Below are 282,920 nucleotides of genomic sequence, written 5' to 3' on the forward strand. Positions count from 1 at the left end.
AGTGCGTTAGTACCTGCTTCACAGGATTATGGTGTTGATGAAAGAAACATCCACATCTGGAAGGATTTGTATGGGTTTATTGAAGCCAGTTTCCAGGAAGCAGAACCTCAACGGGTTGAGAAAATGCTCCGGAGAAGGGCAGTTTCGCACTTTATTTTATTATACATGAACATCAAAGGGGAAGATGTAAGGGATACATGAAATTCATTGTTGATAGATTAGCGAGGTGGAAGAAAGCAAAGCTGGGAAATCTCTGGGATTGGATAAATAGACAGCCTACTGCTTTTACACACGTTTGTACCGGATAGTTAACAGTTAACATGATAATTGTAACGAGAGGCTCTGGGGTCTCCTGCTCTGGTGGGAGAATTATGCCCTGAGGGGTTTTGTGAAAAGGAAATTGCCCTGACATTTTAAAAGTATGTTATTGGTAGATGCAAAAAAAAACAAAAACAAAAAAACACACAAAAACTCACAATATGCTCAGTTAAGGTAAAGATTGACCTTTTGTCAAGGAAGATACTGGCCCTAGCTGGTTTGGCTCAATGGATAGAGCATCCTCCTGGGGACTGAAGGGTGCAGGGTTTGATCCCCGTCAAGGGCACATGGTTGGGTTGTGGGTTCGATCCCCAGTAGGGGGCGTGCAAGAGGCAGCCGATCAGTGATTCTCATCATTGATGTCTCTTTGTCCCTCTCCCTTCCGCTCTGAAATCAATAAAAATATATATATATATTTTAAAAAGGAAGATACTGGCCTAGGACATGATTACAGCCATGACTCACTTTTAGTTAGGAATTTCAAATTTCAGACCATCCTTTGTGGTTACTGTAGGTGTCTGAGTTTGTAAGGCCTGCGGCCTCCCCTGAGCCTGTCAGCTTTAGTGTGTGGCTCCTTTTTCATCCGCAGTGGTGAGAAATACATGAGTAAAATGCATGGGAAGGGCCACTTGTATTTAGTAAGCATTAGTAAGTTTTATGTTTTACTCACGGTGATCATTAGTTCTGTTCACTTAGTGTGCTTCACAAACATTAAATAGCACCCACCAAGAGGGATAGCTCTACATCCAAATAGTAATTGAATGGCAACCCGCCTTCTAGGGAGCATTTATGGGTTAGCACTGTTCCCTTTACACCCGCTTGCTGAGACGCCCTTTTATAGGCAGGATTCAAAATGCAGGTTCTTTACAAGCTGTGTTCACTTGTTTGTATATGCTTTCAATATAGAATGTGCGCCCTAACCGGTTTGGCTCAGTGGATAGAGCATCAGCCTGCAGACTGAAGGGTCCCAGGTTCGATTCAGGTCAAGGGCATGTACCTTTGTTGCGGGCACATCTCCAGTGGGGGGGTTGTGTAGGAGGCAGCTGATCGATGTTTCTAACTCTCTATTCCCTCTCCCTTCTTCTCTGTAAAAAATCAATAAAATATATTTTTTTTAAAAAAGAATCTGTAATAAGTGATACTAGTACATGTTTAAAATCCAAATATTAGAAAATGGTGAGATGTAACTCTCCCTTCTGTTACCGGAGAGGGGGCCTGGTCCTGAGCGTGTCTGCCAAGGCCAGCCAGTAGTGTGTATTCTTGACTTTGCGTAGGAAAGATTTCATAGGACGAGTCCCGGGGACAGTGAAACAAGGAAGGGCTTAGCATAGAAGAAGTAGCAGGAGAGTCTAGCTTGGGCCGCCTTAGCTCACTGGGAAGTCAGGGAAAAGGGGTCTTGGAGACAGGTTCAGGGGGTTAGCCCGGGCAAGCTGAGCTGTTGCTGCCCATTGCTCCCTTGGTTGCAAAACTTGTGGGGTCCCTTAGAGTTTAGGAGATGCACACCTGCAGGGGAAGCACAGGGGAAGGGAATAGCACAGGCAAACTGATTACCTTTATCACCTTAGCTAACACCTCCATCACATCACATAATTGCCATTTCTTTTTTTGTGATGAGGACATTTAAGATCTCAGCAACTTTCAAGTATATAATACAGTCTTATTAACTAATCACCATGATATATATTAGATCTCCAGAACTTAATCATAACTGGAAGTTTTTACCCTTTGACCGATATTTCTCAATTTTCCCCACTCCTCAGCCCCTGGAAACCACCATTCCATTCTCTCTTTCTATGAGTTTGACATTTTTAGATTTTATATAGAAGTGATATACAGTATTTATCCTTCTCTGTCCACATTGTCTTAATTTGCTTTGTAGTAAGTTTTGAAATCAGGAAGTGTGAGTCCTACTTTATTCTTTCTCAAGATTATTCTGGCTCTTCCAGATCCCTTGTATTTTCATATGAATTTTAGGATCATCTTGTTAATTTCTGGGGGCAAGTGGGAGTATATGTGATTTTGACAGGGATTACATGGTATCTGTAGATCAATTTGGGGAGTAGTGTCATCTTAACTATATTAAGTCTTCTGGCCCATGAACATGGGATGTCTTTCCATTTTTTTTAGGTCTTTAATTTCCTTCAACGATGTTTTGTAGTTTTTAGTGTACAAGTCTCACACTGCTTTTGTTGCTCATTTTGTTTTCATCTTTGGACTTTGTTTATAGTAATTTTTGACATGCAGAAAATTTTCATTTTTATGTAATCAAATATCAGTTTTAGTTTTAAAATAGATAAAATATTTGGGGTTTTCTTAGATAAAGTATTTGAATAGATTTCCCCCCAATGAGATAGAAACATGGTTAAATGAGCATGTGAAACATTAGTGAGATGCTCCTTCAACATACTATAATCAAATGGCTATGAGAAGACAGTAACATGTATTGATTGGCCAGGAAGTGGAGAAACAGGAGCTCTAATATGTTGCCTGTGTAAATGTAAAATGATACAGCCAGTTTGGCAATTTCTTACAACATTAAACAGAAACTTATCATATGATCCAGCAATTCCACTTCTAGGTATCTACCCAAGAGAAATGAAGTCATTTGTCTTCACAAAGACTTGCATGTTTATTTTCTCAGCAGCAGTGTTCATAATTGTAAAAAATTGGAAACAATCCAAATATCTGTCAGCTGGTGAATGGATAAACAAAATGATATATCTATACCATGGACTACTACTATTCAGCAATATAAAGGAATGAAGTATGGATGCATGCTACAGTGTGGTGGAATCTTGAAAACATTATATTTAGTGAAAGAAGCCAGACTTTAAAAAGCCACATATTCTATGATTCTTCTAACTGAAATGTTTAAAAAAGGTAAATCTATAGAGTCAGCAGATTAGTGATTTCCTGGGGGTGGGAATCATTACTGCAAACGGCACAAGGGATCTTTTCGGGGAGTGTTCTAAGACTGGATTGTAGTGAAGGGTGTCCAATCTATAAATTTCATAAATATCACTGAATTCTACACTTAAATGGGTGAACTTTATGGTATGTAAAATATACCTCAATAAAGAGGTATTTTTGCCTTAGCTGGTTTGGCTCAGTGGATAGAGCTTCAGACTAAAGGGTTCTGGCTTCGATTCCAGTCAAGGGCACATGCCCTGGTTGTGGGCTTGATCCCCAGTGTCAGGCTGGCCCTGGGCAGCTGGGGGGCTGAGGAGACTGGGCGCCGCCATCTTATGGCTGTGGGCGCCACCATCTTGGAGGGCGTGACAGTCAATTGGCATATTCCCGCCTTGTTGGCTGTGGGCGCTGCCATCTTTGAGGGCAGGGCCGTCAATTAGGATATTCCTTCCTTATTGGCTGTGGGTGCCGCCATCATTGCAATGGTGTGAGGGTCAATTAGCATATTCCCTCTTTATTAGATAGGATACCAATGCCATAACTATCCATTTCAAATTAAAATTCTCATTGGTAAATGCATATAGTGATAATTTAGATTAAAAGCTATTTCCTTATTTGTGCCAAAAGAAAGTGATGAAAATTTGTAGAAAACCTTCTACCTGATACAGTGGATCTGTTTATTTACTGACTTTCCAAAGACATTTGTTCCTGGGATGTGTAAGTTCTTAATTAGATTTGGTCTAGGTGTTCTTGACAACTCCCTGTGTAGTGCCATTCACACTCTTTTCTTGCAGTTGGAAGTACAAAGCAATCATTTCTATAACAATTTCTGTCAAATATTTTTCAAATATTTGTGAAAGACTTAGATTCCCATTCTGAAGGAAAGAATCATTCTGTCTTTGCATAACTTTAGTATTTTTTCTTGTTTTATTTATAGACTGCCAAGATCTCCACATAAGGCAGAGGGAATCTTTGTGAAACACTGGGCAGGAGGATGCCGAACGTCTGCATTGTTATACTGTGGAGTTCAAACTTCAGAAGACTTTGGGTTAAGCAGTAACATTTACTCTGTAAATGATTATGTCTTCGCTTGTCCTCTATGACTATCACAAACTAATGAAACACCTTTTTAGGTCTTATGAATTTAGGTCACACTGTTTTCCGGATGCTCTGGCAGCTGAAACAGGTAAGATTGGACTGGGTGTTGTGTGGAACAGTGGAAGGGAAAGAACTAACCTTTTCCATTCTCCAGTCCTTGCTTAAGTTAAATATCTGTGCATGTACAGATTAGGTTAACTAATCTAGGTTGTTTATAAAACAGGATTGAACCTAAAGAAATGCTTTAATTATTACATTTGGTTTTTAAAACTATATAGAGATCTCCACTTTTATTTCGTTTGAGGGTTTATTTATTTTAAATATATTTTTATTTCAGAGAGGAGTGAAGAGGGAGAGAGAGATAGAAACATCAATGATGAGAGAGAATCATTGATCAGCTGCCTCCTGCATGCCCCCTACTGGGATCAAACCTGCAACCCACCCATGTGCCCTGGACTGGAATCGAACCCAGAACTTTTCAGTCCTCAGGCCAATGCTCTATCCACTCAGCCAAACCGGCTAGGGCTGTTTGAGGGTTTAAATTGATGTGTGTTTGAGGGTACAATTTGAAAATAGTGGATAGCTTCTTTTTTTAGTAAGAGAACATTTACTTGGTAAATCACAGAGGTAGAAGAAGTAATTCCTAGAAGAAATGAGCTTAGGAAGCAAGTTATAGAGGTAAAGGATGAAGTAAAGGATGGGCCCTTGGAGCTTGAGAGTGAGGAAGCTAATGGTAACCTGTCTGGGGCAGGGAGGAAGTGGGGGAAAGGAAGGGGGAGGGTAGAGGGAAAGAAAAAGGCCCTGGTGTATTCCAAGGAAGGAGAGCACCTGGATAGCTTCTTTATGTTTCACTTTCTGTATTAAATATCATAAGTGATTTTAACTCTGTGTGTGTGTATGTATACTCATGCTGATGGGCTTATTGCTTTTTCTAGGGGCCTATGAAAAATGGAACCAAACTCTCTGAGGACTAAAGTCCCATCTTTCTTATCTGATTTGGGGAAGGCCACATTGAGGGGAATAAGAAAGTGTCCCCGATGCGGCACATACAATGGAACCCGGGGACTGAGCTGTAAAAACAAGACATGTGGAACCATATTCCGCTATGGTGCACGGAAGCAGCCGAGTGTTGAAGCTGTCAAAATCATAACAGGCTCTGACCTGCAGGTCTACTCAGTGCGGCAAAGAGACCGGGGCCCCGACTACAGATGCTTTGTAGAGCTAGGTGTTTCAGAGACGACAATCCAAACGGTAGATGGGACGATCATCACTCAGCTGAGCTCTGGACGATGTTATGTCCCCTCCTGCCTGAAAGCTGCCACCCAGGGTGTTGTGGAAAACCAGTGCCAGCACATCAAGTTGGCAATAAACTGTCAGGCAGAGGCCACCCCTCTGACTCTAAAGAGCTCCGTTCTGAATGCAATGCAGGCCTCCTCAGAAACCAAGCAAACCATCTGGCAGTTGGCCACAGAGCCCACAGGTCCGCTCGTACAGAGAATTACTAAAAACATTTTGGTGGTGAAATGCAAGGCGAGCCAGAAGCATAGTTTGGGGTACTTGCATACGTCCTTTGTGCAGAAAATCAGTGCCAAAAGCTTGCCTGAACGCCGTTTCTTCTGTTCCTGCCAGACTCTGAAGTCGCACAAGTCGAATGCCTCCAAGGATGAGGCAGCACAGAGATGCATTCATTTCTTTGCTTGCATCTGTGCCTTTGCCAGTGATGAGACATTGGCTCAGGAATTCTCAGACTTCCTAAATTTTGATTCCAGCGGTAGGTGGTATGGTGACACACTCTGTTTTTCTAAAATGACAATGAAAGTGTTCCACTAATGGCATTTGGAGATGGTCCTAGCGACCTTCAGAAGCAGTTGCTAGATAATTCAAATGAAAAGCATTCCTTCTTTTAATCCCAGTCATCACTTGCATAAAGGTTGTTTGGTTGGTTGAAATTAATGATCAAGGGACTTGAACATTTTCATTGAGACAATGAATCTAGTAAAATCAGCTTTGCTTTGATTTTTTTTACTCTTCCACAGATACCCTATTTAATAAAAACATAGAACAAAAAATTCCCTTTTATTTTGGCTTGTTTGCTGTTTTAATGTCTTTGAAGATGGAGAAAACAAGTACCTGGTTCAAAAGAAAACCTTTAAAGTTTCTAAATCAAGTCTTTTGTTGTTGTTAACATATTTTTATTGATTATTTTTTTAAGAGAGGAAGTGAGAGAGAGAAACATTACTGTGAGAAGATACATCTATTGGTTGCCTCCTGTGCTCCCTGACCAGGGATCAAACCAGCTACCTTCCTGTGCATGGGACGACGCTCCAACCAACTGAACCACCCCGGCCAGCGCTCTCTTCTTTTTTTTTTTTTTTTTTTTTTAATATATTTTATTGATTCTTTTACAGAGAGGAAGGGAGAGGGATAGAGAGTTAGAAACATCGATGAGAGAGAAACATCAATCAGCTGCCTCCTGCACACCCCCAACTGGGGATGTGCCGGCAACCAAGGTACATGCCCTTGAGTGGAATTGAACCTGGGACCCTTCAGTCCACAGGCAGACGCTCTATCCATTGAGCCAAACCGGTTAGGGCTCTTTTCATTTCTTTTTTTTAAAAAATATATTTTATTGATTTTTTACAGAGAGGAAGGGAGAGAGAGAGTTAGAAACATTGATGGGAGAGAAACATAGATCAGCCGCCTCCTGCACATCTCCCACTGGGGATGTGCCCGCAGCCCAGGTACATGCCCTTGACCGGAATCGAACCTGGGAACCCTCAGTCCGCAGGCCAGTGCTCTATCCACTGAGCCAAACCGGTTTCGGCCTCTTTTCATTTCTTAATAATCTTTAGTTGGTAGCAGCTCCCAACTTTTTAGGTTTATATTTCTCTGTAAAGCCTCCAATCAAGTTAATGTTCTATGAATAAAATCATGTTTTGGGTTGCCCTTTAAAAGAACTTGTTTTTTATCGCAGGTCCACAATCTGTTTTTTAAATATATCGGGGTGACATTGGTTAATAACATTGTATAAGTTTCAGATATACAATTTTATAATACATCATCTGTATTTTGCATTGTGTGCTCACCACCCTTAGAGTTGTCTCCCAAATATAGGGTGTTCACCCAAAATGTATACACCTTTAATGGCTGTTAGCTCAATTGACGTTTATTTCTTTTCAGATTTAACCTATTGGAATTAATAATTATTCAAAGTGTATACATTTTTTGGGACACCCTGTATTTGACTCCATTTACCCTCTTCATCCTCCTCTTACCCCTTTACCTTCTGTTAACCTTCAAACTGTTGTCTGTGTCTATGAATTTGTTTTTGTTTGTTTGTTGCTTTTTGTTTTATATTCCACATATGAGTGAAATCATATGCTTTTTGTCCTTTTCCATCTTACTTATTTTGTTAACACGATATTCTCAAGATCCGTCCATGGTGTTGCAAATGTCAGTACTTTAATCGTTCTTATGGCTGAGTAGTATTCCGTTGTACATATGTACTGTGTCATCTTTATCCAATCATCCATTGAAGGACACTTATGTTGTTTCATGTCTTGGCTACCATGAATAATGCTGCAATGAACATATGGGTACATATATCTTTATGAATAACTGTTTTTAAATTATTTGGGTAGGTACCCAGAAGAAGGCTTGATGGGTCAGATGGTAGCTCTATTAATTTCTTGAGGAATCTATATACTGTTTTCCACTGTGACTGTGTCAATTTTCATTCTCACCAGCAGTGTATGAGGGTTCCTTTTTCTCCACATGCTCTCCAATACTTGTTATTTCTTGTCTTATTGATAACAGCCATTCGAACAGGTGTGAGGTGACATGTCATCATTTTGATTTGCACTTCAAAGGAACTTTTTTAATGTAGGCAATCACTCCATTGTTTGGGGATTTGGATTTTTATAAGTTAATTTTTCTCTAAGTAGAGACCCATACTTCCTCCTGGGTAGTATTAATAATTCAGAAATATGTTATATTTTAGGTCTTAAAGAGATTATTGTGCCCCAGTTGGACTGCCATTCAGAATCCACAGTATCAGCTTGTGAGTCTACTCCATCGAAGGCAAAGAAGAGGAAAAAGGATGAAGTATCTGGTAAGAAGCTATTTGGTTTGTTTATAGGATGGTTTTATCTTTAGAGATTGTTTTATGTGTTTCACTGGATTTCAGCAATGATAAGAATCAGTTTTTATGTGTTTCTTTTCCTGAAAAAATTATACCGTCCAGTGATAATTCTTTGTCCAGTCAAGCTAAGAGTTGGTTTTACTGATTAAATAAAAGATCAAACCAAATTCAGCTCTTATTATTGAATATGTTCATCCCTTAAACATTCAGACTAGTCTTAAACCTTAAACTGCCTTTGGACAGTGTTATAAGGTTTTCATCCATAGAATGTTTTTAAAAACTTGTGACAATAATTCATTATCTTTTCTACATTAACATAGGAATATAGTTTGTTACTTGCAAATAACAAGTAATAATACCACTGTCAGTTAAGGACCCTTACAAATCAATATGAAACTGCTGAAGTACCCTAGTAGATAAGTGTCAAAAGACATAGACTTTAAATAAAGAGAAAAATTTACCTGGTCCACAAATGTGGACAAAACTCCAAATGTGAACAGAGAAATGCAAAAATTTTAGAAATACAAAAGTTAAAATAAGATACTTTTTGCTACCAAATTAACAAAGATTTTTAAAATTATGAGACCACAGGTAAAAGAGGTGAAGTTCAGGCTCTCTGGCATGGCTAGTGCAGTGTAAATTGCCATGATTATCTGTTAAGAACCTGAAAAATACTACTACTCATAGGGATAATTGCTAAAGGTGGGTCAGGTGATTATGCACAGGAGTTTTAGTGCTGGGAAGTTGGAGAAAGGTAGAGAAACAAAGTGACATGATCACTTTCATGCTGTAAGGTAATTCTGACAGCAGTGTGTAGCAGAGATTGTTAAATATTTACTTATTGGTCTTTCCCAGGAAATCTTGAAATTCAAACAGTAAAGTTCTTTCCCTTTGATACATAGCCCACTTCTAAATAATCATTTTTAAGGAAATAATCCTTGGTACAGGAAAAGCATTTTATCCAGAAATGTTGATTTTATCGTTATCTATATATATAAAAGCCTAAGTGACCGTTAGGAACGGGGTGACCGCTGGTTGCTATGACACCCACTGACCACCAGGTGGCAGACACTCAACGCAGGAGCTTCCCCCTGGTGGTCAGTGTGCTCCCACAGCCAACCTCCCGCATCTGGCTAAACTCCTGCGGTCCCTCCCCTCCAGCTGGCCTTGTCGAGACTGGGCCAGACTGCCCCGATCGGCCCGATTGCCGGCCAGGCCGAGGGACCCCACCCATGCAGGCCTCTAGTTTATAATATTAAAAAATTAGAAACAGCCGAAACCGGTTTGGCTCGGTGGATAGAGCGTCGGCCTGCGGACTGAAAGGTCCCAGGTTCGATTCCGGTCAAGGGCATGTACCTGGGTTGCGGGCACATCCCCGGTGGGGGATGTGCAGGAGGCAGCTGGTCGATGTTTCTCTCTCATCGATGTTTCTGACTCTCTATCTCTCTCCCGTCCTCTCTGTAAAAAATCAATAAAATATATATAAAAAAAAATTAGAAACAATTAAGCCCACTACTGGGGATCGTTAAACTAACCATGATAAAACCACTTGCTAGAATATCAGGCAACCACTAAAAATGATTACATAGAATTTGGAGACATTTTTAGGTCACTCAGGTAGCCAGACAAAGTACAGAATGCTCAAACTTGACTTTCAGATAAACAATGAAAAAAATTTTAATATAATTATCTCCCATGCAAAATTGGGGCATACTTATGTTAAAAATTCATTTATTTGAATTATTTTTTAAAAATATTTTATTGATTTTTTTTACAGAGAGGAAGGGAGAGAGATAGAGAGTTAGAAACATCTATGAGAGAGAAACATCAATCAGCTGGCTCATGCACACTCCCTACTGGGGATGTGCCCACAACCAAGGTATATGCCCTTGACCGGAATCGAACCTGGGACCCTTGAGTCTGCAGGCTGACGCTCTATCCACTGAGCCAAACCGGTTAGGGCTATTTGAAATTTTATTTATTTATTTTTTGGCTAAATCTAGCAGTCCTGGTAAAATCACAGCTACATAAAATCACAAAAACCAGCAAAATAATCTATTCATAGGGAAAAGAAAGGAAGATAGTTCACCAGAAAATCAATAGTAATTGTCTAAGAGGTAGAAACAATGGGTGAAATTTTTTTTCTCTTTCACTTCTGGTTTTCCCCACTTTCCTAGATTTTCAGAAATTTAAAATATTATATATAAAGGCTAATCCTAAGTTAGAAATTATCAAAGCTAACTTAGAAATTATTGAAGACTTTTTATGTTTTACACTCTTTAGAAATGAACATAGAATCTATTTATATTCTATAGGCATGTTATTAAACACTGTAATGATTTATGGTTTAGGTGCACAGACGAACAGTTCACTGTTGCCTCAGGATGCACTGAGCAGTAATCTAAGGAAAAGTGGCCTGAAAAAGCCTGTGGTTGCTTCTTCATTAAAAAGGCAGGGTAAGTTTCCCTGTCCCAGAATAAGCTAAAAAGGTGGGAAAGCATCTGAAAGAAGGTAAAAGCAATAAATCCAAAGAAACATTGCATGGTGTCCCCAAAGGAATGTTAAGATAAACACTAGTAGGCACTAAGACTGAAGTCTGTCCTGTCCCACGGGTCTCAAATCTGGCTCAAAACCAAATTGTAGTCCAGCCAGTGCTGCTCAATGGTTAAGCATCAAACTATGAACCAAGATACAGATTGATTGTTGGTCAGGGCACATGCCTGGTTTGGGGGCTTCATCCCTAATAAGGGGCGTGCAGGAGGCAGCCAGTCATTGATTCTTTCTCATCATTGATGTTTCTGTCTCTCTCTCCCTCTCTGAAATCAATAAAAATAAATGAAAAAACAACAACAAATTGTATTGTTTAAGTAACAAATCCAACAAAAATTACTGACATGTTTTGGTAGAGGTATTTTGTAAGATTTTTCCCTCTTGCTTATTAGCCACATACACTTAGTATGGAGATTTAAAGTAGTTGTTGTTGGGTTTGTTTTTTTTTTTTTTTTTTAAATATATTTTATTGATTTTTTACAGAGAGGAAGGGAGAGAGACAGAGAGTTAGAAACATCGATGAGAGAGAAACATCGATCAGCTGCCTCCGGCATACCCCCTGCTGGGGATGTGCCTGCAACCAAGGTACATGCCCTTGACCGGAATCGAACCTGGGACCCTTCAGTCCGCAGGCTGATGCTCTATCCACCGAGCCAAACCGGCTAGGGCGTTTTTTTTTTGTTTTTGTTTTTAAATGTTTATTGATTTCAGAGAGGAAGGGAGAGGGAGAGAGAGAGATAGAAACATCAATAATAAGAGAGAATCATTGATCGACTGCCTCCTGCACGCCTCCTACTGGGGACTGAGCCCTCAACCTAGGCATTTGCCCCTGACCAGAATCAAACCTGGGGCCCTTCAGTCAGCAGGCTGACGCTCTATCCACTGAGCCAAACCAGCTAGGGCAGCCAAAGTTGAAGAAGAAACATGTTTATAGTTATTCAGTGATAAATATTTATTGAAAAAAAAAATAATATAGTCTATTCTCTACAGTTAGTGAAATTTGAAAACATACCTAAAAACAATAGCATAGCTATTGTTCTGAATTTATGAAGACAGAATAACTAAATTTGAACATAACACATATTTATATATACACATATATATCTTTTCTAATGAGAATAATTAAGCTCAGCTATTTGGGGAATCAACTGTTTATAAACTTCTACTTATACATTTTATAAAAATAGTTCAATTTTGGTAGTATTTTTTGAATACTTGCTAAGATATTGTTGGCCATGTAATATGACTGGGTGATTAAAAACTAGATATCATCCCTGCCCTCATACTCTGATTTTGAAGACCAATACATAAAGATAATATAAGACCAATAATTAAGAACTTACACATCCCAGGAACAAATGTCTTTGGAAGGTCAGTAAATAAACAGATCAACTGTATGAGGTAGAAGGTTTTCTACAAATTTCCATCACTTCCTTTTGGCACAAAGAAGAAAGGAAATAGCTTTTAATCTAAATTATCACTATATGCATTTACCAATGAGAATTTTAATTTCAAATGGATAGTAGTTATGGCATTGAAATATCTCTATAAAAGAAGCTATACTTTAGAAATGTGAAGACATTTCAGGAGAAGAAATAGAATAGAATAGAATATTTCTGTGCATATGGACATGCTAATCAGAAAAATGACTAATTTATAGATCTCTAAAAGCCATTATACAAGGCCATTCTTCACTTTGCAGTTTAGTGTTGAAAGGCTGCAAACTTTCTGTGGTTACTAATCTTGACCCTATTAGTATCTCAGAGCTTTTCATTTCTTTTTTCCTAAATGGATTCTTTGAAAAAAAAAAAAAATCTAGAATCTTCTATTTTAATTTCTTTGAATTTCAGCTTCTTGTCCTTTTTTATCTGTGCAAACACTTTAACTTTTTCAAACTTCAATTAACTGTTTCTTTTGTAAGAAAAAATAAGTTACTAAGGCATTGTTTTTTGTTTTTACCAGCCTGTAGTCAGCTGTTAGATGAGGCACAAGTGACCTTATCCTTCCAAGACTGGCTGGCCAGTGTCACAGAACGCATCCATCAAACCATGCACTATCAATTTGATGGTAAGTATTGGTCACCCAGCTGGGGCTGTTGCTGAAAGTAGGATCAATTAAAGTAATTGTGCTAGAGTTCTCTGTTGTCTTTTTGTTTGTTTTGTTTTTTAAATATTTTTATTGATTTTAGAGAGAGGAAGGGAGAAGATAGATAGAAAAATCAGTGATGAGAGAGAATCATTGATCAGCTGCCCCCTGCATGCCCCCTACTGGGGATCAAGCCTGCAACTGGGGCACATGCCCTAATCGGGAATCAAATCTTGACCTCATAGTTCAAGGGTCAACACTCAACCACTGAGCCACACTGGCTGGGCTAGAGTTCCCTGTGTTGTTGTTTTTTGTTTGTTTGTTTGTTTGTTTGTTTGTTTGTTTTAATATATTTTTATTGATTTCAGAGAGAAAGGGAGAGGGAGAGAGAAATGTCAATGATGAGAGAGAATCATTGATCAACTGCCTCCTGCATGCCCCTTACTTGGGATTGAGCCTGCAACCTGGGAATATGCCCTTGTCTGGAATCGAACCTGGGACCCTTCAGTCTGCAGGCCAGTGCTCTAGCCACTGAGCCAAACTGGCTAGGGTGAGTTCTCTGTTCTGATAGAAAAAATAACTGGGCTTGACTCCCAAATACACTGGGCCACAAAAAGTAGAAATCTAAGTGAAAGAAGGAAATACTTACATAATTTAAATGCAGTATCAGCAAAATGAATTTAGAAATGGAAGAGGAAAACAGCAAATAATAAGTAAAGGTGGATAGCTTTGATCTTGGGGGTATGATCTTTGATGGTGTTAGCTTGACCTTTGTTCCAAAAAGGCATCTGAACTGTCCTTAAGGAGTCTTTCTGGCCCTAGCTGGTTTGGCTCAATGGATAAAGCATTGGCCTGTGGACTGAAGGGTCCTGGGTTCAATTCCAGTCAAGGGTACATGCCTGGGTTGTGGGCTCGATCCCCAGTAGGGGGCGTGCAGGAGGCAGCTGATCAATGATTCTCTCTCATCATTGATGTTTCTATCTCTCCCTCTCCCTTCCTCTCTGAAATCAATAAAAATATATTTTTTTAAAAAAGAGTCTTTCTGTAAGAGATATTCTTTTTTTTTTAAACATTTTATTGATTTCTTACAGAGAGGAAGGGAGAGGGATAGAGAGCCAGAAACATCCATGAGAGAGAAACATGGATCAGCTGCTTCCTGCACACCCCCCACTGGGGATGTGCCCGCAACCAAGGTACATGCCCTTGACCGGAATCAAACCCGGGACCCTTGAGTCCGCAGGCCGAAGCTTTATCCACTGAGCTAAACCGGTACTGGCTGTAAGAGATATTCTTTAAGTTGTTTGTTTATCCACGTGGTTCTGGATGTTTTCCCTCTGCTGGGGCTAGGTAGCCCCTTGGACACAGTTTTTTAAGAAAGACTCAGAACTCTTTCAACCCCTCCTTTGAACACTCTATGACCTAGTGTCTTGTAAGCTTCTTTAAAGGTTTGTTAAGTATTTTCAGACATTTTTCCTGCCTTTAGATCATATTCAGAGAGCAAGACTGGTGTTTATTGGATAAATAGTCTCCTAATTTTGTGGTCTCTGGCATTCCGGGTCCTGAACATCTGAGAGAGGGCATGTAGTTACTCTGTTTAGACATGAATGCACATACAAGTGCCTGGAGATAGCAGGAGTAAATCAAGTTTGCCTTCTCATCTCAGCCTCATTGTTCTCATCTCTTCTTATTTCATATACCTTTCAAGGAAAAGTTTGTTGTGGTGGTGGTTACAAAATTGGGGATTTGAAAAGTTATCCTTGGTGGTATTGATGACAAGGATCTGCTATATTTTTTTATGATTTCAAGGGATCAACAGTAGGGAAGGTGACAATGCTTGACTCATAAAGGCCAACCAAAGCCTTATTTTTGCCATTTTATAAAGAAATCTCTTTATGCCGAAACCGGTTTGGCTCAGTGGATAGAGCGTCGGCTTGCGGACTGAAAGGTCGCAGGTTCGATTCCGGTCAAGGGCATGTACTTGGGTTGCGGGCACATCCCCAGTAGGAGATGTGCAGGAGGCAGCTGATCGATGTTTCTCTCTCATCGATGTTTCTAACGCTATCTCTCTCCCTTCCTCTCTGTAAAAAATCAATAAAATATATTAAAAAAAAAAAAAAGAAATCTCTTTATAAAGTGAAATTTTTTTTTAAAATATATTTTATTGATTTTTTACAGAGAGGAAGGAAGAGAGATAGTTAGAAACATCGATGAGAGAGAGAAACATCGATCAGCTGCCTCCTGCACATCTCCTACTGGGGATGTGCCCACAACCAAGGTACATGCCCTTGACCGGAATCGAACCTGGGACCTTTCAGTCTGCAGGCTGACACTCTATCCACTGAGCCAAACTGGTTTCGGCTATAAAGTGAAATTTTTAATTATTACTGTCCTTCAATTCCATTTCTTCCACTTCTCTCTACACATCAGAAGGTCACTAAGTTTTTTTTTCCTTTGTTGCACTTTATATGAGTTTCTTCTTTTTTTTTAACTTTTTTTTAAAAAATAATTTTTATTGCTTGAAGTATTACAAAGAGTATTACATATGTCTCCTTTTTCCCCCCCTTGACATTCCCCTGGCCCCTACCCCCTAGTGTCTTGTGTCCACCGGTTTTTTTTTTTAACTTTGAAATAGTTTTATTGGCTCATAAAGCCTGTGCATGTAAAAAAATATCCCAACACTATGTAGTATTTAAATCACAATTACATTTTTTTACCAATCAAAACTACGCAGAATATACATTAAAAAAAAAAAATCCTACAGAACTGCCTGGCCAGTGTGGCTCAGTGGTTGAGTGTCGACCCTGAACCAAAAGGTCCCCTGTTCGATTCCTAGTCAGGGCACATGCCTGGATTGCAGGCTCAATCTCCAGTAGGGGGTGTGCAGGAGGCAGCCAATTGATGTCTCTCATCGATGGTTTTATCTCTATCCTTCTCCCTTCCTTTCTCTCTAAAATCAATAAAAACATAGTTATTAAAAAAATCCTACAGAACTGAACTCTGAAGTGACATTATGATTTAAATACTATGACAACATAGATAATTCCTTATAACATTAATTCATTGACCAAAGCTGCCAGATACTTTCATAAGCCTAGCCATTGCAGAGTGCAAATGAACACAGTTTCAACATTACACTTTTTTTTTAAGTCTTTTTTATATATATATATATATTTTATTGATTTTTTTTTACATATAGGGAGAGGGATGGAGTTAGAAACATCATGAGAGAGAAACATTGATCATCTGCCTCCCACACACTCCCCAGTGGGTATGTGCCCCCAACCAAGGTACATGCCCTTGACCGGAATCGAACCTGGGATCCTTGAGTCCACCGGCCGACGCTCTATCCACTGAGCCAAACCGGTTAGGGCTTAACATTACACTTTTAGTTGAAGTAACTGTGCCTCCAACTAGGAGCTCTCAAATTTCTGGCATAAAAATTTGATCTATTTTAACTGAATGAGTTTCTTCTTATTTCCTAAAGGCAAACCAGAGCCACTGGTGTTCCACATTCCTCAGTCTTTTTTTGATGCCCTACAACAGAGAATATCTATTGGAAGTACCAAAAAACGGCTTCCCAACTCCACCACAGGTATGGGATTTTTTCTTCAACAATAGCCACAGATGTCTTGTCCTTAGGGAATTATGTTTGAAAAAACCGTATGGAGTTTTCAGGATTAGGACTTCTAGCTGCATGCTGAGAGCATGAAGCCTTAGCCAGTCAGCTCTTGGAATAATGATCACACTTTTCAGTGCAACCCCATATTTATTCCAGTGCAAGTTAATGGAACAATTCAGAAAGCGGCAGACTTGGTAAAAGAACAATGAAGTGCAGTAAATGTGCCCACCAAGAAGTTTGATATTTTCTAGATATGAATCAATTTCAACAAAAGCATTGCAGGCTCCGATCACTATTGGGCTGGCTTCTTGGAAGCATATTACAGTATGTATCAAAACTAAAACTTGCCCAGCCGGTGTGGCTCTATGGTTGAGTGTTGACCTATGAACCAGGTCATGGTTTGATACCCAGTCAGGGCACATCCTTAGGTTGCAGGCTCAATCCCCAGTAGGGGGTGTGCAGGAGGTAGCAGATCAATGATTCTCTTATCATTGATTTTTTTTCTCTCTCTCCCTTTCCCTTCTTCTCGGAAATAAAAATATATATTTAAAAACACACACACACAAAAACACCTAAAACTTATTTTTTTGTGATTCCTAGTTTTTGATGAAGATTTTAGAGTTATTCTTAGGCTTGGAACACTATCATTACATTATTCTGGTACTTATTTCTTGGTTTTACATAACATCTTTCTATTAGATATCTCAACATACTTATTGGGTTGCAAAAGGAAATAAGGGAGAGAAGGGAGGAAGAAAGAATTACTCAGTAATGACAGCTAGAAATCAATGCTATTTCTTCAACAAGTTGTTATTTGATGAGCCTGGCCAGTGTTGTTCAGTGGTTGTGTCAACCTATGAACCAAGAGGTCATGGTTTGATCCCTGGTCAGGGCACATGCCTGGGTTGTTAGGCTTGATCCCTAGTAGGGGGCATGCAGGAAGCAGCTAATCAATTATTTGCTCTCATCATTGATGTTTCTATCTCTCTCTTCCTCTCCTTCCTCTCTGAAATCAGTAAAAATATATATTTTTTAAAATTGTTACTTGATGATTTAATAGGGACTGTGGGACTGTTTGAAGTTTAATTCTGTATTTGAATAATGCAAGCTGTGAATCACTGTTTAGAGCCATGAAAATCTTTGTCTTCACGCTTGTCTTCCTGTCTTTTCAAGCAAGGTTGATTCTTTCTTCCATTTTAAACTTTAGGCCTAATACATTAATTTTAACTCATCCCTTAGCTAGTTTTGCAGACTTTCAGTGGAACCCCTTTATATTCCTGCAGGTAGGGCAATGGATTGGCAATCATGTGAGCAGGCTTAGACTCCATGTAATTAAAATTTTAAGGACTGTAATTTGACCTCTGATGATATATCTAAATCTGTAGGAGGTGTAAGAAATTGTTTTGTAATGGAGTTCTGTGCATGTAGCTTTACCAAACAAAAAAACAAGTTTCTAAGGTAACAGAAATAAGTAGCATCTCAAAGAAGCATCAGAGACTTCATATAGCAGAAATTTTTATCACTTGGTTGGTCACATTTATGTCAAACCCTATTATATATTTGCCTCTAGAACTTCTTTTTGGAATTTGCTGAGATTCCATAAGGAAAGAATAATACTGCACTGAAATCTCTAGAAACTGGGTAACAATAGGGAAAGAGAATGTTATGTTTGGGTAGGCTAATTTTGTTCCCTTTTTACATTGAAGCTTTTGTTCGAAAAGATGCCCTGCCACTGGGAACCTTTTCCAAGTATACCTGGCATATCACTAATATCCTGCAAGTTAAACAAATCTTAGATACCCCTGAGGTAAGAGTTTATTTCTACAATAGTGGGAGGGCAGAGAGGAGAAGAGAGGGAAGCAAGTTTGGGAAGTATGTTTATACCAATTCCTTGAGTTACAGACACCAAAGAGAATTCTGTTTTTCATATTAAGAAATTATTCAATGTAACATAGAAACCCACAACAGAAACCTGTTCATGTTGACCAGTGTCACCCCAATAAATTTAATAAATAAAAGATTAAAAAAAGAGATTATTCAGAAATATTCATGGCTTTATAGTGCTGACTCTTAATTTTAATGGGTATTCCCTAGAGCTTGAAAAGGTATCTTAAATTGGAGTATTCTTTTTCTTTGCCTTTGGGATCAGAAAGCAGGAATGATTTTTCCTATATATTAAATAACCATCTATGGTGAGCCCTAAATTAACTAAAAAATCTGTAAATAATTTGAGATGATACACCATTTGTGAAATTAATGGGCCTAGCACAATTAATTGCTCCTCCCCAAATTGTAATTTAGTTCTCATTAGAGAAATGACCCTGAGTTTGTGTTCTTTTTCACAAGGGAAAGATGAGATATTTTAAAACATTTTTGTCCAGCAGACTCTGAAAATTTGAGGGTTTTCCCTTCTTACAATAATGGAATATTATAGAAAATTCAGGATAATGTGATTTGATGTGTTAAGAGAAGCTTAATTTCAAGACATTGTTATGTTCAGAAGAAGAATAAATTGCTTGGTAGCTGTTATGTTCAGAAGAATAAAGGCCTATGTTAGCACTAAAGACATTTGAGGAACTTCCTTAAATGCAAGATATTCAGAGGCAGCTTCTATCTTGGAATAAGTGGTGTTTAGGGAGGCAGTGTGCAACCCAAAGCAAAGTCAAGTGAGGGAAAAGAGCTAATGATCATTGAGCTTCTATCTGTTGGGCGTTATTTACCTGTATCACCTCATTCATGTATTTTGCAGATGAGAAACAGGCTATGAGATGCTCACCCTGCTGTTTAGTGGCAAAGACAAAATTCAGTTCAAGTTCTGTCTGGCTCAGTCCCAAGGATGGTGTGAAGCACACAGGATGGTGAGGTCAGCTGTAGGTGCTATCAATAGAGTTTTTAGGAGAATGTTCTAGCAGATAAGTAGGGGAAGGGAAAAAAAAACAAATTTAGAGCAAGTCTATGCCAGTAGTGGTCATGTAGACATGAAGATGTTGGGGTTCAAATTAAAGTTACAGAGAAAAAAGGAAAGCCAAGATATGAATGGTATAAGGAAAACAAAGGCAGATTTGTTGACAGAATTTAGTTAAAAATACAAGGGGAAGTTTTAATTAATTTGGATGTGCTTAATGAGGAACAGTGAATACATAAACAATCTATTCTCATCCAAATATTTGTCTATTTTGAAAGTTTTTCTTTCTCACCTTTCTTGGTATTGTCTCCATGTCCAGATGCCCTTGGAAATTACCCGAAGTTTTATCCAGAACCGGGATGGGACGTATGAGCTGTTTAAATGCCCTAAAGTGGAAGTAGAGAGCATAGCAGAAACCTACGGTCGTATAGAAAAACAACCAGTGCTACGACCCTTGGAACTAAAAACTTTTCTCAAAGTTGGTAAGTGATTGGTGGTTTCAATAGTGCATCTTCCTGTGAAAGTCAACTATGTGCAACACATTGCCCTAGATTTTGGATCTTGACCTTAAATAAAGAAGGCACATTTATTCATCTTGTAAAGGTAATCATGAGATAGGGTATTTTGATTCATTTGAGCCAGGGCTCTAAAAATAAAATTATAGAAGTAATAAGTATTCATTATAGAGAAATCATAGATTTTATAAAGAAGAAAAATAACCACCTGTAATCGCACCCACCAAAAACAGCAACCTTTCCAGACTCTTTTTTATACATGAAGAGTTTCCAGACTCTTTTCTGTACATGAAGAGTTCCTAAAACATGGGATCATACCTCTTTTCCCTTAAAAATACAGTGTCCCCCCCAAAATGTATACACACTTGGAATAATTATTAATTCCAATCAGCTAAATCTGAAAAGAAAGAAACATAGATCTATCAGCTGTTAAAGTGTGTATACATTTTTGGGACACCCTGTATATATGTAGGAATATAGTCACAAGAATTTGACAAAATAATTATAATGTCTAAATTTCTCCTAAAAGAATAAGTACACAATTAGGTAAATGAAAGAGGCCTGCTTGATAGATAGTAATACTAAGGTAATTTAAATTATGGCTGGCATTCATTCATTCATTCTTCATTCAACAAGTCTTTATTTTTTATTTTTTTAAAATATATTTTATTGATTTTTTACAGAGAGGAAGGCAGAGAGATAGAGAGCTAGAAACATCGATGAGAGAGAAACATCGATCAGCTGCCTCCTGCACATCCCCCACTGGGGATGTGCCCACAACCAAGGTACATGCCCTTGACCGGAATCGAACCTGGGACCCTTGAGTCCGCAGGCTGACGCTCTATCCACTGAGCCAAACCGGTTTCGGCAACAACAAGTCTTTATTGAGTGCCTACTATGAACCAGGCACTATGCTATCTTGGGGTACAGTGATGAACAAAAGTGACATAGTTTACTGTCCTGGAAAAGATGATAGTCTAATCAGTGGAAAGAGAGGTGAGTATTAGATGGCTAGAAGTGTAGGCTCTGAAGTCCAAAACTGCCTGGAGTTAAAGTCAGGTCCACCTACTAGTTGTGTAACTAAGCAGAAAGACTTCATCTATCCTTACCTCAGTTTATTCATCTGTAAATAGGAATCACAGAATCTGTCTCTTAGTGAGTTGCTGAGCATTAAATTAATGCATTGTAAATCACTTAAGATAATACCTGGCACAGTAGGTGCTCATTAAGTGCTACTTGTTATAGTTGTTATTATTAAATTACTAGAGGCCCGATGCATGAAATTCGTGCAAGAGTAGGCCTTCCTCTTCCGGCTGCTGGCACCAGCTTCCCTCTAGCACCCAGAACCTGGGCTTCCCTCTGGCCGTCAGCAGGCACCTGGGACCCGGGCTTCACTCGCAGCCCCAGCTTCGTCCAGAAGGATGTCCAGTCTAATTAGCATATTACGCTTTTATTATTATAGATTATACAAATATGATAGTATTTGTATAGTACTATAAAAACATTTTTTAAAATATATTTTTATTGATTTCAGAAAGAGGAAGAGGAAGAGAGAAAGAGAGATAGAAGCATGAATGATGAGAGAGAATCATTGATCGGCTGTGGAGATCGAGCCCACAACCCAGGCATGTGCCCTTGACCGGAATCGAACCCGGGACCCTTCAGTCCACAGGTTGACGCTCTATCCACTGAGCCAAACCGGTTAGGGCTATAAAAAAATTTTTTTTAATATATTTTATTGATTTTTTACAGAGAGGAAGGGAGAGGGACAGAGAACCAGAAACACCGATCAGCTGCCTCCTGCACACCCCCCACTGGGTATGTGCCCGCAACCAAGGTACATGCCCCTGACCGGAATCGAACCTGGGACCCTTGAGTCCACAGGCCGATGCTCCATCCACTGAGCCAAACCAGTCAGGGCTATAAAAATGTTTTTATTTAATATAATACAAAAATAAATTATTTTATTAAAAATAGACAAAGAGCCCTAACTGGTTCGGCTCAGTGGATAGAGCGTCGGCCTGCAGACTCAAGGGTCCCAGGTTCAATTCTGGTCAAGGGCATGTACCTTGGTTGCGGGCACATACCCAGTAGGGAGTGTGCAGGAGGCAGCTGATCGATGTTTCTCTCTCATCGATGTTTCTAATTCTCTCTGTAAAAAATCAATAAAATATATTTTAAAAAAATAGACAAAGAGCTTGGCTAGTGTGGTTCAGTGGTTGAGCGTCAACCTGTGAACCAGTTCGATTCCCGGTCAGGGCACATGCCCAGTTTGTGGGCTTGATCCCCGGTGTGGGGCGTGCAGGAGGCAGCTAATCAATGATTCTTTTTCATCATTGATGTTTCTGTCTTTCTCTCGCTGTCTCTCCCTTCCTCTCTGAAATCAATAAAAATATATATTTTTAAAAATAGACAAAGAGCCCATAATTATCACTAATCAACTATATGAATTTGAGCTAGTAGAGATGTTACTTATTTAATATAAAGTCTTACATAGCTTTAAAATGAATCATGTAATTAAGTCTTTTTTAAAAATATTTTTTTATTTTCTTTTAAGGTATCAACCTTAAAGTCAGATATTTCTCCAGCAAAATGGGTTTATTTGGAAACAGCAAAGTATTGCAGTTCAGGACCTGCAAACCATGTGCAAGTCCAGAGAACAAAACGGAGGTTCTTTTATAGAGGAAAGGGGTCTGTTTAAAGGAGATTGTTATAAACAGTGAGTTCATTGGAGAAAATGGGTAGTTCAAAGTGTAATACATTAAAAAATATATATATTTTTTTAATGTATTTTTAATGTATCTTATTGATTTTCTACAGAGAGGAAGGAAGAGGGATAGAGAGTTAGAAACATCGATCAGCTGCCTCCTGCATGCCCCCCACTGGGGATGTGCCCGCAGCCAAGGTACATGCCCTTGACTGGAATTGAACCTGGGACCCTTGATTCTGCAGGCCGATGCTCTATCCACTGAGCCAAACCGGTTAGGGCTATATATATTTTTTAATTGATTTTCAGAGAGGAAAGGAGAGGGAGAGATAGAAACATCAGTGATGAGAGAGAATTACTGATCGGCTGCCTCCTGCTGGCCCCACACGTGTTGAGCCCACCTGGATATATGCCCTGACTGGGAATCCAACTGTGACCTCCTGGTTCATAGGTTGACTCTCAACCACTGAGCTACGCTGGTTGGGCTTTTTTAAAATTTGATTTTAGAGTAAGGGAGAGAGTTGCCCCTTGTACACACCCCAACCAGGAATTGAACTCACCACCTTTTGGTGTATGGGACAATGCTCCAACTAAACCACCCTGCCAGGATATTTTTTACTAGTCTCCCTTTTAATTTCATCCAGCTGTCCTTTCCTCTCAGTCTGGGCTCGCCTTATGATTCTTTTGGCCCTTTTTCTTATGTCTCGGTCTTATTTTATTCAAGGATGCCACACAGTTCCCTGAAATTTTCTTTTGAATAGATACAGTAATTCCTCTTACTTTCCCTTGATTCTTGTTGTTTTCCTTGTTATTTTTTCTCATACAGCTTTTTTTAAAGCTAATTTTTCTTTTCCTTTTTTATTTCCGAACAGAGTGAGATCTGTCTAGACCAGCCGTGGGCAAACTACGGCCCGCGGGCCGGATCCGGCCCGTTTGAAATGAATAAAACTAAAAAAAAAAGACCGTACCCTTTTATGTAATGATGTTTACTTTGAATTTATATTAGTTCACACAAACACTCCATCCATGCTTTTGTTCCGGCCCCCCGGTCCGGTTTAAGATCCCATTGTGGCCCTCGAGTCAAAAAGTTTGCCCACCCCTGGTAGAGTCAAAATTTGGAATCGTACTAATCAGTGTTCCTTTCTTGGTCTTTCTTTGTCTTCAGGCAACACTTCCCCAGATCAAAAGGAGCCAACCCCTTTCATCATTGAGTGGATCCCAGATATCCTTCCCCAGTCCAAGATTGGCGAGCTGCGGATCAAGTTTGAGTATGGTCACCACCGGAATGGGCATGTGGCAGAGTACCAAGACCAACGTCCCCCCCTGGACCAGCCCTTGGAACTGGCCCCTCTGACCACCATCACTTTCCCTTGAGGCAAAACAATGGAGTCTTTTGCTGCTGAATTTGCACGTCCCCATCCCTTGACAAGTTTAAATACCAGTTAGGTCCTTCGTGAACTGCTTTTAACTAAGATGGAATTTCTTAATACATCCAAGTGGATTCTGTTGAAGAAAAACTCTGTAAATGGCCTTTTTGGTGCTGCTGTGTATAGTCCTCATTATAGATGGGGTGGTATTTCTGGCTAGTGTGTTTAAAGGAACAAAAAGAAAACTAGCTCATTTTTCTTCTTAAAGGATTCACCTTTATAGTTTGTCTCAACCTTTGAAGTAGTTAGTAACACTCCACCTTACATTAACAATGTTGAAACGTTAATAACATCCTGGTTCGGAAGAATGTTAGGGACCATTCTGGCAGAGCTCCCGCCATGCCCTTTTATTCTGTTACCAAATAAAGCACAGTGTCATTAGTTTTTCTAAATTATACCTCATGTTGGCCTGATTTTAAAATTATGAACCTTTGGGATGAATTTAGATTACAGTGAAATAGGAAAAAGATGTCCAGATATCAAGGGAATATTGACAAGTCAAACTAATGCTTGTATTTATTTCCTTCTTTCTTCTTGAAAAAGTGTAACAACTGGTAAAATTCATTTCCTACTTCTGAGTTCATTGACCACAGAATGGAGACATGAAAGACACAGGTGGAAGCCTGTTTCCAAGGAGAAGAGGGAATGAACATTTCCTATATAACTACTATGTGCCAGGTACTTTTATTTGCATTCCTGCCGAAGTACTTTTCTCATTTAGTCTTCATTATCCTTTGAGTTTTAGGTATTTACCCCTTCTTTTATAAAATTAAAGGAACAGCCTCTCTGAGGTTAAGTATCTTGCTTGAAACGGCATTAAAAATAATGTTTCGTTTTACTCCAAAGTACATATTATTTCCACAATTTATCACATTCCTTTGTATCTATTCCTTATAATTCATTGACCTTGGGAAAACAAGAAAAATCCATAGGAAGTAGTCTCTTGGTTTTCTTTTGATTTCAAATAACAAAAACCCAACTCTCATCAGTTTAGGCAAAAATAGGAATGACTGACTAGTTCATAGACACTAAAATAGGGCCGGACAACCAACTGGGGTATAGGTAGGCTTCTGAGCCAGGCTCCATCTGACCCAGCTTTGTCCCTACTGGAGCTTCTGGTAGAATTCTGTCTCCTGACATGCCTGAAAGTCTGGCTTTAATGTTAGAGCAGGACTGACTGCTCTACTCTCCCTGATCCAAAGGGCAAAACCACCCAAGAAATGGAGCTGGCCTGATTTTGAGGGGTGGTGGGAGGTAGCTTTTTTTTTGTAATCCTCACCCTGGGATTTTTTTTTTTCTATTGATTTTTAGAGAGAGTGGAAGGGATGGTGGGGGGGGGGGGGGGAGAGAGAGAGAGAGAGAGAGAGAGAGAGAGAGAGAAGCATCAATGTGAGGGAGGCACATCACTTGGTTGCCTCTGGAACACGGGATCAAACCTGCAACCCAGGTACATGCCCTTGACCAGGAATTGAACCCATGACCCTTCGGTGCACAGGCCAGCACTCTAACCACTGACCCACCCTGGCCAGGGTGGGAGGTGAGAATTTTTGGTAAAGCGGGTAGCTGTGCCCCTAAAAGAGGGGGATAGGTAGGCAAATTAACTGTTGTCTAGCTTGTATGACTGAGGACCAGGCTTATGTGGAGAGCTCCCAAGTGTTTCAAACAGTAGGGTAAATCCTTGAGAATCCAGGGAAGTCCACAAAGAACTTAGAACTTGGACTGGGCTTTAAGGAGAGGAAAGGTGGATAGGTGTGTGGAGAAGAGGAGAAATTAAAAACTAGGTTAGGCAGAAAGGCTGCCTGAAAAGCAAGAACACTCAAAGAAATATGGTGGTTGGCCCATTCTGAGAACTCTTTCAACATAACTTTGAGGACATTGATCACAGCCTTTTGACCAAGATTGCAAACTGTGTATATGATAGACGTGAATGACAGGCAAATGCCTGGGTCTAGCAATACTTGACTGACTCAGGAGAACCACAGAGGACATAAATTACATGGCTGAGGCAAATTATCCACCCAAAGAGGCCCCCATTCAAGTGCTAAGGTCTTCACTCAGGATCACCTCAGCCCATCAATATCTGGAATAGGGTTCAGTTACACTGACCACTTTTTCTAACTTGACACCCTTTCTATCAGGAGTACCAGTAGGACCTCTGCACCCACTCTGTCTAGGTACCTCTGGGACACTACCAGCATTGACCTTCCTTCAGATTCACCCATACTCTGTCAGAACAGTGCTCTTCAAACCTTGCAGCCAACTGCTTTCCCATCCATCCACACTCGCATCTATACCATCCATTTGCCCACCTCTTTTTAAAAATATATATATTTTATTGATTTTTTACAGAGAGGAAGGGGGAGGGATAGGGAGTTAGAAACATCAAGATGAGAAACATCAATCAGCTGCCTCCTGCACACCCCTCACTGGGAATACTCCCGCAACCAAGATACATGCCCTTGACTGGAATCGAACCTGGGACCCTTCAGTTCACAGGCCGACGCTCTATCCACTGAGGCAAACCGGTTAGGGCTGCACACCTCTTTCATAGTCATTGGAATCTGCCATCTCTACAGACTGCCCATCTGCTGCCTTTCAACACTGCAGCCACCATTTATATTCTGGAGTGAATAGCTCAAAATCTTCCATGTCTGCACAGCCACCTGTCTATTGCACAGCCTGATCATACTCAGACTGAGTGTATTATTGGGTCTGAGAGGGATGCTGCCTTAACTGCTCCTCCAGGCAACATTGGGCCTCTAACATTGTGGGCATAATGACAACAACTTGCTACTCCACCCAGAACGTTTTGGTTCTAACCTGTCATGTCCCTGTGTCTTATCAGAACTGCTTGCTAGTATTTAGAGGAATGATAGGCAGGAGACCTCCAGAAAATCTGACTCCAAAAACTACAGGCTTGCCACCTGGCTCTCTCAAGGTATCGGATGTCATTAGCCCTGTAGCCTTCTGGGCCCAGCAATTCCCAGTCACATAAGTCCACCCCATCTTTCACTGATTTCTATGTCTGCCAATAACCTGCCCTTTCCTCTAGCCTACATGTACATACATATACATGCACACACATCACACACACAACCCCTGCCCTGGCTATTTAACAGATTGCAAACTGTGTATATGATAGGAGAACCCAGCACTGTTCTGTCAGTGCCAGGTTCCATGTCAGAAAGAGCCCAGAACTTTCCTCCACTAGAACCCAGGGAAAGACCTCTCTGCTAAAAGTGAGGAAATGGGCAGGGGCTGTCCTCCTCTAGTCCTTTGAGTGAACCAGACCCTCTCAATCATAAGACACAGACACACACACACACACACACAGAACAGCTCTTGTGTTTGGTGAATTTTCCCAAAATGGACCTGCGTACTCCAACCTATTTCTCTTTTTTTCTCCCAGATTCTGATCTCCTGGTTTTCCTCCTTTGCATCTTGTGGTAGTTTCTGATACTCCTAATTTGATATTCTTGTTAAATCTTCTTCCAGACTTTGTTTCCTGTCTGCCTGCCTTCCCATCCTCCAGATCTGATTACCATCCCACCTGCCTCACCAAGGGAATAGAATGACTTGTTTTACAACAATGCTTTAATGTGCATAGGAATCACCCAGGAATTTAGTGAGATTACATATTCTGATTCAAAAGTTCTAGAGTGGGGTCCAAGATTCTCTGTATCATCAAGCTGGATGCAGAAAGTGCTGAACTGTAGAGATGCTGCTAGACTACAGACTGCACTTTGAGTAGAAAGACTTGCCCTAACCGGTTTGGCTCAGTAGATAGAGCGTCGGCCTTCGGACCGAAAGGTCTCAGGTTTGATTCCAGTCAAGGGCATGCACCTTGGTTGTGGGCACATCCCCAGTGGGTGGTGTGCAGGAGGCAGCTGATGGATGTTTCTCTCTCATCCTGATGTTTCTAGCTCTCTATCCCTCTCCCTTCCTCTCTGTAAAAACTCAATAAAATACATTTTTTTAAAAAAGACTTAATGCCTGACCACCTTTCATTGCCACTAATGGGGACAGGGCTGGAGGTCAATGGCCCCAAATAGTTGCTGCTAGCTAGCACATGGCTATATGTTTCAAGGCAGTGTTAGTGTGAGCTGCTTTGTGGCATGCTCCCACAAAGTTGCTCCTCCTGATGGAGGCACTAGTCTTGCTCCTCCAATCTAGTTCTAACTCCACAGCCCCAGAGGTAGACAGTGGGTATATAACCATATAACTTCCCTGTGGTTTTTCTGCCTTCTTCCCAGCACACGTTTTCCATTTGTCCTTCCTAGGAACACACCATCCTAAAATTTCAGATTTGAAGCCCTGGGTTCAAACCCCCACTATGCCACCTGATTAACCCTCTGAGCCCTGGATCATGTGCATAGTGAACAGGACACTGATTGAAAAACGCTCATTAAATAAGTAACCATTACACTTTCGCCTATTATTTGCACTCCTTTCTCTCTATCGTGTTTTTCTAACTTAGCCTTTAGGCTCTAATGGTGCTTTGTCCATCCTTGAGAATTATTTTAAAAAATATATTTTTATTGATTTCAGGGAGGAATGGAGAGGGAGATGGGAACATCAATGATAAGAATGAATCATTGATTGGCTGCCTCAACCCATAACTGGAATCAAACTTCAGTCTGCAAGCCAGCTCTCTATCCATTGAGCCAAACCAGGTAGGGCAATCCTTGAGAATATTTTTGTACTTAATACCACTGTTATACAGTAAGATCACAATTTTGTTTAACGCAAAAGAAAAAAAGTAAATATGAAGGGAGAGGTGCTGGTATTCATTTTCTTCATCTCCCAAATTTCCTATAATGAACACTTACTTTAGTAAATTCGAAAAATGGCAAGGTTACAACCACAAAAGAAGGGGCATACAAATCGAGCTTCCGTACGCTACTGAAAGGAGGAAAAACGGACGGGACCGCCGCGGCTCGGAGGTGGTCACGCGGCTCTCGCCCCGCGCCTCCGCGAGATGACGTCAGTCACGTCCTCTCGCGTGCGCCGCCGCTCCCGGCCAGCGTGACCGCTCTTCCTCCACCAGGCGGCGCCGCTGGACGTTCTGTGGTCGAGGCTTCGGCGCAGCCGCACCGGTTCCCCCGACACGTCCCCACCTTCGCGTCTTTTCTGGAGAGCGCGGGAAGGCGAGTGCTAGAGTGGTGACGACACTGGGGTTCCCCGCACGGCTCGCGGGGCGGGGCCGGGTACGTGGCGCACGCGGGGAGGAGAAAGGAGGGGGCAGTGTGGCGCGCAGGACCCCGCTGGGCCTGGCCGGGCTGCGCCCGCTCCTCGGCCCGCCTCGTGACCCACCGTGGGGCCGAGCCCGGGCCCAGCTGTGGGAAGGTGCTGACGAGGCGGTTCTCGGCGGGGAGGGGCGCCGGCAGCGAGGCTATCGGCTCTCCCGAGGTCCTTTGCCGGCCGGGCCGCCCCCAGGCTCGCCTTTAGACCCGCTTTGGGCCCGGGCACCGACTTCTGGCGCCCTCGGCGACCGCGCCCTCACGCGGGTGGGACCAGCTCTGGAGTGTAACTCGCAGGCCCTCGGGGACAGCGGCGTGGCCTCGGCGCACGTGAGGCCGAGGCCACGCCGCGCCCGCCCCATTTTCCAGGCCGCGCGGCCCGCCGGGCGGAGTCGCCGCGCTCCGGGCCCAAGCCCCGCCCTGCCGCGGCTGACGTCATCCTCCCGCCGCCCTAGCGGTGGCCGGGCGCTCCGCCGGTCGCTGCCGAGTGGGGAAAAGCAAGCACGTGGCGCTGGGCGGAAGCCGGGTTTGACCCCCGGGCCCACCGCTTACTGTCTTCCTCGAGCGGCCAGCCAGTATTTCTGAGCTCCGGTTTTCTCCTTTAAAATACAGAGAGTAGCGTTCACTTCACGGGTTGATTAGTCCGTGCTTAGCACACGGTAGGGGGTCTGTAAAAAACACAAAAATTACTTTTCCACTTTTTCCTGCTAGGTCCTTAGAGCCGGTTTGCAGTAGCGTTCATCCCTGAGTAATCCTTAAAACAAATGACTTCGTGTGGTTCCAGGTAGTGGTTGTTAATCGAATTTTCCACCACCAGCTCAGTGGCTTTGGAAGAAAAGGTGGCAGATGGCTCATCCATGACCTGATGGGTTGAACCTGGGCCTGCTCCGAGTTTAGGGAGGGGTTATGCCTGGAATTCGCTCTGGGCCCCCGCACCTGTGACACTAACGGTACATTTCTGGCTGGGAGCCCCGTCCAGGGCACACTCTGCCGTGGGGCACCCTTCCGTTGCCTATCCTCTTGCTGCCCTTTCCCAGAATCTTGCACCTCAGATTACATTGCTATGGCCAAGTCGTATTTCCTGGGGAGAAGCTAGCCGCCAGCTGCTAGATGAAGTTGGTCTAACAGAGTAAACAGAAGGCTATCTCCTGGTAGGAAAAACGTTCATGTATGCATTACAAAGTGCTTATTTAGAGGTGTCAAGGCCAGTATTAGGTATTTCACTCAAGTTATCTCATTTGATTCCCACATCTAGTCCTGTGAGCTAGGTGGAATTATCTCTCTCTACAGAGGAGGACATTGTGGTTCAGCAGGTAAAATAACAGCCTCAGCAAGGATACGGTAGTGCTCTTGGAGGCCATAGTAAAGTTCGAGTCCACCTAGTCAGCCCTTCCCAAGAGTAGTAGATGCTGAGGACCATCCTAGAGGCTATAAGTGAAGGCTTCCCTCATGTTCCCATGCTTTGGCCACTCCTGACATTTTTATCAAGGCAAAACTAGGTTAAGTGACACATCCAGGGCAGCATTTAAAGCTCAAGAAGCACTGCCTGTAAGAAAGAGCTATCACCATAAGAAACATCCAAACCTGCAGAGAGTTTTTATGAGTTTGTTTGAGTCAAATTGATGACATGTGCTGGGGAGCAAGATCTCAGATGCTCCAAAGAATAATAGTTTTGCACCTCTTTTATGCATTTAAAATTAAAGAGGGCATATTAGCATAACCAATGGACACAGACACTGGGGTGGTGGGGGCTTGCCTGGGATGGGAATGGCTGGGGGTGGGGGTCAACTGGGGAAAAGACATATGTAAAACTTTAGACAATAAGAAAATATATACATATATTCATATATAAATATATATGAATAAAAATGACTATAAAAACAACAACAAATTAAAGAGAATGTAAGGAAGACTGTGAGCATGGGAGAAAGCAAAACGCATTGGATTAGAATATTATGTGCTTTCTTAAGGGTGGTTATGTCTTGAGGAGTATTACTTATGGCATCTCAAAGGTGTGTTAATCTAGATGTATAAGAACACTGGGCAAGGCTTGCTTAAAAAGCTTTCACTAAAGAAGCCATAGGCTGGGGCATGACTACCCACCATGACCTGCCCAGTTAGGAATTTATGGCTTATTACAGCATCCGTTTTTCATCCACGGGTAGAAGAAGGGGGAGCAGAGGCAGGAACCCAGTTTTGCCAAGGTAATACTACCCTTGTATTAATGTTAACCTTCCTGTGAGATTACCGTGGAAAACTAAAGGATGGTGCCACAGGGAGGAAGGGTAAGATTTGCCAAATAGATACGATTTTAGTAGGTAGAGATGTCAGAGGTGGAGAAGAAATACCCCCTGCCACTACAGTGAAGTTCCCCTCTAGAGATGATGTAAAATATATGGTCATCTGATCTCTTAGCTGTTAAGCCAAAGGAAAAACGTTATAGCAAGAGAGAAGTGGTAGGCCCCAGAGAAAAGGAAGGAAAAATCAACTGTTCAGTCAACAATTTTTTTATTCAATATATATTGAGTATATACTATATGCCAGGCACTGAGCTGGGTCCTGAGGATACAGTAATGAACAAAACAAAAGCCCTATCTTCAAAAGTTTACATTTTGGTGAGGAGAGAAAGACTAAGAAAGGAAAGAAGGATGGAGGGAGGAAAAACTATATAGTATGTCAAATATGCTCTGGAGATAAGGTAAAACGAGGGGGTGGGAAGTAGAGAGGATATGCTCAGGTGTTTTTTTCTCCCATTTTTAAGTGAATTATGTGCAAGTTAATATAAAGGTAAAATTATACACAGTCTTTGATCATTTTCTGTGAGTCGGAGCGATGACCAGGTTGTGACCCAGGAGATACAGTTTTTCTGTGAATATAGTTTTCCACTGCCTGGGGAAAAATAAGCCAAAATCTCTGGAGCATTTTCTTCTGAAAGCCAGAAAAGCCAGGTGTGATGATAGAGGAAAAAGGAATTGTATCCTAGGCTCCTAAATATAAACACTATGGTTCAAAGACAATAAGTGTTGATCTGGTGAGATGTGATAGAGCTAAGCAAAAAAGAGGAAAGCAAAAGTAGAACCTGCCCCAGCCAGTTTGCCTGAGTGGATAGAGCATAGGCCTACGGACTGAAGGGTCCCGGGTTTGGTTCCGGTCAAGGGCGCATGCCCAAGTTGTGGACCGATCCCCAGTAATGGGCATGCAGGAGGCAGCTGATAAATGATTCTCTCTCATCATTGATGTTTCTGTCTCTCCCTCTCACTTCCTTTCTGAAATCAATATGTGTGTGTGTGTGTGTGTGTGTGTATGTATATATATATATATATATATATATATATATATATATATATTTTTTTTTTTTTTTTTTAAGTGGAACCTTCTCAGCTCCTTTTCCTGATCAGGGTCTAGGAAGGCAGGCTTTGAGACAGGGTGGGGCTTCCTGTAGAATCTGAGGAGACCACATGTTTTCCTCAGGAGGTTCCCTATTCATAGATACATGAGGAGACTGGAAATAGTGAAGTTGAGGGAGGGATTTCAACTTGCCCACCTTATCCTCCACAGCATTATTTTCTGAACCAAGAGTCTCAGAACAATGTTTATCATACTCCTTGGTGCCAGAGATGAAATTGGGACACAAAAATATTAACATTCTGAACACATTTTGATGGCTTATGAGTGTATTAGGACAGAATGGTATAAGCAAGTAGAAGTTTGAGGTTGAAGAGAGAAAGATCAAATGTGGGACAGTATTAATACTAGTGTTAACAGATAACACCCATTGGAACAAGGCCGAGAAATGTACAACAGCTGCAGAAGTCTGCACTGACCTACAAGGTGGAGTCCATGATCACCTATATTCTCTTTGAAGCTGGGGAAATGAGAATGGGGCTTGTAGCTGAAATTGGCTCAGTGAGTTACAATTCCTGGCTTCACTTGCCACCTTCCTGTTCCTCTGTTAATAAGATGAGGGAATTCCTAATAGAAAGGGAAAGGGGGACTTGTGTTCTTGGCTATTTCTGATGCTCTATAGCTCTGTCCTTGGGCAAGTCTCTGTACCTCTTGGAGTTCTGGCTTTTTCTTCTGCATAAGAAGGACTTGAATTAATCTCTGTCGGTCTCTCAGACATTCTGCAAAGCAAGAAAGATGGGGGCCCCTTTACCAACCCAGCCTGTTTGTGTGGAAGAAAGTTGGTCACCTACAGGTAGTTAGGTGTCATCCTTTTTTGAATTGTGTTTTCCTTTTTGCTTCCTCTGCACAGAAGAAGCAGTGGGAATAAGCATAGGAAAAATTCTATGGGGACCTGAGAAGTGGCATCTCGCCCAGCTTTATAGTCTGAGTCTATGATTTAGAAGAATCTGCAGGTTAACCAGTGTTTTAAAACATTTTTTTTTATTATTGATTGATTTTAGAGAGATAGAGGAAGGGAGAGAGAGAAAAAAAATCATCAATTTATTGTTCCACTTATTTATGGTTGATTCTTGTATGTGCCCTTACCAGGGATCGAACCCGCAACCTTGGTGTATTAGGATAATGCTCTAACTAACTGTGCTACCTGGCCAGGACAGCCAATACTTTCTATATGTGGTCAACAGTGCACTTGAAAAATCATAAAAGTAACCATACACTTTGATCTAAAAATGGCAGCCCCCTCTCTCTCAGACAGTACAATGTGCTAGTCCTATAGTCACCCACTTCTCTAAACCTACACTGGCACTACCTTAGTTTAGCCCAGTGATGGCGAACCTATGACAGGCGAACTCATTTTTTTGGTTGATTTTTCTTTGTTAAATGGCAATTAAATATATAAAATGTCAAAAATACAAATCTTTGTTTTACTATGGTTGCAAATATCAAAAAATTTCTATATGTGACACAGCACCAGAGTTAAGTTAGGGTTTTTCAAAATGCTGACACGCTGAGCTCAAAAGGTTCGCCATCACTGGTTTAGCCCATCTTCATCTCTCACCTAGATCATTGCAGGTGCCTACCTGGTTTTCCTGCCTCCATTTTTTTTTTCTTTTAATTAAATCTTTATTGTTCAGATTATTACATTTGTTCCTCTTTCTCCCCCCCCCCAATAACTCCCCTCCTCCCAGTTCCCGCCCCACCCTCCACCCTCACTCCCCACCCACTGTCCTCATCCATAGGTGCACGATTTTTGTCCAGTCTCTTCCCACATCTCCCACATCCCTCTCCCCCCCAAGAATAGTCAGTCCATCCCCTTTCTATGTCCCTGATTCTATTATAATCAACAGTTCATTCTGTTCATCAGATTATTTATTCACTTGATTCTTAGATTCACTTGTTGATAGATGCATATTTGTTGTTCATAATTTGTATCTTTACCTTTTTCTTCCTCTTCCTCTTCTTAAAGGATACCTTTCAGCATTTCATATAATCCTGGTTTGGTGGTGATGAACTCCTTTAGCTTTTCCTTATCTGTGAAGCACTTTATCTGACCTTCAATTCTGAATGATAGCTTTGCTGGATAAAGTAATCTTGGTTGTAGGTTCTTGGTATTCATCACTTTGAATATTTCTTGCCACTCCCTTCTGGCCTGCAAAGTTTCTGTTGAGAAATCAGCTGACAGTCGTATGGGTATTCCCTTGTAGGTAACTGAGTTTCTTTCTCTTGCTGTTTTTAAGATTCTCTCTTTATCTTTTGCTCTTGGCATTTTAATTATGATGTGTCTTGGTGTGGTCCTCTTTGGATTCCTTTTGTTTGGGGTTCTCCGCGCTTCTTGGACCTGTAAGTCCATTTCTTTCACCAGGTGGGGGAAGTTTTCTGTCATTATTTCTTCAAATAGGTTTTCAATATCTTGTTCTCTCTCATCTTCTGGCACCCCTATAATTCTGATGTTGGTACACTTGAAGCTGTCCCAGAGGCTCCTTATGCTATCCTCGCATTTTTAGATTCTTTTTTCATTTTGCTTTTCCGGTTGGGTGTTTTTTGCTTCCTCGTATTTCAAATCATTGACTTGATTCTTGCGCCCCTCTGGTCTGCTGTTGGGAGTCTGTATAGTATTCTTTATTTCAGTCAGTGTATGCTTAATTTCTAGTTGGTTCTTTATCACAACATCGAGGGTCTCATTAGATTTCTTGTAGATCTCATTAAGTTTATCGGCAGCTTCTAAACAGTTCTTGAGAGACCTTAAAAGTGTGGTTCTGAACTCTATATCTTCCATTGACAATTTTGTCCTGTTTCTTTGTCTCCGCATTTTGTTATGCTTCCTTGGTGCACCCCCTAGTGGTCTTTGTGCGCGGTCTTATAGTTAAACCTTGATTGCTGTAGCTATTACCAGGGAGGGTTTGACCTCCAGGCCAAGTGGCTATGAGAATCAGCTGTGTCAGCAGTGAGAGAACTTCTGTCCTCTAGGGAGGTGCTAATCTAGCCTTTGCCTGAGGCTATCGGCAAATGCCTCTGTGCAGGGCTTGGGCGGGGCGGGTCGCACAGGATCAACAGGGTGGGGTGGGCCAGAGAGAGCAGTTATGGCGACTCTCAGTCCTGTCCCCAGGGGCTCTGCCTCTCTGAGTCCCAGCACCCGCTGCAAACCTCGGAGAGAAAGCTGCACTCGCTCTGACCGAAGCCAGACAGTCCCGCTTCTCCCGTTTGAGTCTGGGTCCCTAAAGACTCGCCCGGATCTGGAGCTCAGAGTCTGCGACTCCCTCCCGATTGAAAACGCCAACCGCGCCCTCCGCTGCCAGCCCGCTCCGCGCACTCCGCACCTCAGAATTTGACTTCAGCACTGCGCCTCCTCTGAGTGTCCGTATGCGTTTCTCTTTCCTCCTAGTTGTAGGACCTCCACTCAGCCAGCGTTCCTGTGGTTCTGGGTGATGTCCCTTCCGTTTTCTGGTTTCACTTTTGAAGTAGTTGTTCAAAGCAGCAAACTCCGGCATTAACCTATGCCGCCATCTTGGTTCTCCCCCATTTTCACCCTTTTCAAGTCTTCCCCCAATATGCCTGTCTTTTTTGCAGACCTGGTTACCTTACTCCCTTGCTTCAAAACCTTCAGTGGCTCCTCATTGTCTTCAACTAATGTGTATCCATCACTAAGTCCCATGAAAGACAAAACAGACATAGGGCCCTGCCTTTACCTTAGCATGACAATAAGGGCCTGATCACCTGGTTCTAATTTCCACCCCATCCTCTTTCACCCTTTATTCTCCATCCACACTGAGCCATGTGAAGCTCTGCTGAGCCATATTCTCTCTCTCTTCTCTGTACCTTCACACATGTTGGTTGCACTGCCTGAACATTATTTCCTTTCACACTTCCCCTTGATAATGCTTCCTTACTCTTCAGGTATTCAACCCAGGCATCACAGTGTCTGGTTATTCTTCCCAAACTTTCTGTGTGCCACCATGCTTGAAACAAATAGGACATACAATAGTAAGAGCTGTTCCACTATGTGCAAACACTCATCATAGTGCCTTACTGTAACGGTTGGTTTTCTTGGCTCTGCACCATTAGGCTGTGAACTTCTCAAAGACCGGAAATTTTTGAATTCCCACACCTAGCATATTGCTTGAAACCTCAGGGGGTGTTCTATGAATATTTGTTGAATGAGTAAATGAATAAGTTAATGAATGGATGAGTGCTCTGTCTGATCCTGAGCTTGACATGGCAAGCCTGGCGAACAGGGCCCTGACCTACACCCTTGTTTTAATGGATCCTTTTTCATCCTGTGGTTCCCCCAGGGAGACAGCATATACTCTTCAGTGTATAGTCTCATACTTTTTTTTTTTAATATATATTATATTGATTTTTTTACAGAGAGGAAGGGAGAGGGATAGAGAGTTAGAAACATCGATGAGCAAGAAACATGGATCAGCCGCCTTCTGCACACCTCCTACTGGGGATGTGCCCTCAACCAAGGCACATGCCCTTGACCGGAATCGAACCTGGGACCTTTCGGTCCACAGGCCGATGCTCTATCCACTGAGCCAAACCGGTTATGGCATAGTCTCATACTGTTTTACTGAACTGAACTGTCTATGCTGTACAACAGTATTTGGCAAAGCCCATGGGCATTGGGGAACTCATGCAATCTTCAGAGTCACAAGCAAAATGGGGCTTGCCACTGTATGCAGTAATGCTTGTGCCGAGTTTGTCACATCCTTATGACAAATTTGGTCCAAGGCTGTTTAAGACAAGGCCCTTTGTGCTCAGAATCTGTGCATGGAGCCTTCACCAGGCCCATAGGTTCCAATGTTTCTCTTCACCTAGAAAAAAAAAGTGACCTGTCATTAATGGGAATGGGTAATTTTCATGCCATCTTTTGAACTCTCCTTTGCAAGCTGATGGATTCCTGAGATTTTCAAGGGCATGCTCTGGCAGTTTCCCATCTGTCATTTATATTAGTGACAGAACTGTGTTTTAAGCCAGGATGTCCTGAGAGGAAACCTGAGTAACATAACACCTTCTTCCTGCTGATGTGTTTTGTGTGGATATGTGGAAGCCACCGTGGTGCAATAGCTTCTTGCTGCTTTTTACAGTCTGTGATGTTCATTATCCTCATCCTGGTTGGGGTTTTCCTTTGAGAATAAGCCAGTACAGAATGAATCCTGTAGTATTATTCCTGGTGACACTGTACACATGTAATAGAGAATGGACATGCAGTCTCCATGCAGCCTTCTGCTCTGTGTTCCCAGCAAATTTAACAACACCTGATGGTTGTGTTCTAGCCCAGCATTCTCGGGGGAGGTATATAGCACAGTGTTAGACACCTGAATCCCTGCCAAGCTCATCACTGCTGAGAGAGACTTGCTTTTAGACTCACATATGATTTGCACAAAACCTTTCATTGAACACACTTGGCACACATCTTAAATTTCCTGCACATTAGCCAAGGAGTTCTAACTAATGAGAGCTGAAAGCTATGACACTGTTATTAACACCCTGAAAGGTTAGTGAATCTTATGTGGATTACGTTATCTAGAGTTTGAACCATGGCTATAATGTTTGCAATATAAAAATTATTCCCGAAACCTTAAAAAAAGGATGAAAGCCATCCCTATAAATCATATTTCTGACACAGCTAATCATGAAAATGTTCATAATTTAGTGATGTAGTTGATACCTTGCAAATAGATTTAAAGAACAAAATGAGTCCAGAGACATTTATGAGCTGAAGGTATCCTAATAGGATTGTTAGGGGTTGGGAGCAGGATCTGGGTCTCATGTTTGTTTCAGTACCCAGCACAGGGCCTCAGATGGCCATGGATACATAATAGGTGTCTATTAACAGTCACTGAATTACTAAATGGAAATTTACTGGGGCTTTCTGTGCTGCTGGACTTCACACATAAATAGACCTGCTTTGTGGAATTCTTAGCCAGAGCAGATATTTTATGAGAGCTGTCAGTCCCAAGTTGATTGGATGGACAAAGTGAAACCACGGGATTGTGTTTTAAAACCAAATACTCTGCTAAATTGTACAACTGGGATGTCCTACTTTGGGTAGGAAGTTGAAAAAAAAATTACCTCTAACTTGAGGTTTGTAGTCTTAGGAAAATACAGATTTTTTTTTTTTTAAAGACACTCTAATGAACCCAGCAGGCGAGCTGGCAGGAAGTCGGACTGCGGTCCTTGCCTGAGAGGATGACACAGGCCAAAAGAGAAAAATAAATAGAAGGCAGCCAGAGCTAGTACAGCATTTTGCAAAGTTTTGCCGAGCTTTCCAGGTTTTTCTGAAAAAAGGAAGAAAAGAAAGAGGGGCAGGAAGAGGATAGGTTAACAGCTGGCTTCAGAAACGCTGACAAGTGGATTTGCCTATTGCCTTTGTTTTTCTAAGTCAAGGATAAGGGAAGAGGGTGTGCTAGGCCTGGAGCTGCTCCCTGGCAGAGCAGACCTCCTGGCCTGTGTGCTGCCTTGGTTAGAACCACCTAAGGCAGTGGTTCTCAACCTTCCTAATGCCACGACCCTTTAATACAGTTCCTCATGTTGTGGTGACCCCCAACCATAAAATTATTTTGTTGCTACTTCATAACTGTAATTTTGCTACTGTTATGGATCGTAATGTAAATATCTGATATGCAGGATATATTTTCATTGTTACAAATTGAACATAATTAAAGCATAGTGATTAATCACAAAAACAATATGTACTTATATATGTGTTTTCCGATGGTCTTAGGCGACCCCTGTGAAAGGGTCGTTCGACCCCCAAAAGGGGTCGAGACCCACAGGTTGAGAACTGCTGGCCTAAGGAGTCCAGAGGCCTGCTACCCTGTGTGACTCCTTGAAATGGGGACACAAACTGCCCTCCAGAGATGTCTTGGAAGAGTGGAAAGATCAGGAGTTTTGTTTCATTTTACTTTATTTTGCCTTTTAAATGTTTATGTGTATTTAAATAGGTAATTCATTTGCATGGCTTAAAACTAAAAAATACATTAAAGATATATAGGGAAAAGTCTTTCTGCTTCTCCTGTGCCCCATCCGCCTATTTCCTCTACCCCAAATAGATAACCCTGTTATTAGGTTTTGGTTTATCCTTCTAAAACAAATATATACTCTTCCTTACTTCATTTTAACATAAATGGTATGATGCTATACATAACTTCTGAACCTTGTTGGGTTTTTTTTCCACTAACAATTTATCTTGGAAACAAAATAGAAAGCATTCTCATTTTTATTTTTAAGGTGCAGAGTTTTACAGTGTAGGTATGTACTGTAACTTAACTGGTTACCACTGAGGGACATTTAGGTTATTTCCAGTCTTTAGTATTACAAATAAGGGCATGGACTTTAAAGACAAATGTGCCTCCCTAACTGGTTTGACTCAGTGGATAGAGCGTCAGCTCCAGACTGAAAGATCCTGGGTTCAATTCCAGTTGGGGGCACATGCCTGGGTTGCGGGCTCGGTCCCTAATAGGGGGTGTGAAGGAGGCAGCCAATCGATGATTCTCTCTCATCGTTGATGTTTCCATCTCTCTCTCCCACTCTCCCCTCCTTTCTGAAATCAATAAAAATATATTTTAAAAAAAGAAAGACAGATGTGCCTTCAAAACCTAGTCCTGATGTTTATTAGACGATTGACTTGGGGGCCTTCATTGCCTCATTAGAAAAACAGGGATTATTTTATGTTTTTATTACCTGTCCCATAACATTTCTATGAAAGATTATGTGGACGGAAGGGTCCATATGCTAACCTGACAAGGTCAGGGAAGGTCTGCATGGCGGTCTTGCAAACTCAGAGACCTAAAGTAACCACAAAGGATGGTCTGAAATTACACTAACTAAAAGCAGTTATGGTGGGTAGTTACATCCTAGGCCAGTATCTTCACTGACAAGGTCAACCTTTACCTTAACTGAGCCTATCTGTCTTTTTGCATCTATGATAACATATCTTTGAAATGTCTGGGTAACTTGTAACTTCCCTTTTTTCATACCCTTTGGGGCACAACCTAATGTGCCTAAGCACCAGGACAGATACCACAAATTCCTTCATTGTTATTGTTAACATGTTAATTGTTGACGTAACTATCCCCCACCTATGTATGTGTCTCACATTTTACTTTTGATCCGATCCCAGAGGTTTCCCCGCTTTGCTTTCTCCCACCTCTCTAATCTATCGCCAGTGGATTTCATGTAACCCACCTACGTCCCCTCCTTTGATTGCAATATATAAAAATAGATGGAGCCCTGACTGGTTTGGCTCAGTGGATAGAGCATCGGCCTGCAGACTGAAGGGTCCCAGGTTCGATTCTGGTCAAGGGCATGTACCTTGGTTGCAGGCACATCCCCAGTAGAGGGTGTGCAGGAGGCAGCTGGTCGATGTTTCTCTCTCATTGATGTTTCTAGCTCTCTACCCCTCTCCCTTCCTTTCTGTAAAAAATCAATAAAATATATTAAAAAAAAATAGATGGAAAAAAACGCCATTCTCTGGAGCAGTGGTTCTCAACCTTCCTAATGCCACGACCCTTTAATACAGTTCCTCATGTTGTGGTGACCCCCAATTTCATTGTTACAAATTGAACCTAATTAAAGCATAGTGATTAATCACAAAAACAGTATGTAATTATATATGTGTTTTCTGATGGTCTTAGCCGACCCCTGTGAAAGGGTCTTTTGACCCCCAAAGAGGTCCCGACCTACAGGTTGAGAACCGCTGCTCTGGAGCATTACCCCAATCCATTGAGATACTGCTGTCCAGCAATTGTCGACAGTTTGGCTCAAATAAATTTACAAAAATTCTTTACAGGTTTGAATGTTTTTACGTTAACATTACAATAATGTAATATGTAAAATACTTAAGAAATACAAGGTCTCAGTGAAAACAATATACCTTGCAATTGGGCATAGTAGAATTTATCCTTTTAAAAATTTTTATGTATTGATTTTAGAGGAAGAGAAGGAGAGAAAAATATTGATTTGTTGTCCAACTTATTTATGCATTCATTGGTTAATTAAAAAAACCTTTTTTTTATTGATTTCAGAGAGGGAGAGAGCGATAGAAACATTAATGACGAGAGAGAGAATCATTGATTGACTGCTTCCTGCATGCCCCTGCTGGGGATCAAGTCTGCAACCTGGGCATGTGCCCTAACCTGGAATTGAACTGTAACCTCCTGGTTCTTAGGTCGATGCTCAACCACTGAGCCATGCCAGCCAGGCAAATACATTTTATTTTTTAAGAAGAAATAAATGTTTAATATTTTTAAAAATTCAGATTAGCAAAAAAGTATAGATTGCCTGTAGTTTTTACCACTCAAAAAAATTACTGCTGGGGGTAGAAGGATTGAGCAAAAAAAAAAAAGAAAAAAAGAACTAAAAAAAAAAAAAATCCAAAAGCTACTGCTAACTTTTGACCTGTGTCTTTCTAGTTATTACTCTAACCAAATGTACATTTAACATAAAATTCTTAGTAAAATGGTACTATACATGGTATTATGTAACCTGCTCTCTTCAGCTGACAGTGTATTGCGTTCATCTCTTCATGCCATAAAATATTTTTCTCGTTGTTTTAAATGACTTCATAGTATTTCATCTTACAGATATAAAATAATTTATCAACAGTTCTCTCTGGGTAGACATTTTTATACATAAATATTTAATCTCTCTGGAATTAATTTTGATACATGGCATGAGGTAAGTAAATAACCTAAATCTTGTTACAAGTGGTTAGTTGTCCAACATCCATTATTGAATAAACCGTCCTTATCCCACCAGTTAGAAATTTTACATTAACCATATTCTAAACCCTTATATATGCATAAATAGATTTGATTTTAAATTTTTATTCTGTGGACTAGCTTCTTTATTCTTTTTGTTGTTAATTCTTACCTGTGGATATTTTTTCCATTGATTTTTAGAAAGAGTGGAAGGGAAGGGGGGCGGGGGAGAGAGAGGAGAGAGAAATCAATGTGAGACACATCAATCAGTTGCCTCCTGTGTACATGCCAACTGGTGCCAGTGATTGATCTGTAACCCAGAAATATACCCTTGATTGGGAATCGAACCCAAGACCTTCAGTGCACGGACTGATACTCTAACCACTTAGAAACACCAGCCAGGGCCTGGCTTCTCTATTTTTATACAGTGATCACAATTTGGTTTTCTATCCTCACCTGAGGATATGTTTTTTTAGAGAGAGAGAGAGAGAGAGACATCAATATAAGAGAAACATCGATCCTTGGGGTAGATAGTGTTAGAATTAAGTTAAATTGTAGGACACCCAGTCAATGTCTCCTGAGAATTAGAAAATTGCTCAGTGGTTTTGAGAACACACACACACACACACACACACACACACACACACACACACTGAAATAATATTTAGTTTTTCCAGGCAAATCAGAATGTTTTTCTAGTTAATCCTTTTAGGTTTTTAGGTAAAGTTTGGTAGTTTTGTTCACAACGGCTCTGCATGTTTCTCATATAAGAGTTTTAAAATTTATTTTACCATTATATATTTTAAATAAATTTTACCTTATTTATTTTATTTTTATTTTTAATCCTCACCTGAATATATATCCTTTCCATTGATTTTTTTAGACAGTGAGGGAGAGAGAGAGCGAAACATTGATGTGAGAGAGACACATTGATTGGTTGCCTCCTGCATATGCCCTGCCCTGACCAGGGCCAGAAATAGAGCCTGCATTTAAGGTATGTGCCCTTGAGTGGGAATCGAACCCGTAACCCTTTGGTGTTCTGGCTGGTGCTCAGTGAGAAACATCCATCTGTTGCCTTCTGCACATGGCCTGACCAGGGATCAAACCCACCTGGAGGTAGGTACCCTGACCAAGAATTGAACCCATCATCTTTTGGTGTAGTGACAGTGCTCCAACCACCTGAGCCACACCCACCCCGGCTACCATTATATTTTTTAGCTATATATTATTGGCATATAGAAAAATATTTTTCTTTTTTAATTTTTTAAATTGATTTCAGAGAGGAAGGGAGAGGTAGAGAGAGATAGAAACATCAATGATGAGGGAGAATCATTGATCAGTTGCCTCCTGCATGCCCCACACTGGGGATTGAGCCCGCAACCCAGGCATATGCCCTTGACTGGAATCAAACCCGGGACCCTTCAGTCCGCAGGTTAACGCTCTATCCATTGAGCCAAACCAGCTAGGGCAATCTTTTTATTTTCTAACTAGGGGCCCAGTGCACAAATTCGTGCACCTTGAAAGGAACTGTGTGCCAAGAGGCTGCGGTGAACACAGGGGTGGGTCTCAGCTCATCCTCCACGCCCTCACCCAGCCCCTCCTGCCACGGCCCCCAGTCCCTTGTCCGCTGGCAGCCCCGCTCCCACAACTGCTGCTCCCACGCTGGCGGTGCCGGCTCTGCTTCCACCCACTGCTGGCGTCAGCCCCAATTGCTTCACGCCATCAGCCTGAGGGGCGATTAGGGCCGACAGCCGCTGCTCGCACCCGCTGACGGTGCCAAGTGATCAGGACTGGCGTCGGATGCCGGCTGTGGGTGCCAGCAGGGCCATTGCTGGCAGCGGGTGCGAGAGGCAGCTGCCGGCCCCGATCGCCCCTCAGGAGCAGGGGGAGGTAGAGAAGCCCTCAGGGACGATCAGGGCTGGCAGCCACTGTTCACACCTGCTGATGGTGCTGAGCAATTGGGGCCGGCGCTGGGCACCAGCAGTGGGTGTGAGCAGGACCGGCACTGGCAGTAGGTGCAAGCGCTGGACTGCGGCATGTGGGAGCAAAGAATTTTCAGCAACCACCAGAAGCTTGCCCCAATGATAGCGACCAGTGCCCCGCCTTGGTCTGGTGCCCCCACTCACCTGCTCCACTATCCTGCCGCTGCCTGCCATGTTCTATGCTCTGCTGCCGAAGCCTGCCATGTTCACGTACTCCCCTTGGTGGTCAGCACACATCATAGCGACCGGTTGTTCGGCCTATTTGAATATTAGTCTTTTATTATATAAGACCATTTTATAATTGTGATATGCATAATTATGAATTTGCCTATACTAGTGGTTTTCAGAAAATTTTCTTGTGTTTTTAGGTGAAGTAGCATATCATCTACAAATAATGATACTTTTGTCTTTCAAATATCTAGAGCTCTTATTTCTATTTCTTGTCTTACTTTAGTGGCTAGAATTTCTAGAACAATGTTTAAAAATAGTGCCCATTCGTTCCTTGCTCTAGACTTGACTTTAAAGGAATAACTCTAGAATTACTCCATTAAGTATAATCAGGCTATTGGTTTGCAAACTTTTTTCTTCTTTTTCTCCATCACCATTTATTCCCTCTATGCCCTCTTCCACGCCCCCACCCCACCAATCACCACGCTGTTGTTCATGTCCATGAGTTCTTTCTCTCTTTTTTTTCTTTTTTGCTTAATTCCCCCAATTCCTTAACACCCTCCCCCACCACTGGTTTGCAATTTTAAAAAAAAATGTTTTTGTTGGTTTCAGAGAGGAAGGGAGAGGGAGAGAGAGAGACAGAGACAGAGAGAGAGAGAGAGAGAAACATCCATGATGAGAGAGAATCATCAGTTGACCACCTCCTGTACATTCCCTACTGGGGATCAAGCCTGCAACCCGGACATGTGCCCTGACCTGGAATCGAACCATGACCTCCTGGCTCATGGGTTGACGCTCAGCCATTTAGCAACACTGGCTGAACTTGTTTGCAAACTTTTCTAACAAGATTTTATCATTTTTCTAATAATAAAAAAGTTTCCTATGAATTGCTTTTGCTTCTAGATTTGAAATTAGACCAGTGCTACAAAAAAGAAAAAGTAGTCGCAGTGCACTCAGAGGTACCGGATCTGTCTCTTGCTTCAACAGTGTTTGGACAGAACAGACCCAGGGACTCCCCTTCTTCCAGCCTCCAGCCACTTTCCTGCGTCTCATTCAGTCACCGCCTTCAGAACCACCTCCAGGACACTGGTTTTTTCCTACCTTAATTCCTTATTGCTAAACAACCATGAGCTCCCAAATTCATCAGAATTATTCCACCGAAGTGGAGGCTGCGGTCAATCGCCTGGCCAACCTGCATCTGCAGGCCTCCTACACCTACCTCTCTCTGGGCTACTATTTCGACCGTGATGATGTGGCTCTGGAGCGTGTGGGCCACTTCTTCCTCGAGTTGGCAGAGAAGAAGCGCGAGGGTGCTGAGCATCTCTTTAAGTTGCAAAACAAGCGTGGCGGCCGCATTCTCTTCCCGGATGTGAAGAAACCTTCCCAAGCTGTCTGGGGCAAAACTCAGAATGCCATGGAAGCCGCCCTGGCCTTAGAGAAGAACCTGAACCAGGCCCTTTTGGAGCTGCATGCCCTGGGTTCTACCTGTGCAGACCCTCATCTCTGCGACTTCCTGGAGAACCACTTCCTGGATGAGGAGGTGAAACTGATCAAGAAGATGGGCGACCACCTGACTGACATCCGCAGGCTGGCTGCCCCCCAGGCTGGGCTGGGCGAGTATCTCTTCGAAAGGCTCACCCTCAAGCACGACTAGGAGCCTTTGGAGCCCAGAGGCCTTAGAGGCCTCTCTGCATCCCCCTGTTGTCTTTGGCTTTTACTTGAGCCTCTTCCTGAAACTACTAGCCATTGTTTTAACCCAGGGGTCCTCAAACTGTGGCCCGTGGGCCACATGCAAATACAAATATTGTATTTGTTCCCGTTTTGTTTTTTTACTTCAAAATAAGATATGTTCAGTGTGCATAGGAATTTGTTCATAGTTTTTTTTTAAACTATAGTCCGGCCCTCCAACGGTCTGAGGGACAGTGAACTGGCCCCCTGTTTAAAAAGTTTGAGGACCGCTGTTTTAACCACTCCGGAGCCCTCTCCAATGCATTGGACCAAATGAAACAATAAAGTTTTTTGCAGCAAAAAAAAAAAAGTAGTGAAATCTCTTTTTCCTGCTTTGTTTTGCCTTGCTTACTAGATTGTTACTTCTAATACTTAGACCCAAGCAAGAGAATCACCTACTCTGGAAGCTATACTTTAGAGGACCCCACATATCACAAACACATAAGATAATAAATTATTTAAAGAACTCATGAAGCCCTGACCGGTGTGACTCAGTTGGTTGGGCATCAAAATTTTGCTGGTTCAATTCCTGGTCAGAGCAAATGCCTGGGTTTTGGATTCAATGCCTGATAGGGGCATGTAGGAGGTGGCTGATTGAGGTTTCACTCACACATTGATGTTTCTCTCTTCTCTCCTCCTCTCTCTCAAAATCAATAAAAATAATAAAAATATATATTTTAAAAAATGGAATTAAAAAAATACCTCATGGAAATCTTTGTCATTCAGGACCTGATATTCAGTGCCCACTCAGTCCCACTCATAACATCTATTTTTTAAAAAATATATTTTTTATTGATTTCAGAGAGGAAGAGAGGGAGAGAGAGAGAAACATCAATGATGAGAGAGAATCATCTGTTGGATACCTCCTGCACACCCCCTACTGGGGATCAAACCCGCAATCCCAGCATGTGCCCTTGACTGGAATCAAACCCGGGACCTTTCAGTCCTCAGACAGATACTCTATCCACTGAGCCAAACCAGCTAGGGCATAACATCTATTCTTTTTTTTTTTAACATTTTTTTTTAATATATTTTATTGATTTTTTACAGAGAGGAAGGGAGAGAAATAGAGAGTTAGAAACATCGATGAGAGAGAAACATCGATCAGCCGCCTCCTGCACATCTCCTACTGGGGATGTGCCCGCAACCCAGGTACATGCCCTTGACCGGAATCGAACCTGGGACCTTTCAGTCCACAGGCCGACGCTCTATCCACTGAGCCCAACCGGTTTCGGCAACATCTATTTTTATGACAAACTTTCTTCAGGTTCCAGTAACCAGGGCCTCTCATTCTAAGATCTTGCTCTTTCTACTCTATTTTGTTGCTACTCTACATAAGATTCTCTCCTAGAGTATGGAAGATGCAGTGGGAAATCAGCTTCTCTTGTCCTCAAGTTTACAATTCACCAGGAGAGGTAAGACAAACCAGGATATGTCGGTCTCAGAGAGGTATATATTGAGGGCTGTGGTTCCTTTAGAGAAGAAGAAAAAATTCCCAACTATTGGGGAGAAGAGAAGGCTTCACGGAATAGGAAAGGTTTGGGTTGGGCTTTGATTTGGATCAGGGAAAATAGGAGTTAGAGAGGCATGTTAGGCAGAGCAAACAGCCTGAGCAAAGAAGGAGAACATAGTGGTTCAATTTGACACTCAGGGCCTCAGGAAAACTAGAAAATGTGGGAAAGGACAGGGCTGTTTTAATGAGGTCTTGGATGTCAGGTTTTGGATTCTGCATTTTATTCTGGTGAAAATGGTGAACCCCTGAAGACTTTTCAGCCAAGAAAAAGACATGCAGGGAGCTCTGGATTAAAAAGAGGGAAAGGCTGAATCATGGAAACCAGACAGGGAACTAGTTAGTTCAGGAGATACTCGGCCAGGGTGGTGGTAGGGATGGAAATGACACATCTGTGGGACACAGCACGGCTGTAGAATTGATTGAAGTTGACCATTGATTGGCTGTGGAAGGGCAGAGGCATGAGTAAGGAGTCCAAAAACCCCCAAACATTTTTACCCTGGATACTTGGGAAAGGAGTGTTTCATCGGTATAAGCACTGAAGTCAGAAGGGTAAGGTGATGAGGAGGAGTGAGGCAGGTTGGGGTGGGGGTGATGGAATGTTGGAAAATTTCTTTTTTGGACCTTATGAATTGAGTTATTGCAACATCTAGGTAGAAATAACTGGTCAATTGGAAAATCAGTTTTGAAGGTTGGGAGAGAGTTTTAGATTGGGGGTAGGATTTAAGGGACTGTTGTAACTGGTGATACTGGTATTATGGGAATGAAGACATGAAGGACAAAAGAAGACCAAAAGAAAAAGCCTTAGGAGATGTCACCTTTGAGAACTGAGAGGGAGAAGTAGAAGGGGAGTAGCCAGGTAATGGGGAGATCCTTTGTGAGTGACAAACCTGAAGGCAGGGACCAGGTGTCTTACGCTCGTGTTCCCTGAATCCAATACTGTGCCTGTTGTACTACAGGCGCTCAGTGAATGTTTGCTGATTGAATAAACGAATGAATCATAACAGAGAAAATCTATCCAAAAAGGAAAAGGATTTTCAGAGGAAGGTGGTTAATAACATAAATGCTGCTGACAAGAAAAGGGCAATGTTGATAAATAAGAGGCCCTGAGCTTTCTCACTCTTCTTTTTCACGAAGCTCCAGAGATCACAGGAACATGGTCCAGGTCAGGCAGAGGCTGACTGCAGCCCTCAAGTAGGAGGGAACTCTCCAGGGCAGAGGTGGGCTCTCAAGACATTGGGCAGCTGCTGTTGAGAGGACACCAAACGAGGCTGGTACTTTCCGGCCCCACTCCAACCCTCCTTTTCTGTATTATGTAGTGCCAGTGTGTGGGTACTGGGCCCCTCCCTCTGAGTCAGGAAAGAATCATTTCTAATTCTTTGTCTGACTAAAGTGAGGGACCTGTTTTGGTTTCTTGTAATGCTGGACTGCCAGCGAGTTGAGGAAGTAGGAAACACCCTCTTGTAAAATCTGGCCTTATATGGAGTGGGGCAGGTTGACCTCTGAACTTTAAATGAAGGCACCCTCAAGGCTGGCTTCATATGGTAAATATCCTTTTCTGAATGTACAGAAGGCTGGGGGTTTTCCCTCCTAAGGCAGGGGCCTGGAATTGACCCTGATGATGAAAGGCATTTTGTGATGCAATAAAACAGGGTGTGAAGGAAGCGAGGGGAAAAGGGTGAGGCCCAACCTCTCCTCCCCTCCCTAACTAACCACACCATCACTCCCATTTGGGCCCCTGAACCGTTAAGGGTACATGACTTTCTAGAAGCGTATGCAGGAAGACAGAATGGAGTCACCATAGCAAGACAAACTGGCTACCCATGGAAATCCCCATGGTATCAACTCGCCTCAGAGCTTAGTCCGACTGGCACTTAGCCTTACCTCAAGACCCGATTTATTTTTTATTTTTTAATTTTTTTAAAAATATATTTTATTGATTTTTTACAGAGAGGAGGGGAGAGGGATAGAGAGTCAGAAACATCAGTGAGAGAGAAACATCGATTCAGCTGCCTCCTGCACACCCCCCACTGGGGATGTGCCTGCAACCAAGGTACATGCCCTTGGCCGGAATCGAACCTGGGACCTTTCAGTCCGCAGGCCGACGCTCTATCCACTGAGCCAAACCGGTTAGGGCAAGACCCGATTTATTAACTCACAAAGAGTAGATCAGCTCTCTGGAGTCTCAATCATTAATACAGTTCTCAGGCACTGATGTGCATACAGGGATAATATTTTGATCTCCTAACCAATGTTTTTTTCTTCTCAGTTTCCTGTTACCCAGTAACCCTCCCTCCCCTTGAGATGGCTGCACCTTGAGGCATTTTTTTTTGTCCTAAGGCACTGCTGTAGAGCAGAATGCAGCCAATAGAAGACTGAGGACTAAGTTGAGTCTGATTTAGTCTGTTCTCCACCATTAGATCACATTTTCCCAGACTAGGAAATGCATGCTGTCTCAGGGCACAGTCCTGGGCACTTGTGAGGGCTTGCACTTACCCCTTGAGTATTTCCATGCCTGAGAGCACAAAAACAGTAGCAAATAAAAACAACCACGACAGGTTGAGAGAGCAACTTCAGAAAAGAACAAACTTCTTTCCTTCTTTTATGAAAATGGGCCATACATTTTCATTTCACACTAGGCCACACAAATTATGTAGCCGACCCTACTGGCAGATAGAACATTCCAGAAGGAGCTAGCCAGAAGTCTTAAGAATATTCTACGGGTGCCCTAGCCAGTTTGGCTCAGTGGATGGAGCGTTTGGCTTGGCTCATAGGCTGAAGGGTCCTGGGTTCAATTCAGGTCAATGGCAGGTATCTGGGTTGCAGGCTTAATCCCCCACATTTGAGAGTCAACCAATCGATGTGTCTCTCACATCGATTTTTCCCTGTCTCTCCCCTTCTCTTCCACTCTCTAAAAATCAATGGAAAAATATCCTCAGGTAAGGATTTAAAAAAGAGTATTTGGGGGAATTGTGGCTTATGTGAGAATATAAGTTAGCTCTGCCTAAATTTGGAACAATTTTGGGCTATTTCAAGTCATGTGAAATGTCAACCCTAGTGGGAAAGAACTATTAGCATAGCAAATGTGAAATGACCACACATGTGACAAAGGAAAAAAATCAAACTTGTTAGAAAATGTTTATTGGCTGTTCACCTTCGTTTGGAAGAGGAAAAAGGTGGATAGAAAAGGCTGACTAGCCCAGCTGGCGTGGCTCAGTGGTTAAGCAGTGACCTGTGAACCAGAAGGTCACGGTTCGATTCCTTGGTTTCAGGCTTGATCCCCAGTTGGGGGTGTGCAGCCAATCAATGATTCTCCCATCAATTGACGTTTCTGTCTCTCCCTCTCTTCTCTCTGAGATCAATATATATATTTAAAGAAGCCTGATAATTTAAAAAAGAAAGAAAAGGTGTCTTGTTTCTCCTTGAAGCAAGTACTCTTGTTTATCCCAATAATCTGGGATCAGATCTAACTATCAAATCAGAAAAATTTGATTTGAAAGGAGAGTTGATCTCACAGCTTCTTCAATATTGGGTGCCACCAAATTCTGGTTGTTGCCAATTTGTTACTCAACAATGGTACTTATAAAATCCCAGGAGAGTGGAACTCATTTCAAAGGGACTTACTTTTTTTTTTTTAATCATTTCCGCCATGACTGGGTAGTTTGTTTAGTTGTTAAGGCATTCCTGATACATTAAGGTTGCAGTTCGATGCCTGGTCAGGGCACATACAAGAATCAACCAATGCCTGCAAGTGTGGTTCAGTGGTTGAGTATCATCAACCTATGAACCAGGAGGTCATGGTTCAATTCCCGGTCAGGGCACATACCTGGGTTGTGAGCTCGATCCCCAGTGGGGTGTGTGCAGGAGGCAGCCGATCCATCTCTCATCATTGATGTTTCTCTCTCTCTCCATCTACCTTCCTCTCTGAAATCAATAAAAATACAATTTTATTTTTTAAAAAATACATATGTTTATTGATTTCAGAGAGGAAGAGAGAGGGAGAGATAGAAACATCAGTGAAGAGAATCATTGATTGGCTGCCCCCTGCACGCCCCCTACTGGAGTTCAAGCCCAAAACCCAGGCATGTGCCCTTGGCCAAAATCGAACCTGGGACCCTTCAGTCCACAGGCGAATGCTCTATCCACTGAGCCAAACCAGCTAGGGTTAAAAATACATTTTTTTTTTTTAAAAAAAAAGAACCAACCAACGAATGCTCAAGTGGAACAACAAAAATTGATGTTTCTCTCCTTCCCCCCATCTCTTTCCCTCCTTCCCTCTCTCCCCCTTCCTATCCCTCTCTCAAAACAATTAAATATTTTAAAAATCACTTCCGATGTGTCTCCTGTTTTGAATTTCCCATTCATATTTCTCATTTGCAAGCACTTGCTACATATTGAAAATAACATTTTGTTTGTCAGATGTGTTCCAAACAGGTTTTTCCAGTTTGTCCATCCATTGTCTTTTAACTCCGTCCCTCTGGAATGTCTCCAAGCCACATCATCGGATGATAATTCACTAAGTAATCACAATTTACCACTAATAATCAACATTTACTGAACATGTTCTAAGTGCTTCGTGTGCCATTAATCCTCACAATCACCCTATAGATTGAGTACTGTTAGTTCTGTTTTAAAGATGAAACAGATAAAAGGGTAATTTGCCTAGTCACCCAACATAGTAAGGGATGCAATATGATCCCAGACCTGTCTGACACCCAAGCCCCAGGTTCCAAGTCTGTGCTGTCCAATACAGTGGAAAGGTAACTATTAAACACTTGAAATGTGTGGCCAGCCTAGTTTAGAAGACCAAATATGAAAGAAAAGACTAGGAGATATATAAAATTATTAATTTCAATTACGTACTAAAATATTTTTAATACATTGACCTAAGTAAAATATTTTACTGTTTCTTTTTTTTTTTTTTTAATATATTTTTATTGATTTTTTACAGAGAGGAAGAGAGAGAGATAGAGAGTTAGAAACATCGATGAGAGAGAAACATCGATCAGCTGCCTCCTGCACATCTCCCACTGGGGATATGCCCGCAGCCCAGGTACATGCCCTTGACCGGAATCGAACCTGGGACCCTTCAGTCCGCAGGCCGACGCTCTATCCACTGAGCCAAACCGGTTTCGGCACTGTTTCTTTTTTTGAATGTGGCTACTAGAAAATTTAAAATAGTGATCAAGCCCTAGCTGGTTTGGGTCAGTGGATAGAGCGTCAGCCTGCGGACTGAAAGGTCCCGGGTTTGATTCTGATCAAGGGCAGGTACCTTGGTTGCAGGCTCTGGCCCAGGCCCTGGTCCCGGCCCATGCAGGAGGCAACCAATGGAGGTTTTTCTCTTACATCGATATTTCTGTCTTTCCCTCTCTCTTCCACTATCTCAAAATCAATGGAAAAATATCCTCAGGTGAGGATTAAAAAAAATAGTAAATTATATTTCTATTGACAGGACAGTTCTAACCACTTTCCTACACTGCCATCCTTCACTTAGGCCAGTGATGGCGAACCTTTTGAGCTCGGCGTGTCAGCATTTTGAAAAACCCTAAATTAACTCTGGTGCTGTGCCACATATAGAAATTTTTTGATATTTGCAACCATAGTAAAACAAAGATTTATATTTTTGGTATTTATTTTATAAATTTAAATGCCATTTAACAAAGAAAAATCAACCAAAAAAATGAGTTCGCATGTCACCTCTGACACGCGTGTCATAGGTTTGCCATCACTGACTTAGGCGAAGACAGTCTTCATGGCCCCTTGAGTGTTTTCCAATTATATCACACTGTTGGCTTCTAAATTTGTTATGAAACTAAAACCTCCCAGGTTTTAAAAAATTTTTTTTATTTTTAGGTGAATTAAAATCATCCTAGGACCTCACTTCTTTTTTTTTACCAATACAAAAGTTTAACAAAAGTTCAATGTGAAAATGGACAGGACTCGATTTTTATATTGTAGTAAAACAGGTGCTGTGGAGAGGGGACATGGTGAATGCAGCCATTCTTTATACTCATACCAAGGCCTCTAACATGGTGATACTATTTCCTCCTATTACAACCACTAGATGCCTGATGCATGAAATTCATGCAAGAGTAGGCCTTCACAGCCCCAGCTGCAATGGCGGGTCCTCACAGCTCCAGCTTCGTCGGTCATTCAGCTGTTTGGCTATTCCGTTGATTTGCATATCATGCTTTTATTATTATAGGTTCCAATATTCTATTGCCCACCAGTTGCTATCTCCACACTTCATTGATGTGTCACAAGATTCATAAAGGGATCAAATCTCCACAGTATTCCTTGGACATGTCTGCCACCATTTAATTTCAATGATAACTTATTGTTCGTAAATTTTTTTAACTTGGCAGGGTGAGTTTAGCTCATGGTCTAAACGAGCTCAAAGATGGCTCCAAACGGAATTTGTGGCCTCTTATGCTCAGGACCTCACTTTCTTGAATATTCTCAGTCCCCTCCACTCTTTCTCATATATGACGAGGTTTTGTCACCTTGTCATTAACCCCATCTGGATATTCTCCAGGGTATGGCTTGTCCCCCTCAATCCCTCAGTGTGGGAACACAGCCATTGCAGATAACACAGAAAAGTGATGCCCCCAAATTCATTGAGCCAGAGCGTAGAACGATGGTTACCAGAAGTCCAGGCAGAATTATTATTTAATGGGTACAAAGTTTCAGTTTGGAATGATGGAAAAGTTCTGGAGCTGGATAGTGGCCATGGTTGAATGTACTTATGCCACTTTAACTGTACACTTAAAACTGATAAATTTTATGTACATTTAGCAACTTTGTAAAAAGGAGTGAGGTTATAAAACATATTGCAACATAGATGAACCTTGAAGACATTATGCCAAGCAAAATAAGCCTGACACAAAAGGACAAATATTATATGATTCCACTCCCAGGAGATAACTAGAATGTGTAAATTCGTAGACGGGAAGTAGGTCACAGGTTACCAGGGCTGAGGGGAGGGGTCGTAAAGAAAAGGAGGGCGGGCAGAGAGCAATGGTTGGGTTGGATTAGAGCCTTTTAGCACCCGGGACAGATCAGGGCAGTCGGTCTCCGGGAGGTGCGTGCTTGGCCCCAGCGCCCTCCGCCCCAGCGCAGGGGCTTTGTCTGGGCGGAATGCGACGCGGAACAACTGGGTCGGAGATGGTGGCGGGGCCCAGGATCCGGGCCAAGTCCCTCCGCCTCCTCGCTCTGGCCTGTCCCTCAGCTCCGCGCGCCCCGCGCCTGCCCTTTGAGGCGCGGGCGGCGCATTGCGCCCTCCCCCATCGCGCCATCCTCCTTGAACAAAGAGCTCCGAGAAACCCCGCGCGGCGCGCTGCACACGCCCGCGCTGCCGCCCCCGGACTGGAAATAACCGGCCGCGGCGTGGCTGCGGGGTGGCCCCGCCGGCCCGTGCCCGGGGTCCTTCTTGTCTCAGGGTCTTTATCGCCGAGTCTGGGGTCCTGGGTGTTTGGGGTTTTGTTTTGCACTTGGTCCTTTTACTCTGTAAGTATTAAAGATTTTCTCCCTTTTTCTCTTCTTTATCTTCCACTATCCCAATTTTCCCCGTGCCCACGCAATATTAGACACACACACACACACGCGCGCGCGCGCGCGCGCAGTGTTTCCATTTGTTTTCCCAAGTGGCATCGTATAACATACGCCACCCCACATCTTGCTTTTCTAATACATCGTGGACACGCCCAGTCCCAGCTGGGATCCACTCTTTTGAGGGCTGACGATTAATCCACGGCATGAAGACATCTCAGCTCACTTAAGGGTTCTGTCGATTATGCCCTTCCCTTTGTTTCCTGTGCTTTGCCACCATTAACGGTGCCGCCAGGAATATACAGCCCCCAAACCTGGAGCAGTTCCTGTTTTCACCAGGAATGTCCGAGAACTCGTTCTCCTCAGGCCCACGAGCCTTTTGCGGGTCCGACGGGTGTAAATACCGGGGGATGGGCGCCTGCTTTCCACCCAGATGGAACCCACCGGCGCTGCCGTCTCCCTCCTGCCTTCCTCCTCACCATTTCCACCCTGCTGCTACAGAAGACTAGCTTTTTCTCCTCCCTGGCAAGGCTAAGTTCCTGGGGCCCCAGAGCTCTCTCCTCCCACCCCCCACTTCACCCCCGCCCTCTTTTCACCTAACTGCTCCCCCTCACATGTTCCATTTCATCTTCTAAAGCTGCTCACATCTCCCCATCCTAAGGAAAAAAGAATCTGCTACCCCTTTCTTTGTCCTATTGCTTTCCTTCCATTTACTACACAACATGAAAATCATCTTCGAATTATATTGCTGTTAGATGCTATACCCATGGCTCATAATCCAAAGGTACAACATAAACGGGAGAGGTAGCAGGACGTTGTCTGCTCATCACCCATTCTCCTCCCACAAGGCCGAGACTGCTACCACTTTCCTTGTATTTTTCCAGAAGAATGATAGCAATGTATATCTATGTCACAAACAGTAGCAGAAGGTGCACATTGCTCTGGAATGTTGCATTACTTCTTGGAAGTTTGTCTGCTCTGCCTGGCTCCTCACGAGTTTCCCACCCATTCTCCCCTCTGCTCTTCTCACACACTGAAGCTGCTTTCGCTCAGGTCTGCTCCCTTCCTTGAGGCTGTCTCCCCTATCTGATCAAGTGCTGACAGTGCCTCTTTTGCAATATTTATTTCTCCAATTCTTCCTCTTTGTTCCTCTCACTCCACCTTCTTTGGGCCTCCTTTGTCACCTTGCCAAGCCACTGCAGTAGCCTCCTGGCTGTCCCCTCACAAGATCTGGTGGTGATTCCTCAGTTTGCCCCTGGTTGTTGATCCAGTTCCCCACAGCAAATACTCTCCCAAGGAAATGGCCCCTTACTTTTAGGAACTGATAGATTATTGCATGGAAGGAGCCCTGGCCTGGGTGACCAGAGGCCAGGGTAGAATCCAGACCTGCCTGCTCCTTGCCTGGTACTGCCTTCCTCAAATCGTTCCACATCTCTGGTTTCCTTGCCAGATGACTTCCAAGGCCTTCTGGCTCTAGCCTCTGTGAGGATCAATTACAGTTTCACTGCTCCCCCATCTCCACTCCCCGTGCTGGCCCTTTCCTCAGTCAGCCATACTTTCCATTTCTCTCTCACTGTGCCTCTGAGGAGGTCCGATCCTACTCGTTTTTGAAGAGCTGACTTTTAGTTGTGGTTTTCCTCAAAAAGTCTTCCGTGGTTTCCCCAAATGAGAGGAACTGCCTTGTCCTTGCAAGGCATACCCCATAGCACTTTCTCTCCCGTGCTCTAACGGCACTGACCACTCTGCCTTGTGGAGCTGTTCCATACCTGTCCTTCTACCACTGTCCACCTCTCCTCCATCTTCTCTAGCATAGTACTTTCTATAGTACCTGGTAGAGGATATGGCTGTGGGAGTCCCAAGACCTGGACCCCCATTCCCAGCTCTGACATTAAATAATTGTGTTACCTTGAACATGTCATATAGCCTGTTTGAGCCTCAATTTCCCCAAATGTAAAATAAGAATAATAACCTATTTCATGGTGCTGCTGTGTTGATTAGGTAAGATAATATATGACAAAGTGCTTTGTGAACTTTAAAGCTCTCTACAGATGTAGGTAATAATAGTATAGATAAATATTTCTCTGATGCTGGTAAGAGTGATTGCCTTTCCAAAGCAGAATTTAAAAAGAAGGTGGGGAAAATTGTGGAAAATGAGTTTTTTTCTCTAGGGTCTAGTCTTAAAATTTGGGGACTGCATTCTAGTTATCCCTTTTAGATTAATTACCAGGTGGCATTAAATATAATAGTAAAAGTTAGAAATAACCTAATGTTAGATTATGGTTGATGGGAATAACATGTGGTCATTAAAATTATATTTTTTAAAAGATGAAATAAAATAAAATAAAATAAAATAAAATTATATTTTTTGAAGAATATTTAATGTCATGGGAAACAACATAAAAGTTTAAAAAGCATACTAGATCGAGTATGTGGAAGGAAGGTATAGGAGGGGAAGAGGCTTTCCCCACCACTTTCATAGTTTCTTATGAGGCCTCCAAATGAGGCACCTAGTGCCAGAGAACTTGGAATACATTCCAGAGCCTGAGTCCTCCACAAATAGCTCATTCCTTGCCTCCAGGAGTAAAGGATTCAGAACAGATGGACCTGGAGCCTTGTGCCTCAGGGGCGGCCATGCCCTGTCCCAGATCAGGGATAGCCTTTGGCCTGCCTCTGTGTCCCTGTGGCCTGACATACCAGAGTCCTCTCTGCGCTGTTTCTCCTGGCTGTACTGGGAGAAACATAACCTCTATCAAGGGACAAATAGAACTTGTCAGGGCCTGCTTTGACATTGTCCAGAGAGGGTTTACAGGAAAGGCCCACTCTAGCCAAAAAGCAGAATGCAAGTACAAACACTGGAGAACTAAGCTCCAAAAAGAGGGGCCATGGGCTACAAGAGTGAGCAAAAATGAGCCATCACCGCTGGTTGGGAAGCTCAATGGACTCCAGAGAGAAAGTAGCATTTATGCTGGCCATGGAAGGACAGTAGGAATTAGGCAAGTGGAGATATGATCATTAAAGCAAAGCTGTATGCTTATTATCTTACCCACATTTTATACTCTTGGTGGGGGAAGGAGGTGTTTTGTTTAAAGTATCCTTTCCCCCCTTAATTGCAACTTTTATTGTAGAAAATGTGGAAAATAAAAGTCTCCTATAACATTACCAACCTAGAGCAGTGATTCCCAACCCTGGTTGCACATTAGAATCTCCTGGGGAGCTTTTAAGAAATACCATGAACTATCTGTAGAGAGTCTGATTCCTTTGGGATGAGGTGGGGGATCCCAATGTCCACACTCACAGACACACAAACACACACATAAACCCACATGTCCACCCCATCCATGAGCAAACCTTGCCAGTCTATCTTCAGAATATATCCAGGACCTGAACACTGCCTACCATCTCCTGTGCTGTCATCCAAGCCACTGCCTCCTGCCTGGATTATTGATACATCCTCCTGACTAGTTTCTATCTTCAGCTCCCACCTGTCCCCCACGTCTGTTCTCTACATTGCCTTCTCCAGAGCGGTCCTTTAAAAGCATAAGTCAGGTCCCTTCTCTATCGAAAACTCTCCTATGGCTCCACTTCCCACTCAGAGTAAAAGGCAAATTCTTAGAACGGCTACAATGTCCTACATGACCTGACATGGCTACTTCACTGACTTTATCTTCTCATACCACCGACCCCCTTTGCTGTCTGTACTCCAGCCACACTGCCTGTTTGCTGTTTTTCAAATACAAGAATGTTGCTGCCCCAGGGCCTTTGTACTTGCAGCTCTCTCTGCCTAAATTCCTTTGGGAGTTCTCACCTTTCCTTCAGGTCTCTGACAGATGTCAGCCCATCAGAGGGGTCTTCTCTGACCACCCTAAATAAACCTGCAAAGATCCCCTTCTCCCACACTTCCAACGTCTTTTTATCTGCTTTACTTTTTGCTAGGACACTTTTGATCACCACACCTATATCTTTTTTGTTAATCCCAGGCCCCAGACTTAAAGTCTGATAAAGTGTCTCATGAAAACAGCTTTTTCTGCTTCTGTTTCAAACCTCTCTCTCCACTGATATTCATCAGTCCCATTTTCTGCCTTTCCTAGCTCCCAAGACTGCCTTCTCCAAACTCTTCCATCCTCCTGCCTCTTCCTATCAGCTCAGGAAAATGAATTTCCAGACGAGTCATCAGGCTGCCAGTCCCATACATAAGCCAAACTCTAGGCCCAGGCCCGGCTTTGCTAGGGAACTCTGCTATAACTATGCATGTGCTTATTTACTTGTTTATTTATTTTTAACTTTTTACACAAAGATCATAACATTTCTATTGTTGGACAGTTAGGGTGTTTTCCAAGTTTTTACTATTGTAGGCAAGCTTGGACACACCCATGATTACTTCCTTCAGATAACTTATTTGAAGAGGAATTCGTGAGTCAAAGGGTACACGACTTTCAAGGCTTCTGGTGTATAGTGCCAATTTTTCCTTCAGTTTATCTAATTATAGTGCCACCAGCTGTATGTGATTCCTTTTATATTCTTACATCCTTGACAAAACTGGTCTTTAAAAAATATTGGGAGGTAAAAAAAATTTTTTTTGTATTAATTTAATTATTGGTGAAGTGGGACATCTTTTCACCTCTTTCCGTTTTTTCTGAATGATTTACCTCTGCTCTTTTTTCTTCTATTGGGATATTAGACTTTTTATTCTCCTGGGTTTTGTTTGTTTGTTTGTTAATTCTCACCCAAGGTTATTTTTCCATTGATTTTTAGAGAGAGTGGAAGGGGAGGGGGAGAGACAGAGAGAGAGAAACATTGATGTAAGAGAGACACATTGATTGATTGCCTCCCCCATACATCCCAACCAGGGCAAGGGATTGAGCCTGCAACTGAGGTACATGCCCTTGACCAGAATCAAACCCAGGACCCTTAAATCTGTGGGCCGACACTCTATCCATTGAGCCAAACCGACTAGGGCTATTCTCTTAGTTTATAATCAAATTCTGTTTTACACTTTTTAACATAGAAAATTTAGAAATATTTACAAAGTCAAACTTCTAAATCTTTTTTTTTGCTGCTTTTGACTTGGTTTCTTACTTCTAAGCAACAAGTTTTATTTTTATTTATTAATTTTTTAATCCTCATCTGATATGTTTTTATTGATTTTTAGAGAAATAGGGAGGAGAGAGAGAGAGAGAGAGAGAGAAACATTTATGTGAGAGAGAAATATCGATCACTTGGTTGCCTCCTGTATGTTTCCTGACTGGGGATTGAACCTGCAACCTAGGTATGTGCGCTGAGTAGGAATCGAACCTGCAACCTTTAGGTGCATGGGGCGACGCTCCAACCAACTAAGCCACTTGGCCAGGGCTAGATGGCAAGTTTTAAACAGCGCCCATGGTATTCCCTGACAGCTGAGATCTAGTATTAACTGGAGAGGATTATAAACCTAGACTTCCCAGTTCTCAATCTACCTAGCCATGGCTTTCAAACTTTTGTTTTTTACTGTGACTTTAAGTAAAATATACATTTTACATTGCAAACCGCTGCCCACAAAAATATTTATTTAAAAAAATCTTTTAAAATCTTTTACGAAACATTACTTACCCTAACTGCATGTGATATAGTCTGATATTTCCAGTTTGACTAATTCTAATCTATTTCATTTTAAAAAAGAAAAAAGTGTTGGCCTTGACCTGGTAAATTGACTTTAACTCATCAATGGAGATTCAGAGTTTGAAAAGCACAAATTAGAACCATGAAGAGACTGATTTTCTCTCTTCCCAAATCTTACCCACTTCCATGCCACTTTCACTCAACTCTCACTCCAAGGAGATGATGGTGAGGCCAGGAAATCACCAATTTATAGAGATTACTGAAGACCGGTGACAAACACTAAGGCAGAACTAAACTGTGATTGACACCTAACAGTCAAAAGCAAAATCTCTGGCCCTGACCGGTTTGGCTCAGTGGATAGAGCGTCGGCCTGCGGACTGAAGGGTCCTGGGTTCGATTCCGGTCAAGGGCATGTACCTTGGTTGTGGGCACATCCCCAGTGGGCGGGGGGGGGGGGGGGTGCAGTAGGCAGCTGATCGATGTTTCTCTCATCGATGTTTCTAACTCTCTATCCCTTTCCCTTCCTCTCTGTAAAAAATCAATAAAATATATTAAAATAAATAAATAAATAAATAAAAGCAAAATCTCTGGTTTTGGATTTCAAGCCTGAGGTTTGGAATGAGATTCATTATACTTTCATGGTCCTGAAATCCTGACCCAAACTACATATATTCACTTTAATGTAGTCCTATAAAACTCCTCTTGTCTACTGTGTAATCCGGGATTTGGCAACAAATGGTCAACAGGATCTGCTCCAGCTCAGCTGTTCATGCAATTAGAGTCCAAGAAAAAGGTAACATTATTTTTGGGGCAGAGAAACTAATCTGATACATTCTGTAAAGTTATGTTTACACTGGCATGGAGAAGCCAGCTTCTCCTTTAAGGCAGAGGAGAATCATCAGTTAACATACTCTGAAAGAAGGCTGATAACATAAAGGGAAAAAGAAGGGATGAGTCCATTAGAAAGTCCTTATGAGAGATATCAGCCTAGTATTGGGTCAGAAGAACTCAAGTCAAGTCCTCATTCTCTCTGGGATTTCCTAGTATTCTGTTCTAGGTGAAGTCAGAATTCTTCTGTGCCTCATTTTTCTAATCCATAAATGGTTATAATAATAGCAGATTATAGAGAAATGCAATTGAAATAGCAGTAAGGTGCTATGCAGTGGTGGTTACTGTTGCTGTTGATTCACATATAGGCCTCCTGACTTTGAAAGGCTGGCTGAACTACTGGCCATTTAATTTGGTTAGTGATTTGTGTCTATAGCTGAACTCCAGTTAAAGCTAATGGTTCTAATAGCCTTAAATGAGTTTTGGAATTTAGGCCAGGCACCTCTGGTTATTGCTTGTTAGGGGTGGCTGTGCCCAGGCAGATTTTTATACAATGAGCCAAACACACATCTAAATGGAGTCACATAGCCGAAACCGGTTTGGCTCAGTGGATAGAGCGTTGGCCTGCGGACTGAAGGGTCCCGGGTTCGATTCCGGTCAAGGGCATGTACCTGGGTTGCGGGCACATCCCCAGTAGGAGATGTGCAGGAGGCAGCTGGTCGATGTTTCTCTCTCATTGATGTTTCTAACTCTCTATCTCTCTCCCTTCCTCTCTGTAAAAAATCAATAAAATATATTTAAAAAATATATAAATAAATAAATAAATGGAGTCACATACATGGTGAACAATTTTTAAAAAAATATATATATTTTTTCGCCGAAACCGGTTTGGCTCAGTGGATAGAGCGTCGGCCTGCGGACTGAAAGGTCCTGGGTTCGATTCCGGTCAAGGGCATGTGCCTGGGTTGCGTGCACATCCCCAGTAGGAGATGTGCAGGAGGCGGCTGATCGATGTTTCTCTCCCATCGATGTTTCTAACTCTCTATCTCTCTCTCCCTTCCTCCTTGTAAAAAATCAATAAAATATAAGAAAAAAAAATATATATATATATATTTTTATTGATTTCAGAGAGGAAAGGAGAGGGAAAGAGAGATAGAAACATCAATGATGAGAGAGAATCATTGATCAGCTGCCTCTTGCACACCCTCGACCGGGGATTGTGCCTACAACCTAGGCATGTGCCCTGACCAGGCATCGAACCGTGACTTCCGGGTTCATAGGTTGACACTCAACTACTGAGCCAGCTGGACCAATTTCTTTTCTTTTTTAAGACAGTACTTGAGGGTTTCTGGAGAGTGAGCACATTCTGCCAAGCTCCAGAGTAGTCACCCTGGTGCAGTTAAGTTGAATTTTAACTGCACCAAGGGGTCCCCTGAGTTTAAAAATTGCAGATATGTTGCCAAAGTTTGCAACCCCAAATAATGATGAAACTATGAATGGAACAGTATGCAAAGCTGAGGCTGAATTTATAGCTCAGAATACATACAGGGGCTTCTCGGGGTGACAGGGCACTCCTGTTCCCTTCTTCCCTCCGCCAGACAATTTCCTTCTGGGGCACACCTGGGGGTCTGCCTGGCTCACAGGGATTCCCCCTTTTTCTGAGAAGAACTGATAACCCAGGTTGAGGCCCAGTGGCCATGTCCGGGGTCCAGGATTCCATATCTCTGGGCAGAGCTGACTGATAGGGCTATGGACACCTAATCCAGGCAGGCAAACCAGATTCTCTCTCCTGGGAATTTGAAACCTGAACGGAGAGTCTCTGAGCCTGGTCACATGAGCCACTACATTATAAAGAGAAGGTCCCCAGGCTGCCTGATTCGGCCTGTCTCGCCCTGTTTGTTACTCTTCCTTCGGCTCTCTGAGCCAGTCTTCTTCTAGGAATGTCCCAGAATTGCTTTGGAAGAACTAAAAAACAACAACAACAATGAAACAAACCAAAAACCAAACCAAGCCAAGAGAGAAAACCATTTATAAATATTATAGCGTCCAAGAAGTGGCAGCATGCTGAAGCTGAAGAGAGAGCACGGGCTTTTTTCAAAACTCCACACCTAGGGTAGTTTTGAATCTGGCCAGCTGTATAAATTTAGGCACGTTCCCTTTTCTGAGCTTTAATTTCCTGTACTCTGTAATGGAGATCTCCTGTGTCATAAAATGGGTTCTTTATTTAGTCAAGCGACATTTATTTTGGTCACTGAGAGCCTGTTTATGCTTATTTCCTAGTCCCAGGCTACATAACAGATAACTGAAGCTTCTGGAAATTAGTGATATTAAGGCACTTTAAGTATCAATCATTACAACTGAACATTTTATTAAACCAGGAACCCGCTCTTTCTCCATCTTTTTTTGGTTTTATTTTATTTATTTATTTTTTGTTAATCCTCGCACAAGGATATTTTCCCATTGATTTTTGGGGAGAGTGGGAGAGAGAGGGAAAGACAGAGAGAAACATTGATGTGAGAGAAACACATCGACTGGTTGCCTCCTGCACAAGCCCTGATCATGGCCTGGGCTGGAGAGGAGCCTGCAACCAAGGTATGTGCCCTTGACTAGAACCAAGCCTGGGATCCTTTGGTCCACAGGCCGACGCTCTATCCACTGAGCCAAACCGGCTAGGGTATCTTTTGAAGAATAGTTCTAGCCCTAGCTGGTTTGGCTCAGTGGGTAGAGCGTCGGCCTGTGGATTGAAGGGTCCTGGTTTGATTCAGTTAAGGGCACGAACCTTGCTTGCAGGAGTGTGCAGGAGCATGCAGGAGGCAACCAATCAATGTGTCTCTCTCACATCAGTGTTTCTCTCTGTCTCCCCCTCCCTCCCACTCTCTCTAAAAATCAATGGAAAACTAACCTCAGGAGAGGAGTAACAACAACAAAGAAGGAATAGTTTTAATACTTTTCCTCCTCAAAGATGGTTGTAACTACATTCAAAGCAGTCTTAAAAAATTGTGGTGAAATATACATAACATAAAAATTACCACCTTACCATTTCTTTATCTTAACCATTTAAAAAAACTTATTGATTGATTTTAGGGAGAGAGAGAGATTGATTGATTGATTTGTTGTTCCACTTATTTATGCATTTATTGGTTGCTTCTTATATATACCCTGATTGGGGATCAAACCCCGAACCTTGGCATATTGGGCCGACACTCTAACCACTGGACATAACCGGTCAGGGCTTAACTATTTTTAGGTGTACAGTTCAGTGGCCTGAAGTACACTTACATTGTTGTGCAACCATAGAATCCTCTTGTTTTTAATGTGATTTAAAATATTTAATTGCATTTTAATTTAATTTGTATGGTTTACTAAAAATTGACTAAACTATTAATGGTTTACTAAAACAAACAAAAATTGTTTAAACCCTTTGTCAGACCACTTTTCTCTATTTTTCTGGACTGGGAACTGCAGTGACTGTTAGTATGAACTGGGTCAAGTTCTAAGCACTTTTGAGCTCTGCTCCTGGGAATAGTTCTCAGAAGTTAGGGATGGGCTGAAGGGAATTTGGGAATTGTCCTGTCCAAGGGCCTTAATTTACGTGGATTTCTATTCAGGCATCAACCCTTAATGAGGAACTAGAGTGGGTACTAGAGGATGGATGCAGCCAGAGTGGCCAGGCCACTGTCTTTCCCGGTGGACCTCATGGCTGTCCAGAGGGGGACACGACACAGGATGGTAGGGCAGTGGGTTCAGTGGGCTGGGGAGCAGGAGAAAGGTGCAGATTTGCAGAAGAGGAGGTAAAAAATGTAGCCTGGGACCAGATTTTGAAGGGTTTCAAATGACACGGAGAAGAGTTTACATTTTATTTTTCTTCTGGTAATGGAGTCCGTGGGGTGGGAGTGGAACTGAAGTCTGATCTTACACCAGGGAGTAACACTGTCGTTAGATGTGCATTTCAGAGTGAGCACCGGCAGCAGTGTAGGCGGGAGGGGCACAAAACAGGACTGGGGTGGGCGTCAGTGAGAGGCCTGTTGCACTTCGTGGCTTGCAAACATGAACCATCTTTAAAAAAATATCACACATGAGAAAGCCAAGTCCACAGCCCAGCCTCAGGTTCTTTCTAAGAGGCTGAGATATGAAGGATTTTCCAAAACTTTGCATATCAGAATTTGTTGATGTTTCCTTTCAAATAAGCCCCCCTCCCTCCTTGCCTGCCTTCTTTTCCTCATTCCATTGCCAGTTTCCCCAAGGCCTTGCTGGAGGAAGGTCTCTTCTCTAAGAATATTACTGTGTATAAGAGTGAAACTTGTTAGAAAAATGTGAAGCATTTCTAACGATGCCACCTCCACACCAGCAGCAGGCTTTGCAATGCTATCTTTGTGCCTTCAGATAGAGAGATCAAAGTGTCTCCAAGATCTGATTCCCTCGGCTGATTTACATAAGGAGGAGAGGGGGTGGGGAGAATAGGATAGGCATGATAGGATACAGATGGAAGTTTCTGTGTCAAAGGTGAAGTCGTCTCAAGAGAAGGACAGGGAGAGAGGGGGGGGGGGGAGAGAGAGAGAGAGAAAGAGAGAGAGAGAGAGAGAGAGAGAGAGAGAGAGAGAGAGAGAGAGAGAGAGAAAGGTCTCCGTTAAGGCTGTAGCATTAACTCACTAGCAAGGGAACCAGCCCTATTCTCTGGCTGTGGGATCAGACACAAAATCTAGGGCAGAGTGACCTCAATCTAGAACGGCGATTTTCAACCCCTTTCATCTTCTGGTACACATAAGCTAGTTACAAAAATTCTGCAGCACACTAAAATATACATTTTTTGCTGACCTGACCAAAAAAAAAAAAAAGGTATAATTTTGATTCGTTTACACTGGATGGCTATTGTGTTGGCTGTTGTCATTTACTTGACAATCTAAGGGAGAGAGGTCAGTAACCCTGACTAAATAGTCAGGTATTACATGTTTTAAAAATTCATGCGGCAAACTGGTTGAAAATCGCTGATCTACAACCCTGAAATGCCTCTGCTGGAAGCTGCCTGTGGGCCTATCTGGGCTAACCCGCCCTTTTAACAGATGGGGGAAATGGCATCTCAGAAGTGGCAGACAAGTGCTCTTGGCTTTTTTAACAGGTTGAATTATGTTTGACATATAATGTGTACATGTAAGGTGTACAGAATGTTAATTTGATACCTAAATATTGTCATTGTAGTGACAGTTAGCACCTCTATCATGATAAATAATTATCCTTTCTTTTTCATGGTTGGAATTATTAAGGTCTACTCTTTTAGTAAGTTTGATGATTATAATACAGTATTGTTGTCTGTATTCACTAAACTGTGCATTAAATCTCTAGGGCTAAAAAAATACATCATTCAATTAACCAATCAAATCTGTGGGCCTTATTTACTCTTTGTTGTAAGTGCTCTTGGCTTTCTGTCCAGTGTACTTTTCATAATCTTCTCCTGCTTTCATCCACTCAGTATGTGTGCATGTGGTTATGGGTTTATAATAAAAAAAAAATTGAGAGATGAATAAAATTGAACAGAATGTGACCTAAAGTGGCTGTATTTTAAAAATGTACCGATTCAGCCCTGGCGTGGCTCAGTGGATAGAGCATCAGTCAGCCATGGACTGAAGAGTCCCAGGTTCGCTTCTGGGCAAGGACACGTATCTCGGTTGCAGCTCGATGCTGATCCCCAACCAGGTGCGTGCGGGAGGCAACCAATCCATGTGTCTCTTTCACATCGGTGTTTTTCTTGCTCCGTCTGTTCCCCTCCCTTCCACTTTCTCTAATAATCAATGGAAATATATCCTCAGGTGAGGATTAAAAACAAACAAACAAGCAAATAAAAATGTACCCATTCAGAAAGAGCCTGAGTCGAAGTGCTCAGCCATTAGGTAGAGCTGGGGCTTGGGGGATCCAGTCTCCATACGGATCAGTTAACTTTTTACTCCAGTGATTCTCATCCATAGCTGAATATTAGAGCCACCTGGGCAGCCTTTAAAAATCCTAAAGCTCAGGCCCAAACCAGACTAATTACATCAGAATCTGGGGGTGGGGGCCCAGGAAGCAGGATTTTTCAAAGCTTCCTAGTCATGACACTGGCAGCCAAGGTGCTCGTTCCCAGGGTCATGTGTTGAGCCTCTTACGATGACCAACATGTCAAAATCGTTTGCAATCTTTGAAAAAGAAATTGGGGCCCTAGTCGATTTGGCTCCGTGGATAGAGAGTTGGCCTGTGGACTGAAGGGTCTCAGGTTCGATACTGGGGTTGTGGCCTCAATCCCCAGTGAGGGGCATGCAGGAGGCAGCCAGTCAATGATTCTCTCCCACCATTGATGTTTCTATCTCTCCCTCTCCCTTCTTCTCTCTGAAATCAATAAAAATATATATATATATATATATATATTTTTAAAAGAAAGAAATTGGGAAAGAGAATGTAGATCGATTGCTTGTGTTTCAATCACATAGAAAACATTTAAAGTGTACGTGTTCCTGAGGGTGGGTTTTTGACTTGGGTATTCTCTGCCATGTGACAGCTCCTTTGTTGTGTCAGGGCATGTGTGGTGATCCACCTCAATTACACCTCAAGGTCTTTGCTGCCAGGGAGGCAGTTTAGCCAATTGGTTAATAATGGGTTTCCGGAATCCAACTCACTTTCTTACCCAGGGCAAGTTACTAAATCAGTGCAAAGTACCTGGCAAGTCGTCAACCTTGTAAAAACTGGAGCTGCCATTATTATTATTATTATTATTATTATTATTATTTATGACTTTGTCCCTTCATGCTTCCTTGACCAAAGTACGTATTCATTTCATTGGTTGATGGGCATAAGGCAGCACTGTCCAACAGAAATGTGGAAGCCACAGATGTCCTTTCACATTTTCTAGTAGTCATATATTTTTTTTTAATATATTTTATTGATTTTTTACAGAGAGGAAGGGAGAGAGACAGAGAGTCAGAAACATCGATGAGAGAGAAACATCGATCAGCTGCCTCCTGCACATCTCCCACTGGGGATGTGCCCACAACCCAGGTACATGCCCTTGACCGGAATCGAACCTAGGACCCTTCAGTCCACAGGCCCACGCTCTATCCACTGAGCCAAACCGGTTTCAGCTAGTAGTCATATTTTAAAAAGTAAAAAGAAACAGGTGGACAGCGCTAGCTGGTTTGGTTCAGTGGATAGAGTGTTGGTCTGCAGACTGAAAGGTCTAAGGTTTGATTCTGGTCAAGGGCATGTAGGGGGTGTGCAGGAGGCAACTGATCGATGTTTCTCTCTCATCAATGTTTCTAACTCCTATCTCTCTCCCTTTCTCTCTGTAAAAAACCAATAAAATATTTAAAAAAAATAGAAGCATCTCTTTTAAAAAAAAACCCCAAACAGGTGGACATATCATTTCAACATGTAGTCAGTGTAAAAGAAGTATTAATACATTATTCATGAGCTATTTTACACTTTTTTCCTGTACTATCTTTGAAATCTGCTGTTTATTTTACATCTTAATTCAGAGCAGCCATTCATATGCTCAACAGCCACATGAGGCAAGTAACTGGGTTGGATAGTACAAGTTTAATGTTTCCTTCATGTCCCCAAACCTGTACATTGTAAATTTACATTAAATGTGTTCCTCTGGGTGGGTCCTATCTCCCAACCCGACTTCAGGACATTCATGCTCTGCCCAGGCCTTCTCTTGTTCCAACCTGAACCCTTTTTGAAAAAAGAGGCCAGTTTTTATTTTTTATTTTCATTTTATTTTATTTTTTTATATTATATTGATTTTTTACAGAGAGGGAGGGGGATAGAGAGTTAGAAACATCGATGAGAGAGAAACATCGATCAGCTGCCTCTTGCACACCCCACACTGGGGATGTGCCCGCAACCAAGGTACATGCCCTTGACTGGAATCGAACCTGGGACCTTTCAGTCCACAGGCCGATGCTCTATCCACTGAGCCAAACCAGTCAGGGCAAGAGGCCAGTTTTTAGCCTAATATTGTAAACCCCGATTCTCGTGTGAACATCCCACGCCTTTGCAAGATCTGTCAGCCTCATTCTTGCTTCAGCTTGCCTGCTTATGGCAGGAAATTTGTGGCCGTGAGAGGAAAGCTACATTTTTTGCCATAATTTTTGCAGAAATATTTGGTTGGCCCAAAAGGCAGCCTGCCCGCCCAAGGCATTGTGGGAAGTTCACAGGAGCCAGGTACCTGCAACTCTTCCCACCCAGGCCCTGCCCTACGGGGGTGGCAGCCCCCTCGCCCCCCTTCTAAGCCAAGCAGCATGAGTCATCATGGTCACTTGTTAAACCTCCCTCCAGTCTCAGCAGCTTTTGTTTTTTAGTTGAATTGGCAGCTTGAAACACACACACACACACACACACACACACACACACACACACACTCTGAACCAGGCTGCGGGCTTGGTTCATAAGCAGGAAAGCAGATTGTTTGCCATAATTACTATAATATTCCCAAACCTGGCCCTTCACTGCCATTCCGAGGGTCACTGGGTCTCTCTGTCAGGGAAGTTCTTTGTGGTTTAACTTAAGGTAGAAGGTTGGAGAGGAGTTCAGTCCCTGATGAAAGGGCAGAACAAGGCAGGGAGTCATCCTTCTGTGACTGGGGGGATGGCCACAGCCCCCACAGGACTCCTTGTTTCAGCCTAGAGTTGGAGATTCAGACTCCATATGCACAAATTTACTTTTTGACCCCAACAATTCCCATGGTTGCACATTAGTGTAACCAGGAATGTTTTAAAATTTCTAATGCCCAGCCAAAAACCAGACCAATGAAATCAGAATCTCCTGAGGCCTTACTCTGTGACCAGGTGTACTTATGATTTCCCTTTTCAGCCGGGACCCTATCTCTGTACAGCAGCACTTCATTCCTCCCCAGTCAGCAGGCCCAAGAGCAGTGGTTCCACACCAACACCCATCTCTGGGCTCCCACACTCCCTCCTCTGTCAGTTGAAAAAGGACGGAGGTGGGAAGTTATTTTCTCCTGAGGCACCAATCCTCACTCATCTTAACATACTTCCTTTCTGCTACGGGGAATGCGTGATCCAGGATAACAGGGTCCCCACCAAGACAGCTGGGTTATATTTTCCCTATGTCTTTCTAAAAATTTTAATTAATTAATGTTTTATTTATTGTTTTGAGAGAGAGAGAGAGAGAGGGAGAGAGAAGTGTTGTTTCACTTATTTACCCATTCCTTAGTTGATTCTTACATGTGCCCTGACTGGGGACTGAAACTGTACCCGCAATCTTGGCATATTGGGATGACACTCTAACCATCTGAGCTACCCAGCCAGGGTCCCTCTGTCTCTTAAACTTTTAGTCTGTTTCACTGTCTCTTTCCTTTCAGTTTATAAATATCCTGTGTCACTATAATAGTGTCCCCCCTTATAAGCAGTTTGACTTTCCACGGGTTTCAGTTACCCATGGTCAAATGTTGTCCGAAAATATTAAGTGGAAAATTCCAGAAAGAAATAATTCATAAGGTTTAATTGTTCGCTGTTCTGAGTAGTGTGATGAAATCTCATGCTTCATCCTACCCGGGACATGAATTATCCCTTTGTCCAGCATATATGCTATTCTCCAGTTGGTCAATTAGTAGCCTCTCAGTTATCAGATCAGTTGTCATGGTATCACAGTGCTTATGTTCAAGTAACCCTTATTTTACCTAATCATGGCCCCAAAGTATAAGAGTAGTGCTGCTGGCAATTCAGATAAGCCAAAGAGAAACTGTGAAGTGCTTCCTTTAAGTGAAAAGGTGGATATAGTTCAATGAGATATTTTGAGAGAACCACATTCACATAACTTATTACCCTATGTTGTTATCATTGTTCTATTCAATTCGATAAGTCTTATAAGAAGAGCCGAAACCAGTTTGGCTCAGTGGATGGAGCGTCGGCCTGCGGACTGAGAGGTCCCAGGTTCGATTCCGGTCAAAGGCATGTACCTGGGTTGCGGGCATATCCCCAGTGGGAGATGTGCAGGAGGCAGCTGATCGATGTTTCTCTCTCATCGATGTTTCTAACTCTCTATCCCTCTCCCTTCCTCTCTGTAAAAAATCAATAAAATATACTAAAAAAAAAAAGTCTTATAAGAAGAATAAGAACAATATATGCTAGAAAAAGGTAATTATTATTTACAGATAGTAATTCCAGAGAATCACTTGAAAAACAAAGCTAATCAAATAATTTAGCAAGGTTGCCTGTGATAAATCAACTAGAGGCCCGATGCACGAAATTTGTGCAAGAGTAGGCCTTGCTTCCCACAGCCGCCGGCACCGGCTTCCCTCCGGCACCCGGGACCTGGGCTTCCCTCGCAGCCCCAGCTTCGTCCGGAAGGACATCCAGTCTAATTAGCATATTATGCTTTTATTATTATTGATGACACACTAAGACAATAGCATTGCTTTATGCCTTTATTCTTTTACTCATTTAAAAACTTTATTGAGAACCTAAAATGTGGAGGCACTGTTTCTTAAGCTCTATGGTTATAGTTATGAACAAAAGAAGTTTGGTCTTTGCTCCCATGAAGCTTTCATTCTAATAATAAGAATTTAGATGTTATACTGAAAAAAATTCGACTTATAATAGCCATCAAAAATATAAGATATCTAGGAATAAATTTAACCAGTAATGTAAATGACCTATCAGAATAAAACTATTCAGAGACATAAAGGGGATCTTTAAAAATGGAAAGAAGTACTATATACCTAAATTGGAAAATCTAATATGAATTTTTAATTCATTAATTTTGGAGGTACTTCGATGCAATAAATTTAGTCAGAAGTTTAAATGAGAGAAAATAGTCAAGAAAGTGTTGAAAAGAGTGTAAGGCTTGTGCTACCAGATATTACCATTTCATACATAGTCATAATAACCAAATAGGGAGGAGAGCTGCTATAAGAAGAGGCAGGCATATTGATAAAACAGAAAGGAAAGTCTAGAATAAAAAAGAATGTATTGTCTAATAAAGGCCTCTCACATTGATAGGGACAATGATGGCGGTGGCTGCCTGAAGTTATAGGAGGGCTTGGAGGCTGAGTCTAGGCTTAGCCAGGAGTTCTGAGTTTGATTAGAAATGTCTTCCAGGGGCCCAGGAGGAGGAGAGTACACTTAGGCCACATATTTGTCATTCCTGGATTATTCAATAAATATCATTGGGACAACTATACAGCATTTTTTTGGGGAAAAAATTGTTAGCTTTTCCCATCATAGATAGCAAAATAAATTTCAGATCCCTTAGATTTAGATGTAAAAAATGAAAACATAAAATACTAGAAGAAAAAAGAGGATTTTATTTTATTTTATAAATGTGGTGGTGAGGGAAGACTTCCAAAGTATGATACTAAAGGCAGAAACCAGAAAGTTAAAGATTGATAGATTTAGCTATTTAATCATTAGAAAATACTGCAGAGCAGAAGTTAAAAGGAAACTGATACACTAAGAAAAAGTTCAGTATATATAATGAAGGGTTAATATTTTGCTACCTGATGTGCTCCTCAATCAATAAGAAAAATATGAACGCCCCAATAAAAAAGGTAAAAAAGTTATTAATAGGTAATTCACCAAGGGAGGAATGCAAACAGCTGAAAAACATTTTTTTTTCTCACTATTAAGCTAAGGAATGAAAATTTACACAATGCTATGCTATTTATTTATTTTTTTACATCTGCCAGACTGGCAAAGAAAAGCCTCTAGTGTGGTTAAGAACGTGGGAAACAATATTGAGAAAATTCCAGCTAATGGGGCCTGCTCTCACCTTGGACACAAAATCCACTCTGTAATGGTTTCTAGTTACCTTTTCCAGAGAAGTCGAGCTATAAGAAGGTAGTATGTACCGGAGAGGCCTGCAAAAGCTGCTAACGTAGAAGATCGCTGTAGCTAAGCTGTAATTCTGTAAATTTGTGGTTAGCTAGAATATCCTGTCAGGCTGTTAAGTTCTAGTTTCCTTTTCTTGATTTAAACCCTCTCTTCCTGAGAAATGGGTCATGAATGCTTAGGCTATTGTCCCCTAATAAAGCTTTAACTTCTTGGATACCCAAATCCCTTGCTAAAATTTTGTGTATAAGCTGGCCTCACCCCAGGGTACTGATCAGACAGCCCCCTGCTGGGCACCACAGTGTTGGCAGGAGGCCAGAATGCCCACCCAAATGGGTCTCCAGGCTTCTGAGCAGGTAAGACCCACCTACTCTGCCACACAAACAATAAAACCCACATTTGTCACCCTGTTCTGGGTGAGCAGGAGTTTTCTTCCCAACAACATTTGGTTGGGAAGTGTCCTAGAATGATGACAGTAAAGATCATTATGGCTCAGATGTGATTTTATTTTCAGTTTCTAATACCCAAATAATCAATAGGATAAAAATGGTAAGATTTTGCTCTAGCCCAAGCATGTCAAACTTGTGGCCTGAGGGCCGAATACCTCTTTTATTTGGTCTGTGTTAGTCTTTGAATTTGACATGCTTGCCTCGCCGGTTTGGCTCAGTGGGTAGAGCAGTGGCTCTCAACCTATGGGTCTTGACCCCTTTGGGGGTCGAACGACCCTTTCACAGGGGTCGCCTAAAACCAACGGAAAACAAATATATAATTACATATTGTTTTTGTGATTAATCACTATGCTTTAATTATGTTCAATTTGTAACAATGAAAATATATCCTGTATATCAGATATTTATATTACGATTCATAACAGTAGCAAAATTACAGTTATGAAGTAGCAACGAAAATAATTTTATGGTTGGGGGTCACCACAACATGAGGAACTGTATTAAAGGGTCGCGGCATGAGGCAGGTTGAGAACCACTGGGGTAAAGTGTTGGCCTGCAGCCTGAAGGGTCCCAAGGTTTGATTCCCGTTAAGGGCATATACCTCAGTTGTAGGCTCTTCTCAGGTCCAGGTCCTGGTCGGGGAGCGTTCAGGAGGCAACCAATCAATGTGTTTCTCTCACATCGATTTTTCTCTGTCTTTCCCTCTCCCATTCTCTCTAAAAAATCAATGGAGCCCTAGGCAGTTTGGTTCAGTGGCTAGAACATTAGCCTGCGGACTGAAGGGTCCCAGGTTTGATTCCCGGTCAAGGACACATACCCTGGTTTCGGGCTCAATCCCCAAACCAGGGAGGGGGTGTGTGTGTACAGCAGGCAGTGGGTCAATAATTCTCTCTCATCATTGATGTTTCTATCTCTCTCTCCCTCTCCTTTTCTCTCTGAAATTAATAAAAATATAAAAAAGGTAAGATTTTATTAATACTATGAAAGTGCTAATCAGATGTCTCCTGATGCCTTCCTAGGCCAAGCAGGAACATTCACACACTGCTGGTGGGAAATTAAATTAGAGGACAATTTACATATTTGAATGTGGGTTAGGGGAAAGGAAAGGACGAAACCATTAAAAATACTGATAGGTTTGCCTGTATAAAAACAATAATAATAAAAACCTCTTGTAGTCTAGCTGGTGTGGCTCAAGTATTGAATGTCGACCCAGGAACCAAGAGGTCACTGGTTCGATTCCCAGGCAGGACACAAGTCCGGGCTGCAGGCTTGATCTCCAGTGGGGGTGAGTGCAGGAGGCAGCCGATTAATGATTGTCCTCTCCAATCAGTGTTTCTATCTATCTCCCTTCCTCTCTAAAAATCAATTTTAAAAATTAAGAAAATTTTTAAATCTGAAAAATTAATTAAAAAAACAAAACAAAAAAACGCCTCGTGTACATAAAAAATATATGCAACATTCATGACAAAGCGCTAATACCCTGAGTATAAAACGTACTCTTACAATCATTAAGATGCCCATCCCAGGAAGAAAATGTGCAAATGATACAAAGAGGCAATTCATAAAAGAAAAATATAAATTACAAAAATCATGAAAAAGGTTCCATAGTATTAGAAATTATAGAATGCAAATTAAAATCACAGAGAGCCTGCTTTTTGCTGAACAAATTAGCAAATGTTAAAAAGAGTATATCATGCCCAGTGTTGAAGAAAATGCAGGGAAAAGGGCACAGTGGCGATAGTGTCGTTTGGTAAAATCTTTCTATTGAGCAGCATTTCTCAAAGAGTGGTCAGAGACCCACCCCTAGGATTTCTTGAGGCCGGTTTGAGAGGGCAAAACTATTTTCATGATTATACTAAGATGTTTGCCCTTTTCATTCTCATTCTCTCACTAGCTAGGGCACAGTTTTCCAGAGACTAGATGATGTGTAGTCTCACAGCAGATTGATGCAGAAACAGAGATGAAACTCCAGCATATTCTATTAAGCCAGACATTAAAGAGCTTTGCAAAAATAAATAAATAAAAACAACAAACAAAAAACTGCCAATTTTCTCACTAAATATTTTTTGTTTTGGAAAATTGTTGTTTTTAATAAAAATATATTACTTAGCCCTAGCTGGTTTGGCTCAGTGGATAGAGCATTGGCCTGTGGACTGAAGGGTCCCGGGTTCAATTTTGGTCAAGGGCACATGCCCTGGTTGCCGGTTCGATCCCCTCTAGGGGGTGTGCAGGAGGCAGCCGATCAAAGATTCTCTCTTATCATTGATGTTTCTCTCTCTCTCCCTCTCTGACATCAATAAAAAAAATATTTTTAAAAATATATATATTTCTTATGTTAGCAGTTAATGGTTTCATTGGTCATTTTAAATAAATTAATATATAAATATTTAAAATTCCTCTATGCTTTAATTCTAAGATAGTTAAAATGAATATAAATTACCCACACAAACAAAAGCCGTTTAAAACCTCAATAATTTTTAAGAGTGTTAAGGGAAAGTTTGAAGACCGCTGCTTGCAAGCTAAGTAATAATATGCATCTAAAGCCTTGAAAACGGAGCTAGCCTTTAATCCAGCCTTTCTTCTTTTTAATAATTTGTCCTAAGAAAATAATCAGAAATGTATCTCAAGATATTTTTGTAAATATTTCACCACTGTATGATTTAAGACAGCAAAATATAAAAACAACTTCAATGTCTGTAAATAGGAGATTGGTTAAATAAATTATATCAGTGGAATGGAGTACATACAGCCAATAAAAAATACTACTGCAAAATATTATTTATTATAGTGAAAATGTTCACGATTTATTAAGTTAAAAAATAGGATATAATGAAAAAATAGTTTTTTCAATAAATGGTGATGGGACAACTGGATATCTACATGCAAAAGAATGAATTTGGAGCCCTACTCAGACCAAATACACAAGAATTAACTCAAGAATTAATGCACTTGCTCTGACTGGGCCTGGGACAAAGCCTGCAATGGAGAAAGGACAGTCTAACCTGGCTGGGAGTTGTATGTCCTGGGGACTTGGGAGTCAACCTTGGACCTGGCAGTCAACCTTGGAATAAGGTCCATTCTCATTCAAGAACTGCCTAATATCATGGAAAGATTAACAATTGTGTTGCCCAAACAATGGAGTCCCACCCAGCCCTCATTGCCTACTTCCCCATGCCTGTAATTCCTACTTCCCCATGTAATCTTTGTCCTACCCAGTATAAGCAGCTGGCTTTTGGGGGGTGTAGAGCAGATTTTTGTGGATGACCTGTTGCTTTCCCATACTGCCAGCAGTTTTGGAATAAATGCTCATATATGATTTTTTTAAAAAAAGGAATTAACTCAAATACCTAAATCCAAGGTCATGAAGATTTATACTTGTTTTAAGAGTTTTTTTTTTTTAAGAGTTTTATAGTGTAAGACATAGAACCATAAAACGCTTAGAAAGGGAAACATTAGTAATGGATTAATCAATGGTTTCTTAAATATGACACCAAAAGCACAACAATAAAAGAAAAAATAGGTAAACTTTATCAAAATTAAAAACTTTTGTGCTTCAAAGGGCACTATTAAGAAAGTTAAGAGGCAACCCACGGAATAGCAGACAATATTTACAGTCATCTATCAGGTAAGATTCTGAATATATAAAGAACTCTTACAAATAAATAATAAAAAGACAAATAACCCAATGTTTAAAATCAGCAAAATATTGGAGTAGACATTCCTCCAAATAAAATACTCAATAAAGAAAACTCAAATCGTTAGGGAAATGCAAATCAAAATCACAATGAGGTACCACTTCATGCCCACTTGGGTGACTGCAAAAAAAAAAAAAAAAAAAAAAAGGAAACTGACAAGCCTGGGCAAGAATGTGGAAAAATTGGAATCCTCATACACTGCTGGTAGGAATGTAAAATGGTGCAGCCACTGGGAAAACAATTTGGTAGTTTCTCAAAAAGTTAAGCATAGAGCAATCATATGACCCAGCAGTTCCACTTCTAGGTATATACCCAAGAAACCATAGGTTGACATAAAAAACTTCAAAACAGCATTGTCCATAATTCCCCAAAGTGGAAATAACCCACTGTCCATCTACTGGTGAATGGATAAACAAAAGGTGGTAGAATTATACAATGGAATATATTCAGCCATGAAAAGAAATAAAGTAGTGATACATGCTACAAAATAGATGAATCTTGAAAACACTATGCTAAGTGAATGAAACCAGACACAAAAGGTCACAGCCTATGCAAGTCTATTTATATGAAATGTCAGAATAAGCAAATCATAGAGTCAGAAGTAGTTTATTGGTTGCCAGGGACTGGGGTAATGGTGAGTAGTGAGGAGTGACTAGTAATGGGTGTGGGTTCCTTTTTGAGGTGATGAAAATGTCTGGCATAAGATAGTGGTGATGATTGCACAACGTTGTGATTATACCAAAACCCACTAAATTCTACACTCTAAAATGATGAATTTTAACCCTGGCCGGTGTGGCTCAGTTGGTTGAGTGTCTTTTCATGAACCTAGAGGTTGCCAGTTCAATTCCTGGTTAGGGCACATGCCTGGGTTGTGAGCTCAAACCCCAGTGGGGTTGATATTTCTGTCATTGATGTTTCTCTCTCTCTCTCTCCCTCTTCCTTCCCCTCTCTCTCAAATCAATAAAAACATACCTTTATATATAAAAGCCTAATATGATAAGCGTCGACCGCTTGACCAGTCGCTATGATGCACACTGACCACCAGGAGGCAGCTGCTCCGACCAGTAGGTTAGCTTGCTGCTGAGGTCCAGCCGATTGGGACTGGGCGAGATGGGCCGGACATGCCCTGGAGCCAACTTCCTGCGATCCCTCCCCGGCCTCTAAAATATTTCTCCTAATTAATTTCATGTCAATGTGCACAATTCGTGCACCGGGCCTCTAGTTAAAAAAATAAAATAAAATGGTGAATTTTATGGTGTATGAATGAATCTCAATTTAATAAAAAGAAAACTAGCACACAAATTAATGTGTAGAGTATGATCCCATAAAAAATATAATACATATATGCTACTTTAAAGGAGTCTTATATTTAACAAATAATGGAGAATGTTAACAGCCATCTGGATTTTCATGTATTACATATTCATGTATGTTTCATAAAATATGTATCACCATCTTACTTGAAAAATTGGGCAGTAAAAGTTATTCAAGACAAAAGTAAAGTGAAGACTATCTGTCCGTTTAGACTCTCCCAGGAGCAGTTTCTCTGGCTTAGTGAGACAGTCCAGTGAGTAAGAGGAACAGTGTGGGGACCATAACGCTTACGTTCAAATGCTGGCTGGGTAACCTTGGACAAGTCACCTCATTGCTGGGTGCTTTAGTTTTCTCACCTGGAAAGTGGCATCACAATAACATCTATCTCATAGGGTTCTATAGATGCAGTGAGTTAATTCATTTAAAGTTCTGGGAACAGTGGTTGGCACATAGTAAGAATTTGATAAATGTTAGCCAGTCCTGAGGATGTTGCTTTGGACCTGCGCAGGTTCCAGGTTCCAGGCTGGGAAATGATTACAACTAACCTCACTAAGGTCCGATCAGGAGCCAGTGGGAGAAGGTTATTTTTTTTTTAAGCATGAGTTTAATTATATATATTTTTATTTAACTTTTTAAAAAATTGATTTTCAGAGGGAGAAGGAGAGAGAGAGAAACAGAGAGAGAGAGAGAGAGAGAGAGAGAGAGAGAGAGAGAGAGAGAGAGAGAGACATCTATTGGTCCCTTACGCACCCTGACCAGGGATCAAACCACCACCTTTTGAAGTACAGGGTGACGCGTCAACCCCCTGAGCCACACCGAACAGGGCAGGAGAAGGTCTTTTGAGCAAGCCCTGAAAATGCTTTCTGAAGTGGAGGCGAACTAACAAATGAAAGTCCAGGTTTTCATTCACATGGAGGCAGGTGTAAGAAGGTGTGTCTGTATCTCCTCATAGCGGGTCCCTGCTTAGGGATAACTAATTTGATGTCTTCCACCAGCTCAGTGACTAACTGGGTAGGGTTTGCTGTCACTGAAGTACAGCTGCCGCAGCTCCCTACCCAGGTGTACTCAGCCTGGCGGCAGATGTCTGGAGTCCTGGAAGGAGAAGTGGGGCAGCTACAGTCACCCTCTCTCTACTTCAGTAGACACAGGTCCACCGGACATTCGGGGGTCAGAGCCCTCTCACAGAGTCCCATCGTTAGGGCCTGAGAGCAGGGGAAGGAGAGGGAGGAGGCTTGGGTCTGCTCGGGGGCTAACTCTGCTTCCGTGTAACTCCCTGGCATGCCTCCTTTGCTTTCCCCCCTCCTGCCCTCTCCTCTTCCCCATGGATTGAAAGGTGGCAGCACCTTCAAAAATGTTCAGAGCAACATTCTTTGACAGTTCCTTTCTTTTTGCTTCCTCCTCAATCAAGCCCTCGTGAGTAGTTACCCAAAATGCCAAGCTGGGGCTTGTTGCTGCTGGTTTTTTAACTTCCGTTTCTCTCTCTTAGAGTGTTTATGAAAGATCTATGTGTCAGAAGCCAGCCTTGTGGCAGGAGGCAGAAGCAGGGATGGGCACCCACAAAGGCAGCATTATTTCCAATGGCAGCCAGAGAACTGTGGGTATTATCTTATCCCCTCTCCTCGGATGGAGGACTAAGACCCAGATAGGGGGAGCGGCTTCTCCACGGTCACCCCAGAAGTTGATGTCAGAGGTAGACTCCTGAGCCTCCTGCTCCTCAGCAGTGTCATTTTCCCTGCTGAATGTTGGTGCTCAAGAGCAGGAGCCCCAGGACCCCAGGCAGGTAACGAAGAAGAGGGCAGCCAGTCTCAGAATGACCAAGGAACGATTATTTCCCAAGGGCAAGAATTGCCAAACAGAATGACTTTGGGAATCAGCAGTTCTCAACCTGTGGGTCGCGACCCCTTTGGGGGTCGAACGACCCTTTCACAGGGGTCGCCTAAATACCTCCTGCATATCAGATATTTACATTACGATTCGTAACAGTAGCAACATTACAGTTATGAAGTAGCAACGAAAATAATTTTATGGTTGGGGGTCACCACAACATGAGGAACTGTATTAAAGGGTCGCGGCATTAGGAAGGTTGAGAACCACTGCTACAACTCATTCTGTATGGGAGGCCTTGTACTGCGGAGGCTGCTGGGAACAGATCCTGAAGGTATCTGTGAGCTGTGCTGAGAAGTGTGCCTTTTCTTTTGTAGACCATGGGTAGAGGTGGGACTTGATGGCCTTTAAGCGGTGGAGTGATGTGGTCAGATTGGAATTTTAGGAAGGCCCCACAGGTGCCCAGGCCAGGCTAGGTGGCCAGAGACTTGGCAGCAGAGCCTTCTCTGGTTGTGACTGCCTATTTATATGTCTGGCTGAGTGCTGTCTCATTGGCAGGAGGGACAGGCCCGGAGATGCTGGACAGTATGTGGCTCACTACTACGTGGGGCAGCCAAGAGTAGCAGGGGATGAGGTGGATTCGACTCACGGACCTCAAGCTCTGGGCAAACAGTTTACTCTCCAGGTGACAGAGAGTAAGTAGCCATTCTAGAGGCGAACCTAAGATTCATTGCCCAAGCTGCTCCCTGGGGTAGGGCCTGTGGTGGTGGAATATGAGTGAAGCGAGGGGCCTGGGGATTGGGGTGGGCGATAAAACTCCTGTGGCTACGGCACAACAGGTGCTTGCTAATGTTTAGAGAAATTATTATACACTCCTGACTGGCAGTGGCTGTGGCCTAACAGCTGGTGATAGGAATGGGGCTGAAACACAGCAACTCTTTGGATTAAGGATTTCCAGTCCTTAATCCAAAAGAGGACAGGATATACTCAAGCTGCCCCGAAGAGAGAGGAGAGGAATCCTGTGGGGACAAAGTGAATTACCTTCTAATAGTTAAATTGGCCTGGCATCTGATATTTACTGCTCCAAGTCCCTCTTCTATCCAGTCCTTTCTTTTTTTCTTTTTTTTTTTAAGTATTTTTTATTGATTTTTTACAGAGAGGAAGGGAGAGAGATAGAGAGTCAGAAACATCGATGAGAGAGAAACATTGATCAGCCGCCTCCTGCACACTCCCCACTGGGGATGTGCCCGCAACCCAGGTACATGCCCTTGACCGGAATCGAACCTGGGACCCTTCAGTCCGCAGGCCGACGCTCTATCCACTGAGCCAAACCGGTTTCGGCCAGTCCTTTCTTAACTCCAGCTTTTTTCAGCCTGCTATTGATTCCCTATGATCTACCTTTAGCGAGGTTCCTTTAAAAATAAAAAATAAACGCCCCCAAACCCCATTTCTCCAATTCTTCCCCTTCAAGTTGTCTATTTCTTTCTTTCCTTTGCACCACCAAGTTTTGAGCCAGCTACACTCCTGTCTCCACTGCCTCACCCCAGTGCCTTCTGTCTTGGTACAATTTGGCTTCCCCATCACTCTTCTGAAATTCTACTCCCCAAGGATACCTATGACATTGAAATTGTTTTCCCCAGTATTCCCTTCAAATGGTCTGTAAAATGACCAGAGGGAAAGGGTAAAAAGAACTATTAGAAATTAGATTTCAATTTGTTTGTGTTTTTAAAAATATGTATGTATATATAAAATATATTTTTATTGACTTTAGAGAGGGAGAGGGAGAGATGGAAACATCAATGATGAGAATCATCGATCAGCTGTCTCCTGCATCCTCCCCCTGCACTGGGGACTGAGTCCGAAACCTGGGCATGTGGCCTGACCAGGAATCAAACCGTGACCCCCTGGTTCATAGGTTGACGCTCAACACTGAGCCGTGCCAGCTGGACTTCAATTTGTTTTTTACCTTAACTACTTACACTTAAGTTTTTGTGTTTTTCTGATATATTTTCATTTAATGTTTGTATATGGTTTATAAATAAGCATGACTAGTATACATATATATAATTTATAAGTACTCAAAATATGTACTAAGGATATATGCTGAAGACCTGTTACTGAAGGGGTACATTTTAAGAAAATGTTTGGAGATCACTGGGTTTTAGGATAAAGCTCAAACCCTTTATTTTGGCACTCAAGGCTGTTTATAATTTAGCCTCAAGATTTAATGGCTTCCTCCACCGCCTCTCCCTCCATTTACCACCTACCATACTCTAACTACAATGAGCTGCTATATATCTTCCAATTATACCAAAGCATCAAGTTAGAGTTCATTTTGTACATAGATGTTCAATCAAATCCGTTAAACCCAGCCAGTTTCAGGGACTCCTCACAAATGACTTGCCTTGGTGTTTGAGGGGTCAGCCTAGTGATCCATTCCTTCCTTACCTTATGCAAACTTAATTTGTGTTTATTATTTTCAGGAGACACTTAACCCATTTCTGGGTCCTCAGTAGGCACTCCTTTACCTGTCTTGGCCCCTCAGCCCAACTGTCGTAGCTGATTTAGTATACACTGCTTTGTTCCCTACCTTTTAATCTTTCTTCTGTGCCCAAATATGTTGTGGGCAGAAGTGGGCTTTTTGCAATCTAAAGCATATGTAAGTTTACTGTGCTGTGAGTGCTCTTTTGCTTTAAATACATGCTCTTATTTTCTTTTTCCTACAAGCCCAGATGAGTACGTTTACCACCATTTTATACTGAGGTGGAATAATTTGCCCAAGGCCACAAGAAGCAGAACTCAAAATTTGAACTCAGGTTTAACTCCAGAATGTGGGCTTCTTTCAGTGGCTGTGTGCCGGACCCCAGAGAGGATGTGCAGTATATGGGAGACCCCAATCTTACCTCCAGGGACTCTCAGAACCAGGTCTGTACCTCAGGAAAAAAGGAGCCGATGCCCTGTAGAGAATAAGTCTCAACAAATACTTATCATGGATAAAGTTCTCCTCCCATCAGAATTATTCTTCCTGTTAGTGATGTCCCACAGTGCCTGGGGTGTGAGCTACAATTTGGCACTTAATCGTCTACTGTCTTGTCGTGTTGTTTCTAGCGTATCTTTGCCTAATGATCATTTTTCTTCTCTCATCAGGCCCAGCCGGGTCCCACCGGTAGATGTGGGTATGAGCCTTCACAGCAGGATTTTCCTAATTCACTGGTGAAGAGAACCAGTGGCTCTCAAATCTAAGAACCTTTTGGAGTTTTAAAAATGCAGCCTAAATTTGGGGCAGGAACCAAGAATCCACATGTTTAACACCGAGGTCATTCTTAGGACTTAGCCAATGGCTCAGTCTACATTCCTGCCTTCGAGACTGCCCCATTTGGGCAGGATTATTTCCTGGTACCATGATTTCTCTAAATATTGCACACAGCTGAAGAATTAGGAGCTAGGCCTCTTTTGTTTCTGGATACGCCACTTGGCAGGTGTAATAACATCCTCTGACAGGCTGCTTGCCACAGGTGCCTGCTTGCCACGTGTGCCCCACTGGTACCATCCCCCATTCATTCAGTCCTGCGGCCCAGCCAAGACCCTTCTATCCCTACCGCCAACCACCCTCTAGCAAATGCCCTTCCAAACCCTCAAACCCACCCTTGCCCCCTTCCCTTCCCTCCCATCCCTTCCCCCCACCGCAGCCTCTCCCTTCCTCCCCAGCCCCCCCTCTCCGGGTCCCCTGGGGCTCCTCCCACCTCAGAACATTTTTTTGTTCCTGGCTAAGAGTTTTCCAGTGAGATTGGGGGTGGGGATGGGGGCTGGTTAGGCCAGGACACAGGGCCATTCAGAGGTCCTAACGAGTGGGCATGCTTTTCCATCCGAGAAAGCACGTTTTCTATCAGAGAAATGGGCAGAGGCCTCTCTGGAACTTGGGTGGAGGGAGGGATGTTACCCTCCGAGCGAGACCCTATGTCTCTGCAAATACCCGAAAGCAGGCCCAACCTGCAGTGTTCCTTTGTTGGGAGGAGAGGAAATGGAATCTTACCAATGAGACGCAAAGGGCTTGAGAGAATACCGCGGACGGGCCCACGTTTCTCCCTGCAAAGGCCTAACACTAAAAGGGAAGGGAAAAAAATGCACCGACAAAGAGTTTAAGATCGCAGTTCCCAGCTTTTTCAAATAGGAAGCATTTTTTTTTAACCAATCCACTTTTTAATTTTTAAATTCTTGACATTACAGAACTAAACTGAAATTTCTTAACATTCCACTCTTACATTTCTTTTTGACAAACAGAAATAAAATTCATGAGCCAAAAACCCAAAAACAAAACTAAAAACAGGGAAAAGCTTATAAAACTAAATATGGATCCCAGCATTAACAGCTGAACAGAGAATGTGATTTTTAAATTCTTAGCGGATGATAAAGTTGTGTAGAAACTGAACACTTACAAATTATTTAAAACCTGGAATCACTGACCAGAAATTACACATTTGGATCATGGGAAAAACAGCAGAAAGAGGTTATGAGTGGACCTACACCGTTCTAGCTGCACCCCATGCCCTTCTCAGAGGAAAGCCTGGCATTGATTAGATACTGGGCCAGACTAATACTGGCAGCAGAACCAGTGATAGTAACCTGCCTACCAGAGGAGCCTTCCACTGGGTTGGCAATTTTGATCTGGGCCCCGGACATCTGGCGGATCTCATTAATGTTGGCGCCCTGGCGCCCGATGATGCAGCCAATTAAGTTATTTGGAATGGTGAGTTCATGGGTGGTTTGAGTAGATGCATCCAAACTTGCCCAATAGCCTTTCACCTCCGGAGAGCTGGAGTCAATTCCGGCGAATCCGGTCCCGCCGTGCATCATGGCAAAGTGGGACTGCTGTCTTGCCACCTGGTTCAGCTTGGCCAGATCGAGCGGAGAAATGGTGTGTTGTCCTTGAATCGAGTAGGCGTCTAGCGGTGGTCCCTCCAGGTCGTGGGTGGCGTGCGGGTAGCCCGCCGCGTCGCTGCACCGGTCTTGGCCGCCCGCGCAGATGACCGGAGAGCTGGCCGGCATGGGCTGGTACGGAATGGTCATGACTCTCCCTTGCGGAGACTGGGAGAGCGTCTCCAGCATGACCAGGCAGATCTGCTTGACACACTCGGTGACGGACTGCGGCACGCCCGCGATGGTGATGGCCCGCTCGGTGGAGTTGGGCAGCATATCCCCCGCCACCTGGACCTGGGCCCCGGTGCTCTCGCGGATCTCTTTGATCTTACAGCCGCCTTTCCCAATCAGGGAGCCGCACTGGGTGGCCGGCACCACCAGCCGCAGGGTGACCGGGGGCCGGCTGGCCGCCGTGCTGTTGGTCATGGAGCTGTTGATATCTTCCTCCAGCTTATCGATGATCATAGCGAAGGCCTTAAAGATGGCATTGGTGGGGCCGGTCAGAGTGATGATTCTCTCCGGGCAATTCCCCTCCGAGATGTTGATCCGCGCGCCACTCTCCTCGCGGATCCTCTTAACCGACTCCCCTTTCTTCCCGATGATGCTGCCCACTTCCTTTCCGTGCATAAGCAGCCGAATGGTGAGAGTCACATTTAGTCCACTTTCAGTCACACCGGCATCCATGGCGAGCGGCGGGCGGCGTTCGGGGGAGTTGGGCTCGTTACGTGGTCAAGTCTTTGGTGGCTGGCGCGGGGGGAGGGGAGGTGTAGGCCCAAAACTGCCGGCGCGAGGCGAGCGAGGGCCGCGGGAGCGAGCGGGCGCGGGCGGGAGGCCGCGGCGTCGTCGCAGGGGCGAGCGGCGGCGGCGGAGGGGGCGAGCGGGGCCGGGAGCGGCGGGCAGGCGGGTGGGCGAGGGCGCGGCGGTGGCGACTCCGGCGGCAGCCTCGGCGGTCTGGGCGGGGCGGGAAGCCCGCTTTCAACCTCGCGTACCCTCTGACCCCGGAAGTGCTTGCTGCGCAGGACCCCTTGAAAAAAAAATGAGGACCCGTCATTTTTAGGTCACAAGATTGCGCCAACCTGCAGATGGTAGTTTTACAAAAATCCTTTAACAACCTAGCCTTGACTATAAAGCTCCGATGGGCAGACACTCTGAGTCCGGCAAATTTTTAAAACAAAATATTTATTTTGTTAACCCTGGTGGCACCGGCAGAGGTTTGGAAATGTTAGTGTTGTGGATGGGGGCGACACATTATTTTGCCGCCCTGCAAAACGCGTTTGGGCCAGGAGGAACGAGGGCAGGCTTGGCGGTGACTGCAGGCGGCAGCGGGGACGCCGCGGATTTAAAACGGGCGCGTGAGGCGCCCACGGCGCGTGCGCGAGGGTGTGGGGGGGACGGGAGGGGCCGCGCGGCCTTCCGGGGGGGAGGGGAGGCGAGGCGAGGCTTGGGGCGGGCGCGCGGGCGGGCACGTGGGACTCCTTCGTCCCCGGCGTCTGGGCGCCGGGCGCCAGCCGCCACCCCGGCTTAGGCCGCGGCCGTGTGGCCGGTGAGGAGAAAGACCGAAACCCACCCCCGGCCGCCGCCCAAGTTGCGGCGCTGTTCGTGGTTTCTGGGAAGTGCTAGAAACGTGGCCCTGAAAGCATGGCGTCCATTTACATAATGCTTTGTTTGCATTTTGCAAGTTCTTTCGGTTAAGCCCGCAGAAACCCCACCTCCCGCCCCGGTGGCGCTTTAGTTGTGGCAGCCCCCTCAGCTGTTTAAGACAATGGTGTGCCTCTTGGGGGTGCCGAGCAGTGCTTTGGGGGCGCTCCTGCGGCTTTCCCCGCACGGCTTAGGCTCCCGCTGCGGCCAGGCCGCCCTTGCCCCGCTTGGTGCAGCCGCCGCGCCCCGCGCTTTCCGGGGGCGGCCCCCGCCGGGCCGCCATCTTGGGCGGCTTTTCCTGCCGCAGGCGCTGCAGCACGTTCCTTCCGCCGAAGCAAGGCGGCTGTGGCTGCGGGGCGCCCGTCATGGTTTCGGCCCCTGGCCCTTCCCTTCAGCCAAGCCAGGCAGGAAAGGCTGTGGGCGCAAAGTGCCTCAGGGTCCCTCAGGGAAGGCGGCTAACGGCTGACTCTCTGCCCCCCCGCCCTCCACCCCCACGGGGGTGGCCGCCATTTTTCCTCCACACAAAATGGCCGCACGTGGTCCGGATTCGTCGCCAACGAGAAATTGGGGTTCGCGCGAAAGCTCTCGAACGCGCCCCCGTCGCCCTCCTCCCACCCTCCGCGCCTGTGGTGGCGCCTGCCCCGCTCCGCGAGCCCTCTGCCCCCCCCCCCCCGACGCCCCCACAGGGTGGTCCACACCGGGGCGGGCGGGGCGGGGGGCGACCTTTAATGCCGTTCTCTCGTTATTTGGAACCGGGGATTGGAACTAAAATGTAGGCATGAAACCGAGGCTGCCGCTCAGTTTAAATTCAGTCGCAGTGGGGGCTGGGCCCCTGGGTCACGGGAGCCCCAGTAACAAAGCATTGGGGGTCGCCGCCTTAGGGAGCGGGGCGGGCACGGCTGCCCCCCGGCCCCCGCCGCCGAGGGGAGGCCGGGGAATGGCCCCGTCGGTGCGTGAAGCACCGTGTCCCCGGGGCGGCCGGGCGGCCGGTGGTTTTCCCGCCGGCGAGTCGGACAGTGACCCTCAGTTGCCCCTGGTGGTCACGCTTAGTGCAAGGACAGGCATTTACTGTGCCTGGGCCCGAGCTCGGTCCGTGCGGGGCATTTTACTGCCAACATCTCCTTTACCCTGACCCTCCGAGGTAGGTGGTGTGATCCTTCTCTCTCTCTTTTAGCAGATGAATTCCCGTAGGCACAGGGAGATGACGTGGCTAACTCAAGGTCACAGTGTCAAGGATGGAGCCCAGACCACCTTGTTTCCTTACGGGTGAGCACATCTCCACGTGTTTCTGTACATTAGAATTTCAGAATTTAAGCTCGAGTTGAACGTCCAGGTGGGCTTGTCGTTTAAAGGGATCCCCGCAGGTGACCTTTTGGTGGGGAGTTGCCCCCCCTGTTTGCACGCGTTTGGGGGTTCCCGTGGTTCCGGGTTGTTTCGGACGAGGTGCCGGGGGAGGACGCGAGGGGGTGACTCAGCCGCACGGAGGGAGGCTCGGCAGCCGTGAGTCCGGCCTCACCCGGGCCTCCGGGGAGCAGCGGTTTCTGTCTGACTCACGCGCTTCCTTCGGCTCCAGGGGCTGTGACTCCGCCTTCCCCACCCCAGCCAGGTACAGACAGACAGTGGCACACCGGCGCCAGGCCCCGTGGCTCCGCAAATATTGACAGAGCGTGACAGTTAGGGACAGTGCCGTCGGCGGCGCCCCGTGCAGGGTCGTGAATAACCTGTGGGCCGGCCACACCTGTGCCCCAGCCGGCTCCGCGCGTGGGCGCCGGCACGGAGCGCAGGGCCTCTGCTTCCTCCCACGCAGCCGCCGCCAGCCTCGGAGTGCGGGGCGCGCTCCCCCGGCCCCGGCACAGCCCCGCAGACAGACCCCGGCCGGCAGGTGCGTCGCGGCGGCAGCAGGGGAGTAGCGCCCAGGCTCGCTGTGCCCGTGGAAGCTCCATGGGGTGTGAATTCAGAGCTCCCCACTTTCAGAAGCACACCGCTGTGAGGAATACGTTTTACATAATCACAGACACCTAGGTACCATGTATGTAACAGAAACAGCATTTTTGTAAAATGGTACGTATCCTTTACGACATGCAATATATCCGGGTAATTTTTTAAAAGTATGTTTTACTGATGTTTAGAGAGAGAGGAAGGGAGAGAGACATCATTTATCGGCTGCCTCCTGCATGCCCCGTACTGGGATCAAGCCCCTCAACCCGGGCATGTGTCCTGACTGGAGTCTGAACCACTGAGCCACACTGCCTGGTGATTTTTGTTGGTTTTGTTAACCCTCACCAGAGGATATTTTTTCCATTGCATTTTCAGAGGGAGGGAGAGAGGGAGAAGGAAAGGGAGAGAGAGACATCCGTGTGAGAGACACATTGACTCCAATCAGGGTAGGGAGCCAACCCCAACCCCTCGGTGCTCAGGCTGATGCTCCAACCACTGAGCACACTGGTCAGGGCTACTCTGGTGATTTTTATTTTGCCTTTATGTTAAAATAGGGGTACATGCTAGTAGCCCTCACCTGTTTGGCTCAGTGGATAGAATGTCAGCTTGCGGACTGAAGGGTCCCGGGTTCAGTTCCAATCAAGGGCATGTACCTCGGTTGCAGGCTCCTCCCCAGCCCGGGCCCTGGTCAGGGCAAGTGCAGGAGACAACCAATCAACGTGTTTCTCTCACATCAGTATTTCTTTCTGTCTTTCCCTCTCCCATTCTCTCTAAAAAATCAGTGGAAAAATATCCTCGGGTGAGGATTAAAAATAAAAAAATAGGGGCACATCAAAACTAAAGTGATGGAAAACCCGTTATTAGGTGTTACCGGTATGATTAATGTACATATGTAATTCCCACAAAACCTCCTGAGTTCAATGTAATAAATAGCTTGTGGGCCCAGCAACAAATGGGTGCCTACGCAGGGTTCCATCCTGAGGTGGGAGTGATGTTACTTCCTTTTCACAGAGGTACAGAGAGCTGAAGGATTTCGTCCAAGAAGGTCACATAGCTAGTAAAGCAAGGATTTCAAGCTAGGCAATCTGGGCCCAGAGCTGAATCCGTAACTCCCATACTGTTCTCTATAGCGGGCCTTATCTTGTAGGGCAGTGATGGCGAACCTTTTGAGCTCGGCGTGTCAGCATTCTGAAAAACCCTAACTTAACTCTGGTGCCGTGTCACATACAGAAATTTTTTGATATTTGCAACCATAGTAAAACAAAGATTTATATTTTTTGACATTTATTTTATATATTTAAATGCCATTTAACAAAGAAAAATCAACCAAAAAAATGAGTTCACGTGTCACCTCTGACACGCGTGTCATAGGTTCGCCATCACTGTTGTAGGGAGATAGTTGATTAGGGAATTAAAAATATTAGTAAATGTTAAAAGCTTAAGAGACAACAAAAGGACTAAAATACATATAATCAAGAATTAATCATGATTCATCTGCCACCTGTTTATTTTCCCTAAAGAAAATTTTATCCATTGGGTCTTTATTCACAAGACTGCCTATCTTAAGTCTTTTATGCTTGAAATATTCTCTGAATTTCTTACCTTCAGGACTCTATCTACCTCCTCACTTTACTAGTTCTTAATCTGCCCACTTCCTCCAGAGTCTTATACCTCCTCCCAAGAATAGCCTACATTTGGCTGTTTATTAAGTTGTAATATGTTTTGGTATTGATAATGTGTTGTACGGGCCACAGGTACCTCTGGTGATCCTGAGATCTGGCAAAAAGGGCGCTGGACTATTCACTTCTTCAGACACCACCCATTTTACAGATGAAGCCACTGAGATAATGGAGCAACTGACTAGTCACCACCCCACCTCTGGAGCCTCACACAGGACTCTTCTCCTCCCACTTGAGTGACTGCAGGTTGGTTAAGGGGTTTAATGAGGCTGGGCAGGTGAATCAGGCTTAGACTCTGGAAATTGAACCACAGGATTTATACTCCATTCAGAGGAAGGATTTTTGCTTCCTCTTACCTCACATTGACTTCTTATTACACAAAACCTTTCAAAGTGATATCACATTATTTATTTAATCATCACACTCAATGTTTCCAGAAAGATATTGTTCTACCTATTTTATGGAAGATCCATTTCTGGATCAGAGTAGTGAAGTGACCTGCTCAAGTTTACACAGCTTAGTAGGACCTGAGCTGAGCCTCTTGACTCCTAGTTGTGGATTGTTCCTTTCCTTCGCTTCTCATGTTTGTGACACTGACTTTGATACATGGAATACCTCTATTTTAAACTCGGAAAACTTTCCATTCAGTCTTTATTTTTCTGTTTCAGAATATCCAATCCACTTATGTTAGGTTTCTGACTCCTTTGGTTTAAGAGAATCTCTTTCTTCTTATTTTCTAATGTTTACATTTATGGGTTTGGGGAGTGGTGGGCATGATTCCTACTCAGTAAGACTCTTGGATACCCAGGAGGCAGGGATTACATTTTTTTCCTGAACTACCTGGCCCAGTAAGTATACTGCAGCTTTTTCAGTTTGCCCTACCAACACACCAGCATTTTTTTTTAAAAAAACATGGTTACATGGTTTCTTTTTCTCTTCCCTTTTCACACTTAGCTTTCCATTTCTCTTTTATTTAAAATTATCGTAAGTTAAGAGTCCTTTTCTCTCATTACTTTCAGAGTGCAGCCTAGAAACGTCATTCCCACTTTGTGTGGATAGTAACAATTTGACTTTATTTGCTGGTGACCCTGCATTGCTGTTATAGGGTCGGTACTTGTTTCCTCAGAAACAGAAGAGATATGTTGGTGTGCCTTACAGAAGTGATGAGGAGATACAGCAACATCCTGGCCTAAGTTCTCCCAGTTGGGCAAAGCAATGCCCATGGATTCTCTAGGGTCACTCTAAAATAAGGCATGGAGAAGGGAGTACAGAAAAAAGTTAAAGGGAAAATGAGAACAGATAATTAGCAAATGCTAAGTATCAAAAGTGAGAAAGGAAAGGTAGGTAAGAAAAGGAAAGAGAAAATAAGAGGGCAGAAAAGAGGAGAATACAGGATTGGTGGAAGGGAGGTGACAAGAACAATCCAGAGATCCATTAGCCCCTCCTGTATTGTAGGAAGCATAGGCTGCTGTCTTGAACCAGGAAGAGCAGCTGGTATAATAACTCCTTCTTGAGCTGATCTTGAGCAGGAAATCTCTTTTAATTTTTTATTTCCAGTATCAGGTGGGGAAAATATTTTTGTTTTTGTTATCAGCTGAGGATGTGATTAGGTGCCAGTAATTTTAATGTCAGCATCAGTTCAATTAGTTTATTAAGGAAAAATGTGCTACAAAATCAACATAAGGTATTCCAGGTCAAATTTCATTTTATTCATTCAATAAACACTGATCGTTTGATATATCCCAAACACTAAGGATATTCAAATGAATGAGATCCTGTCCTGTCCTTGCCTTCAAGATGTTTATGGTCTGGAGAGGGAGATAGACTAGTCAGTAGATTTACAGTTCAAAGTGTTAAAGTGTTAGGATATGAGTAAGCAGAGGGTGCTCTGGGCTCAGCGAGGAACCTTGATGCAGTTTTGGGGGGGACCCAGGGATCTAGGCTGCCTAGAGAAGTTAACATTCAGGCTGAGTCCCAAGTTGGCAAATTGCAAGGTGGAGGGCAGGGAAGGGTATTACAGGCAGAGTTCCTTCAGAAGTTACAGCCATTTTAGGAAGGCATGAACGATGTTTGCATGATCCAGTTATTGGTGATGATTGTTCTGCTTCAGAAATGTAGATTATTGAGACTTTACTTGGTAGAGCACAGAGTTAAAGTCCTTATTTTGTAGCAGTAATTCTTTTTTAAGATTAAGACACCAGAAATTTTATTTCCTGTCTTAGTGTAAGGACAAAATGTAAATCACAGCTTTTGAGTTAGCAAATGATTGTTAACCTTCTGTTCAGTAAAAGAAAGAAGGTGAGGGCACAACATATCTCTTTCTCATCCAAGTTTTGAATTTGATTGTGTTCTGCTTTGTTTTTAAAGGAGTATGTGGAAATTTAGGGTCTTGGCTAGGATGTTTGAATTAAGGAACAGGGAAATGAGTTGAAGAGTAATTGCTACTTTGTGGCAGAACAAAATAAATACTTTTAAATAGCTGAATTATCTGATTTCGCCTCCTGAGCACAAGCAAGATATAGTTGGGGACCTTGTTTCAGAGAGACAATTACTTGAACCAGACAAAGCATTTGTTCAACATTAGTCACTGTAAAATATGTTGTGTCCAGATTAAGAGCATTGATTTTTTTTTTTTTTTATGAGACACGGATATATCTGCATTAAACAGAAACCTTATGTGTATTCATAGGCTAATACTGGGATTTTCCTTGGATTAAAAGATAAGTGATATTGTGTAGTAGGGAAGAACATGCTTAGAAAATAACACATAGATCGTTCAGTAATCATTTCTCAGTTGTCTTCTTTCTTGACCTCTGAGTAGCATTTGACACTCCCTCCTTGCACACTAGTTTCACTTGGCTTCCAGGATGCAACTCAGTGGTTCTCCTCCTACCTTACCATCCATCCTTCGTCCTTTTCAACCTCCTTCTCCACCCCCCACCCTTCACTCTTCAGCCTCCAATGATGGAGTACTCAGATCAGTCCTTGGATTCCTTCTCTGTCTATGCTCATTTCCTAGGTGCTTTATTTCAAGACTAAATACCATTTATACCCTGACAATTCTCAAGTGTATGTTACTAGCTTGAATGTCTTCCCCTGAACTCAAGGCTTTTATATCCTAGTGCCTACTGGATACCTCCACTTGGGTATCTGATAGCTTCTTGAACTTAACATATTTAAAAAATGGACTCTGGAACTTCTCCTCTAAAACCTCTATCTCTGGCAATTCATCCCCATCTCAGTTTCAGTTGTATTGAATGTATGGTGACCTCTCCCTTGACTGGTTTTTTTCTCTTACTCTCTTCATCCAGTACACCAGCAGGTCCTGTCAGCTGTACTTTGAAAATAATACATTCAGCAATTGAACACTTCACACTACTTCCTCTGCTACTATTAGAATAGTTTCTAAATCAGCCGTGGGCAAACTACGGCCTGCGGGCCGGATACAGCCCGTTTGAAATGAATAAAACTAAAAAAAAAAGAAAAGACTGTACCCTTTTATGTAATGATGTTTACTTTGAATTTATATTAGTTCACACAAACACTCCATCCATGCTTTTGTTCCGCCCTCCAGTCCAGTTTAAGAACCCATTGTGGCCCTTGAGTGAAAAAGTTTGCCCACCCCTGTTCTAAATGTTCTTCCTCCTTTGCTCTTTTTAAAAATACATTCTAATTGATTTTTTTAGAGAGAGAAGAAAGGAGAAGAAGAGAGAGAGAGAGAGAGAGAGAGAGAGAGAAACATCGATGAGAGAGAGACATCATCGATCGACTGCCTCCTGCTTGCCCTCCACAGGAGATTGAGCCCACATAGAGGGATAAGGAGAGGAAGATCTGTATGAATAAGATGGTGTTCCTGCCCTCACGTTTCTTTCTTTTTAAAAAAATGTTTTATTGATTTTTTAGAGAGAGAGAAAAAGGGAGAGAGAGAGAGAAGCGTCCATGTGTGAGAGAAACATCAATCAACTGCCTCCGGCCCCTCCTTCCCCCTATTGGGGATCAAGTCCGAAACTTGGGCAGGTGCCCTAACTGGGAATCTAACCAGTGACCTTTTGGTGCATGGACAATCCTCAACCAACAGACACACTGGCCAGGGCTGCCCTCAAGTTTCTTAGTCTAAAAAATGATTATTTTGACCAAAACAGTACTGTGTTTTCTAGCAGGATAAAGTGATACATCATTTTGGAATTGGGGAGGTAAGGACTGGTGTGCAAGAGTATGAATATTTTCAGAGACAAAGTCCTGCTTTGTCAGACTTAATAATTTGCTGAAACTGAAAGAAAAAAATGTGCTAAATTTTCATTGGAAATATTTGGTCTGTATTCACCTTTCATAAAATGTACAGCAGAAAAAGTAAATTTACATATACAAGTTAAGCTAAAAGTTTTCGAAAAATAAGGTTAGGTATAAGTTTTAAATCAGTTGAAATAAAATACAATAAATGCAAAAAAAAAATAATGGCACTGCCTCTTGGAGGGCAGTATTGATGATAACTACCTGGCATTACTGGCTTTTGGGTTATAGTTTGTGTTTGGTTTTGCCTTGTTAATAGCAAGAGTTTCTTAAAAACCCCATTATCAGTCTTAGTTATTTTTAGGTACCTCCTAAGAACCTTCTGTCATAGCCACCTCCTCTCAGGATAAGTGCAAGAGTTTACTATCTTTACCTCTTCCATATCTGAAAATTCTTTTCCGGAATTCCTGACTATCCACTTATTAGCCGTTTGGTCTTGAGCCTCAGTTTCTGCTCTTGTCAAATAGAGATAATGTGAGGATTAAATGACTAAATAACATGGGTTTGAGACTAGGAGAATGAAAAGAGAAGATTGTAAAGGACAGATAATTTTTTTTAAGCAAGTACTGTATATTTCTGCTTTATTTTGAAAGAATAATTTTTTTTTTAAATATATTTTATTGATTTTTTACAGAGAGGAAGGGAGAGAGATAGAGAGCTAGAAACATCGATGAGAGAGAAACATCGATCAGCTGCCTCCTGCACATCTCCTATTGGGGATATGCCCGCAACCCAGGTACATGCCCTTGACCGGAATCGAACCTGGGACCTTTCAGTCCGCAGGCCGACGCTCTATCCACTGAGCCAAACCGGTTTCGGCTGAAAGAATAATTTTAATAAGCATGTTTCTTTTCTAATGAGAACAGTGAAGCTTTTCTTTTTGAAAACAAAGACTAATATATTGCTTTATAGAATAGTTGTTTATAGAAAATATTTCTCTCTACTCAGATGCTTATCCCTATATTGCATGAGAGAAATGAAATGCTAGAACCCCACTCCTTGCTGCCCAGTGAGTTGGTATCTAGAAAGGAAAACAACCATTTTCCTTTATTTATTTATTTTTAAAAATATATTTCATTGATATTTTACAGAGAGGAAGGCAGAGGAATAGAGAGCCAGAAACATCGATGAGAGAGAAACATCGATCAGCTGCCCCCTGCACACCCCCCACTGGGGATGTGCCTGCAACCAAGGTACATGCCCTTGACCGGAATGGAACCCGGGACCCTTGATTCCGAAGGCAGACACTCCATCCATTGAGCCAAACTGGCCAGGGCTTTTTTTTTAGTTGGAGACCGTAGAATTTGAGAGAGGTTCAAAGAAGTCTATGATGATGATAATAGCAATAATAGTAATGGCTAACCTTGATGAAACAGGCACTGTGCTAAGCACATTTTGTGGATTGTCTTATTTTAACAGCATAACAACTATATCAGGCTGGTGCTATGAGAGGTAGAACAGTGTTAGGAGTAAGGAACATAGACTTCGAGGTCAGACGTCTTGCAATGACTCTTCAGCTTTTTTTTTTTAATCCTCACGCAAGGATATTTTCCATTGATTTTTAGAGAAAGTGGAAGAGAGAGGGAAAGACATAGAGAAATATTGATTTGAGAGAAGCACATCAATTGGTTGCCTCCTGCACGAGTCCTGACCAGGGCCCAGGCCAGGGAGGAACCTGCAACTGAGGTACATGCCCTTGACCGGAATTGAACCCAGGCCCTTTGGTCCGAAGGCCAATGCTCTATCCACGGAGCCAAGCTTTGCCAGCAACTAGCCATGTGGCTTTGGATAAGAAAAGAAAAATACTTTATTTTCCTCATCTGTATCTGTAAAATGAGGGTATTAATAGTACTTCATAAAATTGTTGTAATGATTAAAATAATGTAAGCCATATAAAGTGCTTAGTATAGTGCTTGGCACATAGAAAATGCTCACCAAATGTCAGCTGTTATCATAATTAAAATAATTGTTATCCTCGTTTAACAGATGGAGAAACAAAGCTTAGAGAGAGGTAAGATTTTTTTGCCTAAGTGACACAGTAAATAAATGATGGGATTTGCTCCGAGGCAGCCAGACTTCAGAACTCTTTCTTAACAATTACACTACACCACCTTCATGGGTTTAGGGCAGTGGTTTTCAACCTTCTGGCTCTTTAAATACAGTTCCTCATGTTGTGACCCAACCATAAAATTATTTTCGTTGCTACTTCGTAACTGTAATGTTGCTACTGTTATGAATCGTAATGTAAATATCTGATACGCAGGATGGTCTTAGGCGACCCCTGTGAAAGGGTCGTTCGACCGCCAAAGGGGTCGCGACCCACAGGTTGAGAACCTCTGGTTTAGGGGAAGAGACTGGATAAGAACTGCATTTTGTCCAACCTGAGGTAAACATAGATGTAAAAGCTAGGCTTGGGTTTGGACCTCACTAATCTTTATTTGTTATCTTAAGCATCTTATCACCATAGCATGTGCTTGGTTATTCTTTGAGTTGATTCTTACCTAGATCCCAAAAAAACGAATGAGTGGTGGGTTGATGGTCTTCTCCATAACTAACCCATAGGGTGTTTCCTGGCCAGAAAACAGCTGAATAAACACCTATGCCCTTCCCAGGGCTCTTTGGATTAGAGGTAGAAGCTTGTCTGGTTTCTCTAGTTAGTATGATTTGTTTCTCTTCTTAATAAACCTGGTAATGATGAAAAGTAGAGCAGTGTACACGTTGAACACTTTCTATATGCCACGCATTTTACATGGATTATCTCATCAAATCCTTAAAATAATGCTATAAAATAGTTGCTCTTATCCCTATTTTATAGAAACAGAGAGAGGTTAGGAAACTGGCATAAAATTACACAGTAAGTGGTACAGCTGGGATCTGAATAAGCAGTCTGGCTCCAGTATCCATGCTTTTAACCTCTACACTCTACTCGTATTCCTCCCTTACCTGTGTAAAGTATGGGCCTGGTGGCTTAGTAGGACCAGTTGTTTTTCCCATTGAAAAAATGGGAAGATTTTGAGTGTTGGGCCTGTGACCTTCCTCCTCATTATTATTTTTATTGATTTTACAGAGAGGAAGGGAGAAGGAGAAAGAGAGAGAGACATCCATTAGCTCCTGGTCGCCCTCCACTGGGGATTGAGCCCACAACCTGGGCACGTGTCCTGACCTGGAATTGAACCAGGGACCTTTTGGTGCATGGGATGATATTCAATCAACTGACCCACACTGGCCAGGGTGATCTTGTCTATTTATTTATTTATTATTTTTTTATCTTTTTACAAACCCTTGTGTCGAGGGGGGTGATCTTGTCTTGACCCTATCACCAACTTGCCTGGTCCAGAACTTCACTTTTCTCAGCCATATTGTCCACATTCATTAAGCAGATGTGTCGCTCTGAACCATCTCTGAGACAGATCCCTCCTACCTCTGATGTTCTCTGATTGATCATATGAAATGAGGAGAGTAATAGTAGCTCAGCTTCTTGACTTTGAAGCAGTGGTATTTGTGAGGTTTTAGGGAGTCTGCTTTGTGCAGGGAAGATGCCAGAGTTCTAGGCAGAGAGTGAGCTGCCTTCCTGAAGAAGGTAGGTCTGATCTCTTTTTTGATGATGGTTGCCAAGGGAACATTGCCTCTGGCCAGCAACAGTCAGGAATGCTTTGGTTGAGGATTGGGTATAGATAACTAAAACAAGCAGCACATTTAGGTTTCACTTTCCAAACTACCCCCTACCTCACCAGCCCACTTTCCTTTTCAAGATGCTAGTTTTATATACTTTCTATGTGATAGGCACTTTTTTAAAGTACTTTACAAAGTATTATGTTACTTAATCGTCATAGTTATATTATGAGATTGGTACTTGTATATTTATAGATAATGAAAGTGAAGCAAATAGAGTTAATACTTTGTATTTACTCAAGTGGAAAGTGGTATCAAATCCACTAAGTTATAATGTCGGGTTGGAGCTAGGAAAAAAAAAAGCAGAGAGAGGACTCTATTTATTAGTGGGTTTTGTTTGATTGTATTGTTTTGTTTTTGTTCTATTTAGAATGATAGACCCTTGGAGTTGGAAAGGGCCTGTGCAGTAATACAGTCAAGCTCCTTGTCTCCAGATTGCCATCCAGTTAGTTACAGGAATGCTTTCTGTCATTCCCTGACAGATGACCATCCAAATTCCTTTTGAATACTTCCATTGCTGAGGAACTCATCACTTCTTGAGGAGTCCCATTATATTGTTGTATAGCTCTCATTGGTAGGAAATTATTTCTTGTTTTGAATTGTAATCTAATTAGATAACTTATCTGTTTTAGGCCTGTCCCCTGGAACCATACAGAAGAAATACAATCTACCACATGCCAGTCTTGTGAATGTTGGAAGACATTCTTCGTATTTATAAAGCATATTTACAATTTTCTTTTTAAAAATTTTGTTTAATCCTCACCCTAGGATATTATTTATTTATTTATTTTTAAATATATTTTACTGATTTTTTTTACAGAGAGGAAGGGAGCGAGATAGAGAGTTAGAAACATCGATGAGAGAGAAGCATCAATCAGCTGGCTTCTGCACACTCTCTATTGGGAATGTGCCCGCAACCAAGGTACATGCCCTTGACTGGAATCGACCCTGGGACCTTTCAGTCCGCCAGCTGATGCTCTATCCATTGAGCAAATCGGTTAGGGCCCTAGGATATTTTTTGAGAGGTTTTTTTGTTTTTGTTTTTGTTTTGTTTTTTTTGGAGAGAGAGAGAGTGGAAGGGAGGGGCAGAGAGAGAAACATCTATGAGAGAGACACATCAATTGGTTGCCTCCCTCAGGCACCCTGACCAGGGAGCGAACCTGTAACCCAGTATGTGCCCTTGACCAGGAATCGAACCCATGACCCTTCAGTCCCCAGATCAGTACTCTAACCACTGAGAAAAACAGGCCAGGACTGCAGTTTTCTTGTAGCATCTAAACTTGCATTCAATTCAGATTGGTCGGCACAGAAGCAATCTCTATCTCTTACTTTTGTAAGTATAGTCTTACAATAAAATTTATGCTTCTTGTGATTAGTTAGGCACAAAGTGTGGGTCCTTCCCACATTTTGGGGCAATGAATGGATAACGAGCTGACTCTATACAATTGTATATGAGTCTGGAGGTAGTCTCCTACTCTTGTAATCTCTAGGATATCAGGTTGTTGCCCTGTACACAGTCAGAGCTCACAAAATGGCTGGTGGTTTATCCAGGCACTTGATGAAACTGCATTTACTTCATCAAACCACTAGGTGATGAACGACTCACAAACCCAGACTGCCAGGGCCGGTTGTGTACAGGGCAGTTTTTGCCTGTACTTCCAAAGGCCATCAGAAGTCATCTGGTACAACCTCATGAAAATATATTTTTGAGGGGTGGGGAAACACATCTGTGTATACTTTGTCTTTTCCAGCTTTGTTCCAATTTTAAATATTTATTTGACTAGGATACTTCTTTGAGTGATTTTCTTAGAAAAGAGACATGGGTGATACTTCTAGGTCATTATATATCCAGTTTTGTTTTGTTTTTTTAACCTTCAGGTATATAAATTATGTCTTTTCTGGATTTAGCATTCTTGAATAGTACTAGTCTCTACAAAGTCTGTATGCAGTTTTTTACTGTCTTCAGTTTCTAGTGATACAAATGAAAAGTCCTATGCCAATAGGATACTTTTTTCTTTATAAGTAATAACCTGTTCTCTCTTTTTGGAAGTTTGTGAATTTTTCTTCGTGCTTTATGTTTCGCCATGATATCCTTAGGTGTGTATCTTTTTAAAATAACTCTTGCTTGCCACTTGGTGAAACTTTTAGACTTAAAGACTTAAGTCTTTTCTTAGTTCAAATAAGCTTTATTGCTTTCCTTCCATCTGTTTCTAATTCCTTATTTTATAGTTGAGGAAACTGAGCCCAAGGTCACTAAATTAGTTAAAATGAACCTCAAGCAAATAGCCTCCTTTGTGAGTTAGACTTTCATTGTATTGGATATTGCTCTAATGAGAGGGCCATTATGAACAACTTGGAAATTTTTTAGTGAGAGAGGAATTTTGCCAAAGGAAGAAGAAATGATTAAATTAATTATAATTAAAATGTGGTCCATTTGAAGGACTGCAAAATTCCCCAGTTCCCTAGTATCTCAGTTATTGGAGCTACCCCAAAGCTCTAAAACTTAATAAAGCCAGGAAGTTGATTGAACACTTGGAGAATTAGATATTTAGTTACCAGAAGTTAGATAATCATGGCCATGCCTTATTGCATATATTGGAAAACATAAAAATGGCATCTGAAGGCTTGAAGACAGATACCATAAACTGTGTCTTATCCGTGGTCTGGTTTCTGTTTTGAGTTCCTGCCTGGGATCCTGTTTTACTGGGAATCACCTATTCCTGGCTCTCTTGATCTTTGGATTTCCCCAGCCCTTCAGTCCCTTTCAGTTTTGAAATGAAACCTACCCCAGAGGGTGAGGTCGGGTACCTGAGAGGACTTTGACAGCTCACACCAGGTTGTTTTCTTTCTAGAGTGTCTGGTATGGGAATGCGTGAGACATAAGGCTCAGCAGGCTGTGATATAGACTAATTGGTGATGAATCAGCCTTGCGTAAGACCTAGGCAGTATCGTTTCTTTGGGTAACCAGGAAAACACGTAGACCAAATACATTATCTTTGATCCTCAGAAAGTTGAAAGTTAAGAGCACAATCTCTAGAGATCTGCCAGGATCTGTCTCTGCCTTTGGTTTACAAAGGAAAGGCTTTATTCACTATTTTTTCTCATTTGTAGAACCTCTGTCCTTTTTAGGAGATAGCCAAGTTCCTGGCTGCTCCAGCTTTTAAACTTATACTGTGCCTCCTGAAATTACTGCTCTGCTATGAGCTGACTCTTCTAGATATCCCTAGACACATATCTCCACATACTCTGCTCCTGACCCTTTCACAGAATGTAGCTTCTCTTCCATTTACTGTAAACCTGGTTTCCACCATATTACAGTACTTCACTTAGAATTTTTGTAAGTGCAATAGGTTCTTTCTTCAACTTACCCCATACTACTTCCCCCCGATTTTGCCTGACTGGCCCCTACCCCCAATCCCCTGCACTGCAGAGCTGCTTTCAGACTTTCAAATACCTTTTCTTCTTTGACACTTGTGCTGGCCAGCGATGCTACTTGATCCCTGTCCTTCATGCTGGCATCTATACTCATTCTCCCATGTTTGTGTAGGATTTTGGTGTCTGACCTCTCCGGGGCTCTGGCTAGGCTAGGGGATTAGTGGCCAGGCTTAAGGAATCAGAATAGAGCATGGAATTACGGGGCTTGGTATTAATGTTACAGATGTGGGCAGGTGGAAAGCCAGAACATCAGAACATCAAGGCCAGTGTGGGGATGAAGGGGACAGAAAATTGAGTATCTGAAGCAAAGGATGTCCTTTGTAGGCTCCCTATTCTGCTTATTAAAAAAAAATTAAGTAGTTTTTTTTTAGAACAATTTGGTTCACAGCAAAGTTGGGAAAACAGTACAAATTCCCATTATTTTTTTGAAAAATTGCTATTTAATTTTACAAAGAACAGATCTTTAAAAACTCAGAATATTATAGATATTTTGAATATTCCTGCTCCCACATTTTAATTATTTCTATTCCTCAGAGCTAACCTGATGGTTAGGAGTGTACCTTTTTTTTTTTTTTTAAATATTTTATTGATTTTTTTTACAGAGAGGAAGGAAGAGGGATAGAGAGCTATAGAAACATCGATGAGAGAGAAACATCGATCAGCTGCCTCCTGCACACCCCCCACTGGGGACGTGCCCGCAACCAAGGTACATGCTCTTGACCAGAATCGAACCTGGAACCCTTCAGTCCGCAGGCCGACGCTCTATCCACTGAGCCAAACCAGTTAGGGCTAGGAGTGTACCTTTTTCTGTATGTTTGTATACATAGGTATGAGCCAGAAAAAATTTGAAGTATTATTTTTGTGTTTTATTTATTTATACAAATAGGGTTACATTTTATGTATTGTGGTATTTCTGTCTTTGATTCAGTAGTATGCCTTGATAGTATTCCATGTTGGTACATAAAGATACTTATTCTGCCCTGGCCAGTTGCTCAGTGGTTAGAGCACCAGCCCATGGACCAAAGGGTCAAGGGTTTAATTTCGGACCAAAGGCACATACCTTGGTTGCAGATTCCCCAGATCTGGAAGGGGCACATGCGGAAGGCAACCAATCGATATTTCTCTCTCTCCCCTTCCTCCCTCCCTTCCACTTTCCCACCCTCTTTAGAAATCAATGGAAAAAATATTCTCGGGCAAGGATTAAAAAAAAAGATACTTACTCTTTTGGCTACTGTATAGTATTTCATAGAATAAATATACTGTATTTTATTTAGCTATTTTACTATCAAGGGACATTAAGGTTCTTCCATTTTTTTGTTGTTATGAATGATTGTTGTTGTGTTTTCAGTGTCAGCATTCTGTTCCGAGGCCTTTTTCCCCCTTTTTCTCATATTCTCCCTAGGTGATCCCAATCTCTCTGATGGCTTCAGTTTCCATCCACACATGGATGATACCCAAATCTCTCTCCAACTACTAATGGACAACTCCACTGGATTGTTTTGCAGACTTGATAAAATGCAGTCTCCTGCTCTTCCCCACTTGCTTCTCATCGAGTGTCCTGTCACATGGTAAACAGCACCACTGACACACAGCTGTTAGGCCCCAGAGCCTCGTAGTAATTTTTAAGCCCTCCCTCCCCTTTCCACAGTTGACAACAAGCTTATCACTAGGACTTGTCCTCCCCAAATATCGAAAAATATCAGTGTGAGAGAAACAAGTTGATTGGTTGTCTCCTGCATGCACCCTGACCAGGACCTGGGCCGGGGAGAATCTTGTAATCGAGATACGTGCCCTTGACCAGAATCGAACCCGGGACCCTTTGGTCCACAGGCTGACACTCTGTCCACTGAGCCAAACCAGCTAGGGCCTCCCCAAGATTTCTTGAGTTCTTCATTCTTTTACTTATGTCTCTCACCTTTGCTTTCCCTCCACCCCCCACTGCAACAGTAACTGGCTCCAGGCTCACTTTGCTCAAGTGTCTAGGAGATCCCGGGACCTTCTTGAATGCTTTCTTTCCTTCTTCATTGTTACTACTCTGTATCTTAGTTTCCTTATTTGTAAAATAGAGTATCTGTGAATATCTGCTTAGGGATGGATTGGCAACTAGTAAGTGCTCTGTGAATGTTAGCTGTTATCATCATCATAGTTGGCTCCTCATTCTCCTCCCGTCTCCTCCCTCTTTTTCCTCCTCTCCCCAACCCCTCCTTGTCTTCTTAGTCTTAATTTTAGTTGTCATTGGCTTCGTTGTTGTTACTGTTGTTGTTCTTCTACTCCTCTTCCTCTTCCTACTCCTCCCCACACAGTCTCCAGTCCTGATTTTATCATCTCCCACTTCCATTCCATTCTCCTCACTGCAGGCAGACTAAGCTTTATAAAATGTAAGCCCTAGCCAGGCCGGCATGGCTCAGTGGGTGAGCGTTGACCTATGAACCAGCGCGTCACAGTTTAAATCCCAGTTAAAGCACATGCCCAGGTCTCGGGCTTAATCCCCAGTGTGGGGCATGCAGGAGGCAGCCAATCAGTGATTCTCTCATCATTGATGTTTCTATCTCTCCCTCTCCTTTCCTCTCTCTGAAATCAATAAAAATATATTTAAGAATCCTATCTAATAAAAGAGAAACATGGTAATTAGCCGTACATCCACTACCCTTCCCATTGGCTAATCAGCGAGATATGCAAATTAACTGCCAGCCAAGATGGCAGCCGGCAGCCAGGCAGCTTGAAACTAACATGAGGCTTGCTTGCTTCAGTGACAGAGGAAACCAACGTTCCGTGCCTGCCTTGCAGGCCTCTGAGCTTGCAGTTTGAAACATAGTTACAAATATAGAAGCTAAACAAAACCCCAGAAACCTGCTTTCAGCGAGCCGGGATCTCAGAGCTGGAGTTGATACAGTGTTTCGATTATAGAACACAAACAAACCAGATACCTGCTTTCAGCAGCAGAGGCCTCAGAGCTGGAGTCAGAGCTAAAGCTGGCCCAGAATAAAAAAGAAAAAAAGAAAAAAAGGAGCAGTTGGGAGCTTCAGTCACCCGCCAGCCTGAAAACAGCCCTCAGCCCCTCACCCAGACTGGCCAGGCACCCCAGTGGGGACCCCCACCCTGAAGGGTGTGTAACCAGCTGCAAACAGCCATCATCCCCATCACCCAGGCTGGCCAGGCACCCCAGTGGGGACCCCCACCATGATCCAGGACACCCTTCAGGGCAAACCAGCCGGCCCCACCCATGCACCAGGCCTCTATCCTATATAGTAAAAGGGTAATATGCCTCCCAGCACTGGGATCAGCGTGATGGGGCAGCGCCCAAACCCCCTGATTGCCCTGCGGCTCTGTGTGTGACATGGGCCGGGGCCACAACCTCCCTATCCGCCCTGCTCTGTTCATGACGGGAAGGCGCCCCAACCCCCTGATTGGCCCTGCTCTGTGCGTGACGGAGGGTGGCGCCGCAACCTTCCCATCAACCCTGCCTTGAGTGTGACGGGGCGGTGCCCCAACCCCCCAATCAGCCCTACCCTGAGCGTGACTGAGGGTGGCATCACAACCTCCCAATCCGCCCTGCTCTGTGCATGACGGGGCGGCGCCCCAACTCCCCAATCGGCCCTGCTCTGAGCCCGACCAGGGGATGCACCTAGAGATTGGGCCTGCCCTCTGCCACCCGGGAGCAGGCCTAAGCCAGCAGGTTGTTATCTCCCGAGGGGTCCCAGTCTGTGAGAGGGCACAGGCTGGGCTGAGGGACCCCCCCCCTCCCTCCCGAGTGCACAAATTTTTGTGCACCGGGCCTCTAGTATCCTATATAATAAAAGAAAAATATGTAAATTGACCGTCCCTGTGCTACACTCACCAGCCACTCAGGAGTGAGTATGCAGATTAACCCAACAAAGATTGGTTAATTTCATACACAGGCGTCAGGCGGAGAGCAGAGCTGCATGTTGGGGGACATGGCTCCCTTGGTTGCTTCCCCAAGCTGCCGGGCAGAGAGCAGAGCATTAGAGCCGGAGGCTTGGGGGGGGACGTGGCTCCCTTGGTCACTCCCAGCGACCAAGGGAGCCACGCCCCCCCCAAGCCGCTGGGCGGAGAGCAGAATGGGAGAGCCGGTGGAGAGTGGAGCGGCTTGGGGAACTTGGCTCCCCAAGCTGCCAGATGGAGAGCAGAGAGGGAGAGCTGGCGGCCTGGAGGACTTGGCAGAGTGGGAGGCCGTGGGATGGAGACAGCGCAGGAGCATGGGGAGCACCAGGAATGCTGGGAATCGTAGTTCTGGTGGCAGACGGATCTCCTAGACACTAGAGAAGCGGTTCTCAACCTGTGGGTCACAGCCCCTTTGGCGGTTGAACGACCCTTTCACGGGTTGCCTAAGACCATCCTGCATATCAGATATTTACATGACGATTCATAACAGTAGCAACATTACAGTTACGAAGTAGCAACGGAAATAATTTTATGGTTGGGTCACAACATGAGGAACTGTATTTAAAGGGCCAGAAAGTTGAGAACCACTGCACAAGAACAGAGTGAGCCTGGAGCAAGTTACTGTTGCCGTGGGGGATGGAGGGAAAGCAAAGGTGAGAGACATAAGTAAAATCACAGTGTCTAGGAAAAATTAAAGGGAAGATACCGTAAAACTTCCAGGAAATCTCCACCAATGAAGCAAAGAAAAAAAAATGCCTCTATTATTCTGTGAGCAACAAACCAAACTGGGTTGGGCGGGGTCTTAGACAATTCGCTCATATGATTGCAAAGACAGACAGAAACTCCTGGATTGGAGAGGGCTCCCCTAAGGGCTCCCAGATTGGAGAGGGTGCAGGTCGGGCTGAGGGACCCACCCCCCATGCACGAATCTTCATGTACCGGGCCCCTAGTGTGACAATAAAATGTAAGCCTTAGCCTGTTTTGGTCAGTGGATAGAGAGTCAGCCCTTGGACTGAAGGGTCACAGGTTCTATTTGTGAGGATTAACCAAAAAAAAAAAAAAAAAAAAAGAATAGTGATCTAACTCTCCTGTTTAAAAAATCTTCAATGATCTTTCTGTTGGGCTTTTGCATGTACTATTACCCCCACCTAGAATGCTTTTTCCCTTGATCTTCAAATTACTGATTTCTTTTTACTGAGATACCCATTTGTTTGTTTTTTTGTTAATCCTCACCTGAGGATATTTTCCCCATTGATTTTTAAGAGAATGGAAGCATGGGAGGGAGAAGAGAGAGAGAGAGAGAGAGAGAGAGAGAGAGAGAGAGAGAGAGAGAGAGAGAGAGAAAGAAACATTGATGTGAAAGGCATCGATTGGTTGCCTTCCAAATATGCCCCAATTGCATGTGGCTCAACCGGGGCCAGGGGTACAAGTTGCAAACCAGGTACATGCTCTTGACTAGAAATTGAACCTGAGACCCTTCGGATAGGTGGGCCAGTGCTCTAACAACTGAGCAGCACTGGCCGGAGCTGAGATACTTGTTTTTAAATGTCATCTCAGAGAGGCCTTACCCTGACCATCTAATGATTCTAAAGTAGCTACCCATATACTTTCAATAACATCACCTCTTTTAATCTCTTGTGTTGCACTTAGTAATATGATATTTTTTGGTTTATTCACACATTTGTTTATAGTCTCCTCCAGTTAGAATGTAAACTCTCTGAGGATAGTGCTTGGCACATTGTAGGAACTCAGATAATACTTGAATGATGAAACAGCGCCATATGTCTTACGAGGCCCTTCTTGGTCTTTCCAGCATCATCTGCCTCTTAGTACACCCTCTACTTTGGCCTCCCCAGCCTATCCCATTTCTTCAGATGTGCATTCTTGCTGCAAGGCCTTTGCATATACTGTTCCCCCTCCCTAGGATACTCTTTCTCAAATGCCTTGCCACTGCCTGAGTATCTCCTATTTATTCAAGTTTTAGCTTAGGTGTAGTTTCACCTTATTAGCCTTCTTAATCTTACAGTTTTTCAAGTATTGCCTTTAATTATCATTCATATTGTAATTATTTGCTTGTCTTCTTAACTAGACTGTAGTTTCTGTCAGATAAAGGCCCATGTCTTGCCCACCATGTACTCTTAGTACTAGCTGCTGTGGACTGGAAGAATCCCTTGAGGTGGGGGTGGTGGGTAGGAGGGATGAAATACCAGGGGTATCACCTGCGGGGCAACAAATGTATCTTAGAATGTCAAGCCATTTGGCCCTGGCTTATTATCTGAACCATCTAATATTCTTGAGAGGAACCATCTAATATACTCGTCTCTCTGTGAGACATATTCATAAAATCAGAGTAAGCCTGGCAGGGAACTTGTCCATGAGGGGGGCATGAATGAAGAGGACAGAGGTTGAGGATTTGGGTACTCCTAGTGGCTCATTGCTGGAGTAAAATCCTAAGCGAGGAAGGAAGCAAAAAGGCCTTAGGGATAAGGTGAGGCAAAGATGAAACAGGAAGCTGAATCATTAGGTAAGAAACGTAAACAATCAGGATAGTGGGTGGAGTGTAAGAAGGGACAGAACAAGCAAGTCAGGATTAGGACTGTAAATAATCTTGGGGGTTGCTCAAATCATCTTTAGCATTCTTAGCTCTTTAGTGTGGAAACAACTTTTGTGTTACAAGAAGCATTAGGTAGTTAGGCCTACAAGGGTTTGAGCTGAATTGCATATTACTTAGTATTTTATGTGCTATATACAATCAAATCCTACCTTAATTTTCTCCAGAAATTCTAGGTTAACTTTTTCCCTACTTCAGTTTCTGCTCCCAAGAGCCAACCTTCACTCCTTTTAAATATACTTGGTGCAAATAACTCATCTTTGAAAAAAGATTCCTGTATAGAAGCCTGTAGCAATCCTGGTATTCCCATCAGGCAGGGTGAGCAATCCTTCAGGCTATCCTCTCACCAAACCAGGCATAGGAGCTGGCGTCAGCAGCCTCAGGAATTCAGGGCTCTCTGCCTAGCCCCGTGGTTGGCAAACCGCGACTCGTGAGCCACATGCGGCTCTTTGGCCCCTTCAGTGTGGCTCTTCCACAAAATACCACGTGCGGGCGCGCACGTACAGTGCGATTGAAACTTCGTGGCCCATGCGCATGTAGGAGATAGATAGTACGTATTGCCTTTGATTTACAGATGACAAGCGAGAGACTCTGAGAGATGGATTAACTTGGAAATGGCAGAACTGAGATTTGAATCTCGATATGTCTGTAGAGTCCTCACTCATTCTACTTCATTGCACTGTCTCTAAAGAAACAAATAGCTCATATCTTTGGGAATTCCTCGTGATAATGACGAAGTCAACATACAGCCTACCAGAAATGAGCCAGGGTGAAACACTATTAAATTAAAACCAAAGCAAATTTCAGTCATCATTCATTGTTGCTTGGAGGATAAAGAATGAGATTTTAACATTTTTGTTGAGAGGAAAAATATGCAAAATTGGTATACAAAGCCTTTAATACATTTTGCTTAAAAATACATCAGTAAGATACGAATTGAGTAAATTATGGCAGATATTATCATATTATGCTCTGTGAAAAAGAATTAGATGGACACACACACATACACACACACACATACACACACACACACATACACACACAACAGTAGTCTTGTGGCTCCGTGGTTGAGCGTCGACCTATGAACCAGGAGGTCATGGTTCCATTCCCGGTCAGGGCACATGCCCCTGTTGTGGGCTCGATCCCCAGTGTGGGGTGTGCAAGAGGCAGCCAATCAGTGATTATCTCTCATCATTGATGTTTCTTTCTCACTCTCCCTTCCTCTCTGAATTCAATAAAAATATATTAAAAAAAAAAAAAGAACAGTAGTCTCTAAGATCTTTCATTAACAGAAAACTAAAGGTACAGAATAGTGTTTGTGGCCTGTTAGCTTTAGTATTTGTATGAAAAAGGGTGGACTATATATACTTATACCCAGACTACTTCCAGAGTTTTGTGTGTTTTTTTTTTAAAAAATATATATTTTATTGATTTTTTACAGAGAGGAAGGGAGAGGGACAGAGAGTTAGAAACATCGATGAGAGAGAAACATCGATCAGCTGCCTCCTGCACACCTCCCACTGGGGATGTGCCTGCAACCAAGGTACATGCCCTTGACCGGAACCGAACCTGGGACCTCTCAGTCTGCAGGCCGACACTCTATCCACTGAGCCAAACCGGTCGGGGCCAGAGTTTGTTTTTTAATATCTTTGTGTTGCTGAAGTTTTTTTTTTTACCCATATGTGCATTGCATTTTTAAAAAACTGTAGTAAAAAACATAACAAAATTTACCATCTTAGCCATTTTTAAGTGTACCATTCATACAGTAGTGTACAATATGTGCACATGTTGTGCACAGATTACCAGAATTGAAACTCATTTTTTTTCTTTTTAGAATAAAAGTCTTTATCTTTGGGCATTCATAGAAGTATAATTCCAAATCTCAAATAATAATTACCATTTGTGTATAGAATTTTCTTTGTGAGTATGTGGTTGTTCTTGTTATAGTTCAGTTATTGGTAAATCAGTGTAAAGGCATTCAGACATTTGAAAGAAGTTTGATGCACTTTCTGTTTCCTCAGTCGCATTCCCCACAATCGGATGCAATTCCTTTTCATAAAACTGATACTATCACCACTGGGCTACTTTTTGATAAATCCATTGAACTGTTTTGACTCTTTCTTATCTCTCTTTCAGTTCTTAGCACTCCTGTCTATTCCTTTCTTTTATTTATTTATTTTTTACTAGAGGCCTGGTGCACAACATTCATGCACTGCGGGGGAGGGTTGGGGTCCCTCAGCCAGGCTTGCACCCTCTTGCAGTCCGGGAGCCCTCAGGGGATGTCCAACTGATGGCTTAGGCCCAGACATCCTTAGTGCTGCCACAGAAGCGGGAGAGGCTCCCGCCACCACTGCTGCACTCACCATCCATGAGCCTGGCTTCTGGCTGAGTGGAGCTCCCCCTGTGGGAGCACACTGACCACCAGGGGGCAGTTCCTGCATTGAGCGTCTGCCCCTTGATGGTCAGTGTGTGTCATAGTGACCAGTCATTCCACTGTTTGGTCAATTTGCATATTAACCTTATATTATATAGGACATTATATAGGATTGTTGACAGTATTACAGATGTCCCCTATTTCTCTCTCCCTTGCCCCTTTCCATCCAACCCCCACCCCACACCAGCCCTTTACCACATTATTGTCTATGTCCATGGGTTATGTATATATGTTTTTTGGTTAATCTCTTCCCACCTGCAAAACTGAAACTCTTATACCCATTAAATACTTTCTCATTTTCCCCTCCCCCTGGCTCCTGGTAACTACCATTCTACTTTCTCTTTCTATGAATTTGACTACTATAGATACCTCATAAAAGTGGAATCATGTAGTATTGGTCTTCTTGTGACTAGCTTATTTCACTTAGCAGAATGTCCTTGAGATGGTTCACTCTTGTACCATGACAGGATTTTCTTCCTTTTTAAGGCTAAATAATACTCCGTTTTAGATATATACTACATTTTATCTCTTCATCTGTCAATATATTGTCTTTTATAAACTTTTAAAAAATACTTTGTTTTACCCTTTAAATATGATCATAAACATCATGTGTGTGTGTGGCAACAGGGAGAATGGTTGTGGTGTTATTAAATTGTATCTTTCTAAACTTCATAGCAAAAAGAAGGATCCCTTTTGTCTAGTGAATGATCCTCAACTTTATGTTTTGGATTTTTGTATTTAAGATTTTTTTCTTTAAGTGAAACACATCTTTTATTAGGAATGCAACAACAAAGGGGAAGATTGTGTTTGAAATTAAAGATATCTGTGTACGTCAGGATACACCACCATTTGTCTTACTTCATCCACTCCTTTGTGTTACTAGCATCTCTGTGCTTCTTGTTCTGTGCACTAGAAATTTTGGGGCCCCCTTTTTATAACATGTTTTCTGTGTGTTGATTTTGTCTTTCCAAATGGAATAAATTATTTTTTAAAAATATAGTTTTACTAGAGGCCCAGTGCACGAATTTGTGCATAGGGGGGTGCCTGTCGGGAGGAGGAGACAGCAGGAGGTTGGCTGACCGGCTCCTCCCCGATCAGAGCCTGATCAGGACCGGGCTGGCTGGGGGGAGGGGCTGAGGGCAATTAGCCAGTGGGCCCCGCCCCTGATAGGGGTGGTGAGGGCAGATTGGGTGTCAGCAGCTGGGGGAGGGGTCGTGTCAGGTTGGCTGGCCAGCCCCACCCCTGATTGGTGTGTGTGGGGACAGTAGAGGACAGAGCTGGCTGGGGGGAGGGGCCGATCGGGGGCCAGCGGCCTGGAGGAGGGACCATGGGTGGTTGGCTGGCCAGCCCTGTCCCTGATTGGAAGCGGGGGGGGGGGGGGGGGGTGATCGGGGGTGTTACTGGTTGTGGGGAGCAGCTGCAGGCCAGTTGGGGTGGTGGGGGCCCACTGGGGTCAGGGTTGGCCAGGGGGGTTGGCCGGCCACCCTGCCCTCAATCAGGGCGGGAGAGGCCGATCAGGGGCAGGGCCAGCTGCAGGGAGGGGCTGCAGGAGGTTGGCAGGCCGGCCCCATCCCCTGATCAGGCCGGTTTGCTGGCCGCAATGGGCGTCATAGCAACCGGTCGTTCGAGTCATTACAGCATTCCGGTCGTTGGCTTTTTATATATATAAATCGATTTTAGAGAGGAAGGGAGAGGGAGAGAGAGATAAAAACATCAATGATGATAGAAAATCATTGATCAGCTGTCTCCTGCACGACCCCCATTGGGGATCGAGCCCGAAACCCAGACATGTACCCTTGACCAGAATCGAACCTGGGACCCTTTAGTTCACAGGCCAACACTCTGTCCACTGAGCCAAACCAGCCAGGGCTGGAATAAATTCTTTAAAGCAGGAGACGTCTTATGTTACATCCTCTAGTCAGGAGCATAATAGAAGTTACTCAGAAACTACATATTCAAGGAAGATTGACTTATCTTGTACTCTTCACTAGTAAAAAATGTTTACATTTGCAGACAAGTGTGTTGGGGAGAGAGAGAGAGAGAGAGAGAGAGAGAGAGAGAGAGTGTGTGTGTGTGTGTGTGTGATAGAGTGTGTGTGTGAGAGAGAGGGAGATGTTTCTTGGTGAAAGCCCAGGAAAGAGAGCAGAAGCTGGCCTGGGGTCTTTAAGGCTGTGGACTGATAAGGCTGTGGTCCTGAGACTTCTGTGTTGCGGTCCTCAGGAGAATCTCAGATTTCTGCCCTCTTCCTAATCTCCAGCCTGGATTTTCAACTGTCAGCAGGGCAGCTGGATCTGCATGTGCCTTATGCTTCTTAAATGTAGTAGCACATAGTAGGAATGTTTGATAAAAGTGATTTTTCATTTAGCTGATAGTATATGAAAGCATTTAACACAGGTCCTGACATATAGTAGGTACCCAGGAGGTGACAGAAGAGAGTATGTGAGAAATATTTTCAAAGTTAAATCTTTCTCTAGGACCCTTACCTCTATTCCTGTGCATCCACTCCTACCCTCTTGCTAAAGAGATAGGGGATAGCAACATGGATTCCACCTTTGGGAAGCTTCCAGTTCCTTGTTTGTGGCTTTATTCTCGGGCGAGAAAAATAATCTCCCCTAAAACCTCACCCTAGACTGAAAATGTTCCAAACAAACTAGCCTGTCTTGTCACCTTAGGCAACTTTTTTTTAAAAAATTTTTTTTTTATTATTTCAGAGAGGGAGATAAGGGGCTGCCTCTTGCACACCCCACACGAGAATGAGTCCACCACCAGGGCATGTTCCCTGACCGGGAATCAAACCATGACCTCCTGGTTCATAGGTTGATGCTCAATCACTGAGCCATTCTGGCTGGTCCCAGCACCTGTCTATATAGACAACATTCTTAGTAGGGACCTAGCCTTGAGAATCTTAGTGGAGAAGTGTATGAATCTCTAGGGTAGTTGTGGCAAGGTGGTGGGTTTATGGAGTTGGGCATGAGTTTAACTTAGCCAAGATAGCTTGTTAGGTGCAAGTATGGAGAAAGGGATACGGTAGAGAGAGAAAAGGGCTCAGCTCTGTGTCATTTTCTGCTCATAGGGAGATACAGGCACTTGTGCCAAGCACAGAGCTCTGGCCTGCTGTGTCTGTCACCTCCTGTGAATGTCACCTCCTGGCTGCTCTGCAAGGCATTTGAGGTTAAGTAGATGAAATAGGGACTCTGAATTAGATAGCCTTGTTTTAAGTGTTACCGGTTTGCCGGTTAGAAGTGTGCCTCTCAGGATCTGTTTCCCTTGTGCCAAAATTAGTGGAATCCCATCCAGATCTTGGAGGGTTTCTCTCCATCCTTCTTATGCCACCTCACCTTACCTTGATCTTAAGCTTTTATCCCTTTCATCCTATCACTGGTCTGGCTTCTGGGAAGAGGAGGGAAAAGGGTGAGGAAAGATAGGAAGAGTTGAGTAACTGGTGGAGGGTATGTGGATTTGCTATCCTTACATGCTTTCTGGAACAAAGTGTAGGTGGGAGGAGGATGAGTGAGTGGGTGGGAGAACAAACAGATGTCACCTGTACCACTTGTTTGTCCCTCAGCCTGGACCCTTGCTTGGTATTCTCAATCTCCGGTGTTATTCCTCTCTCCCATTTAAAGTATCAGCATATATACCCATGTAATTTCATACCAATGGAATCATACCTTAGAGCTGTTTTTTTCTTTAATACTGTTTTGTAATCCTTTTTTTTTTTTTTACCTCCCCCCTATTTTATTGAAATATAATTGATATATAACATGGTGTAAGTTCAAGGTATACAATGTGATGATTTTATATACATACTAGTATATATTGTTAAACGATTACCACATTCATCACCACACATAGTTACCTATTTTTTGTGTGTGGTGAGGACTTTTTTTCATTTGATTGTATGTTATGGACATCTTTTCATGTTAACCAGTACTAGTATAGAGTAAGTGGTTGAATTATATTTCAATGTGCCGCTATACCATAATATATTTTGTTCTCTAATATTTAATCTATTTATCTCACATATTACCAATGGGGCCTTTCCTGACCATACCCTTTCTTAAAATTGTAACAAACCTCCTTCCTTTCCTAGCTCCTTTATTTTTTTTTATAGTATTTAGTACCACTTGATATACATTTAAAAATATTTGTTTATTGTCTAACATGCTCCAACCATTAGAATGTAAGCTTCATGAAGACAGGGATTTCCACCCCCCCCCCTTTTTTTTTTCTTCTACTGTATACCTAGTGCTTAGAATCATTCCTGGTCACTATTGGTGCTCAATAAATATTTGTTGAATGAATGAATTTGTTGGACTTTTTGTGTAACTATTAAGTTTTAATTTGCAATATTTTTGTTACTGTGTACATTCTGTGATAAATACCCTGGTATATAAATTTAGCACACTTATCTATCTCCTTAGGATAAATTCCAAGAAATGGAATGTCTGACTTAAAGGATTATGCACATTTAAATTGTCAATTCATGGAGCCAAATTACCCTTAAGAATGTTAACTTCTATCAACAGTGCATGAGATTGCCAATTTCTCCACATTATGAGTGACACTGGGTTGTGTGTCTTTCGTATTCCCCGTCTCATAGGTGAGGCATGGTCTTGTCACTGTAACATAATAGCTGAGAATGTGACTCTGGAGTCAGCCTCCTGGGGTGTGAATTCTGACTCAGCCACTTACTGTGTGTCCTTGGGTAAGTCATTTAACTTCTCTTCCCTCAGTGTTGTCTTGGGTAAAGTGGGTATAATGATAGTATTGATTTCATGGGGGAGTAAATCAATTCAAGTAAAATGAGTTGAAAGAGTAATTGAGATGTAGCACACAATAAGTATAATTTAATTTACTTTTTTTGAATATTAAAGATAGAACATCTTTTCAGAAGTATCTTTTCAGATGTATTTTGGACATTTATATTGTTTCTTTGAATCACGTATTCATGTCCTTCGCACATTTTCCCCAGTCATATTTTTCTAATAATTTGTAAGAAAGTGTTGACTATTATGTATGGTGCAGAATTGTTCCCAGTTTGTCATTTGTCTTTTTATCTTTGTATATGCAGGTTTTTTCCTGCCTGCAAGTTTTACAATTTTAGGTAATCAAAAGAATCTTTTCCTTTATAGTTTTCTCTGCTACTAGGCCAATCTTTTTTTAAAAAACGTATTTTTATTGATTTCAGAGAGGAAGAGAGAGGGAGAGAGAAATAGAAACATCAATGGTGAGAGAGAATCATTGATCTTCTGCCTCCTGCATGCCACCTCTGCCCCCCTCCTAGGGATCGAGCACACAACCTGGGTATGTGCACTGACCGGAGGTCAAACTGTGACCTCCTGGTTCATAAGTCAATGCTCAACTACTGAGCCACACCAGCTGAGCTACTAGACCAATCTTTAGAAAAGTCATGTTTTAACAGACTGACAGCTGTCAGAGGGAGGGGGTATTGAGGGGTGGGGGGGAAAGCTGGGTGAGGTAGGTGAAGGGATTAAGCAAAAACAAACAAAACCCAAAACAAAAAAACAACTCATGACACAGACAAAAGTATGGTGGTTACCCAAGGGAAAAGGGAGTGGGGAGAGGTAGAAGAGGGTAAAGGGGAGGATAAATGATGATGGAATGAGACTAGACTTTGGGTAGTGAACATATAACACAATATACAGATGATGTATTATAGAATTGTATACCTGAAACATATATAATTTTATTAACCAATGTCATCCCAATAAATTGAATAAAAGATATAAATAAAAAAGGCATGTTTTGTTAGCTCAAAATTATAAAAATAGTAACCCATTCTCTTAGAGTACTTTGTGTATATGTGTATTTTTAAATCTTTAAATCTTTAAACCACCTGAAATTTATTTTCATATGAAGACAGCTATTGTGATCTGGCTCCTTCTTTTTATTTTATTTTTTAAAAAATATTTTTATTTCAGAAAGGAAGGGAGAAGGAGAGAGAAATAGAAACATCAGCGATGAGAAAGAATCATTGATTGGCTGCCTCTCCTGCACACCCCCTACTGGGAGTCAAGCCTGCAACCCGAGCATGTGCCCTTGATCGGAATTGAACCCAGGACCCTTCAGTCTGCAGGCCGACGCTCTATCCACTGAGCCAAACCAGCTAGGGCTGGCTCTTTCTTTTTAGTTGGATTGTTTCCCAAACCCATTTATTGAAGAAGAATCATCAAGAGTAGGAGCAAGAATGAGGAAGGGCTCTCCTTCAGGAGAATCTGTTCTCCCCTCCTTTAATTTGAAAGTAGGATATCCTAGAGATAGCAAATCTCCATTTCAAACTCAGTCAATAGTCAATAATCATTCTGTTGCTAAGCTGTGGAATGAATATGCTGTGTAAAGCAGTTTGGGATCAGAACTAACAACTTGACTCTAAGTGATGAGACTGCTCTGCTCATTGGTGCAATTCTCCACTGGCTCTGGAGGCTCCTCCTAAGTGGATCCTAATTTGGGGACTGATTTGAAGGGGCATTGTTAGTTTGCAATAATAAGTTATGTGTTGTTCGAGAAACAACGTGACTATAGCAGATATTTCCTCACTGCAGCCTGGGGGTATTGTTGGGGTATTGATAGGAAGTATTGAATAGTAGTAAACTCACTGTGTTTTAGGTCTGCCCTTACTAGCTCTTTTGGAACTCTAGTCCCATCCCGTTGCTTGCTTCTGACTCAAGATAGAGGGAGGATGATTCTTGTAGAGCATCCACATATCCCATGGCAGCAGCTACTCTCTGCCAGAGATAATAAAGAAGGGCAGCTAACTCTTACATGGCATATATTATGTTCTAGGAACTGTTCTAAGCTATACACACACACACACACACACACACACACATATTCTTCATGAAGTAGATCCTCTGTACTGGTTTGAATAGTGTCCACTCAGAACCTGTGAATGTCATGTATTTGGAAATAGAGTCTTTCTAGATGTAATCAAGCTAAGATGAAGTCATATTGGGTTAGGGTGGGTCCTAATCCAATGACTGGTGTTCTTATAAGAAGAGGGAGACATACCAGAGGGAAGATGGCCAGATGAAGATGGAGGCAGAGATTGAAGTTATGCTGCCACAAACCAGGAATGGCAAAGATAACTAACAACCATCAGAAGCTGGAAGAGGCAAGGAAGGATTCTTCCCTACAGCCTTCTGAGGGAGCACAGCCCTGCTGACACCTTAATTTTTGACTTTTAGCCTTCAAAACTGTGAGAGAATAAATTTCTGTTGTTTAAAGCCACCCAGTTTCTAGACTTTTTTACAGCAGCCCTAAGAAACCAGTATACACTCTTATTATCGTCTTCATTTTCAGGTAAGGAAATGGAGGCCCAGAATGGTAAAATATTTGGAGATCTCTCAAGGCCACTGCTCTGTTGGCTGGGCACTTACCCTGAAGCTCCTGCTGTTGCTGTTGTCAGCTCTCCACTTTCACCACAGCCGTCAGCTTCTGGTAGTGCTGGGGCTGAGCTGCTGGAATGGCTCCTTTCTGTCACAGCAGGCCCAGCCTTTTCCCCATCCTTGTCCACTTCACATCCTGAAGCAGAAACTCTTCTCATGAGGTTTCTGGCTATAGCCTGATCATTTCACCAGGTCTCTTACTGACTCCAACCCTTCAGGCTTTACTTTTCATTTCCATGCATTGTTGGAGAAGTGTGGGTGACATTTGAGGGGAGGGTCACCCAGCTCCTGGCAATTGAATTATGCTTCTCATTTCTGGCCCGCTTATGCTTCCAAGAATTTGTCAGTAGACAATTCAAGTCTTTATTTTTCTTTGGAGCTTTTAAGATCTCACACATAGCTCATATGGCACATATCACAGTTCATGGCTGTGAGCAGAAAAGGAGCTGCTTCCTGGTAGCACTGTCTGTGGCTGCCCCGGTCACCTGCTCTTGATGAACACAAATCACCACAGTGCCTCTCTCCCCTGCCACTGGGAATGGTGGGGATAAGGACATTATTTGACCCAGCTCTTCAGTGTATCTCCTTGTCAGCCCATGGTCTCTTTTGCTGGCATCCCAGGAGAGATTTCCTCCTCCTGCATCCTGTTGCTGGCTCTGGAATTGCGTCTATTTTCCACTATAGACCTTTTGCTTTGGATCCTGCTCTTATTGTCAGCTCCTCTCACTAGACTGAACTTTGGGAACTCGGGAACCGTATATTTTTTTTAAAAAATATGTTTTTATTTCAGAGAGGAAGGGAGAGGGAGGGAGAGATAGAAACATCAACGATGAGAGAGAATCATTGATCGGCTGCCTCTTGCATGCCTCACACTGGGGATCGAGCCCACATCCTGGGCATAAGCCTTGACTGGGAATTGAACTGTGACTTTCCTGGTTCATAGATTGATACTCAACCACTGAGCCATGCTGGCCAGTCAAAACCATATCTTTTGTTTGCTGCTATAGCCCAGTACTGAGCAAAGACCTGGCACTTACTAGCTAATCCCTCAGGAAATGTTCATTGAATAAAGAAATGAATGTTGACCTTGAAGCTTTGGAATCCTAGTTTTTCTTGCTTCTTGTTAAAGCCAAGGATCAGATTAAGAACTTTAGAGGCAGCCCTAACCGGTTTGGCTCAGTGGATAGAGCATCGGCCTGCGGACTAAAAGGTCCCAGGTTCGATTCTGCTCAAGGGCATGTACCTTGGTTGCAGGCACATCCCCAGTAGGCAGCTGATCAATGTTTCGCTTATTGATGTTTCTAACTCTTCTATCTCTCTCCCTTCCTCTCTGTAAAAAGTCAATAAAATATATTTTAAAAAAACACAAAACTTTAGAGGCCTACACAATAGAGCAATTATCATGTCCCTCATACTTCAGCCTCATATATATTTTAAGAACAGTATTAAAATAAAAGTATAAAGAAAATCCAGCAAAATTACCATGGTGACTGCTTGGATAAATATTAAATAATTTAAAACATTTGTTGTTATTGTCTCTGCTTTGCTAGTTCCCTAAGCACATGCTGTTGGATAATCCTGCCCTGACCAGCCCCTCCCTCACCTTGAACTTCACTTTTCTCTTTACGCCATCTGCTGAAGCTGCCAGCTAGCCCCTTTCACCCCACAGTGGTGTCTGGCTCCTGAGACCCCAGCCTGGGTTTGTGCCCTGGACTCCCTGGGGGTTTGCCAGAAAATCAAGTAGAGCACTGCTAAGGAGAACTCCCATGCTGTCTTGGAATTATAGTCAGCATAGCACATTGTGTTACTTAGGCCATTGTAGTCATAATCTGCTTCCTGATCCTATATGTGGAAAGCTTAGGAATTTTCTTACAGTCTTCTTTCCTGGATTACTGAGAGAGAAGTCAAAACACAGGTTCACTCTGCCTCCTGTATTAAGCTGGGTCTTGCTGGGATCATTCAGAGAAGTAAGGTGTGATTCTGGAAGTGGAGCCCAGACTTCCTACAGGCTGTTCCAAGGTTATGACCATAGTCAAATCCAGTTGCTGCTTGATTCTAAGGAGTTTAAAATAGTATTGGAAACCTCCTAGGAAAAAAATCACCACCGTAACGTCTTGGCTAAGGAAGTGGTGTTTGCTGGCCAGAGTAGAAGGGGTAGCCAAGCCTTGCAAGTTCTATTCTGGACCTGTTGATTTGAGGTGTGACATTCAGCATTTTGAGATTATGTCCTGGAACTCTGATGGTGTCTCATCTCAGCATAGAGAGTGATATGGGCTGTGTTTGCAGGGAGAGAGGCCAATAATAATGTCCTCTAGGAGAGCCTCACTATTTGATGTCCCTTTGTTTGAATTTCCAGGCTCTTTAAATACAGCTCCTCCCCCCCCCCCCCCACACTTAATATAGGAACCCAGCAACATTATCCACATTTTACTTGAACTTATTTAATCAGAATTGCTTTCCTTTTTAGCAGTGTGATTAGATCAGCTCCTCTAAGGGATGGAAACGTTGATAGGGTTTAGGAAAGGAAGGAAAGGTTTACGCAGGGCACATGCCTTGGCCTTGGACAGCCAGGGAGTAACATGAGGGCTCCAGGTACATGATGTGCTAGATGAGGAAGAACAAACTCACATCCCTGGAGAGCCAGGCACGTAATTAGATGCTTTTCATATATTTTCTTATTTAGTTACCATAATGCAAACCAATAAACTATCATTTTTGCACGGGCAAGCTGAAAGTCATAGAACTTATGTAACTTACCCAAGGTCAGACAGTGAATAAAAGGCTGAGCTAGGATTGATTTCTCCTCAGGTCTGTCCACTTCCAAAGCCCATGCTGTTATCACAGCTCTTGTCTCTCTGACAAGATTTAGCAAAAGAGGGTGGGCAAAAAAAGAGAAGATGGGGAGATGCCATCTTTCTGTGCTCACAGTTTTGCTTGTTGAGACCTGTTTAGCCAGAGCGTCCTGTTTATAGAAAACTAGGTTCTATATATAGAGATGCTACAACAACATATGTGGGAAAGATACCAATTGGCTGTAGGGGAGGATTAAAAAAAGCCTTTGTTCTTTACCTCTAGGTCTCATTGCAGTGTAACCCACAAGTGTCAAAACACCACTGGCAACACTGGTTTAGTGTGTAAGAGGCCCTGTCCTATTCAAATAAAATCTGTTGGTCTATCCCAAGCAGTAAGTAAGTCATGACGGGGCAGAGGTGAGGGTGTGGTGTGCCCTTACTGCATTTCCTGGAGCTGGTGGCACCTGTTATGTGACTATTGCAGTGAATTATTACTGAGTAAACAAGAGGTGTCTCTCTCTTGCTTTTCTAAGGGAGACCAGATGGCAGTGGGTGTTGGCCAAGATCCAGGGGATCCTGGCCTCTGCGCTGGCAGAATAGACAGCTTGAGAGGTCAGGTGATGGAATAAGAAGAGACAGAGCTAGTCTATCAACTGATGTAATCTTAGGGGACCTAGAATGTGTCCTGCCCCTCAAAGACTTGCCTCAGCGATTTGCTATTGTTTGGAGTTCCACAGTGAAACTTTCCCCCTAGATTTAAGTCTTTGAGACCCTACTAAAAATGAGACTCCAGGAAGGGGTTTGATTGTGAAGCATCCTGGTCATCTAAGTGGAAGTGTGATTCAGCTTATGAGATTAATTTCTGAGAACTAGATTAAGGCAAGGGACTGAGGGGAGAGGACACTGCTCCTAGTCATAGGGACAGGAGGGAGACACCACTGAGTTGGATATAAAGGCCCTGCAAAGAGAAGTTGGGTCCCTAAAGAAACATTTTGTTTCCTTCACAATTTTGTCTGAGAGAAAACTAGCAGCTGAGGGTGGTGGGGATGGAGGCTCTTGACCATAAGAAATGGCGTGGGGCAGAGATTTCCTACCTGTATGCTGGGTATGCAGGCACATTATTGTCTGGAGAGCAGCTGATAGGCAAAATGTAACAAGGAGTGCAGGACCTTTGGGTCTGTGGTTTGCTGTTATGTCCTCAGACAAGACTGTCACAGGTCTTAGGAAGCAAGAGGAAGCTTCACAGAAATGATGTAAAGTGGTGGCGCAAAAGAGGCCGCTGATGACAACATCGGCAGGGTACTTCCTCAGTGACCACTGGTCACAGACAACTTGTGGTCTTGATTTCCCAATGAGTTGTGCTGAGCCAGGGCTTTATGGGAAGGCAAAATAAGCCATGTCAAAAGCAATGACAAAGCACTTGGGTGTACGTGCACGTTCCCTTGATCACTAATTAGCTTTATGGAGCCAAAATAGCTAATCCAGAGGCTGCCAGCATAGCACCTGTGATTCAGATCTACAACTTTTTGGCCTGAGTTACTTCAAAGTGAGAGAGCCTTCCTAATTGACTGTGCATCTTCATGATCTGAATTTTCACATTTTTTCCTCCCCCAGGGGATCTCTGACAGAGGCAACCCAAACCTCTGCCTTTCCCAGCTCCTCACAGATGGATTCATGGATGTCCTTCACTCTTAGGCTTCAACTTTACTCTGTTTACTTTCCTACCCTAAGTCAAGAGCATTTTATTTTTTTTAAAATATATTTTATTGATTTTTTACAGAGAGGAAGAGAGAGGGATAGAGAGTTAGAAACATCGATGAGAGAGAAGCATCGATCAGCTGCCTCCTGCACACCTCCTACTGGGGATGTGCCCGCAACCAAGGTACATGCCTTTGAGCAGAATTGAACCTGGGACCTCTCAGTCTGCAGGCCGACACTCTATCCACTGAGCCAAACCGGTTAGGGTGAGAGCATTTTCTTTTTCTTTTTTTTAATTTTTATTGATTTCAGAGAGGAAGGGAGAGGGAGAGAGAGAGATAGAAACATCAATGATGACAGAGAAGCATTGATTGGCTGCCTTCTGCACGCCCCCTACTGGGGATGAAACCCAGGATCCTTTATTCCACAGGCTGACCCTCTATCCCCTGAGCCAAACCAGCTAGGGCAAGAGCATTTTCTTTTGATCAGACTTTTGGTTTCATTCAGACCACTGGCGTTCTTACTCATTTCTTCTGGCATATTTTCCTAGAGAGCTGTCCTAGAAATGATCTCTATCACTCACCTCCTAAAGTTTGACAAGGTTTGGACTTCCATCCTTACTGGAATGAGTACAATGCTGTGGAGGTTTCTGGAGGTACCACACACCATCCTTTTCCCCCCCAACCACTGTAGCCCATACACAAGATCAAATGATGTAGCTGGATCTGCTGATCACCAAGATTTTGGAGCCAGTACCTCCAATAGGGAGGGACTCCTGGTCATGTGTACTATGCCCTAAATGACAATCTGCCTCCCCTCCATGTCACCTATATTTTGGCTTTTTATTAAGAGTATCAAGCTCTGTCCAATTGCTTTACTCAAACCCCCTCGCCATGTCAGGACTCCACCCCTTTGTCAATTCCTCACCAGGGGCTGTGGCCTTTGCTTTGCAGCCTCCTTAGGCCAGTTCTCTTCTCTGATACTAGAGCCTTTTTTTTTTTTTTAAATATATTTTATTGATTTTTTACAGAGAGGAAGGGAGAGAGATAGAGAGTTAGAAACATAGATGAGAGAGAAACATCGATCAGCTGCCTCCTGCACACCTCCTACTGGGGATGTGCCCACAACTCAGGTACATGCCCTTGACCGGAATCGAACCTAGGACCCTTCTGTCCGCAGGCCGACGCTCTAACCACTGAGCCAAACCGGTTTCGGCTAGAGCCTTTTCTTACATCTAGATTTTGGTAGGTAGAGTCCTGTTCACCCACAAATCTCCCAGTGTTGACCACTCTGAATTCTGCTTGCTACTTTTTGGCTAATTGGATGTCATACTGATAAGTCCAGCTGCATTTCTGGAACAAGGTTCTTAGCTTAGGCCTCTATCCTGAATTTCATGCTAGCTCTCCAGCTGCCTCTGCCTCAAAAAAGAGCTTTTAATATGCATTTATAAAGCTCCAGAAGGAGATAGAGAATATGACATTTCCCAAATTTATTTGTTTAGAGAGCCAGTCCTGGCTAGTGTTTGAGCATCAGCCTATGAACCAGGAGGTCACTGTTCCATTGCTGGTCCGGGTATGTGCCCGGGTTGAAGGCTTGATCCCCAATAGGGGGCATGCAGAAGTCATCCAATGTTTTTCTATTTCTCTCTCTCTCTTCCTCTCTTTCGAAAACGAATTAAAAAATACATTTAATTAGAGAACCATTTTATTTTCTGAAGGAGTATTTATTAAAATCTCACAGAATATGGAGTTTGGTGGAGCACAGTTTTGGAAAGTGTGAACCTTTTCCCCAAAGGAATGGATGGCAAATGGAGGAATTCCAGGTGAAGGTAATGTGACTATCAGTGAAAAAGATTCTGTGGGGTTGGAAATTTCTCCTTGTGTTCTTCATGGAACAAATCCACTGAACCACCTACTATTTACCAGTCTCTGCTGGAGTCACACCAGTGTTTGACTGTTTACTGTGTGTCTGCACAAGGCCAGTTCTGACCTGGAGTGGAGCCTAAGGTGAGGAGGAAGTAGATATTCTACATTCTTTTTCCCACATTTGGATCCACTTCCCCTTTCCTCCCGCTGAAACAGGAAGTGGTGAATGGGGTGATGCCATTATGGCCACAGACATCATTGGCTTCTGGGTCCAAGGAAGGAGGGCTTTTTGAGGCTTCTTTCCCCGTGTTTGGCCTCTTCCAGGATTTCTCACGCACTCCTCCTGCTCCAGGACTGTCTATCTCAGCCTCAGTCTCAAGTCTCACTGCTCGCTCAGGATTTTGACTTTACACATAGGGATCTCTGCCAAGTGGAATGGAGCTCATTCTTATGGAAAAACTGTGACGCTCTGTATTTTCTACTTTTCCTCCTCTTCTATAGCTCACATAGGAAGTCCAGATTATAATAATTTTTTCAACCTTTCAATGAGATAAACCCATGTTCTGTGGGCAGGATGATCTTGCAGGTGGAGATCAATTTGGTAGGGAGGGTGATCAAGTGTCAGGAACTCAAACTGGCATAGGTGGTAACCAAAGAGGAAATCAGTCACTTCCTTTGTGTGTGATTCTCAACCAGTACAGACTGGAAGAAACTACTTGAAGCAGATAGAAATCTTTTAAGTCTTGTGACTAAGAAATTACTAGGTCTCTTTGAGACCCTGATGTATATGTCTTTACTGTCATTAGTGAGATCTTTGGTCAGCCAGTCTTGACTCAGTTGGCTGAGCTAATCATAAACAAAATAGATGGAAAGACTCAGCTTTTTTTTTTTAAAAAAATATATATATATTTATTAATTTCAGAGGGGAAGGGAGGGAGAGGGAGAGAGAGATAGAAACATCAATGATGAGAGAGAATCATTGGTCGGCTGCCTCCTGCACGCCCCCTACTGGAGATTAAGACCAGAGCCTGGATATGTGCTCTTGACTGCAATCGAACCCTTCAGTCTGCAGGCTGATGCTCTATCCACTGAGCCAAACCAGCTTGGGCAAGACTCAGCTTTTAGGTATGCCCTTAGGTATGATGTTCTTTGAACATCCAACAAGTAGTATTCTCTACTCGTAAGCTCCATCCTAAGAGACTTGGCCTATGGCACTTGTCCATTTCTGCCCCTTCTTCTGAAAGTCTTAACTGTGACGATCAGGGAGTGAGCATTTAGAGATCTTAAATAGAGCCAGTCAGTTATTTGGTCAGGCTGTAGGTATTTATAAGTATTAGTTGGCCTATAACTGCAAAAGGCTTGTTTTCTCTGACTAGTCTTTGCCTAACAGGCTCCCTACATAAAGACATTCCTTAAGATTCTGTTCCTAGCTCTCTTCTCTCCTCCCTCTACTATCCCGGGGTGATGTCATTTATGCTTATGGTTTTAGCTACCACTGATATGTCAGAAACTCTTAAATCTCTATCTCCAACTTAAATTTCTCTTCTTTTTTTTTTTAAAAATATATTTTACTGATTTTTTACAGAGAGGAAGGGAGAGAGATAGAGAGTTAGAAACATCGATGAGAAAGAAACATCGATCAGCTGCCTCCTGCACATCTCCTACTGGGGATGTGCCCACAACCCAGGTACATGCCCTTGACCAGAATCGAACCTGGGACCTTTCAGTCCGCAGGCCGACGCTCTATCCACTGAGCCAAACCGGTTTCGGCAAATTTCTCTTCTGAGTTCCCGAATCACAATTGCCAAACACTATTGATGTTATAACCTGGATGGCTCTTGTTCCATATGACCCTCAGGCAGTTTTAAATCAACATATCCCAAACCAAATTATATTCTTTATCAACCCATTCTCTTCTCCCTATTCCCCTATTCCTTCCTATTCTTATTCCTCTTCCTTTGTTTCTGGGCTTAGTAAATTTGTTTCTTTTTCTTTTTTAAATTTTTTTCCTGCCCTAGCCAGTTTGGCTCAGTGGATAGAGCGTTGGCCTGCGGACTCAAGGATCCGGGGTTTGATTCTGGTCAAGGGCATGTACCTTGCCTGCAGGCACATCCCCGGTGGGAGTCGTGCAGGAGGCAGCTGATCGATGTTTCTCTCTTGTCAATGTTTCTGACTCTCTATCCTTTCCCTTCCTCTCTGTAAAAAAATCAATAAAGTATATTAAAAAAAAATTTTCCCCCCTACATTTATTAAAGCTGGGGGGAAGTGAAACAAAGAAGGGCTTAGAATAGAAGAAGCAACAGTGGAGAGCCTAGGCAGGGCTGCTTTGACTCACTGAAAAGTTAGAGAAAAGGGGATCTTGGAGACAGGTGCAGTGAGTTAGCTTGGGATGAACTGGTGCTATCCTTTGCAACCCTGGTTTCAATGAGTTTAGAATTTAGGGGATGCATGCCTGTGGAGGAAGAAGAGGGAGAAGGGAAAGGTGCAAGCATGCTCCAGGGAGGGAGAGCATGCCTGTAAAGTTGTTTCTGTATCACTATCTTATACTGTTCCCCAACCATAAATTTAATAGGCTCTCAGTATAATGAAAATGTTTAGAATATGGGTGGGTGATTTCCTTCCTTCTTTTCTCCTTTTCTCCCTTCCTCCCGTTCTTCTTTCTTTCCAGGTTGTGGTTCTTGTCTGCAAGGAATCTATAGTTGAATTCAATAGAAAAGTTAACAGATAGTAAAAAACAAAGAACAATGAAAGGTTAACTGAGGTTAAGATTCTAAGTAAAATGGAAGTCTGGGAAGGAAGCATCTGAGGGCTAAAACCTCGGGAGTAAGCATCATGGAAGAGATGTTGACCAAGAACAACCTAGGTGGGTTAGGGATCAAAAGACCCCTTGGAAGCATTCAGAGTGGAGAAGGGATGGGCCATATGACCCTCAGCTTGTTTCTTGTGCAAGCAGAGTAATTGTCACCTTCCCCACTGGCTGCTTCTGTAAGTCATCTCAGAGCCTCATGGAATTTGGTTCCTTTAAAAAGGTTCTAAATGAGGCAGAAACCCTAAAACAAGAGGATAAATAATCTACCATCTTAAGGAAATAATTAGCTGAAAGTCATCTAGCACAAAATACACCCCACCTAGTAAAATACCCACAAAAATCTACAGGGATCCTCTCCTTAGATTATCATTATGGATCCTCAGCAGGAGTACTTCAGTACAAGGGTATTAAAGGATTTGTGGAACCTCTGATGTGTTATTTTACATTACCTTCCCTCTTTTGAAAGCATTTCTTGTTTTAGGTAGCATTTATTTCTTCTTACCCCAGAAATGATTTCGCTTTGAAGGATCAGTGGAGGGAAGGTCTGATGATGTTCCAAGGGCAATGATGTGAATATAGGCAACAACCTACATAGAACTATTATGATCAATGAAAAAACTAGTCCAACTAGAAAGAATTCTTGTTGGGGAGCAGAGCTCAGAATAGATTAGAAAGCCCAGAAACAGACTTGGGTTTCAGTGGGAAAGGATAGTGTTTAGGACAAATACCTAACCATTAAAAAAAAAATTCTGTCACCTTCTAGCAAAATAAATTCTAGATGGATTAAATATTTTTACATAAAAACTAAAGTAATAAGTATACTAGAAAATAGTTTCTAGGGCACCAACGACAGAAACTATAAAGGAAAAAGTGTAATAGATTATCTAAAAAAATTGCAACAGACACCATAAACAAAATAAAAAGCAGATGACAAACTGGTTACAATTGATTTGAGAGTGAGAGTGAGAGTGAGAGCGAGAGCGAGAGCGAGAGAGAGATTTGTTGCTACTTATTTTTTAAATTGATTTGAGAGAGAGAAACACTGATTTGTTGTTCCACTTACTTTGCATTTATTAGTTGCCTCTTGTATGGGCCCTGAACAGGGGTCAAACATGAAACCTTGGCGTACTTAAAGATGCTCTACCAACTAAGTTCCTTGGCCAGGGCACAAAGAGTTTTCAACATGTCTTTAAGTTGAAATGTCTTTAAGTTGAAATGTCTCCAACATGTCTTTAAGCCACTTACAAATCAATAGGAAAAACACAAAAAGGAAATAGGCCAAAGTCATCTACACTAATAAAAGAGAAAAATGGTAATTGGCGTACGGCGATACCGTTTTCATTGGCTAATCAGGGCTATATGCAAATTAACTGCCAACTAAGATTGGCAGTTAACTGCCAACAAGATGGCGGCTAATTTGCATATGTAGGCACAATGCAGGGAGGCGAAAGGGAAAGCAGGAAGAAGCCCCCTGCCACTGACAGTGATCTGAAACCCAGGGGGGAGCTAAGAGCTGGGGGGCAGGGCAAAGGCAGCCCTGGGGCCGCCTTTGCCCTGCCCCCCAGCCATGATTGGAGAATCAGGCGCCTTTGCCGCCCTGGCCAGTGATAGCAGGAAGTAGGGGTGGAGCCAGCGATGGGAGCTGGGCACGGTCGAAGCTGGCAGTCCCAGGAGCTAGGGGTCCCTTGCCTGGGCCTAAAGTGAAGCCCACGATCGCGGCGCCCCCCGCTGCCACTGCAGGTCCCCGCTGCCTGGGCCGGACGCCTAGGCCAGAGGCGTTAGGCCTGGGCAGGGGCGGAGCCTGCAACCACGGGGAGCTGGGGGTCCCCTGCCCAGGCCTGACACCTCTGCCGGAGGCCTCAGGCCTGGTCAAGGGGCCGATCCGGTGATTGGTGATTGGAGGGTGATGAGGGTCAACTCCTCTGGCTGAGGCATCAGGCCTGGGTGGGGGGCAGAGCCGGGGATTGGGGGGATATGATGGTCCCCTTGCCCAGGCCTGAAGCCTGAGTCAGAGGCGTCAGGCTTGGGCGGGGGGTGGAGCAAGCGATCAGAGGGAGATGGGGGTTCCCTGCCCAGGCATGATTCCTGGGCCAGAGGCCTCAGGCCTGGGCGGGGGCCAGAGCCAGTGATCGGGGGGAGATGGGGGTCCTCTGTCCAAGCCTGACACCTCTGGCAGAGGCGTCAGGCCTGGGCAAGGGGCCGATCAGGCGATCGGAGGGTGATGGGGGTCAACGCCTGAGGGCTCCCAGTATGTGAGAGGGGGCAGGCTGGGCTGAGGGACACTCCCCCCCCCCCCACACCCAGTGCACGAAATTCGTGCACCGGGCCCCTAGTAGAAGAATAAATACAAATGACCAATAAAGCTTATAGAAAAAGGCTGTTTTAACCCAGCTGGTGTGGTACAGTGGTTGAGCATTGACCCATGAACCAGGAGATCATGGTTCAATTCCCAGTCAGGGCCCAGGTTTTCAGGCTTGATTCCCAGTAGGGGGAGTGTGGAGGGCAGCCAATTGATGATTCTCTTTCATCATTGATGTTTCTATTCCTCTCTCCCTCTCCTTTCCTCTCTCTGAAATCAATAAAAACATATTTAAAAAAAATAAAAGGGGCTTATAAACAAAAACCAAAAACACACAAAAAAAGAAAAAAGCTGTTTCACTTATAATCCAGAAGAGGCAAACAGAAATGAGGTATCATGTTTCAACTGTTAGACTGACACATATTAAACAAAATATTTATTGCTGCTGAGGGCTTGAGGAAACAGGAACTCATACTGTGTTGCTAGGGATATAAATGAATACAGTTTCTCTGAAGTTCAGTTTGGCATTATGTATCAAATTTAAAGTGCATACACTGTTAAACCAGCAATTTTACTTCTAGGTATTTATCCCAAGGGCAAGTATACAGAGATATATGTGTGAGGATATTTGTTACTATATGTTACTATAGAGTTTCTAATAATCAAAATGGCCATTGATAGGGTCAAATAAATTGTGGTATGTCTATACAATGATAAATGAAATAGATCTATAATTATTAACTCAGAAAGATGGCTATAGTATATACATGAGAAAAATAGCATATGAACCTGTTTCACTTGAAATATTTATTTAAAAATTCATGCAACACATTGGTAACAGAAATTATCTTTTCTGATTCAGAAAAGAAAAAGCCACTTAAAAAAATAAGAAATAGATTCTGACTTGACTGTGGTTGGTGGTGGGTAAATTAAAACCAGATTGGTGGACTAGGTAATGAATAGTGGTGATAAAAGCAGTGTTTATGGAAGGATTTATGGTGTGAATGTATGACATGAATGAAGTGAAAAATGCAATTAGATAAATAAGATAGTGGCAGTCTAGGTCTGAAATAATGAGGCATAAACTGGAGTAGGCAGTGGGATGATAAGGACAAGGATCATTCTGAAGGAAACACTGATTTGATAGTTTCAGTCAGGAGGAAGATAAAGAAGAAAGAGTAGCAAGTCACTGATAATACCATGGTGTCTGTCTACCCCAGCGGTTCTCAACCTGTGGGTCGCGACCCCTTTGGGGGTCAAACGACCCTTTCACAGGGATCACCGAAGACCATCAGAAAACACATATATCATTACATTTTTTTTGTGATTAATCACTATGCTTTAATTATGTTCAATTTGTAACAATGAAATTGGGGGTCACCACAACATGAGGAACTGTATTAAAGGGTCGCGGCATTAGGAAGGTTGAGAACCACTGGTCTACCCTGTGAATTTGGAAAGTTATTTGTCATGACAGAAATGGAGGTAACTGGAAGAGAGAACCACTCTTCTAGAAGGGGAGACAAATTTGTTTCTTGGAGTTGAATTTGAAGGGCCAGATGTATATCCAAATGGAAATGTTTTGTAGGCTGGAGATTCCTATTTAGAGGAAAAGTTATTTCTAAACTAGAGGCAATAGGTGGGAGTGGGGACTCTTTAGATTTGACACCTTTAGATACTTGAGGAAGGGGTGATCATGTATCTTGGTTCTCTCTTTCCTGTTAGCAGTCCCGACGGATTCTGGAGAGGAGTGTGTGGCAGTGGTCTCAATTGGAACCTGAGTAGAGAGCTTAAGAAGAGGTAGGAGTGGGCAGTACTCATAATAAAACAACAGCCACAGCATTATTTAAGAAGCACTCTACCATTTACAAAGGCCATTATATACAGCGACTTAGCTTACACAGTCCTGAATGCTGTGTGCTATTATTTTGCTTCTTTTATATGGACACTGAGACACAATTAGAGAGTAGAATTCAAACTCAAACTCAGATATTCAGGCTTCAAATTCTATTTCTCAGTTCTTCACTCTCCATCTCTTAGAGATGAATTTTCCAAGGAGGGAAAGAATAGAGCAAAAGCTGCAGCCTGGAGCTAAGGGTATCCACAGTAAGCGGTGGGAGGAAGAAGAGGGGAAGACACCATATTACTCATAGTCACTGCCTTGTCCCCTGCCCCTTGTAGGCCCTGACATTCCTCTAAACTAGAGAATGTTGGATTTCTGTTGAATTCAAGGGGAAAAATGTCTGAATCTGTCCATAAATAGCTTGAGGTATTTCGGAAATAAGGTTGCCAGTTTGGTTACAGCAGAGTTAGTGTGGTGGCTTAGTGGTTTATTGAATTCTGGCTTCATTCTTTTGAAAGTAATACAGTAAAAACATATTACTTTGAGCCAGGAGGGAAGGGCTTGTCTGAATTAATTACATGAAAATAATTTTTTTACAAAGTCATTAGGTTTGTTTACTTTTGGGATCACATAGTAAATCACTTGTGTATGTGCCAGCTGGTAGAGTTCCTAAGAGGACCTGCTTTAATGAGTAAAATAACTAAAGTCTTAAGTCACTTCAGTTTTCCAGCTGACAACCATATTTATGGGTTTAAATTATTTGCTAACCCATTCTGATAGCATAATCACAAAAAGTAGTTATTTCCTGTCAGAAGTTCTGAATTAACGGGGGCCACTTTAAAGAGGTTCTTAGGCAATCGCTAGACTAATATCCTCTGAGAGTCCTGCAAGACATCCTTACAGCCCAGTGCTTGGAGCAGGGTGTGCAGTCAGAAAGCCGTGGTTGAGTGAGTGAGTGAGTGAGTGAGTGAGTGAGTGAGTGAGTGAAGGACCAAAGAACTCTTTCTCCCTAAGGCATATTGAGCTGTAAGGAAGTCTTCCCACAGTCTCACACTGCAGCTTAGTGGGATGGTTTTGAGGACAAGTCTTTCCTTCGGATTTTGTGGTGGGAAGGGAGGAAATGGAAGCACCATGGGAAGTTTCTGCTCTGTGAGCTGGTGACTCCACAGAGAAGGGACGCTGTCCAAACCAGTAAGCTGGTGTCTGTTGAGTCCCAGTCACATGATCTTTCCTTCTAATGAGATCAGGCTGCTGAGAAAGTCTCTGAAGCAAGTGAGGAGGCCTCTAGAGGTATGAGATTTCTTATGGCAACCTGGATATTACCCAGAGAGGACAGCTACTTTCCAAGTTCTCTGGGGACCTCTCCAAGACCCTTCCTCCTCACTGCCTGGATTCTAAATCAGGAGCCTCTTGGGCTCATTGCTAGCTTTTGCTTACCCAGCCTGGCCCTGCCCTTTGTCTGTGTGCCATTGGTGATTTTTCGCCCTGCTAGAAATTACACCCTCTGTGAGGGTAAAGCAAACTGGGAGGTTCTGGATCTGGCTCCAGAGAGACTGGGGCTGTCACCTGGCCCTGCCCTATGTTTCCTGACGTGCATTCCCTGCCACTCTTTTACTCTTAGCACAGTCCTCCAAGCCCATAATTCTACTTGTGTAAGGACTAAGGACTGGCTTCTTCAGAGGGATTGTGGGAGCAAGAATGTCAGTGCTTTGGAAGAAGCTCCTGATGTGTCTCCATGTCCTGCTTGAGGAGAATTATTGGTCTCAGAGAGATATTTAGCAGTTATATTGGGAGTGATAGGGGGACTTGGACATTCTTCATATCACAAAAGGATTTGCCACTGAGTTTTTTAAAGCATTGAACCTGCTTTTTAAGATAAAATTTTATTTTCATGCTGTAAGTAATGTGCAGTTATTCACATCAGAAAAAAACTTTTGAGACTTTCTAGGCAGACACCTTGTTTTAGAAATGAGTAAACTTTGGAATGGTCCAGCAAGGACAAAGTCATGCCTGTGTTGAGGAGCTGACCCTCAAATGATGTGAAAGGAGTTGAAGCAGAGGGAGCAGACTGCATGAGAGGAAGTCTCAGTGCTCCTGGAGGAGCATTTCTTGGGGTATTTCTCAGGTGAAGGAGGAGACAAATGCATTCCTCCCCCCAAAGCCCTGCTCATATCCCTTCGATTGGGTAAATTCTGCCTCACTGACTTTTTTTAAAAATCCTCACCCAAGGATGGATGGAAATATATATATATTTATGTCTTTTAGAGGAAGGGAGAGAGAGAAAGACAGACATCTGTCAGATGTGAGAAACATTCATTTGTCCACACACACCCTGACCAGGGATTGAGCCCACAACCTAGGTATGTGCCCTGATGGGAATTGAACCCACAATCCTTTGGTGTACGGGACTGTTCCAACCAATGGAGCACCATCCAGGACTGCCTCACTGACTCTTACCTTAGTCCTTTCAGACTGAACCCCAAACAACACAGTAATACCTCAGTGTTTGAGATTTTGCAAGGCATGTGTAAATAAGTAAAACCCTAAATACAGGATGTAACTGACTTAATGCAACTTTATTAATTTCAATATATATAAAAAGACTAATATTAAGTTAGCATAATGTTAGTGGAGGCTCTTCAGGGGGCCTGATTTAATTAGTCAATTAGATTGATTAGTAATTAGAATTATATAATCTATAATTGGTGCTTGTAAAGTCCATTCATTTATCAAATATTTATTAACTGCAGTTCTATGATAACTTGAGATAAAGTGACAGAGTATGACAAGTATAGACTAACTGTGGGAACTTAGAGGAGAGATTGTTTTGATTTTAATTTTTTTGATTCTTTATTTTCCCCCCATCACCATTTATCTCCCCTGTACCCTGTTTCACCTCCACCTCCCTCTTCCCCCTTGAGGAGAGATTGTTTTTAGCTTTTGGATCTAGAGAATCAGGGAAGCTGTATCTAAACAGCTTTCTTCCTTTTTTTAAAAAAAAATTTTTTTTATTGATTTCAGAGAAGGGAGAGGGAAGGAGGGAGGGAGAGAAACATCAATGATGAGAGACAATCATTGATTGGCTGCCTCCTGCATGCCACCTACTGGGGATTGAGACCACAACCTGGGCAGGAATCGAACTCTGACTTTCTGGTTCATGGATCGACACTCAGTCACTGAGCCATGCTAGCCGGGCCAGCTTTCACTGTTTTAAAGAACACTTTAAACAATCTTCCTTATACCCTATTCAGAGGTAATGTTGACACAAAGGAAATCTATTATTCCTATTATTAAAAATTATTCTTATTATTAAAACTCGGAATTAATAGCAACACAATGTATTTTCTTTCACTATGCTTCTTTGCTAATCTCTAAAGCAATTTTCCAAAGAGCAGACCTTTGGTAAATAAGACCAGTCCACTCTCTCCTATGAGACAGTACCTCTGCAGCTAGCAGATGGAAGGAGGGTGTGGACTCAGTCAGGAAGGCCACGTTTCCGAGAAGCTTTTCTGTGAAATGAGGAGAGTTAGTGAAGGGGAGACACGGGATCTAGAAGCATATCCCTGTGCTATGGAGAACGAACTAGTAAAGAGGATGAAGTTGGAGATTGAAAGAAAGAGAAAAATTGTTGAGCAAGGCGCTGGTGGAGCAGGTTACTATATCCTGAGCACTATTACAGAGATTACACTTAAACTGAACTAGGACTAGGCTATTACCACTACCACTATTTACTGCTTTTCTACCTTCTGCTGCCACTCTTGAACACTTTTAAGTCTCATTTGATAGGGGGAGGGCTATGATAGGGCAGAGGAATTTGGTAAGATTCTGGGGAAACAGAAAGTTGGAGTTTCCTTCAGTTGGGTTTTGTTTTCTCTAGGCAGAAGTTGAGGTCATCGGCTAGAGCAGGTGGGGTATTGGGGACAGTGGCAGTTTTAAAAACTGTTGCGCGAATGGTAGTGATCAGGGTATGTGGGAGGATAACTGAACAGTGCTGCAGACCCAACTAATCATTGAAGACAATGAATTTCTAGAGGAGTCAGCCCTCATGATAGTGCTTGCTTTAGCAGCACTCAGCAACTTAGGGGTTAAAGCAGAGGACAATAGGAATGGTGTTTTGTGGGGCAAATGGTTGACTTGGAGTGAAGGGAGCATAAGAATTGGTAGCAGAGTGGTTGTCATCCAGTTGGCTAGAGAGAAGTGAATGCAAGAAAGGACTGATAAACAGCAATATAATGGGCAGCTGGTTTCAAGGAACTGGAAATCTCAATGCTGTTGAATAACAGAAGCTGTAGAAATAAAGACAAGGAGAGGTAGAAATATAGAAGGTCATGACCAGGCAAGGAGTCTGACTTAGAATGGAAAGGCAGACTCTGATCAAAAGCCAAAGCCCCTGATGACCAAACGGTCAGTAGTTGACAACAGTGAGGAGAAGTGTAGTTATTTGGTGCAAACCTCAACAAAAGAAGGATTTAAAAAAAAAAAAAAAAGATTGTAGGAATAATGGCTTTGCAGCAGCATTGGGACAGATTGTTTCTCCTTTTGGTACCACTGGGTACTGACTGATGAATGATTTTATGGCCGAATCTTCATTGCCCAGAAGTCAATTTCCTCAAGGAGTGCCAGGTTTTGGCAGGGGGAAGGAGGCCGGAATCATCTTTCAGTTCTGCGTTCAGCACGGCCTCCTAAACACCGTGGGGTTTTTAATAGTTGGGGGAGGGGTGGAGGCGGGGGTTCTGACCAAGTGGGAGGGCTGCCGCCAAGTCCTGGCCTTTGGCAGAGTTTGCAGGGACCAGGGACGAAGTACTCTTGTGGGCAGAATCTCACTTGGCCACTAGGGTTTTTTGAATTGTTCAGTGTCGGGTTGGGCCAGTGCCATCTTCTGTGAGAGGCTTGTGGGAAATTTTGTAAAGGTTACTTGCTTAAAAGTCTAGGAGTCGGTTGATTCTTGAGCTTTTCTATTCCTGTGGGGTCTGGAATTTATTTTTTCCTCCATCCATGATGGCAGTAAATAATGCCCTAAAGCCCACATAGTTTGAAAGAGTCTGGAAATACTCAGACTATTGTTTATAAAGATGTTTTTGGATTTGCAATGGTTCAGGATTCCTTTGACATTGTTAGTACATGACTCTAAACATTTAAGAAAGGAGCCTCCAAATAGCTGAAAACAAACAAATAAAATCTTCAGAATTCTTGTTGCCCCTTCTTAACTTGATCTATTTACACTCTTGCCTTGGCTTTAAAACCAGGTGTGAACAGCTCAGAAAATGATTGCCTAAATAGCCATTCCCTTCAGGAACCTAAGCAAGGTTGTGTCACCCCAGAAGAAGAGGCTGTGTGGTTCAGAGCTCAGGGTGCACTGTTCCCATGGCAGTACTTTCTAAGTTATGATTGGTTTTGCCTCATGAAAATGAGAAACTTCTATCTGGCTAAAGTTATCCCAACACACTGTGAGAAAAATTTTGCAATATATGTAAAAGACGTCCTATATAACAAAGAGCTAATATGCAAATGATTGTCACACCCTCACGCCATCACACCTTAACAGCTCAGACACTCAACACTGGGGAGAGAGGAATGGGGACCAGCCAGGCACAAATGAGCTCGCGAGAGAGGAATGGGGACCAGCCAGGCTGTGGCCCAGGAGAGGGACAAGCTGTACACCCTGCAGTCCTGAGCGCCAGCGGCTGGGACAGTGGCCTGGGAGAGGGACAAGCCGCCTGCCCTGTGGTCCTGGGAGCCTGCAGCTGCAGCCTGGGCGAAGCCGCCCACTCACGGTCCCCTGTGGCTGTGGCTGGCCTGAGTGAAGCCGACCCAGGTCCTGGGTGCCTGCGGCTGGCCAGAGGGAGGGAAGCCTGGGTCCTGGGTGCCTGCAACTGGCCGGAGGAGGGAATCTTGGGTCCTGGGTGCAAGGCGAGGCAGAGGCGGTTAGGGGCTTTCAGGCCAGCAGGGGAGCAGTTAGGGGCAATGAGGCAGGCAGGCAGAGGGGTTAGGTGCGATCAGGCAGGCATGCAGGTGAGCGGTTAGGAGCCAGCAGTCCCGGATTGCGAGAGGCGGTCGGACATCCCCTGAGGGGTCCTGGATTGGAGAGGATGCAGGCTGGGCTGAGGGACTCCCCCCACCCCCGTGCACAAATTTTGTGCACCAGGCCTCTAGTATATTATAATTTTTAAAGGCTTCCTATAAGTCAATAAGGGAAAGACAACAAACCCAATAGAAAATGAGCAAACAATACAAATAGGCAGAGCAAATTGGAATTTCACCTAAAGAAATGCTTATCCTAGAGCACAGAGTTCTCTGAACAAGAATGTTCATTGTTTTGGTAAATATCCCTGGGAAGGGGATTGTGAAATACTATGTGGCCATGAAAACATTGAAATAGGTTTCTGTATCATTGAAAAAAATAAGTGCAGAGCAATATAATAGACTGTTCCCATTTATTTTTTAAGCACATTCCTATTTATTTGATTTGCAATGTATTCATTCTGTTATAAATTTTATTAGAGGGTTCATTTACGTTAAAAATATTTAAGACTGTATTCTAATTATGATATTAATGAATGAAAAGTCAACTTACGTCTTTTGTTTAGTAAGATAAAAGGTATATTCTCCCTCCTCACCCTCTTAACTCTCTTTATTTGTTTAACTCTGTATTATAATTTGTAACTTCTGATAAGGATTTAGGGGCATTTTACTATCCTTCCCTCCCCAGGAACTAAAAGGACTTCTGAGTCAGACTACTGGGCCTTGTACCTGCTGTAGTACTTTTTGGTGTGATGAACAAAGGAATTCAAAGCTCAGAATTCTTCTTTCCCTTTTCATTGTTATTTACAGCCTTGTGGAGCCTCTGTGCCTCCTGCCTCTGATGCAGTGAGGGGGGCAGTGTCTTCCTCTGTTTGCTCCTTCTCCTTAGAAACCAAAGGAAGTTTTACTAGAGTGGCTCCGGAAGGCAAGGCTTAGAGCTGGCCTAGGCCTTGGGAGGAAACATGCTCCTTGCATTTATCCTTTCCTTTCCTTTGGAGAAGCCTCTCAGCTGCTTTAAGCTTTAAGCTTTGTCTCAGGTCAGGCCCCCACCAACCTAGATGAAAAGAGTCCTTGAAGCTAACACCTTAGTTTTGCCTATTTCACTGGGGTTTGAGGCTTTAGAACTCTAGCCTGGAAACAGGAGGACATAAACCCCTTTGTCTTTGAAAGACAGGTAATGCCTTTGGGACAGAAGCATTGCTTTCCTTAGACACATTCTCAGTGTCAGTGGGCCCCAGTATGGGTATATGTGAATTGTTTTGGACTTGTAACACAGGCTTTTCTCTGAGCTGGACAGTTTACATTGAGTGGTGTAATACAGCAACCTCATTTTATTGTACTTCTCTTTGTTGCGCTTAGCAGATAATTTCATTTTCATCAACATGGAGGCAACAAAAAGATAATGACTCACTAAAGGCTCAGATGATGTTTAGCATTTTTAGCAATAAAGTATTTTTTTTAAAAAAATTGATTTCGGAGAGAGGAAGGGAGAGGGAGAGAGAGATAGAAACATTGATGAGAGAGAAACATTTATTGGCTGCCTCCTGTACATCCCCTACTGGGGATCAAACCTACAACCCGGGTATGTGCTCTTACCAGGAATTGAACTGGCGACCTCCTGATGCATGGGATGATGCTCAATCAAATGAGCCACACTGGCTGGGCAATACAGTCTTTTTTAATTAAGGTATGTACATTGCTTATTTTTTTATTGAGGCACAATTGACTTATAACATTATATTAGTTTCAGGTGTACATAATAATGATTTAATATTTGTGTATATTGCAAAACAATCGCCACAATAAGCCTAGTTAACATTTGTCACTGTATATAGTTACAAAAATGTTTTCTCTTGTAATGAGAACTTTTAAGACTTACAATCATACTAACTTTTAAATATGCAATACAATATTATTAACTATAGTCACCATGCTGTACATTACATCCCCATGAGTTACTTATTTTATAACTGGAATTTTATATCTTTTGATCACCTTTATCCATTTTGTCTACTCCCTACCCCTATTTTTGGTAACCAATCTGTTCTTTGCATCTAAGAGATTAGTTTTTGTTTTGTTTTCAGATCCCACATAAAAGTGAAGTCATACATCATTTGTCATTTTTTCTTTGTTGGTATTTTTCTTTTGTCTTTTTTTTGTTTGTTTTTTTCTTTTTTTTGTTTTTGTTTGGGCAGCATTTATCTTTTTCTGTCCTACTTATGTGGCTTAACATAATGCACTCATGGTCTTTCAGTGTTGTCACAATGACTGAATAATATTTTATGGCTGAATAATATTTTATATCTATTATATTATATCTATTACATTATATCTATTATATTATACTAGAGGCCCGGTGCATGGATTCGTGCACTGGTGGGGTCCCTTGGCCTGGCCTGTGGGATTCAAGCCGAAACCGACTCTCCTACGACCCCTGAGGGATCCTGGATTGTGAAAGTGTGGTTCTCAGGTGATGCACCCCAGAATCGGGCTCCCTCCTCTCTGTTTCCGGGTGCGTCACCTGAGAAGCGCAGCTGCCAAGTTACTGCAGCTTGGCAGCTCCTGCATTGAGCACTGCCCCCTGGTGGTCAGTGCACATCATAGCTACCGGTCGAACGGTCGCTTAGGCTTTTATATATATGTATATAGATATCGATTACATTATACATCTATATTTCTATCTATATCTGTATCTCTCAAATTTTCTTTGTCCACTCATCTAATGATGGACACTTAGGTTGCTTCTATATCTTGGCTATTGTAAATAATGTTGCAATAAACAAGGGGGTGCAAATATCTTTTCAAGTCAGTATTTGTGCTTTCTTGGAATAAATACCCAGAAGTGGAGTTGCTGGATCCATTCATTCTTTTTTTTTTCAGTTACAGTTTGCATTCAGCATTATTTTGTATGTTTCAGGTGTACAGCATAGTGGTTAGGCAATCATTACTTTATAAAGTGTTCCCCCCAATGTTTCAGGTATACACCTGGCACTATACATAGTTATTACAATATTGTTGACTATGTACATTGTTTTCTAGACATAATATTATTGCACACTTAGACTACAGTTTAGTTTAAACATAACTTTTATATACACTACAAAGCCCCCAAATTCGTGTTATCTTGCTTTATTGTGATATTCATTTTATTGTAGTGGTCTGGAACGGAACCTGCAATATCTCTGAGGTATGCGTGTAGAAACTTACTTAAAATCAAAACTGACTATAGCTAAGTCTGTTCTATAGAGAAGTGGAATAATTCATATTTGCAGAGGAAAGAATCATTCCATTTGCATCATCACCTCCCATACACATATAGTTAATGGTGGTAGTGAGAGAGGGAAAATTCAAAACCTCTTTTTGTTCCTCAGTCTAGTCTGGGATTGAACCTGGAGTGGATGGTTCATAATGGGGCTGACTCCAGCTCTGATGGCATTGGAGTTCAGAGGAAGGGGGATGGAGAGCTAAGTTACTCTGAGTAATATAAGGGGAGCTTAATTTCCTGATGGAAGGAGAGACCCCTTCTAAATATGAGAAATATCTGGAAGGGTGAAGGTGCCCAGCAGCATGGAATATAAAACCCCTCTGTTTCTTCATAACTTTAGGATCATCTGATGAACAATGTTTTGAGTGAGTTTGTATATTTGTATTTTTTCCTTTTTGGTAAAGCATGGGACAGTTCGAACAGAGGTAAGAGACCAGCCTTAGAAGGTGAAATGTGAATGAGATCCCAAGTCCAGAAGGAACTGGAATCAGAGCCAAAAGGGATTGTTAAGAGCATTAGCTGCTGGGAATTTGTAGAAATTGTGGGACAGTGATTTGGACTTTACGTAAATTTGGAATGGTGGATCCAGGCAGCTTCTACAACATGCCCAAGGACAGGTGGTTCCAATTGTATATCATTGCTATAGTGCTGTGTACCATATAGAATGTTTAAGTGATTTCCCCTGCTCCCCTTCTCAGGATCCTTCTTATGGACATCTATTTATTGGGTGCTTTATGAACTATCCTAATATTCCTGTATGTGCCCAATGAAAGCCATTTTCAGTTCAGACTCCAGAAGGAAAGTAAAATTTTCCAACAAAGGACTTGTCATTCCCTATAATTTGCACAGACCCTGTGGATGCTTGCCAAAGAGCCAAAGAACTGCAGCCTCTTTTAGCCAGTGCTGAGTAGGGCACATCATTTTGGAGTGAAGGGAGGTGGGAAAAGTCTTCCACAAAGCCTTAGGACTTGAAGACTATTCTAAGCAAGTATTTAAGCAAATATTAAGACTCTGGTGAGTGCTCTAAAGCAAGAAGCCAACGTCCCCGAGCAGCTGGAGTGGGACTAGGGCAAATCCAGACAGTGCCACACTGTACAGCACTCTTGCCCATTCCTTAGGGAGGAAGAATCTATTGGATAGTCTGAACATCCACCGTAATTCCCAAGTTTGAGGACAGTGGGGATCAGTGGCTTTGACTGTTCGGCATGGGTTCTCCCTTTATAGGTCTGAGTACCGTAGTTTTCCTTCCCCATTCTCAGACTGGATTCAAGTTCATCCCTTGGCTCTTGATGGAGGACACATGACTATGCCAATCAGAGAACAGCAGTTGGAATGGGCATGGTCTCAAATCCAGACCAATCAGCACTCTGGACTTTCGTTGGAACTATTAACAGGTAAATTCTCATTTCTTTTCCTACTGGGTTGCCAAGCCTGTAGTATGTACATAACTCTGAGGCTGCTGGTAATCATCTTGCCACCCCAGGTGGAGTGCTGAGACCAACACATGAAAGCTGAGCTGTGAGATGGAGAGAGATGAAGACTAGATGACATCTTTTGAGCACCTGGATCTAACCATTCCTTAAGCTAATCTAATGCCGGCATTTCATTTTACATGGGCCCCAGCTTTCCTTTTTTTCTTTTCTCTCTTTTGAAACTTTGATGTAGATTTTTGTAACCTGCAGCCAGTATAGTCTTAACTTATGGTATGAATTGTATATAATTCTCATTATAAATTGTGATCTGGCCTTTAATTTTTTCTTCTATTTTTTTTAACTTTTATGTATAAAGAGATAGCATTCTGTCAGAAGGTAGATGTCTTAGTCCAATTTAATGAAGCCTATGTCCTTCACTTGATGGAAACACTGGCGGCACATGTTGAGGCCGTATTTCGGATCAGACTGTGGCCGTTTGAGCAGTCGTGGCAAGAACGAGAACCCTGGCTGAATTTCTTCAGGTGGCTCCAGTAGAGTTGCTCTCTCTGTAGCAACGACACAAAAGGAAAGGTGATCTGGCCTTTTTCAACAGATCCTTTTGTCTTAAAGTGCTGAATTGTCCATTTGCTATATGAATCAAATGAGACTGTACATATAAAGAACCTAGCATTATCCTCTGTACATGGGCGGGGGGGGGGGGGCAGTAAATATTAACTACAGGGAGCAAGGCAAGAGGGAGGATGGGGAAGTGAAAGAAGAGGGGGTGCTGAAAAAAGAACCCTGAAGTGCCTAGGGTAATCTTCTAAGAAACCTCAGGCCCTATCAGGCCTCCTGTTCTACATATCCCTAGTGCCCTGTGTTTTTCCCTCGTAACCCTTCAGCATGTAGGGTTTATAGTGATATGTTTATGTAATATTTTGATTGTCTCCCTCACTGACCTGGCAGTTCTACCAGGGCAGTGATTTTGCTCACTGTTATATCCCCTGCAGAGTCCAGTGTGTGGCATTCAGCAAACATTTATTGAATGAATCATCACATATAGTTAAGTTACCCAAATTGGACTCACCCTCCTTGATTATTTTTTTTAATATATTTTATTGATTTTTTACAGAGAGGAAGGGAGAGAGATAGAGAGTTAGAAACATCGATGAGAGAGAAACATTGATCAGCTGCCTCCTGCACATCTCCTACTGGGGATGTGCCCGCAACCCAGGTACATGCCCTTGACCGGAATCGAACCCGGGACCTTTCAGTCCACAGGCCGATGCTCTATCCACTGAGCCAAACCGGTTTCGGCCCTCCTTGATTATTTATTGGGGATAGGATTGTGGCAGAATTGGCAAAGTCAGGGAAAGCTGTTTCTATCCCTTCTGTATCTCCTATACTACCCACACCTCCCATACACATACAGAAAACTTTGTCTTAATGAGATCATTTTGATTTGGTTGTGAAACCCTTACCAAACCTATAGTTCTTATATTTTTTATTGAAATACTTTATTGAAGAATTAAATAGTGTGGATGTTGGCCTAATATGTGGAAAGCCCTGTAGAGGAGTGGGTCAGGTCTCTGTGATTAACAAGCAGTCTTCCTTGCTCCTTTGTCTTTATTAAATCATCTATTTAACTGCAATAGTTTCCTTTCACTCAGGCTTGTTTAGGAATGTATTGGAGGCTATAGGACAGTGGTTCTCAACCTTCTGGCCCTTTAAATACAGTTCCTCATGTTGTGACCCAACCATAAAATTATTTTTGTTGCAACTGCATAACTGTAATATTGCTACTGTTATGAATCGTAATGAAAATATCTGATATGCAGGATGGTCTTAGGCGACCCCTGTGAAAGGGTCGTTTGACCACCAAAGGGGTCACGACACACAGGTTGAGAACCGCTGCTATAGGAAGACCTGGGAAGTTGATGAGGGAAAGATCCTGGATGCTAGAGACTACTCTAAAGCAAGAGATAAAAGCAGTAAAAGGTAGCCCCTGGGAGGGGGTGGTAACCTGAAGCTCACTCCAGGAACCCGGAGTCTGGGTCCAGAGAAAACTCTCAGTGCACCATCCACCCCCTGCCTTGCCATTCAAAGCTTCCTCCCAGCCGAGGCTGCAGCTCATCCCCTCCCCCAGCCGGCTTTCCTTGAGGTGGGGAGAGTGTTTCCCAGGGCCCATGTGACTTACACTGGCAAGTGACGATTACAGGCGGTTTACCAGTCAGTAAAACTGCCAAAGGCTTTGTGCTGTAATAATCTTTTTCCTGTTTAAAACTCTGGGGATTTTCTACTGTTGCCAGTAGTTTTTCAAGTCAGCAATTACGGTATAGATTATGTAATCGCTGGGTATTAAAAATAGAAAACACCAGAGTTTGCATCTATTTTAACCAAATCAAAACAGAGCAGAGGGAGAGGAAAGGAGGCGAGGGAGGGACCAGCGGAGGAGGGAAAAATATTACGTGACAAAAAGCAGTGAGATTGCATCATGTGACTGGGACAATCCAGCCCACAATTTACTCTGCCCTTTTCCTGCCATTCTTGGCCAAAGGGACTGCATTCCCGTCCTCCAGGGAGGGGACCCTGAGGAGATTTCTGAGGACTCAAGATCCTTGTGGATATTCCCCAGCTCAGCCTTGAGGTGTTTACCTGCCTCTGACAAGCAAAATGACTAAGGGAGAGGGTATTGAATTTGACCTACTCTCTGCTTGTGTCTTGATTTCCATGGTCTTGGTGCTCAGCTTGTTTCTTTTGTTGAAGAAGTAGAGTCAAAGGGTGTTTTATGGGCTAGTCTTTAGCATCCCAAATCTCTGTCAGTTCCTTGCCAAAGCCACCCCAAATATCCTATATAATAAAAGTGTAGTATGCAAATTGTCCCCTGGTAGTCCTGGAGTTTGACCAGGGGTCAGGACTGGCTGGGGGAAGGAAGGGAGTACCGGGCTGGCAGCCGCTAGGGACCCTACCTGTGCACGAATTTTGTGTACTGGGCCTCTAATTCAATATAATTGAAAACCATGTATGCACTATGAAAACACAGCTTTAATATAGATACTTCCAACCCTCCCACTTTCTTACTCCTGCCCTCTGCCCACTGGGTTGTCACCTCTGAGCTCCTCATCTAGGAATTCCAGGCTACCACTGGTTTGTTTTTGTGTGATTTTTTCAATAATCCCGCACCCCCACCCTGAGTTAAATGATCTTTGCGTTTTTTTAGAGACCTAGTGAGTAATGTTACAGACCCTCTAAAGGTGAAATTTTGAGTGTCAGGTTGGTCTGGAATAGGAGTGATATTTTTGGAAGGAGGATTTTAAAAAATTTTATTGATTTTTAGAGAGATAGACAGAGGGGGGGGGCAAAGGGAGAGAAAGAGAGAGAAACATAAATGTGAGAGAGAAACATTGATTGACTACATGGTATACACACCAAACTATACCTGGGCATGTGCCCTGACTGTGAATCGAACCTGCCACCCTTTGGTATACAGGACAACACTCCAACCAACTGAGCCACACTGGCCAGGGCTTGGAAGGAGGATTTCTAAGAGCCTGACAGATCACATCAAAATATACCAGGCTTCCTATTATGTCACCTTCCCTTCCTGGATACAGAGGATCCCAGAGAGGAAGGATTTGAATTAATCACTTATAGTCCTGAGTCTACATAGAGCCCATGCTAAAAGCACCCAACTTTGTAAGGTCTCAGGTGGCAGGGAGTGGTGAGTTCTTCAAAGAAGCTCATTGTTTCCAAAAATTGAACCCAAATGGGTTCAGAGGGGTTAGGGAGAGAGACCTGAAAGATCTAAATCATCAATATAATCAGTTGCAGGCAATAGTAGAAAGTTTTCTCCTCATTATTACTTCCATCCACTCCCAAACCTACCCTATCACACTTCATTCTCAGCCTTCATCTGTATTGGGGTGAAAAGAGTGACAGCAGCTCAGAGTAATACTGGTCCCAGCTCTTTCCTGCTTCACCCAGCACTGCCCAAACTAGTGGAAGTTCAGTGAAAGGAAGAAAGCTCTAATTTTGGGATTTTATTTTATTTATTTTATTTATTTTTTATTGCTTAAAGTATTACAAAGGGTATTACATACATATGTGTCCATTTTATCCCCCCGCCCTAGACAGTCCCCCAGCCTCCCCTATCCCCCCAGTGTCTTATGTCCATTGGTTATGCTTATATGCATGCATACAAGTCCTTTAGTTGATCTCTTACCCCCCTACCTCCTGCCCCCCAACCCTCCCGGCCTTCCCGCTGCAGTTTGACAATCTGTTTGAGGCAGCTCTGCCTCTGTATCTATTATTGTTCAAAAGTTTATAATGGTCTCTATTATCCATGAATGAGTGAGATCATGTGGTATGTTTCCTTCATTGACTGGCTTATTTCACTTAGCATAATGCTCTCCAGTTCCATCCATGACGTTGCAAATGGTAAGAGTTCCTTCCTTTTTAGAGCAGCATAGTATTCCATCGTGTAGATGTACCACAGTTTTCTAATCCATTCATCTACTGATGGACACTTAGGCTGTTTCCAGATCTTAGCTATGGTGAATTGTGCTGCTATGAACATAGGGGTGCATATATCTTTTCTGATTGGTGTTTCTGGTTTCTTGGGATATATTCCTAGAAGTGGGATCACAGGGTCAAATGGGAGTTCCATTTTCAGTTTTTTGAGGAAACTCCATACTGTCTTCCATAGTGGCTGCACCAGTCTGCATTCCCACCAGCAGTGCACAAGTGTTCCTTTTTCTCCACATCCTCTCCAGCACTTGTCGTTTGTTGATTTGTTGATGATAGCCAGTCTGTCAGGTGTGAGATGGTACCTCATTGTTGTTTTGATTTGCATTTCTCAGATGATTAGTGACTTTGAGCATGTTTTCATATGTCTATTGGCTTTCTGAATGTCCTCTTTTGAAAGGTGTCTATTTAGGTCCTTTGCCCATTTTTGGATTGGATTGTTTATCTTCCTTTTGTTAAGTTGTATGAGTTCCCTATAGATTTTGGAGATTAGGCCCTTATCAGATATGACATTGGCAAATATGTTTTCCCACACAGTGGGTTTTCTCGTTGTTTTGTTGATGGTTTCTTTTGCTGTGCAGAAGCTTTTTATTTTGATGTAGTCCCATTTGTTCATTTTCTCTTTAGTTTCAAGTGCCCTAGGAGCTGTATCAGTGAAGAAATTACTTCGGCATATGTCTGAGATTTTGTTGCCTTTGGATTCTTCTAGAATTTTTATGGTTTCCTGTCGTACACTTAAGTCCTTTATCCATTTTGAGTTTATTTTTGTGTATGGTGTAAGTTGGTGGTCTAGTTTCATTTTCTTGCATATATCTGTCCAATTTTCCCAACACCATTTATTGAAGAGACTATCTTGGTTCCATTGTATGTTCTTGCCTCCTTTGTCAAATATTAATTGAGCATATTGGTTCGGGCCGATTTCTGGGCTCTCTATTCTATTCCATTGATCTATATGCCTATTCTTGTGCCAGTACCAGGCAGTTTTGAGAACAGTGGCTTTGTAATACAACTTGATATCTGGTATTGAGATCCCACCTACTTTGTTCTTTTTCAGGATTGCTGCAGCTATTCGGGGTCTTTTTTTATTCCAGATGAATTTTTGGAGAGTTCGTTCTAGATCTCTGAAGTATGCCGTTGGTATTTTAATGGGAAGTGCGTTGAATTTATAGATTGCTTTGGGTAGTATGGACATTTTAATGATGTTGATTCTACCAATCCATGAACACGGTATGTTCTTCCATCTGTTTATGTCTTCCTCTATATCTTTTTTCAACGTCCTGTAGTTTTCTGAGTAGAGGTCTTTTACCTCTTTAGTTAAGATTATTCCTAGGTAGCTAGGATGGTACAATATCCGCAAATCAATAAACGTGATACATCACATAAACAAATTGAAAGAAAAAAACCACATGGTCATATCAATTGATGCAGAAAAAGCATTTGACAAAATTCAACACCCATTTTTGATAAAAACTCTCAGCAAGGTGGGAGTAGAAGGATCATACCTCAACATAATAAAAGCCATATATGACAGGCCCACAGCCAACATCATACTCAATGGACAAAAACTTACACCATTTCCCCTAAGAACAGGAACAAGACAGGGATGCCCCCTCTCACCACTCCTGTTCAACATAGTACTGGAAGTGTTAGCCATTGCAATTCGGCAAGAAGAAGAAATAAAAGGCATCCAAATTGGAAAAGAGGAAGTAAAACTGTCCTTATTTGCAGACGACATGATATTATACATACAAAACCCTAGAGACTCCATCAAAAAGCTACTAGACTTAATACATGAATTTGGCAATGTAGCAGGATACAAAATTAACCCCAAGAAATCTGAGGCATTTCTATACACCAATAGTGAACTTTCAGAAAGAGAGATTATAAAAACAATCCCGTTTACCATCGCACCAAAAATTTTGGGATTTTAGATATCATTTCACTAGATAGGGGGAATCTGGGAACCTTCCTTAGGGCTTTAAATCATCGTGCCAGCCTAAGTTGGGAAGTGTCATGACATCAAACCTCTTTCTTACTCTTGGAGGTTTTTAGTTCTCTGATGCTGGGTTTCTAGCCACATTCTCACCATTGACAAGTGTCCTGGCCTTTATTGTCGTCACTGTTATTGCAGCATCAGTTTTATTGTTTTCTGGACAAGCTGGATACTTTAGACCAGGTAATCAGCAGAACTGGAAGTCACTGTGAGTATCTGCCCTCCACATCCCATCCCCCCTGAGGCTTTGGACAAGGTAGAGTCCACAGAAGTACCGTCTTAGGGGCTGCTAGGGGCTACAGTCAATCCAGGACTAAAGTCATTAGCAGCAAGGTCCACAAAGGAACTATTTCTACCTAAACTCAACTCTCTTGGGGCTTCCTTCCCACTCTTACCTCCCCACCCCCACAATGGATAAGACCATAAGAAGACATCGCAGCTTGACCACAGCAATGTTGGGTACATTGGTCATCCCCATCCTTTTCCTGAAGATCACCCTATCATTAAAAATAATTACAGATTTTTAACCTCCCAACACATGTTCACCCACGTGCACACACACACGTATCTTTTAGTGGTGGTGCTTCTAGTGTCTGTTGCTTGAGATAATACTGGTGGTCACAAGCTGGTATGGACAGGATAACACATTTAAATAGGTTTAATTTTTATTCATTGAACTGCATTGACAAATTTGAGACACATTTGTGCTTATATATGTGGGACATTCATTTGCACCACAGACAGTGCAAGGTATAAATGATAGATCTCTTGCGTGAACTCCAGTACCAGGGCACAGAGCTAGACAACTATCTCCCTTTACTGCACACATCACCAGACCCCTCTGACCGCATTTGACATCAGACTCAGAAATGAGTTTGGAGACTGGGCCAAGATAGGCTGAGTGGTTAGGACTTAAGACTCCACCTATTTGTTGTAAACCCTCTGGCTAAAGTACCAGGCAGTGGGAGTGCAGAGAGGGTGGGATGTGGGGAGAGAGAGTATGGCACCTGATATGACTCCAACCAAACCTACTCTTTATCTTCCAACAGAAGATGAGGGAGAGGAGGCAGGGAGAGGGAAGAAAGGGAAGAAGGATAGAGGGAGAACTGAGGAAGAGAGGTAAGAGAGGAGGGGATTGTAGGCTGAGCCTTGGGGCTGGGCAGAGCCAGATTGAGGGGGGTGTCTGTTCCCATTTGGGACTGACAGGCCAGGCAGAACCTCAGGTTTGAGGTCAAATCTTAGGGAAGCAAGTAGGGTTGTCCTGGCAGCCTGATAGAGCCTGGGTGTAATCTGACTCATAGCCACTAGGGTTGCTGAACAGGGGACAGTGCCAGGCTCTCTGTACTCTCAGCATCATCTTTCCTTCCAGCCAGACAGGCCCAGGCTCCAAAGACCCAAAGGCAACTGAGGAACGAACTCACCAGCACTTACTTCCCTTAGCAGTTTGCACTTTAAGAGGACACTCCAGAATATTACTTCTACTACCACTCTAAGTATTCTAAAACGATTACTTCTTCTCTAGTCAGTTTTAGTAATTTTGAATTTTTCTAAAAAAATTTTAAAATGTAAGAAAAGTTTTAAAAATTATTAGTGGAAAAATTTTATAGTCTCTTATTTTTATATCTCTACTGTATTTTATTTTTATTCCCTCTTTCATGCCCAGTATCACTTATTTAATGCTTCATGTCTTTTCATGATTAGTTTTGTTAGAAGTCAGTTTTCTTTTTGAAGAACCAGCTTTTGTATATTCATCTCTATTGTTTCTTTGTATTCTATTTCATTAACTTTTAATTTTTTTAAAACTAGTTTTGTAACTGAAAAATACTACAAAGGGTCACTTTGTCTTACAAACTATTATGAAAAGACCAGATACCCAAAAGGATGGACAAAGCATTAAAAAATGAAATCGATGTGGCTTATAAACATAAGAAAAGACTTACTTGCAAATAAAGCAATGCATCTTTAGTGGTGGACCTCTAGGCTTGCTCAGGGAAGAGAGGTATTTTAGCTGAGTATCCAGGGGAGGGAACCCTGGATTAAAACCCCAGGCTGCTGATTCCAATCTGATTTTTATTTACTGGTATTAGGCAAGGCACAAACCTGTTTCCTCCCCATAAATCGTAACTGATAAAAAATGTCTCCACCTGCCTTATTTCATTGGCTATTGTGTCCAATTAGATATGGAATGTAAAGAAGATAAGACCTGAATGCCCATTCAGCCCTCTGTCCCTAGTCTTTCTTCTCCTACAGGTGGCAGTAGAGGGGATTGTGGATGAACCCAGCCTTGCCTGGTAGGACCACTTACCAGGCCTTGGCCCTTAAATTAGGAACATTATTTTGAAGGCAAGAAAAGAGTCTTATTCTCTCTTTAGTTCACTGTGCCTGCTGTCTTATCTCTTCTTCAGCTAAGTTTATTTATGTGGTCTGTAGCTATAGATATTACAAATATGGAAATAAAAGAAACAGATTTTAAAAGTATTTAATTAGAAAAGAGTCATATTGTTTTACAGTTTTGCAAATCTCTTTAATGACTAGCTTAAGAGAAGATAGCTAGATTCTCATATCTGCTTCTGTATTCAGATATTGCAATATGTTTCTTTGGTTGGAGTAGATGAACAAAATCTAGCTTCATACAGATTTGTGGTTGGAAAAAGTAGGAGTATTTTAATAGCCTTTTCAGATCATTGATGGCTATCATTAATATGCCACCAAAATTGGACAAAGCCAGTTTCTGAAAGATTAGTTTGCAGTGTGGAATCTGAAGCCACATCAATGAACTAACTCCTCATACTCAGCTATATTAAACTCTCTTGGTCTGTCTTATACCTTGAGTAGGTCTTTTTTTTTTTTTTTTTTTTTTTAAATATATTTTATTGATTTTTTACAGAGAGGAAGGGAGAGAGATAGAGAGTTAGAAACATCGATGAGAGAGAAACATCGATCAGCTGCCTCCTGCACATCTCCCACTGGGGATATGCCCGCAACCAAGGTACATGCCCTTGACCGGAATCGAACCTGGGACCTTTCAGTCCGCAGACCGACGCTCTATCCACTGAGCCAAACCGGTTTTGGCGAGTAGGTCTTTTATTCATGTCTGATTTTATAACATTATGCATTGGTTATTTGGAAAACAATGACTCAGTGAGTTATGCAGACCTTTCAAAGTGGACACATTTCATTCCACAATATCAGATTTTATTTATTTATTTATTTTGGCCCTGAGTGTGGGTTTCTTTTTCCTGTTTATTAAGTTCTTTCCATTTGTCATTATTATATGTTCATCTCAGATTTGTTAATATCACCACTGATTTAATCAGCAAAGTCTTTAGGTATTGGGAAGCAGTCAAGCTCCTGGTGTGGATATGTTTTCTTTTTCTTTTTTTAATATATATATTTTTTATTAATTTATTTTTTATTTTTGTTGATTTCAGAGAGGAAGGGAGAGGGAGAGAGATAGAAAGATCAATGATGAGAGTATATCACTGATCAGCTGCCTCTTGTACGCCCCCTACTGGGGATCAAGCCCAAAACCTGGGCATGTGCCTTGACCAGGAATTGAACTGTGACTTCCTGGTTCATAGGTCGGTGTTCAATCACTGAGCCACACTGGCCGGCGATACAAGTTTTCTAAAATTCTAGTTTTCACTTGACAGCTCAAATTTTATCATTGGCAAAAATTACTACCAGTTGTTTTACTTAATGTGACAAGCTCACTTCATTCATTTTCAAGAAAATGTCTTCCAAATACCTAACTCTGAATAATCAGTTTGTCAGTTGTTCTTTCTAACAAAAATGATGTTCCACAACAAAAGCAGGCAGTTCAGCTTTCAGTGCAGTCAATCAAGTAAATGCATCCATTACTTCAGCATGCAGCGGAAGTGCTTTATGTACAGATGTTAACAAGATCTATACTCAAGGGTAATGTTTTAATTAATAATTATTACTCCATCACGGACATTCTTATATGGAGCTGGACTTGTTGTTAAGCCTTAAGTGCATGGGTGGTGAAGAATATGACTTCGTTGATTTGTGTTAAGGCCCCCGCAGTTTTACCCACTGTTGCTTTTGCATTATCAGTGCAAATGTCAACACAGTGAATACTGCAAAAAAAATCTTGGTATTGTTATAAAAATGTTCCTCATCTCTTGAATACCCTGGAAAGGTCTTGGAGACCCCCAGGAGTCCAGCAAACATAATTTGAGAGCCACTGATCACTGTGACCATGGGTAATAATAGCTCGTGGCCTTAAACACCTCAGTTAGCCTCCCTGGGCCTTAATTTTCTCAAGTTTAAGGAGAGCCTGGATGGGCTCTTAGTTTGTCTGCACTATAGAGCCATGTTTGCTACTCTTTGAAGCTACTTCTACCCTAGCAGCTGTAGTACTCTTCTTTTCTCCCTCCCTCCCTTATATCTCCTTTCCCTTCGTAGCTCCTCTCAGCCCACCTCCTACAGGTGGGCGTCCTCCTTGTTGTTTCACCTCCTCTACTCCCTTGGTGATCTTATCCCTTCCTTGGCCTTTAGCCATCCCCTACAGGATGACAGCTCCCAAATCTTCACGTTCAGATCAGATATCTGTCCCAGGTATCTGATCCAATTCTATGATTCCACCTGCCCCTCAGATTTCTCCATTTTTGTGTCCCTACCTGTATGTCTAAACTGATTTAATCATCTTCCCCCACACATTTCCTCCTCCAGACTAGCCAGTTGTGGTTAATCCATCATCCACCCAACTACTTATGCCAAAAGCCCAGGATCCCTCCGTCCCTTCACTCATCTAACCACCCAGGCCTATCATTTTTGCCTCCTAAATATTTTCCCAGTCTCTCCCTGCTTTCCAGCTCCGTCACCACTACCTCAGATCAGGCCCTCATCATTACTTACCCAGACCATTACAAGTGGCTCCTCCTTGGTCCCCTTTCCCCTTTCCAACCTATACTGTATAGCTCAGGCTAGAAACTACAAGAGTTATCTTCTCACAGTTGTTTTTCCCCCCACTAAATAAATACATATTGGCCCAGCAGGCATGGCTTAGTGGTTGAGCGTTGACCTATGAACCAGGAAGTCATGGTTCGATTCTTGGTCAGGCACATGCCTGGGTTGTGGGCTCGATCCCCAGCGTGGGGCATGTGGGAGGCAGCTGCTCAATGATTCTCTCTCACCATTGGTGTTTCTACCTCTTTCTCTCTCTCTCTGAAATAAAAATATATTAAAAAATACATATTGAGAGCTTATCATGTCAGACAGTGTGCAGGGTGCTGGGGATATAGCAAAGAACAAATAGCCAGTCCCTGGCCTCCAGCATTCACAGCATACAAAGGGAGAGAAAAAGTACAGGCCACAGGTAATCAAGACAGTGTGATAGGAGCGCTTGAGAACCCCTAGAAACCCTAGCTAAGAGGAGCTGAGCCTGAGGGGTGGTCAGGGAACACTTCCTGGAGGAAGCAACACTGTGAAACTGCTCACTGGGTAGGAATTAGCTAGAAGTGGTGGGAGTGTGTGGTGTGAAAAGCTTTCCTGGTAAGTTGATTATCTCATTTCCCCGCTTAAAGCCCTCTTCTGGGCTTCACCACTGCCTGTAGGATAAAGGCCAGGCCCATACTATGGAAAAATACTGTTGTGGCCTTATCTCCCATTCCCCTGTATTCAGCCTGAGCTGCTTTCAGTTTCCCCAAACTTCGCTCACTCCCTCACAGCTCCAGGCCTTTGTATACGTGGTTCCTCATCTCCTCCACCCTTCCCACCCACTGGATTACCAGGCAGCTGACTCAGGAGACCTTCCCTGACCCTCCCATGTAGACTTTGTGGCTCCCTGTCCTGTACTCCCCACCTGTGCATACACTTGGACTCCTGTGCACTCTGACATCATTAGCGCTCATTCACATGTGCCTCTGACTTTGGCTTCTACTTCCAATGCAGGTCCTGCCTAGTTCCCACACCCTCACCCCATGAGCATTTTGGGCGTCCTCAGAGTGTGTGTCTCCCATGTGCTGGTGGATAAGGCTAGCTAGACAGTTACCACCCCCAAACCTCCAGCTATCTTTTCCCCTTCTCTGCTCTGTAACCTCCCTTTGCCCCTGCCACACCCCATGGCAATATCAGCTCTGCTGGACATTGCCACACCCATTAGGCACCCCACACCTACTGGGAACCACTGACACTCCTGTTGGCGTGAGACCAGCCGTTCTACTGTAAGAGCAAGGCTATGGGGCTGATGCTATCCTCATTGCCTTATACAGCCATAGTATATGGCCCCACAGATATGTCTGAATCATAAATACCACTCTACCTCAGAATTATCTCCTTTCCACTGAGCAAAGTTTTGTCTCTGGGGTAGTTCATGGTATCAGTCTCCTTCTCTTAGAAAGTGTTCTTTCCTAACAGGCCTCTTAGCCCCTCATGCAAATATACTTCCCAAGGTTCTGCCCACCAGAGGACCAGATAGGTGTGACCTGCATCAGCCTTCATCTCTAGCCTGGAGGCAAAAGGTATATGGGTATTTATTTTTTAAAGTAGATTATATAGGGTGTCCCAAAATTCACACAAGAAGTAATTTTGATAGAAAACACAGGTTTATAATTAAAAATTGTAACTTCTTTATTGATTCATAAAGTATACAGTATAGGGTTATGTATGGAATAGCACATCAGGTAAATGGCCTTCGCGGCTTTGCTGGTACATACACAAAGCCGTGGTCTTCATTGGTCTTCATTGTCCCTGCTCCTGGGCCATAATTGGTACTTGGTAATGCTTATCAAAATTGAAGGGATTGAAATCAAAGGGCAACAGATATTAGAATCTGATTCAATAAACCAAGTAAAATTAGGCTTTTATTTTTGTTGTTGTTAATGCTCACGCAAAATTCAAATCTTGCGTGAATTTTGGGACACCCTATATAAGCAATATTGATTACAGCTTCATCACTTAAAAATTCAAACAGTTAAAAATCCCCTTGCATCCCTCCCCTTATCCTAAAGCTTACCCTGCTGGTAGGCACTATTAAATATTTGGTAGAAATGTCCAGACTTTTGCTCTGCATTTACACACATATGTGTGGCTGGCATAATATTTGAGAAATTAATCTCCACCCCCTCCCTAGATTTCCCCCTTTCCACTCTCAAGATTATGGAACTCATTTCCTCCTGAGCTAGCTCCCCAGATTAGAAAATGGAATCCACTTTGTCTTTGGCTTTGTGTGCCCAAAGTTTACTCACTTAAGGGAAACTTCGGGATTTGAGGAATAGCTCATCAAAGACAAAGGATTCTCTTGCAGAGACTGGATGTCTTGACTAGAAACAAGATGGAAGAAGGAGTTCACCTGGAGTGGAAAGACCCCCAACCCTTTGAAGCCCTCCTCACCCAGACTGCCTGGGGGCAGGAAAGACAGGGGAGGAAGATCTGTGGCCTCTATCCTGACTTTTATCAGCTTACCTGGGCAGGCAGGAGTAAGACCCCAGGGAATGGTGGCTACGTGGTTGGGCAAGCTGTGGAGAGACATGTGATCTTGTCCAAGATTCCTGGCTGCCCACACGTGGCACAAAGCAGCAGAGGCTACTAGACCTGGCTTCAGCCAACTTCACAGCCACTTCCTCTGTCCTGTGCCTGGCACTTCTCAGTGTTCTGGAAGACTTGTACACACCTGGAATTAAGTTTCCTGTTGGCAGGATGGAAGCTTAACATAAACATTGAGTTGACTTATAGAAACTAACATTTAGTTTCTTGCATACCTAAATTTGTGAACTGCGGTTTGTACTGTTCATGCTTGCCACGTTTGAAAAACAATTCATGATATATTTAAAAAATGTTCCCATAGCTGTAGATACAGATTTATGTTATTCTTTTTTTTAAAAAAATATATTTTATTGATTTTTTACAGAGAAGAAGGGAGAGGGGTAGAGAGTTAGAAACATCCATGAGAGAGAAACATCGATCAGCCGCCTCCTGCACACCCCCCACTGGGGATGTGCCCGCAACCCAGGCACATGCCCTTGACCAGAATCGAACCTGGGACCTTTCAGTCCGCAGGCCGACGCTCTCTCCACTGAGCCAAACCGGTCAGGGCGATTTATGTTATTCTTAAAATGTTTTAAAATACATGCTCATAGTAGGAAATTCTAATAGTACTAAAGGAGAAGGCAAAAGTTTTCAGTCTATTCCCACTTTCTAGATGTAACTATTGCTAACAGCTCCTTGAGAGTTCTAGAAATTTGTTATTCACATAAAGACATGTATCTATTCTACATAGCTCTTTTTATATACAAATACTCTCCAGCTATATATACTTATCTGCAACCTATTTGCTTCTTTAACAATTTGACCTTATTATTAAATAAATTGCATTATTTAAAGTAGATATAGTCCTACTTCATTTCTTTCAGTGGTGCTCAGTATTCCATAGAATAGATGTGTCACATGTATTTAACTAGGTGATTGGCCCAGATTTTTAGCTATTATCAATTAAGGGCACAATGAACATAATAATAGCTAGCATTTATTGGCCACAGACATCTTTCTTTGCATATAGTCAGTCACAGAAGCCTTGTAACAGCACAATGAGATAGACCCTATTATTGCCCCTGCTTCATAAATGAAAGAACTAAGTCAGAAAGAGGTCAGTAACTCTCACAATCACATATCTGATAGGTGGTAGATCTGAGATTTGAACCAGGCAGTCAGGTCCCAACCCTGCACTCTAAGAGTAGTATACCACCCGGTGCACCTGTGCTAATGTCTCTATATAGAATACATTTGTAGCACTGTACTTGCTGGGTCAAAATAAGTGTGTGTTAAATTTTAATGTGAAATGGTCTGAAGATTCTTTCATGAAAAGAGCAATGTTTCTTTTAGTGCAGAGCCCACTTGTTTCCTGAGAAGAGAGGGGCTGCTGCTCCTGTGTCCAGAGGCCTCACTAGTAAGGGCCTGTTCTCTGCCATGGCCAGGCCTTCATCTCTGAATTCAGCCTGGCCTTCTCACCCTCTGGGCTGGGCTGGGCTCCCAGAAGTCATGTCCTCTAACCAAGGCCACAGCCACAGGCTCCTGGAGAATTCAGCTCTGGCCCCCTTTTCTCTCTGTACTCTCTTGGTCTCTCAAGGTGAGGGTATCTCCTAACTAGAGGGCTGCCTTGGCCCCAGTTTCCTATTCCATCTGCAAGAAGAGAAAATGGCAGCCACCTGGAGAAACAGAATTGGCTACTCTTTACTTCCATACCTGCAGCTCCTATATCTAACCACAAGGGGCCCAGTGTGGGACCTCCAGGCCTAGATTCACATCAGACCTGGAGGTGGGCCGTCAGAGTGTGTGACATGGCTTCTCCATAGGACTCTATCAGTGGTTCTGAAATCGAGGCAATTTTGTCTCTCTTCCCCCACACCAGCTGGGAACATTTAGCAGTGCTTAAAGATATTTTTGGTTGTCACAACTTCATGGGGGTTTGCTACTGGCATCTACTGGGTAAAGAGAGGCCAAGAATACTGCTAAGCATCCTATATTGTACAGGACAGCTGCTCACAACAGAGTTATCCAGCCCAAAATGTCAGTAGTCCTGAGATTGAAAGACCCTGGGCTACAGTGGGCAGACTGCCCGGCAAGTGGCTGTCACTGTGACTTCCTCTGTTTTTGTTAACAGTGGCAAACACATCCTGGTCACCTAGAGTTTGCCACTGTTTGGAGTGCTTTACATCCTTTAACTCATGTAATCCTCACGAATCTATAAGGCAGGTTCCACTATTATCACCCCATTTACAGATGGGGAAGCTGAAGCATGGAGCTCTAAAGTACCTAGTCCCAGGTTCCTGCGGTGGCACTCTAGGCTTGGCTTCCATGGAACCTCTCACATGTGCTCATGGTGAGTGCTCCAGGACTTCTCTCCTCTCTCTGCTTCTTCTAGAACCTTGGAAGCACCAGGGATTGTTTATGTCTGTACAAGGAGAGAGAAAAAAGTAGTTGATTGGTTTTCTTGCCCTAATTCTGACTTCATTTCCGATACCTTTTGTATTTTTTTCTCCAAAGGGCTTAATTGAAGTAAACACTGACTGCAGAGATTATGGACAACCATGACAATTTACTTATTAAATTTGCATGGAATAATTCTGTCACTCCTACAGTGGTTTCTCAGAGCCCTTTTAGTCTCTGGGCCTTCAGACTGAGATGCTTTTGAGTAGTTAGTTTTGCTTAGACACGAAAGCAAACTTTATCATCCAGGAGGACAAGGAGGAGCTGGTGAGTCAATCTTGGGACCAGGGACACAGGTTGTCTGCCTGCAGTTTGGATGAGGGGGGTGCATCTCTAAAGGAGGTCTCCAACAGCCAAGATGGGAAGTTGTAAATGGGGTGAGGGTGGTAAAAGAAGTGGGAAGGGATCTGTTGGATCAAAGCCAACTTCACCCCAGAGGAAATACTTACTGGCTCATTAATTATAGGATGCCATAGGATTGGCTTTGCCTCTGGTTGTGGGCGCAATAACCCATGCTTTAAACAGTCCATCACTCAACAGTAATTAGCACAGGACCAGACTGACAGGTGGCCCACAACACACAGTCTCAAACCTGACCTGGAACTGGGCTTGGATGCCACACCTGTGGAGCCAACCAACCCATGTTTTGGCAGCCAACAGGGGTACGGGCACAGAAGGGGCGCATTCTTTCTTGGGACATTTGCTGCGACTTTGCTATGTACTAGGCACTGAGAGGAACACAAAAGAAATGTAAGACACAGGCCATACCCACAGTGTAGAGAATTGAGGAAATAAGGTTAAGTTTAAAAAGTTAAAGAGCAGCACATGAAATATCATATATGTCACATATAAGGGATTTGGATGCTCAGAGCAAATAGGAGTTCTGGACAGGGATTCTCCACCAGGTGGATGGATGGAGGTGGTGGGGTTCTGTATCACACCTCCATGTTGTAAAAGAAGTAGGAAACACAAAGAAGAACAAAGAAAAAAATTAAAATCATACTAACTCTTGTCAGATACATAATGTTATTATTTTGGTTATCTCCTTTAAGATATTTTTTCCCGTGCATACATATGAATATATACACATATACACATTTTGTTACATAAGTGGATTCATGTGACTTACATTTTTATACTTAGCAATAAATAAATTTCTTAGGATCTTTTGTATTTTATTGTGTACTTACTCTGATTTACCAGTAACTAATCCCTTGTTATTGCCCCTATAGGTTACTAACAGTTGTGGCCTACATAATACTCTATCATACTCTGTGCACATCTGTATTTCTCCACATCTGTACGTTTATTCCTAGGACATAGTTTTTAAGTAGGATTACTAGACTAAAGTATATGCATGCACACTTTGAACTGCTTTGATATGTATCAACCATTTGCCTTCCAGAAAGGATATATCAATGCAGGCTCTTCCCACCTGTCCTATGAGAGTATCCCTTTCACTACATCCTTCCCAACTCCAGGTATTTTTTTTTTTAAATTGCAAATTTGATAAGCAAAAACAGTATTTCATTGTGTTGTTTTATTTTGTTTTCATTTTTTATTATTACTACACTAGTGGCCCAGTGCACAGATTCATGCACATTGAAGGGAAATTAATTAGAAGAAATATTTTAATATCACTATTCCCCCTTTCTCTATAATAGAAGTGTCAGAGATGAAATAAAATTAATAAAATGTATATGAAAATAACATATAAATTGATTAATAAACAACATGGTATAACATGGTATAATAACAACAAAGACATGATATAACAACAAAAACAACATTGTTAAAAACAATGACTGATAAATTGATTAAACTTATTCTAATATCTCCCTGTATACCACATTAAGAGTAAAAAAACTTTCAGAGTGCTTGACTAATTTGCCTTGTGATGAAGTATTTACAACTTTAACGTCACACGCTCTTCAAACTCAAGAGAAAGCAACATATAACTGACCATGTCCGAAAACGGATTCAGGTAGGAATATTCCTACTCTGTCTAGAGTTTGTCCTTGTGATTTATTAATAGTCATCGCAAATGCTGGCATCACGGGAAACTGTCTTTGAATTAATTTAAGTGGAAGACCAGTGTCAGACTGGAACAGTTGTGCCAATAATTGGTCTTCGGACATATTCTGTCGACGCAGCCACTTTCAGCTTCAGAATGTCAACAAAAACAACCAAATTCATGATCGACAATGACAGATCAAAACATGCATGTGATTGGCACCAGTGAGAGCTTTATATGTATTGCGCATGCACAAGTCAATGTTTATTTTTAGATTGCCAGTGTGTGTCATATGTACCAGATGGTCGGTCACTTAGCCTTTTATATATATAGATTATATATATATGTGTGTATATATATATATATATATATATATATATATATATATATATTTACAGGCTAATTAGTCATTGGTGATTCTCTTTTGACAAATTGTTTGATTATGTGCTTTATCTCTTTTCCTATCAGAAAGTATATTCCTGCCCAGCTGGCATGGCTCAGTGGTTGAGTCGACCTATAAACCAGGAGTAAACCAGGAGGTCACGGTTCAATTCCTGGTCAGGGCATATGCCCAGGTTTTGGGCTTGATCCCCAGTGTGGGGTGTGCAGGAGGCAGCCAATCAATGATTCTCTCTTACCATTGATGTTTCTATCTCTTTCTCCCTCTCCTTTCCGCTCTGAAATCAATTTTTAAAAAAAGAAAGTATAGCTGAAACCGGTTTGGCTCAGTGGATAGAGCGGACTGAAAGGACCCAGGTTCGATTCCGGTCAAGGGCATGTACCTGGGTTGCGGGCACATCCCCAGTAGGAGATGTGCAGGAGGCAGCTGATCGATGTTTCTCTCTCATCGATGTTTCTAACTCTCTATCTCTCTCCCTTCCTCTCTGTAAAAGATCAATAAAATATAAAAAAATAAAATAAAATAAGAAAGTATATTTCTTTTTCATTTCATTTGTGCAATGTTTTATTATTATTTAGTGTGGTTTATTCTTTTTGTCTTATTGATTATAAGAGTACTTGATATACAGGGTATTAACTCTATGTCTTTCTTTTTTCTTTAATCCTCAACCAAGGGTATTTTTTCCATTGATCTTTAGAGAGAGAGAGTGGAAGGGAGGGAGGAAGGAAGGGAGAAAGAGACAGAGAAACATCAGTATGAAGGAGACACATCGACTGGTTGCCTCTCGCAAGTGCCACGACCAGGGCTGGGGATTGAACCTGCAACCAAGGTATGTGCCGTTGACCTGGAGTCGAACCCATGATCCTTCAGTCCGCGGGCTGACACTCTAATCATTGAGCAAACTGGCCAGAGCTGTCTATTCTTTACTTTCGGTTATTTATTTATTTATTTATTTATTTATTGTTAATCCTCGCCCGAGGATATTTTTCCATTGATTTTTTTTTTTTTTTTTTTTTTTTGAGGAGAGCTGACTGATACCTTTATTGCTTTAGGGGGAGGGGTGCTTAGGAGCTCTTGGTGGGGCGGCCGCTTCCTCTTCACCATCACGGGCCTCTGGCTGCCCTGGATGGCGCTGGCCCTGCGGATGGCGGCCATGCGCAGATCCAGGCGGTACTTGTTCTTGCGGATCATGTGCTGGATGCTGCTCAGAGTGGCCCGCGCGTTCTTGTTGATGGTGGTGCGCACAGAGGAGGTGGCCGGCTTTTGCTGGCCGGATCTCCACTTCATGATGACCACTGCACCTTTGCCATTGGGCCGGCTCCACACCCACCGTCTTGCGGTGAATCAGCCCGTTGTAGTGAAAGGAGTTTTGGGCATTCAGGTTATTGGGTTCGGTGCTGTACGTCTGCTTGTTCCTCTTGATCAGGAAGCTGGAGCAGTTCCGCACGATTATCCATTGCAGGTGGGCAGACATGGCAGCAGCTCTTCACGCTGCTTCATTGATTTTTTGGGGGGGGGCGGGGGCTTGGGGGGCGGGGTGAGTAGAAGAGAGAGGGAAAGACCAGAGAGAAACATTGATGTGAGAGAAACACATTGATTGGTTGCCTCCTGCATGAGCCCTGACCAGGGCCTATGCTGGGGAGGAGCCTGCAACCAAGGTACGTGCCCTTGACCGGAATCGAACCTGGGACCCTTTGGTCTGCAGGCTCTATCCATTGAGCCAAACCGGGTAGGGCTGTATTTCTTTCTTTTTTAAATATATGTTTATTGATTTCAGAGAGGAAGGGGGGGGGGGAGAGAGAGAGAGAGAAATAGCAACATCAATGATGAGAGGAAATCATTGATTGGCTGCCTCCTGCACACCCCCTAATGGAGATCGAGCCCGCAACCCCGGCATGTGCCCTTGTCTGGAATCGAACCTGGGACCCTTCAGTCCCCAGGCCGACACTCTGTCCACTGAACCAAACCAGCTAGGGCAGGGCTGTATTTCTTATATTACAAATACTTTGTCCTAGATTGTCGTTTGCCATTTAGTTTTTGTTTACTATTTAAGCATTCATAAATCTAAGATGTCCATGTAGTCAAGGTACTCCATACAGGCTTTCCAAACCACTGGGCTGGAGGTGGCTGTGACTGGAAGCAGGGAGGCCCCTGCGGCCCCTGGGCTGGCACAGCGGTGGCAAGACAAGACCTGCAGTCAGGGCCAGGCTGGAAAGGATCCAGCTGGGCAGATTCTAGCCAGAGTGGGGAGGTGATCAAAATGTGACTTGGGTGGGGAAGTGAAGAAGGAGGGGGAGTGGGATGCTGACATGAATGACAAGAGTGAGCAGGTGGAGGGTGAGCCAGAATCTGGAATACAGGAAGCGGGCAGGGGGCAGAGATTGTTATAATTCCCTTTGAGGTTGTTGACCGAGGCCCCTGCTGGAGAGAACTTGTTGGTATTTGGATCTCTAAGCCTGGCCTGGTTTCTGTCTTGTGTCAGCTCAGAAAGGCTTTTTCTGCTACAGAATTATATATGCACGTAAATTCTCTCATAATACTTTAATGTTTTTGTTTTTTGTTGTTTTACATTTAACTTTTAATCTAGACAGAATTTGTGGTATTTTGGTGAATTGTGACAGTTAAGGATTTAACTTATTTTTTCTAAAGTCACTTATGATTAAAATATCTATCTTAAATACTACCTGTATCTTACAGTTCGCTTCCATGTATATCTGGGTCTGCTTTCGGTCTCTGCGGTCTGTTCCAGTGAATTGTTTGTTCCATCTGTTTTGATCACATTTTCTTTAAATATATCTCAATAGGTGCTTGGATAAGGTATATATTTCATCATGCTTTTTTTTTTCTCTCTCAGAATTTTCTTTGGTCTTTTAGGATAGGCTTCAGAATCATTATGCCAAGCCCTGCTCCCTTGGACTGCACAGTGGGAGCTGGAAACAGTTGACCCCAGTTTGGCTTGTTTAAAATCATAAGTACAAACATTCCAGAAGCTGGATTTGGTGGGGCTGGACTGTCCTCTTGGTATAGACATCACACGGACTGTTCAGGGAGAAGCCCCTCACTGCCATTGACCTCCACTTGGGGCAGCCCCAGACTCTGGCCCAGAGAGTCCTGTGGACCCCCAGAGCCCCTTTGTCCATACTGCTATGGCCACCATAGCTTCCAGCCATGTCCCCCCCGTAGCCAAGCCAGGCTTTACTGGATTTTCCTGTCCATCTTGCAAGGTCCCTGCCTCCAGCCAGTGTTTTCTCTAAGCCTGTTCTCCTCTAAGGAATTCCTATGGGTTCGATCTGGGGGTCTTTTCCTAATCTGTTCTTAAGTGTGTTATTCCAGAAAGAATTCTTCATAATTGCCAGCATCATGATAGCTTTTGTGCATGCATGTTTTCCCTATTTCACATTTGTTACGTTCTTTCTTATTCAAGTGATGTTTTCAGGATCGTTTTTATTGAGTAGTAATAAACATATAGTAAACTCACAGATCCCAATCACCTATCTCAGTGAATTTTTCCATATGTGTACACTGTGTAATGACCACCCTGATCAAGGTATTTCTTTTCCAGTTAAGAAGCTGTTGGTGGGAGGTTGGGTAGAGAGGGAAATCATGAGTATGCCCCCAGGATGCCTTATTTTTTCTAGAATTATCTTTAAAGGATGTTAAAGAGTGAGCCAAATGTCAAGTCTGTACAGTGATGTGGGGAACAAAATGGTTAAAAGTAGTGGGTCATGTTCCAATCCTCCCCCTTTATTAGCCATGGGACTTTTGTGCCTCAGTTTTAACAACTGTAAAATGGGAGTAAATAGATGATAGCTCCTACCTCACAGGGTTGTCATGAAGATTACATGAGGCAGTACATGTAAGTACACAAAAAATTTTAATTGTTGTTTTTGTTGTTATTAATCAAGAGGAGGCGGCGGCAGTGATTCTTAAAGAAGGGTATGCATCAGAATCACCTGGGGCACTTTCGCAAAATACACCAGCTCAACCTGGCCAGATGTACTGAGTCAGAATCTAGATTTTAAACTCCTCTCATTCTGTTGCTTATTCATGGTTAAGAGCCACTGGTCTGGAGGTGGCTATGAATGGAAGCAGGACAGCCAGTGGTTGGCTCCTGTGGTACTGAGGGCTAGAGGGGATCAAGCAGGGCCGATTCAAGGCAGAGTGGAGAGGTGGCCAAGATATGGTGGCTTTGAGTGGTGGAGCAAGGAAGCAGCAGGGGGGCAGGGGGGTGGAGTCTGGGGTGACTCACAGGGTGCTGACTGAATAATAGAGTGAGCCGGGGGAGGATGAGCCAGAATAGGGAATAAAGGAAGGGGGAGAGCAGCGGACCAGAGATTGTTATAATTCCCTTTGGGATTGTTGAGTGGAGGCTCCTGGTGGAAATCCGTTAGTATCGGAATCTCTAGGCCTGGGTCTGTGGTGTTTTTCAGGGAATCACTGGTATGAAGGAGATAAAGCCATGGGCCTGGTCATTGAGTGAACATAGAGGACAGAAGAGGGCCAAGTTCGCAAGCATCCACTTGTGAACCTTCATTCACTTCTTATTCTCTCTCTAGAAATAGAAAAGTGCTTCTTTTTCATGTAATAACCCCCTTGCTGAAGACTGTGGGGGAATGAACTCAGTCTTCTCACTTAAAGATGAATATTGACTGTGGGTCACTGCCTTTCCTCATAGGTCTCAAAGTTTTCCACATCTTCTGATGGAGGAGCGTAGTCCTGATCCATCAGTATCCTCAGATGGGGCATTCAGTTGGGGGCAGGGTCCTATTTTCTGGCATCCCTTTACCCCCCAAGCTCTGGTGGTTGGCTTCTTAGACTATGACTCTCTTCAGGCCCTGGAGATCCTACTCTTTGGTAAGAATTTCACTATCTCTTCCAGAAACATTTGCACTTAGAACTAGAGGTGTGATAGGACTGATGGAAGGTGTTGCCTTCCTGAGGGAAGGTGAACCTGGAATGGGTTATTCATTTGCTCACTCTAGAACATCCCTGTCCAGTAAACCTTTCTGCATTGCTGGAAATGTTTTTCTGGGCTATACAATACCATATATTGGAGGAAGTGGGGTTTGCAGGCACTGCAGCCACTCAAGTGGCTATTGAGTATTTGAAATGTGGATAGTGTAATTGAGGAACTAGATTTTTTATTTTTTGTTAATCCTGACCTGAGGATATTTTCCCATTGCTTTATGATTAGTATTATTTAGAATGTCCTTTCTTTAATCGGAGCAAGGCAATCATGGTTAACAGAGCATGACTAATATTTCTTATAACTATACCTAGCCCCCAACATTCTATTTTTGCCCCTAACATTTCCCTACTGCTATTTCTGTCATCTCATATCTATGAGATTAATTTTAGGTGAAAAGTCTCATCCTGCTGGACTCCATTTGCTTCTGGCTTGAAAGTAGTTCCCAGGGATGGAATACATTGACTGCAGGATTTTCCATTGCTTTTTAAGAGACAGTGGAAGGGAGAGAGGGAGAGGGGAGGGCGGGGGGAGAGAGAGAAACATCAGTGTGAGAGAGACACATCAATTGGTTGCCTCATGAACACCTACCAGGGCCAGGAATTGAACCTGTTTCCCAGGTATGTGCCCTTGATCAGGAATTGAACCTGTGATCCTTACATGCACAGGCTGACACTTTAACCATTTAGCAACACTGGCCAAGGTTAGATTTTTTATTTTAATTAATTAAAAGTTATATTTAAATCGACAAAAGAAAAGCAGATACTATTAGGTTGCATTTACTGGATCAATAAAATATAGGGACACTGGGTCTGATACCCCACTTGCTGCTCCACTATCAATACTCCACAGAGGTACCTTTGAAAATGGGTCTTTGAAATCAAATGGGCTTTCCTTCTCTCACCTCTCTAGCCTTGGCCCTTGTTTTGCCTCCCCAAGGAGGCAGGTATCTACAGCTGCCCTCACCCGCTTCTCCCGACCCTTGTTTGCCCCACTCCTCCTTTCAAGGACAAGACAGTGCCTGTGCCTTTCCTTATGCCCTGCCACTCTCTCTCCCTATTTGTTATTCTGCTCATGCCACAGCAAACCCCACTTCCTCCAAGAAGGCTTCCCAGACTCCTGCACCTTCCAGGTGAGGCAGTCCTAGGGCCCTGAACAGATTCCATTGGCTGCCCAGTTGCTGGTGGAGGTGGCAGGGATGGATCTTAGGAGGATATAGCCGTAGGATGTATGTGTGTCAGCTCACTGCCCCTTAGACTTCCTTCTCCAGCTACATCTCCACTCCCTGGGAGAAAGAAATCTCATGTCCCAACTACCACAGACGTACATACTGATACATAACACCGAAGCAAGTGTTTTGTAAAAACGGTACTTGGCTACTTTCCATCCTGTTCCATTTATTTCTTCTAAAGAAAAATACTGGTTGTGACCCATTAAACTGATTTCACAGCTCAGTAATGCAGCACAATGCACTGGGCGGAAAACGCAGATCATTGCTGCTCAGAACAGCTCCAAACACTGGCCAAGTGGCCCTGTCCAGACGCCACCCTCTGGGCTCCTCGAAGAGCTGGCAGATGACGGCTCTGGAAGCCGCGTGCTCCTGATGGCGGTCCACCTGGTGACGCTCTGCTCTCTCCTTGGAGTCTCCTTTCAGGGCCCCGGGTGGTTGTGCCATCAAGTGGCCATGGTGACAGATGCTGTCTCATGCTGTGGGAGGGGGTGGGAAGTCTCTACTCCAGATACCCGAGAGAAAGAGGTCAGGTCCGTGTCAGGTGCCACAGGACTGAGTATCTCAGCCCTCTTGATGAGGCTCCTCATGGAAGCAAAGCTCCCAGGCCCAGTGGGGGCTCACCAGTGGCATCCCCTGTGGGGCTACAACCAGCAGGAAGAGCAAGACATGGAGCTCCTGCCTGCAGCACCACAGTAGAGACATCTGACCAGCCAGATGATGGGGGACAAATACATCTAGGGAGCATTCTAGGAGGGAGTAAGTCTTGGAGTCCCCTTTCCCTTTGGACTTTAGTCCTGAACTGGGAGTTACTGAAAACAGAACCCACTGAAATCACTACATCAAAACCCCTGCATGTAAACCAGGTGTTTTACCCCTCTGTCGGCGTTTATTTTTTAGCATGCAATCCTAACAAGACTGGCTCTCAACACACTGCAGAAGAAAAGAAATGGCCTGGAAGGGTGGTGGCGGTAGGTAGTTTTTAGAGACAGGCTTGTAGATAACAGGAATGTGAAGGCCATGGAGAGGACAGAGAAACGGTATAAGAAAGGAGCACAGTCACATTATTGTCTAGTTCCATGGGGAATGCCCGTAACAACACCAGTGGAAAAGGATTTTTTTTAAGGTGTTAGGGACCTATGTGCCACATTGTGACAAGATTTCCCTTTAAATTGGCCAAACAGTGTTTTGGCAATTGAAGTTTCACTTTTCAGAAAAAGTAATTCGTGAGAATTTCAGTGATTTGGTATAAATTCAGTGCTATTGATCTGCTCCTGATTAGGGCTAGTCATACCCCTCATGGGTGTAAGGCATGCTGTGATCTCAGGTAATGGAGCAAGATCTCCCCACCCCCTCCACCCTCATGCTCTAGTCAGCCTCACAGGGTAAAACCCATCCATTATTGTTGGAGTCTTTTGTTCACCAATGTGAACTTGGGAATAAATTCTTTCCAGTCGGAAAGCTTGCTGACAGTGGCTCCCTGATGCACTGATAGGTGTGGAGAGGGGACTCTGAGCTGGACACTCCAGGCCTGGGTGGGGTGGCCTAAATGACCAGAGGGCATACAAAGCCACTGAGTATTTGGGCTGGGGTGGGTTTTCAGGGAGCAGTGTGTGTGGGGGGTGCGCTTGGAGGATGAATTCCCCCTCTTCACTTCTTTGCTGGGGCAGCCCCCTCACTGAGGCAGGGCCTGGTCCGCTTGCCTTTGGTAGCCAGTCTTTCCCTGGCGCCCTGGCCACCTGATCTCCAGATCTGCTTCTGTGAGTTACGTCAGGTGACCGCAGGGGTGTTCCAGTCAGGGACCTTAGAGAAAAGTCAGATATTTCTGAGACAAAGATGATTTATTCTACACCATCTGTGAAAGCGAGCGTTAAGTAGAAGGCAGTGGGGTTGGAGATGTGTCACACCACTAGGAGGTTTCTGTCTTAACAATAGATTATTATGTAGTACAGCAATTTTCAACCCTTTTCAGCTCATGGCACATATAAACTAATTACTAAAATTATGTGGCACACCAAAAAATGTTTTATTTTTTGCTGATCCTACAAAAAAAGGTATAATTTTGATTCATTCACACCGGATGACTATTGTGTTAGCTGTTGTCACTTTTTTATTTGCCAATCTAAGGGAAAAGAGGTCAGTGCCCCTGAGTAAATAGTCAGTTATTGCATGTTTTAAAAATTCTTGCAGCACACCGGTTGAAAATCACTGATACAGAATGCATGCATAGTGCATTACACGTCCTTCTATTGATACTTGAAAATGCTGTTTTGATTATAAAATGATGAAACTGTTTCTCCTAATGGGGGAGAATAGTAATATTAAACTAAAGCATAATATTAAAAGTCTGTGTCAAAACTTCAGAGGTTTGCAAAGCCATTCCAAGGCCAGAAATGGAGCAGGGCCTGGTTAATTGGTGGTTCTAAGAAGCCGACCAATGGAATTCTTTTCTTCAGTAGGAATATAGTAATGTGAGGGGTAGAAAAAGCCACCCAACCTTAAGCATTCTGACTAGTGGAGGTTAGATTCTGATGATAGGGTCACAAATGATTTTAATGGGTCCAAGTGTAAAAAGGATCAAAGTGTAAAAAGAAGAAGACAGATGACTTACATGATACCTAGTGTGCAATCCACTCGTGTTAGAATGTCCAGAAGGAATGAAGTCCAGAAGTGAGCAGTGATTGTAGAGAAGCCTGGCCAGCATAGAGGCTGCTTGTTTGCTTCATTATTAACGTCTGTTTTGAGTAAGGGGATGAGCAGGGCGAAGACAGGCTCTCTGCTAGGGGAAGGTGTGGAGTGTTAATGCCAGAGAGAGAGAAACGTTCCCAATTCCCATTTGTTTCCAACTCTGTCTCCCTTGAGAATAGTCCTCAAATGGGAGAAAATAACACAGATCATATGGGGTGAAATGAAGCTCCCAAAAGTAAGGAATATGTTAGTGGAACCCCAAACCCTTTCTGGGGCAAAGTCCACCTTTCACATTCCCCACCTGTCTCATTCATCCAGGTTGACTACCACCCCTGAATTAGCATTTCTGGGGAGAGGTGTGGTCTAACCAGAGACACATCCATTTACTAGTCCTAGATTTATTTATTTATTTATTTATTTTTATATTTTATTGATCTTTTACAGAGAGGAAGGGAGAGGGATAGAGAGTTAGAAACATCGATGAGAGAGAAACATCGATCAGCTGCCTCCTGCACATTCCTTAATGGGTATGTGCCCGCAACCAAGGTACATGCCCTCGACTGGAATCGAACCTGGGACCCTTGAGTCCGCAGGCCAACGCTCTATCCACTGAGCCAAACCGGTCAGGGCATTAGTCCTAGATTTAAACACTGATGAGGAAACTGAAACTTGTCCTGTTTAGTAGTTAAAAAAAATGACAACTCTAGGCTACGGATGACACAGCCCTGGGAGGGACAAGTGAAATGGCTTTGGGGTGACAAAGTCAGGATTCAAACCAGTCTTGTTAGTGCGGAAAAAGAAGGGAATTTTACAAGGGAAAATGTAACATTTTATATTTGGATTTAACAAATTACTCATCCAGGTACATACAGATGGCTTTGGAGGAGCCCTAGGAGACTGGTTTTCCACAGACCAGCCTGTGGACCCAGGACAAAGGAGGCAATGCAGCCCTTCTCCACTCCCCACTCCTTAGCCCACATGGATGTCCAGTGTGGGGCCGGGGTCTTGGAGACTAACCAAGTTGGAAACATTGAGGGCAGGCCACCAGGAGAGGGTCTGTGGATAGAGGAGTGGGTGATGAGGCAGGGGCCTTCAGCTGGGGGCAGAGAGGTGAATCCAGATACCTGAAGAGCCACCTGAGGGTGAAGGGGGGGGGGGCAATTATGTATTTCCACAGGGCAGGCCACCTGAGAGGAGGCCTGGATTCCATCTGCAAAAGATGCCCTGGGTCTTCCCTGTCAGTGGAAGTTTTGAACAATCTTGGGACATCTCAGAGGGCACTGCAGAGCCTGCTAAGAAAGTGGCCTGAGGATGCTAAAGTCCCTTCCCTCGACATCCCTTTGCCCCATAAGGAGTCAGCACTTTGTAGCAGCAGTAAAAGGGTTCAAATCCTGCTTCTGTCACTTTGTATGTGACCTTGGCAAGTTACTCTCTACACCTTAATCTCTTCATTAAAAATAAGGGTCATTAGATTCCACAAAATAAACTGTTGAACAAAATAGATCCAAAGACATATAAGCATGGAACAGTCAAATTTCAGAGGGAGGGTAGGGGTGGGTGGGAAGAGAGAACCCAAAGAACTTGTATGCATATATGCATAGTCCATGGACAGAGACAACGGTGTGGTGGAGGCCTAGGGTAGGGGATGAGGGGGGGCTAAAAGGGGTCAGTGGGGGAGGGAAGAGGGGACATATGTAATACTTTCAACAATAAAAATTCAAGAAATAATAAGTATCATGGCAGTAGCACACACCTGCTGGGGCGTTCATGAGGTTTAGAAGAATTAAAGCAAGGCATGTAAAGTGGCGCCATGCTGTGGTAAGGGTCATGTACCAGACAGCTGCTGTGATTGTCCCCGTCCCTGCCATTGTCACCACCACCACCACTGATTTATCACACAGGTACTGAGCTCTGTGTGCTGGGACAGTAGAGAGGAGTAGGTTGGATCCCTGCCTTTAAGAAGACACAGCCCAGGGTGGAAAGTGGAGAGCTGTCACATGTGGAGAAGGGGCTTGGGGAAGGTTCCTGGGGGTGATGACCTGGGACCTCCTTCCTTGGAAACCAGCTCCTGAAACCGTGACTGGGCTCCACAGCATTTTCAGGCATCTCAGGGCTGCTGTCTTGGTCCCATGCTCTCTGGCTGTTTGCTGTGGGGGTGGCTGTGCACGAGGTGCCTCTTGTGTACCCCAAGAAAATGCTAGGATTGGCCAGTCCAGCTGGGCAGGTTTGAGGGTGCAGGGCCCTGCCTCGGGGCCTCCCAAGCACAGGTGGGACCCACATTCCTTAGCTTTAGGGCCCAAACCCTAAAGCTTCCTGTGCACACCCTTTCTATGCCTGGCACTGTGCTGGGCGTCTTCCGGTGGTGTCATGTACATCATATCTTGGGAGGTGTCAGGTCATCCCATTTTACAGCTAAGTAAACAGGCTGGGACGTTAAGTGTCTCAGAAAGAGCAGAGCTGGAACTTGAAGCCAAGGTTTCCCAGGCCAAAATCAGGTGCTGTTTCCACACCCCACCCTGTTCAAGACCAGAGGTGACTCAGCTGAGAACCCTGCCCTCAGGAAGAGATGGAGCCAGAGATCTAATATCTGACCACCCCAGCCCCGGGCAAGGGCCAGAAGGGCTCTGAGAGTCCTACCCTTCCAGGCCGGTCTGCTGCTCCTCAAACCCCTGTCTACTCACAAGACCTTCCTCACAAAGCCAGTACTGCTTGCCAGTACTCAGGGGACCTTTCCTACAAAGTGGTCCCTGCTTGCTCACTCTTTGTGGAAACATCTCTCACCCAGTGGTCATTCTAGAGAAGGAAGGCAGTGGGTTAGAAAAAAATGTTTTTAAGCAACGGTGCCACTTCCCACCCTCCCCCCCAAAAACACACTATTATTTTAGAACAGTTTTAGGTTCACGGCAGAATTAAGGGGAATGTACAGAGATTTCCCATATACCCCTTGACCCCAGACATACAGAGCCTTCCCCATCATCAATATCTTCTACCAGATCGGCATCTTTGCTACGATTGATGGATCTCTGAGGTGACCTTTTCCCCAAAACTTTATCTGAACATGCTTAACATTGAAGACAGTTACAAGGGGAAGTGTTCTGTGTGAAGAGAGGCTGGGGGAACTTATTTCTTGACCCCTCCTACCGCCCCACCCAGATTCTGCAGAACCAGACGTGGTTTATGACCCCTGCTCTGTGGTGTGGAGAGTTAACCCTACTCTTTGTCAATGAGCTCTTCACCAGGTCTCTGCTGCTAGAACATAAGGTCCAAGTAGCAAGTTTAAAAAAACATATGGTAAAATATAATAACATAAAATTTACTATTTTAACCATTTTTAAGTGTACAATTCAGTGGCATTAAGCACGTTCACATTGTTCTGCACTCATCACCACCATCTATTTCCAGAACTTTTTCATCCCAAACTGAATCTCTATACTCATTAAACAGTAACTACCCCGCCCTCTGCCCCTCAGTTCCTGGCAACCACCATGCTACTCCGTCTCTATGGATTTGTCTATTCCAGGAACCTCATATAAGTGGAATCAACCAATACCTGTCCTTTTGTGTTAGGCTTATTTCACTTAGCATAATGTCTTCAAGGTTCATCTATGTGGTAGCCTGTGTCAGAATTTCCTTTTTGAGGTTGAATAATATTCCATTGTATGTATACGTTGCATTTGTTTACCCACTCATCTGTTGCTGGACAATTGAGTTGCTCCCACCTTTTGGCTATTGTGAATAATGCTGCTATGAACATTGCTGTACAAATATCTGTTCTAGTTCCTTCTTTCAATTCTCTTGGGTATATACCCAGAAGTGGAATTGCTGGTATATGATAATTCTATGTCTAATATAGATATATAATTGAGGAGAGAGAGAGAGAGAGAGAGAGAGAGAGAGAGAGAGAGAGAGAAAGAAAGAGAGAGAGGAACATTGATGTGAGAGAGAAACATCAATTGGTTACCTTCTACATGTGCCCCAAACGGGGATCAAACCTGTAACTTGGGTATATGTCCTGACCAGGAATCGAACCTGTAACCTTCTGGCATATGAGATGATGCTCCAGCCAACTGAGCCACACTGGCCATGGCTATGTTTAATTTTTTGAGAAACCTTCATACTGTCTTCCACAGTGGTTGTACCATTTTACATTCCCACCAGCAATGCACAAGGGTTTCAGTATCTACATATCCTCGCCATTGTGGCAGGGTGTTTTTAAATCTCTTATTCGTGTTGTATCTTGAGAGACTAGGACAGTGCCCACTCCTCACATAGTAGATACTCAATAAATATTTGTTGGGTTGAATGAATGGGAGGCCTTGGTCTCTAGGCAGATGTACCTGAAACTGGCACCCAGTCAACAGATTCATCCCTTTCTAGTCCCTGCTCAGTTCTAAAAGAACCGCCCTTTTGATGGGGTATGTCACTTAGAGTAACTAAGGAGTGGCACTCAAGAGGCAGTGGTGCACTGTGGAGGTCAGGGAACCCACGTGCTACCTAGATTGGGCCTATTTTTCAAACTTTGGGTCTCTACCTATTTGTGGCTTGTGTATACAATTTTTAGTGGTTAAAATTAGCATTTATGAAAAATGAAATAATAAAAATACCAGTGTGTACCACATAGAAAAAAAGAAAAGTATCATATTGTGAAACTTTTTTTTGTATATTTGGGTGTGTGTGTGTAATGAATCACAAAGCATTTGAAAAACATTGTTGTATAAGGTCTGCCTAAAGAATTCCCCATGGCAGGGGGTTAACTACCTTACAAGGAAGCCCACACTTACTGAGTAGAAACCCATCAGCATGTAAGATCTTTGCTTTGAGGCCCTGTGTGCCAAGACCTGTAATAGGCATTGAGATAAAGAGGAATAAAGGGTGCCTCGAGGAGTTTAATGGTGAACAAGAAAGAGGACAGGCAGGTGGGGAGAGGAGGAACAGGGTACGCTGCCTGGGGGAGTCCAGGAAGGATGTTGAAATGAGTCTTGAAGGATAAATAGGAGTTTGCCGTTCTTTATTGAGAGAAAAGCTTATAGGAAAGTATGGGGATCAGAAAGCAGATTATGTTAAAAAAAAAAATAGGGAGGCCAGGGGATTGTCAAGGGCGGGGGGGGGGGGGGAGGAGACATATGTAATACTCTTTGTAATACTTTAAGCAATAAAAAAAAAAGAATTTAATACTAAAAAAAAATAAAATAAAAAAATAAAATAAAATAAAAAAAGGACATCTGTGCCTAATAAATACACCTCATGCACAAACCAGTGCCAAGAGGCAATGTTAGAAAGTGTAAGAATGTTAATGTTTGTGAGATTGGCAACTGACTTTTGTTTTTTATCTTATTATTTTCTGTGCTGGTGGCGATACAAAAAATATATTACATTTATAATTTAAAAAAAAAATAGCAAGGAGCCTGGTCTGGCTGGAGTCCAGGGTTCTTAAGGAAGGCAGAGTGGGGGTGGCCAACTTGAGGGACCAGAGGCAGGAAAACAGGTGAAGGTCAAATTGTGAAACGTCTTTGTGCCTAGAGCTTAGATTTTCACCCTACAGCCAGAGGGGTGTCATTTAAATATTAGAAAACAAATACATGTCAGGATGTGTGCTGGTCTCTGGGGAACTGGGGTGCATGAAACAGAGACCTTGCCTTGAGAAGCAGACCCCTCCAGTGTGGAGAGTGAGCAGGAAATTAGAGACACACAGTTGTAGAAAGTGGGGTGAGTGGTGTGACAGAAAAAACAGGGTCCAGTGAGAGAGGGTGGAAAGGAGTTCCTAGTTTAGACCATTCTGGGAGAAATGATGTTTAAGTTGGAGCTTGCTGGCAAGAGTCTTCTCAACAGAGGAGACGCACAGGCAAAGGTCAGGAGGTGGAAGACCTGAAGCCAGTGGCAGCTGGGAGAGGGAGGCTGGAGTGGCAGAGCCAGCCTGTGGAGGGGCTGGGGAGTGGGTGGGGGCGAGCCTAGAGTAAGGATTTGGGGTTTTCTGCCACAGGCAGTGAGGAGTCATTGGAGAGTTTTGTGTGTTTTTTAAATCCTCACCTGAGGACATTTCCCCATTGATTGTTTTAGAGAGAGTGGAAGGGAGGGAGGGATGAGGAGAGAAAGAAAGAGAAACATTGATGTGAGAGAGACACTTCGATTGGTTTCCTCTCTCAGGCACTCCCACTGGGGCCAGGGAAGTACATTCAGAGCCATGATCAGTCAGGAGTCCCAGAGGAATAGGAAGGAAAGGACAATATGAAGGTAGTGAAAGGCCATCCTTGTTTTCTATGGATTCCAGAGCTTGGCTCTTTGGAGAAGAGATAGGAGATGCCCAGAGGATGAGACACCCGGGGGAACATTGGCATGTTCTGCCTCCTGGGCTGTGAGGGAAGGCTGGAAGAACTGGCAGGATGACGGGGTGGGGTGGGGGGTCGGAGTGTCTTTTTCTCCTGGGCTCCTTTTCCTGGTGCCTTCTCACTTAGGCTGGACTTCTGGTCAGATGCCTGTTCCCACCTCTGCACCTTTGTTCAGGCTGTTCCCTCATCCTGGAACACCATTCCTGCTCCTTTCCCTTTCTTCCTAACCCAAGTAGCCCATCCCTCAAGGCCCAAAGGCGAGCCCACAACATCTGCAGGGCTTTCCTCACCATTCTAACTGCCCTTCCCTGCCAAGCCCAGCCCTGTGCCATCTGCGCTGGCAGGGGAGGGAAGAATGGTGTCACACAGCATGCGCTGTGGTGCTGCACAGACAGGGCTCCTCTTCAGCTCCAGCTGGGCCAGGACGAGAGTCTTCCCCACTGAGTGAGCTCACAGTCATCTCCCACTCTCCTGGCTTCCAGTGAGAGGCACACATGGTTGGGTCCCCATCAGTGGTCCCAGTCAGCATGAGACCAGCAGTGAGGTTCTGATGTCCCATATGGCTCTGGGCTGGGGACATAGGGGCCTGAGTTAAAGGACCTTTTAGGTGTCCCCATAGGACTTGCTGATTGGGAGGGCTTCACTTACCTCAGGGGACAGCCTCTAGCAAGCAGATTCTGTCCCAGGCACACTAGTTTCTGCCTAGGGTGTGAGGGGGTGCCACTGCTGCCTTCTCACCCGCTGGGCAACTGGGCTGCTCAGGAGGATCAGTCACCACTGATGGCTACACTGCCCCACTTCTAATGATCCCAGCCACATGAGGAGTTACCCACGTGGGAAGCAGCCCAGGGCAGAGCCTTCTGCCGGAATCTTTTGATTGGGATTCATATTAGACACCCTGTTTGTACTCCCCAGGGAAGGTATCTGCATACTGGACTTCTGTGTCCCATTCAACAGTCAGGCAGGCCTCCAGTCAGGCCTCCCCTGGCCCCAGTCTGCAGGTCTTGTGTTGGATGACTGCTTCCTTCTCTGCCATGTGCCCCAGGGCTTCCCACAGTTCATTTATCACATGCCATAAAGTTTGCATTTTAAGTTTAGCCATCCCACATTTCCCCTCCAAACCTGATGAAAATCCCACCATCATGATTGTACGATGCTGAGGCATATGAGCAGAAACAATTGTACCTACAGGTTTTATTTCTCCTTGGCTCCTGGTTAATGTTACTCTCTGAGCCATGCCCAGGCCTGGGTTCCATGTCGGCCTGACTTCCTGCACCTCCCCTGCCACAGCCTTGTGACACAGGTCTAATTGCTTCATTGTCTTCTCCCCTACTGGCTTTAGCTCTCAGAGGATACCACCTGTATCTTTTTATCTCTGAACCTGAAGACAGTGCACCATAAGTATTCGCTGAGTGTACAAATATATGAATTTTAAACTTCCTAAAGGTGAAGACTGGGTCTTTCCCTTCCTTACCAATTCCGCATTTCAGCCCAGCCTAGTGCCGGTGGATTGGCCAATTGATGGAATGCTGGAGAGTCACCTGGAAAAGTTTACCAGGTCAAACTGGATTTTGATCTTCAAGGAAACAAACCCAAGGTTTGACTCTCCCCAATACCTGGTGTCTGCCAGTGAGAGGCCAGACCCTATCACACGTGAGCCATCAGCCTGAGCAGTGGGAAGATGGTGCAGTGCTGTGGGAAGAAGAATATTAACTTGGTAAAAAAATAAGAAAGGGGCTTTGCATGGACCAGTGGTGATCAAGTGCCATGAACTGAAGAGTTTGGATAATCAGTTCTCTGCTCCAAGGTTCAAATCCAAAAGGAAGAGGGAGGGAAGGAAAGAAGGAAGGAAGGGCGAAGAGAGAGCCTAGACTTGGAAGCTAGATCAAACTGGACCTGAATCCCCTTTCCATCTTCTTTAATTGTAGAACTATAGACATGGTATTAATCTCTCTTAGTAGTCCCAGTTTCTGCATCTGTGGGAATAGAATTAGATTAATGTATGTGATGGGCCCCACATTGTTCTTGGCACATGGTAGACACTCAGTAAATAATGGGGATTATTAGATGGCATCATGTTGTGCATGCCTTATCAGTTTGGCTGTAGCTAACATAAGCCAAAAAGAAAGCTAATTGTTAGAAGAATCCTGCCCACAGACTTAAGTAAAGGTTGACTCTGAGACCTCAGGAAGGCCAGGAAAGTTGAGCCTGGGGTTTCAGGAACAGGAAGGCTGCCTTTGGGCAGAAGCAGGCCAGCCTCCTTGTGTGATCTCCAGATGGAGTCTCATTGGCTGGGTTGGATTCAGGGCTGACAGTCTCACCAGGAATTTAGGGAAATGGAGTTCTGCCTCAGAAGGTGTCTGAAAACCCTTCCCAAGTGACCTTTTGATGAACTTTTATTCATTAGCATTCTATCACGGCCAGGGGTGGAGATTTAACATTAAAATGAGACATGAGATGTTTGGCTAGGCATGTTCCAAGCATGCTTGGGAACTGCACATACTCCTTTGGAAGTCTGAGAACTCCACCCTTTTCTTGAAAATCTATGCCCCTGAACCTACCAACGCACTCCAAACCCCAACTTTCCTACCTCCCCAGAATCGGGCAGAAGGGATCTCTAAAGCATAATCTTGTCCTTTTCCATTCCTTGGCCAAAGAATAAAGTTTCTGATCTGCTTTACCGAACAGTTTCATTCTATTGGTGTTAGCAACATTGGGCAGAAGGACCACAGTTTCAGGTCTCGGACTCGCAGGGGTCAGTGACATTCCCAGTGCCAGTGTCCACTCTGAAAGGTACCTTTCCTTTCCCGTTGCTGTAATTAAAGCTTAGCTCCTGTGTCTCTTTCCCTTTCAGCCAGCTCTGTGTTAGCAGGCTCAATCAATTAATTCCCACCTAGGTGGTAAGTGTAAAATTCCAGGAAACTTGTATTTTGTAAAGGGGAGATGTAATGGGACAGGGTGTCTCTTTCAGAGGGTAACTCTAAAGATTAGTTCTTCATTGTGGGCCTCCAGGCAGTGTAGCTCTAATATGGGAGGGAGGAAGGGAGGGAAGGAAGAAAGGAAGGAAGGAAGGGAGGAAGGAAGGAAAGAAGGAAGGAAGAAATGAACAAATGAATGAACTGGTGAGGAAGGAAGGAACTGACTGGGGAGAGATTTCCAGTCACGGTCACCTTCTCAGGATTCCGACCACCACATAAACAGATGGCCACCTGCTCTGCCTACATGGGCCTGGCTAGGGGGACAGCTGGGTTCAACTAGCCTGAGCATCATTTACAAGTAAGGAAAACATTTTTTTAAAAAAGAAAATTATGAGTAGAAGTGAAATGTGGCATTTGGATAGGGGAATTTTTTTCTTTCTCTTTCTCTTTCTTTAAAATTGAGATAATAATCCACAAACCACAAAATTCATCCTTTAAAGTGTATAATTTTGCCCTGGCTGGTTTGCTAAGTGATTAGAGCATCGGCCCACAAAGGGTCACAGTTTCTATTCCCAGTCAAGGGCACGCACCTAGGTTGCAGATTTGATCCACAGCCCAGGTCTGAGCTCGTACGGGAGGCAACCAATCGATGTGTGTCTCTCACATCAATGATTTTCTCTTTCACTCTTTTTCTCTCTCAAAAATAGAACAAAATATCATTGGGTGAGGATTAACAACTAAAAAGTGTGCAATTTGGTGATTTTTAGTATATTCACAAGTTTGTGCAACCATCATCACTGTCTAATTCCAGAACATTTTCATCACTCCAAAAAGAAGCTCTGGACCATTCACAGTCACTCCCTACCCCCCAGATGCTGGCAACCACTAATCCTGTCTCTATGTATTTGCTCATTCTGGACATTTCATATGAATAAAATCACACAATAAGTGGCCTTTGTGTCTGGCATCTTTCACTTAAAGTTCTCAGAGTCTATCCCTGTTGAAGCATGTGTCAGTACTTCATTCCTATTTATTGCTGAACAGTATTCCATTGTGTGGGTAGACCACATCTTGTGTATCACAATGGACATGTGAGTTGTTTCCACTTTTTTGCTATCTATAATAATAAAAGCGTAATATGCTAATTAGACCAGCTGTCCTTCGGGGAAGCCCGGGTCCCAGGTGCCAGAGGGAAGCCGGTGCTGGCAGCCAGGGGAAGGAAGGCCTATTCTTCATGAATTTTGTGCATTGGGCCTCTAGTTATAAATAATATTGCCATGACCATTCATGTACAAGTTTTTTGTGTGGACATATGTTTTCAGTTCTCTTGATTATATATATACCTAGTAGTGAAATTGCCAGGTCATACGATAATTCTGTGTTTAAATTTTTGAGGAACTGCCATGGGTTGGGGATTTCTGATACCTTTTTTTTTCCTGATTATAAGTAATATGTTCATTGTAGAAAATTTATAACATATATAAATATATTCAGAAGAAAATAAAATTCACTCTATATGACCCATTAATAAGTACTTTTAATATATTGGCATAGTTCCTTCTTGCTTGAGTGCATCATTTTAATTTTTTTGAGCTTAAAATGTATATAGTTTTGTGTCCTAGTTCTTTCACATTACTATTTATTGTAAGCATTTTTTTGTGTTAATAAATATTATTATAATGTGATCCTTTCTGACCACATTCTATCATCGTTGGATTCATTGTAACTTATTCAGCCAACCTATTGTTCTTAGACATGTAGAGAATTTCCACATTTTTATGCTTATCATAAGTGGTGTAATATTCTTGTACATAAATGTCCATCTACATCTCTGATAAGTTTTGAGATAAATTCTTAGAAGTGAAATTCTGGGTAAAAGAACGTCAATATTTTAAAAATTGACCCTTTTGTTTTGAAAGAACTTTAGATTTATAGAGATAGTACAGAGAGTTCCTGTATATCTAGCTAGTATCTCACCTAACCAGAATGTAGCTGTCAAAAATACTAAGTTAACATTCTTATGCCACTACTGATGACACTCCAGGCTTTATTTGACTTTCATCAGTTTCATTACTAATGTCCCTTTTTCATTCCAGGATCCATTCCAAGACATCATGTTGTATTTTGGTTGTGAATGCTTTTAAGGCTCTTTGATGTATGTGTGTGTGTAAAAGTTATATTATTTTATATGCCCACTAATACTATAGTGGAAAAAAGTCTTTGCCAACCTAATAGGCATAACAGCAATAACAATAACGAGTTTAGTGGGCATTTCTTCATTGCTACTGGGTTTACCAATTGTTTCATCTGTTTGTTGGCCAGTTGTAGTTTTTTAAAAATTTTTCCCAATCAGCTATAGGGGTTCTGTCAGTGTCTAGGCCTTTAGCTTCCATTCAAGCTGACATACAGTCAGTGTCAGGCGAGCACCCAGGGAGCTGGACTGAGGCCTGCGGGCTGTGGAACCTGGTGGCAGTGGGCTCAGCTAGCCGGCTCCGTGCAGAGTGGGCAGTGACGTGTGTAAAGAGCACTGTTAGGAGTCAGGAGACTTGGGTGTCATCCTAGTTCTCTTATTACCTATGTGAACTTCAGCAAGTTAGTCCATTTTCTGAGTTCTAGTTTTTCTTCTGGTTAGCAGGCGGAGTCTCAAAGATGGAAAGGACCATTTGTGAAGGTACTTTGAAAGCACCATACATCATAGGGAACAATGTGGCAAAGGGAACTGAGAAGTGCCTTATGTGGACATATGAATATCAATCCACCATCCCCAGAGGGCAAGAAATGCTTCTGAGATCAACTCAGTTCCAACCCTGAGCTCCCATCTTGCCTGATGGGGAGGAAATTCCATTGTGGTGATTATAGGCTCCCTCTTGGTAAGGGTCACCCAGAATCCAGGAGGCTTATGGGGCTGCCCAGAAAAGGAGCATTCTGTGGGCTGTCTACTCTCATGGTCCCAGGTGCCCTGCAAGGCTTAGACTCTGCCCTCAGGCTGTGCTTGAGGTCTTTGTACCCACCTCCAAGGCTTGTCCCTTCCTGGAGGTGCAGAATGTGGGTCTCCATCCTTTTCCTGCTCCCCAGTTCCCCTGGCCCCTCTCCCTATCATTTCTTCCCTCCCACGGTGCCTTCAAGACCCTCCCCTCAGAGTCTCCTAGGAGCCCAGGCTCAGGAAACAGACTGAGGAGAGAAGGGCCTGGGGTGGCTTCTGTCTGGTCCTGATACTCAAAGAGGACAGATCCACGACCCTGGCTTGGGAAGGGAAAGGAAAACGCAACCATCTAAATACAAATAATATCTGAGAAAATAATATGGCCACACCAAGGAGAAACAGGAAGATATGTCCTCTTGTCCAGATACTGTCACAAACCTGCATTGCGGCCTCAGGCACGTCACCCACTGTCTCCCAGCCCGTTTCCTCAGCTGTGCAATGAGGGGGTGGGTGCTGTAACCTGTACAGTAGCTGTGGGCACTCACAGTCCTCCAATTAACTCGCCACTTCCTGAGAAGGCTAAGGCTTCTTTTATTTTGGAGTTCCTGTCCTTTTCCAGTCATGTGACCTGACCAGGAAGACTGATTGTTACTGAGGCTGTTGCTGGTTTAATCCGTGAGAGTGTTTTTGTAGCTCCGTGTAACATCACGGTAACGATGAGCTAGCTACGGGCTTGGCTAAGTGCTCTCCATGCATTATCTCATTTAATCTGCAAAGCTGCCTGTTGGGTTGGCCCTGTTGTTTCATTTTATGGAAGAGGAAACAGGCCAGATAGCTTCCCGCAGCCACACGGTCGGTGACGGACAGAGCTGGCCTGACTCAGAGGCTGAGCTGCTCAGCCTTCTGGACTGTGTCCCCGCAGGGTTCGGAGGGACTCAGAGGGCAAATATTCCAGGACAAGTATGTGACCATCTTCAAAACTCTTCCTGCAGACTCCCAGGCCCCTGAGTCCTGAAGAGATGGAGAAGGGAGTATTGGGAGGAACATGAGAACCCCTGGGGATGAGGTTCTCTGCGGGCAAGAGCAAGCATTTCTCCGGGTTCTGAAGTTGCTGCCAGGCCCGAGGTCCGGCACCTCACCGCGTGCCTGCCCTGCAGCGGGCTGTCCTCGCTCCAAAGGCAGGACAGGCATGTGGCCAGTCGGGTTCATGCAGAGGTGGTCCAGGACGGAGTGCCTCGGCCTGCCTGCTGGTTGGGAAGTGGTGTCTGGGTTTGCACCCAATCTCTGGGCAGACAGATGCCACTGTCGCCGTGCACCACCCAAGGGCAGGGACCTGTATCTGGGGCTCACCACCTGGAGGCAGATCCCAGACGGCCTGGGATGGTGCAGCTCAGAGTGACACCGACCAGCCTCCCCCTCAGTAATTCTGTCACATCAGTCCCCCCTGCCCCATTCTTACTCCTGCTTCTAATTTCCACCCGTTTCCCCTTCACCCCAGGGGCTAAAAATTGACTTGGGGAAAGAGAAAATTCCAAGACTGTGACCTCTCAAGATGCATTTTATACAACCTTCCTGATGAACTCATTGGGAAATGGCAGCTTGTTTAACCAAATCTAAGCCAGGTTTGGAGTTATACTGACAAAAATCCTGTTAGGCCATTTCTTCCCATTCGTACTCAGTAAGCCCTGTCTCGGCAGGACCGGGGCAGGCCCTCTGCGCACAGTGGGAATCTCAGACAGAAGTTGTGAAGGCCACCCTTCATTTCACACACGGGCAGGACAGCCCAGCGATGCTAAGGGGTTCACCCAAGGTCACGGTGACCTGGGGCCCCTGTGGGTTTGGAACTTGAAGTTCGCCTTTCAGCCCTACGCTCTTTCGACAGCATCTTACACAACTTACTGTATGGTCTGAGGAGCAGGAATGACACCTCTGAAACGATTACAGAACCCGTGGAGGGAGCAGAGTTTCCCTAGTGGTGATTTCCTGCCCACAGTGGGCTTGCTGCCAGGGTCTCTGTGTTGTTTTCTTATATGGGCTTGCCTGCGGTTGTAATTTTCTTTTGAGACATTGGAAAATCCCATAATGAAAAAAATGATTAGGTGAAATTGAATTCTTACATTGTTATCCAGTTTGTGCTACGTCTCTGTGTGTGTGTGTGTGTGTGTGTGTCGTGCTGGGCCAGCAGGGAGAAGGGGTCTGCCATGGTGTCCACTGGTGGGGTGAGGTGGGGTCTCTTAGTGAAACAAAAGAGGCTGATAAAGGGTTTTCTAACCCAGAAGCTTACAGGTTTTGAAAGCTCCTGACTCAGTGTCCATGTCATTCATTCACTCAAGTAATTCTGGAGAGCATTCAACAATAATGATTAAAATCACCTCTGGGCAAGGGCCCATGCCAGGTTCCAGGAAGGACGTGTTTCATATGCAGGAACAATAGGAGAGTCTCCAGGGGGTCCCATGGCCTGCCTGAGAGCTTCCACTCAACCGCAGGGCTCAGAGGTTGACTCATGACTGGTTCCAGGTCCCCCGGGATTGGGTCGGGGTGAAGGCTGCCCATCCACGTTGCTGCCTCACCAAGATCAGATTGGAGTGAGTGCGGCGCTGTGGGGCTGGGCCTGGCCTCCAAGGAAAATGGCCTCCGCAGCCCCTCTGTGAAGCCTGCGGTGAGAGCAGGGCTGGGGGGATCATGGGTGTCCACCCTCCCTGACTTATACCCAACTTCTTGTCAGAGAAGATGAAAACAACAGGATCCACCATCCAGAAATAAAACCAGATTTGAATCTCATGAGAGATCAGAATATGGACGCCCAGAGACCTTGGCGAAGCAGGGCACAGGCTGCTGGGGTTGCCCAGCCTGGGTCGGGCCCCAGGCCACACAGTGGCAGAGAAGGCACTGGGTGGGCAGAGCTGCAGTCGGGCCACATTTCTCACTCCTCCGTCTTTGAGCTGTGAGTCGGACAGATTTTATCTTGCCTGTTTTGACCCTAATGAAGCAACAGCGGAGTGTGGGGAGAGAAGAGAGAGCAGCAAGCAAGCTGGTTCTTCTTTTGGCCCATTTAGCAACTTCCTGTAGCTTTTGAGCAAGGACAGGTATTTCCCCTTGTGCCCTGAGGTGTGCAGTCTCCAGCATATGCCTGTGGCCCAAGGCCGTCTGGAAATGGACTCAGGCTCAGCCCCAAAGCAAGTGCATTAACCATAGGGAAAGGAAGGGGACATGAAATAGGCAGTCTCGCCATTCCTTTATGCTCCTCTGACTCGTCATTCAGTCAGTAACCTTTGGCACCCACTCGGCGCCCGCACAATGAGGGGCGTTCTGGCTCGTGTCTCCTTCACTCCACTCCTTTCCCCTTATCACTCAGCAAGGCCCACATTTTACTGATGAAAACGTGGAATCACAGGGACAAAACCATGGATTTGGCCTCTGTCTCTAATCTGATAGCAAAGTCTCTTGGCAAAATCAAATGTATCTGCTACAATCTTTTCCTCAAGTGATTGTGGGTGTTTCCAAATTTACCAATTCGCTAAAGGATGGGTGAGGTGCCAGGCCCGTGCCCGAGGACCAGCTCTGTCCCCAGGAGCTCTGGGGGCTCAGACACAGGGGTGCAGGGCAGCTAGCTGACAGGGGATGTGGCAGGGATGTCACCAGCCCATGACCCCATATCCTGGGAACAGCCTGGCCTCATGGCTCCGTGCCCCCGTGACCACCTAACCTTGTCAATCCCCAGAACGGTTCTACCAGAATCCTCACTTTCTGATCCCAGCCTTCTCCTTTCCAGAGTTTTCTTCCACAACTCCCACCACCCCTACCCTCCACCTGGAGGTTCCCCTCACTCTCCCCTCCAGCCTGTCCTCACCTCCCTCTCCTGAAGGCCCAGACCCTTTCCCTCACATCAGACATGTCTGCCCAAACCTGCCAACCCCTCTCTCCTCTGTCCTGCCACTGCCCCTGACTAGGCTTGGTCATCCCAGCTCTGGGTCCCACCAACCTCCTGCCGCCCTCATCTCCCCGGTGGGAGGATTGGAGCTGCTACACACTCTAGGCCTCCGCTCACAGCCAAACCTCAGCCAGCCAGCCGCAGCCTCTCTGCTTCCCTAGGATTCTTCCAGCCTCCTCTGTTGTCATCTACCCATTTATGCCATCTCTCCACCACACTGAGGGCAACAACCCAAATCCCGCTTCTCTGGGAAATCAGAGGTGACCAGATGGGGAGCACCCCGCTGTGGAGGGAGTGCTGCTCAGTCCCCCCTGCCAGAGGGAGCCGGAGAGGTTGGGGGGCATGTGCCCGTCAGCTGCAGCCAGCAGTGAGCACGGCAGGGGTGTGAGGGCTCGGCCACTGCTGCCCCAAGTCAGAGGCTCTGCCTGCCTGCCCTCCGCCTGCTCTGCACCTGAAGGCATCTCTGCCTCTTCCTGCCCCCCACCCCCAGGTATGGCCGCCCCCCTAGAACTCCTGTTCTTCTAACTCCATTTGGCACCTGCTTCCCACAGTCCACCTTCCTGGCTGGTCAGTCTGAATACTTGTCTGCCTCTTTCCACCCTTGCATCCCGGCTCATCTCCACAAAGGCAGTTCTTCCACCGCCCAGAGGCTAATATTTCAGTGGGGCTGGGGGTCCACTCCCTTCCTGGTCTCCCTAGGGACCCCACAGTCCTGGTAGCCATCATCCCAGTTTCCCAACCTCCTCCTTCCCTTCGCTGCCCTGCACTGTTCCTCGCCAGCCACGCTTCCTTCACCCAGTGCCACCAGGGCCACCAGTGCCCCCCAAGTTGCTAAAATCCTCGGGTACTTCTCGATCTTGGCCACACTTGGTCTGTGCGAAGCACCCTCTCCTCCCTGAGCACTCTCCTCTCCTGTCCTCTGGGTCCCTGTGCTACTCTCTGCTCCTTCCTCCCTCGCTACTTCTGCCTCCTCATCCTGCTGGCCCCTTCTGTGCCACTGCTTCCCAGGCTCGTGTGGGACCCTCATCTGCTCTCCATGAGGGAGAGGATTCCCAGGTGCTGACTTGCTGGTGCCTTCCAAATTCCAAATCAGCTCTCAGGAGCTGGTGTGATCACACATCCTGAAGTCCAGGTGCCAATAGACAGCTGCTGAGGGGCCCTTTCCACCAGCTGTACCTCCACCAGCATGTCTGGGGATGAACTCATGGTTCCCCACAAAGCCACGCCTTGGGCTTTCCACTCCAGAGAATGCCACCCTCCTCCTCCGAGTCACCCCGGCCAGAAACTGGGCAGCCCCCTAGTGCTCCCTTCCAGGGGGTCACCGGCACCGCTGATTCTCCACCCCGTCCCTCCTGAACTGGGTGCTCCTTCCCCGGCGCTGCCGCTAGAGGTGGCCTTTAGCGGTTCTTGCTTGCACTGCCATTTCACCTCTCAGCCCCTCGTTTTGATTCTCGTCAGGTTTCTCTCCATTATCTCTCAAACTGAGCTTTCTGAAAGGCCGTGGCTCTGGCGCAGGAAGACTTCTGTTGCTCCCATCGCCTTTACCACTCCAGCATCACCATTTCAGCTTCTTCCACGTACCAGTTGAGACGCCGTGGATTTGGTCTGGCCTTCCTCTGGACCTTGAGGACTAGCAAACAGAATCACCTGCAGCTCCCAGCAGGCACTCTCATGCCTCAGGGCCTTTGCATCTGCTTCCCTCTGCCTGGAACACTCTCCCCCACCCCTCCCCTGGCTAACTCCTACCCATCTAGCAAAGATCAGATCAAGAGCTACAAGCCCCAGGAGCCTGAGTAAGGGTGCCCCCTCTGCTCTTCTCCAGCACCCCGCAGAGCTCTGTCTACCAGGGGGCTGGTTGCCCTAGCTCTGTTTCCCCTGTTCGAGCTTTCTGAGAGCCAAGCTCCTTTCTGCATCCCAGCATCTAGTACAGACCCTGGCACATAGTTGGCACTAAAATATTAGTAATGAAGTAATGCATGAATGATCAAATGAATGGATTCTGCTTGGGGTTGGGGTGCTCACTAGGGTGCTAACCTTTGAGGTGCGTCCAAAAGAAGGGCTGAGAATTGTGAAGCAGGAATTTGAATGGAGAAGGGCATTCCAAGACAGGGACTGGCATGGAGGGATGGAAGTTTGGGAGAGTGGGATATGTTAAGGAAACTGTAGCTAGTTCTGCCATTGGGGCAGAGATTGAGTGAGCCACGGATGACTCTGGAGAAAGGGGACAGGGGACAATGACTGTTGGGCTCTGGGGAGACTGGCTTTTCCCAGTGTACAACAGGGTAGGACGTGAGTGCTTTAGAGGCCGTGAGGAAGGCTGTGGGGGGCCCGGGGAGGACGTGCAGGGGTGTGATCCTGAGCAGGCCAGGGTCAGAGAGCAGGGGCAGAGTTGCGAGGGGTTCAGATGGAAGTGACCTGATGCCAGAGAGGTGTGAAGGTGGCAGGATAGTGATGCCATGTGGTCTGGCTGGGGTTGCTGAGTGGATGGTGAAGTCCTTCGTTCTCCAAGATGGCAGCCTTGGAGAGGAGCAGGTTTGAGAGCAAGAAAATGAGTTTAGTTTTGCTTATAAGACCTGAAAAGAACATTGGAAGAGGCCATCAGGTTTGGAGAGCTTTTCGAAGGCCCCATTCAAAACACAGCTGGGGGTGAGGGGATGGATCCAGGTGTGCGATCACACCAGCTCCTGAGAGCTGATTGTGAAATTTTAGGAACTTTACAAGGCAGTAGTTAAACCAGCTATTATTTTAAAATTAAATTATATAGCATTACAATTAGATCAATTATATTGGAAACAAAGATAAATACTCAAAACTTCCTAAGAATTTTACATTTTATTATTTATGCTTGTAAGATTATTTACATTTATTATGTCGGTGGAAATACTATATAATGTGTTACTATGCTGTCCTTCCCAACTTGCATTCAATGACATCATATTAATAGCTTGAAATTGGTCAGGTGGAAATATTTACAGCATAGAAGTTTGCAAACTCCACAAATCAGGGTTTGATTTATTGTTTGTTGACTGTCTAGACTTAACAAAGTTATAGAGAAAATGTATAATGCACATTAAACTTAAATGTATATTGTGCCTGTAGCCACTACATGGTAAATTGTACAGAAAAATTGAGCCAAGTTCTTCCAGTGTCCAAAAACTATGCTCTCATTCAGTGAAGATGTGCTCACATCACTGAGAAACAAGTGAAGTTCCAACATGTATCTTCATTGTGTCACTTTTTTCTTACTAGTTGCCACAAATAAAACTATCAACCAGCATTTACATAGGAACTACTCTCATCTGTCAATTATAGTTATAGGTTGGATATGGATTCAGCAGGTCGCTAAAAATCAATGAAAGCATTTGTAAGACTCAATTTGCTCTGTGCAATTTACAGTAAAGAGTGCTGTATATTTTATTATTATTTGTAAATTGCTAAACATTCTTCATGTCAATAGAATTCATTGCACACTCATTTATGTACTATTTTCTCCGCCACGTAGGATGCCAGCCAAACATCTTCTGAGAGTGAGAGGCAGAGAAGAAGCAAAGAGCTGAGGTGGGTGAGGCACAAAGAGAAGGGGCCCGTGAGGACAAGGCGACCCTGAGACAGGAGACGACAGCAGCATCATAACCATGGCATCTGGAAGGTGGGGTGCCAACCCCGTTCTGGCCCTGGGCCAAGCCCTGAGGTACGGACTTGCTTTATTAATCTGCTGGGACAATCCTGGGAGGAAGCCGAGGCTTGGAGAGGTTAAGTCCTTTATCCACTGCCCACAGCCAGTTAGTGGCTGAGTCAGGATGCGAACTCAGGCAGCCGGCCCTCTTGGCAAGGCGGGAGCCTGCACAGCAGCCCCTTGTCCTCAGTAAAGCCCCTTCCACTGTGGACACTGGAATTGCTCCAGGACAGAGGCAGGGAGGGCAGGTGTGGCACATGTCAAGGACTTGGGGGCACCAAAAGGACTGGCAAAGCCGCCTCGTGCCTCTGGCCCCTCCCTGGTGTCCACCTCCCAGCACGTTCCTGCCGCCACTCCACAGGGCCTACTGCCGCTAGTAATACAAATCAGGGCTTGCATTTAAAACATACCTTTATTCTTTTATTTTCTAGTAATTCATTTTTATTATGTTTTTTAAAAGTCAAATACATGACAGATTGGAAATTTACAAAATTGGCGCTTCCCCTCAGAACATTTGAGACGTGCGTTCTGGTCCCCCCTCTGTCACGCTGCTCCCGCTGGAGGCCTCACTGAGCCCCGCGGGCTGCAGCAGAGGCCTCAGGTGGGTGGAACAGGCTGTGGGCTGGGAGCTAATTCAGTGTCATCACCAGCATGAAATAAAGAAAAAGGAGTGGAGAGAGACAGAAAATGTCAGAGTACATTGCATGTAATAAATACACTTTGTTTCAGCTATCTGTAAAAATAAGTATATGTAAAATATTAAATATATAATAGATAATGTGTTAATGTTAAATATGTGATATAGAATGGTGATATAACAGACTAATAATATAGACTATATGAATATATTATGGAGAGCACATATATTTATAGATAGGTATATGTGTCTAATATATTATAATGCATATGTATACTGGAGTATGATGAGAAATATCTTTCTTACTGTAATCACAGTAAAGAAAAACTTAATTGCCACTAGTGTGAGGAAGGCTAGTCTGGCCAAGTGAGTGGCTTGTGAAAAGGCAAAAAAAAAAAGCCTGTCATGTTTGGGGAAATATGGGCCACTTGGCGTCAGTGGACCATGAGCTAGGGAGGAGGCCTCAAGTGCCATCTTGAGAGTCAGGATTTGCTTTTGGGCTGAGGAGCCACGAAGGAATGTTGGGCAGAGTGGCATGAGGAGACTTACATCCCAGGACTCTGGCCGCCCCGGGGAGAGCGGATTAATGCAGAGGGCACAGAGGCAGGGAGGCCTGCAGGGTGACTGTTGTAAGAGCTGGGCCTGAACAGGCAGTGGGGAATCAGGGGGAGGGTGGGAGGCAGAGAGACACAGGAGCCAACAGGACGTGGCCACCCATTAATCATCGGATGCGGCAGTGAGGGGAGGGAGGTCAGGGTGACTCCAGGGGTGCTGACGGGGGAACGGTTAGAGGGTGGCGCCTTTTGCCCAGATGAAGAACGTAGGAGGCAGAGAGGGGCCATGGGGAGGAGATACTGCTTTCAGCTGAAGCCGCACTTGTAGGTGGACATGGCAGTGGGCAGCTGGAACAGAGGAGCGGGGCTGGGCCAGGGAGACAGATGAGAGAAAGCCCATGAAAGGCTGAGGGAAGTGGTCTTTCTATTTTTTAACTTTAAAAAATTGTATTTTTCAGCTACAGTGTCCATGCATTATTATTTTGTGTTATTTCAGGTGTACAGCATAGTGGTTAGACAGTCACATACTTTACAGACGACCCCTGCCCCCATCCCCGTCCCCCGATATTTCCAGGACCCACCTGGCACCATACGTAAGTGTTACATCATTAACTACATTCCCTGTGCTGTACTTTATATCCCCGTGACTATTTCATATATCGATTTATGCTTCTTAATCCCTTCACAAGATCCAGAAACTTGGGTCACAGGAGCCAAGGGGGCAGAGAAGACCTAGGAGGAAACACAGCGATGCAGATGCTTCAGAAAATCTAATTCCTGAAGGGGCCATGGGATGTGGCCGTGGGAGGACACAGGTGCCCTGGGCAAGGGCGCGTGGAGGGTGTGTGGCAGGAGCCGGGGCTTTGGCAGTGAGCGGAGATGTCACACTGAGGCGGAGAGAGCGGGGCTCACGTAGACCATATGGTGCCTTTGTGCGAGTTAGAAAGGGACACGCCTTCCTCCAGGCAGATCAAACCCTCTTGCCAGCACTCGGGCTCGGTGAGAGGGGTGCAGGCTGGATTTCAGCCCCCACGGGCCCCACAGTGGAGCACCCATGTGTGCCATGGCCCCGCAAATGTACACCAGCCCTTCTAGAAAACTGGCCGGAAAAAGGAGCAAGTAGTCATTGACCGAGCGGGGATGCTGGACCATGCGAAGGGGTTAGTTTTTAAGCTGTGAGAGATTGGTGCATGCTGACTGGTGTGAGAGAGGGGAGCCCATGAAGAAAAAGAGGGTACGGGTCAGGGAGACCTGCAATGGGAAGCTGGGTGGCAGCCCAGGCAGGAGGGGCGGTCCATGGTGCGCTGTGTGCAGGGTCAGGGCTGGTCCTGCGGCCATGGTTGAGGGTTGGGTGCCCACCTGGAGCCCGGGGCCAGTGTGCAGGCCGGGGCTGCAGCTGAGTTCGCTGAGAGTGTCTGTGACGGGGCGAGGGAGCGGACGCCGAGCAGGGACATGAGACATGGCTGAGGCGGCCTGTCCTGATATGTGGATGAGTCTAGAGCAGTTCTGGGCTCTGGAGAGTCACATGCAGCAGGCCTCGAGCTGGGCAGGCCAGGCAGGGTCTTGGCACAGAGTTTTGTTTACTTATTATTTTACTTTTTGCTGTGGAAAAATTTCAAACACACCCAAGAGCTGTGGGAAATGCAAATGGACATCCCTCTTATACCTATCATTTAGCTTCAATGATTATGTTATTTAATGACACCCCCTTTAAGTACCTGTTTACTATTTTATTTATCTATTTTAAGTACCTTTTTAAAAACTTAAAAATTTTTTTTAACAGTCTTCATTTTTTAGATCAGTTTTAGGTTCAGAGCAAAATTGAGCGGAAGATACAGTGATTACCCACCTACCTCTGGTTAAAAGCTTTTTTATTTGGAAATAACTTTAAGCTTACACAAAATTGCAGGAACAATTTTTAAATATTTTTAAATGCTGTTTTCTTATTAAAGAATATATTCTCAAAGTGTATATAGAAGAAAATTGAGATCATTTGTGATTCTACTATCCAAAAATTAGTACTTTCACTGTTTTGGTGTATTTCTTCCCTGTTTATTTCCCTACACTTATACACATATATTTTTTAAAATATATTTTTATTTTATTATTTATTTATTTATTTATTTATTTATTAAAACGTATTTTTATTGATTTCAGAGAGTAAGGGAGAGGGGGAGAGATAGAAACATCAATGATGAGAGAGAATCATTGATCAGCTGCCTCCTGCACACCCCCTACTGGGGATCAAGCCCACAACCCAGGCATGTGTCCTTGACCGGAATCGAACCCAGGACCCTTCAGTCCACAGGCCGACACTCTATCCACTGAGCCATACCAGCCAGGGCTTATACACATATTCTTAACTGGACTATTTTATCCAGAGACTAACCCCACCACTCAGCTCCCTCCTTTCAGTGTGTCCACACCAGTGGCTCAGTGCCATGGCCTTCACCCCCAAATCCCTCCACAGAGAGTCTACTTTACGAGCAACAATGGAGCCACGTTTGTGGCTTGTGGTGCCCTATCTTCCCGAGTTTATGCTAATGCAGGCCTCCCCTTTAACATTGGTTTCATGGTTTTTCTTAGATAACATTAGCTGACTTCTAGTGGGACGAGTTGCTCAATGCTCCTTGGGCCCCCATCTTGCCCACGTCCCATACTCATCTCTCTGTATCTGATTCTATCACCCCACTCACCTGAGCGCTATGTGAGGGTGGGGCTCAGGGCTGACTCACCGCTCTACGTGAGGCAGAGTTGGCCTTAAGAAATATGTATGGAATTGAATCAACCCACTTATTTGGCATTGCCCATCCTCATCTGTGCTGCAGATTCTCAGAGTGCCTTATACTAGTTTACAGCCTCCAGCATGGTGTCTGGCGCATAGTAGGCACTCAGTAAATGTTTACCTCTGCTGCTACCAATAGCCTGGAGATTTCCATGCATGAGCTGTTTTTCTCCTTCTGCCCATTCCTGCCTCCCCTACTTCTCCTGGGTGGTGAAGAAGGGAGACAACTGTGACATGCCAGAGGGGGGGCCCTGCTTTGTCCCCCATCTCCTATAAGTTAGGAGCAAAGCTAAGTTGGCAATGGATTCAAAAGAAGCAGTTCTTCATGTTGAGGTTATTTTATATGTTTGCATTGCTCACAATACCAGTTATCATTAGCAGCAATTAAACTATTTCAGGATTAGTTCAAAGCTGCCTTTGAGGTATTTTAAGTTGGACAAAAGTCTTCCATGTGTCTAGCTCTGAGCCAAGTTCCCTAGTGTCATTAGAAGCCCACTTGTATCTAGAGCAGCCGTGGGCAAACTAATGAATAAAACTATTGAAATAAAAGACCGTACCCTTTTACGTAATGATGTTTACTTTGAATTTATATTAGTTCACACAAACACTCCATCCATGCATTTGTTCCGGCCCTCCGGTCCAGTTTAAGAACCCATTGTGGCCCTCGAGTCAAAAAGTTTGCCCACCCCTGATCTAGAGAATACCCAGTCTGTATATTTTGATTGTCTGGACATTTCTTAAATTTCAGGAGTGTTTGTTGGAAGTGGGTTAATGTCTCCAGAGCTGTTTGGTCTGTGTTACAAGTCCCACTTCCAACCTTAAGTGGAGGAAGGGCTCTGCAGAGGGTCTTCCCTTAGAGACAGTTACTCTGGCCACCAGAACCCTGGGCATCCGTGGCCTGGGGGGAGCATGGCAGAAACCAGAGCAGGAAGGGGTGAGGGCTTGTTCTAGGGCGGGGGCATCAGGAATTGGGAAGAAGGCGGAAACTCAATTTACAGGGCTGGGCTGTGAGGAGAGGAGTGGGGCGGCCTTCAGAACACCTTAAGTAATCTTCAGATTTGATTGAAAGATAAAAACAGGGAAAGAACCGGTTTTGGCGTATTGGTCTGCTCGGGGAGTAGTCAGCACCTTGCTCTGACCCACTCTCGGTTGGCCCTGACCCTGACCCTGGGCCTGGAGGCTGGCTGTGGCAGGGGGGCCCAGGACCACCACTGGCACCAAGCATCTCGCTGCCTGCGGACACAGGGGTGCCGTTGGTGGGCTGAGCTGGGCTGCTTTGGGTGGGAGTTCTGAAATGGGTGGCAACCCAAATGGGAGGAAGAGCCTCTGGAACAATGGAGAACCGGGAAGGCCCTGCCAGCAGGCGGGCTGTGTCAGCGAGGCTGTGGCAGGGACCAAGAAAGGGACCAGTTAAGACAAAGCTGTCTTGCCCAAGTGCGCTGGGCCGTTTGGCCGTGACCGACGTGACCGCTGGGTCGTTCCTGCTGGGGAACAGCGGCGCTGGTCGTCCGGGTTTGTGGTTGGGGAATAAGGGACCACGCCTTGCCTTGGTCGGAGCCACCAGACTTCGCTGGGCTCCTTTATGCATTCCTGGGATTTTTGTGCAGAAGTCACCCCATTGTTCCTCCTTTCAGCTTGAGGACCCGAGGCCATAACCGCTGACACAGAATGCTGGGAGCCGCTGTGGCCCTGCTCCTAGGACACCCACACAGTCACACCAACCCCGGGGCTGGGGCATCGGAGGGCTGGGAGGGAGCTGTGCAGACAAGTGGGACCTTTCGCGTGGCAGTGAGTGCCATCCCAGAGGTGGCAGCCATGGAGGGATCCTGTCCTTGGCCCACACCGTGGGAGGGCAGCTGGCAGGATGACCCACTTTCAAAGCGGCGTGGCTGTGATGGGGCTGCTTCAAGTGGCCGACCTGCACATACACGTTGGTCTTAAACTCTTCAAAACTGGGCGGTTAAACATCTTTATCCCGTTTTCATTGGCTTGTAAGCCATGGTGATGGGGACCTACCTAGTCTTCTGAGCCAGCAAGTGTGCCCAGAGGCTAATAAACAGCAGGTGCCTCCAATAAATATGGTTTTAATGCTCAATGTAAATGTGTGCAAATAGATATGTAAAATGAAACGTGGGAGCTGAATCTATATGCAGGTTACGCAGTTTCTCAGCTGTTTTGAACTGTGAACTGTAGTGACTGTGTGTTTTACATGTGCCCAGTGTGTAGTGGTGGAGAGTGTGTTTTTGTAGACAGTGTATATGTGTGTGGTAATGAGTGTTTGTGTGGTGTGTGTATGTGCGTTTGTATTGTGTGGTGTGTGTATGTGCGTTTGTATTGTGTGGTGTGTGTGTGTGTGTGTGTGTGTGTGTGTGTGTGTGTGTGTGAGAAGTCCCCATTAGGTGGGTTGGAGACAACACCAGCCACATAATTTACAGGGTCTGGTGCAAAACAAAAGTGTGGGCCCCTTATTCAAAATTATTGGGAATTTCACCCCAGCCGGTTTGGCTTAATGGATAGAGCATTGGCCTGTAGACTGAAGGGTCCCGGGTTCGATTGTGGTCAAGGGCACATGCCTCGGTTGCAGGCTCAATCCCGGCCTCGGTTCAGACACCTGTGGGAAGCAACCAGTCGGTGTGTTTCTCTCACATCGATGTTTCTTTCTCTCTGTGTCTCTCCCTCCCTCCCACTCTCTCTAAAAATCAATGGGAAAATATCCTCTTGTGAGGATTAACAAAAAAATAAAATAAATAAAAATAAATTATTGGGAATTTCAAGACAACAACAGCAGAGCAGCAGACCGAGCTTGGACCTTTCTGAGTGAGAGTCCGTGTGACTTCACAGGTCAGATGGAGACTGTGTGCCTCCGGTCTCCCTTCAGCCCTGCTTTGCTGCCTGAACGAGCCCTTGCATCCCCCTCCCTCTCCCCCGTCCCCGCATGAGCCTGGCGAGCAGCCGCAGCGGCGCCTGTGCCCTGTGGGGCGTGCTGCACCTTTACCGACCCTCCCTCCCTCTCTTCCAGTCCGGGCCTCACCGGGGCACCCAAACCCATAAGGTCTCTCAGCTCTTTGCTAAGAAAGATGTCCTGAGAATGTCCAGGTCCCCTCCCAGCCCACCCTGCATCACTGGGCCCTGCCCCCACCCTCAGGACTTGAAGGCTCAGGCTCCTGCCAGCACCATGCCCTCTGTGCCCTCAGAAATCGTCAGGCAGCAGAAACAGCACAGAGAAGGCGGCCCATGGTTTCCAGTTGCGTCCTCACTGCCCACCAAGCGCTTCAATTCTCCGGGGCCCTAATGGGCCCTGTCCTGGGTGGGATGGCGTGGGGGTGGGGGGAGAAGCGGCAAAGGGGCCTGGGAAGCTGGGGCCGCATGGTGCAGGCAGAGTTCGCAGCCTTGAGATCTCAGTGAGGAGGTGTGGAGGTGAGGACTCCCTCCGTCCTTCCTGTTTACTGTCCTGATTTGCCTCCTCTCGGGTTAAGTGCCCGGTGCCTGCTTCAGAACATGCTCAGGAAATGCTAGTGGGTAATAATGAGGGTGTTCCCGCCCCAATACCTATACTTGTCAATAATTAGCCACGATTTCTGAGGTTCTGGGAGGAGACACCTGGTTTGCCCCAGCTGGTTTAGCTCATCAGTGTAGCAATAGCATGGCAATTTTGAGGTCCCTGAGTGGTTTTGGGGTGTTGCACGTGCGGGCATCTCCCAAGGGTTAAGGGACTTGAGAACTTACTTCACCCTGTTTCTGACCCTAGCCAGAGACTAGTCCCTAAACTCAGCCCATCCGGGCTCTCCTGGTAACCACCAGCTCCGTGTGCTTCTGTCTTAGGGATCCCAGATGGGACTGTGTGAACAGCCAGCCTGGGGAGCTCCCTGCGGAAGGCCCCCTGCCTCAAGCCAAGGGACACAGAAGTGCAAAGTTTGTGAGTGACATGGGCAAGCTAGGCTAGAGAGGGGGTTTCAATAGTGGCCAGGCATGAGTGGAGATTACTATAGACTTGTTAGGCACTGGCCATGGGGCCTTGTCTGCCAGGGGGAGTGGGAGGGAGGGCGGGGGGAGAGAGGGAAAACAAGTTCTTCCTCATGCAGGGGTGTGATGATAAATTGGATTTCCAGAGGGGAAAAAGTCTTAATCTAGAATTTGCCAATTTCTGTGGTGTAAATACTTCCACAAAGCTACCAGTTGGTTTAACAACTGGCTCACGAAATTCTTGACTCCACAATCAGCTCTTGCTTACTGCTCATTAGATCTTTGTCCCCGTCAGAGGCCATCAACAGCACAAGCCCCCAGGCCCTAGCTGCACACCTCCCGAGCCCAGCACGCTCACTTCCCAGATTTTATTTACAGAATGCCCTTCTCCATGCACTGGCGTCTCGGGTCCTGATGCGAGCCATCCAGACGTTCAAGCTCCCTGTGCTTGAGACCCTAGGGGAGGGTGGGCTGGTCTCCTCACAGATTGTTATGAAGTTCAGTGAGGCGATGGATAGGAAATGACTTTGCCAAAGCAAACACCAAATCCAATCAAGTGAAGTGCCACCACCCAAGTTCCATGGCTGCCTCCCTCTAGTTCAGAGCACCCGGGGAGGTCTGACTTCAGTGTGGTGTGAAGAGCCACAGTTGGGGCATCTAGCAGCTCTAATTCGCCAGCTGATTAGCCACCTGCCTCTCACCTCCCTTGGTCACATGTCAGCCTCCTCACCCATTCTCACTGCCAAGGGACCAGGTGTGTGTGTGGGTGACAAATACCAGGGAGCCAGGAGGCCACTAGGTCAGGTCCCTGGGCCACAGAACAACGCCCATTCCAGGGGCTGGGCGTCTGTCCACAGAAGTCCGCCGGCGGAAGGGGCTTCCTGGTCCTGCGGGTGGCCGGGGCATTTCTCTGGGTGCAGGATTATTTATTATGCAATCTTCTCAGAGACCCACCTGCCCTTGACACCTTTCCAGTGACTTCATTCCCCCTCCCCTGGGCTCCTGGAATGGCCCCACCTTAGCTTGGCAGCTGTGATGAGAGGTGTTGACCCAGCTGCCTATCTGCTGGCTCACTGTGTCAGGTGGAAGGGGTGAAGACAGTGGCAGGGATGGGGGTCTTTCCGCATCGTCAGGAACCTGGACTGTCTCCAGGCAGGATTGGGGCCAGGGTCCCCTGGGATTCAGCCAGGTACTATGACGGTGATGAGTGGTACAGGAAGCCAGTGAGGATAGGCCACGGGCCAGGAAAACAGCCCAAGGCCACAGGTATGCCCTGGTTCTTGCTCCTCTCCTGCCTTAGTCTCTCCTGTTGGGTGAGAGCACTCGGCCAGCCCGGAGCCCAGCAGAGAGCACCTGCTGACCCCAGAATAAGTTTCTGTGGGGACTGAAGACAGTGACACCTGCCTGATATGTGTGAGCCTCACACCCTGGTTCATCGAAGGAGACAGGCTGGTGAATAAACCAGCACAGCACACTGCAACACACTCGACTGGGAGTGGGCACCCGTGCAAGGGGCAGGGTAGAAGGCTCCATGGAAGAGGTGTCATTTGAAGGGGTCATAAGAGTGCCCCCCCAAAGCCCCAATCTCCCTGCACAGGCCCAAGTCAGGCTGCAGCCCTGGGGCCCACAGATCCACCTTCTGGGCATCCATGGGGTGACCCTGCACCCCCCACCTCCCAGCAGGAGGTTATACAGCCCAACCTCCTCCAGCCAAAGCTTCACCAACATGGCAGACTTCCCCCTTCTGGGAACAGATGGGAGTAAAATTCCCTGACTGCTCTTTTTATAAATGATCAGGTGGGGGGCGGGAGGAAGGGGCTCTTGGGAGGTTCCTGGAAGGTGAGAGGGGCCATTGGGAGGAGACGACACACGTGGCACGCCCAGAGCTGGAGCTGGAGCTGGATCCCGGCTCTGGCTTCCGGTGGCGTTCACTCCCAGAGTTCAAGGTCTGCACCAGCCCGCTTCAGGGACTTAGTGAGGTACAAGGGCTAAGGCCAGCCTGGAAGAGTTCTGACTCTGAATTGGATGTGATCAACGAGGGAAAATTACTGTAGCAATCGAGTTCATGGAAAATGCTGTGTGTGTCCCATCATTTAAAAACTATTTCTGTGCGTTCTTGATTCTGGGACCCTCTTCTCTCTCCCTCTCTGGGGAATCTTATGGGATTCCACACTTGGCGCAGAAGGTATGAGAAAACACCTACCCCATGTGCACACATAGGAGTGCAGTTAATGTAAGGCCCCTTCCTTTAACCACTCACAGTGCTCACTTGGGGCTGAGGGCAAAGGGTTCCCCCATTCTAAAGGTTGATGGGCCTCTGATCCCTGCCTCCCCCTTCCTTTTCCAGCTGATGACAAACACCTGGATGTCATAACGTCTTCTGTGTCATGTGTTATTCTGGGGCACAGTCTGGGGAGGGTACCTGAGTGGTCCCCCTCTGACTGAGGCTGGCAACGTGGGCTGGCCTGTGCCGGTCTCATGGATGGGTGCAGAAGGGCGAGGCACTGATCCTGCTCGTTGGGCAGGATGCTGGCAGGAGGGCAGGACAAGCAGGGGCGGAGCTTCTAGAACAAAGAAGAAGGGGAGCCCTGGGGGCCAGGCTAGGCATCAAAAAGGCTCTGCAGAGAGAGCATGCCACAGTAGCCACCTCTGCACCCAGCAGTTCGTCAGACAACCCTCACCTGGTCCCTTCTGCCTGCCCCAGGCCGGGCACCTCAGCAACACTAAAGAGGACTTGTTCTCCAGCGTGATTGCGCCGGCACTGCTCTGTGGCTTTCTCTACTTGGCGTGGGTTGCTGCTGCCGTTCCAGACAAGAGCAGAGGGATGGCCGGTAGCGGAGCCAGGAGCCAGGGAGGCCGCCGGGAGCATGCCTTCATCCCGGAGCCTTTCAATGGAGCCAACATAGCCCCCCACCTCTGGCTGCACCGCTTTGAGGTCATCAATGACCTCAACCATTGGGACCATGCGACCCAGCTAAGGTTCCTGAAAGAGTCCCTCAGGGGAGATGCCCTGAAGGTCTACGATGGACTCAGTGCCGAGGACCAGGGGGACTACGAGGCTGTGAAAGACACCCTGCTGAAGACCTTCGGGGGGCCCACAGCCGCCCGCAGCCACCTGCCCAAGGAGATCGTCTTTGCCAACAGCATGGGTAAGGGCTACTACCTCAAGGGGAAAATTGGCAAAGTGCCCGTGAGGTTCCTGGTGGACTCCGGGGCCCAGGTCTCCGTGGTCCACCCGAACTTGTGGGAGGAGGTCACGGATGGGGACTTGGACACCCTTCGGCCCTTTGAGAATGTGGTAAAAGTGGCCAATGGGGCAGAAATGAAGATCCTGGGCATCTGGGACACGGTGGTGTCGCTGGGCAAACTGAAGCTCAAGGCAGAGTTCCTGGTGGCCAACGCCAGTGCTGAAGAAGCCATCATTGGCACCGATGTGCTCCAGGACCACAACGCCGTCCTGGACTTCGAGCATCGCACGTGCACCCTGAAAGGGAAGAAGTTCCGCCTCCTGCCTGTTGGAGGGTCCCTGGAAGATGAGTTTGACCTGGAGCTCATAGAGGAGGACCCCTCAGAGGAGGGGCAGCAGCCCTCCTATTGAAAAGCCCCCATTTCCTCACCCCCCAAATACTGGTGGCAGACCCACCACAGCGGAGGGGAAGGGCCGGTCCTCAGGGGATCCCTGGGCTTGGCCAACCCTCTAAAACCAACTCTTTCCCTCCTCTACTCCTCCCCTCCTCCCTCCGCAGGCCCTGAATCCGCCCTGGTGCGGGAGGCTTCACTGGGAACTGCACGGGTGGGGAGAGCAGGCTGGCTTTCTTAGAGGGAGAGAGGGTCCTCACGGTTGCCAAGCTGCTGTTGGTGGCAAAGACTCAAAGGCTGGAAGAAGGTTCCATGAAGGCTAGATGACTGTCTTTGAGAGAGGACTAGAGGACCTCTGAGACCCCTGAGACATGGCTGCTTCTCCCCAGGTCTGTGGAGCCTGAATCCGCTGGGCTGGCTGAGGGGCCTCACAGCTTCTCGGGGCTCCTCCCTGCTGGGCCTTCCCACCTGTGTGATGTATATTCCTTCTGTCATTTACTTTGAAACCCATGGAGTCCTGTGCCAATAACTCATTACTTCCAAACCCAATAAAGATTGACTCATGGCAAAACCACATCATGTGTTGATTGGGGATGAATGGGATGGATGTGAGAGGGTGAGGAAAACAGGGTGTAAATGTCGAAGAGAAGGAAGGTTCCAGTATTTACTGAGCGCCTACCCTGGATATAGGAGAATACATAGACGGTGGCTGTGTACCTTGGATTTTATGACAACCTCAATTTCAAATATTTTGACTTATTTTCTCCATAATTCCTACCATCATTTTTAATGGAGTCCTAATTCCTCTAATCATTTCAAACTATAATAATATAGCATCAGAATTGCCCCTTATACCCAAAAGTTACCCTAAAGTTATTTGTGAGGTGTGTTGATCGGGGATTGGAAAATTACAGTGCTTGTTAACAGATGGGAAAGGATCTGCCTGGCAAGTAGGTTCCTATAGCCGCCCGGGAGCCAGGATTGGGGGCAGAACACAAGGCCAGGGACAAGCGCTGGCCTGCATGGGCCACCCAAGGGAGTCCTGGGAGAAGGGGATGTGGCGACGCCAGGGTGGCCGGGGTCGTGGGAGGACAGCTTCTTGCTGGAAGGACTTGGAATGAGCCTCAAACTGGAGAGGCAGGAGGAGTGGGGGAGGGGTTCCCAGATCTGGGAATGGGGTGTCCATCTCTTTTAGGGTCCACCTCATAATTTGCTTCCAAATGCCTGCCCCCCTCTCTGGAATGAGCAGGGCCAGGAATCTGAAAATCCCAACCAAAAGGGGACTGCGGTACAAAGCTTTGAGAGCTTCCATTGGGAGGTGGGAAGGGCCTCGTCCCCTCCCTCCTGATGGTTTGATAAGCCTGTCCTGAGGTTTACACTGGGACACCCCGAGACAAGCAGCCTGCCCAGAAGGTGAGTATGACTTGCCCCTGGACCTCTGGAAGCTAGTCTGAGCTGAGAGCCGCTGCTCCCCCTCGAATTCCAGCTGATTATCTGTAAACCGAGGCAGCTGCTCAGCCCCTGAGCCTCGAGATTACTGAAGCCCAGCCCTGGGCAGCCAAACCGTCAGGGGAATTAGCTCGTCAGCCCCAAGGAACTTTGGGTGATGGGCGGGTCTGCTTCAGGGGGAAGTCTTCTCCCAGGAAAGCGAGGCCTGGAGGAGGGTGGGCCCAGCGAGAAGCCTTGAAGTGGAGACAGAACCAGAGAAGGAGGTAGGAGAACGGGAAGGAGGCCCTCTCCTGACCCCCACCTCCCAGGTCTCCCTTCTTAGGTTTGGGTTTAACTTCTAACAGAAGCTGCTTGTCTGCTAGGCCAAACCCTCCCCTGAGGGGACAACGCAGGTGGCACCTCCCTGTAACCTATTTCCCCCGGGTCCTTCAGCTCCTAGCCACAGGCTGGGCTGAGGCGGGGAGGCTGTGGAGTGGTGGGTGGGGAAGCGGGCAGGGGTGCGGGCACAGGGAATGGGTGCCAGGCCAGAATTCCAGGCAGCACCCGAGTCGCCCTCTCCCTGCCCTTCCCCCGTGCACAGCTGGCTGGTGGACAAGAGCGGGTGACCTGTGTCCTAGCTGCAGGGACCTCTCCTCCCTGCTCTGAGCCACCGGTTCTCCTGGGGGAGCAAGAGTGCCCAGCTGGGGCCTGCGTGCGGAGGGGGCCCCATGGAGGAAGGAACTAGGTGGTGGTTCTTACTAGAGCGCCGTTTGTCTCACCCCGAGTGAGACTTAAGATGGGTACAGTGCGTGTGTGCGGGGGTTACCAGTGCCACCCCCCCACCCCCCTCAATGTGTGACGGTGAAACCTGGGCTGTGGGTGGTGAATGCCGCTCTCCTAGGAGCAGAGTATCAGGGGGAGCCCTGGACAGCAGCCAGGGAGTGGGTCGGCCCCGGCGCCGAGGGCTGATGCCTGGACAAGGAGTTTGGGCTGGCTTGCAAGGAGTGTTTGAATGGTGGAGGACAAGAAAGACCTGGCTTCTAGGTGTAGGTTGGAGTAAAAGAGCAGCAAAGAATCTAGCTTGAGAGCCGTGGCAGTACTCAGACTTAGGGCTGCGCTTGAGATGAGGGAAGGAGGAGACAGAGGCAGGCCAATGTGAAGCTCTCACCTCGGCTGCATTGGAATCGCCTGGGAAGAGCAATTGAAGCTGATTCAACAGATGGGCCCAGTGAGCCCGGCCTAAAGCTCAGGTGTATCCACCTCCTTGGGTCCTGGGACCAGCTGGAAGGTGCCTGAGCACCAGCTGGGAGCTGGTTAGAAATGCAGCATCTCATCCTCGCCCAGGCCGGCACCTGCCTCGGACCAGATCTCCAGGTGACTCGCATGCACACGAAAGCCCTGGCCTAGAACATTCTGATCCCACTAGTGAAGGGGCAGCTCACGGCCCCACAAGAGCCCTCTTTTCTAACAGTGACCACCACACACTGAGTGCCTCCCAATGCTCAACGGTGCTAGGTAATTTCTCGTGCTTTCCTCCAGCAAACATTTATTTTTAAGCTTTTGTTTAATTTCAGACTTGCAGAAAATTTGCATGAGTAGTACAAAGAATTTCCATATATGTTTAACCTAATCTCCCCCAATATTAACATTTTACCAATTAACATTACCATTCAGTCTCTCTCTGTATCTATATGTGTATGAACTGTTTGAAAATTGCAGATATGATTCACATTTACTCCCCAAAACGCTAGTGTTTATTTCCTGCAGAAGGAAGGAATCCTCTCATGTAGCCACAATACAGTGACCAAAATCGGGGCAGTGACACTGGTATAATCCTGTTATCATCTGCAGAGCGTATCACATTTCCCCGATCATCCCCTTAATGATCTTTATAGCAAAAGGAACCAATTGTTCTCTGGTCCAGGATCCAGTCCAGCCACACAATGCACTTTAGTCATCACCTCGCTTTAGTCTCCTTTAATCTGAACAGATCCTCAATCTGTCTTGTCTTTCATGACCTTGACATTTGTGAAGAGACCTGGTCACTTACTATGTAGAATATGAACCTACATTTTCTCATGATCAGGTTCAGGTTGTACATTTTTGGCAGGAAAACCCAGAAGCGCATCATGTCAGGAGGCACGGGATTTGATAACGGAATAAATGCGTATTCATCTCATTGCTGGTGATTCAACTTGAGTCAGTTGGTCAAAGTGGTGTCTGTCGGGTTCCTCCATTGTAAAGTAACTTTCCTGGGTAGCTCTGAGTGTCTTCTGGGTTGATACTCTGAGAAATGTATGTTGTAGGTAAAATATAAATAGCCCGTCTCGCGTCGGACTGCCGCCCACCGGGTCCACTGCTGGGCCTTGCCTGCAGTGTGACCTTTCAGTCCTGCCCCTCTCCATTTGCTGGCTGGCCCTCAACTCTAAAGAAAAGCTTTCCCTTCCTGCTTACTTCTTTACTCTCTGTGTACCATTGTGGACTCACAGACTTATTTTATTCCATCAGTTGTACTCTGTTACTGTCGTTGTTTATTCTGATGCTCAAATGTCTTCAGATTTGGCCTCAGGAGCCTTTTCACACTGGCTCCTGTCTTCTTGGGACGAGTCCCCATCATCATCTGAGCCCTTTCTTTTTTTCTGTCACAAGATGTTCCAGGTTCGTCCTGTACCTTCCTTGCACAAGCCCTGGAATCAGCTGTTTCTCTGAAGAGCCCTGGTTCTTTTTTGATTTGATTTCAGAGAGGAAAGGAGAGGGAAAGGGAGATAGAAACATCAATGATGAGAGAGGGTCATTGATTGGCTGCCTCCTGCACGCCCCACATTGAGGATCAAGCCGGCAACTGGATTATGTGGCCTTGACTGGAATCGAACCTGGGACCACAGGCCGATGCTCTATTCACTGAGCCGAACCGGCTAGGGCGAGCCCTGGCTCTTTCTGGCAGAGCCTGGTGTGCAGAAGGGTCTGGGTGCTGGGTGTGCTCGTTGCTACTGAGCGTCATGACCTCTTAAGTATCTCAGTGGTCAGAGCTGAGATAAAAACGCTCTATAATGTAATTTTAAATGTACATTATAAATGTCATATTTTTTTGGAGATGAGTACCTCTGTATATGCTTCTGTATCTGTCATTCTCTATATTAAAAATCTGAGGTCATACTGACACCCCCAATTCCAGCCCAGCACCACAGGGTCTCCTTTAACCTTCCCCCGTTCCTTGTTTGTAACTTCTTTTCCCAACAATGAGAAACCTGGCTCCTGAAAGTAGTCTCAGAATACTAACCCATATATCTGTGAAAAACACGCCTCGAAGCAACCAGCTGTTAAACACCTCCTCAGTGCCAGGTGTGGGTGGTCCTTGGCAGAAAATAAGACAAATTATGCCATCAGACTGCGGTCACCTTAAGAAATGCTGAGGCTCACAGCTGTGCGTGGCTTTGGGTGCCAGTCTAAAGGGACAACTTTATCTCGAGGACACAATGTGCCCATCAGGAGGCCAGCTGGAGCCAGAGACCAAAGGCCACAGTCGTCTCGTGGCGATGCCCAGGGAGTGGCCGTCTCCATGCCCCAGAGAGGCGATCTGGCCTGCCCACCTGGTCCTCAGCCACCGAGGCAGCTGCCAGCTGACGCCACCGCACATTCCAGTCCTATCAGTCACCGGCCTCTCCAGAGTCCCCTGTTGCCAAGCAACCCAGGGTAATAAATGTGGCTTCCCTGGCTGGGCTGCAAGGAGGGCAAACTCTGGTCAGGCCACTCTGAGCATCGGCTCCACCCAGCTGGTCTGTGCCTCGCTGGGGGTTCATGCATTGGTTCTCAAGTTCTGACTGCTCAGATACGGCGGGCAGGCCTTCCCCAGGCCTGGACGGGCCACTTCTCCAAGGCACGTGGGGCCAACCTCATCCTGCTCTGCCTCTCTGGGTTCCCATTAGAGCCTCTTTGTGCCTGGGAAGTGCTTGAGGAGGGCCCTGGCCCCTAGGGATTACAGTCTGAAGAGGGAGCAGCCAGGTTCCTCTCCCATCTGTGCAGGACTCAGCGACTCAGGGACAGGCACATGTGGGGTTGGAATGGGCTCCACAGGGGAGAGCTTTAAGCTGAGTCTTGAAAGACAAGTGGCTATTTCCCAAGAAGAGGTGGGACAGAGGGAGGAAAGTCAGGAAAGGGAGCAAGGAAGAGCGGGGCGGTGCAGGTGCAGGTGCAGGTGCAGGTGCAGGTGCAGGCTAACGGGGGCCTGGGGAGGGGCACAGGCCGGTGTGGAGGATCCTGAAGGACTTTTGAGGAAACCCCAGGCCCGGGATAGCCGGTGCTGCGTTTCTTCAGCTCTAAGATGCACTCCATTAAAACGTACATTATAAATGTAATATTTTCTGGAGAAAGAAAAAAGAAACCCTGTAACATAAATGCACGTACCAACGGTACACCCCGGTGTAAGGAGCAGCAAGATGTGTGTGGGGAGTGGTGATGGTGGGAGTGGCTCCTAACGTCCAGAAAATGATTGATTTCAGCTCCATGCAGCGGCCTGGTGGGTGGTGCTGAAAAGGATTCTGGGACTGTGTTCAGACGCGGCCAGAAAGATGCCATGATTGATTAGTGATGTCTGCCCTGGGAACAAGCGCGGAGAGTGAGCCCTGCTCCCTCGGCCTCAGGTGGGAGCCGGGCAGGGTTGTAGGCAGGGATGTGACATGCTGACATCTGTGTTTGCGACGCCTCTGAGCCGCAGTTCACAAACTCAGGTGTGAGGACTGTCATTTTTAAATGATTTTCCAGAATTAAAGCTAATTATGTCCCACTCTCAGCCAGCCGGCAGACAGCCACCCTCAGTCTCCCCGGGCACTCCCTCCCTGCTCGGATTGGGGAGGGTCCGGAGTCTTATGCAGCATTGAAGGGGGCGGGGCGGGGCGGGGCTACCAGTCATGGTGCCCAGATGCCCTCTCACAGGGAGAGCCCCGAGCTCCTGTCCACGAGACCCCTTCAGGCCTTGTGGCTGTGCTGCTTCCGGTGGGAGATTAGAAGCCCCGGTCCCAGGTCCTGCCTTCCCAGGACACCAGCAGCCCCTCCCTGTGATGTCCTGCCACTTCCTTAGGCTGAGCCGCTGGGTGACGTGTGGGTGCCTGGTCTCTCTAGGACTGACCACTATCCATTTGGTCCAGCCCGAGTGTCTTCCTCATCTCCTCTTACGCACCCCAAGGCCACCCCCAACTCCCCGACCAGGGCCCTTGGACATATTCTCATCCGTGGGGTTAGCAGAGAGAAAGGATGGGGAAGAAAAGTGCCATATCTTACAGGCAACACTGGCTCAGTGACATAAGAGAGCCCCGAAAGGCCGGCTCCTTACTGAGATGGGAGAATCGGGAGCAAAAGCACACATTAGTGTTGCCCTGTCCCTCAGCCTGGGGAGGGGACCGGCAGGAGACTGGATGGAGGGAGTGGGTTGAGGATCTGACCTGGCCCCGGGCAGGCTGAGGAGGCTCCGTGAGGAAGGGCACGGATTCTGGAGGTAAAAGGAGGAACCACCAGCAGGACCTGGGGCTTCAGTTATGGGAGGCGAGAGAGGGACAAGCCTACGGCAGCAGTTCTCCCTGGGACAGCTTTGCCCCCAGGGCACATTCAGCAACGTCTGGAGACAGTTCTGGTTGTCACAACTTGAGAGGCCACACTGCTGGCATCTGTGGTATCAGGGATGCTGCTGACCCTCCCACAATGCCCAGGGTGCCCCTGCAGCTCCCCCACTGGCAACACAGAATTCTCCAGCCCCAAACGTCCGTGGTGCAGACGCCCAGAAGCTGGCCTGCAGTGACATGCAGGCTGCCGATGGGGCAATTTCTGAGTCTCACAAAACTGCAACGTCGGTTTTGTCCCCATTGGACAGATGGGGACACTGAAACCAGGGCTGGTTAGTCTGCCCGACGGTCAGTGGCTCAGATGGTCAGTGCTGAACCGAGGCTGGAGTTGAAGCCGACCTGTTCAGTTCATCTGCTGGAGCAGCTGGACAAAGGCTCGGCCCGAACTAAGTTGGGTTGTCATCTGTCATGAACAGGGCAGGGCAGGACAGAGAGGGGGACACGAATTTGAAAGGCTTAAGTATCTAACAGATAGATCTTGTTAACTGAACAGTGTATAAGGTATGTATAAACCTCACAAACATGGAGACATTCATTGTTATTTGATCAATATATGAAAATAAAAAGTTCATCAAAATCATCAGCCAGGCAGAGGAGACATAGTTCGGTGAAGATAATCAGGGAGAAAAGACTCCTGAAACCTCCACAGAATCAGCCCCTGCTCTTCGATGGTTACTTACCGTCGTGGTTAATTTCTTCATCGTTTAAATTCCTTTTTGTGTTTTTTTTGTTTTGGTTTTGTTGTTCTTTCTAAAAAAAGCAGTGAGTGCCCATTTATAGAAAAACCGGAAAATGAGGTCACTCCAATTACATACATAACCTCACGGAGAACATGGCGCCCGCTCTCCCTCCGTAGGTCAGACGTGGCGTGTTTTTCCAGGCCTTTCTCTTTAGACATTCATACGGATGTGTTCTTCTTCTTTCGTTTTCTCTCACTCTCTCCTTCTTTTTCCTTCTTAGCAAAAGTAGGATTGTGTGATACTCTCTGTTTTGTAAATACCCAGATTTGATTCAACCAATCCCCCGCTTTTTGGATATTTCGCTGTCAGAAACCTCACAGAACGGGAGTGAACGGAAAGGACGGCAATCCCGGACAACACGCCTCCCACAGCCGGACGCAGGCACGCACAGTGGGAGTGCGCTTGTGTGCTATTCCAAAACAAACAGGCCAGACCGAGCGCGGTGCACGGACATGCAGGCTCAGGAGGCACCATTATAAGGCAGGGAAGGGCGCGATGGCGGCAGAAGGGCCTGCAGTGTCTCCCTTCCTGCCTGGGCTGTTCTCCGTGTGATAACTCCCCAAGCGGCACATTCGCCTTCTCTGCACCTTCACGACACTGCACGGCACGTTTTAAGAAATGAACAGGAGTGAAATAGTTGGCTGAATAGTAACTGGAAACTTAAAGCAGAGGGTAACATTGAGTTAAGCCAACCACCTGAAGAGGCACAAAGGACGCGCTCCACCTCCGCGCTACGTAAAAATCCAATTAAAAAAAATAATAACGTGGAGCATAGTTTTAGACCAAATTGTCCTTTGGGCTGAATTGTGCCTCCCCTCCCGCCCCCGCCCGGGTTCTCAACCAGATTGTTTTCTACCAGGTGGCTTTTGCTTTTGAGCAGTCACCTGGATTGTGCGAGAGCCTAGGACTTCCCGGGCCCTCACTGTGGCGCTTTCCCACAGCCCTGATGTGGATCAAGTCCTTAATCTGCAGTGAAACCTCACTCCCTGTGTTTTACCATCTTCCCTTGGGGCATGTGACCTCGGAGACCACTGGTCGGCCTTAGCCCTGAGACTGAAGTTTGTCTCTGTCTCTCACCCACCCACCCACGAGTGTGTCTCGCTGAGCACCCCCCCCCCCCCCCCCATGTACGGGCGCTGTTCTAGGTGCTGGGACAGCCGCAGTGGCAAGTTGTCCCTGCTCTGGCTCATCAAACAGACACAAACATGAATGTGTCGTGTGGTAGTGAGAATGGAACCAGGGCCAGGGGGATAGCGGGTAGAAGTGATGAGGGATGTACAGTGTTACGCAGAGGGACTCAGAGGGCCTGGTGGATAAGGGGACATTACGCAGAGACCTGAGTGTAGTGAGGGGACTCCAGGTGTCACGGGGAAGGCATTCCAGGTGGAAGGAGTAACGCGTGCAAAGGCCCTGGTGTCTGGGAGGAGCGCCCAGGCAGGGCTGGGGGGGTGGGGGGTGGGGAGGGGGGTCAGGAGGGGACTTGCCACTAGGGAGACTCAGATGTTCTGCTGAGCGGATGGAGCGCCATAGGAGGGTTTGTGCCAAGGAGGGCCGGGACCTGGTGTCTGTTTTCAAAGGATCTAGGCTTTGGGGAGAGCCTGGGCGGGGGGCGGGGGGCAGAACTGGGGAGGAAGCGGGGGGACCAGCTCAGGCCGCCAAGGCCCAGGGCGGCCCCTCTTTCACCCTCATTTCACCCAGAGCCCCTTCACTCTGAGACTCAGCGTTGAGCCCTTTTCTCTTTGACCCTCTGGCTGTGAACAGCTTCCCTTTGTCCATCCGCGGCCAAGTGCAGGAGCCTCACTTATCTCTGTCCAAGGGGCACCCTCCCCATCCATCAGGCAGCTATCTCGGGGTCGTCCTAGCTGTGGGAATGTGCCGTCTGTATCGGACCCCGAATTACTGTATTCATGTCACATGGACGGGGCTGGGGACAGTGGCTCAGTCACGCCACTGGATGCCTTCTTGCAGATCAGCCAGCGCCCACTGACTTAATGTTGGTGGGTCACGAGTAATTTGTTAATAAAATACTGAAATTTGCAAGTCACTTTCTTTTTTAAAATATGCGACAGAGCAGAGTCCAGGCTGGTCCTGTAAAAATGTCATTCTCGTTTATTTGCCATCCAGCGCACTTTCTCGAACTGGGAGAAAGGGTGGTGCTCCTTCCGCTCAGACAGGTGACTCAGACCCAGGTCAACTCTGCTGCTGCCTCCGGCCTCTGTGGAAACTCCTAGAGCCCCGTTCCTCTAGAGCAGCGGTTCTCAACCTGTGGGTCGCGACCCCTTTGGCGGTCAAACGACCCTTTCACAGGGGTCGCCTAAGACCATCCTGCATATCAGATATTTACATTATGATTCATAACAGTAGCAACATTACAGTGATGAAGTAGCAACGAAAATAACTTTATGGTTGGGTCACAGCATGAGGAACTGTATTTAAAGGGCCAGAAGGTTGAGAACCACGGCTCTGGACAGTGAGTGGGGATTGCCGTCAGCCCCGAGGCAGCTCCCTTCTAGTCTGGCAAGTTCGCTTCCAGTACTTAAACACACACACACACACACATACACACACACACACACAAACAACCCTAAAAAACCCACACTCACCTTTCCTCTCCACACTCTCAACCCCAATCAACTCACGCCTGCTTAGTCAAGCTCACTTCCCTCTGTTTGCAAAAGAAAAGACCAGAGCATTTTTCACTGTGCACAGCAGCACTCTTATACAACCATGCCTTCCTGTTCTCTACAAAGGTGGATTTGAGATGTCTTCCAAGATTACATGCATCAACACAGGAAAAAATTTAAATAAAAATCAAAGTCAGAGAATTTCAGACAAAAATATACAAATCATGGTGTCTCACATCATTACTAAAGGTGAGGTGTGAATTTGGCTCTGAGCTTCCTGGCAGCCAAAGCAAGAAGAGGAAAAGGGTGCATTTAATGATTCACTGTTTCCCGGAGGAAACACACACCCGTTCTGCAGGGAAAGCGATGGGATTCCTGGACTGAGCTCTGGAAGGTGGTTTTGCCCAACATTAAAGGACCGCAGTGTGATGGAGCGAAAGCAGTGCCTCACCGGGTCCCTCCTGATCCTCCGTTTCCACCGATGCCTCTTCTGGGCTCCGCGTTGTTCCATGCCCAGTGCTGGTCTGCGCGTGGCTGGCAGCTGCTTTGACCAAAGCTTTTGACTGCAAAGTCGCAGAGACTTGCCACCACGTCTGCAGTAACTTGGAGTTCACACCTGACTGTCTGGCTAGAGCTCCAGCTACTGTTGCTCTGAGTTGCGTTTCTGTTGGAAAGGTGCATGCACACGCTGGGGCTTCGGGCACCTGCCACGTGCAGATGGCACACTGGCAGGACGTCGGCATTTCAGCCAGGGCCTCTCGCTGAGCCACTCGGGGCTTCCTCTCTGAGAGTCTGAGCTGCCCTGCAGGGCTGGAGGGGTCTTAGGGCTGGTGCCTTCCTGAACAGCACCTAGATGAGGTGCCACTGTGGGCTCAGTCTGTCCCTGAGTCACCCTCCTCTCCGCTCCCCCTTTCAGCTTAACCACTTCCTGCCCACGATTTGTCTGAATAGCACAGTCAGAATGACATATTTGAACACTCCCCTACCATCTGGTGTCATTTCCCCTTAAGGCTGATTACCTGTCCGAGTGTCAGAATTTTGTCTTCTGGAAATCTGCAGTCCTGCCAGCGCTCCGACTCTGCTCCTTGTCAGTATCCTCACCGCCATTGCTCCCGTGTCCTGGATGCTTCCTGACGCCAGGCCCTGGGCTTGGCTCTCTTTCATCCCTTTCCTCTCGAGTCCTCCCTCCCCCAAAGCCCTGGGAAGTACAGTTAGCCTTCTCGATGCACAGGTTTTACATCTGTGAATGTGAAAATATTCTTAGAAATCCCAGAAAGTTCTGAAAAGCAACCCTTGAATTTGCCACGTGCCGAGCACTTGCCCTGAGCCCACCTGGATGAAGCGATGTGTAGGCACACCTGCTCAGCCCACCTGCCAATGCAGGTTCTATGCAAATACCACGTCATGTGATATAAGGGGCCGGAGCATTCTTGGAATTTGGTGTCCGAGGGGGAGGGTGTCCAGGGACCAATCCACTTGGCTGCTAAGGGACGACTGGACTGTCCTCACTTTACGGACTAGGAGAGCAGAGCCCAGGGCAGCTGCCAGGCCACCGAGTGTAAAGGGTGGAGTTGCCACTGGTCCTTAGATCCATCCGACTAGTCTGTGTGCTTGACCAGCGCCCAGGACCCCTTCCCAGGTAACTACAGGGCGTGGCAGCCGTGGCACCCCTCCCCCCAGAGCCTCTCATTCTGCTTGGCCAGCTCGCTCACGCTGGATCATAACGAGCTCCAGTGCTTATGATAACAGCATCTTCTACCGTCTGGGTTGGGAATATTGACAAGGCAAGAGTTTGCCCAACACTCTGACTTCAACCAGGTGACCATTTTAGCAGATGGATTTTGGGTCTTCCATCCCCACTGGCCACTCTGTGGGGCTGGGCGTGGCCCCTAGGTGTTACCCAGCCTGGCCATCCGGGTGGCCAGTAGGGTTGGTGAGCGGGTGTGTTTCTCCCTTTCCTCTGTCCCATTGGCCCTCCCAGGTCTTTTTTCTCCCGGGCCCATGGATTCCTTAAAGGTAGACACATTCTGACCCAGAGCTTTCTGCCTTGAGTCACATTGCTTTATTCCCCTCTGGACGATACATTCACCCCGAGGCAGCCGTCGGCAGCCCCATCCACCTTGACTGGTCTCCACAAGGCAGAGTGGGCAGGTATCTTACCACCCAGTTAGTGCCAAGCCCTGAGCCATGCTTCCTGTGCAGTCCCTGTCTGGGGGGCCCTTGGTCATTGGAGCCGAATGTCCCTAATTAATGGGAAGGCCCAAGAAAGCAATAACGAGGAACTGCTATTCCAGAGACTCTTGGCAGAGAGCCTGGATGTCCCTCCTCACCTAGGTCACAGTGATGGCGGAGAGGTAGACCTAAAGGGACTCCAAGCCTCGGGGGAAGTTGTGTTTACTAAGTCCTGGTGGGATAAGTACAGTGATGTCATGGGGTCCACAACCGAAAAGATGTGGTGTAGAAAGAATGTCTTCAATCCCGGACAGGATGTCTTCGCCCAGGAGCATGCTGGGTGATTGCACAAGACGCCCCAGGAGGCTCAGGAGTCCATGTTATTCCTCACGGTAGGCAGGGAGGGAGTTAGAAAGAGGGAAGCGTGATGACTTAGCAATGAGAACCCACAATTGTCTTGTGCATTCACAACTTCTGCCCCATTAACTGAAACCTGAGGCCGCTCTATGGTACATGAATAGCGGCATTCAAAAGCTTAGAAAAGGAAAGTTGCTTTACTTGGAAAATTGATTACAGTTGGACATCGCTCTTGCAGGAACGGAGGCAAAGGAATGGGGCTCTGGAGTCAGAGCTCGCTGGCTCTGTGGATTGAGCAATGCCTCACCTTTCTCCCTGCTTCACTGGCTATGAAATGGGGTCATGATGGCACTCCCCCACCCCCACCCCAGGGCTGTGTGAGAGGTCATGGAGGCACCGAGCACTCAGGAGATGTGGGTTAAACAATATTGTGACATGGGCCGTATGGTAAAACGAAGGACACTCTTCATCAGGCGGCTGTGGACAAAGTCAGGGAACCTTGGATAAGATTTGTCATCTTGTGGGGAGGCCTCTGTACGTGAGAGCTGTCTCCTTAGTTATCGGTGGTGCAGAGCTTCCTCTCCTCAGCCGAGTGAGCAGGGCCCCCGGGAGAAGACAGTTTTCTCCCATGTTCACTCCTACAGGTCACTCTCTCGTGGGTTCAATTTGGAGCCTGTCCAGAGGGGGACCCTACAATCGCATCCTAGACAGGCCCTGCCCGTGGCTGCTCAGTTTTGGAGAAAGCGGAAGAGCCCGGCCACTTTCCCCAAGTAGAAGTCGCAGGAAGATCCTTTCTCATAAGACCCGCAGGCTGCATGCCACAGTTAACTCCGAGGGTGCCAGAAAACCTTCCCAAAGTTTTAAGCGGGCCCCGCTGGTGTGGCTCAGTGGTTGAGCATCCACCTATGAATCAGGAGGTCACGGTTCAATTCCTGGTCAGGGCACATGCCTGGCTTGCGGGCTTGATCCCAGTGGGACATGCAGGAGACAGCCGATCAATGATTCTCTCTCATCATTGATGTTTCTCTCTCTCCCTTCCTCTCTGAAATCAATAAAAATGTATCTAGGTGGTTTTTAGAATAAGTCACTGGTCAAGGAGAAAGACACCCTTTTCCTTCCTCTTCAGTCGAAGCTTGTGCTCTCTTGGGGGAGCCAGAGGAGGCGGGTCAGCAGACTGGCCGGCCGAGGAAGGAGTCCGGGCCAGGCAGTCCCCCTGGAGGCCGGCTCAGAGGGCAGGGTCCCGCGGTGTGTGCTTCCCTGTGTCTCCCGCTGTGACGGAGCCCGGCACAGGGCGGCGTTCAGTCCCTCCTGCTAAAGGAATTAATACCCTAAAATGAACCGAAGGGGCTAATACGTGAAAGAACCTGCTCCGCTGGGTTCCCTCCTCCTCTCAGTGAGTGGTGTCCTCCCTGCACGTGTCCCATCGCTCACCACATGCTCGCGGCCTCCAGGCCGCCCCTGAACACCCGCCTCTTCTTTCTCGGCACGTCTCCTTTCCTGTGAATACCCACTCTTTCTCGGGGGCCCGGCTCGGGTGCCACCACCCGATTTCTCACAGCATGTCCCTGCCCAAGTTTACTCCACAACTGACTACCCTGGTGTTATCTTCCCCGTCAGACCACGGGCTGCTGGGAAGGCAGGAAGTCTTGCCTGTCGCATGCTGCCTGTACTGGAGGTGTCACAATGATGAGGGAGCCGAGAGGAGTGCAGGAGCAGGGGACACGGGTAAGTGGAGCAGCCGGTGCTGTTACTAATTCTGATCAACAAACAGGCTCGGCTGAAGCCACACAATTGAAACTCTCAGCACAGGATCCAAGGGCTGAAAACTTTTGGCCAATGGATTTTTCCATGAAATGAAAAGAAAAAAGAAATCTTATTAACTCAGTTTTGTAAGTAAAAAGCATGAGAGGTTAAATTGGGGTACAAAACATCAGGACCCAGATTTCTTTAATAATGAAATAATTTATTATTTGTTAATGGTTGAACAATACAGACGTTTACATATACACAGCAAAGGTTCTCTAAAACATGTAGTCCTTCTAAAAACGCATGTGCTAACTGTAATAAAAAGCACCATTCTCTATGTCTTGACACAGGATTTACATTGGCGGCGTATTTACATAAAGAAACATCTGGAAACAGAATTGCATACTGTCATCTCCCTGTTTAGTGTGTGTTACCATGAGGAAAATGACCCCCAACACTTGATGGTTAACAGCAACATTCCCAGAGCACCAAGTCTAGGGACAAGGGGGAAGGCAAGTTTGGTAAAATCAAGAATGCCCCCTCCTCCCCCCAGCCCTCTAGAGAGAATAAGAAATCAAAATAAAAGATCTGGATCAACGTTAGAATTGGGTGTCTTACTAATTCTCATTTTATGATTTTTGCGAGAAGACAAAGATACTCGATTTCCTCAGCCATTCAATAGCTGAGTAGCAGTGCCAGGCAATTATTTCTTCTTTCAGAAGAATGTAAGAAAATCGCCCATGTAATATTAATGAAAAATCATGATAAATTACATATTGCAGCCCTCCCCACAACCTTCAGGTATCTTCAAAAACAAAGAGATCTGATCAAGTAGAATGAGAAATACCAACTCATCTAACAGGGCCTTTGGGTCATCTTCTCCCAGAAAATTTTTAAAATCATGAGTAGCCAGCTACCTAAACATACTGTATCCAAGAGTTAGACATAGAAAAAATAATAGATTGCCATGCAGGAAATGCCTTTCAGCCTTTGGCTTCCTGGTGCCAGGGCAGGTAAAGGGGAAAACAGAAAAAACAAACAAACAAACAAAAAAACGGGAAAACAAGGACAGAGATTTGGGGAAATAGATTATAAAGCACAATGAAAGCGATATTCTTGCCAATACCTTATGGTATAGAAATCTAAATGATAATGTGTATGTACATTCTTTGCAAAAATAAGTTTTCTCTTTAAATGATGGGGAGAGGCAAGAAGAAAAAAAACCCACAAAAATCCATTAGCAAGCCCCCAAATATTGCTAGTCATTTTGAACATCAGAATCCTACCTAGTTTACACTTTTCTCTCCCCACACCCTAGGGTCTGCTCTCGGCTACGTGAGGGATGAAGAAGAGAGGCCCACTGGGAACCAGGTACGGTTCCTTTCTTTTTTTTTTTTTTTAAAAAAAGTAGAGGTTAAAGGGAAATGGCCACCTTAAAAAAACACCAAAAACACTCACATGGCCAACTGCAGGGTCAGGACCTGCTTAGACCTAAGTATTCAATTTTGAATGGAAACTGAAATTATTCTAGTCTTGGGTGGACAGGGAGAAGAATCCAGGTCCTGAACCAGTCACGAGAGGAAGGTGCAGCAGTCGCTGTCAGCACCTTGAAGGCTTCGCCTCCCTGCTTAGCAACAAAACACACAAAACGCCGGGTGCTCTGCCGCGTCCTGAGCCAGAAGGCGCGGGCAGTGTGTTTCCCGATGCTAACGGAAGCACACACAGCTACCTCCTCACAGCATAAAACGAAACTGGACGACACACTCTTATTTCCCATTTGCATTGCAATGGTTTCCATAAGAATGTAGTTGAGATTTCCTTTGTTTTTTAAAATTAATTTTCACATAAAAATATGCATGTGCCTATAGTTATACACACATCTGTTTACGTACAGTTGTCAAAATCTTAAAGGCCGGGGTTTATCTCTTTGCTCATCCCCTCCCCCCAACAACCCTAATAGAAAGGTTTTTCATTTTGCTTAAAAAACTCAAAACAACCAAGAGGACTGTATAGTTCTTAACAGTCAAGCTGGTGGATCAGTGAATGAGAGGACAGATTGGCAAGCCGAGCTGCCCGTCAGCCGTGTGGGGAAGGGGATTAGCTGCCGTGGGCTGAGTTTGCTGGTCCTGAAGGTTACAGTTTTGGTCAGAGAGAGGCCCATCTCGCTTGCCGATTCCGTCTACCTCGAGTTTAGAAAGTAACATCTAACCCTGGTGTCAGTTAATCTAGCAAGTTCCACATTTCTATGCAGTCAGATTGAAAAGGACCAGACAAACAGTGCAAAGGTCAAATAATTACTGTTTTATATCGGGACAGTACATTTCATATTTCAACCAAGAGACAAAAAATGCAGTTTAACTCAAAGGCACAACAATTAAAACACAGAAAATAATGGCATCTCTGAGATGCCTTATTTCTCAATTAACAAATACACAGATTTTGTTCCCTCCCCAATGCAAGCCCACAAGCTTCTCCCAAAGTCTTGAGTTTCTGATGCCATCCAGCATCGTGGACTTGTGAGGCGCTTGAACATAGCTATTAAACAAAATGCTTGTGAGGTCTAGCGAATGGCATTCAAAAGGGACCTCAAAGTGCAGACATATCTTTTCAAACACATTACAGGCTGAGCTGGCTCTTTGAACACTATCACTCTGCTTAAACTCAGGAAGCAGGCTTTAAAAATGCAGAAGGCATACAAATTGTATTTCAGTGCAAATCTTCAGCTGGTAATTGGAAAAGATTCCAACAATAAAAAAATCCTGTGTGTCACCTGCCCCGCCCCCACCCAAAGCTGAAATGAAGGAAAAACCAGAACAAAATAAACACAGGAGAGTTATACATGACTTTGGGATCATTTAGCAATCCACTGCTTCCAATTAAAAAATTTTTTAATCATTAATTGAGAAAACACAAAAGTAATCTTGCTTTGTTTACATTGCTCTCGTGTCTAGAATGAGCTGCTGTGCAGAGTGTTTGAACATTTGGTGTGTGGAGGCGGAGTGGTGAGGCTGTGGCATGCTAGAGACCGCAGGCCAGCGCGGCACGGCTGGCCCCGCGCTGGTTCAGCTGTCGAGCCCTTAGGTTGCAGTGCGTCTGTGGATTTTAGGAATGTTCTCATCACTTTGTGACATACACTCTGTTTCAGCGTCACAGATTTTACAAATGGTTTAAATTCAATGGAAAAGATTCACCAGAGGCTGAAAATATCAAGACCTCAAAAATATGAATGCAAAAATATTAAGGGGAATGAGCCAATTTGTAGATCCTACATACAAAGTTTCTAGAACATCTATAAAAGCACAAAGTCATAAGAATTCATTTTCCATTACATTAGTTTATATAAAATGAATAAATAGTCTTTATAGATTTAATGTGTCTTATGTACATATACATGTGCTCTGTTTTAGCTTAAATAAAAATGCTACAAAGTGGAGGACCACGTAAGGGAGAAATCATAACCAAGAAGAAAAAATCAGCCTTTTAAACTATCAACCCAAAAGCCTTCATGAAGAAGTTCCGGGTGAGTCCAAAAATAGCGAGGGATTCTAGTAACACGTACCAGCCCCTCCTGTTCCCCTGCAACACAGAGCAGAAACGCGGACTTTCCTTTCACTGGTGGTAGGCACTAGCTCAGCTAGTGTCAAAGCTCAGTTATTGCTGAAAGTTAAATAGGAAAATAGATTAGAATTGGACCAAATGTCACTTATTCTGGGGGGAAAAGAGGCATAATCACTTTGTGTTAAGTGGGAAATGGAGATCTAATTTATCTCTGAGGTAGGAAAAAAAAATGTTCCAGAGACAAGTAGCATAACAAACTTGGAGAATGCGCATTGGGGATAGCGGTACACAGCGCAGCCCCCAAAACATCACAAAAATAGACGGTGCTATTTTGTTTGTGAGAACGAACAATATTGGAACTTTGATGAGCTGTGCAACCCCAAAGCCATACTCTCCAGGTGTCCACTTCAGAGAGACAGACGCCCATCCGCACGGGGTTCTGGGACTGAGCACGGGGTGCGGGTGTCCCCTGGAGGTATTCCTGCCTCCTCCCTGGGGAGAGGTCTGCGGGTAAGTGCTCTTAAATGCCACTGTCAAAGCCCACTTTGGAGTTCTGAGGTCAGGCTCTCAACTTTGAAGCTTGTTTCCTTCAATCCTAAGCACAAGACAGTCAGACATTTCTGCTAGGCAAGGAACACAGGACGCCAGGGAACGTTAAGCAAGGCCTGGCAGGCTACGCGGGGACAGTAAATAAGAGGGGAACTGCTGAGATGTGAAAATTGCTTGTTCGGTCTAAGAATTCTTGGGTGCTTCAAATCGACTGGAATGTACAGTCTCTCAGACGAATTTCTGTGGAGAGAAAGAGAAGCTAGTGGATGAAATCCTAAGCACTCCTTGCAAACGTTTACAGAGCTGATGTGGTGAAGGTGGTACACGGAAGCTGACGTGCAAGGGATCCGTGGGCAGGTCCAGTACACTACCTACTCAGAGCCGACAGGAGACCACGGGCAGCCGCAGCGACCTCTCTTATAGCCCGAGGCACGTCTTGCGGTTGTCCTGGAGCTTTATTCTCTTGATGCTGGCGCTGGAGTAGCCCTCGTCACTGCCGAGGCTCTGCATGCTTCCCCGCTCGTCAGAATCACTCACGCTGCTGCTGCTCCAGTCCAACTCGCCCGTGAGATAGTCTGTGCTTTCAACATCCACATCGATTTCTTCTGTGGGAGGACAAGAGACAGTGGTAAAGGCACCCTTCAGAGAACTCGGGCTGAAAACCCAGGCGACTCCAGGCCAAGCCCTCTGGACACTGGGGCCTAACTGCTAAAAGGAGAGGGGGACTCGTTACTGACGGTCAGCTCAACTTCCCTACATCACAAGCAGGTTCTTATTCCCTCTCTGTCCTGCCTCTGGCCGGTGGTAGAGGGGGAGGGGGGCGAGGGCGCAGGGACCGGGGCTCACCCCTGTCGGAGTCGGAGCGCTCGGAGGAGACCGTGGAGCCGATGCTGTCCATTCGTATCCTCTCGATGCCCAGCTTCTCCAGCTGCCTCTTCAGGTGCCGCTGCTCTCGCTGAAGCTGGTCTATTTGGTGAATGGCTTTTCTGTCACAATCTTCAAGTTTCTGCAAGTCAAAGGGGTAATTAGAGTCCACAGGCAGATTTCACAGTTGGCAATGACCCTGCATCTTCCTCTCTAGCATTGGCTTCTGAAAAAATTGGCAGATTTCCTTCGGTGTGTGAGTAGCTTCGCACAGACAGGAAGTTGACTGGCTTGGGGGCTCCTGTTTTCGCCTGACACCTTCGGCACGGACAATGCTGTACCTGTGCTGTCACGAGGACTCTAGGGGGGAGCTCTGAGACTAGCCTCCTGGTGCCCCTCACGTTTGATACGGAAAAGACTGCAGGTAGGAACCCCCAACCTGGTCTCCCGTGCCTGCAGCAGCACCCTGAACACCTAATCTCCGAACTAGAGCAGTGCATGTGGTGGGAGCTTAGGAAACAGACTTCTATTTAAATGTGTGTTTATTCAAGTGCATGGCCCAATTACATAAGCACTTTTTGCATCATGCCAAATCTCAATTAACTTCTGTTTGTTAGCAGGAAATAATAGTCCCTTTTGAAGTCCTGATTCCAAATTGTCCAACATAAGAGCTTTGAAAACACATTTCCGTAGACCACTTATTTTTACAAATCTGTCCTCTAGCTTCTCATATTCTTCAGATAATTAAGAAGATTGTTTAATTGTGATTGTTTTGCTCTAAACAGAGATTCTCCCCCCCCCCCAAGAAATGTCATGAATGTAGGCTACTAACCATAATTAAAGTGACATTTTCCAATCCTATATAATAAAAGGGTAATATGCAAACTGTCCCCTAGACCGGTAGTTTGACCGGAGTTCAACAGGGGGCGGGGCCAGCCAGACCCCACCCGTGCATGAATTCATGCACCGGGCCTCTAGTCATGACTAGAAAAACATGCTGCAAGAGCCTGAACAGAACTCACTCCCCCTTTGCTATCCCAGCTCCGTACTAAGGCTACCTCTGTGCCAGCCCTCTTGGAAGTCCTGGGGATACAAGGTGACCACAGAGACCTGGTCCCCTCCCTGGGGAGTCTATATTCTAAGGATGGAGACAACCAAATAGTCACACAAACCACTACTGGGATGCCAACTGTGACAAGTGCTAAGAGAGAATCACCCAGTAATAGGACCACCTGTCACAGAAGAAAGTAACCAGGTCAGGGAAGGTTTCCCTGAGCTAGTGGTATCTGTGCTGAGATATGAAGAATGACAAGAAGTTAAGTAGGTAAAGAGGGGGAAGCATCCAAACAGAGGGAACAGCATGTAGAAAGGCCCTGTGGTCTGAGAACATGACAAGTGCTAGGGACTGAAAGAAGGCCTGGGGCAGAGAGGGTGACGCTGCACACAGGTGAGGGGCAGGCCTGGTGGCAGAGTACGTCCTGAACCACAGAAGAATTCTAAACAGGGTGACAGAACTTGAGCTCAGGATGGACTGTTCTTGGGACGCACAGAGATCAGCTCGGAGGAAGGCACTGCAGGATTTATTACAGATGATGGGTGAAAAGGGAAGGAGACAGGCTGTGAAATATTTAGGTCTTGGAGACAACTTAGATATATGGCTAAGCAGCAAGAGCTAACAAGGATTGCCCTGAGTTTCTGGCTTGTGTAATCCGATGGGCAGTTGGATGGACCACTGAACTTCTGGTGCCTAAGGGTGAGAAACACTCAGATGGGTCTGGACGTCTTGCGTCTGGGGTGCCTGTGATTCATCCAAAAGGCGGGCAGGAAGAGCGCAGAGGTCCGGCAGATATACACTTGCTGTCCTCGTAACAAACCCTTACTGCTCAGGCAAAGATAAACAGGCATCTCAAGGACACACTTACCTTTATGTGCAATTTGGCTGTTGTTAATAAACTCAATGTAGTGTGTCGATTTGATTCAGGCCCGAGCGGCACTAGCCCCTTCAACTTCTCCAGGCACAAGCGAAGTTGGGCCCGTCTGTAAAAACAAGATCACAGTAGCATTTCAGAATTTCATGGCAGGCCAAAAGGTATGCCTCAAGAACAGGTTCTGAAAGAGTATGAAGTTGCCCAGGCCCAGTGATGTCCAAGACCACCAGTGACCTCTTGCCCAATATATATCTCTGGTGAAAACCAAGGAGAAGCAAAATCCAGGGTTTTCTACAGTAAAATCTATTTAAAATACCTGTGTTGGAATAGGGACTAATATCTACTGTTCACCAGGCATATTTATCAGGTTATCTCCAGGTTTCTGAATAGAGAATATCCAAATTCAGAAAATAATGACATGTCAGGTGAGAATCCTTTTAAACCATACTTATCTTTACCCATTCAGGACCACTAAGTCACTATAATTACATCATTGCTGTAGACAGTATTTATACATGTGAATGACATATTATTCGTTAAGTTTTATCTGAAATAGCAAAGACAGAAACAACCCCAATGATCATCAATAGGGAGTAAATAAATTAACTAGGGTACATCCCTGTAGTGGAGTGCTATGCAGCTATGAAAAGAGAATATGTTCTATGTGCTATTAGGAAAGAACTCTCAGGTATATTAAGTGAAGAAAAGCAAACTGCATATAACATGCTATCTTTGGTAAAAATGGAGGAAATATTTGTGTCTTCTTGTATGGACATAAAATCTAGAATGATACATAAAAAACTAGTAACAGTAGTTGGGCAGAGAGAAGTCAGGGAACCGTCAGACTGGGATGAAGAAAGGGGGATAATTTTCACTGAATAATGTGTTATACTTTTTGGTTTTTCAACCATGTAAGCTACTGCTATTCAAAAGTTAAATATATTTTTTAAAAAATAATGAAAAAGTACCACTGGTAATGCTACATGAACAAGCCTGCTGAACAGCTGAAGAGAACCACGTGTATCTCTTGGAGAGTGGCAGAATGGAGCCATGGGACAGAGCGGAAGAGGAGAGAGGCTGGATGAGGCAGAAGCCACAGCAACACACGAAAGAAAGGGCCTTTCGTCAAAGACTGACCAGAAGCACAAAAGTTCCTGAATTTTTGGAAATTAATACTTCATTGAAATCTTGGTTTGGGTTTTATTCTAGAACAGGGGTGAGGAACGGCTGGCTCGCGAAATCATTGGGTCTGGCCCTGCCAAGGCATTAGGGGTGAGCTAATTAAATGTTTGACCACATACAGCAGGCTAATTTTTAATGATGATATAAATGGCCCTGGGCAGGAAAAAAGTTCCCCACCCCTGTTCTAGAACATGGCAGACTCTATGAACATGACCAAGATTCAGAGTTTTTGTTTCAGCTGCCACCTCCTAAAGCCTTCGCAGGCCTTCCAGCCCATGGAGATTTCGTTTTCTGAGTACTTAGTTGTTCATGCTGTGCGCTGGGAGTTGACTGTGCTGACGTGGTGTTTGGCATTGTGACTGAACCATTCACTGCAAGCTCCTCAGAAAGCGGGGACTGCAGCTTCTTCACTGCTGTGTTGCCACAGCGCCTCCCCCTCCCACAGGCTTAATAAATGTTTGCTGATCAGATACCATCTAGTCAACTAGACTTCAAGCCCCTCGAGGAGAGTCCACTTCTCCCTTCTCTGGCCTTCAGCAGTGCTCAGGGTCCTGGGGTGTTAGACACAGGCCATTCCCTACACACAATGACCTGAGCAGAGCTCCTAGGAGCCTCCTTGCAGCTGAACTTAAAGAAAACCTTAACGCTTAGTTTGTCCTTTTCCTCCCTCTTAAAAACTTTACTGTATTAATGGAAGCTGGGAATGCAGACCAAAAGGAGAAAACCATCAGAAAGCTCTACGATAGGTCAGTATGCAAGGAAGTCAGTTCATACCCTTCATATCAAGACTTCAGGTGACACCCCAAGGCAGACAGATCTGACCAGGGGTGCACTTGACAGCCTTTTGAGCCACTGCCTCATCTGCTTCTGAGCCTCCCTCCTCATCTGGATCTTAAAGGAGCTGTTCTACATTCTCCAAGGGCCCTCTAAGCCTTAATAAGCTCGAGAAGAACAGCTCTCATTCCTGAGCCAGGAAGACTGAATGGGACAAATGCCTAACTATATTATAAGACTTTCACTTGCTCTGAAAACCTGTCCATTTGTTATGGTCACAAGCAAAGACTCACATTCGAGGTCTGTTCCTCCTTCTGCATGGGGGCGGGGGAGCAGAACCTGTGTAAAATGTACTTGTTCACCGTGGATAATATTCTTCAAAAAGAGCAGTGAAAATCTATCGTTACTAGAAACACCATAAGAAAGTATACTCAGTCACGTACTTACACATACAGTTATCCAACTTATTTCTTACTACAAAGTTTATAGACTAATTGTTGAGTTAGGAAAAAAAGCTCAGAAATTAAAATGAATTGGACATTTTTCGGTTCGCTTGGTATTTGCAAAGACTGCATGATTCAGAACAGTCACAATAGTCTTTATGATGCAGGTTTATCTACAGATGAGTATGTAAATTTTTTAGGAAGTTTGTCTACTGATAAAAATATAATAGTAAAGTCATCTTTCCATGCACCGTCATTCTAGTTACACAGGGAGTCTAGCCCAGAAAGTATTTTCACTACCCAAATGTGGGTTTCCAAAGAACACTCCCAGTTGTGAAACTAGAAATAAGCAATTTGACTAATTTGAGCTGAAGATAATACATGTTCACTCGGTGTCTTCTGGTCTCGTTCTATGAAAATAGGACCGAAGTGCTTTCTGGCACGTTCCTAGCGCCTCACTGCTCCAGCCTGAGGGCCGCCCTGCCCACCAGCCACCTGCCTGCAGACACACCCCTGGTTGGTGTCTGGCAGGCTCAGTTCCATCACAGAGCAGTGATATTCAATTCCTGAACCAGATAACAAAATTATACAGACATCTCTGTAACAACTCCCCCTGAGGATCCTCAACCCTGAGACACAGACAGACACACAGACACACCCTCCACCCTGGGACCTGGACTCCTGCAGCCAGCCCTGAGCACCCATGGAGCTCCCAGATCCAAAGGAAGCAGAACAAGCCCTTGTCTCAGCTCTCCCCTCAGTCCTGATAGCTTCCTGCCCAGGAATCTGGTTTTGCAGGAGGGGCCTGGGACCACTTTTGAACCAGGTCCAACTCCCCTTTGGGGAACTGGCAGGGTTTTGCCACATATCCTCAACAGGAAGCCACTAGACACCTCGCCGTGACCCCTCCGTGCGTCTCCTCCCATCACATCTTCAGACAGTCCCGCCTTCTGCTGCCCAGAGCTGCCCCCCCACTCCCCACCCCCAGCAGAAGAGGGTTTTGCCAAATCCTGGCTCCCTTCGGCCCCAGGCTGCCACTTCTTTTTGCCATGATCCAACTGCTCTGTACCAAGGTCATGAACTTTGACAACGTCACCTGCTGACTCTTCAGAAATGTTGCTTTCATTATTCTGAATGGGCTGATACACCTTTGGTCTATAGTAGCATAAAGAAACCAATCTTTGATCTGAGCTATAATCAGTAACACTCGGAATAAAGTGTGGCCTATAACTAAATTAGATATAAACTATAGTTTCTTGTCAGAAAGTTTTTAGTATCTCAAATTTTATTTACTTTTGTTTTTAATTATTTTAAAATCAATCTGTCAATCTCTATACAACCAAATATTAGTATAGTGATGAAGAGTCAAGTTTTGGGACCCTGACTCTGGCCCTTCCTCCCTGTGTGACCTTGAGCAAGTTTCTTTACTCCATGGAGCCCTCATTTCCTCAGCAGAAGGGTGGCAATGCCCACCTGAGGGCCGTGTGATATTAACTGAGACAAGGCAGGGAAGCCCCTGGGCCAGGTCTGACATGGAGTACTCCATTTCTGGTAGCAGTTATTCTTTCAATCCTCGCTTCCTCTGTAGAAGAGTAATTACTGGGAGCAAACCCATAATCATAGCTCTATAATATTTCTTTAAAATCAGTAGGGAACTCCATGTCTCACTAGGTAGATAGAGGCTAGCTGATAAAATCCAATCACTAAACTCGTCCTTAAAGAAAATAGATCTCTTCTGCCATTAAAAGATGGACAGTCTTACCCATTTTCTATGGAAACACAGATCTTGCTTATGCTAAAAGCACTTTTGTTTTACATTATAAAATTAGCACAGAGTTTATAAAGCTATTGCATGCGAAAGGAGAAGATTCCTTCAGGCCACCCACATCACGTAGAGGCAGCGGACGGAGGGACTTAAAGGAGGGAGGGCACGTCCGAAATGCCTGGCCTCTACTGCGATGGCCAAAGGAAAGGAAAGACAGGGGCAAAGTGCTGATCTTGGAACTTCCAGCATATCTCTACATGTGTTTCCAAATCCAGAGGCCCTAAAACACCTAGCACAATAGCAAGAAGAAAGGATGGCATGTTCCAGAACAAACTTAAAACAGTCTGGGAAGGATCTCTGGGAAGAAAATGACCAAACGTTGCTGAGAGACATAAGAAAATTTGAATAAATGGAAAAAACAGCAAATTCCCAGATATGAATCCTCAAAGTAAAAATGTCAATCTTACCAAGTTTATCTATATATTTAACATAATTCCAAGAAAAAAATCCCAACAGTATTCTTTATAATACTGGGAAATTAGTTTTAACTTCATCTAGAAGAATAAATGTGTGAGAGAAAGACTGCCAAATTTTTTAAGAAGAAGAATGAGGAGGAAATGTGATATTGAATTGTATTATAAAGCTTCAATAATTAAAAACAGTATATACTAATACAGGAAGAGACAGACAAATCAAGTGAACAGAATAAAAAATTCCCAGGAACAGACCAAAGAATAGATATGAATTTAGCATTTAGTGGAAATAGCACTGCAAATCCTTGGGGGAGTGGGGAAGGGATTAGTCAGAAAATGGCAGGGAAGTGGGGAGACTAACATCAAAATAAATTCCAAATATATTAAAGATTTAAATATAAAATGCATCTGGATGCCATGCACTTCTGTTGTTAGTTTTCCTTAACTATTGTCAGCCATGAGTCTGAGAAAATAAGCAAGAGAAGGAAGCCACGAATGACGAGCTCGGGCTCTGAGGCAGTCATCCTGAGCTCTGGCACTGGCGAAGGCACCAGGCTGACCAGCGTGCTCTTACGCGAGCCTCAACGCTGCTCTTTTTATTTCTGCCTCCACACTCTAGCTTCCTTGATTCTACCCATGTGTCTCTCAGGCCAGCAGGTTTGGTAAGCTAGGGAACAGATGCAACAAAAGGAGTAAGAATCTAGGTAGATGGTGCAATCTGCAGAGAGTGCTTATGTATTTGCTGTGTCAACCCTAAAGCTCTTCCTCACATGGACAGACAGACTGGGAATGGTCTCAGGTCCGTTCGAAGTGCATGTCGTGCTTCTCTGTTGTGAGGGAGGCATTGTTATCAGAGATTAGTCTTTTTTATTGAAGGTGTGACTGAGCTCTCTCCCTCAGATTTTCACAGTAAAGTGAAAATGATACAAAAAAGAATTATAAGGTCAAGGCAGGGCAAACACCATGGAAGCCAGTGAGTGAAGAGGGTAGATAAGTAGGTTTATAGGTGGGAATCTTGAAACACACTGAGGTCTTTCATGCGTTTACTCCACTAGTATTTCTCACAGGGCAGTAGTGTATGCACTGCTGCCTTCCTAGGGGCAGGGGGTCTAATGTTGAGTAAGACCAAGTCCCTGCTTTGGAGGCACTTAAAATCTAGTTGGAGTGGTCAGACATGTCAACAAATTATTGTAAGATTACTTATCTGAGGGACCTTCAGACCATGACCAATACCAGCTCTCACGAAAATTCCAGAATGGACCCACTTTGCCCTCTACCAAACATATTTCTTCATTTTCCTCAGTCATACTTGTTTGACTTAACTTCTCCATAAAGGTTTTTAAGGTTTTATAGCTTATCATAAGCTTTTCTTTTTTTTCAAATAGATCATATTCCTTTATTCACATGCTACAGACCTCCTTTGTATCCAACTTGTTCTGTTTCTTTCGTTACCAAATAATGGAAGAGACCAAGTCTTCTAATTTATATTAAATAGAAATAACAATGTGTCTGCAGATATTGACCTAAGAGTAGAATCTGCTATCTTCGGTAATTCATATCCCTTCTCTCTGAAGAAAGCCTTACTTAACAAACATGATACACTGAGTACTAGTTTTCATTAAAGCTGGGCCTAAGATTATTAACCAAAGAAGAAGAAAAAGAGTTATATAAACAATGGTCTATTTAATGCCAAGGTTTCACCATTTTATCTCCTACCTCTGTGTGGACACAGAGTTAGCCAATTAAATAGCCTTATAAATCTTAAAGGATAATTGGAGAGGAATAAAAATAATTTCAGATGTAGGTATATAGTAAGAAAAAGAGGTTATTTAGTATAAAGAAAGAAGAAACAAATCTTAAGGGGTCAAAAATTACTCCCTAAAAGGGATGATAGGGCCTAACCTTCTCCAGAGTTTGGTTTTAGAACAAAACCTTACTGGGTTAAACAAAAAACCCTGATGAAGGCTACATACAAGTCATGCTTTGAGGAAAAAAAAAAAAGGACTTACTTCCTTTTTCTAAAATGATTCCTTTATAAAAAATTGCCAAACACTTATTACCACCTTAATTAAAGCTTTGGAAGGTCTTGGAGATTTTTCAGAATTGTGATAGTAATCTTTGTAAAAATTTACAAAGGTAGTTATATATGCTAGCTGTACAGGAACATGGCACTCAGTGAACAGTGAATGTATAAATAGCAATTCATGGTGGCTACATTTAAGTTATAAAATCACTTCTCTAATAAAAGTATGAAATACATAAGTATGCCTCATTAATATTTCCTTTCTAGAGCCCAATTAAAAAAATATACATATATATAGATATATATAGATATAGATATATATAGATATGATAACTAGTACTTGCCTGCTCTATCTCTCACTTTGACTATTAATGCCTATGACAGAAAGTCAGAGAAGCCCGTGTTCTGGGTAGGGGATTGGAAACTAATTGAATAACCAGCATATTTCTCTTCAAGTTCTTCCAAGGGCAGATCCTACCTACCCAAGAGGAAAGATGGATTCTAGTGGTACAAATCGGAGTGCTCCTCCACACCATCAAATACTGCACACTGATACCTATATACTTCCTGTGCAATAACCAGGTCGCGCCCTTAGCCTCATGTGGCAACAAAGCAATGTGGATGTGTTACAACATCCTACAGTGAGATCTGAATGTACTTGAGGGAGTTCAGGAGCAGTAAGAGTGGTGCAATACATACCACAACTCAGACCCCATGCAAAGTCAGTCCTCTATCCCTTTGATTGAAGGAGCTTAGCTATTTGAAAAGCCAAAATGTGAAAGTAACAACTACAGGGACCTGCAATGAATTAGAATATCCTGCTAGAAAGGACCTGGCTGAAATGGTTTCATATGCCAGACCAGATGCCACTGAAATACTGTTTGACAAAACGAAAATAACAGCTTACATCAGGCTGCTGAGTCCTCCCCACGGAGCACACACAACAATCTTCGTCATGGGGTTCAGAAGACTCTGGCAGAGGTAATCTCTCTAGACCAGCTGCCTAATTCCAGCAAGGCCTGCACATGCACCATTCCAGAAACACCAGTGTCTGCTACTAACGGAGATGCTAGAGCCTTCTTTTAGGGGGGGAAAAAAGAGTCCATTCTAGCACCTGACTCCTGACACTGGCTGCAGCTTCTACGCATTCACTCAGTCTCCATTTGCTAAGGGCTTATTGGAAGGTATTCAAACCAGAGGAATTCCCAGTGAAGAGAAGGAAACAGCAGAATTACCATCAGTAAAGAGAATAACAAAAGATTAAAATATTTTCTTTTTCCAATAAAAATCAATGAGTAATTACAATGGGAAACCAATAGCAATAAAAACATATGTAAACCAGGAATATCTTTTACAAAAAATGTGCAAGATCTACATGGAAACATCTAATATATAAATAAGAACTTTTTAAGGTTAATTTATATTGGAATTATTTAATTTTTATTTTGAAAATCCCAAAAGAGTTTATGGGATGAGGAATTGATGGACTGATTATAAAATCACCAGGAAAAACAAACTGATGAAAATAGCTAAGAACATGGTTAAATAAAAAAAGAAGGGGAGGAGAATAGAGATTTGCTTTACCAGATCCTGAAGTGCATGATAAAACCTCAGTGATTAAAACAATGTACACTAGCCCTAGCCAGTTGGGCTCCGTGGATAGAGTGTCGGCCTGCTGACTGAAGGGTCCTGGGTTTGATTCCGGTCAAGGGTACATGCCCAGGTTGCGGGCTCGATCCCCAGTAGGGGTGTGCAGGAGGCAGCCAATCAATGATTCTCTCTCATCATTGATGTTTCTCTCTCTCTCTCCCCTCTCCCTTCCTCTCTGAAGTCAATAAAAATATATTTTTAAAAAATAATAATAATAAAAAACAATGTACACTGGCACGGGAAGACTCAGCCATAACCTGGTTGGTGGGCAATCCAGCAGTCAACATCAAAACCCATATCAACTTGTATACCATTAATTCCACAATTATAACCTTACCCTAAGGTAATAATTATGATGTTGGACAGAGACTTATCTACAAGGTAAATTAAGGAAGCATTGCTTACATTAGCAAAATACTGGGAAGAACCTAAAATAGGTGATTGGTTATATGAATTATGGCGCATTCATATGATGCAATACTGGGCATTCTCTAAAAGTAATGTTAGGAAAGGAGATTTAATTGGAAAATGTTCCTAAAGTAACTTAAAAAGAAGATTCAAACTATTTACTATATGATCTGATGTTAATTTGTAAAAGTATGCACAGAAGTCTAGATAAATATATAACTTAGCAGGAATGTTAGCAGTTACTGCTGCAAGGTCTATTATAGGTGATTTTTTTTTTACTATTCCCTGTGCTTTTCTGAATTTTTGAATTTGCTACACTAAACTAGATTTTTAAAGTTATTTTCCAAAACCAATTGAAAAGATACATTTCCAAGGTCCCTTGATTTCCTCTGGCTGCTAGATTCATGGATGATTTAATTTTTAGTATGATTTTTCTATATTTCTCAGAAACTTCTACAAGATTCGTTTTTGAAAAAAAAGAGAAACACACCATCTCCTCACCAAGGGCGTTTCCTTAGGAGGCTGGACCCACAACATTAGTTAAAATGCAGAGAAGCCAGGGCCCAGCATCCACAGCGACACTAAACGGACCCTCCACCCAGGAGCAGGTCTGTGCTGGGCTCCGGGTTCCCAGCACCTAACACACAGCCTCTTTGGCGGTCACGGCACCTAGTCCACTGAATGGAAAATACCAACTGCCTCCACCATTCTAGGTCTTGTCTTTTCTCTTCCCATCAATGCCAGGATTATTAAGTGGTACATTGAACACAGTATCCTCAGAGTGGAGTCCTGATGAGCACCAATTATTCAGAATCTCTAAAGTGCCACAGAAAAGATTCAAAGAGAAAAAAATCCCAGTTAGAAGTTGTGTTTTTCTAAATGGCTATTTTTTTTTTTTGAGAGCTATGCCAGTCTTTGTCATATGATGTTAAGGTGAAAAATGGCTCACATGTAGCAGCATTTAGCCAAGCAGGGCTCTTTCATAGCACTCAGCTACTAAAACCAGGGAGGCTAGAACAGCAGTTGTTCAACTGACCTCAAAACCCTAAAATCTTAAGCAACCACACTAATAAGGGAGAAGTGCCCGACAGCTTTAATCTCCCCTGGACTGCAGCAGCCAATGCTTGGCTAAATTAAGTAAATTTAAGTCCTTACTTCCTTCTCTTCTGTTCACAGGCTCTAGGCTAGAGGAAGAATTATCAAGACTTTAAAAGACCAAATTCCAAAAATGAAAGGACAATAAGGAAACCAGATAAGTAACCCTTCAACCAACAAAAGTTGACTAGTCATACAGAAGCAGCCTGAATTATAAGCAGCCTGCCCTGCCCAGTGGTGACTTCAAATCCAGTTTTCTAGAACTTTTGCCTCCACAGCCACCTGTGCATACCTTGATTTCAGACTCAGCATATTAACTGGAACTCTCTGCGTCTTGCTCACGGACAATCTACATTTCTCTAAGGTGGGGACCATGCTGATTTAATATCCCAGTATGAACTCATTTAACACCTGTGCGGAGCACAAGGTCTTGGGCCACTGTTGGTAGAAAACAAACATCTCTGAGCTACTATAATAAACGATAAAATTGACATTCCGGTGGCATTCCTGCAGAGGCGCAAGGCCCAAAGCTGTAGCAGCCTAAGAGCCCTATGGGGAGGGATGAGATTTCAATCATTAAAATAAATGCCTAAGTAAACTGTTAGAGGGGAGAAGGACGACTACAAGAATTTTCAGCAGAAAAACTCCCGATTTACCCGGTTCACTCCAAAGGCAGGAAGATGGGAGAGAATCTAAAGATGGAAAACGAAAGCTAGGTTCCCTTTCCTCCTTCAGAAGAGACACTTTTGAGTTTCCAGTTCATGATATATAAAGCCCTAAAGCATAAAGGAAGCTCAGACGTAAAAAAGCTCTGACTTAAAACATGTGCAACCGAGAAATGAAACGGGAAGAAGAGATGGGGAGAAACACGTGTCCAGCAACACACTTACTACCCGCCTCCCCGCCCCCCCCCCCACACACACACACAATGGAATAATACTAAGCGTTTGCCCTGTTCCGAGATTTGCCTTCCTAGTGAGGGTCTGGTCTGCCCTTTCCCTGACGAGACATGTCACTCAGGTCCTGACCTTCACAGTCAGGCTCCCTCGTCAGAGGGTGGGCACGGTATGGTACGCCATCTTCTCGTTCCTGCCAGGCACCCAGAAAGCCAGTCCGTTTGGACAGGGAGCCCGCACTTCACAATGAAGGGAGTGCGGCAGCTAGAATGAGGGTTGTTCAGTGACATTAGCCCGGAATGGACACGAGAATCACCTGAGAGCTTTTAAAAAAAAAAAAAAAAGGCTAGTGGACAGTCTCAACCCAAACCAATTAAATCAGAATTGTTAGGGGTGAGGACTGTGTTTGTTTGTTTTTTAAGTTGCACAAAGAATTACCATGATTTTTCTGCATAGTAAAAGCAAGTGTTTATGTTTCTTTGTTGTTGTTGTAAAAAGTCTACTAGAGATAGATTTGCTTTAAAATATCCCATGAAGAGGGGTGGTTTTAGTTATACAAGATTGGCAAAATATTGATAACTGTTGAAGCTGGGTGATGGGTACATATGAGTTGATTACATTATTTGCTCTATTTTTGTAAATTTGAAAAATTCTATAATAAAAAGTTACTTTATAAAATTAGCAGAAACAACAATTTGTTCTCTTCCTCCCAAATGTATAACTATATAAGTATAATGTATTTAACATGAAAAATAATTATTAAAACACTACAATAAAAGTTTTGCAAGTGGTTCTAATGTGCAACCAGAGTTGAGAGCCACCAGGCTGTGTCCTTGAAGGATGGGCACACTTGCTGTGGAAAATGAAGATGTAAATACGCAGCACAAGGCAATCCCGGTGAGAGAGCAACTAAAGCCTGTGGCAAGACGAAACCCAGTGAGGGTGGCAGGCTCCCTTACAAGGCACTAATCCAGTGGTTCTCAACCTTCTGGCCCTTTCAATACAGCTCCTCATGTTGTGACCCAACCATAAAATGATTTTCGTTGCTACTTCAAAACTGTAATGTTGCTACTGTTATGAATCGTAATGTAAATATCTGATATGCAGGATGGTCTTAGGCGACCCCTGAGAAAGGGTCGTTCGACCACCAAAGGGGTCGCAACCCTCAGGTTGAGAACCACTGCACTAATCCAATTTCTGCTCTGCATCTATTTGCCCAAATTCTGAGAATCTCTATTCACAAGGATATTATAACTACACACATACGTGTGTGTGTGTGTGTGTGTGTGTGTGTGTGTATACACAAATATATATATAGATATATCTGTGTGTGCATGATTTAATACAGCACTGTCAATTATATTCAGTAGCACGTAATTTTTAAAAAACACCATTTGGGAAACACTGCCTAGGACCTAAAATGCTCTGGCCTGTGGAACAGTCACACGAAAAGGCATTCCTCAGGAGGCTGCAGGGGTGAGGGAGGAGTGTGGTCTTTAGAACTAGCAAGCCCTCTATCTACCTAAGTGATTTCTGGGCAGTGCTGTTTAGAGGGCCCAGAGTGAACTCTTAAATCGGGTCCTATTGTAGGAGGAGTTAAAAAGAGCAAACAATTTAATGAATAGAAAATGCATCACAACTCTTCCCATACCACCCCCCAAATCCCCAACTCACCGATTCTTCTCCATTTCATTGTGAGTTGATCTGAAAGAGGGAACAATAAGAAAAGTTGTTGTTGTTTTTTTCTTAAAGGACTACTTCAATATCAACAAATATTTTTAACTTCTTTCTCTCCAAAGTTGATAGAAGACAGAAAAAGGGAGAATAACTCAGTGAGTTCTACTAAAGAAACCAGTCCCTTTGGGGGTCAGGTACATGTAAATATCTAAAACAGAGTTCAAAGAGAAGTGAAAAACTAAGAGGCATGCATTCCCTAGTGGAAAGGTAATCCATTTTAAGAAAGGAAATAAAAGAAGCCTATTTATACAAAGACAAAACAGCTGCACAATGTGATGTGAACTTGGGTTCTATCATTCCACAAGCTTACTTTAGGCTGAGGGTACAACAGTGGAGGTGGCACCCCCACTCCAGCCCTGGAGTTTTTCCAGGTGTTGTATTCACCAAAGTTTTATGCTAAGTTGTTTGACTACAGGATTCAGTTTTAAATGAGTAAAAATCACCCCTCTCCCCTGAATCTTTGTATTCCCTGAAGTAACTATTTTATCATATACAACCTCCTGGAAGGAGCTAGTATTGAATAGCTATGAAATGATTTTAGGGAGGAGTTTCCAAAACTCATTTCAACATAAAGACGACAGACTGGTTAGAGCTTTGCCACTGACTGGTACCAGGGAGGAAATAAAACTTTTACCATTCTGTCCTTGGTTAACCCCTCCGTAAAATGGGAATAAAAAGTATTGCTAATTATCTACTGAACAAGCAGGGATCAATGAGGTAGCAACTGTAAAAGTGATTAGAGAGCCTTGGGTGAAAGCTGTGGTGGACGTGAATTCATGTTATTAGTGTATTTATAGCTGACCTTGAATATAAGGTCTGGTCTAAAAATTTATGGACAGGTTTCACAAAAGTCACAAGCAGTCAGTCAAGTGGTCACTTCAGTGTCCTGCTCACACAGTTCCTCCCTGACTAGTTATAAATAAACCTGAGGAACTCCCCAGTGTTACAAAGGCACTGGATCCTGACCTTACGGAAGCTCTCTAGAATCTAACCAGTTCAAGAGGTTATGCCCTGGTTCAAGCCATGAAATTCTGTGGGGCCATAATTAGAACCTCACTGTGCCTAGGAGATAAATTCTCAGAGTAATCATGGAGGATCACTGCTCCCATGAATTCTCAGCCACTCATTTACATGGGGAGGCGGGCATCAAGTTTGTTCACATCAGAGACTGGGGGGGGAAGGGGTGTGTGTGTGTGTGTGTGTGTGTGTGTGTGTGTGTGTGTGTGTGTGTGGTCTTGAAATGGGACATTTCCAATCTGGCACTTAAACTTCTCTTCTACGAGGAAAAAAACTAGAAAAAAATGACAGCACTTTCAGTTTTAGAGCATTTGTTTTCTGGATAAAGGACGTGCGAACTTTGAAACTGGTTAACTTAAAAGCTTTAGATTGAGCCCCTTGGTTATCCCTCAGCATTCTTCAGCATTCTACATTTTTCTGAAGGTTTATTTCTGCAATGGCCAACAGGACATCACAGTTAACAAGAATCTGGCTTACAGTGCAAACCTTTGGCTTAAAATCACGTGACATTTTAGTTTTAACAGGGAATAACAAGTTCAAAGTCTGACAGATTTTTTAAATGGATGGAAGTATATGACCACAACTGGCAAAGATTTCCCTGTTTAATCGCAGGCAAGGACCTTCCTCAAGTGCCATTCTTGGAAGGTGGTGGTGGAGGAGGGTGGATATTTGAAAAGAACATGGTCTCCTGTCAGAGAAAATAACAGCACATGGGGCACTCGTACCAAAAATTTCTGGATTCTTTGAAGATACATATAAAAAAAATTCTGAATCTTCAAGAGAGACTTTTTAATAGATTCCATAGGAAGCACAACTCCTTCCAAACTTTGAACAGAGTTTTGGAAAGTAAAGATCTTATTTGATTACTTAGGGGTGTTGAACACATTGTGATGTTTACAAGGGGACTTACACCTAATGGCTTGGGCATTATTGAAGTGCATTTGGTTTACTGAAACTGAGTTTGTTTTTAATAAAAAGCAGACCTTTTAAGAAATAATCATTTCAGAGATTGCCTGCAAACTCTGTTGATGGATTAACATTAATATTTTTAATTATAGCATTATAAGAGACAGATACTTTGTATCACAATGATTTTCCATGTGATTATTGAAGATTTGATAAATCTGTAATAATTGAAGGTCAATGTCACCATTTAAAAATATATTCTAACAGAAAGATAACTAAACCAAACTACATAGTATTTGAGAATGAGAAAAGTCCTTGGTTCAAAAAGACTCCCCATGTCAGGTCAGCTATATAGCCACTGTCTCATAAAAGAACTGGGTAGCGAGTCCTGGACTTCCTCTTTCAAATGAGTGCCAAAGTCTGCTTTACCAATTTAACATACTTTTAAAAAGCCTGGATTTCAATTCTACATATTTAGTAACTTATTTCAAAAACCAGAAAGGGAGGAAAAAAAGATTCTATCTCCCTGTATTCCAGTAGTTCTTTGGATGATTCCAAAACAATCAATATTCACAATTTCATTTGTGTGTTGTTTTTTTAAACAAGCAATTAGAAAAACTTTAGATCTGCATTTTCAGTTCCCAAGAAATTTGGTATGTGGCTAAATCTTATTTTTTATTGTCCAAGGAAAAGTATTCCCCCCACCCCAGCTCTACAAACAAAGAGCACAGCATTTCAACCCGAATTAACAAGAATAAACTGTTATCCAATGGTTATGTAAACCAGCAGCAATCTCTCCACAGCCCTTACTTCAGTTCACAATCCCGACGATACAGAGCTTTGGATATAAGTCTAATTCAAATCAAGGGATCAAACTGCATTCTCTGGGGGGGGGGGGATGGCTCTCTGTTCAGGTCAGGAAGGAAATGATTACATTTAAATAAAACAACCTGCTCCTGCTTCATATGATTGCTTGGCGTCTTCTCCAGGTTTAATCATGGTCTCTCAAGAGATCCTCGCATCACTGAAGATATTACACTAATTCACTACTAGTCCAGAATATGGACAACTGTGAGAGCCTCCTATTTCTTACCTTGAAAGCAAACCAAATCCATTAAGAGAAGTAACAGAGCTTTTCAAAAAATCAGGAGTTGCAGCCATTTTTTTTTTTTCAGGAATGCTTCATATTAAAGAGAAGAGAAAGGCTGTTTCTTGGCTTGAAATTCTCAACTATCATTATTTTTCTTTCCTAATCACCTTCTGGGACCAAGCCACTTCTCCTCAACTTCCTCTTCTTTTCCTCTCCCTATCACTGAACATCCCCTGACAACTTTCCTGTGAAACTTAGGAAAAAAATTTATTGCTAAGGACTAGCCTTGACTATTAATGTGGATAATTCCTCTCACATCATGAGTAGACAAGAATAAATGAACTACACTTTTCCAGTAAAATAACCCAAAAGGCTTCAAAGTTCTTACAAAAATTTAAAAATTAACACTGTAACAAAATGCAACATAGCTAAATTGTCCTATACCATTGTATAATCCAAGTAAGTATCAGCATCCTTATTAGAGGCCCGGGTAGTATCCATGCACAGATCTATTAGCTACCACTTTCAGGTAATGCTAAGGAAGGGAAGGAAAACAAAAAAATCACCAGGTAGTTAACTACCAGGCCCATGCTTCACAAAGTGCCTTCCTATTCAAGAGCTCAGCACCTGTGTGCTGCTCACATCCTGTGGGTCCACCAACACTGAGGACAGCTGGCAGAATCAAGGACAGAGGAGACAGCAAGAACAAGTGAGTTAGGTTTAAGTAGGAATCTTCTGGTTTCCAGTGGTCTGTATTGTACCACAGAGGCTAACCAAATACAGCTACTTTCAGGGAGTTATTCATGAGGATGGGAAAGGGATAAGGATTCTAAATCAGCAATGAAAATGTCAATGGTTTTAATTTACTGGAATGAAAGGTATAGTTGAATGGATCTAATAAAACAGATTTCCTAGCTAACTTATATTTTAAGAGGAAGGAGGGGGAAAAGGACAATAGCATTAATAGAGTATTCCTATGTGCCAGGAACTATGTTCAGGGCTTTAACATGTGATTTCACTGACCACTAGTCAACTGCTAGTACTTCCTAGTGAGTGTCACAGATTTTAAGAACTGTAATAAGGCTAATATAAAAGGGTTGTGGCATATTAATATTTTGATGTTATATGTTCCTCCATCACCAAAAGGCAGATTTTAACCTCACTCATTTCTCTTTGCCATTATAAATAGGTATGCCAAACTAGATTATCAGACAAACCATTGTATTTAATGCACATATCAAATATGAAATCCTACCACCCATGCCAAGTCAGATACTTTAACATGATTATAAATTTTTCATTATGAAAAGTGAAAGAAGTGGATAATGTCCATTTCTCTTTTCAATTCCCTCCACCCAGAGGGCTGCTTCCTCCAATGGCTTACGACCATGTGTGCATTACTGAATCATGATCGCCACTTAATTTACTGGGTTATAATCACAACAGGTAACTTCCATTCTGCAGGTTGTGTCATCTGCTGTATAACCTAAAAGGGAAAGAGAAATATTTACCAAATTACCTGCTACTGCTGTTATTCTTCTTAGATTTGTTCCTCCGTTTGAAGGCATCTCTGTCCTTGTTATTGTATGGTAACATGGAGGCATAACCATGTTCAGCTTCTAGAAAACCGGAGGATCCAGTTAATGAATGAGCCTGGAACATTCAATACTCTCGCTTCTCTACAGTATTTCCTTTTTACATTTTACCTATATTTCATTGAAAGACTAGAGTGGAAATAATTAAACGCAGCCAGGTGGAATCCTTAGAACAATGATTGTTTTTAAAATTGTGTGAATGCCCTCAGTTCGGAGCAGGTGTAAGGAGCATTCCAGCTGCTCATTGTTGAGAAAGACCCATCAAGTCGCTAAGCGCCTGGAGCCCGGGCTCCCCACTGGCAACGTCCAGCAGGTGTGTTAAGTGAAGATGCGGGGCAAACGCCGGGCGCGGGGGTTGGGAGGCGCTGCTCCTCCGGCTGAGACGGGCCAGCAGGGAAGAGCCCGATGAGGTAGACCCAGGGCCTGGCCGAGGGGGCCCCCGGCACTCCACCCGCGACGGGGTAGGGAGGATGCGACACCCGGACCCCGGGGTGCAGAGGCCCCTTTCCACCCCCACTCACTGCCTGGGGGGCAGCGGGCGTCCTCCCTCCCGACGGCGCGTAGGGAGAGCGGAGGGGTTAGGAGCGCTCGCGGTCGCGCTCTCCGCGCCTCCAACTACCCCCGGAGCGGCCGGGCGCCCGGACCCGCAGCGGGGACCCTCAGAGCCCCCGGCCCCTGTTGGGGTCCGACCCCTCCCGTCCCCGTGCACCTCTCTCCCGCCGCTCCAGGTAGTCAGCCGCCTCCAGCAGCATCTGGATGTTCATCCGAACCGCCGTCGCCATTCTGCACCGGGGGCCGGAGCCACGGGACCAACCCCCACTGCCCACGGGCTCGCTGCCGCCGCCGCCGAACACGCGCGACCCGCTGTGGACCCGGCAGAGCAGGGCTCACAGAGCCTCTTTGGCGACCACGCTGGCCGGAAGGGGGAGGGGGCCGGTGAGCTGGGCACCGCCGACACCGTGACAGAACCCGAAGAAGAGCAGCAGCCGCCCCCGCCGCGGAGTGTTTATCCCCGACTCACCATCCCCCCGCCCCCAGTCCCTTCTCTTGACAGGCCCGCTTCGCCTGCGTTCCTCATTGGGCGCCCCAAGACTGCCCCGCCTTTGGCTTTGCCCGATTGGGGAAGGGCATTAAGGCCACGCCCCCTAGAGTCCGCTCCTTTCGCTGGTTGGTCATGCTTGACAAGGCCCAGGCTCCACCCCCTCTTCCCAATTGGTGACAGGATTCGCAACTCCGCCTCGTGCTCCTTCCCAGCTTTCATTGGTTCTACACCGACAACCGGGCCCCCTGCCGCTTTGTTAGTATTGGCCAAGAGCTAGAGAGAGCCAGCACTGCGCCCGCCTCCCATTGGCGGGCTCCCGAAACCTCCCAGCTACCATGACGTCACCCTTCCCCAGCCGGGCGATCCCTGAGTGGCTGGTAGTCAGCGGCCCCCGCGTCTCCTCCCCAGAACTGGCTTTGCCAGGGAGGGCGACCCGGCGCCCGACGGCGCTGATTCACCGGCCGTCGCGGAGCTCGGCTCCACCCGGCCCCTCCCTGCTCCCCTGGGACCTGTTGCCAGGACCTGCCCCAGGGGAAGTTCCCTGGAGTACGAGGCTGGCGTCACGCCTCGCCTAGGCAATCTGCCCCGCGCGGGGTCGGATCGGAGCCGGGTCTGCGGCAGCTCCGAGGTTCCAAGCCTTCCCCGGATCCGGGCGGCTGAGGGCCCCGCAGTGAATCCCTCCGAAGGGAGAGCGATGCTGGCAGCCGGGCCAGTGGCCAGTGGGCTCCAGGCTCCGGCGGGTGCCACGTAGCTGTGGTGTTTGAGGGAAAAAGCCTGGCTTTGAGTTGTGTTAAATGCTCGCCTCCCTGCGTTTCTCTTCTCCCAGAAAGTGCTAGAATCGGGCGGCTGTATTCGGCCGGAGCTCCTCTGCAAAGGCACTCCTACACCCCAAGTGCTGGCATGATGACCCTTACCCGAATGGTGTTTAAAAGCGCGGAAACTTCCTGTACCTGACGTTGAATCCTGGGATTCTTTGACCTAAATCTCTTAGGGTCTTGCTTTCCCCATGAAAATATTTTTTAAAATACTTTTCAAGTCGGCTATAAATGGTGTGTCTGTGTGTAGGGTGGTACCAATAGAAATGTATAGAATAAGTTCATTTAAGGATTGTTCCCTAAGCCTGTCAGATTACTGAAAGTTATTTTGAGACCCAAATTACACTGTCAATATAATGACACTTCCATTTTAAAAAGTATAAATAAAACTTAGTAAATTGAGAGTCCTGCAAATAGAAATGAGTGGAGCAAGAACATATTTCACAAAGCTTTTTTAGAAAGTTTGCAATTGCCCTAACCGGTTTGGCTCAGTGGATGAAGCGTGGGCCTGCGGACTGAAGGGTTCCAGGTTCGATTCCGGTCAAGGGCATGTGCCTTGGTTGTGGGCACATCCCCAGTGGGAGGTGTGCAGGAGGCAGCTGATGGATGTTTCTCTCTCATCAAAGTTTCTAACTCTCTATCCCTCTCCTCTCTGTAAAAAAAAAAAAATCAATAAAATACATATATATTTAAAAGTCACCAAAAAAAAAAAAAGGGGAAAGAAAAATATTCTGAGAAACCATAATCTTTTTTTTTTTAATAAAAAGTTTGCAATTGTTGCCAATATATGAAAATAGAGCTTACTTTGTGTCAGGTAGTTTACATAAATTATCTCTAAACCTCACATCAGGAAGGTTACTTATTTACATTTTGCAAATGAGGAAACTGAGGTCCACAGAAACTAAATGACTTTCCTAGTCATCCAGCCAGAGATGGGAACTGTACCTTGGTCTGCTTCACCCAGAGCCCATGCAATACCAATGCTCCCATTAGTAGTTTGTTCTAAAGAAAATGAAATAGATTTCTAGATGAGTCACAAAACATTGACACTTAAAACTCTGAGGAAAAAGAAAGAAAAGCATTTAAAGGTAATTATGGGAAATTTTAAAAGGGTTCTTTTTAATGGTTGACAGATCCATTAAAATTAAATAAACCTGATAGAATTAATAAGTAGAATAAACATTATAAATTATGCCTAACATATAGGAAACACTTCTGATTTTAATGGTTAATTGGATCTAAAAGCTGATTCTTTAGAAAACACTAGTATATACACATACTGAAGGCAAGGTTTTCCAACAAGCACAAAAAATAGGAGAATGAGGATATAACAATTTTCAAGACTATTTTTAAGGACTTTTTTTTTTTTTTTTTTTTTTTTAGAAAGAAAAGGAAAGGTTTATTGCGTCCCCGGGAGACCCATGTACCCCAAAGACAGGGCACGTGGATTCATCAGGACTTTTTTAAATTACAAGTTATTTGTAAAACAAATTAGGAAATCATAATGAATACGCTTTGATGTCATCTTAATTTTGGATTTTGTATGCCTTTTAAAAATATCCTCACCTGAGGATATGTTTTTACTGATTTGAGAGAGGAAGGTTAGAGGGAGAAAGAGAAACATTGATGTTTTGCTTTGGGGATCAAGCCAGCAAACCGGGTATGTGCCCTGACCAGGAACAGAATCCAAGACCATTTGGTGCCCAGGACGACACTCCATCTAACATTCAGCATATCTCTTTATTCTTCCTCTCTTACCTTCAATTCTTTTTTTTTTCTAACCTATTCTTATTTTTGTATCATGATCTTTCCCCTAGAATAACCCTGATTGAAAATCACACATAAAAAATAAAGAAAACATTGAAATCTGAGTCAGAAATAGCAAATTAAAATTTGAACACCAACAGGTCTATCTTACACTCCACAAAAAAAAATAAGTTATGTAACAATCAGAGGATTAGACCAAAGAATGGATCATTACTGTTCCCTGGTGGTGGTGGAAGAAACAAACATGAATTAGCCAGCAACACCAACTAGGAATTAGCTCAAGAATTTTAAAGGGTATTTGGTGCCATCTACTGGAAATCAAGCAGTAAATACAAAATAAAGGTTTGGTTTTGTTTTTCTAGAAATTATTTTACACAAATATATACAATGACCAAGTAAATAAGATAACTTGAAGGTGCAGATTTTGAAGTACTGAAAATCCTAAAACAAAGTAGAAGTGATGACCTCTAGCGCCTAGAACCTCAGAGCATTACCTAAGCATTGACTGATAGGCACAACCCCCAAAATAAAAATAGGAGATTCTAGAATGTTTGAACCTGACTTTTATTATCAGAAATTTAAATAAGTTGACGTGTCACAGCATAAATATGGCATGACAATAGTTTATATATCTTAGAGCAGGCATTAAGATCAACTAATAGAACTGGGAAGTAAAAAGGAAATGTTGACAATGGGAAAGCACAAAGACATAAGCTATATTACCCATCATATAATCTTTACTGCATCTTTTAGAAAGCTAAGACTTAGTCTCCTGACTTGGAGGGGCTTACATACCCCAGGTGGGCATGGGACAGTATGTAAATGCTGAATGAGCAGCAGGTTCATTAAATGCCATGGGAGTTCTGACAGAATTCTTCAGCAAGTACCTCAGAGTGGCAGGGAAAAAGATAGCGGGTTTATTACAATTTTAAATGTCTAAAAAGTTCCAAAATGAAGTAAAACACCTTATTTGTAACGGAGTTTGACACTTCCTAACCACTATGACAATAAAATAAAAATTGCTAAATAAATTTTAAAAAATACATATATATATTTTTAATTGATTTTACAGAGAGGAAAGGAGAGAGATAGAGAGTTAGAAACATCGATGAGAGAGAAACATCGATCAGCTGCCTCCTGCACACCTCCTACTGGGGATGTGCCCGCAACCAAGGTACATGCCCTTGACCGGAATCGAACCTGGGACCTTTCAGTCCGCAGGCCAACGCTCTATCCACTGAGCCAAACTGGTTACGGCTGTAAATAAATTTAGAGGAACTGACTTTGTTCTTTGAAGTGTGAAAATCAGGACTGGAATTTCCTACTTCAATAATATCAATCCCCACCTTTGTGGTTACTTTGGACACCTCAATACCATGACATCTAATGACATGATATTAAGTTTTAAAAACCTTTAAGAACACTGCTTTGCAAAAATTAGTTATTCCACAAATATTTTAAAAACAAAGGAATGACTAACCAAGTGATATATATAGTACACAAAACACTATGTAGCAGCTAAAAAAAAAAACAGAAAGAAAGAGTAGAGGTACATAAACTGGCATAGAAACATTTCCAAGGCAGTGAATGTTCATAGCACCACTATTCATAATAGCCAAAATGCCCATAAACTGATACATTATAAATAAAAATGTGGTATGTGATAGAACAGAATATTATTCAACCATAAAAATAAAGGCCCTAGAGGTTGCTCAGTAGTTAGAGTGCCAGCCCTTGGGCTGAAGTGTGGCTGGTTGATTCCAGTCAAGGGCACGTACCTTTTGAGGTTCGATCCCTGTCTGGGCGCATGCAGGAGGCAACCAATCGATGTGTCTCTCTCACATGGATGTTTCTCTGTTTCTCCACCTCTCTCCCACTCTCTCTAAAAATCAAGGCTGGTGTGGCTCAGTGGTTGAGCATTAGCTCATGAACCAGGAGGTCACCAGTTCAATTCCTGGTCAGGGAACATGCCTGGGTTGCAGGCTCAAATCCCAGAATGGGGTGTGCAGGAGGCAGCCAATCGACGTTTCTCTCCATCGATGTTTTTATATTTCTATATGCCTCTCCCTTTTTCTCTCTCTAAAAATCAATAAAAACATAAAGAAAAAAGTCAATATAAAAATATCCTCGGGGAGGATTAAAAAAAAGAAGTAATTAAGTATTGATACATGTTACAGTATAGATGAACCTTGAAAGCATTATGCTAAGTGAAACAAGTCAGACACAAAAGACTAAATTATTGTATAATTCCACTCACATGAAATATCCATTTATATGAAAATGTCCACATTAGACACATCTTTAGAGACAGAACGTGGTTTCTGGGGTAGGGAGGGAAGAGGGTATTTGTAGGGGAGGAGGAACAGTCCAGGAGGAACAAGTGGGAGACTCTTAGGTAGATGCACACTTGTTCTGAAAAAACAGCAAGGAGGCCAGCAGCGTGGCTGAGTGCAGCAGGGGGAGGGGGAGGCTGTGGGATGACAGGGTCCAGACTTCAGGCTTGTGGACACAGTAAGAACTAGACTTACTCTAAATCACAGAAAATTACCAGAGGCAGGAGCAACACGATTTGATGCGCATTTTAAAAGGTTCACCTCGGCTGCTGGATGGAGGATAAACGGAGGGAGCAAGAGAAGGGGAGTTATCAGGAGGCCACTAGAGTAGTCCAGGCAAGAGCGAAGGCTTAGGTTATACAGGTGGTAAGAGTGGTCAGTTTCAACATATTATCAAATCACTACGATGTATACTTGAAATACCTTACAATTTTATGTCAATTACACTTCAATAAATCTGAACAAAAAAGTGGATTCAAATTATATTCTCAAATAAGAGTCAAAAGAATTGGCCAATGAATCAGATATGGAGTACAGGAGAAAGAGAGGAGTTAAGAATGACCCTAAGGATTTTGGTCTGAGCAGAGAAATGAGTGAAGGAACGAGCCATTTACTGAGATGGGAAAACCTCAAAGAAGGCTGGGCAGGGAAATGAGAGTTCAGTTAATTTTAAATTTGAGGTACCTAATAATCTAGGTGCATATACAAGCCTGGAATTCAGTAAAATGGTCAAGCTGGAAGTATAAATTCAAGAGCCATGACAGGAGATGTTTGAAGTCACACAAATCGTCCAGGGATTGAGCCCTGAAGCACTCATAACATTTAGATATGTGAAAATAGAAGATTTGGTGTAACTTATGCCTATTGAGGGGCAGCAGCCTGTTAGAGGAAGATGAGAATGTTCCTTCCATCTTTGTTATTCTTACAGAATCAGACAATCTGATGGACAAAACATCCTTCAAACCAAGACTTCTCTTAGGATCAGAGGTGTCTTATCTCTGGATGTTAAAAGATTTCCTCCTTCTCTATTTCTTTGGTGTTAGCTGATGAGCACATACCTACTGACCTACCAGATATTTTCAGATTTCTTTTAAAAAAAAATTCTTATTGATTTCAGAGAGATAAGGAGAGGGTGAGAGAAAGAAAAACATACATGAGAGAGGATCATTGATAGGCTAACTCCTGCCCCACCCCCCCACTCCCAACAGGATCGAGCCTGCAACCCAGGCATGTGCCCTAACCAGGAATCGAACTGTGACTTCCTGGTTCATAGGTCTTCTCTCAAACACTGAGCCACAGTTGGGCTCAGATAATTTCTTTACAACTATGGTTGGGCTCAGATAATTTCTTTACAACTATGTTGCCTTGAGGATCTCAAGTCAAATCTCTAACACCAAACGAAGATGACAATCCAAAGACCTGCAATTTGGTTTGGGTTATATTATTTTATCCCAGAATTTTTAGCTTCCCTATTCAAACAATTGGGTGTGCACATGTATGGTCAGACAGTCCTTGTCCTGGATAATTTACAGATACACAAGTTTTGGTGAGTGGGGGTTTGGGAGTCTATTTAGCTCAGTTTGCAAAAAGTCCAAGCAAAATATTCTGACTGACTAGGGCAGTGACACTCACGCAATGGGTACTACAAGTTGTGCAGCTAATGTAGCACATTCAAATATTTAAGCACTGAAGGCAACCTGTAGTATAAACACCAATTATATCTGCCTTTATGGTCTGAAAAGCGTCAGCTTTCTCATCTGGGAAACGGAGATAATAATGCCTGCTATGTTCCACGGGGAGCAAATGAACCAAGGTGCTCTCTGCACACTGTATTATTTAATGCAGTCATTCTACTACTTTTCTTTTTATTTATTTATTCATTCTTTATTTTATTTTAAAACCCATATGGTTTTATTAACCAGTATCTCCCTAATACATTCAACGAGAGAGAGAGAGAGAGAGAGAGAGAGAGAGAGAGAGAGAGAGAGAGAAGAAGAAGAAGAAGAAGAAGAAGAAGAAGAAGAAGAAGAAAAAGAAGAGAAGAGAAGAGAAGAGAGAAGAGATGAAAAGATAAGACAACCCGTGAGTACTAGCCTTGTGTACTAGTAGGTTACTACTCTTTTCTTTCTATGGAATGACCTGCCAGGGAAGCTTTTAAAGAACTATAATAAATGGTCAAATTTCAGATGCAATGAAGGATTTAAAAATTCAGCTAAAGAAACATAAAATCATGTACATACAAGGACCATGATTATAGAATTTTTAAAAATAGTAATAGAGCCCTGACCGGTTTGGCTCAGTGGATACAGCGTCGGCCTCCGGACTCAAGGGTCCCAGGTTCGATTCTGGCCAAGGGCATGTACCTTAGTTGCAGGCACATACCCAGTAGGGAGTGTGCAGGAGGCAACCGATCGATATTTCTCTCTCATCGATGTTTTATAACTCTATCCCTCTCATTTCCTCTCTGTAAAAAATCAATAAAATATATTTTTAAAAAATAGTAATAGATTACAACATTCTGAAATAAACCATACTTGATGATTAAAAAAAAGAGGCAATATTACATGTGCTGATAAGAAATACTCTTAAGACTTACAAGTGAAAAAAAGGCTTGTTGCAAAATAATGTGTAGTTTGCTTACACATGAATACAATATGTATTTGCATATATCTCTGAGAAGATACACAATTAGCTCATCACTTTATATCCTTTGTGCTATCCAAATTGTGTTCCATGTTCTTGTACTCAAAAACAAACAACCCAAATTTAAAATCTAACTACGGAGCTCAAATACCAATGAGATGTGAAACAGAATGGGTAATGTTTATTATCTTCAATATAAAAAGTTTCCTTCAAGTAAGAAAAAGAAAACTTGCCAAAACACAAATGGAACCAAGATTTAGAATTAGCATTTTACAAAGGAAGATATATGACTAACATGTTTTTAAAATGTTCCTCCTCCCTAGAAATTAAATAAATTAAAAGCAAATACCAACACTTTACTCATCAGATTGGAAACTTTAAATAAATTATTACACCCAATATTAGTAATTGTGTATGAAATGAGAACTATACCTTACTGTCAGAGTCCATTACCTTTCTAGCAATATATATGTACCAAAACCCTTAAAACATGCACACGCGCACGCGCACACACACCCCTTTATCTCACATCTAGGAACCAAACCTAAGGAACTAATGCAACAAGTACAAAAAGATATATGTAACAGGGATACTACTTACAGCAAATCATGGCAGGGAAGCTAATGTTCACCAAGTAAATGATTAGTTAATAAAAAATTATGGTACAACCAACTACCTCCTAAAAGCTAAGTTTCCAAAGAATATGTAAGAATATTAAAAAGATATTCACAGCACATGGGAGAAAAAGGATTAGCAAAAGAGAACTGCATTCTGATCCCATGGTAGGGAGTAGGAAATATACACCCATAGAATCCTGAAAAGATATATACCAAAATATTAACATTGAGTGTTCCTGGGGAAGGTTATAGGTGATTTTGGCTTTTCTTTTACTGTTTGGTTTATCCCACGTTGTTTTGTGGGTTTTTTTGTGTTTTTTGTTTTTAAATAATAAGCATTTATTGCTTTTAAAAATGGGGGAAAGTAATAAGTGGTACTGAGGAAAAAACCCTCAGAAGATACAAAAATCCAGTTATACTTTTTCATTCTTTTAATTTTTTAACTACTAGGAATCCTATCTAAATCTAGACATGAAAAAAGAAAATGTACTGGGAGATATTTTATACAGTAATAAAAATTTTATCAAATACAGAGAGGTAGAAATAATTGCTTTATTTGAGACACTTACATCCAAATTACTTTTTTATGTGTTTTAAAAAGTCCTAACGAGCATCCAAGAAGAAAACATATACAGCTTCCACAGGAATAAGACAAAAAATGGGGTTGATGATTGCCCCAAATGATACTTCCTAAAAGAAAAAAATGTAATATTTAACATTTCTTCTTTTGAGGCAAGGTAAGTGAACTGCACACATCAAAGATAAAATTTTCTTACTTTACAAGGAGGAAGGGCTGTGATCCTGTCCTGTTTTGATGCATATGAAATACAAAATACAAAATCCACTCTTCTGATCATGAGGGGGGAAAAAATCATTCTTCAACATTTCAATTCTCACGCAATGAAATCCAAAGGTCTGTTGAATCCACCTTTGCGATTCATGTACTGCCTATGACAAGAAGAAAAAATTCAACGTTCATTAAAAAAAAATAAATTCTGGACTCCTTTTGTGAAAAAATATCCATGGTCCTGGTCAGGCTGCTTAGTTGTTTAGAGCATCGTCCCAATATACCAAGGTTGCAAGTTCTATCCCCAATCAGGGCACATATAAGAATCAATCAATCAAGGAATAAGTGCAACAACAAATTGACGTTTCTTTCTCTTTTTCCCCCTTCCTCTCTCTCTATAAAAAATGAGATGCTTCTGAAATTACACCTATAAATAACCTTTAAGATGGCAAAGTATAAGGTAAGAAGTACTCAAGATTATTTAATGTACAGTAAGAAGAGATTACTTCACTTTCAAAATAAGCAACAGCATTATAGATTTCTGTAAAATCCAAATAGAAGCATGGAAATATACTTTCAAAATTATTTGAGAAAATTCCACAGACTTAGAAAAAAATCAATTTATTTATTTTAAGTAACACCAAACACCTAGTTAAAGGATACAGAGCAGAGTTCAAAACACCTGCCAAGTAAATCTGATTACATACTGGACTGGTTTTCTCCATAACACTCTATTTAAAGGGAACTTTACAAAGGAATGTCAGTGATGATTCTGGTTCCTTAACACGTTAAACGCCCAGTCAGTCACCGGTGACTGACACTATACTTTCCGTCCGGAAGACAAAACAGGCTGGGCGCTTAACGTGTTAACTCACCAGCATTCTCAAATCACATTATTCATATTCTAAATTAATTGGAATATTAGTCTTTTATCAGTGGTAACGGTAGAGAGTAAGGCAATGTTTGAAGACATGTTCTTGACTTTTCCATTCATTAGGAATTCAGTAAGATTTCAAGTATGAATTGTCCCATGCTATTAATAAAATGTGTGTACTAATATATTTACAGTTGAAATCCTTACATCATCAATCCAAGTGAGTAATTCAGGAGTGATCTATTTTTTAAATCTATAATTATAATGAAATTAAAGTAAAAAGACTTTTAAAAATGTTCTGAAGAACTATCTATACAGTTGTAAAAGATTTATGCCAACTACCATTCTCTATAATAATCAGTTCACATGTAAATCAGAAATTAACACACCAGAATATAAGCAAGGAAGATTGAAACAAGGGACTGTACGGAAGATTGCTACATTTCCTACAAATAATTATCCGATAATAAATTCTTTCTCAAGCACATGATTTATATTACTGGTTCAAACATAATAATGGGGGTAATGCATACCTGTACTTCCTCTTCTGAGACACATTTATGGCATAGGCATTTACAGAACCATCCAACTTTTTTCCCTAGAGAAAAGCAATATATAAATTATAAAAACAGGAAGGATACATTAAATACCTTGATCAAAAGAATTGCATCCTATAGACAGACTTACATGGCAAGATCCATCTAAGAATGAGGTGGGCCAATGAGAAAAAGAATTTTCAGATCCTGATGATATCTCATGAGCTCCCAAGTATTACACTTCCGTTCACCTTTTTATAGTCACACATAAGCAAATAATACCATATTAAATTCAAGAGACATTCCTGGTGCCGAACCGGTTTGGCTCAGTGGACAGAGCGTCAGCCTGAGGACTCAAGGGTCCCAGGTTCGATTCCGGTCAAGGGCATGTACCTTGGTTGCAGGCACATCCTCACTGGGGGGCATGCAGGAGGCAGCTAATCGATGTTTCTCTCTCATCGATGTTTCTGACTCTCTATCCCTCTCCCTTCTTCTCTGTAAAAAATCAATAAAATTAAAGAAAAAAAAAAAGAGAGACATTCCTGGTTTATGTATTACGTGCAAGGCATGAAGGGAAATAGTGTAGCAGATCCTAACCTCTTTTGGTCAAAGAATTCTTTGAAACCATATATGTTAATAGTATTTTCTCTAGAAAAATTCACATTTTCAAATTATGGCTGGATCAGTCACCATTCATCTAAATCCCATTTCTTACACAGGCCTTGCAATTTGGGTTTTTAAATCAGAAATCAGAATACAGAGTAACATATGCTAATGTTGAGTGTCACTTATATCTTGGCCTTTTCTCATGTGGCTTCTGCCCTCTTTTTCATTAATTCCTTTATGGGTCTTTTGATTCAGCCAAGTTAACTCACCACTTGCTTTTCCTCATGTCTGAATTACCATCCCAACTCCCATTGGCTATCTTCAACTACGTGGTGCTTATACATCATTCAAGGCTCAATTCAAATGATCCAGAGGCATCGATACCCACCATGTTCCAACCTGCATTATCATAATGTATACACCTGATGTCATTTCCCCTATGAGACTGCAAGCTTCTTGAGGGAGGGATATGCCTTTGCATACTCACATCCTAGGCCACTGCACTTGCAGGTGCTCAGAAAATGATTGTTAAATGTATGAACATCATCGGTTAGCGCTCACTTGCATTCTCTCCCCCCCCCCCCCTCTCTCTCTCTCACACACACACACACACACACACAGAGCCCTCACATACATGACCCTCAATCCCCCCTTTCCTCATTATTACTCATGGGAGTGTACCCTATCAGTCTGTGTTAGGGGAAAAAAAGGATTCTTACTCACTGGCCTAAAGGCATATACAAATGAGGCACATATTTAAAGTGGAGCTAAAATAAATATATTTGACCTTACTTTTCCTGTTTTCACTACATTTTGGGGGAAGGGAAGAATAATGGGTAAATTACTTGAGGTGCAGGATTTTGACCTCCCAAGAACAAGTATCTTGAGATGGAGCATGTTCACCATAAGCTTCCCGAAGTATACGATAACTTTCAGCAGCACTTTTCTTCAAAATAAAGTAATGAATTAAAACTTTCCACAGATGCTTTTTTGGCACAAAATTCAACATTTTTAAGCATAAAAATATCTGTGATGTTAACACCTTCAGAAAATTTGACATATGAAGTTTTGAAGCTTGTTGTCAATACAACAAAATAGCATACATATCAACTCACATATATATCAACATATGTGTAACTCCATCTATTGAAAAAAATCCACATTATTAACCGGTACACCTAGTAAATGCCTCCCAAATGTGCTCCAAGGCTGCCCTAGGTCATCTGTCTAAAACACATACAAATCCTATCACTCATTTTCTTCAAAATCTTTGCTTTCTCTCACCACCTAAAGAATCATCTCTTCTGAGGGTGGGAGGGAGGGGGGGAAGGGAGGGGAAATTGGAGATATCTGCAATACTATCAATAATAAAATATATATAAGAATCAACTCTATATTCCTTAGCATGGCAAAGTGCAGCAAAAGTCCGCTATGATTTGCTTCCTACCTCTATTTCCAGCCTCATTGTAGTCAGTGGCTCATCAGCATCTTTTTAACAGCCACTGAATTTGAAATTCCCACAATACACTATGCTACTTCATGTCTACCGGGCATTTTCATGAACTCCTCCTTCTACTTAAAATGATCTTCCTCTCTTCTTTCTATTGGCCCTTTAAGATCTAACTCGACCCTATCCCAGGCAAACACTCCCTGGATTCAATGGCACCTCACTGCTTCCTTCTCTGTACCCTCAAACCGCTTCACACAGACAGTTATTATCTTTTAACTGAATAAACTTGTATCAATGGAAGCAATTACATAGTCAACAGTAAAAAAATATGAAAAAATGGGACAGTCATAATGGATTAATTCAATTCAAACTGCATAAGTGGCTTCAAGTTTTACTTACTTTTGTTGAGTCAAAGGAGGCAAATCCCATTATCTTCATCATTTCTATTTCTTCTTCTGTTTTTCCCTCTAAGTCTTCCTCTGCAAAAATAAGTGAAAAATTTTAAAACTCTATCATTTTATATATATTAAAGCAAAGGTGGCACTAGATTAACAGTCACTCCACCTGACCAGCAGAGAACATACAAAACAATCAGCTAAAGACTTAAGTCTAGCCCAGCTGCTGTGACTTAGTGATTGAGCGTTAACTATGAACTAGGGAGGTCATGGTTTGATTCCTGGTCAGGGCACATATCCCGGTTTTGGGCTCAATCCCCAGTGGGGATGTGCAGGACACAACTGATCAATGCTTTTTCATCATTGACGTTTCTATCTTTCTCTCCCTCTCCCATGTTCTCTGAAATAAACTGTTTTTTATACACACACACACACACACACACACACACACACACAAGACTTAAGCTAATGAAAAAAATTCCTCTTCCATTTGTAATGTAACTTTTAAAAAAATTCTTTATTGTTTAAAGCCGTGGTCGGCAAACCACGGCTCGCGGGCCACATGCGGCTCTTTGGCCCCTTGAGTGTGACTCTTCCACAAAATACCACGTGTGGGCGCGCATGTACAATGCAATTGAAACTTCGTGGCCCAAGCGCAGAAGTCGGTATTTTGTGGAAGAGCCGGTATTTTGTGGAAGAGCCACATTTAAGGGGCCAAAGAGCCACATGTGGCTCGCGAGCTGCTGTTTGCTGACCACTGGAAGTATTACATAAGTCTCCCCTTTCCCCCAGTGTCCTCTCCCCGGCCACCCCCAACCCCCAGCACATGCCCTCAACTCCCTACTGTCTGTGTCCATTGGTTATGCATATGCAGGCATATAAGTCCTTTGGTTGATCTCTTACCCCTTCACCCCCCGCCTTCCCTCATAGGATGGACAGTCTGTTTGATGGTTCTATGACTCTGGTTTTAATTTTGCTCATCAGTTTATGTTGTTCATTATATTCCACAAATGAGTGAGATCATGTGATATTCATCTTTCTCTGACTGGTTTATTTCACTCAGCATAATGCTCTCCAGTTCCATCTATGCTGTTGCAAATGGTAAGAGTTCCTTCTTTTTTACAGCAGCATAGTATTCCATCGTGTAGAAGTACCACAGGTTTCTAATCCACTCATCTGCTGATGGGCACTTAGGCTGTTTCCAAATCTTAGCTATGGTGAATTGTGCAAGCAGACTGTAACTTGAGGTGCAAGGAAGGAATGTGCTCTCCACCTTCCAACAGAAGAAACTGCTTAAAAGGAAATGCTGAAGCCTTTAGGCAGGACCCCTTTCATATCAGACATGACACTTGTTTCGAAGGTACTTCCAAAATAAAATATGCTCACATTTTTAATTGTCCTCCCAATATCAGGAGCACCATAGATAACCAGGAACTCAAAGGGACAATTAAAACAAAATCTCAATCCATATGCAATGAATACTATAAACAACTTAATATATCTTAATAGTTAAAAATTATACTTTTATAATGTTATCATGCCTGAAGTTATCTAAACAAGGCTGCACTCTTCCTACTGTTATTTTCTAATAACATTACCAGTTATCTGACGTTCTTTGCTCTTTGTTTCTTTCTTTTCCTCATCTCTTCTTTCTTTCAGTCGAGAAGGAGAAGGAGATGTGGATCTATGTCGTCTTGGGGATCTAATATTTAATAAGTAAACATGTCAGAAACACACACATACCTGGTCACTGTGTCAATCAGCACAGATATGCATGAGTGCCTGAAAGGTAAAGGCTGAACAAGAGCCAGGCTGCCGAGAACCACGAGCCCATTTCCTATAGAAGAATAAGCTAGGAGGTTCTGCCTACCCCAATTGTTAGCAAAAACACAGTCTTGCTCAGTATAGCTAGGGCTAAAAAATGTTCTGCAAGGCAGAAAAACGTAACTAAACAGTTTCTAACAACTGCACATAAACACAAAACGTTGACTTAAACAGCAAAGGATACTTATTAGGAAATCACAAGTTCATTCTAAGGTACTTCCAAGATCTCACATTTTTTATTACATACTTGAATAAATCTTTATCACCAAAAAGTCAATAAAAACAAAACAAACACTTATTTCTTATTTTTGCCAAGCATCATGTTAAGTGCTTTTCTGGCATTATTTCTCATTTACTCCTAAAGGCAACTCTAGGAGTAGAGACTTATTAACCCCATTCACCCAGGGAAATGTTAGGTTGAGAATAAGATGGGCTTAAGTCCCCCTCATTTCATGGCATTGTAAATCAAGCATGTCAAACTCGCAGCCCACAACAAATATCTTTTCAGCCCAGCCAATATAATGGTGTGTAAGAAACGTTTTAATAAAAATTTCATAACTTAATTTTTACAATATCCTGTTATACATAATTATTAATAACAATGTTCGCTAATGACTGGCCCCTATAATCGTGTTGCATTCATTTCCCTTACACGTCTTACATGCAGGCGCACCATTTCTCTCCACTAAATCTAGCAGCGAATATTTTAGCAGCCGATTGCCACATCATTAGTCTTTTTTTAAAAAAAATATATTTTATTGATATTTTAGAGAAGAAGGGAGAGGGAATAGAGAGTTGGAAACATTGATCAGCTGCCTCCTGCACACCCCCCACTGGGGATGTGCCCGCAACCAAGGCACATGCCCTTGACCAGAATCGAACCTGGGACCCTTCAGTCCGCAGGCCAACGCTCTATCCACTGAGCCAAACCAGTTAGGGCAACACATCATTAGTCTTGTACTGACTTGTTTGGTGTGCACAACAGGAAATGTTTCACTTTCAGAGAAGAAGAAAAATAAGTTTATTTGCGTTACACTTATTAATTTGTACAGTTATTCAGTGTCTGGTAAATTAAAGTTCAAGAAAAAATATTAATTTTTATTAAAATGTTCTATTATTTTAACGATTACTCATTTATTTCAGCCCTTTGTATTGAGCATGTCTCTATCAAAATAAACCTACATTTCTATGAAAATTGAAGCTTTTTTTTTTTTTGCGGCCCACAGAAACTTAAACCTTATCTGGCCCACGTTAGCCTTTGAGTTTGACATGCTTGTGAGTTTGACATGCTTGTTGTAAATGGCCTTATAAGTGATAAAAACAAAGTAAAGGGCAACAACTAGTTTCTCTGGGGCTCGTGGTAAAGCGCTGCCCATGTTCCGCACTTACCTGGAGCGTCTTCTGTGCGGGGATCGAGAGCGGCTCCTTCTCCGATCTCTCTCCCTGGACCGAGACCTTTCCCGGCGCCTGCGTTCTCTCTCGCGCGAAGTGGACCGGGATCGCCTGCGTTCTAACACAAGGAACAAAATTGCAGAGCCAAAATTTACCTCAAATATTTAGAGCTGGGCTGTCTCATAGGAATATAATGCAAGCCATTTCTAGTATTCACATTAAAAAAATAAAAAGGTGAAATAAGTTTTAACAAAATGTTATTTGACTAAATATATATATTTCCAAACTATTATCATTTCAAAAAGTACTCAATATAAGAAAGTATTGAGATGATGCTACCTTTTCCGTACTAAATTAAGGAAATCCGGTGTGTATCCTACAATTAAACAGCACTTCTTAATCCTGATTGGGCACATCTTTATTCTGACTGGGATCCTCAATAACCATATGTGGATGCCGGCCCCATTTAACTTTAAAGAAAATCACGTCTTGACAAGTTGAAGGTGGTAAAAACCACCCAGGGGCAGAACCGAGGGTCTAAGTCAGAGTACACGGCCCTGCCTCACTTATGGGGCTGGGGATCAGGAGACCTTAGGACCTAAGGCTTAGGGGGTGCGCTCCCAGGACACACGATTCCCCATTACAATACACCGGAGAAACCTACCTTGAGCATTAAGACACAGGCAGTATCACATGCTGAGTGCTATGGAAAGTGCCATTATTGCTCACATCAGTATTTAAACTAGGTAATATTACCCCCAATGTCTAATTATGGGAATTCGGACTGAGAAAGGTTGGATGGCTTACACACGGTCACCCAGAAATTAAATGAAAAAACCGTGGTCTGATTCTAAATTATCAGGTACAATAATAACAAAAGTTACTATTGGAGGCTGATAAAGAGCGAAACGCCAATTTAGAAGGGAAAAACCCTGCTTCGGAACCGAAGCGCCGAGGTCTTCGTTCCCCCCATCCACACAGACACCCGCTTGTCTCCTTCTCAGGCGTAAAGGGCCTGCATCTCCGCGGCCCTCGCACAGAAAATAAGGGGGAATAGGAAGCGCCTCTAACCGAGCCCCAGGCCCTCCGAATTCTTCCAGACTCACCCCGCCTCGGAGATCGGGAGCGGCTACGACCCATTTGGAAGGCTCCTCTACCTCACACCGCCTCGGAAACGACTGAGCAACAACTTCCGTGAAGGCCGGAAGTGCGCTTTCACTGCCGACTGGAAAACGTTGAAACCACTCACAAGGGTTCCGCGTCTAACGAAGTGCGGCTGCGCAAAGCCAGCCCAGCATCAAAGGGCCCACTGGAGCGGGAGATGCGGCTGAGAACCAAGTTGTTACTTCCGCTCTTCCAGCCCCATTTTCGCCGAGGTTTTTGTTTCACGGTGGGCATTAACGTGTTCTAGTTGATGTTGTTATAGAAATCCGGAAAAAACCATATATCCACCACCCTAACACAGTTTTCTTTCCGCCACTTATCTTGGCAGTTCTTGTTAAATGCACAAGACTTTTCATATCAAATCAATTCTAAACTGCAAGCAGTCCAAGCCCACACCGGGAAGCACCAGGGTGGGTCAGGAGGCAGAGGGAGCCAGGGGAAAGCATGGGTAAGAGACATGATTGTGGTTTTTGCAGGAAGGAATGGGAGAGACAGGGCGAATTTATGATTGGCGAATTTGCATAATTTCAGCGGGTTTGGGGATATAGAGGCTGTGCAGGTTTGTTTGGTACCTGGCCCTGGAGTCATTAGGGCAGAGGAATGTTGCCTGGCTTGTGAAAGTTTGGTAAAGAAGGTGGTTGGAGGATATAGGCTAACAATTGAAAGGCACTCTCCCAAGAGTCCAGGTGTCAAAACATGAGAAAGTAAAATAAAAAGGCATGAGCAATACAGTTATTCAAAGGAACATTTATTGCACACCTGCGTACCAGAGGATTAATAGTTAAAAAGGCATACCTGCTCTTGAGTAGACTGCTGGCCACTGAGGGATACAAACTAGTAAACAGTGTGAATGTGCATTGATGGGGAAAACATGAGGGCACATAAGACTGGTACCTAACTGGTTTTGAAGGAGAGGGTTGTCAAGAGAAGTTTCCAGAAGGAAATGATGTCCAAACAAGACCTTAAGGATGAGTACAAATTAGCTAGGTGAAATGGGGTGACACTTGTGGTAAAAGGTAGAACAGGTTGTCAAGGCTGAAAATGCAAGAGTAAGAATGGGCTATGCAGGGAAATAAAAGTAGGGAAGCCATTTGGGGAACAAGGAGTAGAAATCTAAAGACACTGCTAGAATAGACTTGTAAACTATGGCAGCTATCCTGAGACAAAGGATGGGAGGGAATCAGATTGAGTTAGTTCAGAGAACACTTGAAAAATGTAGAGGCTTCACCGTGGGGAATATAATAGGAGGCTGGTTCAATAATCTAGATTGGAAATTACAGTGGCCAATAGTAGAATGCTGTCAGTAGGTAGGTACGGTGGAACGTGCTAACACTTGGTAAACAGTTAGTGAAACCTAAATAACTTGGTGATGTTTAGAGGCAGAGGATGAGGGAATTAGAAGATTCAAGAAAGACAGACATCCAGGTTTCAGGTTTGTGGAACTAGGTAGATGGTAGCAACATTTGCTAAGATAAGGCATGTAGGATAAAATCTGGGGAAAGAAGATACCTTCAGATCAGGACAAGGTAATTTGAGGTGCCATTTTGAACACCCAAGAGGAGATGCCGACTAGGTGTGTTTCTGGAATTCAGAAGAAAGATCTATGCTGGAACCACAGAAAAATAAATCATCAGAATACAGATGTGCACTTGAAGCACAGAGAGTGCATGAAGTCACCCACCTGGTGCAAGCTCAGGAACAAGGGCCTGGAGATAGCCAGAGGAAGAACCCACAAAGACTAAGGAATGACCAGAAAAACAGGAGGAAAACGGGGTGAGTGTGGTATCAGAGAAGTTTAAGAGAAGGCTGCTTTTTTTTTTTTTTTTTAAATACATTTTATTGATCCTTTACAGAGAGAAAGGGAAAGAGATAGAGAGCCAGAAACATCGATGAGAGAGAAACACCGATCAGCTGCCTCCTGCACATCTCCCACCGGGGACATGCCCGCAACCCAGGTACATGCCCCTGACCGGAATCGAACCTGGGACCTTTCAGTCCGCAGGCCGACGCTCTACCCACTGAGCCAAACCGGTTTCGGCGAGAAGGCTGCTTTTTAAAGGCGAATAAAGTGGTTAATTTGAAATGTTAGTTAAAAGGAGTGAAAAAAAATTCCAAACACATGGAGACTAATAGTTTGCAAAAAAGCCATTGTTGACTCTGGAAGTTTTAGTGAAGTTGAGTTGTGGATGGCTTTTGAAGTGAAGACAATTTGGGGAATCCTTGGAGTTTGGTGATGTTGGGTAAATCATATAGTGGGTAGAGGTAAATGTGTGACTGACCGTTTTTCAAAGATGGGAGAATCTTACATCCACTCAAATATTGGTGTGAATGAGTCAGAATAGAGGAAAAAAGAAGAGAAAGGGAAAAAGCAAACAATTAAATTCTATAAAGGGGATCAGTCTTTGCCAATAAATGGCTCCTCCTCTTTAAGATGTGGGATAGAAATTGGGTTCTGCTAGGGCTTGCCTATGTACTGATCAAGTCGCCCTCTCTTAGGATGTACATTACCCAGCACTGTATATCTTCAGCATTGTATCTGGAAGAAAACCCTCTATATTTCCAATACATGGTTTGAAGTTCTCTCATTCTAAGGCCATTGAGATAGAATTTGAGTGCGGAGGTCAACACTTGTGATCATATTTGTGTGTTTCTTCCCCAACCAACCAGATTTCCTCAATAAAGCCAAACTGTGTTTAAATTTTGTGTACCTTATGTAAGAATCAACATGAACCATCTGTGATTCTCTGCAAATGTACTATCTCTAGCTTTTGTTAAATTTTGTTTTACCTTTGCAGTCCTGTTTCAGATAAACCTTTACAAAAGTATCCTACTTTACCATTCCATATGGATGCCTGCTATTGAGTCAGTAATTTCCACCTAGTTAGATGTAGTCTGACCACTAGTTAGCAGTGATTGATGTTGTTTGAGACTTTGCTTTTTTACATCTGTACCCTGAACCTGGGACAAATTTCAGGCTCTGGTTGGGGAAAGAACTGTACTATGCCTTTAAAAAAAAAAATGCCACCAAGCAATTAGATCCACATTGCTTGAAATATGACTCAACATATCATTTTAGGTGATTGGCAAATCATCACCTAATTTGTACTCTTGCTCTATTATCTTTATTGTTCTTTACATGGGTTCACCTTTAAGGGAATAAAACCTTTGACATGGTTTTAATATTGACAGTCCAGCATTCTAGACCAAATCTATTTGATAGAGCTTTCTGCAATGATGGGCATATTCTATCTGCACTGTCCCATTTGGTAGCCAGTAGTTCCGTGTGATTACTAAGCACTTGCAGTGTGCTTAATGTGACTGAGAAAGTACATTTTATTTTAATGAACTCAAATTTAGATACCCACAGTGAGTCTTGGTAACCCTATTTTTGCATGTGATGTCACAAATTGTTCAGTAAACATGGTAATAGTATTCAAAGGCTTGAAATTCAATAAAATGTTAGCTGCTAAACACTTGCTAAAAAAGCTAATGACTACCATTGTTCATTTAATTTTGGCTTGCTAAGTTTCCAGTCATCCCCTCAATTTTGTGAACCTGATTTAATGGACTTCGATTTACTGGACAAAATTCTGGTCCATATGTCATATGTGAAAAGTAACACTCTGTTAATTTTAAAATTCTTTTTAACCAAGATCTGCTTAAAATTAAATTAACGGATTCTTCTATTATTAATTCACTGTTAATTTTTATTTTTTGGTAATCTTTGAAGATATTTTTTCTATTGATTTTTTTAAAAGAAAAATATTTTTATTAATTTCAAAGCGGAGGGAGAGGGAGAGATAGAAACATTGATGAGAGAGAACCACTGATCAGTTGCCTCCTGCACGACCCACACTGGGGATTGAGCCCGCAAACCTGGCATATGCCCTGATTGGGAATCAAATTGTGACTTCCTGGTTCATAGGTTGACTCTCATCCACTGAGCGACGCCAGCTGGGTTCACTGTTATTTTTAACAAATTTTAGGGAATAGGCCATATGTTGGAACACTAGTAATTTTGCCAACATAAATATTACACATGTACAACTATATTCTACATATTTAACTGATGTTCTAACATACATTAAGCCACACCCCAGTTATGTGCATTTATTTACTCCTGGTAACTGGTGAATGCATGCATTTACTAGACCTATTCAATATAAATTTAAAATTACTGCAATACATATAGAAAACTTTACCGTGATATTTAACTTTTCATACAAACTTAATTTTAATTACACAAATGTGTTTACACAAAAATAGGTAAGCTAATTAATGTTTTAACATATACATTTGGAAAGCCTACTTTATTTTAAAACAGACTAACAGATACCTTGCCTGAATTATTAGTCTGTTAGATTGAGGTCTTACTGTACTGTCAACAATAAAAAATAAATGAAAAAATAATATTTAGTTGTAAAATGATCCTACAGCGTATTATTTGCATTTTAAAAATCCCAATGTATTTTCCTCATTTTGAACTCTTTGTTACTCATATACACGCACAGATAAAGGTCTGAAAAGATACGGTGCAAAGGACAATAGGACCAGGATGAGGGGTACTGTGCAAATGGGATTTACCTTTGTCATAATGTTTTAAAATTTTTACAGGGAAAATGTGTCTAGTCCTAGACGGTTTGGCTCCGTGGATAGAGCATCAGCCTCAGACTGAATGGTCCTGGTTTCGATTCCAGTCAAGGGCACGTACTTCAGTTGCAGGTTCCCCGCCATGGTTCGAATGCGTGCAGGAGGCAACCAACTGATGTCTCTCTCATACTGGTGTTTCTCTGTCTCTCCCTCTCCCTTCCACTCTTTCTAAAAATCAATTGAAAAATATCCTCGGGTAAGGATTAACAAAAAGAAAATGTGTCTATTACTTAGGTAAGTGAAGGTTAACATAAAAATGAAGGGAAGTGGCCAAGTGAAAAAAGGTCACAAAATCAACAGATATTGACTGCTTTACTCTGTGCCAGTCTGTGTGGTGCTGGGTCTACAGTAGCAAACAAGACAGGAGAACTACAGAGTAACAAATGAATATAGAGTGTGTCAGGCAGTGAGAAGCTATAAGGAAAAGGAAAGTTTGCAGAGCATGTGGAAAACTGAACCCTCATACATTGCTGGTGGGATTATAAAAGAATGCAGCTGCTTGGAAAACAGTTTGACAGTATTTCAAAAAGTTAAACAGAATTATTATGTGACCCACTGCCATTCCACCTCCAGTTATACACCCAAGAGAATAAACATATTCATACAAAAACTTGTATAAGAATGTCCATACCAGCACTATTCATAATAGCCAAAATGCCCAGCAATTGATACATTAATAAAAATGTGCTATGTGATAGAACAGAATATTATTCAACCATAGAAAGTGACAAAGTACTGATACATGTTATAGAATGGATGAATCTTGAAAACATTATGCTGGAACAAACCAGACACAAAAGACCAAATTATTGTGTAATTCCATTCCATGAAATATCCATTTATATGAAAATGTCCACATCAGACACATTTTTAGAGAGAGAAAATACATAGGTGGTTTCTGGGGTGGGGAGGGATGAGGAATGACTATTAAATGGGTGCAGTTTATCTTTGTAGTGATGAAAATTTTTTTTTGGAATTCTGGTGATGGATGCATAAGTCTTGAGTATACTAAAAACCACTGAAATGGAATACTTTAAAAGGGTGACTTTTTTCTCAATTTTTAAATGTTAAAAAAAAAAGTAAAGCAGGATAAAGGGAAAGAGGGGAGGGGGATTTCATATGTTCGACAAGGTATTCAGGAACGACCTTATTTTAAGCAGAGATCCAAACATAAAGAGAAGCTACCCAGGTAAAATCGGGAAGAGGGTATTTGTAGGGGAGGAGGAACAGTCCAGGAGGAACAAGGGGAAGACTCTTAGGTAGATGCACACTTGTTCTGAAGGAACAGCAAGGAGGCCGCAGCGTGGCTGAGTGCAGCAGGGTTTGGGGGAGGCTGTGGGATGACAGGGTCCAGACTTCAGGCTTGTGGACACAGTAAGAACTAGACTTACTCTAAATCACAGAAAATTACCAGAGGCAGGAGCAACACGATTTGATGCGCATTTTAAAAGGTTCACCTCGGCTGCTGGATGGAGGATAAACGGAGGGAGCAAGAGAAGGGGAGTTATCAGGAGGCCACTAGAGTAGTCCAGGCAAGAGCGATGGCTTAGGTTATATAGTTATAAGTTTCAACATGTATCAAATCACTACGATGTATATTTGCAATGCCTTATAATTTCATGTCAATTACACTTTGATAAATCTGAAAAAATTAGATTGAAGCCCTGGCTGGTGTGGCTCAGTGGTTGGAGCGTTGGTCCATGAACTGAAGGGTTGTGGGTTCAATTCCCAGTGAAGGGAATGTATCTAGGTTGCAGGCTCTACCCCAGGCCCTGGATGAGGTACATTTGGGAGACAACCAAGTGATGTCTCTCTCTCAAAACGATGTTTCCCAAGAGCGCACACACGCACACTCTCTCTCCCCCCTTATTTCTCCTGCCCTTCCACATTCTAAAAACCCTTGAATGAGAATTAAGGGGAAAAAAGTGGATTCAAAATATACTCTTAGGATCAAAAGAATTGGCCAATGAATCAGATATGGAGCACAGGAGAAAGAGAGGAGTTAAGGATGACCCTAAGGCTTTTGGTCTGACCAAAGTGAGTGAAGGAACCAGCCATTTACCGAGATGGGAAAACCTCAAAGAAGGCTGGGCAGGGAAATGAGAGTTCAGTTAATTTTAAATTTGAGGTACCTAATAATCTAGGTGCATATACAAGCCTGGAATTCAGTAAAATGGTCAAGCTGGAAGTATAAATTCAAGAGCGATGACTAAAGATTTTGAAGTCACATAGAGTTCTCTCTAAGGATTGAGCCCTGAAGCATTCATAACATTTAGATACTTGAAAATACATTTGTCATAATTTATGCCCATTGAGGGGCAGCAACCTGTTATATAATCTGATAGATAAAAGACTCTTCAAACGAAGACTTCTCTTAGGATCAGAGGTGTCTTATCTTAGGTTTTGAAAGATTCCCTCCTCTATGTCTTTGGTGTTAGTTGATGGAGCATGAACCTATTGACCTACCAGATAATATCAGGTTATTTATTTACAAACTATGCTACCTTGAGGATCTCAAGTCAAATTTCCACAGACACCACACTAAGATGACAATCCAGACCTGTAATTTAGTTTGGGTTATATTTTATCCTGTAATTTTTAGCTTCCATATTCAAACTATTGGGTATGCACATATATGGTCAGAAAGAGTCCTTGTTATGGATAATTTAGAGATACATGAGTATTTTGGTGAGTGGGGGTTTGGGAGTCTATTTAGCTCAGCTTGCAAAAAGTCCAAGCAAAATAATCTAAGGCAGTGACACTCATGCAATGGGTACTACAAGTTGTGCAGCTAATGTAGCACATTCAAATATTTAAGCACTGAAGGCAACCTGTAGTATAAACACCAATAATTTCTGCCTTTATGGTCTGAAAAGCTTTCTCATCTGAGAAATGGAAATAATAATACCTGCTGTATTTCATAGGGATTAAATGAACCAAGGTGCTCTGTACACTGTATTATGCAATGCAGTCATACTACTATTTTCTTTATATGGAATAACCTGCCAGGAAAGCTTTTAAAAACCTACAATAGCTCTGGACAGTGTGGCTCAGTTGGCTGGGCATCATCCCGTGCACCAAAAGATTGACGGTTTGATTCAGTCAGGGCACATGCCTGTATTTCAGGTTCAATCCCTGGTAGGGGGAGTGCAGGAGGCAGCTGATGAGTGTTTCACTCTCTCATAGATGTTTCTTTCCTTCTCCCTTCTGTCTCTCTAAAAGTAAAAAAAAATTTAATTAAAAATAAAAAAATTTAAAAAGAACTATAATAGGTGGTCAAATCTCAGATGCCATGAAGAATTTAAAAATCCAGCTAAAGACATAATATCAGCCAGGCCAGTGTAGTTCAGTGGTTGAGACTTGACCCATGCACCAAGTGGTCAACCAATTTGATTCCCAATCAGGGCACATGCCTGGGTTGCGGGCTTAATCCCCAACATGGGTTGTGCTGAAGGCAGTCAGTCAATGTTTCTCTTCGATGTTTCTATCACTATCCCTCTGCCTTCCTCTCTAATATAAACAAAAACACTTATATTTGTCCTTTTAAAATATATTTTTATTGATTTCAGAAAGGAAGGGAGAGGAAGACAGGACAAAAGCATTAATGATGACAGAGAATCATCTATTGGCTGCCTCCTGCACGCCCCACAATGGGGATCGAGCCCGCAACCCTGGCACATGCCCTGACAGGGAATAGAACCATGACCTCCTGGTTCATAGGTCATTACCATGCACTGAGCCACTCTGGTTGGGCTCAATAAAAACATTTAAAAAGACAAAACAGTCTAGCTGGTGTGGGTCAGTGGTGAACATCAATCAACCCAGGCACCAAGAGATCGCTGGTTCGATTCCTAATCAGGGCACATGCCCAGGTTCTAGGCTCAATCCCCAGTAGGAGGCAATTGATTGATGTTTCCCTTTCATCAATGATTCTCTCCCCCTACTCCTATCCTCACTTTAAAATATCAGTAAAAATATTTTTTAAAAAGACACATAAAATCATGTACATACAAGGATAGTGATTATAGAATTTTTTAAAATAGTAAAAGAAACAACTTGAATATCCATCAATGGGGCATTAGTTAAAAAAAATTATAGTCTATCATTTAGTGGACTATATAATTGGTGCCCTTAAAAGAAAGAAAGAAAAAAGCCTTGGCCAGTGTGGCTCAGTTGGTTAGAGTTTCATCCCATACACAGAAGGGTCGTGGGTTCGATTCTAGGTCAGGGCACATATCCAGGTTATGGGTTTGATCCCCCATTGGGCACATATGGGAAGCAACCCAACTGATGTCTCCCTCACATCTCTCTCTAAAAATCAATGAAAAAACCCCTACCAAATTCTTGGGTGAGGATTAACATTTTTTTTAAAAAAGGCAGCAGGCCAGTTTTGCTTAGTGGTTAGGGCACTGGTCCTTGAACCTTGAGTTTGATTCCCAGTCAAGAGCACGTACCTCGCTTGCAGGTTCTATCCCTGGTCCTAGTCAGGGCGAGTATGGGAGGCAACCAGTTGAGTCTCTCTTACATCGATGTTTCTCTCTCTTCCCCCTTCCCTCCCTTGTACTCTCTCTAAATATCAATGGGAAAAATATTCTTAGGTGAGGATTAAAAAAAAAAAAAAAGGCGGCAGAACTTCCAGTCAAGATGGTGGAGTGGGTAAATGTGTTCATCTCCTCCTAGGACCACATCAAAATTACAACTAAACTACAGAACCATCATCATTGCGAACACACTGAAAACTAGCTGAACAGTCTTATAACTAAGGATATACAGAAGAAGCCACATGAGACTGTGAATTGTATTAATATTTCTCTTGGACTTTCTGGAATAAACCATATTTCATGATTAAAAAAAAAAAAAAAGACAATATTACCTGTACCTCTAAGAAACCGTGTTAAGCCCTAGCCAGTTTGGCTCAGTGGACAAAGCATCGGCCTATGGACTGAAGGGTCCCAACTTTGATTCCGGTCTAGGGCAAAACTCAATTCCTGGGTTGCGGGCTCAATCCCCAGTAGGGGGTGTGCAGGACGCAGCTGGTCAATGATTCTCTCTCATCATTGATGTTTCTCTCTCTCCCTCTCCCTTTCTCTCTGAAATCAATAAAAATATTTTTCTTTTTTTAAAAAGGAAGAAACAATGTTAAGATTTACAAGTAAGTGAAAAAAGGTTAGGTGCAAAATAGTGTGTAAAATGTGCTTACATTTGACTAAGAAGATGCACTGTGTACATACAGAGTATCTCTGAAAGGATACACAATTAGTTCATCCCTATGTCCTTTGTGCTGTCCAAATTATGTCCCAGGTGTTTGTATTACTCAGAAAACCCCACAAAAAAACAACCAAAATTTAAAATATAACCAGAGCCTCAAATATCATGGAGATGGGAAACAGAATGGGTAATGGTTATTATCTTCAATATTAAAAGAGCATCCTTCAAATAAGAAAAACAAAAGCTTGCCAAAACACCAATGGATTCAAGATTTGAAATTAGCACTTTACAAAAGAAATATATTTGGTAAACATGTTTTTAAAATGTTCTTTCTCCTTAGAAATTAAAAGCAAATACCAATATTTTACTTATCAGATTGGGAGCTTTAAATAAATTATTATGGCCCTGGCCTCTGTGGCTCAGTTGGTTGGGCGTCATCCCTAGCAACCAAAAGGTTGCTGGTTCGATTCTGTCAGGGCACATGCTGAGCTCGATTACCAGTAGGAGGTGTGCAGGAGGCAGCCGATCCATGTGTCCCTTTCCCATCGATGTTTCTCCCCACCCCCCCCCAGCCCCCCCCCCCGCCCCGCTTCTTCCTCTCTATAAATAAAAAAAAAATCCCAAAAAACTAAATAAATAAATTCTGCACAATACTGGTGGTGTATATAATGGGAAGGCTCATACTTTACTGGTCAGAATCAGTTGTTACCTTTCTAGCCATATATATGTATCAAAACCCTTAAAACATGCACATACACCCCTTTCTCTCACATCTAAGAACGGAACCTGAGGAAATAATGCAACAAGTACAAAAAGATATATGTAACAGGGATACTACTTATAGCAAATCATGGGAGGGAAGCGAATGTTCACCAAGTAAATAATTAGTTAATAATATATTATGGTACAACCAAGTACCTCCTAAAAGCTAAGTTTCCAAAGAATATGTAAGAATATTAAAAAGATATTCACAGCACAGGATTCACAAAAGAAAACTGCATTCTGATCTCATGGTTGGAAGTAAGAAATATACACCCATTAGATCCTGGAAAGATATATACCAAAATATTAACAGAGTGTTTCTGGGGGTAGGTTTTACAGGTGATTTTGGCTTTTCCTTTACCGTTTGGTTTCTTCTGTTGTTTCTTTCTTTCTTTTTTTAAAATAATAAGCATGTATTGCTTTTAAAATGGGGGGAAAGCCCTGCCGGCATGGCTCAGTGGTTGAGCGTTGACCTGTGAATCAGGAGATCACGGTTCAATTCCTGGTCAGGGCGTGCAGGAGCCAGCCCAACAATGATTCTCTCTGATCACTGATGTTTCTATCTCTCTTTCCTTCTCCCTTCCTCTCTGAAATCAATAAAAATATATTTTAAAAATAAAATGGGGGTAAATAAATGATATTGAGGGAAAAAACTAAGATACACAAATTCAGTTATGCTTTTTCATTCTTCTAATTTTTTAACTAAGAATCATGACATCTAAATCTATGTATGAAAAAAGGAAATTTATAGGGTGATACTTTCATGTAGTAATACAAGATGGTATTATAAAATACAAGAGGGTAGAAATATCGCTTTATTTGAGAAGCTTACATCCAAATTACTTTTACGTGTTTTAAGAAGTCCTATCAAGCACCCAAGAAGAAAACATATACAGCTTCCACAGGAATAAAGACAAAAAAAAGAAAAAAGAAAAAAAAAAGGGGGGTTGATGATTGCCCCAAATGATACTTCCTAAAAGAAAAAAATGAAGTATTTAACATTTCTTCTTTTGAGGCAAGGCAAGCGAACTGCACACATCATAGGTAAAATTTTCTTACTTTACAAAGAAGGACTGTTTTGATGCATACGAAATACAAAAAACAAAACAAAATCCACTCTTCTGATCAAGATGAAGGAAAAAACAACCATTCTTCAACATTTCAATTCTCACGCAATGAAATCCAAAGGTCTGTTGAATCCACCTTTGCAATTCATGTCCTGCCTATGACAAGAAGAAAAAAATTCAATGTTTATTTTTTTTAAAAAATTCTGGACTCCTCTTATGAAAAAATAATCATGGCCCTGGTCAGGTAGCTCAGTTGGTTAGAGCATCGTCCCTATATGCCAAGGTTGAGGATTTGATCCCTAGTCAGGGCACATACAAGAATTAATCAATTAATGTATAAGTGGAACAACAAATCAATGTCTCTCGCTTTTCAAAAAATACAAATAATAATCACATGCTTTAGAGATTACACCTGAATCGCCTTTAAGATGGCAAAGGATAGGGTAAGAAGTATTCAAGATTATTTAATGTACAGTAAGATGATATTACTTCACTTTCAAAATAAGCAAAAGTATTTTAGACTACTTACTGTAAGATCCAAACAGAAGTATAAAAATATGCTTTCATAATTATTTGGGAAGATTCCACAGACTTTAAAAAAATCAATTCAAAACTATATTTATTTTAGGTAACACTAAACACTTAGTTTAAGGAAATAGAGCAGAGCTCAAAACAGGTACTTGCCAAGTAAATCGGATTGCATACTGGTTTTCTCCATAACACTTTATTTGAAGGTAACTTTACAAAGGAATGTCAATGATGATTCTAGTTCCTTAACTCACCAGCATTATCAAATCACACTATTCATATTCTAAATTAATTGGAATGTTAGTCTTTCATCAGGGATAAAGTACAGAGAAAGGCAATGTTTGAAGATGTCTTCCTGACTTTCTAATTCATTAGGAATTCAGTAAGATTATAAGTATGAATTGGTCTGTCCTGTGGTATTAATAAAATGTTTCCACTTAACAGAAGAATGTATTTACAGTTAAAATCCTTACATAATCAATCTAGGTGAGTAATTCAGGAGAGATCTATTTTAAATCTATAATTTTAGCCTTGGCCGGTGTGGCTCAGCTGAATGAGCGTAGTCCCGTGAACTGTGGTGTCTCCGGTATGAGTCCCGGTCGTAGCGCATGCTTGAGCCGCGGTATCGGTCCCTGGTCGGGGTGCGTGAACGATACCGCCTATCATTTCTCTCTCGTGCTTCTCTCTCTCTCTCTCTTCTCTTCTCCTCTTCTCTCTCTCTAAAGTCAGTAAAAAAAAGATTTAAAAGAAAAATATTTAATTATAATAAAAATAAACTCTAAAGACTTTTTAAAACTCACGTTTTGAAGAAAGAACTACAGTGGGGCCTTGACTTACGAGTGTCCCGACTAACGAGTTTTTTGAGATACCAGCTGTCTCTCCGCCGATTTTTTGCATTGAGTTGATAGAGTAATTTGAGTTAACGAGCTCCTTAATGAGCTCGGTCTCTTCCGAATTAAACTCGTAAGTCAAGGCCCCACTGTATCTCTACAGTTCTAAACCATTGAAGCTAACTACCCTTGTCTATAATAGCTATTAGTTTACCTATAAATTGGAAATTAAAATCCAGATCATAAGCAAGGAAGATTAAAACAAGGGACTGTATGGAAAATTGCTACATTTCTTACAAACACAATTATCCTATAACAAATTCTTTCCAAAGGACATAATTTATACATTGGTTCAAACACAGAAATGGGGATTATGCGTACCTGTATTTCTGAGATATATTTACGGCATAGGCATTTACACAGCCAACCAACCTTTTTCCCTGGAGAAAAAGCAATAAACAAATGATAAAAACAGGAAGGATACATTAAATGCCTTGATCAAAAGAACTGGATCCTATAGACAGACTTACATGGCAAGATGCATCTAAGAATGAGGTAGCCCAATTAGAGAAAGAATTTTCAGATCCTGATGATATCCCATGAGCTCCCAAGTATTACAACTCTGTTCACTTTTTTATAGTCACATGTAAACAAATAATATTCAAAACAATATTCATAGTTAATGTATTTTTTACAAGAATAGTCTATTTTTAGAGAGTGAGGAAGGAAGAAGATAGAAACATTAATGCTCCAGCAGGACACCGATCGGCTGCTTTCTGCACGTCAGAAAGGAGCCTGTAACCCTGCTTGTGTCCTGACCACAATCGAACCAGCAACCGTTAAGTGCAGAGGATGATGCCCACTGAGCCACTCCGGCAGGCCTTAAATTTTTCACTTCAAAAGAGTCATGCCTCAGTACTCCTCTTAGTTTATACACTGTCATTTAAAACACACACATGCCCTGTTTGGCTCCGTGGACAGAATATCAGACTGGACTGAAAGGTCCTGGGTTTGATTCCAAACAAACCTAGGTTGCATGCTTGATCACTGGCCCTGGTGGGGGCCTCTCCTCACCCTTCCACTCTCTCAAAAAGTCAATGGAAAAAAATATCCTTGTGTCAGGATTAATAAAAAATAATAAAAAAATAAAACACACACACAAAACACACAAATATGTGAGCCCTACACGATCACATCAGTTAGAAACTCCAAAAGCATGTGAAATTACCCTAGTTTCACAACTCACTATTTTTCTCAGTATTCTCAATTTCCATTTATGGAATTAAACAGATATAAAAGAAAGTTTAAAAAATATAGTCTCTCTCCACATATACTTCCTTCTGTCTATCCTTACTAGCTCCCTCAACCCCCCTCCTCCCATCCGTTTCCCCTCTCCAACTCTTCTTTCCCCTATTTCTCTTTACCCCGTCTCCCTATTCCTCTACCCTCTCCCCTCCCCCTCCCTATAATCCCTGACTTCAGCTCCCCGTGCACAATCCCTCCCCTTCCCCTCCCCCTTTCCCTTATTCTTTCCAGTATTATAGCATTCACTGCCAAATCACTTCTCTCTGAGCTAAGAGATAAGTGTGCAGCTACCCAATGTCATCTCTACCCGGCAGCTGAGTTTTCTTGTTTCCCAGCACTTCCTCTTCCCAATTTCCTTTCTTGGTTAACCCTGCCACCCAGTCTTTCAGCCTGTCACCTCAGTCATCACTGATTGCTCACTCCCACCACTTCCAACTCTGGCTCCTAAATGCTTCTCAATATTCCGGATCTTCCTCTCAGTTCATGTCTTCATCATCTTTCACCTGCATGACTCAGCAGTTCTCCCTGCCTCCAATCAAATGCCTCCCATCTGTGCTCCAAGGCTGCCCTAGGTCATCTGTCTAAAACACACATATAATCCTATCACTCTTGTGTGGTTTTGGGTCTTTGCTATCTCTTACCATCCAAAGTATCAACTCTATATTCCTTAGCATGACAAAGGGCAGCAAAAGTCCGCTATGATTTGCTTCCTACCTCTATTTCCAGCCTCACTGTAGTCAGTGGCCCATCAGCATCTTTTTAACAGCCACTGAATTTGAAATTCCCACAATACACTATGCTACTTCATGTCTACAGGGCATTTTCATGAACTCCTCCTTCTACTTAAAATGATCTTCCTCTCTTCTTTCTATTGGCCCTTTAAGATCTAACTCGACCCTATCCCAGGCAAACACTCCCTGGATTCAATGGCACCTCACTGCTTCCTTCTCTGTACCCTCAAACCGCTTCACACAGACAGTTACTGTCTTTTAACTGAATAAACTTGTATCAATTATACAGGCAATAGGAAAAGAATATGGAAAAATGGGACAGTCATAATGGATTAATTCAAATCAGAATGCTTAACTGGCTTGAGTTTTACTTACTTTTGTTGAGTCAAAGGCGGAAAATCCCATTACCTTCATCATTTCTATTTCTTCTTCTGTTTTGCCCTCTAAATCTTCCTCTGCAAAAATAAGAGGTAATTTTTAAAACTCTATCATTTTATATATTAAGGGAATGGTGGCACTAGATTAATAGTCATTCCATGTTACCAGCAGAAGACATATAAAACAATCAGGTAGCCCTAACCAGTTTGGCTCAGTGGATAGAGCGTCGGTCTGCGAACTGAAGGGTCCCAGGTTCGATTCCGGTCAAGGGCATGTACCTTGGTTGCGGGCACATCCCCAGTAGGAGGTGTGCAGGAGGCAGCTGATTGATGTTTCTCTCTCATCGATGTTTCTAACTCTCTATCCCTCTCCCTTCCTCTCTGTAAAAAATATATTTGAAAAAAAAACCCCAAAACAATCAGGTAAAGACTTGAGTCTAACAAAAAAAATTTCTCTTCAATTTGGGCAGAATGTAACTTGAGGTGCAAGGAAGGAATAAGCTCTCCACCTTCCAACAGAAGAAACTGCTTAAAAGGACATGTTGAAGCCTTTAGGCAGGACCCCTTTCATATCAGACATGACACTTGTTTCGAAGGTACTTCCAAAATAAAATATGCTCACATGTCCTTCCCACATCAGGAGCACCATAGATAACCAGGAACTCACTAAGGTACAATTAAAACAAAATCTCAAACCATGCTAATTGACCCTCACACTGTCGCAAAGATGGCGGCACCCACAGCCAATAAGGAGGGAAGATGCTAATTGACTGCCCTGCCCTCTAAGATGGTGGTGCTGAGTCCCCTCAGCCCCACTGGGGCAGCAGGTCCACAGTAAGGCAGAGCCCGCCCCCAGGCGGGTCTGGCCTAGCCATGTGCCTGCCTCTGGAGTCCTCCAGTCCCTTCAGCCCCCAAGCCCCTCAGGGCCGGCCCGAGGTCCAGGTAACCAGGGTTGGCAGAGGCTTGCGCTGCTGGCAGTAGCAGCAGCAGAGGTGTGATGGGGCATCACTTTCCCCTGATCGCTGGGTCACCTCCTGCCCCCGAGGGTTCCCGGACTGTGAGAGGGGGCAGGCCGGGCTGAGGGACCCCCCTCCAGTGCATGAATTTCCATGCACCGGTCCTCTAGTATGCAATAAACACTATAAACAACTTAATACTTTTATAATGTTATCATGGTCAAAAATTATACTTTTATAATGCTATCATGCCTGAAGTTATCTAAACAAGGCTGCACTCTTCCTACTGTTATTTTCTAATAACATTACCAGTTATCTGACGTTCTTTGCTCTTTGTTTCTTTCTTTTCCTCATCTCTTCTTTCTTTCAGTCGAGAAGGAGAAGGAGATGTGGATCTATGTCGTCTTGGGGATCTAATATTTAATAAGTAAACATGTCAGAAACACACACATACCTGGTCACTGTGTCAATCAGCACAGATATGCATGAGTGCCTGAAAGGTAAAGGCTGAACAAGAGCCAGGCTGCCGAGAACCACGAGCCCATTTCCTATAGAAGAATAAGCTAGGAGGTTCTGCCTACCCCAACTGTTAGCAAAAACACAGTCTTGCTCAGTATAGCTAGGGCTAAAAAATGTTCTGCAAGGCAGAAAAACGTAACTAAACAGTTTCTAACAACTGCACATAAACACAAAACGTTGACTTAAACAGCAATGGATGCTTATTAGGAAATCACAAGTTCATTCTAAGGTACTTCCAAGATCTCACATTTTTTATTACATACTTGAATAAATCTTTATCACCAAAAAGTCAATAAAAACAAAACAAACACTTATTTCTTATTTTTGCCAAGCATCATGTTAAGTGCTTTTCTGGCATTATTTCTCATTTACTCCTAAAGGCAACTCTAGGAGTAGAGACTTATTAACCCCACTCACCCAGGGAAATGTTAGGTTGAGAATAAGATGGGCTTAAGTCCCCCCATTTCATGGCATTGTAAATGGCCTTATAAGTGATAGAAACAAAGTAAAGGGCTACAACTAGTTTCTCTGGGGCTCGTGGTAAAGCGCCGCCCACGTTCCGCACTTACCTGGAGCGTCTTCCGGGCGGGGACCCAGAGCGGCTCCTTCTCAGCTCTCTCTCCCCGGACGGAGACCTTTCCTGGCGACTGGGTTCTTTCTCCTTCTCCGGTGAAGTGGACGGGGACCGCTTATGTTCTAACACAAGGAACAAAAATTGCAGAGCCAAAATTTACCTCAAATATTTAGAGCTGGGCTGTCTCATAGGAATATAATGCAAGCCATTTCTAGTATTCACATTAAAAAGTAAAAGCAGGTGAAATTAATTTTAATAGAATGTTATTTGACTAAATATATAATTTCAAAACTATTACCATTTCAAAAAGTACTCAATATAAAAAAATTGACATTTTTAGATTTCTTTGTACTAAATTAAGGAAATCTGGTGTGTATCCTACAATTAAACAGCACTTCTTAATCCTGATTGGGCACATCTTTATTCTGACTGGGATGCTCAATAGCTATATCTGGATGCCGGCCTCATTTAACTTTTTTTTTTTTTTTTTTAAATATATTTTATTGATTTTTTACAGAGAGGAAGGGAGAGAGATAGAGAGTTAGAAACATCGATGAGAGAGAAACATCGATCAGCTGCCTCCTGCACATCCCCCACTGGGGAGGTGCCCGCAACCCAGGTACATGCCCTTGACCGGAATCGAACCTGGGACCTTTCAGTCCGCAAGCCGACGCTCTATCCACTGAGCCAAACCGGTTTTGGCCTCATTTAACTTTTAAGAAAATCACGTCTTGACAAGTTGAAGGTGGTAAAAACCACCCAGGGGCAGAACCGAGGGTCTAAGTCAGAGTACACGGCTCTGCCTCACTTATGGGGCTGGGGATCAGGAGACCTTAGGGGGTGACTTTTCTGGATGGAAAATTCTAAATATTTATTTCCAACCCTGGCCGGTGTGGCTCAGTTGGTTGGGCTTCCTATGGTGCACACCAAGTCTGCGGGGCTTTTTTAAGTCAATGTTTTCCTCTGCCTCTGTCTTCCTGCCTTTCTAAAAAAAAAAATCAATAAAAATATTTTTTTAAAAAGATCATGCCCTGGCCGGTTTGGCTCAGTTGGTTGAGCGCATCCCACGCATCAAGAGGTCACTGGCCCAATTCCAGGTTGGGGCACATGCCCAGGTTGTGGGCTCCATCCCAAGTAGGGGGCCCATGCAGGAGGCAACCAATTGCTTTTTCTCTCACCCTCTCCTTTCCTCTCTCTCGAAAATCCATAAAAATAGAGCTGGCCGCGGGGCTCGGTTGGTTCAGCGTCATCCCATGCACCAAAGGTTTGCTGGTTCACTCCCAGTTTGGAATAAAGAGTCGATTCCCATTAGGAGATAGGAGAGGGTGTGCAGGAGGCAGCCAGCAGGTGCTTCTCCCTCTCCCTTACTTTCTCAAATCAATGTAAAAAATTAAAAAATAAAATCAACAAAAACATATTTTTCAAAAATACACATTTCCCTATTATAATAAGCTGGAAAAACCGAACATTGAGCACTCAAGTTACAGGCGGTATCACGTGCTGAGCGCTGTGGAAGGTGCCATTACTGCTCACATCGGTTTTTAAAGCTCGGTAACGTTACCCCCAACGTCTAATTCCGGGAATGAGGACTCGGAAAGGCCGGATGGCTGCACATGGTCACCCTAGAAATTAAATGAAGGGACCGTGGTCGGATTCTAAATTACCCAGTCACAACGTTTTTAAAAAGTTACGACTGGAGGCTGATAAAGAACGAAGCTTCAGTTTAGAAGGGGAAAAAAGAAAAAAGCCTGCTTTGGAACCGGAGGGCGGAGGTGTTCGTTGCCCATCCACACCCACCCACACGCCGCTCGCCTCCTCAGGCGTAAAGGGCCTGCATCTCCGCGGCCCTCGCACAGAAAATACGGGGGGATAGGAATCGCCTCTTACCGAGCCCCAGACCCTCCAAATTGCTTCCAGACTCACCCCCCTGAGGGGAGCGGGAGCGGGAGCGGCTGCCGCTGCGACTGCGGCTGCGGCTGCGGCTTTGGCTGCGGCTGCGATCCATTTGGAAGGCTCCTCTACCTCACAACGCCTCGGAAACGACTGAGCAACAACTTCCGTCAGGGCCGGAAGTGCGCTTTCACTGCCGACTGGAAACCGTTGAAACGACGCGCAAAGGTTCCGGAGTCTGAAGAAGTGCGGCTGCGCAAAGCCAGCCCAGACTCAAGGGGCCCACTGGAGCGGGGAGCTGTGGGGGAGGACCAAGTTGTTACTTCCGCTCCTCCAGCCCCATTTTCGCTGAGGCTTTTGTTCTGTGGTGGACATTAACGTGTGCTAGTTGATGTTGTTCTAGAAATCCGGAAAAACCCGTATACCCACCACCCAAACTCAGTTTTCATTCCCCCATCACCATTTATTTTCGCAGTTCTTGTTAAGTGTACAAAACATTTCTTTAAAAAGTATTTTTATATATTTCAGAAAGGGAGAGAGAGAGAGAGAAAGAGAGAGAGAGGACATCAACAATGAGAGAGAACCATTGATTGGTTGCCTCGTGCATGCCCCACAACTTGAGATGGAGCCAGCAACCTGGGCATGTGTCCTAATCTGGAAACAAACTGTGATCTTCCCGTTCATAGTTCTATGCTCAACCACTTAGCCACATGCACAAATTATTTCATATCAAACCAATTCTAAAATGCATTCACAAGCAGTTTAAGCCCACACCGGGAAGCAGGAGGGTGGGTTGGGAGGCAGAAGGAGCCAGGGGAAAGCATGAGTAAGAAACCTGATTGTGCTATTTGCAGGAAGGAATGGGAGAGGCAGGGTAAGCGGGTTAATTTGTGGTTGTCGAATTTGAATAATTTCAGTGGGTTTGGGGATGTAGGGGCTGTGCAGGTTTGGTACCTGACTCTGGAGTGATTAGGTTAGAGCAGTGGTTCTCAACCTTCCTAATGCCGCGACCTTTTAATACAGTTCCTCATGTGGTGACCCCCAATTTCATTGTTACAAATTGAACATAATTAAAGCATAGCGATTAATCACAAAAACAATATGTAATTATATATGTGTTTTCCGATGGTCTTATGCGACCCCTGTGAAAGGGTCGTTTGACCCCCAAAGGGGTCGCGACCCACAGGTTGAGAACCGCTGGATTAGAGGACTGTTGCCTGGCTTGTGAAAGTTTGGTAAAGAAGGTGGTTGGAGGATATAGGCTGCCAATTGAAAGCACTATCCCAAGGCCCCACGTGTCGAAACATGAGCAAATAAAAGAGATAAAAAGGTATGAGCAGCCCTAGTTGATTTGGCTCAGTGGATACAGTATCTGCCTGAGGACTGATGGGTCCCAGGCTTGATTCCGGCCAAGGGTATAGGAAGCAGCCTATCAATGATTCTCATCATTGATGTTTCTATCTCTCTCTCTCCCTCCCTCTTCCTTCCTCTCTGAAATAAATTAAAAAAAATTTTTTTAAAGGCATGGGCAAAACGATTATTCACACAAACATTTATTACACACCTGCATAACAGAGGATTAATAGTGAAAAAGGCATACCTGCTCTTGAGTAGACTGCTGGCCACTGAGGGATACAAACTAGTAAACAGTGTGAATGTGCATTGATGGGGAAAAACATTATGAGGGCACATAAGACTGGTACCTAACTGGTTTTGAGGGGAAGGGTTGTCAAGAGAAGTTTCCAGAAGGAAATGATGTCCAAACAAGACCTTAAGGATGAGTACAAATTAGCTAGGTGAAATGGGGTGACGCTTATTGTGGTAAAAGGTGGTAGAGGTTGTCAAGGCTGCAAATGCAAGAGTAAGAATGAGCTATGCAGGGAAATAAAAGTATGGAAGCCACTTGGGAACAAGGAGTAGAAATCTAAAGACATGGCTAGAATAGACTTGTACACTATGGCAACTATCCTGAGACAAAGGACGGGAGGGAATCATATTGAGTTCATTCAGAGAACACTTGAAAAATGTAGAGGCTTCACTGGGGGGAATATAATATGAGGCTGGTTCAATAATCTAGATTGGAAATTACAGTGGCCAATAGTAGAATGCTGTTAGGTATGGTGGAACCTGCTAACACTTGATAAACAATTAGTGAAACCTGAATAACTTGTTGATGTTTAGATGCAGAGGATGAGGGAATTAGAAGATTCAAGAAAGACAGACATCCAGGTTTCAGGTTTGTGGAACTAGGTAGATGGTAGCAACATTTGCTAAGATAAGGCATGTAGGATAAAATCTGGGGAAAGAAGATACCTTCAGATCAGGACAAGGTAATTTGAGGTGCCATTTTGAACACCCAAGAGGAGATGCCGACTAGGTGTGTTTCTGGAATTCAGAAGAAAGATCTATGCTGGAACCACAGAAAAATAAATCATCAGAATACAGATGTGCATTTGAAGCACAGAGAGTGCATGAAATCACCCACCTGGTGCAAGCTCAGGAACAAGGGCCTGGAGATAGCCAGAGGAAGAACCCACAAAGACTAAGGAATGACCAGAAAAACAGGAGGAAAACGGGGTGAGTGTGGTATCAGAGAAGTTTAAGAGAAGGCTGCTTTTTAAAGGCGAATAAAGTGGTTAATTTGAAATGTTAGTTAAAAGGAGTGAAAAAAAATTCCAAACACATGGAGACTAATAGTTTGCAAAAAAGCCATTGTTGACTCTGGAAGTTTTAGTGAAGTTGAGTTGTGGATGGCTTTTGAAGTGAAGACAATTTGGGGAATCCTTGGAGCTTGGTGATGTTGGGTAAATCATATAGTGGGTAGAGGTAAATGTGTGACTGACCATTTTTCAAAGATGGGAGAATTTTACATCCACTCAAATATTGGTGTGAATGAGTCAGAATAGAGGAAAAAAGAAGAGAAAGAGAAAAAGCAAACAATTAAATTCTATAAAGGGGATCAGTCTTTGCCAATAAATGGCTCCTCCCCTTTAAGATGTGGGATAGAAATTGGGTTCTGCTAGGGCTTGCCTATGTACTGATCAAGTCGCCCTCTCTTAGGATGTACATTACCCAGCACTGTATATCTTCAGCATTGTATCTGGAAGAAAACCCTCTATATTTCCAATACATGGTTTGAAGTTCTCTCATTCTAAGGCCATTGAGATAGAATTTGAGTGCGGAGGTCAACACTTGTGATCACATTTGTGTGTTTCTTCCCCAACCAACCAGATTTCCTCAATAAAGCCAAACTGTGTTTAAATTTTGTGTACCTTATGTAAGAATCAACATGAACCATCTGTGATTCTCTGCAAATGTATTATCTCTAGCTTTTGTTAAATGTTGTTTTACCTTTGCAGTCCTGTTTCAGATAAACCTTTACAAAAGTATCCTACTTTACCATTCCATATGGATGCTTGCTATTTTTTTTTAAATATACTTTTACTGATTTTAGAGAGGAAGGAAGAGAGATAGATAGAAACGTCAATGATGAGAGAGAATCATTGATAGGCTGCCTCCTGCATGTCCCCTACTGGGGATCAAGCACACAACCCAGGTATATGCCCTTGGCCAGAATTGAACCTGCAACCCTCTAGTCCGCAGGCCAACGCTCTATCCACTGAGCCAAACTGGCTATGGCAATGCTTGCTATTGAGTCAGCAATTTTCCCCTAGTTAGGTGTAGTCTGACTACTAGTTAGCAGTGATTGATGTTGTTTGAGACTTTGCTTTTTTACATCTGTACCCTGAACCTGGGACAAATTGCAGGCTCTGGTTGCGGAAAGAACTGTACTATGCTTTTTCTTTTTTTTTTACTGCCATCAAGCGATTAGATCCACATTGCTTGAAATGACTCAACATACCATTTTAGGTGATTGGCAAATCATCACCTAATTTGTACCCTGTCTCTATTATCTTTACTGTTCTTTACATGGGTTCAGCTTTAAGGGAATAAAACCTTTGACATGGTTTTAATATTGATAGTCCAGCATTCTAGACCAAATCTATCTGATAGAGCTTTCTGCAATGATGGGCATATTCTATCTGCACTGTCCCATATGGTAGCCAGTAGTTCCGTGTGATTACTAAGCACTTGCAATGTGCTTACTGTGACTGAGAAAGTACATTTTATTTTAATGAACTCAAATTTAGATACCCACAGTGAGTCTTGGTAACCCTATTTTTGCATGTGATGTTACAAATTGTTCAGTAACAATGGTAATAGTATTCAAAGGCTTGAAATTCAATAAAATGTTAGCTGCTAAACACTTGGTAAAAATGCTAATAACTAGCCATAGGCTGTTTGGCTCAGTGGATAGAGCGTTGGTCTGTGGACTGAAGGTTCCTGGGTTTGATTCTGGTCAAGGGCACATGCCCGAATTGTGGGCTCTCTACCCAGTAGGGGGCGTGCAGGAAGTAGCCAATCAAGAATTCTCCCTCATCATTGATGTTTCTATCTCTCCCTTTCCCTTTCTCTCTGAAATCAATTAAAAAACAAAAAAAAAAGGTAGTAACTAGTACTGTTCATTTAATTTTGGCTTGTTAAGTTTCAAACCAAATATATATATTTATGTATATTCTAA

General features: G+C 43.8%; 7 protein-coding genes and 1 pseudogene across 14 annotated transcripts in view; 3 read left to right on the plus strand and 5 right to left on the minus strand.

The window, feature by feature from the left end:
* LOC308526216 (uncharacterized protein C2orf42) overlaps positions 1-25,208 on the plus strand; it is a 25,820-nt gene extending 612 nt beyond the window's left edge. The window contains exons 1-10 of one of the 3 annotated variants that reach the window (XM_081101301.1): positions 2,742-3,198; positions 4,166-4,414; positions 5,262-6,097; positions 8,327-8,437; positions 10,819-10,923; positions 12,980-13,084; positions 16,587-16,694; positions 18,428-18,528; positions 19,946-20,108; positions 24,014-25,208. In XM_081101301.1, coding sequence (XP_080957427.1) covers positions 5,275-6,097; positions 8,327-8,437; positions 10,819-10,923; positions 12,980-13,084; positions 16,587-16,694; positions 18,428-18,528; positions 19,946-20,108; positions 24,014-24,222 — 1,725 coding nt within the window. In that variant the 5' untranslated portion in view covers positions 2,742-3,198; positions 4,166-4,414; positions 5,262-5,274 and the 3' untranslated portion in view covers positions 24,223-25,208. Of the gene's footprint in view, positions 1-2,741; positions 3,199-4,165; positions 4,415-5,261; positions 6,098-8,326; positions 8,438-10,818; positions 10,924-12,979; positions 13,085-16,586; positions 16,695-18,427; positions 18,529-19,945; positions 20,109-24,013 lie in introns of those variants that run through there. The other 2 variants (XM_081101300.1, XM_081101302.1) reach the window with 2 other exon arrangements.
* Positions 25,209-45,681: 20,473 nt separating this feature from the next.
* Positions 45,682-46,799, plus strand: LOC308526457 (ferritin light chain-like). Its single transcript, XM_081101566.1, has one exon. The coding sequence runs from the start codon at positions 45,901-45,903 to the stop codon at positions 46,426-46,428; it is 528 nt and encodes a 175-aa protein (XP_080957692.1). The 5' UTR covers positions 45,682-45,900; the 3' UTR covers positions 46,429-46,799.
* Positions 46,800-85,258: 38,459 nt separating this feature from the next.
* On the minus strand, positions 85,259-86,949 carry PCBP1 (poly(rC) binding protein 1). The gene has a single exon (XM_081101341.1). It carries the CDS (start codon positions 86,680-86,682, stop codon positions 85,612-85,614), a length of 1,071 nt encoding a protein of 356 aa, XP_080957467.1. The 5' UTR covers positions 86,683-86,949; the 3' UTR covers positions 85,259-85,611.
* Positions 86,950-88,137: 1,188 nt separating this feature from the next.
* On the plus strand, positions 88,138-202,628 carry ASPRV1 (aspartic peptidase retroviral like 1). Of its 2 annotated transcripts, XM_081100528.1 has the most exons (10): positions 88,138-88,205; positions 88,811-88,902; positions 91,329-91,499; positions 116,199-116,303; positions 139,931-140,018; positions 142,856-142,990; positions 190,370-190,558; positions 192,231-192,327; positions 198,342-198,435; positions 200,830-202,628. In XM_081100528.1, the coding sequence occupies exon 10, from the start codon at positions 200,965-200,967 to the stop codon at positions 202,078-202,080; it is 1,116 nt and encodes a 371-aa protein (XP_080956654.1). In that variant the 5' UTR covers positions 88,138-88,205; positions 88,811-88,902; positions 91,329-91,499; positions 116,199-116,303; positions 139,931-140,018; positions 142,856-142,990; positions 190,370-190,558; positions 192,231-192,327; positions 198,342-198,435; positions 200,830-200,964; the 3' UTR covers positions 202,081-202,628. The 2 variants fall into 2 exon arrangements, 1 of the variants encoding a protein (XP_080956654.1); XR_013996472.1 differs by lacking the exons at positions 88,138-88,205; positions 139,931-140,018; positions 142,856-142,990; ... (2 more) ...; positions 198,342-198,435; positions 200,830-202,628 and adding an exon at positions 118,613-118,845 and having other exon boundaries at positions 88,385-88,902.
* Positions 162,952-163,361, minus strand: LOC308526254 (large ribosomal subunit protein eL28-like; annotated as a pseudogene). Its single transcript has one exon. The product of its transcript is annotated as a large ribosomal subunit protein eL28-like (transcript).
* Positions 202,629-219,023: 16,395 nt separating the features above from the next.
* Positions 219,024-241,700, minus strand: MXD1 (MAX dimerization protein 1). 2 transcript variants are annotated; one of them, XM_081100540.1, is made up of 7 exons: positions 241,406-241,700; positions 240,621-240,720; positions 236,026-236,055; positions 223,637-223,751; positions 221,697-221,856; positions 221,222-221,455; positions 219,024-221,090 (listed from the first exon to the last, which is right to left on the minus strand). In XM_081100540.1, exons 1-6 carry the CDS (start codon positions 241,476-241,478, stop codon positions 221,268-221,270), a joined length of 666 nt encoding a protein of 221 aa, XP_080956666.1. In that variant the 5' UTR covers positions 241,479-241,700; the 3' UTR covers positions 219,024-221,090; positions 221,222-221,267. The 2 variants fall into 2 exon arrangements, with proteins under 2 accessions (XP_080956666.1, XP_080956667.1); XM_081100541.1 differs by having other exon boundaries at positions 221,226-221,455; positions 241,406-241,677.
* An 8,751-nt stretch (positions 241,701-250,451) lies between these two features.
* On the minus strand, positions 250,452-258,983 carry SNRNP27 (small nuclear ribonucleoprotein U4/U6.U5 subunit 27). 2 transcript variants are annotated; one of them, XR_013996473.1, is made up of 7 exons: positions 258,884-258,983; positions 257,775-257,895; positions 256,160-256,263; positions 254,566-254,645; positions 252,108-252,172; positions 250,690-250,861; positions 250,452-250,603 (listed from the first exon to the last, which is right to left on the minus strand). XR_013996473.1 is itself a non-coding variant. In XM_081100542.1 (6 exons), exons 1-6 carry the CDS (start codon positions 258,915-258,917, stop codon positions 250,807-250,809), a joined length of 459 nt encoding a protein of 152 aa, XP_080956668.1. In that variant the 5' UTR covers positions 258,918-258,983; the 3' UTR covers positions 250,452-250,806. The 2 variants fall into 2 exon arrangements, 1 of the variants encoding a protein (XP_080956668.1); XM_081100542.1 differs by having other exon boundaries at positions 250,452-250,861.
* An 11,370-nt stretch (positions 258,984-270,353) lies between these two features.
* On the minus strand, positions 270,354-278,524 carry LOC308526069 (uncharacterized protein). 2 transcript variants are annotated; one of them, XM_081101038.1, is made up of 7 exons: positions 278,336-278,524; positions 276,444-276,570; positions 275,665-275,768; positions 274,398-274,477; positions 272,368-272,426; positions 271,630-271,875; positions 270,354-270,784 (listed from the first exon to the last, which is right to left on the minus strand). In XM_081101038.1, exons 1-6 carry the CDS (start codon positions 278,451-278,453, stop codon positions 271,674-271,676), a joined length of 690 nt encoding a protein of 229 aa, XP_080957164.1. In that variant the 5' UTR covers positions 278,454-278,524; the 3' UTR covers positions 270,354-270,784; positions 271,630-271,673. The 2 variants fall into 2 exon arrangements, with proteins under 2 accessions (XP_080957164.1, XP_080957165.1); XM_081101039.1 differs by lacking the exon at positions 271,630-271,875 and having other exon boundaries at positions 278,336-278,513.
* Between the last annotated feature and the right edge of the window lie 4,396 nt (positions 278,525-282,920).

This window comes from Myotis nattereri (assembly GCF_964212035.1).
Source record: "Myotis nattereri genome assembly, chromosome: 10".
In the NCBI taxonomy this organism is placed as follows: Eukaryota; Metazoa; Chordata; class Mammalia; order Chiroptera; family Vespertilionidae; genus Myotis; species Myotis nattereri.

What these genes read in the sequence shown, in the direction of transcription:
- LOC308526457 (XM_081101566.1), top strand. Translation starts at nt 45,901, where the DNA reads ATGAGCTCCCAAATTCATCAGAATTATTCCACCGAAGTGGAGGCTGCG.
- PCBP1 (XM_081101341.1), bottom strand. Translation starts at nt 86,682, where the DNA reads ATGGATGCCGGTGTGACTGAAAGTGGACTAAATGTGACTCTCACCATT.
- ASPRV1 (XM_081100528.1), top strand. Translation starts at nt 200,965, where the DNA reads ATGGGTGCAGAAGGGCGAGGCACTGATCCTGCTCGTTGGGCAGGATGC.
- MXD1 (XM_081100540.1), bottom strand. Translation starts at nt 241,478, where the DNA reads ATGGCGACGGCGGTTCGGATGAACATCCAGATGCTGCTGGAGGCGGCT. An exon ending in CCTGGAGCGGCGGGAGAGAG is followed by an intron (nt 240,721 to 241,405) that starts GTGCACGGGGAC and finishes CCGGTTTTCTAG; the next exon opens with AAGCTGAACATGGTTATGCC. An exon ending in AAGAATAACAGCAGTAGCAG is followed by an intron (nt 236,056 to 240,620) that starts GTAATTTGGTAA and finishes TCCCTCTTTCAG; the next exon opens with ATCAACTCACAATGAAATGG.
- SNRNP27 (XM_081100542.1), bottom strand. Translation starts at nt 258,917, where the DNA reads ATGGGTCGTAGCCGCTCCCGATCTCCGAGGCGGG. An exon ending in CTCCCGATCTCCGAGGCGGG is followed by an intron (nt 257,896 to 258,883) that starts GTGAGTCTGGAA and finishes TCCTTGTGTTAG; the next exon opens with AACGCAGGCGATCCCGGTCC. An exon ending in CCTCCTTTGACTCAACAAAA is followed by an intron (nt 252,173 to 254,565) that starts GTAAGTAAAACT and finishes GCTTTTCTCTAG; the next exon opens with GGAAAAAAGTTGGATGGTTC.
- LOC308526069 (XM_081101038.1), bottom strand. Translation starts at nt 278,453, where the DNA reads ATGGATCGCAGCCGCAGCCAAAGCCGCAGCCGCAGCCGCAGTCGCAGC. An exon ending in TTTGGAGGGTCTGGGGCTCG is followed by an intron (nt 276,571 to 278,335) that starts GTAAGAGGCGAT and finishes TCCTTGTGTTAG; the next exon opens with AACATAAGCGGTCCCCGTCC. An exon ending in AATATATCTCAGAAATACAG is followed by an intron (nt 271,876 to 272,367) that starts GTACGCATAATC and finishes TACTGACTTTAG; the next exon opens with AGAGAGAGAAGAGGAGAAGA.